The sequence below is a fragment of the Indicator indicator genome, chromosome 15, assembly GCF_027791375.1.
Source record: "Indicator indicator isolate 239-I01 chromosome 15, UM_Iind_1.1, whole genome shotgun sequence".
NCBI lineage: Eukaryota > Metazoa > Chordata > Aves > Piciformes > Indicatoridae > Indicator > Indicator indicator.
Window position 1 is genome coordinate 15,858,870 of NC_072024.1, and position 280,690 is coordinate 16,139,559.

General features: G+C 37.5%; 3 protein-coding genes across 3 annotated transcripts; 2 read left to right on the top strand and 1 right to left on the bottom strand.

Annotated features, from left to right (window-relative positions):
* The first annotated feature begins 4,008 nt into the window (after positions 1-4,008).
* CHDH (choline dehydrogenase) lies at positions 4,009-12,873 on the top strand. The gene is made up of 7 exons (XM_054387520.1): positions 4,009-4,762; positions 5,206-5,357; positions 9,264-9,393; positions 9,565-9,699; positions 10,837-10,979; positions 11,816-11,918; positions 12,455-12,873. Exons 1-7 carry the CDS (start codon positions 4,009-4,011, stop codon positions 12,871-12,873), a joined length of 1,836 nt encoding a protein of 611 aa, XP_054243495.1.
* Positions 12,874-19,849: 6,976 nt separating this feature from the next.
* CACNA1D (calcium voltage-gated channel subunit alpha1 D) lies at positions 19,850-204,860 on the bottom strand. Its single transcript, XM_054387621.1, has 50 exons — positions 204,824-204,860; positions 202,303-202,621; positions 199,782-199,887; positions 139,373-139,512; positions 135,723-135,865; positions 134,253-134,405; positions 133,084-133,280; positions 121,038-121,141; positions 109,475-109,644; positions 100,767-100,854; positions 100,091-100,117; positions 94,078-94,238; positions 93,248-93,473; positions 92,894-93,101; positions 91,208-91,328; positions 90,086-90,200; positions 89,329-89,398; positions 88,700-88,769; positions 87,791-87,935; positions 85,888-86,017; positions 83,100-83,159; positions 78,577-78,683; positions 77,526-77,613; positions 76,936-77,043; positions 76,709-76,761; positions 76,308-76,454; positions 75,494-75,695; positions 74,126-74,284; positions 72,669-72,779; positions 69,653-69,682; positions 67,125-67,208; positions 66,711-66,794; positions 56,410-56,448; positions 55,869-55,997; positions 55,094-55,159; positions 53,460-53,551; positions 52,367-52,526; positions 51,371-51,498; positions 51,160-51,256; positions 49,758-49,860; positions 48,609-48,710; positions 42,752-42,882; positions 30,105-30,221; positions 28,229-28,593; positions 27,893-27,919; positions 26,859-27,008; positions 25,872-26,035; positions 22,279-22,400; positions 21,112-21,432; positions 19,850-20,143 (listed from the first exon to the last, which is right to left on the bottom strand). The coding sequence occupies exons 1-50, from the start codon at positions 204,858-204,860 to the stop codon at positions 19,850-19,852; spliced, it is 6,570 nt and encodes a 2,189-aa protein (XP_054243596.1).
* Positions 204,861-244,921: 40,061 nt separating this feature from the next.
* DCP1A (decapping mRNA 1A) lies at positions 244,922-272,366 on the top strand. The gene is made up of 9 exons (XM_054387398.1): positions 244,922-245,056; positions 246,047-246,087; positions 247,836-247,963; positions 255,422-255,488; positions 260,276-260,414; positions 267,344-268,108; positions 270,266-270,331; positions 270,567-270,782; positions 272,286-272,366. The coding sequence occupies exons 1-9, from the start codon at positions 244,922-244,924 to the stop codon at positions 272,364-272,366; spliced, it is 1,638 nt and encodes a 545-aa protein (XP_054243373.1).
* Positions 272,367-280,690: the final 8,324 nt, after the last annotated feature.

The following is a 280,690-nucleotide window of genomic DNA, read 5'->3' on the forward strand; positions in this document are numbered from 1 at the left end:
GTAATGAAATCAAAGTGTTCAACCCATGTCCTCTTTCACAGTTACTTCAAACTTTGATCAAGATTTGAAAAAATAAGCAAAAAAGGCCTTTTAGAAATTTTCTAGCCATCACACAAGTGGTGTCCAGAGCTGATAGTTCATTTCTATGTGAGCATAACATTATAGTCAATACAAGTTAGTACCTTTGATGTCCTTGTAACTGAAGCAGAAGCAGTACTCTTTAAACAATTTATGGTCACCCATGCATATTTATGGCTCCACTTCCCCAAAACCATAATCCAAACATACTGTAATACAAACAGTATTGATACTAAAATTTCACTAACCTTTGTGCTGGTAATTCGTGTATTGGTTTACTGTCTTTCCAAGAGTTTTGTCATAGTATGAATCGACTGTAGTAACGCATACAGCATAATCCATCCTGTTCTCCCACTTCTCTCTGACAGAAAAATAAAACAGTTGCCATAAAATCCTAATCATCAGCTCTAGAGACCATTGCTTGGAAGTTTGTTCCACATGAAGGTCAGTGTTACACACAAGCAGTTCAACCTACACTTTCAAATCTCTCTTCAGCCACATTTCATGAGCAGAACTCATCAAAATTGAAGGAATCAACAAATTAACTTTTTTTTTTAAGGATACCAGAAATAATTTTTTGATTCCTATTAGTGTCATCAGAGTGGTTAAGAGCTCCAGCTGCTGCTATGCAATCAAGGCTCCAACCCCCACTATTCACTAAAAAGAAACAGAATAGTTCTTAAATTGGTATTTCATATATGTTTACATATATTTCTATATTTTTACACATATTTAATATCTTCTACAGTCATTTTAGTTGCTTGCTGAATAAAAGCATTGAAATTGTAAGAAAATATCCAAACATAATGCAAACACCTCTCAGGTTGGTTTCAAGCATTTTTAATCACCATGTAGATTAAAGATCACTTATATAAGGTACACATTTACTCAAAAGTTCCACAGGACAGTTACTCTTTTCCATTAGTGAATAATTATTCAGAAGTTCCCAGGTTGGTGCCTAAGTAAAAATAACCAACCACCAAGAGTCAGTCCATTATTTTCTGCTTGTCTGACAAAGAGTTAAAAAATATTAAGCCATTCTCCCAGAAAATTATTAATCATTCAATACATTCAAAGCAGAGGATACCATCTACAAGCAGCATCAAGGGTATTGTAAGAGAGGCTGTTGTCATTATAAGGTGTCTGAAGTAAGTTCTTAGAACAGTTGTCCTAATATCATTATTCTACCATGATCATTCTGAACAGGAAAACCAAGACTCTTGGGTCCAGCTTCCAGTAACCCAGAACAGTGGCACTGACTCTTCCCACAGTACTGATCCTTGGCCATTTTCCAAGGAATTTTATGGGATTTTCTCCCCGTCACCACCTTTTAATGTAGTTTAGCCTACACCAAACATGCAATAAAGTATCTTCAGTGTATCTTACATAAGAGGATAAAGCCAATAGAAAAAGAAGTTATATGGCAGTTAAAGGCCCCATAGTATTTTTAGTACTTTTGGCTACCCAGTGGCATAGAGTTGAGAATTTCTGTTGAACACACACTTATTCGTGATGACTACTAAAAAGGACTACTCATCACTGCTGAGGTAATGAATTGCTTAACACACTGATGTCACGGGACAACTGTTTTTACTGTTTGCTCACTTCCAAACCAAGGTTTTTCACCTGAAAATGTTCGTTACACAGGTAAGGATCGCAAGCAAAGCCTTGAATTGCAAATTCCAGCTCAATTTACAAACGCGGTTCTCGAGCACTGTGTCCACAGGTTTAGCAGGCGAAGTGTCACCACTGTCAATCTCGTTTGCTTTAAGGAAAACAATGCCTTTTGTCTGCCCCACTTAACGGCCAGATGAAAAAGTTAAAGCGCTCCAGGCAAGGGACCGGGAGGTCGCCCCAAAGCCGGTGCTGGGCCAGCTCCGCCCCGCTCGCCCCGGTTCCAGCCGCTCCTGGGGGCCCGTGGTCTAAGCTCAGGGCTCTGCTTGGGCCGGCGTCCGGGAGCGGAGGGGCCACTGAGCTGCCGGGAGCTAGCGGGACGGCTGGGACAGCGGACTTCGGCCCGCTGATGCTCAGGCCGGTTTCGAAACAGCACGAAGTCGTTCTGAGTCCTCTTTCATGGAGGCCAAAGGGTGCTTTTCTGTGCCCTGCGGCCGCAGCCCGCCCTCCGCTCCGCGCCCTCCTGTCGGGGGCCCCACGCCTCGCAGGGACCACCCCCATCCTCAGCTCTGGGCAGCGCCGCCGTGGATTTCCGCGCAGGGCGTGCGAGTGAGCGGGGCCGGACCTCTGGGCTGAGGAGGCTCTTAGGGGGGGTTCCTGGGAACTGTGAAGAGGAAGAACTAGGGGAGGGTGGGAGAGCGGAGTGAAGCTACAGGAGAAAAAGGAAGCGGCGCCCCGTGGATGCCGTCCAGCCGAGGGGACAGGGACAAGTCCACCATCAACCTCCTCGGGGCGGCTGCGTGGAGCCGGTCTCGGGAATTTGTGTGGAGCAAGAGCAGCTGCAGGGGACCCCAGGAGGGTGGCAGGCAGCCCGCAGACCTGGGGAGTTCACAGCAGCCTGACGCCCCAGGCCGGCAGATACGGTTGTTCATAAAAGGGGAAGTAACAAGGTAAGTAGGCTCGAACAGTTCCATCCGTGGAAATGAAACAGCACAAGGTTTCTGTAAGTGAATGAACTTTTTTTACTAGCAGGAGTGAAAGGAAAGTTCATCCGAGAAAACGAGTACAGTCCTGTGCCACCTTTTAGTAAGAAAGCGTGGATTATGTGTCAGTGATTCATTAATGCCGGTTTTCTTTTAGTGAAAATACCCAGACATTTTTTTAAAATACAGGATTTATATTACAAAATGAAACTCGAATGTATGAAAATCAACATTAGCAACCAAATTAATTTCTGAAAAAATAGATTTCACAAGCACAATACAGGATTCAATGTTTTTCCAGGAGAAAGCTTACTTGTATCTTTCAGATGAGCAGTGCATTACAGTGTAACATTCTCCGGATAGGTTGCTGTCTCTAGACTCCATGGCAAAGGAGTGGACAGAAGATAGGGGCAAGGGAGAAATAACTATCTACAAGCCAAGGATAATTTTCATACCAAAGGGAATGTTTTCAAGGCGAGAGAGCAAGAGAAACATACTTCAGACTGACCACCAGCATCCCTACCCCTGACACACGGGCTGTGAAAATCTTGCATTTAGACTCTATGCAATGCAGAGCTAAACCCGTGTTGCTTGCAAGGCTCACGGTCTATTCCGAAGGTAAAACATTGCCATTCCTACTCAGCATAACGATCTGGTGGTGTTAAATTTAACTGCACTCCTGCAGGATCTCGTTTTAGTGATAAAATAGAAAGTTGCAGATGAACAGATACTCTCTTAGCCAGTCCTAGGAGACATGCCTCAAAACCCAGTAGGATTCGCCTTAGGGATAGCTGAAAATGGGTGTGACTCGTGCATGTTTTGTAAAGTTGTTGTTTTAGATTTGGTCTGACAAAAGGTGCAATGGGCCACCATTCCCACTGTTGTGAACTGGCTATGCAGTGTCACTGACCTGTCGTAAACTTGCAGAGAAGTTTATGACATTGTTTATCTTAAATTTTTACCTACTGGAAGCAGATAAAGAGAGACAACGAAGTAAGCAAATGCTTCCACCCTTTATGATGTTTGCAAATACTTGAAAATGTGCTTTGCATATCTGTCTCAGGAACCAGAAGCAAATCTATGCATAGACTGTATTAAACTAATAATAAACCAGCAAGTTTCAAAGTTTGTTGGTTTACTGGCATTGTTGGTGGCTTTTGGATAGTGAGAATGGGTAATATATATAGTTTTATCTGAAAATTACCAACATTTTAGAGGTCACACACTGACTGTATTAATGCTTACATCTTAATTAGGACTTCTATTTGTTTTTCTAGGGTAAACCACTGGATTTTTGTTCAAAACTGTGCAAGAGTGATACTTACCAGTAAAGATGTCATACCTAGCGAAAGGGGTTCAGCACTGCAGTCCTGTGAAACAGATGCACAAACTAACAGGAACTCTGTTTAAAGCACGCATATTACAGAACGTATTTGGCCCCAGTGAACAACAATTCAATATTTCACGTGCATCATCTCACCTTAGTTCTGAAAAGGCAAACGCTTACAATTATATCGTTGTTGGGGCTGGATCAGCAGGATGTGTGTTAGCCAACAGGCTGAGTGAAGACCCTCTCAGTACTGTACTACTTTTGGAGGCAGGCCCTAAAGATACCCTTCTAGGCAGTAAAAGACTGATGTGGAAGATTCATATGCCTGCTGCATTAACATACAACCTCTGTGATGAGAAATATAACTGGTATTACCACACAACACCACAAAAGCATATGGATAACCGAATTATGTACTGGCCCCGAGGAAGAGTGTGGGGTGGCTCCTCCTCCCTCAATGCCATGGTATACATTCGTGGACATGCAGAAGATTATAATCGATGGAGCAGGGAAGGGGCTACAGGATGGGACTATGGACATTGCTTGCCCTATTTTAAGAAGGCACAGTCACATGAACTGGGGCCAGATCAGTACAGAGGTGGGAATGGACCCCTGAATGTGTCAAGAGGGAAAACAAACCACCCTCTTCATCGTGCATTCCTGGAAGCAACCCAGCAAGCTGGGTATCCCTTCACAGATGATATGAATGGTTATCAGCAAGAAGGATTTGGCTGGATGGACATGACTATACACCAAGGTAAATCATAAAGGGGTCCTTAAGTAACTTGTATTTCTGGACGACCAGTGGTACTTCTGAAAGAATTTTGGAATATGGACATATAATCTGCTCTGAATGCCATGCGGTTGCTTAGGTTACTGAACAGCTATGGCACTCTATTTATGCCCTGTTCATTTCACAGCAGCTTGCTAACAGTCTGGTGAGTATTTCATAGAAAAATGCATTGGCAAATCTTGAGCCATAATTAAATTTGGGAAGGAGAGTAGATTTTCAGAATGTCATTGTAAATTTTGTTATGTTGAAATAAAATCTTTAGCTATTGTATCAAGTCACCTTTGCTTTCAACTTTATAAAACTCTGTGAAGGTTTTTTCTCTGTAAACATCCCAATGGTTACTGGCCAAAATCTTGAAGAATACAGAGCATGACTGGTTTGATGTTTAATGGAAATATACATTTTAGGTCAAAGATGGAGCACAGCTAGTGCTTACCTTCACCCGGCCATATCACGCCCAAATTTGTCAGTTTCAGAGAAGACACTTGTAACAAAAATCTTGTTTCAAGGAACAAAATCCATTGGTGTCGAATATGTGAAAAATGGGCAAAGGAAAAAGGTAAGAGATTTTTACTTTCCAGCATGAAAGGTATGATTCAATACAAAACTATTTTTTAAACTCAAACTTCTATTAAAAGTAGCACTTCACTCTGCAAAAGGTCTGCTTTTCAGATACTATTGTTGTCTCTTCCAGTGTATAATTCCTTGGCAGTTATTTCACAGTAGCTCTGTATTTATTATGTATCAATTTAGAGATTAATGTCTTCATTATATTTTCTTCTCTGAGTACTGAGGGGACAAGCCATAACTTGATGTTATGCAAGAGTGTTGTGTAGGGTTTGTCTGGAATTTATGGTGCAATCAACATGAGCCAGTAGTGTGCTCATGTAGCCCAGAAGGCAAACTGTATCCTGGGCTACACCAAGAGGAGTGTGGCCAGCAGGACAAGAGAGGTGATTCTTCCCTTTTACTCTGCTCTTTTGAGACCTCACCTTGAATACTGCATCCAGTTCTGGTGTCCCCATCATAAGAGGGTGATAAAACTGTTGGAGCAAGTCCACAAGAGGGCCACAAGGATGAACGAAGGGCTGGAGCACCTCTGCTGTGAGGATAGGCTGAGGGAGCTGGGGTTGTTCAGCCTGGAGAAGGGAAACCTTATAGCTGCCTTCCAATACCTACAGGAAAGATGGAGAAAATGCTGTTCAGGCATAGGAAACTCATAGATACTGCAGTCCGATTGTCTTAAGGGATAATGAGGTATTCACTTCTACTGTGCTGTTATGTGTTGAGTTTTGGAATAGTAACAATAAAATTTGCTGATGAAGCATGCCTTCTGTTTGTGGAACAGGCATTTTCCAGTCACAGTCCAACTCCCACTGAACCTGCAGTCATGTGGAAGGAAGCTTGAACTGCCATTACAACTTAACTCTGTGGATAAACAGTTCATTTTATGCAGCTTTCAATCCCTTGACTTCTATAAGACCTAAAACATTCTCATTTCCCTGAACTAATTATTATTACAGCTAATTATGGAGTACATAACTAGGAAATTACCTAAAAGGGATTTGTATCTTAATAATTTAAGGTATTTAGTCACAAACAACTATGAAGCAATAAAAAAAGTGTAATAGTAATCTCCTAAGGAGTACAAATTTTGATGATTTGAGTTCAGTAAGGCTTGCAAGACTCAAGGAACACGTGTTCTGTGGCACCACTTGCTAAAAGTTAAAATGCAATGTAATTAAACTGTTGCTTCATTTTCCAATGCACAGAACAAATCTGCTGTTTTCTAAGTGGGCTGGTAACGGTAACACGAGTTGCACAAAAGTGAATTGATTTAAGGAGCTACTAAATGTCTGTGAAAAAAGTGTCTCTACTTACTGTTCTTGTGCCATTATCAGGATTAATTTTGTTGAAGAACATTTTGGAAAGCTAATTACATACGATCGAAGACTTTCTGAACACTGGACCACTTTAACTGCAAAATTCTTGAATTGCTATGAATTTTCATACATATTAATACATGTATGAATTATACATAGCAATATATATATATCTCTTTATAGCCTACATCATAAAAAGTACACCTCCAAGTATTTCCCTTCCCTTTTTTTGCCACCCAACGTCAAAACTGCAAGACATGTCAGCTTTTACTTTCTGGAAAATTTTATGCCTGTCAGGATGGAAGAGCTAATAATTTTATTGCATTATGAGTATCAAGATGAAACACTTTTGTTTCTGCAGGCTATTTTAGGCAGGATCTCTTATGTAAGTCATCAGTGAAGTTAAAATGTGATAAAAATCTTACTCAAGCATGATTCAAAACCTGTTATTTCAGTAAATACTGGGTTTCCAGAGGGTTCCCAGGACTTCACCAAGCCATCTGACAAAAGTAGGTAAGGCAGGCCAAGCAAACTTGGAGTTTCTGAGTTCAGAATCAAGCAGAAAAGTGTATTTTAAAAGGAAAAATATTTTAATGTATCATAGATTAAGTAACCCACGCAAAAGTGTTTCAAAGTCAGTTTATGTTAGCTTTAATCACAATTAAAGATATTGTATGGGCTGGGAATAACTATGGTGCTACCTAGAACAACTGGCACCAGTTCTGTGTGTACCATAGAAAATAGAAATAAGTTATATTTGTATCACATGCAAAATGCAAATCTACTTAGTGATTCAGAAGTCACAGATACACCATATATTAGTCTTAACATGCTAATGATTGCCCAGAGCAAGACAGTAACAAAAAATGTCAGCACTGGCTATCCGTCAGCAGGATCAGATAAAAAGTGTGCTAACAATTTATCAAAGTGTATCTTCTTACTAGTGAAAATGACATGCACCATCCTTCTGTGCAGCTGTGTGCTCGAAAAGGACAGGATTTCCACAAGTTAACATGAACTCCATCCTAATCTCTTAACACTTCACTGTACTGCAGGAAAAAACAGCACGTTTTCATGTTGCTTTAGAAACTGAATGTCTCATCTAAAATAAAAACAAGCTGCTTGATTACACCTTACCTTCTAGAAAAGTGGAGAATGTAGATGGGGCAAACACCAGGTATGTTTCCTTGAACCCTTGTGGGTTTTGCTTGCTAATGAGAGGAAGGTCAGGGACATAACTGTGCTTCATTTTTTCCTCTCTAGACACACTGATCTATTAGAAATCACAGATAAATGTTATGTTATGGTCTTACTTTTGCAAACATGTATTGCTTTCAAACATCAGACCAGCTTAGATAGCACTGCAGTTTGCAATAAATATAAATTGTTGCTTACTTTTCGTTTCTTCTGTGGTGCAGTTATTCTTTCTTAAGGAGAGGTGAACCTTGAGTCTTTTACTTCTAAGAGTTACTATTCAGTTTGTAATCAGCTACCTAACTCAGTGTGTATACAAAAGGATATCTTCTGTTTCAACAGCTTAGAGTGACTAGGAAAGGGAGGGGGGGTGTTCATGAGCCACCTCATTAGAATAAAAAGGGATAGTTTGAGCAAGGTTGGGCTAACTCATGTCATCCTCTTCTAAAGAGCAGAGGGAAAAAGAGGAGGGTATCAGTATGCTTTTTACTCCACACTGTTTCCCCTTTTAACAGTGAAAAACACTAAGAGGGGTGGTTCTGATCCTAAATTTAAGAAATGTGGCAACCCGGAAGAAGTAGCCCCAGATACAAATGACACAGAAGGATCTTGGTATTGCTAAATGAGAATATTCTGGGGCAGAAATCCTTGGAAGAAGATGTGTCCAAAATACTTGCAGAGGCGGTTCTAGAAAAAGCACAGAAAACCATGTGAAAGGTAGAGGAACAGGATATAGCAGCCTGTATCATAACCAGCAGAGCTCAGACCTGAACTGTTTGATGAAAACGCTGTCAGCAAACAGAATCACGTGGAAACTTACAGTCAGAATTTTCTCAGTAGTGTTTTAGTGGTTGAGGGGCTTCTGAGGACTATAACGAGCTAAGAAACCAATCATCAAACTTGGTTGAATTAAGAAAAGAAGCTCTTGATAATTTTTGAGCTAGTTCGTCTCTGAATTCAAAGTCTTCCTTTGGAAGATATTGTTCAGTTTTAGTTTACAAACTGTTACTGAAAATGGAAGAGACAATTAACTGACTGATTCAAGTATCATAAGTGCATTTTTTTTCCCCGGCAAGTAGCACAGGGGTTTATTGGCAGCCATGGCACTGGCTGATAAAGAGTGTTTGCATGACACAGAATTGGAACAGATCGTAAACATAGGAATAAATACACAAATTATCTAAGCAAAAGACTGATCATTTCTCTCTGCAGGAACTTCTGGCAAGACAGGAACAGGAATAAATTTAGAAGGAGAAAAATGTGAGGGAAGGGTCTAATCTGATCTAATCTGGATCAGAATAGCATGTCTGAACAGAAGCTCTTGACATGTTTCTTGCATTCGGCTCAGGTTTAATAATATTAGGACTTCTGTGCTCATTTCCTTTTAGGCTTTTGCCAGTAAAGAAGTTATTTTAAGTGGAGGTGCCATAAATTCTCCACAGCTGCTGATGTTGTCTGGGATTGGCAATGCAGATGATCTAAAAAAACTGGGGATTCCTGTTGTTTGCCATCTTCCTGGTAATTTTCTTATTTCTTTTAAACTTATATCTTCCTGTGGATGCATTTCAAAGCCCATTAAATGAAATGAATCCATGAAATTCAGTTGTCTGAGTAATTTTTGTGTGTGAAATAACTTTTTTTTTTAACCTCTTTCTTTTCTCTCCTCCCACTTTCTACTCCTCCCACCAGGAGTAGGGCAGAACCTTCAAGATCATTTAGAGGTGTATGTCCAGCAGAAGTGCACCAAACCTATTACTCTGTATAATGCACAAAAGCCAGTTAACATGGTGAAGATTGGTCTAGAATGGCTTTGGAAGTTTACAGGTATGAAACAAAGAATGCAATCATTCTACCATTAATTAATTTAGAGTTACTACAGCCCTTTACCCATGATTTTAAAAGTCTGGGAGCCTTCATATACAATTTTGTTCATGTTCTGGGAAATTACTTAAGCTTGCACACAGATTTGAATGACTTATTAATTCCCTGCCCCCCCCCCAAAATCAGAATATTTTAAAGCTATTATCTCAGGTAACAGGATCTGGTTTTTAACATATTTATATCTTATTTTAAGAAAAAAAACGACAAATTTAAGAAAAAATTGTAAAAAATCTTGGTGCTACTGAGAAAAGCCATTGTAAAAAAGGAAGAAAAAATTGTATTTGAAATAGATACCAATAACTGAATTAAGCTGAACAGAATTAAGTTTTCTGAAGTACTGCCCCAGAAGAATTAGTTTGTTGCTCTCAGCAGAACCCTTTAGGCTTGCACATAAATCACAAGTTTCTTTTGTTGTAGTGACACATTTGTCTTGCAGTAATTCAGCTGTACCTTTAAAAGAATCTGTAAAAGTACTCATCTGAAATGAGTAAAATAGTTTGGCCAAAGCTGAGCTTAAATTACTCACTGAATTATTTTCTTAGTATCTGTCAATTTACGCTTTTTGCCATGCAAGTAAATATTGAGGGCTGACTTACAGCTTTAAACAATGTGAAATTAACATAATACAAAGGAGATTGCAGGTTCTTCAGCTTTCCTCTTCAGGGCAGGTACTGTGCATGGCTCTGCCTATTTACATGTGGCCAATGGAATAACTACACTGCATGTCATGGCACATGCAGTACAGTAGTACCAGGATGGTGCAGCCAGTTCCCTCTATACCTGCTAGGATCCTGGCACCAAATCCACCCCTGGAGTTAAACTGTAAGCCTGACAGTGACAGTGACATCCCACTCTCAAATAAGTGGGATTTCCACAGTTATGCATATTGAAAGTGCTACATAGTGCTTAAAGTTTAAGCTGTTCATAAGGGATTTGCATTCCTTGCAATTACCACTGTGTGCGTATGTGTGTATGTATACACACACATTACTGATGGTAGTGAAACCAAGGGTTAAGAAGAAATAGCTTTCTTGCTTTTCTGAGGTCTTTTAATGGCATTTCCTCATTTCTGCTCTCTAGGTGAGGGAGCCACTGCCCACTTAGAATCTGGTGGTTTTATCCGAAGCGAACCAGGGGTTCCTCACCCTGACATTCAGTTCCACTTTCTCCCTTCTCAGGTTATTGATCATGGCCGGGTTGCTTCCACAATGGAAGCTTACCAGGTGAGTTGCTGAAGAACATAATCCAGTAATGTTCTATAGCAGTTAGCAAGGAGGCTTATGCTCTGCTGTAAATATTGATAATTTTGCTATATACAGAAAAAGCCCACCTTTGTTCACTATAATAAAAAAGAGCTGCCTTAACCACCTACATTAGGAAAATACATGAGTTTGTTATTTCATACTGCTACCAAAATTATGTTACTTTTGATCCCTGGGAAAGTAGGCAAGCACTGAACTGCTGTTTAAGTATTTGCACTACTGAAATGACACAATGCTATTGAATAGGACACCATTGTGCCTGATGCTGTACAAAACTAAACTAAGGCGTTTCTTGTTCCACTGCAGTTTAGACAGAGGTTTAAGCAAGAACGTATGAGGCTGCTAATTAATTCACTGGCACAAATCTGAGCCTCATTTTGGACTATGATCTTTATCCAAAAGTCTCTGGTACTGCTGAGGAACCCTCACTGCATGTACATGTCTCTTCTTGCTAATACCTTTTATTCAAGAGATGACAATGATTTAGTCTGCTTGCTGATTTTATTATGAGAATGCTCTGATACTGCTAAATTGAAATGGATCTGCTTTAGAGTAAAAGAGTATCTGTGAGCTGGTAAGACAGATACATTCCTTTCCTCTCATAGAATATGATATTTACAACAAATTTATATGAAATGGAAAAATCAAGGGCATTTTCCATTATCTCCCTTGCCTTTAACATTTAGATTTGCTTGATCTGTAAAGACTGTCCAAACTGGGGTGAAAAAAAAAAATCATACTGAATTTGGAAATATGTCTGGTGGGATTGTATCAGGAGTATAGCATGGGTGTTGCAGGTCCATGTGGGACCCATGAGGAGCATGAGCATGGGCTGGCTAAAGCTGAAGAGTACAGATCCAAATGACCATCCCATCATTGAGCCTAACTACATGTCAACAGGTAAATGCAGCCTCTCCTTGCTCTGCTGTCAGCTTATTTCTTCCCAGTTTCAGTAGCTGGTTTTCCTATCTACTCCACACCGGTTCAGAAGTGCTGGTTGACTCATTGTTAGTTATTTCTCATTTATAAAAGTCAATTAGTATCAAAAGAGGCCATTATGCAAAGCACTGTATAAACCAAAAATAATTCCCTGTTAGTTTGCTGCATCACACTGTTAATTTCATCCCCTCCTCTGCTTGTGAAGGAATGACTCTCATTTCCTTTGGGCCAAGACCAGTGTGCTTGGCTAGGCAGTGGATACAGTGAAGTAGCAATTCTTCATAGCTCACCTATTCCCTTTTAGGATTGGGCTATGTAAGTGACAGTTTTGTTCATACTGAATGTAAATACCTGTTTGATTATGGCTTTCAGCATTAAGTGAGAGAATCTCTCTCCGGTCCTTCTTTCTTCAGTGCTGGTTTTTTTCTCTTATGCATTCTCTATGTATTAGTAAATTGAGGGTGTACTTACAGTTTTCTTATGTTCTCTCCATACAGAAAGAGATATTTGGGAATTCCGCCAGTGCATCAAGCTGACCAGAGAGATCTTTGCTCAGAAAGCTTTCGAGAAATTTCGTGGGCCTGAAATTCAACCAGGAAACCATGTTCAGTCTGACAAAGAAATAGATGCTTTCGTAAGGCAGAAGGCTGATAGTGCTTATCATCCTTCCTGCACCTGTAAAATGGGTCAGCCTTCCGATAGCACTGCTGTAGTTGATCCTGAAACAAGAGTAATTGGCGTTGAAAACTTGAGGGTAGTAGATGCATCAATAATGCCCAGTGTTGTCACTGGAAATTTGAATGCCCCAACTATTATGATAGCAGAGAAAGCTGCAGATATAATTAAGGGCCTCCCATCTCTGGAGGAGAAAAATGTTCCTGTATATAAGCCCAAGACCTTAGAAACACAAAGATAAACAAATGTTCTCATTCTTTCACATCTTTCGTCAGTATCTTGTACAGGATATGCCAACAAAGTCAATACCATGCAAAACACGTATCCTGTGGAAATAACTATGAATTTGAATCATTAGCTTATATCAGACAACCTATTCATACTTTTTTTAATTACTTGGCTTAAGCTGCTTATTAGTTAAAAATTACCTTTTATGATACTATTCAATTTTTTTTTTGGACGAGCAGCTGTTTGTAAATGCCAAGACAGTTTGTGTGCATAAGGCAGAAATACTGTGCAATCACATGAGGAAGGGAAGAGATTCATGTGTGCTATTTTGAAAATCATTATGGTATGTCTTGTTATTTGCAGGAAGGATTTTAACTGCTGTGAGAGTGTTAGCCAGGATAATACCTAGCCAGTAATCCCCACATCCTGCAACGAATGGTTAAGTGAATGTAAGCATTTATGCAGCTTTGTATTCCCAGGCTGAGGTAGTTTGTATCAGAATTCATAGGAGAGGGAAGAACCAGCATGTTTGGAATTTGTCAAGTGTGGGTTTTTGAGAGGAATGTGCAATTTATGAGTCCTCACTTTACCATTCTCAGAAGTCTTAACTGTATAGTATTCAGAAAGAAGTACATTGTTTTTATCAGAAACTTACTTGTCTAAAAAATGCAGAACAGCAGCTGATATTTATAAAACAATACTGGAAAGGGGGAATTTCTCCTTGCTTTTTTTTTTCCCCAAGGAGCTTAGCAGAATTCAGTTCACAGTTTAGGCTGATTTAGTTGTACCAGTTATTTAGTGCAGTAAGAGGTCTGCACTTCCTGTTAAAGCCCTTGAAGTTACTAAGCTTAGCTCAAACTTGATGGTTTGAGAAAGATATTCCCCAACAAAGACTCTGGTTATTATCACTGAAATTTTATGTTAACAAAATACAGCCAAGCTAGATTTAAAATGAAAGGCTACTCAAAATAACTGCATAAAGTCAGATGTGGATGATGTGGGAAGTGAGCTTTTTTGATCAGAAAGCAAGTGATTTATTCAGTGCTACAGTTAGGGCGCTTAAATCTTTGCTTTCTTCAGATTTGTAAAGCAAGATATGATCTTTCATGGCTGTTTTCTATTTCAATTAAAAAAAACCAACAACATAAAGAAACTGAACTTACTGAATTGTTTGGATTTATTAAGTATTCAAAATTAACTTCTGACTAAGCAGCTGTCATTACAAAGTAAAAGCTTCTGTAGCGTAAGACTGCTCAGGTCTTGTGGTAAACAGAATAAACTTTTTTGCAGAAAAATATGGAATTTTCTACCATTTGAGAAGATGGTAAAAAAAATTTCTGACTCAGATGTTGGCTAGAGGGATAACTGCAAATGTTTAAGGCAGCTCCTGCAGCACCTTCTCTAGTCCGGGGCTTGGAGAGCACCATCTTCCACATAGTACTGGCAGCACTGAAGGGACACAGGGCTCTGTGAGCAGGAACACCGTGAAGGGTGGCCAGGCTGAAGTCCCTCAGAATGGTCTTGGGGCACCTCTGGCAGTGAGGCAAAGCTATTTTGTGGCTTAGCCTCTTCCATTTTCTGAATTCTCTAATTTGTACTAAAGCTGTCCATAACCCTCCTCTTCCTGCTTCTCTTTCTTGTCACCTCCATCATCCGACTGCTTAGCGCAGCCCTTGCTGGGCACCAAGTGCTACAATCTCCGTGCCCTCTGCAGCCGTAAGCTCAGCCATTCTAACTTGGACGTCGGTGTCACCCTTCTTTGTCCAAGGATATGGATGGTCTGAGTCACCAGGGAGGAGACCAGGGAGCTGTCATCTGTCCTGGCATCTTGCAGGACTGTGGGAGCAAAGCAGCAGACGAGAAGTGACAACCCTGTGTCCCCACCAGGAACTGCACATTGCCCCCCATGATTCCCAGATCCAAGAGGGAGCCAGGGGACAGGTGGCTGGGCTGGAGGCTTCTGGTCAAGAATAGTCCCCTCCAGAAACACACCCTCCCCCCACTGACGTGATGGGAGCTGAGCCTCCCTTAGACTGGCTAAGGTGGATCTTTGTGCCAAGGCCGTTCCTCATCCCCAGTGCCTTCACTCACCCTCCTTGACATGCTCCACATCCTCCTGTTCATCCATCAGTCTTCCGATGAGCCCTGAGAGGACACAGCATGTCAGGGACCCCACTGCCTGTCAGGGACCCTGTAGTGCATTGGGGACCCTACCAGCCAGCCCATCTGGCCACACGGTTCTCTGGGGAAGGCTGACCCCCAGTGCAGTGCTGGGGGGGATGGATGAGATTGCTGCCAGCCCTACCTGGACAGGCAGGCCTGAGAGGGGGTGAAGGGCTGCCCCACAGGGTCTGTGGCAGAACACAGGGACGCTGAGAGAGGGAGGAGGGATGCTGGGGATTGTGGCTCACCGATGAACCTCACAGCCTCCAGCCGCAGGGGCTCCTGTGGGTTCCGCAGGTAGCACTGGCTCTGGTGCAGGTAGTCCTTGGTCCTGCTCCTGTTCCTGGCCAGCTGCAGACAGGAGAAGGGTGCAGGGTTTGCACAGTGCTGCCCCCCGACTCAGGTCAGTTTCCCCAGCCCAGCTCCCTGCCATGTGGCGCGGGGATTCAGAAGGAGCAGAGGACTCCTCAGGAACGCTGGTGCCATCCTGGTGGCAGGGATTGCCCAGGAAAGATCCCAGGCTCATTGGGACTGTGCTTACCAAGCGCTCACGGATCCTCCATGCCTGCTCAGTCCCAGCCAGCTGTGCCAGCCTCCTCCAGTTCAGGAAGTGGCCAGCGCTGCGGAGAGCTTCCTGGGAGGCCTGGAGAGCAGCAGAGATGCCACTGCCATTAGCAGGGGCACAGGACCTGGTGCCCCCTCTCTTGGCAGGGCTCAGAGCCTGTCCCAGTGCATACAGGGAAGATGCACCAGCTGGGAAATGATGCTGCCACCAAGTTCAGCACCCCAGAGGAAGACAAGGGCAGCCACTCTCTCTGAATGGATGCTTCAGACACAGTTGAAGATCTCCGGCTGAGGACAATCAGATTAAGAAAGGAAAGTAACCAAAAATGTTTCTTTTCTACACACATATCAGTTCAAGTTGCTTTAATATGAGAAGTGCTTTTAAAAGCAGCAGAATAGAGCATTACTTCTAAAATTGCATTATATTTACGTAAGGCCACTAAAGATTGTATAATTTTTTGTGTTTCTGCAGCTTAAAATCCTGTCCAGGTGTGTCTGACTGGAATTAGCCTGCAACCAAGTGAGACAGCTATATAAACACTGAAAAACTGGGAAGTCAGCTTGGAACATGCATTTTCACAATCTCAGACTGTTAGGGGCTGGAAGGGACCTCGAAAGATCATCTAGTCCAATCCCCTTGCCAGAGCAGGACCAGATCACACAGGAATACGTCCAGGTGGGTCTTGAGTATCTCCAGAGAGGGAGACTCCACAACCCCCCTGGGCAGCCCATTCCAGTGTTCCATCACCCTCACAGTGAAAAAATTCTTCCTCATGTTCACATGGAACTTCCTATGCCTCAACCTCCACCCATTGCCCCTTGTCCTGTCATTGGGCATTGCCAAGAAGAGCCTGGCTCCATCCTCTTGGCACTCACCCTTCACGTATTTATAAACATGAATGAGGTCACCTCTCAGTCTCCTCTTCTCCAAACTAAAGAGCCCCAGCTCCCTCAGTCTCTCCTCGTAAGGAAGATGTTCCACTCTCTTAATCACCTTTGTGGCTCTGTGCCGGACTCTATAAAATAAATTATAAAATAATTATTTTTAAAAATTAATTTTCTATAAAATGAACATAGAATCATATTTTAAGGAATGATAAAAGTGTTTCTGTATTTTTCTTTCAAAAATTATAGTTAAAATGATGAGTTCCTGTAGAGAGAACACAAGCATAGCTTTTTACAGTATTAGAATAGTCTATTCATGTCAAAAAAAAAAAAAGACACTTCAAATATGAACGTATTTTATACATGCACTATAAAAGATTTAGCAATGTTTCATTCTTTACTAATGTTTTCTGTCATTATATACATATCTAAACAAATCTGGAACCTCATGAAATATGCCTTAATTGTTGAGATAACTGATTTGTCTGTATCAAGTAATAACTGCCATTGGCAGTATTTTAAGGGTGCCAATTACTATGTAATTGTGCATATATATTTCCCCCCCATATGCTTTTGTAATGAAATTGAACAAGTATTCTGTGTATCCATACACATCCTATTCCTGAAATCATTAACTATGTAAAATATGGTTTGTAACTAAATTTGCTTCACTAAATTTGTAAAGAGTGTTTTCTCATAAAACAGCATATCTGCCCCAAAGAGCTTCTCATCAGACTACTGAAAGCTAAGGACTAGCAAGAAAACACAGTGAAGTCAACATATTGTTTTCTGTCCCCTTGGAGAAATTATTAACTAAAAAAAAACCAAAACACCCCAAAAAAACCCCAAAACTGCCAAATCTGATGTGCTGTCAAAAGTTCATGCAGTTAAGTAAACCTGGTCTGGGATTTTTCCAACTTTTTTTTTTTTCCCAATTATTTCTCTTTAAAAAAAAAAAAAAAATCAACCTCACTTTGCCTTACAGGCAGTTTTCAGTAGGAACTTTAAAAACTACTCGTTATTTCACAGTGATACCAGATCCAGAAAGCTCCATTTTGGTCTCCAAGTCCCTTTCTGTAAGCTGGGGAAGTGTAACAAAGTGACTGCTTTTGGGTAACCTACCTTAAGTGCTTGCTGGCAGACAGCGTGAAAGATGTGTTTTGACGTTTTAGGAGATTTTACTCAGACTTTCCTAATTGTTTCCATGGATTGGTATCTAGGGAAGAAATAAACCCCTACATAGTAGGGGAGGAAGAGTACCCTTGTTCATATGAATTCTCTAATCACTTCATTTCTTTCTGGTTAACAGCAATTGTTCATAAAAGACTTGCACACGACAGTAGTGTAGACTGATGACTGTATTCCACACATTCCCTCCCACTCTTCAAACAGTGCAAACAGACTTTAACTTTTGGAGCTTCTTGGTGAAAAAACTATCAATAAAAGGAGTCCCAAGTATAATAAAATTATTACACAGTTTTATTTTGAAGAACATTTTGCATTTGCTTTAATACAAAATGATGTAGGTCAAGAAATAATTTACAAACCTTTAAGTTTTTATCCTGGCATTTGAAATAAGAATGATCTCAGAGGAAGTCTTTAAGCTATTCATAGGAAACTGTCATTATGTACAAAATGTTTATTGACATGATTTAAACATCACATTTGTAAAAATGTGAACTGGATTGCTTTCTAGCATATGAACTACAGGTAAAACCTGATAAGATAACTTGTTAGAACAAGTCAGTGTTACCCAGTGCTAACAAAATAGACAGTAGCTTTCAATGTTTTGTAATTTTCCTCCAAGGTCATTTCAGCCTCAAAGTCGTTTCAGGGTTTTACTGCATTGTGAACAAATATCTCAGCCCTCTCATTTGCATAAAAATAAATCTTTGAAATAGTAGTACACATAAAACAACAAAAAGGTAGAGGCAATAAATAGTGTAATTCTTACACTGAGGTTTTTGGTTCTATGAAGAATAATTTTAGAGTATTTCTGTTCTTTACAAGCAAAGTGTTCTGAAGTAAACCAATCTCATTTACCTGTGAAATATTTTCTGCCCGAGATGCTTTTTGTTCAAAGTAGGGTATTGCAGGTATTACACTTTGTCAACACTAATTGCCTTGTGACTAGTAATACCCTGGCATGAACTTGCCAAATTTTTAACACTTCTAATATTGAATTTTAGCACGGGAGTAATAAAAAGAAATAAAATTAGATCTTATCTTTCAATAAAAAAATTAAAACCAACATTAAATCTCTTATCTTTCCAAGTGTAAGACTGTGAATAGTCAACTGTGAATCCCACGTGAAGAGAGATTAATTTAAGTCAATTACTTAAAAAAAGAAAAAAAAAAAACAAACTGTTGTCAAGTTCAAACTCGACACTTTATCCCAAAAAGAGATTTACACTGAGAGGTGGCTCTATTTAAATATTTATGCTATAGATCTATATATTCCAAGTAAAAATACTTCTATCTAGAATTCTGTGGAGACTTACAATAATTAGGGTCCATAAATATTGCTGCAGTTCAATTACGGTACAATAATTACAAAATATAGAACATCTCTTTACAAATACAAATCATTGTATATTACAAGTCATTTACAGTAATTTCTACTATATAATTTTTAGCAAACTATCTTATCTAATTCTACTATAACCTGGTTGCAAGTGCATTTAGTAAGAATGCAATTATTCCAGTATATTTTGCCCTTAACATGATAGTCATAAAACAGACTATCTGAATGATATTTTCCTATGTAAACTGCTGTTACATATGACAGATTATTCTTTATATAACTTCTTTTTCCAATGATCTCTAACAGGTAGAGCATGACAAACTGTATTTCAGAAGAGCATAAAGAAAAGAAATCAGGAGGCAAGTTTGAAATCATTAGAATGGATATGTAACAGGTAACTGATATGCTCTTGAGTGCTGAGGTAATGACATTATTGGTTGTCATCACTCTTCTCATGTTGCTCTTTCCCACACCATTTTGTGCCAGACGTATACAGAGATTTTCACTGACAAAATCCTGCTCTACCATGAAAGACAGCAGCAGAAGATTGAAAGACAGGCAGGATAATACACCTCAGATTCTCACTCTGGCCCTCAAAGAATGATTGTCACAATCTGCCTAGTTTCAAAATAATATTCCTACAGAGGAACAGAAGATTCTGCGGGAGGAGAGTTGATGTACTGCAGCTCTGACCACATTTCGGCAACATGGAGATAATTTATTAGTTATGGCTTCCTTGAGGTGTGACATCACTTGTACAAAACTTGACTGGTTATTCACTCCAGCTAGTGCCTATCATCTTTAAACTATGAGGCACTTTTTCTGTTATTAGAATCGTTTTCCTTGCTAAATACTATAAACTTGTAATGCATATCATTTCATCAGCTAAGTCTTCTTCATAACGTCCCGTTTCTGGTTCTTCATCACTGTAGCCAGGACCAAAATCTTGAAGTTCATAATCTTGTCTGCTTAAAATGGGAAACATATCCCCATTGGTCCCATTGCTGATATTTCCATTGAGAAGATTACTTGCTGCACTTTCCATCTCATCAATAGTCATGTCACATGCATCAGCTATCTCATGTTTTGTAGCTGAAACAAATTTAGGGTCCTTTGCATACCTTCCTAGGCCTTCAGATATGAGTACCTGGCAGATGGAAAGGAGAGAATGAGATATATGGTGGAATTACAGAAGCACAGACTAATCATAAATTTTCTCATTTGTGGAAAACACTAGAAACCCAACGCTGAATCACTACAGCAACCCACAGTGTGTAAAGAGCAATCAAATGGCTCCAAAGCACACTGTATCAGTTACGTGATAATGTAACTGATGATGCAATACACTGACTTTTCTCTTTACAGATCTGGGTGTAGTCTTTGATAAACATCAATCATCAGGCTGATACACTGAAGACATATATAAATACAGAGAGAGTTAATATATCTGAGATGGTGGAATTGGAACAATTGCCTGAAATACAGAATTTTAGATACCTTCTTGGTACTTAAGAGTATATGGAAGAAAGAATTCTCATTTGTAACTAAAATTAAGGATATGCATTGGTTAGCTCATAGCAGTGGAGAAGTGACAGATGGCAACAAGGACAGTAACTGATTCAGAAATGCTGTGTACCCTTTATCTTGAAATATTTTTTAACATAAGAGAGAATTCTTAACACTCTAGTGGCACCTGCAAATCAATCCTTGCAGTTGTTATTCACTCCTCTGCACTCAGTGCACTGATTCAGAAAGTTTGTGATCTTTTATTCACATTACTGCAACAACAGTCATGTATTTCTCTACAAATAACAAAGGACCTGAACATTCATCACCTCTTCCCTATCAGCCATTGTGGAAGGAAACTGATCCTCATCTAGAAAACTTGTACTTCAAATCTCTCTGAAACCTCTCCAGTTCTGACACACTGATGTAAAGATCTGGATTTAGTAGAAATCATTTATGACATGAAAACTGTCTTTACCTAAAAGCAAGTTTGTGCTTTGAAACTGAAAACACCCCATTTTCAGAGATAATGCTTTATAAAGCAGTACATACTTTATAAAGTTAACACAAACGGCTCTTGGCTACTTCAGAGGTTTCTGTAACACTTACCGCTTCGACCAAGCTGTCTGCACTCCTCTGTTTGTCACTGTGTTTATGCCTAAAGTCATTAGGGACTGTTAAATTGGCTGGTGTAAATGTTCGGTAGGAGATATCAGGGTCATCTGTGTACCAAGAGCTCCTATGCAAGGAAGGCAGGCTGCCATTCATATGCTCTGTGGAGTCAGCCCTATCAACCTGGATTAGAGGTGTGTAATATGGAGTACGGTCTCTGTTGGGAGGGGTTGCAGGTGGGGTAGCCCAGGAACGCGTTGAACGACTTGGTGAATGTTTATGAGCTTTGCTGGAATCCAGACCTGCAACAGCCATGACCTGGTAAGGGGAAGAATTTTAGCAGTTAGTGACTTCAAGTACTCAGTCATACTCAGTTCAAACCATAGGCAGCAGCTATGGCAAGTTAACAGTGCTTTTCCCACTGTTAAATAGTGGGAAAAAAAGTTATGTAAAGGAGGAAAGTGACTCACATTGGTTAATTGACAAGATATTTTTTTTTTTGTCAGATCACAAAAGCCCGATATTATGTGATGGTTTTAAAGACTGTCTTTAGTTTTTCTTCACAAAGTTCGAGCAGAAAAGTGAAAGAATGTAAATAAATCATTATTGGGTGTAAGAAAGCAAAATAATGATTATTGAAAAAGAAAATGATTGCTTATACAATATATTAAAGCAAGAGAGCAAAGTGTAGAAAGAGTCATTCTGTCCTGTAAGGACAGGACAGGAAGCTATCAGTGTTTGTCATGCATTTTGGATGATTTCTAGGCAGTGGGAACTGCCATCTTCTCAGGGCCAGGTTAGAGCTGGGCACTAACCCTCAGAAGTTGTGTGTTGTCCTTGCAATTTCCCACAAACAGAACTGAGAAACTGCACAAAGAATAATAGTTGTCATATTACACAGTCCTGGTCAAAATTCTTTAGGGCATCCCCACTCTTTGTGAACACTTAAAGAGTCATAGGGGCAAACTGCTCATTGTCAGTGTTTTGTAGAAGGTTATGTTTGAGAATCCCCAAGTCTACAAGTCCACACTTGGCCTAGAAGCTGCACACAGACAAACTACATACTACATCCCTGCTGTTTGGAACAACACTGAAAGTCAGAAGTACAGCAGAGAAGCTGGAAAGCTGTAATTCATTATCAGTGAAACAAGATTCTGTGTTTACCTGCTGCTGCATTAAGTGAAGCGGTAAAGCGGTGCGGTGGTGGAAGTTGGGAGAGAGTGGTATGTCATCTTGACTGCTTTGTCGGCGGAGGCATTCGAAGTTAAAGGAAGATCGTCTGTGTGCTACAGGGAAACAATTCATCAGGGAAATTAAGTTTTTTCCTCAAAGTCTATTATTTTCAGAACTTCAGCGCGAGTCAACCATCACACAAATAAGGAGACACGCCCCAAGAAGAAATACTTTGTGTTAAGAGAAGCAAGCAGCTGGTTAAAAGACAAAGGGTTCATCACATGAGCAAATGCAGTCCTAGGCAGAAACCACACCAACAGCCTAACATGACAGCATTTGAAGTAGCTGCATCACAAAGCAAACTTGTGCTATGCAGCAGACTGCTTCAGACACTTCAGTTTTGCTGTAAACTGCTGCCAACAGTTACAGAGAGTTTCTTCTTTCTTCCCCATGGTTTTAAACTTCATTCTAATGAGCCAGACTTCCCAAAGGAAATACCAAATTCCCAGTTCCTGGAAAGCACTGTGTACTATGAAAAATTTGTGTCAATGGACTCGTGTCAGTTCCTGGTATTCGTTCTGTTACTTATGACAATGACATGCCATAGTCTCTGCTGTTATGTACACTGTTATTATTCATGTAAACGCTAGAGAGGAAAAAGTAGATATCTAAACTGGATCTAGAAATTTGGCTGACGTGGAAACGTTTCAGCTAGTCTGGGTCAAAGCTTGCAGAACAATGGGAAGCAGCACATGGTTGCCATTCCTCTGTGCTAGCTTCAGTGTGAAGAAAGTCTGGACACTGAACAGCAGCTGGAATCCAGATACATCTTCACAGCTGTGTGCATCATAGTGAGGAAACTGGAAAGAGCCTGACTGCGTGCAGCAATAATACAAAATTGTGCCCTCTTGAAATTTACTGAAATTATTATTGGTATCTTTACTTCCCACATCAATAATTTTGTAAACAGAATTGAAGAAATAATTACCATAGACTTATGATTCCTCATAGTTATCACCAGACACTTCATGCTGGATACTAATAGTCAAGGTACCTTAAAGAGACATTGGAATAAAATAGGAAGCTCTAGGAGGGGATTTCTCCTAACAGGTTCACCATTAGGAGGAGAAACTCTGTCTCTTTCCATTGTCTCTATAGTAAATCCAAATACAGGAATGTAAGGTTTAGATCCCAGTCCTAACAAGTGCTAAATGTCCCAATACCAAAATGAATAAAAAGCAAGCCAGAAAATTCCCTCATCCAAAACAAAACACTTCTTTGCACATGTTTTTCCCCAGGACAGATTGAAAGAACATCTTACACATTTCTCAGTACACTTCTGGAAGTTGCTCAAATATGGTGGTGATGAGTTTGGTATAAAAACTTCTAGAAAGCTTGACACAAAGCTCAGTGTGCTCACTATGGTACTCAGCCAAGGCTCTCTGTGTTACATCAACGTGGGCTGAATGCAGAAGCTGTTTAGGGCAATGTTGCAGGATCCCTTTTATTTATTTATTTTATTTTTCTTTCTTTATAAGAGAGCATCATGGCCTCCTCTCAGGCCAGACAGCCCATACACAAATAATGGGTTTGAGCAGCTTTTAAAATCTGCTAAGATACCAAGCCTCTAAAATTTCTCAACTCTGTTCTTGAACATTAAATAAACTGTTAGGATAGAAGGCCTGGCTGCACTCTTGTGATATTATACTGGTGTAAGTCGAAGGACTTCTTACATTACCTTTACATAACATAGATCTGAAGCAGGTCCTCTTATCTAGTGCATTTATCTAGTCTCTGGTAAGTGAGATAAAATGTGTAACCTTCCTCTTAATACTGTCATCAAAGCTTTATCAGGAAAGTTCAATGAATCCTAAATACTAGTGCTACTAGTCTTGTTCCAAAGAGCTGAGTGCCAAAAGTGAGGATCCAGTACTAATGGTATTGCAGAAGAATATTTCTTTTATTAATATATTAATCATTTATTAAAATATTTTGCTGCTTCCCTTTACTACAGCTTTAAACAGACTGAGGCTGTACTTCAGAAGTTGTATAGTGATCCCACTAGACTTGTTTATGAAACACTTATGTTTTAAATCTATACCTGTATTTTTTAGAGTGTCTTGAGGAAAGGACTTAAACCTATTTTCCTTTCCATGGGATGCTCACAGTCATACTTGCAAAGATAAAAGGACTGTGGTTCTGACTGCTAGCACTATCAGAATGAAAGACAGCTCTGAGACAGCTCTGGTTCTGCTAGAAAGCAAATCCACTGTAGAACAGACAAGATGTGGAGACTCTTCCAGAAACAATCCTCTATTGTCTTGTCTCGATGGCACTGGTTAGATGGAACCATCCAGAGATGTGTAACAGACCTGGCTCTGCTGACCACACTAGGCCCAAGAGTATTCTTTGAGACACTGTGGGGTTGCATGGAACTGAGTTTTGTTTCTTGTGCACCAAGAAAGAGCCACAGAAAGAGGTTTATTTTGCACTTCACAACCCCAAGTGCTTCCTCTCTGTAAAGTGTCAGAGGTCGAAGACCAAAATCCAAGAGTTTTGAGTTTGTGCCTAGTTTCACCAGAGGATTAGCACTGCTAATCTATGCAGTATGACTTGGAACATACACAAACAAAATTAGAAGATAAGAATCATGAGAGCTTTTAGAAATGCAAATAAAGCAATATTGTACTTGAGACGAGGAGAAACCAAGGGAATGATCTGATAAGTAAAAAAAAAAAAAAAAAAAAAACATGAAAAAGCAGCAGTTAAGAAACCTCATAACACTAATTGAAAATATAAATAAATTTTTTTCTCCCTCAGAAGAAATGCAGATCACTAAGCACTGTTCCCGGGATGGCAAAATGGATTAGCAATGTGAATCTGAAATACAATGCTTAGCTCAGGATAACACTTTTACTTTTCACATGGACCTGCGAAACTCATGTTAAAAAGTTAAAGGCGCTGCAAAAGTAAGGAAAAAAATCCCCATACCACAACAAAAGCACCATTAAGCTCAGTGGAGATTCTCTTTTATCTGAAAATTATCCTGCTTCAGCCTGTAGTGTTTACTACAACAGTATGAGATAAACATGTAAATAGAACTAATTTCACTGTCATTAAGCAGCACCACTGTTAAGAGACAGGCAAGTGCCAGCAGGTGAATCACTTGAAAGACAATGGAACTGATTCATGGCAAGGCTGCACATTTGTAGGAGTGAATAAAGGGCACATGGATTGAAACCCCCGATCAAAGTTTCAAAGCAAAATACTGCTGCATTCTACCTTGCCTTTTCCTAATTTATCAAATCAAGTTGCAACAGGCAGCTACATTTGCTATTTTATATTATTGGATGAGTGAGGCAAAAGATATTAGAAAGATCAACTCATAAGCTAAGATGCAAAGATTGACTATCTGAAATGGGTAGGTAGAGATTTCTAACATGCAGAATAATCCACGGGCTACAGTAATCAAGAAATATCATGTCTCAAGTCCAAATTAAAAATAAGCCTTTATAAACTGGAACATGGCTGAATGCAATTAAATAATTCTGGATTTGCAAACAAATTGTTGTTACTGTACTTACGTGTTGGTGTTGGAGGTAGAAGTCGTCTCCTGGGAGATCTTTTTGTATCGTAACAGAGTTGTGAATCATCTTCCTCAAAAAACCCATGTGGGTGGTGGTAACCTTTTGGTCTCTCAAAATCTGAGTCATGGCAGTGATATCTACAGTGATAATCATGCATGTGCCTGCATTTAAAATACAGAAAAGGATCTTTCAGTCGGTTTCTGTAAATGCAGCTATTAGATTTCTTCCAGATTTTCAAATTTGCTGTTTCTCCAGAAGGATAAACAACCATTACGTTCTATAATTACATGACTCCATTTTGAAATCCATTCCCTGTATGGAAACTGATCTTGAGATAGTAAGCAGACACTTCTGTACCAGTATTGTTACAGAGGAAGTTCTCAGGTTAATTTTTAATCAAATTATATTTTCTATGAAATTGCTCTTACCCATACAGGTTAATATGTAAGACCTCAGTTGGACCTTGCTTCAAAAAAACAAACAAACATCAAACCCCAACTCTGTTCTACTGCCACGCTCTCTTGTGAATCCTGCATAATGCACAGAGCACAGACACACAGAGAATGAAATTAAGCCTTTTACATGGATACTTGTCTTGGCAAAAATCAAATCCTGGGAGGATGTTTTTTGACTGTAATTACTGTATCAAAAAATTAGTGACCTGAGAGTTCTGTAAAACCCAGCTTTCATGCAAATCTCAGCTTCCAGGCAAACCAACAAGATGCAAATTAGGGTCTCAATCCTGCCAGAATTTAGATAGCTGATTAGTCTTTGAGTTTGGTACTGAACTTTTCACGGAGTCAGCACATGCCAAATACAAAAGGTTTTTGGTACACACACTATTCCTATTCACCTTTTTACTTGCCAGCAGTTGTAAAGTGTTAACTTCATTAGAGAGTTTTCAATATGTGTGCTTAATGAAGCCTTTACAGATACATACCTAAGGGATTGAAATATTTTTCCCCGTTTAGTAATTATCCTCACCTGCTTCCTGACAACATACTGTCTTCCTCATAATACTCTTCTCCACTAAAATATTCCTGCTCTGCCAAATAATGATCATCATTGCAATAATCTCGATCTTCACGTTCTTCACGGCAAATGGTAGGTTGACGCCCATCACCAGAGTCAGATCTGTGAGTAGCAAATACATACATTTAAAAGTATTTTACTTATAGAAATCATCTGTTGTATATTTTATATGCAGTTCTTTTAATGTGCTTCCAAGAGAGAAAGAAAAAAGAGCATTAAAAACTCTCCTGTTATCAGAATGCGGCATCACAGTAAATTGCATAGCACTACAGTTCAGAACACCACTATTTTTCTCAAAGATGACCTCCCTTTCTTTCCATCACCATTAAAATGAGTAATACGAGGATGCTAAGTTGCATACATTGAAGACATTTTTGCAAAATACAAATTCAGAGTACTTTGAAGACAACATCCTCTCTTAAATGTCCAAGGTTTGCCAAATGGCTAAAATGTTAAGGAGCACTTACTGAGGTATTCCAAGAAAATTCAGAAGCAGATGTGCAAAGGTAGACATTAAAAACTAGCAATGAAGGAGCATTTAGCAGTGCACTTTGAATAACACAGCATACCCTGCTTTTAAAAGATGGCTTAGAAAATATTCAGTGATAAGACCAGGAAAGATTTTGGGGCACTTATAAATAGAACTGCAAAACTGGCTAAAGCCAGTACTTTTTCTCAGACATTGCAAGTCAATTCAAAGGGCTACCATTAGGTATGATCTTTTGTCTGTTGAAAACTGCATAAACCTGCCTAGACTTTTCAAAGGGCTTGGATAGTTTTGAACTTTACCAGTTTAGCCTTTTAGAAGAGGCAGTGGAAAATTTGACCCCATCACTGAAGTTATTCAGCGTGTGCATTGTCATACAGTTAATTCTGAAAATTGTAAACCTTCAAAAAAAAAAAAAAAAAGACAAGGAAGAAGGGAAAAGAAAAGGAAGAGAAACTACTTTGCCCTCTTCTATTACGTCAGAACAATATCAACTCACCGAATATATGTTTCATAGTAGCGGGTTCTATCCAGGTAAGCCATGAAAATAAGGAGAAAGGTATTTTAAAATCAAGTAAGTTAGAGAAATTAATTGGTGATTATGGTGCCCATGCTGTAACTAATAATTTCACTTTAAAGAATACTACTTTCAAAACTTATTAAGGTTATATGTGTATCCCATACATCGGAGCTGTATTTTAAATATGTTTCATACATCAGAAGGCAAAGAAATGGAGTTAAATATACAAATTAGTTTCCTGGAGCATAAGTTTTCTTATAGTGTATTTATAAGACATAATTTTATTCAAAACCAAATATATATTTGTAAGTTTACCTCCTACTGCTTGGCCTTCTACGCTTCTCATGATCGGTTCTGGAGTAGGAATGGTAACCGTTTTCAGATCTATGCTCACGATTTCCAAAATTTGCGTGTTTCCCATGAACTTTGGACACGTTGGCATTATTGAGATTGGCATTTGTTGAGTTTGGAACTTGCTTTCCTACTGAGTTGTGATGATGATGATTGTGGTATACAGAATTTCCTGCCTGAGAATACATATTTTTCTCAGTATCGCTTGCAGACGGAATGGAAGGCCGCTGAACATGTAAGGGACGGTGTGTGGTGTTGATCTGTTGAAATGAATCTCGTCTGTCACTACTAATATGGTTTATGTGGTTGCCAAATAGGGCACCATTCCTCTGTTTTAGGGGAAGAGAAAGAAAAACATATATTAGATACCTTAACAACATATTTTTGACAGTGATAACTTATTTTTCTCTCCTACATGCAAACAAAAGTAGCAACTCAAAACAATCCTGTGATTTTTCTTTCTAACTTTATAATGCTTCAGACAGGATCTCCTGAAGTGACAGAGATGTGATTGTGATACTGACTTTGTATTTCATAGTCAAATCAACATTATGCTGTGATCATAATTCTTTTTCCATAACATGATATCTAGCTTTCTCCACATTTCATTACACAGGAGAAACCTAGATTCCCATAAATGAACATGCAACAACTTCCTCAGAAAGGGATGTGTCTGCTTAATTTTTTGAGAACACTTCGGTGGAATTCTCTCCTGTTCTCAGAGCATCAGTTTGCAACAGGCATCACTCAGACAGGATGGAGTGCCATGCAACAGCTTGCAAGCATATTTCAAGTAGGTAACATGAAGCTTCAGTGCTTCCATTCTTTCTTCCTTCAGAGGTACAAGAAAGAGTAGTAACTCTTCATCAGCCCTGAGAGTGTAATGGATGGTGAAAGAGAGAATGAAGTGCTAAATTATGACTATGACATGCAGCTCTCTTTTACATCTGACCCAGATTATGTAGCCTCCCTGTCTAGCCAGGTGTGGGTCTTGGATGACAGCAGTCTGTCTTGAAGCTCAGTCTAGGGAAGACACGAAGTAATGATGGTTGGAAGAGAAATGCATCTTTTGATGGTAGCTGCAGCACTGTCTCCAGTGCAACATCATTTTGTTTTGTTTTTCAAAGGGAAATAGAAAGTGATGGAGCTTCTGACATAATTACTGCAGAAGCATACTTTGACATCTGCCTCTCTGAAATGCACATGAACAATCAAGTTTTCTGGCTGGCTGACAAGTGGTTTGCAGATCCTGATTATGACACCAACTTTACATATTCATCAGTAGACTGAATATCTATAGATTAAAAGAGGAAAACTGATCTTTTTTTCTGATTGATTCTTATTGACTTCCCTTTGCAGGAAACTGGAAATTACATTTAGATTTAGCTGGCTTCTGTGTGATTCCAGGCATTTGTTTTAAAATACACAGCTCTGCCTGTGGTGGTTTGGCGGCATAGAATTTCATCCTCTTCTTCATACCTACCACTGCAGAAGTTAAGACACTTGCAGTTTAAACCCTGGCACTAATAAAATTTGAGATGGCAAAGTTCATACTTTTTCTTAGGATTTGCTTAAGAAAAAAATAAGAATTTAGAGACAGGATTAGGGGCAGGAGAATCATCCTGCAGGAACTGTTTGCTAAATTTATGGTGGTTTGCAAGTGTCCTGGTAATACTGTTTTTATAGATATAGATAAAATATACTTATTTATTAAATATTTATATTGTGCTGAATTGGGAGGGGTGTTAAATCATTATTATATTATTAGTCAGGTATAAGGTTATTCTTTAATCTCATATTATATGATAAAACATTTCACATAGCTGTGTTCTGACATTACTTTATAAACATCTTCCTCCTCCTCTGGATTGTTTTCCTCTGGTTCATCATCTTGCAAGTCACAGGATATAGCTCGGCGTATTTCAGGGCCAATATCATGAAGTGTCCTTAGTCCTGCCTAAATCAATGACAATATCATAATACATTAGGAAAGCAAATTCTTTTTCGTTCTTTAATTACAGGCGTGAAAATTTATTTTAAAGGACAGTTAACAAGTTTTTGTATCCTGACATCCACAGAGGATGCATCCTTTACTGTTATCAGGAAAAAGCTTATATTCCAGTACAACCCTGTTGAGGAGCTGGTGACTGAAAGAACACTGATGTTTATAGAACCCTATGGAAATAAAATTTGTCTTATAATAAAATTAAGTAATCAGCAAGAACTATAATAAAATGCATTTCGATGAGATGTACAGTTAATGTTACAAACATGTTTGCAGCCTGTGTCCACAAAGGAAACACAAGGAGATCTTTGCTATAGCAACAGCAGTTTTCGCAGAGCTCAGATGGAAAAGAAAGCAGTGAAATAATTCCAGTCCGTCTGCACTGCACTGTGATATGCAGCTATCTGTGTTAAAGCTTTAGTTTGGGACCAAAAAGTGTAGCTGCTGTAGCATGGACCTCAGTGTACATTGGTTCATACTCCTCTCAAGTCTGCTACCACAAGCAAGCTTTAGGAAAAGGGGTAATGCCGAAACTGCCAAGGACAGACCTGTATATTGGAGAGAAAACAGAGATCATACAAAATCACACAGTTCTTGGCTCTTGAGTATAGGACTTACTTCAAAAAGAAGAGATTTTTCTCTGGCTGCCATGGTCAAAAGCAAAAATGCAATCTTGTTCTTCCCAAATCTTTTTTTTTATCTCCTCAAGTTCAGAAGAAATAAAAAATTTGTTTGTTTAGACCTTTACTAACACTACTACACTGTTAAAAATCATGCATAGCACTTGGCTCAATTCTTGCTTATAGTCTAGTCTATAAGCCTGGTTTATTATTTTCCTGCACTTTTTTTGATGCAGATGTGAGGGGTGTCCCAACCTATCAGAGCTGTATTTCCATTTTACTTGCCCTGGAGTGACAGGGAAGATATGTAGAGAATTTTTTGTGTTCCAGAACTCCGGACAGAGCTGAAGGACCTTGGAGGGCACCAAATGTGGCTTGCTCCCATTCTCACTACCTATCACACACATGCCCTGGCATACAGGACAGCAGTGCTGTTGGGTTTCAGCTCAAAATGGAAATAGCTCATTTTCTGGAAAGCAAAATAGCATTTACACTGTGTGGACAATCAGAATTTGGAGAGGGATGAACCAAAAAAATTTGATTCTAACAGTGTAGATTTACTATATGCTCCTCTTCAGGTTTTACTCATACCAGTATTTCACTTCCTGACAACAGCCCTTGACTAATCATACCAGCTACAGATGTTTGGCAATTATATTTCCTTCTTCAGGGATGAACTTTGAGAGTTATGCTATAATTGAACAAGGTTCTACTATAATTTTCTAGTGAGTTAATATATAATCTATTTTTCATTAACATAATGTGCTTTCTCACACTTCTTATACTAATAACATAGTCAAGACCTTAACAAGGTTGCTAATGTCATCATTTTGTAGGTGCTAAAGGGAAGTTAAATTAACACTTTAAGGTACAGATTTCAAAATAAGAAAACCAGAGGCTTCTAGCTATTCAACAGAATCAAAGGCAATATTTATTTAGCAAAGGATTACTAATATACTTTGGTTATTCACTATTTAGTAGAATAACCACTTGCATTTCAGGCCCACTATCTGCTTATTTCAGAAGAAATAAATCATAAAGAACGCTGAAACTTTAAAAGAAATTAAATAAGAAAATAAGCTCAGTTAGAAGTATTATAAATTTTAACCCTGGTGAAAACTACTAGCTTATAGTCCTCTGTCAAATTGTGACAAAAACTCACAAATATATGCCTAAAAGCTGAGCAATGCCACGTATCTGACAGCAACATATGCAATAGTAATTTAATTCTGATTAAATTTACAACTGCCTTCTGTTTTACTTCTTTATTCCTTTGCTCAAGAGAAAGCAAGCATCTTTTATTGTATTTCCAGTAATACTCCTGTTCATGTAACAATCCTCTTGCACAGTCAGGCAGCAGAACAGAACATTAAAACCTAGATCACCGAGTGTAAAAGTATATGTTAGGGTAAACTAAACTGATCAGTTTTACTCACTCACAGCTAGTACTGAAGCTACAGGTTCTACAACCAACATAGTATGGTTAGGGTTGGAAAGGACCTTTAAAGGTCATCTAGTCCAACCCTCTTCCAATTTGCTATCCACAATAATTTTATGAACTCTGTCATTAAAACTACTACTCCCATCTACTGCCTCATTTTACCTGGTACAATCTAAAACCAGTTTAAGCAATGTAAGAACAATCTTTATATCAGGAGACTGTCATACTGTGCAACAAATTCTCGTGCTGAGTTCTCACGGATAAGACAATCCTCCATTAGATCACTCTGCTACCACCAAGTACTTAACAGTCAGTAGGAAATTCACTTCTCCGAACCACACTTAATGTCTTCTGAGACGATCATAGAGGCAGCAATGATAAAAAAATCTGACTTTACCTTCAAGCACTTCAGAAATAAATCAAAGATCTCTTCCATAAAAGCACACACACGGGAATAAAACTAATTTTCCCCACACCTCCCCGTTATTTACAGGAGAGAAGGGTCCCCTAGATGCACGTTTCCATATGTAAGGTTCTCCATTTCAGTCTATGTAGCAAGAATCCTAGAGGCATTGTAATGTACAAGAGGGCAATAGTAGCATAGGCTGTCCTCCATTTGTGAGATTAAAAACTTGCTATACTTAAATTTGAGATATTTTCTACTTTTAGAAAAAAACCCTGAGTACATGAGACTTTCCAAAAAGGCAGCCTGGATAGTCATTTGTCTACATTGCCAGATGAATGTTTGTTTCTTTTGCACTACGACTGCTTAAGCTCTTAGCAGGCAATGACTTCTCTAAGTAGAACCTGATTAAGACCTTGTCTTTTTATTACGTATAAGGAATCAGGAGTAGTCACATTCCTGAAGAATCATGCTACAATGACTTCAGAGGAAAGAGAGGAAGAGAGAGGAAGAGAGAGGAAGAGAGAGGAAGAGAGAGGAAGAGAGAGGAAGAGAGAGGAAGAGAGAGGAAGAGAGAGGAAGAGAGAGGAAGAGAGAGGAAGAGAGAGGAAGAGAGAGGAAGAGAGAGGAAGAGAGAGGAAGAGAGAGGAAGAGAGAGGAAGAGAGAGGAAGAGAGAGGAAGAGAGAGGAAGAGAGAGGAAGAGAGAGGAAGAGAGAGGAAGAGAGAGGAAGAGAGAGGAAGAGAGAGGAAGAGAGAGGAAGAGAGAGGAAGAGAGAGGAAGAGAGAGGAAGAGAGAGGAAGAGAGAGGAAGAGAGAGGAAGAGAGAGGAAGAGAGAGGAAGAGAGAGGAAGAGAGAGGAAGAGAGAGGAAGAGAGAGGAAGAGAGAGGAAGAGAGAGGAAGAGAGAGGAAGAGAGAGGAAGAGAGAGGAAGAGAGAGGAAGAGAGAGGAAGAGAGAGGAAGAGAGAGGAAGAGAGAGGAAGAGAGAGGAAGAGAGAGGAAGAGAGAGGAAGAGAGAGGAAGAGAGAGGAAGAGAGAGGAAGAGAGAGGAAGAGAGAGGAAGAGAGAGAAAGAGAGAGAAAGAGAGAAAGAGAGAGAAAGAGAGAGAAAGAGAGAGAAAGAGAGAGAAAGAGAGAGAGAGAGAGAAAGAGAGAGAAAGAGAGAAAGAGAGAGAAAGAGAGAAAGAGAGAGAGAGAGAAAGAGAGAGAGAGAGAAAGAGAGAGAGAGAGAAAGAGAGAAAGAGAGAAAGAGAGAAAGAGAGAGAGAGAGAAAGAGAGAAAGAGAGAAAGAGAGAAAGAGAGAAAGAGAGAAAGAGAGAAAGAGAGAAAGAGAGAAAGAGAGAAAGAGAGAAAGAGAGAAAGAGAGAAAGAGAGAGAGAAAGAGAGAAAGAGAGAAAGGTCACATTTCAGAACTTATCAGAAATTACTTCCTCACAGTCCTTGAGCATGGCTTATCAGAGCTGCAGAGGAAGGGAAATCACAGCTAAATCCTCTTTAGTTTCCCCCAAATGGAATGACCAGTAGACACTAAGGACTGATATAAAAGAATATTCATAACATTTCATTTGGTTGGTAAAGATTGCTAGAAGGGTCACCTTCTCTTTTATACAATAAATTCTTAATTCCTAAAGACCTTTCCATGTCTGGAGAGAATTCTTACTTTTCAATACAAGAAAGCCTCAAGATTATTTCCTACTTTTGGAGGACCAAATCACATAATTTCAAGAAGAAAGGAGCCAGTTCTGCCATCATATATACATCTAGTATCCATCTCACCTCACTAGACTGGAAGCCTCCCTGGTTCATAAGGCTGTTAAATCAGCCAGGTGATTAACATCTCTAACCAGATGTCTTAGAAACCCCAGAATACTGCAGAACACAGAATCATTCAGTTCTGTTCACCTCTAACTTATCCACAGTGTATTATTATTTGTGTCCACAAATGTTTATGCCTAATGTATCTCTAACTAAAACAAACAAACAAATAAAAAGAACACACCCAAACTTTTTTCCCCAATTCTTTTTCCTTCTCACATGGGTGTTAGCCTTTATGTACGTTTACCCTGTGTCCTTCAACAAACTTTACATTCATCAAAGACACTGGCAGATGAAATGGCCTGTAATGCAACAGATAAAGCATGCAAGTGACATGTTTAGGCACCAGTTCTGTTGGGGTAACATTGATCAATACTGCAGCATAGAACTGTTCATGCTGTTGTGCAAGAGGACATCTGTTGTTCCTACTCAGGTTTTTCTATTTTGTTAGTGCTTCTTTGAAGTAGAGCAACAAAAGAGGTTAATGCTACTGTGTGTGTTTGTCTCTAATACTGTGCTAAAGATTTCACTAGAAGTTTGCACAACAAAGTTATTTCTGAAGACACTTTCTCTCCAAAACGGAGGTTTTTATGTTCTCCTTGCTTAACTGTTTTTTGTCCAGGCATGAGAAAGATGAGCTGCATCAGTCCAGTGGTTACTTAGCAAACCAGTGACACACAGTGCACTGAACCACATAATTACATAATAAACCCAAGCAAGTCTTTAAATAGGCTTTCCCATCAACGCACATGATGGCTTCAAATTAACATGATAATTCTGTGCAGCTGGATTTTATGAGGCATAATAGCACCTGCAATGTGTTCAAGATGGCACAAGGCACTAATACCCCAGTGCTGTCCTAAATAGCACCTCAAGAGACAATTAATGATGTCTCAATCCCTGACAGCATCAAGAAGACACACATGTGTTTCCAAATACAGAAACAATAGAACCAAGCCCCTCAGCAAGGAAAAAAAAGGACATATGACTAATAACTGTATTTATGAATTGGTTGTTAAGAGAGAAGAGCTTAAAGATGCTTGAAAAGCACCTCATGACAAAACATCAAAACATTTAGCAGTTAAATGTTAAAGCATTAAACAGTTAAATATTTTAAAAGACTACTTTTAACAAATGCTATATAGATTTTATATCAATTTTCTACATCTACAGTATGCATAAAACAGTAACACCATTTAGATATGTATCCTATATTAAGAAATTTGTGTATAATGCAAGACTTCAGAATCACAGCTTATAGAAAAACACTGAAGTGCTTAGCAATATTGGAACTACAGAAAGATAATTTTCCCCATATCTAAACTCAGCCCACATCCACTTTGAGGTATGGTGCAATCTACACACAGATGCAGTTTAAGCTTAGTTTAGGAAGTGCAAGCACAATACCCTTATTTAAATCACTATCACCTACACTGCTGCTAGTCAAAACAGTAGTAAAACACACAATGCTCCCCCCCTTTTGAGGCATCTTATAGTGACACTAAGAAATGGAAAAGATTTGTAAACTTTGCTTGAAAGATTTTAGAAGAATTATGTAAGTGTATTGCTATATAAACCTTCTAGATCTGAGATAAAGCAGAAACATGAATTGTAAATACTTAGGTCTTTGTAGCTTCGGAATACCCAAAGCCTACAACTCTAAAAATGCCTACAACTCTAAAAATGTTCATACAATCCATTACAATTGTAGATAATAAATTTGGTTTTGCTACCTGCTTATTTTATAACAACGAGAACCAAAAAGAACAAAAGCCCTCAAAGCTGCACTGACACTAACACAAAAATAAACGGAGGTTAGTATGAACAGAATACAATGCAAGAACTAGTAAAACAATAAGCATGCAGAAAAACAGCTGAATAGACCTACGCTATAGCAGTGAACATAAGAGACATAGTAGGCAAGTCTTGATTCCCCCGTGTTATTCATCTTCATAGAGCTCATCTTCTAATGCTGAAGCTGAGTGCACTGCTCTACAACTACACAGCAGCTCTGTGTTTTCAGTCAAACCCAGGCTTCCTTCAAGCTAAGCCTTGCTGTGAACACAACATGAACATGGGAGCACAATTAAATTGAACTTGAGCAACATATTAACCCCTCAGCTGATGACTGCTAGCAGGCTTTTTGCCTTTTTTTCTTTTACTTTACTGCAGGGCTAATATTACTTATAAAATTTGCAGGGAAGGAAAAAGCATAATTAGTGTAATCTGAAACATGTTCCCAAAATCAAGTTTAGCTCAATGAATTTGTGGGGTTTTGTACTTCTGAGGTGAAGGGAAATATGCTTTCACTTTCAGTTAAAGTATTAACAAAGCAATAATAAAGTAATAACAAAGAGGGTTACATGTAAATAAATGTGAAATATAGATGCAAACATTATATAGTTTACAACAATTATTCTCCCTAGTACAAATAGTGTAGAATTAATTCATTCACTCTAAGTGCTTGATGAAAGTAATTAAACTTGTTCATGCTTCACTTAATATTTATTTTACTAGCAATGTGACTGCTGTTTGGCTCAATACAAATTTCCATCACTACAAAAGACATCTCCTAAACTACTGCTGCAAATATAATTTTGTTCTGATTTTACCCAGAAAATCTATTTGTTCTCACTGCAGACGTATCAGTCAATAGCAACAGAAAGGCACCATGAACCCTATGGAGTGTTTTTTCTTGCACCCTAGGAGCATGTATAACAGTACAAAAATGAACTGGCCACCTATCATTTCAGAACCACTTGCTTTTCTTCCCAACATAAGGAGTGAAAGCCCCTGGATCTGCAGAAGAATGTACTGTAGTTCCAAGGGATATTGTTACTTCACTCTGACAAGTTTTCAGTGAAAACAAGCAAGTTTAGACAAACTGTTCTTGCAATCTGAACTGCCCTCTTCTGAGCAAGAAGAATCTTGAAACTTCACTGCAAAAAGAGTTTACTGAATAGCCTGAGCAAGTAACTCCTGAGACCCACTTTGCTTCCTAGACTGCAAAGATAGTTCTCTTTTTCTTCTGTGACTCCATGTACCCAAACAGCAGGCTGTTAGGGTAATAGCACATGCTGCATCCTTCAGGAATAACTGAGCTCTACCAGAATAAAAATCACCCTGAATGCAATTATTGTGGAGTAACAAGAAGTCCTGCCTGCTGCATGCTCTGGCATTCACAAAGCAAACCTAGCTTTGCAGGGAGCTCCGTTCCAATCTGCTGACTTAGCCCAAACTTTTATTGTTACTTCTCCCTCCAAAACATCTCTCAAACCCAGTATTAGAAGAAGCTGTTTGTTATTTTTTTTTCCCAGTTAGTTAGAGGTTCTGAGCCCTGAATGGTGAGGGGGCTGCCAATGTCATTCTCTTGACACAGTACACAAGTTTCGGTCTCATGCAACCAAATAAAATTCAGGCAGAGGATGTGATTTTCAGTTTCATGTGTTAAAACTCCTAAAGTCTTAATGACAAAAAACATCTGTACTTGTTCTTGAGTTAATTAAGAAGCAGCTGTTTTAGCAGCTTCTGCACTGTTCCCTGAGAGGCAGACACAGCTCCTCATTACACTACAGTGCCTGGAAGAGTCTGATCGAATGTTGAATACAGCTGAATAAAATCTCTTGTAGAAGTAAACGTCTGTCCACCCACCATTATCAGTTTCCCCCTTCTTTCTCTAGTTAGGTTGTTACACTACCATTACACTGAGAAAGAGTGCTCTGCTTAGAAATTCCTCTTTCACTATGAAGTATTTCATCAAGTTAAGGACCAAGTATCACTGCCTTGCACAGGGAAAAATTCAAGAAAGCTAAAGAGAAATGGAAAGGGAAGAAACAAATCATTACAACAGGTGTTTTTAGATCTCTCAGCGTATCTATTAAAGAACTCATTATCAATTTCAAATGTATTCAGTCTTGTTAAATACTTGGCACCAATGGAGATCAACTATAACATCATCTTAATAGTTTAAGAGGACACAGGTGGTGGCTTTACCAGCAAAGCATGAAAAGTCCAGCTCCTTTCAAAGTGAACGCAGAATCAAGTGCAACTCCTTTAAGTAAGGGCTTCGATTTTGCTGGCAGAAAGGCAGGGCAACTGTCCATTACCCATATAACTCACAGAACCTTGGAGGGGAAAAAATGTACCTTATTTTCTTTTTATTTTTCCTTGATATTTTGTATCTCTTGACATCTTCAATGTTAGACAAGCAGCAGCCAAGAGGACTGCTTTAGTGTGATTCACTGGCTGTGCACATCCCCGTCAATGATGTCAGAAACGGCATCAGGTCTTGGTAGTTGATATGCACTGCAAGTTATGATTGTTTTGGGGTTTTTCTGTCATTAACATGACTACCGCAGTCCATCAGAAAACCTCACTGGACTTCCCTGAGCTCACAGAATTCCATCCTGTATTATACCATTCTCTTCAACTAACTCAAGATGATGTAGAGGACTCCTTATCTTTTATACTAGATTTAAGTGCTTTTCTTGCTGAAGAAATTGCTTTTTAAGACCTTGAATTCTAGTTGTAATATTATGAGGATTTTACTTTATGGTTGTATGAAACTTTTTAGCTTTAATGTCAAAGTTCTTTAATTACTGCACATAGTTTTTCTGCATAAGTCATTCATTGTAAGTCATTTTATGAGTAATGGCAGCATGAGAAGTAAAGGTTTCAAAAGTTGTAACTAAAAGCAAGGCATCCAAAGTTATTATCCTAGCATAAAACTAAAGGGCTAGTAAAAAAAAAAAAAAAAAAAAGGTAGACATAACTCTCTTGGAAGGAGCAGCACTTTAGGCTATTTGACAGTTACAACATTTTCTTCTCTGTATCTTCAAAACTACTAAACAAAACTATCGTAGAAAAAAAAACCCAAACCAAACCACAAGAAAGCCCAGCCTCAGATCCCAACAAAATACCACTGAGAACATGAGGAATAAAGGCAGGCAGGGAGGAGTAATCTTTAAAAACTGTTACATTCTTAAGAAAGAGGGAAGATGGTGACATTCCTTTATTTCATGCCTCAACAGTTGTCATGAGAATTGAAACACAAGAATGGGTTTTGTCACAAGGAACTTCTCCTTCAATGTGGATGTTTTCTCCTTGTAGCCAGGAAGAGTGACATGGCCAACTACAGGAACCAGCAGGGTTATAAAGCAGTAACTCACCTCTCGCTTCATTCAACTGTTAGGAACAGATTGTAAAGCTTAATACCATGCTGTTGATCCCTTTCTTTCTGGAGAAAGGAGATAAGGAAGGCCAGGCTAGGTAATGCCGTATTTGCAGGGTTTATGAGATCCTTAGGAAGCATGTTCTTAACTGATTAACTAATTCTGCAGGTAATCCCAACTGTCCCAAGAGAAAGTTACAGATGTCAGCAAAAATACAACAGCATTTATTGCTCATATAGCTTTTGACAAAAACTGGAAGAGGTGACACTGCTTTTTATCTGCTGATTTGCTTAAGAATTTTGCAATGTAACAACTGGTCTGCAATGGGGTGAGATAGTGACAGGAATATGAAAACACAGTTGGCCTTGTTCGTTACAAATAGAAGAATCAGATGGCTTTCTTCATTCAATGTCTTAAGCAAACAGCTCCTAATATAGGAAGTTTCTGAATGAAAGAGCTTGAAAAACTAAAGACAGACTTAGTCCAGCTTCTTTTGCTCTCTTCCTTTCTAGCAGTCTAGAAAGTGGAAGCTGCTTGCAGTGATATCATCACGACTAAATACTGTGAAATCTTTTCTAGTTTATAGGAGAAACTAAAGAAAAGCTGCTGCTGAAGTCACATCCCTGCCCTGGTTACAGGAAGTTCCTAATTTCAAAAACAAAGTTTTGTAATTATGAAAACATAACGTAATACAGATGACAGTAAAAATAAAAGCCTCACTTACTCTGGCAGATTTCAGTGACAGAAACTCAGGTCTAGCAAAGGACACTTTTTCTCCTCCAGAGAGGGGAGAAGGCTGACTAATTCAGTACTACATTTTTTGTTGTTGTTCACTATCTGTTCCATACACACCTTAGTCAGTCAGTTTGTATTATTAGGTTACATGGATACATCTATAAACAGTAAATTCATTTGGATGAACTGGGTAAAAAACACAGAAATCCACCATGACTGCTCAGTGAAATTCTTTCAGTGCTTACAATGAAAGTGTGGCATATGTTGGTGTAAGAGTCACCACAAGAAGCTGGGTGAGAGACTGAGTGATATTGCATGTTTCTGCTTTTCTCAGTACACTGTTTACTAGAGAGATCTGCAAACAATAGTGTATTTGAGAGAATGGATTGAAAAATAGCTACTATTAGCTCTCAAAAAAAATGAGGCAACATTTCATTGTTGAGCCTTTTACAGAACATTCAACAAAATTTCTGTAGCTGATAAGTTTGATGATATGCCCATAAATTATTTAAGAACATAGGTTTTGGAAAACATTAAAAGTTTTCTCAGCATTTAAGCTTTGGACAAAGCAAGTGTGGAATGAAGAGGCTGATAAAGCAGAAATAGCAGATTTTTATACATTTTAAGGCTAAAAGGATCCTCTCTTATAATTTATATTAAAGATAAGTGCCATGCCTGAAGTCCCATAAGCCTCTGTTGATTCCTACCAGAGATTCACAGACTTTTTTTCAGTTGTTTGGAACTGAAAAATCTTTGAAGACTGAGGAAGAGCCAATTCTTTCCAGTTTCATCTTGCCCTCCATCTCTGTTATTAAACAGGATGCACAATTTGATAACAAGCAGAGCATACTCACATTTGGAAACTCAGTGTTTGTTTCTATACTTTTATGTGGGCAACTACAAAAAAAAAAAGAAGTGGAAAACCATAATACTGTAACTTAAAACTAACTTTGAGTTCCTTATGGCTCAAATGTTTCTGACAGGAAGAAGTCTGCAAAGTCCTACCTAAAAATCTAATCTCTTTCACTTCCCTCTCAACTGTTTCAGACCTCTTTAGCTCTATTCCCCCAAATTTTCTCTTCTGTCGTGATCTACAAGTACAGTTCACACTGTCCTGGCAAACCATGTGCTCACACATTAATAGTAAGAATTCTGATGAATTTTTCTCTTATGTTTATCTCCTATGGTACAAGGTATGCCTATGGTACAAGGAACAGAATGTGTCAGAGCTGCCAGCAGAGATACTTCCTAGGAAATAGGAATGACACAAATTACCCACTTAAGCCAGCAAAGATCTGCTAGGTCAAAGTACAAACCAGCAGGAATGTTAACAAAAAAACAGTATTTGAGTCAGGTTAGCACATTACTCCCTTTTTAGAAAGGATTTTTCACAACATATTCCTAAGTTTTGGCATTGGAACATAAAGCTATCAGAAACACTAAACATCTTTATAGTTTGTAGGGATATATTCAGCATTGACTGAAATTCAGAAAGCCCCAATCCAATAAAAGCAGTGCAGTGTAAGATGTCTGGAATTATTTGAGGACAGTCTTCCATTTGCCTGTTTCAAAGTTCATAATAGAAAAGGTATCACTGGACAGAAGTTTTCAAAATATACTCTTTAGATCACATATACTCCATGGGCTGCTTGCTGCAGGCCCACTGAGAGACAGATGGCCAAATCCATTGTCCTGGTTTCCATTTGATAGCTTGTTTTAAGAGATAGAAGTGTATGATGTGAATGCAGTAAGCTAATATTACTCCCTAGAAAAGAAGTTGATGAATCTAAAGTTGAAATTTCCAAACATTAAAAAGCACTGATGGGAAGGTGTTGCACCAGTAATCCTAAGTAGAAAATAAAAAGAACAATGCAAGTTAAGATGCAAACCAAAACCACCTTACTATGAGGTAAAGCATATTAGGAAGTTACCTGAGAACTGGCTTAGAGCATTGTAGAAACACAAGAAATTAAACAGTTAAAAGAAAGAATGGAAATGACAGCTCAGAATTTGATTTATTGTACATCAGCAGCTTCAGACTGTGGTATTATCAACTGGACTTGTCAGGAAACTTATAACCACTGCTACTGTTTGAGTAATCCACAGAGAACAACTTTTTGCACTTACCTTGTTAAAGACAGAATAGCAGGATTGTGCTTTATTTTTCTGACGAGTAAGGGCCAAAAGTGTCCCAGATAAATAAAATCCTTGCAGCACTGCACAATCACCAATACTCATCTACCTGCTATTTCAAGTGAGCTCACAAAATGGTTAGTTAAAAATGTAAAAACAAAATCACCTGCAGAGCAATCGTGGTATTCTTCGCAGGATATTTCCCCACCAGTCCTTGTTCTTTGCGTTTCTTGAATTTCCTAAAGTAGTCCTGTATCAGGAAGGTGGCATAGAACTTCCCCACGGTTACCTCATCATCTAAATGAACAGACCAGACAGATCTCTCCCAAGTCAGCACATTTATCAATAGCCTGTACACTCATACCTGATTTGGGGGGAAAAATGTGATGGCTGCAACAAGTACTACGCTTCCAGCTTACAGCAATGAAACCTGTAACTATCTCAAAAGCAATGTTTTAGCAAGCAGTTTTGGCTCATTCTGTTCCGTGAAGTCATCCTTAATAAAGTAAATACAGTACTTGACCAAGTCTAAGGTACTTGTAAGTAAGTTTGTATAAGTTTCTAACCAAAAACGTAAACATGTTTGTATATGTATAGATGCTGAGAGACTGGGTTTAGGTACTTAGAATAAATGGATTAAATTATAAGCTACTATAATTTACATATATTTTTGTTCATAAGAGTGACTCTATAAAAACAAACAAAAAACCCAAAACAAGCAAAAAAAAAGAGCGACCCCCCCCCCCAACCAACCAAAACCACACACCTAAAACAAACAAAAGTCTTCCTTAAAACACCACTCTTCTTTTCTCACTGCTGAACCAAATTTGCTCAGTCAGCATATCAATGTAGCATTGTTCTGACCACAAGGATGTGAATATTTACAGCCTGCTTCACCATGTAAACATTTTGCTGGTGTCATGCCCTTACTGTAATACCTGAGCATCTTCCAGTTTGAACTTTGTGGCACAGATGCTCACATTGGGCTATATCTTCTGCTATGTTACTGTCAGCCAATAAGACAGATTCTAGACTCTGAGGAAATCCCAGAGAGGATACAATTTCATATATTGTCTATGAGGCTTTTTAAATGAAGATGTGGTCTTTAGCCACTTTCTAAATAGGTGATAATAATAACAGTGAATATGAAACCACATGGTGCTTTCCCACACTACTGTATTGTATCACTTCTGAGATGTTGATAGAAATGAAAGTATCTTCCATCAGTTAATTCAGCATAATTCATAAGATACACAAATCACAAGTGCTGTAAAATCTGGTATTTTTACAGAGTCACTATTGTGAACAGAATCCAAATTTCAAAGCTTTCAGAGTTCAAAGGCAGATGTCTTATGGGAGTATTGAAATCACCTGGTTCATAGCACGTTAAGAACCTATGTGCCTGTTTTATGAGTCTCATTGAACCATTCAGCTGTCCAAGTTTGATCTCTTGATGAGTAATGCTTGCCAGAAAACTACAAATAGTTTTCTATTCAAAAACATTGCTTTTGTTTTCACATACTTTTTGTTTGCTTGTTTGTTTCCCCTGGAGTTATCTGGCATGAAGTTAGTTATTTCTTTTTCTGCTGTGTTGCCTATCTCCATTTTTTTCAGGATCTTCAGATAACTATTTGTGACACAGTTGCAAGTTGGCTGTGTTATACATAAAGGAGAGCTAGCGTGTTTTAGGCATCAAAGCTCTCTCCATTGTTAAAGCCCACAACCTGATGGGCAGTAAATTCCCATCTTTCCAGCTGCCCTTGCTGGAACAGACAGGTGCTTAACACATCTCAAGATCTGGGTTACTCTGTATAGTAAGTTGTGACTTGAGCAAACATGGAAAATCTAACATGCCCAGACACATTTTAACACATCTTTGTTAGAAAGCATAGATTTACTTTTATGTAATTTTTCTCCATGTTTTAACTCTCTAATGGAGCTTTAGGATATACTTAAGTTTGTTTTTAAATTTTGTTTTGTGGATTATTTTTTGTTTACATATGAACACATTCTATTAAGCAAGCTTTTTGTCTAATTGATCGTCATACACCCATTAAGATTTAATTGAAAGGGTTTACTTGTGTCCTTGTTTTATCAATAATTATACATCCCAATGTATCTCATTAATGATAGTATTTCTAATAGTAATTTTTGCTTGTAATATGACAGGTTCTGCTAATGTTCATTTCACTGTTTCTTCTATCTGTGATTTGCTTTCATGAATAAAAAGGACGGGGAAATCCAATCCATGTACAATACTGTTTAGAGTAATTTTTACCTCTGTGACAAAATTTATCTAAAAGTGAATCTTTTACCATACAAAAGAAGTTCCTCTGAAGGAGGCTGTATGCATGTGATAAAGTACAAGCTTTAACTTCAGTAAAAATGCACCATGGATGTATTCTCTCAGCATTCTATTTGTCTTTTAAATTTATGAAAGCAAAAACAATTATAATAATTGCTTTAAAACATCTTGGTTGGGAGATCAGTCTGTTGCAGGAAATATCTCAGCACATTAAAGAGCCTGCTCTGCCAAATACTGACATCTTGTCAAAGGTCTGAGTCTGTCCAGTTCCCACTAGGAATTAGCAGGAACTCCATAGCTCAAAGAAAGTCCACCAGTCTATATATTCAGTCTCAGCAGTAAAAAGCTTTTTAATTGACTACATGAATCTAATTTCTAACCTTTTTGTAAACACTGGGCTTTGATATTCATCTGTAATCTCCTTTGGCTGCTCTTCAGGAGAGTAATGGTGTCTTGTATTAGGAAGAGATCGCTTATAAAACATCTAATCTAAACTTGCCTCCCTTAGTTTACCTGAATTCATTGGTCTGTGACATAGTCTTGGTCACAGAACTACAGAATGTTAGGGGTTGGAAGGGACCTCAAAAGATTTAGTCCAACCCTCCTGCCAGAGCAGGATCACCTAGACCAGATCACACAGGAATGCATCCAGGTGGGTTTTGAATATCTCCAGAGAGGGAGACTCCACAACTGGGCAGCCTGTTCCAAACCCATCAGATAAGCCTTTTCCCACCCTTTACAGTATTTCATTTCAAGTATTTGAACAGAACTTTTAAGGAAGTGATATAGCAAATAGCTCCCAGAAAGAGCAAGCACACAGAAGTGACAGATTTGCTATAACATATACTACTACGTGTTGCATTTAGAGCGTCTCTCAAGTCAGGCTATGACACTGCACGACTACTGACTGTACCTGTGGTGACTATATCTGCAAACTCTCAGTATGCAGAAAAGAAAGGCCCTCACTGATCACTCTGGACATGCAACAACTTTTTATAAGCACGTTAGATGGATACATTACTAGTTTGCCAAATTGTGCGTGCCAAAGTCTGGATGTACAAACAGGACGCATGTGTACTTCACAGGCACAGTCAGTTGTACTGCAAACGTGCACACAAGAGTTGAAGCCTGGCCAAGGGGGCCATCCTTGACTTTGTTTTGTGAATAACACACATATAGCCATGTACATATAGCCATGTACAAGGAGGCAGCTAAGCATAACTGACCACGGAATAGACAACTCTATAATTACAATTAGTGGCAGCAAAAGGAATCACTTCAGCAGGAAGCTTTCGGAATAGGGCAAAAAGTACTAGGCAAGATTAAATGAGCTAGCAGGTAGAGATTAGAGAATTTAGAGAATACTAGTGAATCCTTAGTGTCTTGTATATATTTCTCATAGTCTCCAGTCTTCAAAGAATGTTAACTCATTCAGGCATTTGATCAACATTCTGTGCTTTTGCAAAGCAGTTTCATTTTTCTGTACTGAAAACGTGTTGTTAACGACTAACAGTTTAATTAAGTTATTGTAATGAGTTATTTAACCAGTACCAAAAACAACCAGTACCAAACTGTTCATTTTGAGTGCACTGATTTGTAATCCCAGAAAAAAAAATGCCAAACAGATTATTTCCATCATTTGCTCCGCAATTTATTGTCCTGTTTGTGTTCTGGAGGCATGGTCAGGAGCACATGAAGGATCAAGCATTCAGTAATACCACCAGAAGTAATACTGGAGGAAAATATTATAAACTAGACCACTCAATACTCTTAAGTGTACGTGGTTTTCATGTATTGAATTTGGATGCTATGTTCATTTATAGAAACTAATTTCTATTGCATACATAGCTATTTTACACTCCTATGGCATATGAATGTGAAATAGCTGTATTCCTCTTTTTTCTAGGTGGGTTACAATATTTTCAGTTTTCAGGTAAGTCACAACCAGGTCCACAGAGAAACAAACCAAACTGAGATGAAAAATTAATAAAATTTAAGGACTTCCCAACATATTCTTATTTGTACTGGGTTGAAGAAGCCATACAGTTTCCTGCAGTGATCCAGGTTCTTAGCCTTCTAGCTATACTGAAGAGCTACATTTGCAGAATAAATATTAGCAATGAATTTTAGTACAGCTGAAAATAAATAGCTTATATTCAGCAATGAAATGAAGCTGAAGTTAACAGTGAATTACTATGTAAGATTAGTTCTAGGAATGTAATCTTCACAGATTGTCAGATTGATTTAGGCAGGCACGGCTCGCTATTCTGAAGCATACATCTCTATTTTCAGTTAAAAAAGGTAGGGGAATCAAGTTGGCAAGAGGCAACACTAATTCCATGCCACCACCCTAAAACAGAATTGCTTCAGAATATTCGGAAAGACTCATAGTTGAAAGGAACAGAGGCTGCAGAAAAAGCTCAAGCACATAGTTACAACAATAACAAAGCAGTTCATCTATGCCATGCAAGCACTTAGGTGTAAGGCTAAAAACAACAGAGTAGAGCACAAAAAGTTGTTTTAAATGTGCAGTATCAGTTCCCCTTTGGATAGTCAAGTTTGCTGGATTTTTGCCTTCCTCCTCACTATTATTTGGCAGTCACCACACTGACAGCAAGTGGCTCCCACCAGCGACAAAACTACCACTGCTTCCTGGGTCATGCTGAACAGCAGTGCAGCCAGCATGCTCCTCCTCCCCCAGGGACTAAGAGTGTCACCTTCAAAAAGGCATCAGACTCCACCAGCACTGGGCCTGGGATCTTGAGTCTGCTTCCAAACCCGAGTCTGAGCAGTCTTGAAAGCTGCTATAACACTACAGAAGTACAATCAGCTAGGGACTAGATGTCTAGATACATATCCTGGGTGTGGGCAACAGTACAACAGATCCTGCACCTTTAAAACTTGAAAAAGCACATATAATCCAGTCACCTAAACCTACACTACAGCATATTAATAAGAATGTATATATTGAAAAAGGATAAATATATATATTTGAATATATATATTTAAAAAGAAAGAGGTAAGAAATATCTGACATGACATTTTACAGCACGTAGGAACAACTACTATACGTGCCTTGTAGTTCTTGCAAACATAATGGTGCCATTCAAATTTAGATTCTTTATATGGTCCATATTCATACCTCAGTCATACTAGCATAAATCTGAACCATTTCCATTATCTATGGAACTGCTCTGATTTAAACTAGTGTAACTAAGGCAATTCGGTCTCTTATTTTATTAATTTAGCAATAAATAAATATTTTAAATTGGTCATTTGTTTTTTTCATATTCTCCCAAAAGTATCCAACATATACAAGGATATAAGCTATAATGTAGTGTATGTTGTCCACCTCAATTAGTATGAAACGTGGTGTTTTGTTCAATGCCTTGAAATCAAACTAAGTTCAGTTTATTTTGCTGAATGACTTTAAATCAAGCCTAAATTTAGGTATAGTAAAATATTTTTTTCAAGTGATAAAACAAGCATAGCATTTTCCTCTATCATTGATCCAAGGAAGTTTTACTTATCAGCCTTATATGTGTTATGTACTGTTACAGGATATAATTATCTCTGTATTTATTTTGTTATTATTGTTTGTGGTCCTTCAATGACATCATAATTGCAAAAGTTAACAATTTTACTTCTTTGGCTCCTAACAATCTAGATAGACCAAAATGCACAGAGAACAGCATATTGCAAAACTTATCTGACTGACCGCCAGCTGGAGGAACAACTTGGTCAAGTAATTTCATGCTCGTTTTCTTCCATATTTTCTTTATAACTGCTCTAAGTTCTTCATTTGCTTGTTCTAGATTACCTAGGGCAATGAAATAGAAAAACAGAACATGGCAATTACACTCCAACCAGCTGCAAAGAATGATGCTTTGCATATTAATTAGCTGTATACAAATAAAGACAGCAATACAGGTGATTTGCAGCAACCCTAAGCTACAAGTAGGAGATAATACTACTACAATAACTTGAAGAGAAGAAAGGGCATAAGCCAGTGAACTCCTGGGGCTTTCAAATCAGTCTCTGGAGTACAGCAGAGGTTAACATTAATTTATAAATCTTGGCTCTTCTCTGTCACTGCTTAGTAACTTCCACCTAAATTGCGCAGAAAGTGATGACTTGCTCTTTACAAGCCACTTCTTTCTTGATCCAAAGCTGTGCCTTCATTTGTTTAATCATAGTAATTAGTCAGTTGTACAGGCTTGAAAGTTCAGGCAGCTGACTTCTGGGCAATTTGTCATCTCTTGCAGCACTCACCTAAGATACAGCAGTGCCTGAGGGGGCTTACTCTAATAAGTCTGTTACTGGCAGTGGAACTCAAATTCTGCTGAGAATGGCAGAAGACATGGAACAGAAAGCGAAAAGATGATAAAAAAAATTAAAAATATTAAAGTAGAAAGCAAAATTCTTTGAATCATACTACTATTTTGAAACCCCTTTCCCTTTCTGATGTAAATTGCAGAAATCCATTCAACCCAGTCAGAACTGGCCTCGAGGCTTTCAAGCATATAAAGGTTGTAATAATACCAGTGTGGGATTCAAGCCACCACATAAAGTGAAGGAGGAGAGGGGAACTCATTCACTCCTGTTATGTCACCAGTGCACGGTTTTATCTGACCAGACAAAAGCATATAATAATTCCTGAGATTTCTTTGGTTCTGGCCTCACTATCCCCTTCCTTTTCTAGCAAATCATTCCTGGCAACTGTGAATATAACACATGAACCAACACCAAAATGAAACCAGTGAGACTAAAGCAGCCTTACTCAGGCCCAACAAAATGAATAAACTGTAATTTCCTGATGGTAGCTTCTTGACAAGTGCAGTAAAGGCTTAACAATTAAGAAACTTACCTTCTGTTTTTATCTTTAGAGCAGTCCTAACCAAAGCAAACAAAGTAGCATTGAACATGACAGTTCCATCACTGTTTAATGGCATATTCATGGCTACCAACCTCTGTAAATGAGAAAGGAAAACAAATTTTGATGTGGCTGTGTTTGCGAAAAAAAACTTCTTTAATGTTTATTTCTGTAAAGCTAATGTATTAAAAAAATAATATTCAATGAGAGGCATAAAAATTACGTAAGTCTTCAAAAAAAGGTTGATTCTTCCATCCCAGCTGCATGTAACAACCACCTAATATCACTTCTCTCTGATATTAATCACATGCATGCTTACACAAAAGTTGGAACTGTCCAGCAGTGTGAAATGGGCTTTCCTCTTTGGGTTACTCCATCTCTGCATTAGAGTGTTCATCTTTCAGAGCAGTATCACTGACCCTGTCTGTCAGAAGGACACTATTTAATCTGTCAAAATATTTTCCTAATGTCTGACTTAGATTTTCTTCTGTTCTAGTTGAAAAGCATGGGATAATTTATCTTAATGTATAGACACAGGTTTGCTTTAAGTATGCCTTGTGGCACTCCATTTGAAGCCAGTGTTTTATACATCCACTTACAGATATAAAAGAAATCCAAATGACGGTGCTGCTATAACAATCCTTTAATTAAAAGACTTGACCTTATTCCTAGTGAAATTGCTAAACCCATAATATCCATAGTTCTGAAGTCCTCAAAAAGTGTAATAATTATTCAGCTCCTTTGTGTTGCTTTTCAACTTTTATACTAACTGCAATTAATCTTCATCCAAATTACACATCATGCCTGATAAATTATACATCACTTCACATTCTCTAATTTTAAGTCTTCTCACTCACTGCTACATATCACATTGCACACTCATATTCACTTGAGCTTGGTATTCATCTTTCAGTCCCCACCCTTCAACTTAATTTCAGTTTTACATGCAGCAAACTTCTTGTAAATGCAACTGCAAAAGTACTGTATCAAAACTTGTCAATTCAAGTAAGCTGCCACCCTCTTCTGCCCAAGACTAAAGAGAAATAAATAATGTCACTGGATTGAAACTGTCTTATGCGTGGCACTGGGTGACCAAAAATGCTGGGATGAGGTCATACACATGATGATAACAGACCAGTAATGGATTTACAGACTGTCCACTTTAATTTTCATACTTTGTGAAGAATGTTACCTTAGTGGTAATTACTCAAATGACTACACTCAGAAATTACACTAATTTTGCCGGTTTAAGTCTGGAAAAAAAACCAGGAAAACTTTAAGAGTGAAGGAGACCTTGAGAACAGACGGAAGTATTGTGCATGCATGCCACATATGGAGCAGAATTGAACAAATTAATTGTAAGAAAAACCTAGAAAGAAAACAAGGTAAAACCTACCTTGCAGGCCACTCGGTGAGGGCATAATTTGCCAAAACCAAGTGGTGGCTGAATGCGTCTCAGTAACGTAACCACATCAAGATGCTTTATCCTTCCCCTAGAACAAACACACTTCAGTTACCAAACAAACATCCACTCCCAGAGAAGACACTTTGCTCTGCTTTTATTCTTTTTGCCACATTAATCTTACCATAGAAATGACCTAACTTACTTTGCTTCAGGGTCATATTCGGACCATATCCTTTTGAACTCATCCAAATGATGGGGACCCAGAATAGACCAGTCACGTGTCAAATAATCAAAGTTATCCATAATGACAGCCACAAACAAGTTTATAATCTAAAAAAAGTAATTAAGAAAAAAAATGTTCTTTAATTAGATTTTTTTAACATATTAAACAAACAGAAAACATTTATAAGCTACTAATAAGATTCAATGTCATAACAGTAAGACTTCTGCATGTTCAGAACAGCCAAACGTGTGTTTACATTAGTTCACAGAATTCTGTTCAACTGCTCTCCCTTGCAAGGGGAACAGTACTGTGAGTAGAATAAATTAACCACCTTAGACCAGGCACCTGCAATAAGGAAAAAACTTCTTTCACAGATTATTTCTGAGTTAATAATCCATTATGCCATGGATTAGGAAATGAGATTATTGTTCACATCTCTTGAGCTACACTTTGAGCACACTTGTAAAGACACAAATCCAAATTCTCCTAAATTTAAATAACACAAATATCATTACTAGCAAATCAAAGGAAATACAAGAAATAACTGATAAAAAGGCTGTTAACTTAGCTCTCAAAGGTGCAACCAATCATTCCTGTATACATGTAGTCAGAGGAGTATCTTGCACAAGACAATCTAAAATCATAGGATGGTTTGGATGGGACCTTTCAAGGTCATCCAGTCTAACCCCCTGCAATGGGACAAGGTATCTTCAACTAGATCAGATTAGTGTTCAACCTGACCTTGAATATTTTCAGGGATGGAGCTTCTACCATCCCTGTGACAGTGTTTCATCACCCTTATTTTAAAAATCAGTGGAAGATACAATATTTAGGATTGTGTGTAGAAAAATACAACCTTGCAAAAATATTTTGATGTGGGATTTTCAAGCTCTCCCTGAAACCATTACTCTTTTAGTTCAGAAGAAAGTCATAATGCCAAAGACGTTTTTGTTAACAAGCACAATCTAGACTCACCAAAAATGCACAAAGCATGTAAAAACTGATAAAATAAATGATGGCAAAATTGCTTCCACACGTGTACTCTTCCCCTGGATTATAATCAGATTCTGGATCACAGCGTTTTCCAGGCAAACATGCCAGCATGATTTCCTGCCAGGCTTCTCCAGTTGCGCACCTTTGTATGGTCACAAAGATAAATTAGACATTATTTGATCAAAATGGGTTGGAAATGTATTACTTTATTAAGGTCTGACAAAATGGTTGGAGCTGTACAAGTACAAATGTGAAGACAGATTGTGAACCTTTCAGAGCAGGAACAAATTGAAAAAAATACAGAATATGTTTCAGAAAAGCCTTAGCAAGCATAATTTGATGTGGTCTCATTGGGTGACCCCCTTAGACTCAGATAAGGAATGGCCTGCCAGTTTTGCCAGTAGGTTAATAACAATGGGCAGGAGCCAAGCAGAGTTACAGAATCACAGGCAATAGAGGTTGTCGTCTTCAGAGCCATCCTTGTTCCATGTCCTTCCCTCTCCTCACAAAGGTTTACCCTCTTCTTAAGCTGCCTAGTGATGGAGATTCCATAATCCCCCTACATCAAGACTCAGCTACCTTTGCCATCAGAAAGTTTTGCCTACTTCTTCTCCAGTATTTCCCTTCAGCAAGTTATACCCTCTACTTTTTGTCATCTCTTCAGCAAATGTAAAGAAGGATTTATTTCTTTATCTTTGCCACAACCATTTATGGTTTTCCAAACTACCATGCTAAGGTTTGCTTCTAAAGGTTACAGTGAGGGCACAGTCTTTTTCAGCTTTCCCAACACCTACACAGTGATATCAGGGGTATCTTTGGGCTCTACCTGAAGACAATTACTCCACAAATGAGGTGTTTTACAGGGACCATAATGAGTTCAGGTCTGTATCACCTGATTAGAGCCCTGCTGGCAAACAGACAGTCTGCATACAGCCACAGAGAGCATGTTCTTGTTATGCTAAACTGCTTCTCACTTGCAAACACATTTTGAATAAATCCATGGAACAAAAGCTACAGACATTTCTAACAGATCAATGAAATGGGGTGCATTAGGGAAGAGTCAAGTTTAACTCACCTGAACAGAAGAAGCACAGCTTGGGGGAAAGTCTGAAAATTGTTGTTTCTGTTTATTTGATTGTTGTCCCTCATGGCCACTTTTCCAAACACCTACAATAAAACAGGGCTTTGAGTTTAATCCTAGTGACCTCTACTGTCAGAAGCTGTAAGGCCTGGCAACTGAAATTTGCCTCTGCATGTATGAGAAACGTTTTCACAAATACACTTTCTTTGCACTCTTTAGATCTTTATTTATAATTATGTAAATTAAGTTAATTTATCACATGTAAATGATAATCCTTAATCATTCATTTTGGCATTAATAAACCATATTAGTACTAATAGGTATTTATGATTTCAGGTGAGAAAATACTTGGTTTTAACTAGCACAGAGAATCCTTTACTGATATTAAAGGTCTTACTGTACTAAACACTGCACATACTAAGAAATAATTGCTTCCTGAAAACCTCAAATCTAAATAGAGAAAAATAGATGAAAAATGGAAGCCAAAGCACAGCATCTCAGCCAGAGATAGAATGAGGTCACTTCTTCAAAATTAAATTGCAATGCTTTGGCCACAAGACCATTCTTTGTCCCCAGTACGATACAATTGTACATTTTTACATGAAGCTGTTACTTCATTTAGAGAGATTAACAGCACTGTGATCTGTATACATGCTGCTGGACTGTAAGAACATTAGGTTGCTTTTGGATAAACAATGAAGAGAAAGAATAAGGAAACCAAACCAGTCTCCACAGCGTATTTCTTCTCACTCCCTTAGTCTCGATTCAAAGAACATTACAACTTTTGAAGAAGTTTTATGTTAGCAGCCCAAATTCTGGATTTCTAAAAATGCTGATGGTCATCCAGTCCCACGCCACTCCCCAGGTACTAGATCTCATGTGTGGCACAGAGACTACCGTGCAACACAAACCACACTCCCAATCCCAGCTCCAGGCGCAGTGCCGTTTCCTGCAGCCTGCGAAGCCCCCTCTCAAACAACTATCCCATCCTCTCACAGGAAGTGGCCCAGTAGTATGGATTTTAGGAACAGTTTCCTGACAGGTTTCTCCTACCTACCTTCAGTTATTAAGACTGTAGAACCAGTTCTGCAGGTGGAATGAAGTGGTGCCTGCATGCCATCGGCACATTTACTTTTTAATTTACCAAAATCTCTTTCGTGCTTCCATGTCTTGTACACATAACTTACTCTTGATTCACTTCAGGTTCAGCTGTGCCTAAATCTTTGGTCAGCTTCTTTTCTTAGTTTTATTCATATGACAAAAATTTTAAATCAATAAGCTGGAGTTTTCATGTCCAATTCCCAAACCCAGTCCAAAGTAACAAAAAGCCATGCTTGCTTTCAAACATTCATGCATACAAACAAACTTCACGGTACATGGAAGAGGAGTAGCTCCTTTTCACCAAAGAAAGATACTACAAACTTACACCAAGATCTTCTACTACATCATTTTGGATTTCCTGACTGTCAAAATTATATCTGAAAAAAGGGTTTCCACATTACTCTGAAAGCTATGCTTTATATATAGCACCACTATCAAAGGAATGTTTCAATAAGCACCTTAGCAAGCAAGTCTCAGAGTAGCAAACACTGTAGTTCTGTATAATGATAAATGAATTCTATAATTACCTGCATTCCAATGACAGCATAGATGAAGAACAGCATGGCTATCAGAAGGGCGACATAAGGCAGAGCCTAGAAATGAGACAGGTGCATTGTCCTTTAATGATTTCACATCATTTCAATTTCTAGTCCCAAAAATACTTTATCTGTACAACAAAGGCTTTTCTGAGATTTTTCTTCCTATGCATGTACTTAAAATGTTATTACCTGTCACTTCTAATATTCTGCCTCATACAATGAACACAAACTTCATTATATTTTAAATTATTTCTGGTAACCCAGGGAGAAGAATCACCTTTAGCAGACTATAATTTTATTTTCATTACAGATTCTGACAACACAAAAATACTACCTTCTATACAGCTATAGAGTTCCATTAATGTCACATTCATCCCTCTTCAGCAGCAAGCATGCAAATTTCTGTGTTACACTTATAAAATCAGTTTTATTTAAAACAAAATTAAATTCCTGTTTTATATTCATCTAATAAAATGTGTGTGTCAAACCTAGCCAGTTTAAATATAACAGATATTTTTTAATTAAGTACTGTAAAATCTCATGTTAAAAGCTAATAATAAATGACAAAGAATGACCTTTGGACTCACTGAAGTAACTGGTGACATTTATTTTATCATTGATATGCTAATATATTTAAGTATGTCATTATTGATAAAGAGAATTTCAAAATAAACAGGTTTTGTGTACTACAAGGTATTGCTCCATGAAATTTGGTGTGTAAGTGGTTGTAATTACAAAGCAAATTTAAATAAAGTTTGCTAACCTGAAATGACTTAATGAACGTCCACAGTAAGGTCCTGATTCCTTCTCCTCTGCTAAGCAGCTTCACCAACCTCATCACCCGGAACAGACGGAAAAAAGTGATGGAGATTCTAGCGCTGTCTTCAGAGTTCTGAAGAGCATCATGAAGAAGTCAAACCAAATACAAACTCAAACATGCAACACTTCCAGAAAAACAACACCAAATGCAAAGGTGGAAGAGGTAAGATTTGAAAATGTATCTTGAGAGCCTTCTCACCTTGATAAGCATGATATGAAAGGAAAAATTACATGCTAAAAACACAGGACCTGTAGAAATGCGTCACACATCACATGCATTTCCAAGTTTTCTGGTTTGTTAACAAGGATCATATTGGGTTTGTTTGTAGTAGACTTCAATAGGACACTGACAATGAATGCAAACCACTGCGTAACACCTTTGTAGTAAGACAGTTATGAAAAATACAGAAAAAAATCGGTGGAGAATAGACATGGTAAAAAGAAACTCAGAGGTAAAACCATTGGGGCCAGTTTACTAGTCTTACCCCAGACTCATCAGTTGTGACTGTTTCAGTTGGCTTTGGCTTTAAAAAATTAAGAACATTAAATATTAAAATCAAGTAAGTTGATTAAAAAAAAAAATCAGCTTAACCATAAACAGAAAGAAGGACATTTTTCATTTCTACATGTAAAGAAACATCTTTCAACTGAATATACTTTCTGAACAAAACATTAATATCTTTATTAAAACCCTCCCTTTAGCTTTTCATGTTGGCTGACTGAAAACATTGTTGGCTAACTCATACTGAAGTCTGCTAGTGTAAAATGTGGTTTTTGAGTCAAAGAAAATGCTCCTGTAAACCAAACAAAATTAGCCATTGACTACCACAGCTTGTATGAAATTGTAGCAGTAAGTCTAAGTAAAACTCAAGAATAAGCTTTGGGGTCACCAGAATCTAACCATATTCAAATGACTGTGTTTTAGATCACATCCTGAGCTCCTTTAAAGTAATTCACTTGAGTTAATTCAGTGGTGAACACTGGATTTTGCAGTGCTGAACATGAACAGATTTTCCACTCTGCCAAAGTGACAGACAAATGTTCTGGGGAGAGTAACACAAAGGCTAACACTCGATAAAGGTGCAAATGAGAAGGCAATACTTGTACGCTCTGACTGCCTACAAAGTACTCATATACCTGAGCTGATGTAACAAGATCAGGTATGAAGAAAGGGCTTCAGGATCTGATTGATCCTTTGGAACATATCTGTACAACTCTTGGGAGCTACATGGAGGAGAGGCACATTCCAGCTTCTTGTTCACAGAACCAAACCCTGTGTCCTGTGAAGAAGAAACTTCTCTTTTTATGATGTTTTTGTCTGTCTGTCCTTGAAGAATCCTAAATGATCAGACACTTAGCAAACCAGCTAGTAAAGCTTACAGGACCAGCTTGTACACTGACAGATTGACAGCAGCTTCTTCCAAAATTGAATGGAAGCATCTTTAAAAACATTAATAAGATGAGAACAAATTGGATTATGGATGTCAGATCCAAGTGATGGGTTTTACTCTCTTGCCTAAAATTATCCTCCATTTAACGGGGCACCTTTCAACAATCATTGTCACATACAGAAGCAATAACCATGATGCCTCCCTCCTCAGTGCTGCTTGCAATACATTGTGGATGCATCAGATCCCCTCTCAATGCCATGGTTCACTGAGTAAAATCTCAGTATTGCTGTTACATAAGATAAAATTTAGGAAAAAGGAAAGGAAAAGAGAGGAGCTGATTCTGCTGAGGATACTGGCAGTGTATTATATAAACACTATGGCAAACCCCCAAGAATAGGTAGTGTTTTATTAAAGTCAGATTATTAGATATACTTATTAAAATATTCATTGCCGTGTCTATCACTTTTATGCAAAATATATAAACGTACCACAAGGGGAAAATGAGGTAAAAATAACTGTTCAACTGTGTGCAATCTATATATGTGTACACTACTGCCCTGACAGGATATCAGCATTTTCTGAAAACCAAAGAGTTTTACAACTGTTTGAGGAATTATTACTAAACTGATGCATCACTGTTAACCAGAACCCAGATCTCCTCATTAGACCTCAGTAAGCAGAGTATTTGTAAAATCAGCTGTAACATCTAAGCTTAGTAAGGTTACATTATATAATAAAACGCACAGAAAATATGCTGCCAATGAAAGACAGTTGCTGCATTAGAAATTCTCTACATATTTTAACAATTTGAAATAAATCCATCAAAATACAGAGTAAGGAAAAGATTTATAATCACAAGCATAATAAATGAAAAGTAACACAAACCATGGAAACAATCTTGCAGAGATGTCTACCTATATCAACCACAAAGCTATACTACTGCACACAGACCAACATTGGTATTAACTTTTTGGTACAGAAGGAAGTTTTTTTTTATCAGAAACTTCTAAAGAGTTTCATGCTACCTTCTGCAGGCGAAGCCTCAAATTTCATATTAAACTCTGGTGACTGACTCACGCTGAGCTTAATATTGTCTTAATCAGTGAGCAAATTACTCAACTAGCATTCAGTATTTTATATCATCAAAAATTTAAATGAAGTATTTGACAGATACAGAACAGATTAAACTGCAGGGTTATCACAAGTTAATGCAGAAAAAAAAAAGTAGTAAAATACTGGTGTTTGCATTGGAGAGTTTTTCCCCCTGCTAACTTTCAGAGGAAAAGGATTGGAGCCCAAACAAGCTAGGAATATAAAAAAGACTGTCGTATCTAATAGGATAGAGAAGAACAGAAAAAGGATACTTTAGTCCTACAGATCTTTATTTAATTGCTTTCCAAAAGGAAGAATAATGAGGAGTATGCATTATGATTTGGTTATGAAAAAACCCTCACAAAACGAAAAATCAGTAAGCAAACCTTTTTCTACATAAAATTATCTTAATAATTACTTAATTCTCACTTTTGAAAAGGCAGCCAGAGATCAGACCACCAAATCAGCTTTCAAACAATGAGTGCAAAATCCTTCAACTTTTTTATATGTCTGAAGTGCACTGAACGTGTTTGTGTTTGCCCTGCACTGTGTAAGAGCTCACCAATCGCTCCTCAGCTTCTTTGGACAATGGAGTTCTAAACTGCCTGTTTCTGATGGCTGACCTGCTGCTGCTGGGAAGTGTTAGGATATCATATGCAAGAGATTATAAATTATGAAAACTGGAAAGAGTAGGCCATGAATGAAAAAGGAAAATATCCTGTTCACAAAAAGTGAATTCTACAACATTACCAAAATGTAGATAAATGCTAGAAATGAACAATGAAATTAAACTTCTGAAGCTAAAAAAATTCAACTCCTGTCCAACACTGTCCAAGTGTTTTGGCTACTAACATTTTAAAGTGAGTATATCTAAATTTTTTTACCCTCTCTGGCATTTCCCTCTGATAATACATCAGCTTGGTTTATATTATTAATACCAATCATAATGAACCTAATAAAGCAATATACCACAAATATAACATTTTCCATACTTCTTTACAAAATAAATGCTCATCTAAGAGACAAAGCTATCATTTATGTATGTCCTTCCAGCAAGAAGTAATGCTAATATCTAGGAAACTAAGGTAAAGAGAACACAATTTTCATCAACAATAACAGACAGACTGACAGTAACAGAGGATGTCTGCTTCCTACAGCTAACACAACACAGGCTACCAAACATACCATCTTCTTTGCAGCTTCATTACTTGACACATACACATCACATATGGCACATTATGTATATGTAAGTAAGGTATTAGAATAGACTTGACACTGGGGGAGGTAGAGCAGAGAGTGTCTCTTTGGATGATGGTTGTTGACAAGAATGAAATTAGACTAATTCCTGTGATCAGGAAATCTACTTAAAATCTACTGCTGTTTCCCCTGACCTTCCACCAATACTACTTGTGTCCCAACTGCTTAGGCACTGGCTCGTCATTATGATTTTTTTTTGTCCCACGTGGGACTATGGGATTCTTGAGACAACAGATGTGTTTCTGGGATCACAGCTAGAATAATGAACAGCTTCTGCTTTCACTGCTTGGACAACAGATGCATTGCGATGAGGTAAATGAGGACAGAGACTGGCTTAATAATTCTATCTTTTCTATCAGCTTTGTGCCAGCTACACTGACTCTAGTACAGCAAAGCACTTCATCACTATGTCATTTTTAAGCCAATTCTTAAATACATTGACTAGGCAGGAACATAGGATTTTTCTTTTTTTCTTAATCAGAGTTCAACTCATCATCTTTCTTCCCCAAATAAACCCAACCCTCAAAAAACCACTAACCAATAATGAACCAAAATTTGTGACCCACTGATTAAAATGCTTGCAACCTGTGACCTACTTCAGTCAAGTATTTATTGCTGCTGATGAAAAATTAGCACATTTCCTAAATAGTAACTCTTCATTACACTTCACTCTTCGTGTTGAAACAAAACTTCAAAACAAACATCCTAACTGAAAACAGCATCAGTGTCAAAACTGCCAACAGCATGAAACAGATTGCCTCATGCATTGGAAGCAAACTCTTTCTGTGTTCAGGAAAAAATAACCACAGTGAAAACCAGAGGGTATTAGTACACAGTGCTGGGCAAATGCTTCTGCTTTTTACAGATTGTGCCAAAGAGTATGAGAGTATGTCCAAAGAACTGAACACGTAATGATGATATAACCATCATTACAAATACAGAAGGAAACATCTGAATGACAAATATGGGTATTGACAGTAACATGTACAGGAAAGCATTTAGATTGCCAAAATATCTGAAGAAATGTGTATGTGCCTGTATGCAGGTATGTGTATACAGACACAATTTCTCCACAATTAATGGAATTCAAATGTGCTAACAATTTCCTTCATAGTATTCCTTGTTCAACATGAACCAAATGCCTATATACATATATATAAATATATATATAATTTAGATCATCTTTTTCCTTCTAAAAGATGTATTTCAAACTAAGTTTGTAATTAACATCTCGGTGGCATAGGATATTATTATTTTAACTAATAAATATTCAGATGTGCACTAAAGTAACTAAAGTATTAACACTTTCATGAAAGCAGCTCAAAGATGTACTTCTATTTCCAAATTGAATGCTGCAACACAGTGTAGGTTTCCTATTGCAATATGACTTGATACTGATGAAAGCAAAGCCATATGACAATGCATTTTTCTGACCTTTCCTTAAGCCTAAAGAGATAAATTTGCAAAAGACTACAAAATACATTAAGAGTATTCAAAAATATCAATTACTAGCAAGAAAATCTAAGTTCTGACATAGGATACTGATGGATAAAGTGGGATTCAAACTGAACTGCAGCCCTTTTGTTCAACACTGGAATCCAGAATCACTTACATGAGGTGGATGTGAGGTTTTTAATCCACTCCTCTGCACAAGCAACATCAGCTGTCCCACCAGTTAACCAGGTGAGTCAGTAGCTATGTAAAAATAAGCACTAATCCTCCCAGTACACATTCCACTAACAGTCCAGCAAAAGAAAGCAGCATCCCACTGGTCACAAGTCAACATTATGCACTGCTGAGTGCTGAAATACTGATAATAATGTTTTTTACCAAATAGCAGAATATGCAGTTCTGGGTTTGTGAGAGGCTTTTTTTGACGTACAACATTGCTAACCATCCACTGTTAGTTGCTACAGTAGTGTAAGCATTGAATAAGCCTCAGGTGTAAACATTGGTGATTCAAGACCAAGAGGTTTTCCTGTGGGGCTCAGGAGGGAGATATCCAAGCTGTTTCTTTAAGTTCAGCAAAGAACTTAAATTTTACTTAACTTCAGGCATAAAATCAATCCCCATAGGGACTGTATTAAACATCTGCACAAGAGGAAAATGAATTGTTCATTATTTTCTCAACATTTTGGCAGCAAACAAATGATAAAAGAAACTTAAATAAAATATGTGAATTAAAACCTTTGTAATTACTACTGTGAACATGCCTCTAAGTCATCCAGTGATGGTCATCCAAATGGTTTCTGAGCTGGCAAATACACAGTCGGGCCAGATTGATACTTGTCTATTATTTCAATTTAAGAATTTACTAATTCTTTTCCAATGTATCTCTCATTGTCTTAAATTCTGTAAGTCTGTATCCCAGGAGGGACTGACTACATCTTGTGTCACTACTCTGCTGTTTTGAACAGAAAAGGAACCATTTTTATGACCACACAAGATGTGTGTCATGTGAAAGTTTTTGGAAACAAGGTTACAAACCCCAAAATTATATAGGTTTTAGTAGTGATTTTATTTTATTTTTTTTATTATTCTTGCTATACCATATATATGCATTTACTTATATATACTTGCCTCTAAAAATTTCTAAAAATAAAATGAACATGAAAACAAGTTAGGTTCATAAAAGAAGAACTGGTTGAAGGAAGGGATAGTATATGACAGAATACATTAAAAAAACCTAATTATAGAAAATAGGGCATTGTATTGTAATAATCTATGTTGCTCTGAGGTGGTTCATTTCTGGAGCTCGTTACTGATCCAGTCCTTGGGAATGACAAATCATTTAAATTGCTGAACACATTAAACACTTATTTCCACAGGCATCAAAAATATTAAATCCACAGTCATTTCCTGGATTGCATATCAGTAAGAGGTTACTGGATCAGAAGAATCAGCCTCAGGGCACCATATACATTATTATAAAACATTAAAAGAAATAACAAAGGGGACAACAAAATAAAGAGATGACATTTAATTTCCATAATTTAACACTGAAATCAAGGTGATATCTAACTAGAAAGCTCAACTTACTTTCTTGGAAGAAAAGGGTAAGACAAAAGCATGTCATATACTAGAACTTGCTGGCCTTTGGAATTGGTCTAACTATACACAGCTAGACTATCAGAATGATGCTGAGCTGTTTCCATAATATGAGGCAATTACATAAGCAAACCAATAAGAATGTTTAGTTCATCTTGACTACATTATTTTAGGTATTCACATTTTTTTCAAGTCTTCTCTTACATGAATCAATTAGGATGCCTGTACTTGTGCAATTACAACTGAAACACTATCTGATTTTACATCAGTGGGAGCAAATTACACTGTTTCAGATCAGCCCTCAAATAAGGCTGAGCTTCCTCATTGTACAAAGTTTCTATAGTGGGAATTTTCAAGGTGCCATTTTCAATTGTGCTTGAAATCCCACCGAAACCCCAAACCTTGCTAGTATCTCAGCAAAGCTGTAGATTTCTCAGGATCAGTGTCAGGTCAAATGGCACAAATCAGAATGCCAAAAAAATATTAAGAAAAAGATTTTAAAACACTGAATTTTTATTATAGAAATTTACACAAAACTAATGAGGCAGGAATAATTCAGTAGAATCAAAACAATAGATTTTTATTATTTCTATTCGATGTTTCATGTTGAAAATGGGAAATCAAGCCCAGAAATATATTGAAAATGTAATACATTAATGACTTGCACAAACAAAGCACAAATAAAAGTGGAAAAGACTAGAAACAGACAATACTTAGTACACAAATATCTGCAGTGCCATATTACAAGACATCAAAGATGAGCCTTTATTCTCTAGTAATTATAGCATGAAAAACTAAGAAATGACTGTGCTGGTTCTTGACTGTGGTGTGTAGTTTTCCTGCAGATCACTACTCGATCTCCAGAATATTTTCAAGACAACTGCGTGAATTACTAAGGTTAAAGTGTTTTTCACAGCTGAAAGCTCTGCAGTGATCAGTTACAAGTAATGCTATCAAATTAACCCTCTCCATACAGTGTTAAACAAGGGGCATCTTTTATGGTCATAGAAATCCCTTTCAGCTATTTTCCAACCTCTTCACAATCAAATATGTTTTGAGTTTATGAGGGAATGCTGTTCTAAATGAATGGTCTTTTTGCACTTTTCAGATGTCATGACCATCTAAGGCCAGTACTACTGTGAATGGAAATAGTGGGTAAATTGTAAATACTTAACCCAAAAATCTAAATTCAAACTTTTCCAGAAAAAAAAAAAACAACAAAAAAACAACAAACCCCACCACACACACACACAAAAAAAAAAAAACCACACAAAAAAAAACAACAAATCAAGCCCCAACACAAACTAGAGGCTGTTTTGGCAAATCTGTTCCATGAACTGTAATTGCACTTTGAGAAATGTCTCAATGGGAGAATGCAGTTCTGTACTGAGTGACTCCCATCAGATCAGGGTCCTTAAATTCACAGATAGAAACAGCCATCATCCCTTGATAACTGAGCAAAATCAATCTGAAATCTATAGATCAGGCTAAGGTCTTTATGCTCCCACATTACCACATCACTCATCCATCGTTCCTTCCAGTAAAGCAGCCATTTGTGAGAGTCTCAATGTTTAACATGAAATTGGGAAGGCATTTTAAGGTCAATCAGCCTTAAAATTATTTTCACAGCATCACCAAGTGGTAGGGGTTGGAAGGGACCTCTGGGGATCATCTAGTCTATTGTGTTTACTCTTTGAAAGGCAGTGTAGAATCTGCAGCATTGCAAAGGGAAGTCTTTAATAAAGGCTAATAAACTGTACGCTTGAAAAATTCTGCCATCTTAAAAAAAATGTATCTATATATATAAAAAAAAACAACATGTTTTCTATATTTGGTTGCAATTCACTTAGACTAGGTACTACTATGCTTACCAAACAGACCAGAACCAAAAAAGATTAAAAACTATGTACATCACTGTCTCAACAGCAGCTACAGGCACTAATTGCTGTTGTCTGTGCCAGTGCCAATATGCTCAGAGAGGACTCTCATATAGGAACAGTGTAAGAAGTATTTCCTTGGGCAGCAGCCTCACACACTCACTTCTGCCCTACCATGGCCCACACTTTTGCCTGTGTGTGGTGCTCAGCACCTTATTCAGCCAAACCATGAAATTCTCAAACTAGTGGAAGCACAGCTCACGTAGCTATGGGGGTGAGAAGGGCTGTGGATGAAGGTTACTTAAGCTCACAGAGATGTTGAAAGAAGTTCTCAAGCCGTGGCCTCAATCCAGACAAGCTTGACAAATCCAAGCTCCTACTAGGTGGTCTGCTGATCTAAACACCACAGTGAAAGCCCAGACCTGTCTCCTAGACTTCTCATACTTGAGAATTTTGCGTTTGTTTTTTGTTGTTTTTTTTTTTCCCCTCCTCATCCCAAAATGCCTGGAACGGATCCATTTTTTCAAATACAATTACTATTCCTGGGCAACTTTATCATCATGTATTCAGAGTTCCAAAATCAGGGTACTGTCTGAATGGAGAAAAGGGTATCATTTCTGCTACTAACGGGAGGACTGTGATCCAAAGAAGCCAGTTCCTAACATGAACCACTTCAGAAAATAAATTTTAATATGTATTTTATCTGGAAAACTGTTTCAATTAAATGCCAATGATTAGACACAGGATACTGCAACTTTACTATTCACCACTGGAAAGTATTTACACAAATTAGGAGTATTTTGAAATATCACTCATATTAAATATCCCTACTGAAAAGAAACCATTTGCTTAAGTAATACAGTCTGCTGAGGAAAGGAAAAAGAAAAATATGTCTAGCAAGTAGGTTAATAAAACAAATTTAATTGAAAAGGGATATTATGAGCCAGCTCCTGAACTGCAGTAGGAAAACATGCAAGTTAAATATCTTCAAAGAATACCCAGCAACTATTTGTATCTACAGCCTTCTTCAATTAATCAGTTCTTCAGTACAGGGAAAATGTGTGACTGTTGGGAATCTCTTTTGTCATGGGTAGTTCTGGATAACTTAATTCTCAGAATGGCAAACAGGTAAGATCTTCAACAGGTGGAATATGCTACCCTCACCTACTTATAGTCTGTGCACCCCCTGAGCATTTTCCATGGCTGTTGGATCTCAGTCTCACTTCCTTCAGTTTCTCCTTTTGGAAGTTTCAAAAAGCGTACTTTGCTCTGAAATTTTATTTTGACTAATTACACAAAGGAACGTGTAAGTATGGGAAGCACTTTCACATCTGCTACAGAACTGGTATGTATTTTGTTATCTATCATTTATCATATTAGTGATACAGCTTTCCTTGCTAAAATCAGCAAGTGAGATAGAAAACAGATGAAAATTAGTATTTTGCTATTTTTTTCTTGGAAAGAGACCTTTCTGTTGTCAAAAAATCTCTATGAGTAATAATCATCAGTCAAAATTCTAGTGAAAAAATGGAGTTTTCCCAAGTATTTTAAGAGCAGTTCAAATTTCAAAACATTTACTGCAGGATGGGAAAAGAAAAAAGGAATAGGGAAAATTAAACATTTTCTTTTTCAAGGTATGGACAGTCTTACTTCCTCTGTGTACCCTTCTTCACCTACATGATGAGACGTGAATACAAACATGACTCTGAAAAGCAATCCACCCGCAGTACGAAGATCACTGTTTGTGACAATAAGCCACTGAAACAACTTAGATAATCTTGAATTATGTTGGCAAAGCCACCTATGAAAATCACTGGGCTTCAAGTAAAGTAGTAACAGAGGCTTAATTCCTTTTCTCTATATAAAATCTGTTCAGTGTTTTCTGTACATACATAAAAACCCATAATTCTCCTTGCCTCACTATGTTGTGTGCATGTGGAACCATACAGGTATAAAGATTTATAATAGTAGCTTTTACAAACAACTGTATCAAGGTTTTGATCTTTGAATCCTGGACAAAACATTCTTTTCTAAGAAAGGATTTTGAGGGATAAAGTTTACATTTTTGGTATTTCTTGATGACAGCAAGTACTTTTTAGTGCATGAACAATTGCTACTTACATTAACTTCTGTTATAGCAATATCAACGACGCTACCAACAACAATTAAGGCATCAAAAGTGTTCCATGCATCAGTGAAATAGTGCTGTTAGGACAAGCATTCAGCAGAAAGAGAGCAAAAGAGAAACACAAACAGAAAAAGAGAAGAAAAGGACAGTGTTATAACACAGAAACACTCTAGGCTTCTCTGATGTACCACTATACAATCTAATCTTTCCCTCTCATAGCTAAAAAAAAATTGGTAGAAAAAAAAGGCTATTTATTTCCAATATCAACATAATTGGCCTATGACTGGTCTGTACTTAAACTTTAGAAACATCAGATCAAAATCTGTGACTTGTCCAGATGATGGAAATAGTGGGGAGACAGAGAAAGAGAAGTAGGGACTGGGGAAAGTAAGCTGGGGTATACTCACATCAGCTTCACTGAGAACGACGTCTACTATGCTGCCAATAACGATGAGGGAGTCAAACGTATTCCAGGCATCACTAAAATAGCCCTGAACAGAGCAGGCAGGGTGCAAACGTTTGTGATTACACATGAAATGTCAAATATTTGCATACTTCTGTTTAGTTTTGCATAAACAGAAATTAGTTAAACAAAACCTGTGGTCTAATGAGAAAACAAAACAAACCGAAACAAACAATATTGCCTACTGAAGGAAAAGCAACATAAATGTGCATGTGTGTGTATATATATATACTTTATATATATACTTTATATATATACATGTACAGACACACACACAGACAGACACAGCAGTACACATGCGTAATACACCATCGGATAAGCACAATGTCGGCAAGTGAACCATCATCCAAAACTGGGTTTGGATTTCTATCAAGGCTGAAAAATCCTAACATATATACCCTAACAAGAATGACAAAATCCCTTCAATAAAATTTCTTCAAGAGCAAGCCAATTGAAACCTTCCTAACATTAATGACTTTATGATAGTCCTATCTAAGTGATTGGTAAAAACATTCAACGGGTCAAAGCTCGTCACTGGTTAATTATGCACAATGATTAATGTGGAATTGTGCACAAATTTTAGAGAGTGACTTAAGCTTCTATTCAGAAACTAGGTTTAATATAGGAACTCACACTACATTTGCATTCAGGGCCTGATTCTGTAACCATTAAGGTCAGTGCTAGGACCTTTAATAACTCGAACAATTTCTTAATGCTTTTAAGGCGGTTAGACCGATAACTGAAAATTCATCCTCACTAGTTACTTTGTCACCCTTCTGACATTTTATGGCTTTAAAAGTATGTGTATGTGCAAATATATCTGTAAGTTACTGGCACACTGCTGCAAATAGTTATCAAGTGCTATCATGCAATTAGCTGTCCACTGGCATCAAAATTGCATGTTTGAGCAAAAATGTATTTCAAAGGAAACCCTGAGGTAGGTTCCAGAATCAGTCTGTCACTGGGAACAAATGAAGATGTATTATTCTGCTGAAGGCACTCCATGGAGACAAGATTCTATACAATTTTTGCACTACATGAATTTTCCATAGTTATTACAAAAATTCAGAAATGCAAAAATTACTGGACTTGCCTTTTTTCTCATTCAGATATATTAATTTATCAGCCAACCATAACTAAAGAATGTGCATTACATGATAAAGGCTGAAATGCATATTTTGTACAGGCACATTCTGCTTTTCTAGTAATTAATTTTAAAATAGTAACTTGTCTGACAATATTGAGGGTCTGAAAAATAGATTTAGCAAAATGTTTGAAATTACAGGTGTGTTAATCTAACCTTGTATCTATTTACAATTATTACTACACTGTTCACTAGAAGATAATGTTTTAGCTGAATAGTTTGAGTTGTTAATGTGTTATTAACGCAGAAAATGAAAAATCAGCTACAAAATCTCAAGATTTTAAACTGTTAGAATTTCACAGTTTAAAGGTTATACCTAGTATTTTGGGGGGGGGGGGGAATTGATTTCATGTGAAAATTTGCTCTTGAAGTCTACAAGTGAGCTGCTGCAGAAGACAGCAACTCTAGCGAGTATTCTAGGAATTCTAAGCAGTCAGGAAAGCTTCATTGTGCTTCTAATGCTACTCTGTTTTAGCTCTTTTGAAACACAAATTACTACATAATCGTTCCCTAATTTAAGGAAGGGTCTGCAAGAAGAAAACAGATGGTAGTATGATTATCACTACAGCCTTTTGTATCACATGCATTGGTTCTTTCTTCAATTCAGGTCCTGGGGCAAAAGCCAGTGTTCCTGGATTTGGCCTCCTGAACAAACAAATCTATTTCTGAGAGCCATAACCCCCATTGCTCCTTCCTTACACATCCTGCTTCACAAGAAAAAGCTATTCTCAAGGTTTCTACTAAACATGAAGCTGAGCCAGAATATCAATGATACTGAAATAATTCCAAAGAGATTAGTAGCTGCTAAGTAACAAAGGAGAACTACTCTCAGTGTTCTTCCTAATAATTCATATTCCTTATTCGTCTTATTTAAAAGAAATATGACTCATGATTTTAATATATATATATAAAATAATATTGTCAAACAGCAAACAGATAACCAGTCTTGAGATGTGCTGTCCCTCTTCCTCTACAACAACAGGAATCAAAAAGGGCCTCCAAATAAAGACAAATTTCAGCTATAGAAAAAGTTACTTTAACTAGGCACACTATAAGGCACTGAAGTAACAAATTCACATTTTGATTCAACACAGCTAAAATACTTTAACACATTCATTTATTTTATGCAACCTTTTCCATCAGTATAGACAAATATTGTTCAAAGTAATGTGTGAAGCAAAAGCATACAAATAAACAAAACAAACAAAAAAACTAAGAGAAAATAAAGATGGTTTTGGAAAAGGGAGGAATGGACAAGTCACAGCAAATAAACATCATGCAAATAAGTTGTTTTCACCACTGCAATGACCCAAGATCAATTCACTTACTAGCCATCTTTCCTTTTTTCTTACAAAAATCTGATGTAAAACGACATGGAAAATTATTACAAGTTTAAGTAACAGCTAAGCTATCATGAAGCTGAACATACATTATGTGTTGATGTATTTTAGATTTCATATCTGTGTTTTGTTTTGTACTCTACTAAACCATGCTAAGTAACAGATTTTAGCAAATGTGGAAAAAAATGCCTGCCCTTTTAACTGAATGCTGAAGGGTAAAAATCACAGATCCTGGGGAATATGTAGGCATAGAGAATTAAAACCAAAATATGTTTCTATAATTCTACCACATAAATATTTTAGTCCTTTTAGTACTTAGTTGAAAAGTTTAGGGCCTCATTCTGTAAAGTACTGTATATTCCAATTTCCCAGTCAAGAAGTGTGCCAGGCACTCAGAATCACCTTTAGTATCTATCATTTATCCAAGTTTTATATATTTCAGTGCTGGAAGGCAGTCTGCAGTACCTTGGTTTTAAACAACACAGTATCATAGTAAGAGTATCAATAATTTATAGTAGTCTAAAGGTTTGCATGACCAGTAAAACCAAAAGATCACAGTTTTCAAGGGATTTTTGTCAACCTATTAAGGGGACACTGTCAAGCAGATGAGATAAAGACTAATGGTTTTATCTATTGTTATTTTCACAGAGTAATGGAGTTTTTATGTGATGCTTTTATCATCTCTGAAACAATAACTTTAATGCACAGAATGAATAAATAAAACTACCCATTCTGCCAGACTAGACTAAGAAACCCATCAGTGACAGAGGAAATGAACCAGTCTTTCCTCACAGACCCTTATGCAAAACATGAAGATGGGTTTCAGATTGTTCCTATGTTATTAAATCTTAACTAGTTAAAGCAATTCATTGTTGTTTTAGGCATGCATCTAGTTTAAATTTTTGATTACTTAAAGACATTCACATTCTGCTTAAGACTGCTAGCTGATCTGCAATTATTGGTGAGCAAGGTAATATTGGTTGGCAGTGTGTTTGTTAAAGAATATCTGACATTTAAAAAATTAACAGTCTTCAAAGAATAACAGGAACAACCTTAAAGATATCTAACTCCTTTCCCTTCCTGCTGATTAATCTGTGCCAAACAGTCTCAACTTTGCCTTGCTAATTAACAAGTTTAAGGTGTTCTGCATCTATAGCAGAACAAAATTTAGGAAATGGGGACCTTGCCCTGACAGTCTCTGCCCTTCAAGCTCTCAGGGCTTAGATCCAGGGATCTCTCACAGAGATATCTTAATGTTAACACTTGTCACTCAGATAGAAAGCATGTTGCAGATTTAAAACTTAAATTGTACAAAGTCTTAGAGACCAGTATCAAGACATTGCATTTGATAATGAGTAGGAAGTCCATAAAACAAATGGAGCACTGTGTTTGATACACTTATGATCAGACCACTATATTTTGATTCAGCTGCTACTTCTGACTACAGTCACAAGGGCATGGAGAACCATACAAGGATTCACAATCTTCTCTCAAAGAGCAGATGATAAATGCAGCAAAATCTTCTGAAATTTCAGTGTGAAACAAGAATAGAGAACAGGAAATACAAATCAGGAAACACAATCAGCATACTCATGACACTGTGGTCCACACATCTGAGCTATCTCCTCTGCAGCCTCGCATTGTTTTATTTTTCAAGTTCAATTCCTAGCATTTAAATAAGATAGCTGACACAAAAATACATATAAATTCATTAGAAATGTACAATGGACTGGACAGTGCAGAGCGAGACTACGGGAGAGTGGGCAAGCAGTCACCCAGAACTCCACACTTCACATCTCAACACCGGACCTCGAGTGATGTATGATTTGTTTACTTCTGCAGGCAAATACAAGCTAGCTTTAAATCAAGCAGCTCAGGCTGCACAGCCTAGCTTACAGCTAAAGGCAAGCTGAGTCACTCGTTTTGAGAAGCTGGAAGTAGTTCCATATCTGCTCCACAATGAGCTCTGGGCAGCTGTGACTGTGTTGTTGTGAGCATGAGAGCTGCCTTGTCTAAAGCAAGAATGAGATTGCCCACACAGCCTACAGTCACCCAGTTCACTACTTAACACCAAGAAAGGGCACAGTTCACAACCAATTACAGATGCAGATATTCTGATTACTTTAAGGGAAGGGCAATGGAAAATGAAAAATACCAGTCTTAGATGGTGAGATCAGTAAACTTCAAATGGTATGTCTGGCTTTTTTCATATTCCATGTACAGTGAATGAGCACATCTTACTTATTTACATAGACATAAGCTCAGAATAAATATTGATTTCATTGGACTGAAAACAAAATGTAGTTTAGCCTTTCATTATTAACTTTTGCATTGTCATAAATGCAATATGAGACCAAAACAAAAAGGCTGCATTAACTGTCACAGCCTGGTTTTCATCTTTTTTTTTTTTTCAATAAGTAATTATAGTTGTCAGTTTCTCTTGCACATCTATCTTCGAAAATGTGCCTGTATTATTCATTTTGACAGTGTCCCTTTAAGGCAAGGAATCACCTACTCACTGTGAGGCTCTCCACCAAGTATTGTACAACAGAAAATATAAACATCTAAAAAAGCTATTGAATACACAAATTATGTGTATGTTTGTAATACTTGGCTATATTTCATAAAGTAAAGAATTATGCATTTTTCAATAGCAAATATATTATAACATGGAGGTACTGGAGAGTAACTTAGTGCAAAGTCATGAGTGAAGTACCATGAATTGGAGAAGTAATTCTTGCAGTAGGAAATCTGATTTATAAAAGGACATTTTCATCATCTCAAAATATTCCAGATCTCATAAATCACCTTATAATATTTTTTTCTGGTATCTGCATTTCATTCCTAGACATATTATCAAACTAACATTTCTGTTAGGATTTCACTGATGCATAAGTATGGGAAATGTAGGTTTTGTTCTCTGAATAATACATAGCTAGTGTGAAACTTACGTTATACTTAATTCCTGTGATGATGACCTAATTAAATTATATCTTAAACTTACCTTGGGTTTGAATGCAATCAGTTTCAAAACCATTTCAACAGTGAACACTCCTGTGAAAACCATATTCATAATGTCCATTGCATCATTGAAGAGCTTAGACTGTCCATAGTGCTGTGAATGAAAAATACAATACTTTTAAACTAAAGACTTTAGAACACTAAGGGAAAGTAAGGCAGCCTAAGACAAAGCTGACCGGAAAGTATTTTCTAGCAGTGTTTATGATGCAGACCTATATAAATACAAGACTAGTTGAATGCCTTTGGTCAAAAATTGAATTCTTTAAATCTACTGTTCGTTTAGGCACTGAATAGAACACAACTTCCATTTCTCTGCATCCTAAGGGAACATCAAGAGCAATGGTTTTAAAAGGAAAAATGTTCCACCTCAAAACAGGAGCATTAGACAACTGCCATTTCCTAAGTTTTATATGCTAGGTTTTAAAATTACATAACCTTGTGTAATGCCTGCTTAGAAAGCATGCAGTATGTCAGTCACAGAAAAGCACACAGTGTGCAGAAGTGATATTTTTAAGAGGATATAATGTTTGCAAGTTTACTGAAAGAAGTAGAATGGTTTTATAAACTGAATTTGAACCATTCCTTTTCTTACTGAAATCTGAAATACTAAAGAAAATGACTACTTGGAAAAGTAGACAGGAGAAGTTGGTGGACGAACTGCATGCATAATATAGAAAAAGTTAAAACATGCAACAATACACACAGGTGTATCTATAGAGATACAGCTAATATATGTGAACGTGTTTCTGTGAGGTGTGCATTAACATACAAAGCAAGAGTTACATATAGTTTTTTAACTTTTGAAGAAGAAACAGACAAATGATAGCAGTATCATAGAATGGTTTGGGTTGAAAGAGACCTTTAAAGATCATCTAGTTCCAACCTCCTGCCACGGACAGGGACAACTTCATAGAATGGTTTGGATTAGAAGAGACCTTTAAAAGGTCATCTAGTTCAGTCCAAACAAATATGGAATACTACACAGACAAAACGAACACAGAGCAAGTACAGCACTTCACAGAAAGGTGAAGTAACACTTACAGGTACTGCCTAAAAAATTACATGAGATAAAAGAATCTAAGGGATTGAGAGAAATGTTTGCTAACAAAATTAGACTTTCCAGATTTTCTTGCATGTGGACAATCTTGGGAATGCACACATATAAATTAAATTACACTTCAAGTACAAAATAAAGCTCAAAGAACTTGATTAGGTTAGGAAGACCTTTACCAACATCAAGCTGGTATAAATGCTTTTACTTCAGAGAACTGATGAACAGTCTACAAGATGTCACGGAAGAGCACTTTGATTAGAGGGGGCATTTCTGCAAACTTCCTTTTATAAAAACCCCACAAACTGACAACATTAAAGGCATCCTATCACCCATATTCCTCTCTGCAATTTATGCCAACAGCTTCAAAGAGCTTCTGGTTTTCCTACCTGCATAGCCAAGCAAAGCGTGTTCAGCATGATGAGGACAAACATGATGTATTCAAATCCTGTAGAATTCACCACATACCAGAACTTGTACTGGTAAGGATTTTTTGGAATGTATCTCCGAAGAGGACGTGCCTTCAAGGCGTATTCCACACACTGACGCTGTAAAAGCAAATATACCAAAATTGTCAGGCTATAGCTAAAAATTAATCAACTGGTAATATAATTAGTAAGTGTAAACTGTTAAATATTTTTAAAAAACAGGCAGTCTATCTACTTGATGTAGGCTGTTTTTTTTTTAAATGTAGGTTTTTATTAAGGTTTATTATTTATGAGGAAGAGTCATTTAAGTGGTAATAAAGTAATCGAATGGCTTACCAATCAACACTTGGTTATTTGCAACTGGATCTAATCATATACACAGCCACATACAAAAAAAAATCAAACAATGTTCATGGAAATTTCTGAAGAGATTCCCCTTTATACAGTGTAGCAGTAAACTGTAGTACACCATAGGCTATGTGTGTATGTATATAGTATGACTGTTAATTCATCTGTAAGTCATGCTTTGACTATAGTAAATTTTCAGACATCAATGTAACTGCATCACGTAAAATCCCAGAGTCAGCAAAATAAATCCTGAAGAAGTATTATTCCTAATAGTTCAGTTAAATTGCCCAGCAAAATCGTGTCATATAGGTAGGAACACCATGGATTTATCTCCTGCCCTATTAGTGCCTGAAATCTTCCTGTAAGCTGGGCCTTCCACTTGTCTTTTGAAGAATGCCTACAAAATCTGACTGACAGGGCACAAAATGCAGAACTAATGCTGGCTAAGGTTTCAGGCTTAACTTTTCTAAAACGAAGTGTGCTACAGTTGGACAAGAGTACCTCAAAAATCACAACTAGTGACTGATGAGTTTCACAGCCAAATGATCCAACAGTAAAACGGGACAGATTTTTTACATTCAAATCCAACTATTTCCTGTGAATTTCAAATAAATGAGGAGCAAAGGGAAGAGCAGAACATTTTGAACACTTTCAGTCCAAACACTTTCAGACTACTCAGAACACAACATTTATTTTCTTGATTTGCAAAACCTACCTCTGTCTATAGAAAAGCTGGCAAGGGCTTAATTCTCCTTAATGTGACACCCACAAGTGAGACACTAAGAGGTTAACAATCTTATCATATGTTGGGTTTACAGAAGAAAACATAAAGTGACCTGAACACCAGTTGGCGGTATGTACTAGCTCAGTTTTTTTCACTAACATGTATTTGGTGCCCTCTTCTGACCCAAAGCAGAAAGGAAGCTCATCATTCATAAATATAAAAGAGTATTTTCAAAAGATAAGAGTTCATTGTTTAACCTGATTTTTGTCCAGCTCACAGTTCTTATACTCTTGTTCTCCCTGTTCTTGGAACGTAACAATCACAAAACCAACAAATATGTTCATCATAAAGAAAGCAATAATGATGATATAGATGATGAAAAAAATGGAGATCTCCACTCTATAGTTGTATACAGGTCCTACATTCTCGCCATTTGAATCAATGGCTTTGTATAGCAGCCTGAAAAACAAACAAAAATTTTATCTTTATTAGCATTAAAATGAAAGAAAACCAAAACAAAACAAAAAAAAAAAACACAGACTCAGAGGTAATGATTACAATAGTTTGTTGATTGTTTTTGTGGTTTTTAAACCCCCATCACATAAAGCTACTCTGCAAGACTCTTCTCATTTAGGGAAATAAGTGTCAATTCGCTCTTCCTGGGTTGCTCTGTGCCATGCAATACTCCCTGACTTTTTTAGTAAAAGTTTTACACAAAAGCCTAAAATTTTCATATTAGTATTATTTCAAGTGCATTGGTGGATAAACATCTAAAAGGATTACTTCCGTTAGAGCTAAATAACTCATTACAGCAACAGTAGCTGAAAAATTAGGAACCAAGCAATTTGTAAGAAGTTTGCCGTTTACAGATAGAGGTCAGTGAGGAAATGAAGGAAAAGTGCACAAATTCAGAAGGACAGTAAGGGGTTTATTTTCCTTCCTCCATTAGCAAGTTTTTACACCATCCCTGAAGTCTGCTTTGTTGCCCAAAAATGCCTGGTAGATGATAGAGAACTATTCTGAAAAACATAACTATCTTAATAACACTGAAAACATGTAGAGTTCACTCACGCTGGCCAGCCTTCAAAAGTAGATACTGTAAAAAGGGCCATCATAGCAGACAGAACATTATCAAAGTTGAAATCGCTGTTTTGCCAGACCCTCTCTTTGACCATTGGATTATCAACATCTCCATCTTTATAAACGATGTATATCCCTCTGTGGGAAAGAAAAACTGTCATTAGTGAAATAATGAATTAGCCTCAGTGTTACCCAATGCTCTATTCAAGAGTTCATTTCACTCCCTCCCTAAACTTGGTTTATTCCCTTGCTAACCTGTGATTTTGGTAGATTTAAGATGAATATTCCAATGGACATCAGCCTAAATGTCCTGACACATGCCTGACCATACCTGATACAGTTTAAATTATTTGGAATATAATGTCACATTCTCAGATCAAAGATGTTCTCACCGGCATTCCTCTGGATTCTGTTTTGCCTCATCAGTGCACCTGTAGAATTTTCCCTACACATAAAACAAAAAAAAAAAAAAGCCAAAATGCAGAATATGAAATATAAAAACATTTATACTATGATTGGTTCAGAATGGGACCAATCCAGTTTCAGCAGCAAGTCACCAAAAGTTCAACTCAGCTTTGCTTTCCTTGATGTAGTGTAAGTTCTGAGAATGTCCGCTTACCTTGAACAGCTGCACTCCAATACAAGCAAACATGAACTGCAGCAGAGTTGTAACAATCATGATATTACCAATAGTTCTAATAGCCACAAAGACACATTGAACAACATGCTGGAAAGGAAAAAAAAAAAAACCATATATTTTTCTTAATACAATTGCTGTTTAGCATCACAGAATATACACTTTAAAAGTCTATTTTATCTCAGATAATTTTTTAAATCACTATTTCTATGCTGTCAGTATTATACCTACTACCACAACGAAGCTTCTTCTCTAAATTCATCTGTAAGTTGACACAGATCCATCAACACCAACAGACTAAAAATTACATAAGCACTGTGGAAAGCCAATTACTATATTGTTCTGACGTGTTGGTTTCACAGCAAGTATTACAGTCAAAATCTGCTCTTTGTGGCATTGATGTTCTTCCACATAAAACCTGCTGTAACTGGGCAGAACCCAGCCTAGTAAGTCAAGAATCAGAAATTGTTTTTTATCTCATCCTGTGAACGAACTACTCTAAGCAATTTTTCTTGCACAGGACTAAAGAATCAGGCCAACAGAAATGTAATTTAAAAAATAAATACAATTACCTTAAGTCCTTTTGCTCTGTTTATTGCCCTTAGAGGCCTCAAGACTCTTAAAACTCTGAGGATCTTCACAACTGAGATAGCACTTGATCTAGGGGGGAAAAGCAGTAACTCTGTTACTCTTAAGGAAACTGATTTTATTACTAAGAGTTCTTGCCACTTCCTTTTTCATGAAGGTTCCGAAAAGTCCCAAGATATATATACAAGATTTTTTAAAGTATTTATTTTACTGATCCTTTGATACACTTTTCTAATGCTGCTAATCTCATAAATACCATAAGAATTATTTTGATTTCTGGATTAATTTGGGAATTAGCAGATGGAGATTAAAAGACCTCAAATGATTCTCATCCTATTTAAGTAGGACTGCATTTTGAGGAACAATAGCAGACAGCCTTTTAAAGAACATATTGTGAAACTGAAAGCTTGTGTAGTAGGTATTCTAGCCCAAGCAGAATACAAAGGGGGAAGCATCTAGCTGACACCCAGCCACTGCTCTTTTCCAAGCTACCAAGGGTTTAATGGATGACTTTAAATGAGGCAAAAATGCTCAGTGAAATCAATAAGCACCTTCAGACTATTTTTCTAATGTTTAGCCTGATCCAAACAACAACAACAAAATCTCTTCACTACCACTCATAGTCCTGATTAAGGTACAACTCCTTTTCCCTTCAAATACTGCTAAATTGTACATCTCAACAGTACAATGCTGAAAAGAGCAAGCTCACAGAATAAGATGGTAGATATGGCAATAGCAGAAAAGAGAGTATGTAAACCCCCTGAGGCTCCAGGAATTACTTGGTGTAGAACACAATCTCACAGTGCTCCTCCTTGTTCTCTTGGCAATAGCTGGAAGTAGTAATTTGTTTCCAACCCATATTAGCAATGAGTTACAACACACTGCTTTTTAACAGTACCTTTTACCAGTCCCAACCCTGAATACCGATAATGCACACCCACACACAATGGGGGGAAACAAAAGGAGCTGAAACTGATTTCAGTCTAAAACTCCAAAGCAAAAATAAATCATTCACATTATAAGCATAGTACTTACTGAATACCAAATGATACCAGAGAAACACCCACAACCAGCAAATCCAGCAAATTAAAATAATTCCTGCAGAAGGACCCTTTATGGAGGAATGCTCCAAACGCTGTCATCTAAAACCAGAATTGTTACACATTTAGTCTGTATTTCAATTTATTCAAATTCACATTTAGGCTGTTTACAAGACACTTGCCTAGAGTGTGAATGCATACAGTATTATCTCACTTTCTAAAAGTAGCTGAGATATAGAGCAGTCATACTATGTACATAAATTTTTTTGTTTGAATTACAGTAATTCTACTCAGGCAACACCGGCAAATGTGTTAATTGTTTCTGATGTCAATGAACATTATATTTTGTGTAAGAACTGATTTAGGCTGAGGTAATTAAACTGAACTGATTTGGCCTTTGTTAGAAAAATAACTACAAGAACTATAAAATTTCCATCTTAACTGAACTGTAAGGTCCAGGCTCCAACTCCTAATCATTCATAATATCTTAGAAACTGAAGGAGCCGAAAAGGTATCCTGTGAGTTGAATCTGGTGCAAGACCATCATGAGGCCATCATAAGGCAGCATTAGATGGCTGCTTGCCTTCAGCTCACAGGAGACATGATGTGATCATGTGTGGGTATCTTGGCATAACCTGGAAAAGCCCATAGAGTGTTTTGGATTATGTGCAGACAAGGGTCTCCAAGTTTTGCCAGTCTATGTGGAATATCAAACGTTATTCTCTATCATACCACATCTTCATTTTTTGCTTTCTGTGCCTCGAGTAAGATGACAGGAACACACAAAGTACATCCTGTGAAGGAACCTGCATGCATCATTTGCAGGTTTCATTAGGAGCCAGTGATAGAGGCTCTATTAATTAGAGCTGCACACAGAATCTGGGCAAATGTTCTCAGGTAACACACAAAGCTGAATTTGCCTCCTAAATATATGAATTAGGCTATTACCATAGTGGCAAGTAAGTATCATTTAAAAACGCACAGAGTAATCCAGCCAAGCCATTAAAAGAGCTGAATGGCTTGACTTCATAGATTTTATTGGGTTTTTCCACATTTATAGATTAATAAGACTGAAGCACTGAAAACAAACCATGGAATTAAAGTAGATACCTGTGAAAAATACCTAGTAGTTCAGGCACATGGATTCCAATTTCTTCAGCCTTCAGGTCCACTTAAAAAGATCTAAGTACTCTCAGGTACTTGTTTTCCACAGGTAAGAAAACGCAGTGCCAGTCAGAGAAGATGTGGTACTGACTGGCGATTTTAAACTCATTACTTCCTACTCTGTTCCTCCTTCCCCTTTGCAGCAGACTATCCTTTTTTCCAAGACTGTTCCATAATGTAGAATAGAGCTACTGTCAATGGGTGTCTCAGCCTATTGTGTCACTACTTATAGGCATTTTGCATGAAAATGCATCAGTGAAAGCTACCTACCTGCAAAGAAACAGACTACAAAACACACATTCTTCTCTGGAAGCCCTTCTTTCCTTATTCTCATGTAAAACTTCCTGTTGCAATCAAAACACTAATTGTTCCTCAAAACTAGAAGAATAAATATCCTAAAGCTTTCAAATATGCCATATGAGAGATATAATATAGTTGTATAGTAAAATTTCCAGTAAATTCCTAGCTTTTTTCCACTTTCAGCTGTACAGAGTATGGCTAAACTCATTAAAATCAGTGGGAGCTGAAGACTAAAATAATCCTGAATATCAAATTTGCATCTCTCCACAAATATTCATTTACATTGTAGTATTTTATCAGCAGCACACAAAATGTGATGTAAAGACTCCCACAATGGTAAAGAATAATTCACCTAAAAATACAGGTGAAGTATGCATCTCCCCATCTTTATACGGTGACTCATATTTCAGTCACCACAAACATCCCAGTAAATGCATTCAGCTAAAACTCTCTACAGTGAATCATTCTGCTCTTTGCGTAAATCAAGACCAAAGCAAAGTCTTGAGCTGATCTGAGGTGGCAGGTCTGTCAAAAAGCCTTCAGCAGAGCAGATGCTGCAGGACACTGAGCTGAGTGCCTGGGGCACTCCACCAGAGCTGCTTCTTTTCTCCTGCCCGTACTTCCATACCAGTGAGGACCAGTCTAAAAGGTGAGGGATTAGCACAGCTGGGGCAAGGTAAAAAGCACAAGACCCTAACCTGACCTTTGCTCTGTTTTCACATCTCTGAAGAACCACAAAAAGGATGATAAACTGGATTTCAGCCCATGTAGGGAATACATAGGAGAATTCTTCAGTGCTTTAACTGCTCTTGGAGTTTTTGATATTCATATCCACATATCAACACCATGTAATGCAAAAATCTTCATGTCTGCAAAGCAGTCACTAAGATAGAGTCCAGGGAGACTCCTCACACACTGAGAGTTATTCTGGTTTATAGCTTGGAAGTTTTTTTTTATTTTTTTAGTTTCTTCACTGCAGCTGATCATTTCTTGTTATCCTAATTTCAGTTTCATGTACTTTTTGCCTGGAAATTTAGGAATTATATCATTTCTGCAGGTCTAGTCTTGAATTTACTCCCTGCAGAACACATACAGCTTCTGTACAACTGAAGATACTGTGGAAAGCACAATGCAAAACCCAGCACAGAAGACATGGAGAACTCCAGCCATAAGCAAGCAAAGCCAGTGTCTGAGACATGTTAGCAAAGCAGGCACTGTATACATATGACTGTCATGTTCTGGCTGTCCATTACATTTTCTATGGTAGAATTTATTTTCTTTTATAAATACATACAAGCGCACTGCACAGCAGAGTTTCCTGGAGAAAGTGGAGTCAGGAAAATCCACATTTCTGATTATGATGGGGCTTTCTTGTTTCTTTGCAATATTATACAATGACAGATTTCAGAAGCTCAAGTTGCAGACCTTCCTACAACCCTTGAATAACTGTTGAGTAGTTCAGTGTCAAGACCTCCTGCAGTTAGTAGGAACGCTGGTTTTCTTAACACGTTCAGTTATGCCTCCGTGCCACGGTTTGTAATTCCTCTGTCTCCTACAGAAACACATTTGGGGCTGCAGGAGCTCTACAGCCTGCTGCTTAGAACACATGGAAGTTTACCAACTCTCTTTAGCCACAGATACGGTGGTAACATTTTGTATGGCTTCTCAAATTCAGAGCTAGGCACCAGTTTGAGCTAATGCTGCAGTTCTCAACTGCTTCATTCTTTCCTTTAGTCTGGCCTGTCTCTAGCAGTGAAGAACAAATTTGATATTTATTTCAGAATGCTACAAATATTATATGAGGAATCAACTCTATAGCAAGCTCCCCATTGCTGAAAATGAGGGGGGAAAAAAAGGAAAAAAAAAAAGGATAAACAAAAGTCTGGGAGAATATTTGCAAGCATAAAAGTAGTCCTATTACTGACAGTACAGCTTATCTTGTAAACAGCCCAAATAGTGCAACAATTAGTATCAATCAAACCACATTGTGAAGAGTATGCACAGCAGTATGAGCAAAAGCTGGGAGAAGAGATTTTGTTAAGCATTATTCTCAACTGGGAATGCAAAGTTTATGTACAGATTCTCAGTGTACCAAAAAGAGTATAGGTCAGGGTTACTCAACCAAAATTTCTTGGTGAATATGCACAGCAAGAAGCTTTTAGGACTCATGTGTAAACATTGGAAAATATATTTCACAAATTCCCACCAAAATTTTTATTTCGTTGCTCAGTATTTTTCACATGTGAATCTAATTCTCAGTTGATGGCTTCTCTGCCAGTGTAAGCTTCATACATTTAAAATCTGAGTAACCCCAACAGATAAATCAGTACACAAACTATACATTAAAAAGCCAATTTTTGATTCATGCATGGGTAATACATTTAAGCAAGCATGTTTATGCCTTTCTTCTATTTAAATGTATGCCCAAGATAAATGCAAAGTGTCTTAGTATGTAGATAGATAAATGCAAGATATCTTGCAAGTCCTATTGCAAGAAAATAGTTATCTACTATTTTAACTCTGTGAATACAGTTCAGCAGAAGAAATGAGAAATTACATGCTGCCTCCTTAGAAGACTGATTATCTCTTTTGGAAATGCCACCAGAGCAAGGAGAAGGAAAAGCTCATGCGCAGTGAATTATTTTTCCCTTTTCTGACAACTCTAAGTTTAAAAAGGGTAAAAAATGAATTATTAAATTGATGTAATGATAAAAACTGAGCTTCTTCATGCACTCAATGATAAAAATAACCAATCAAAACTATGAGGAACTATCAAATAAAAAATCCTCTGGTTTAAAAAAAGTTTAGCTTTGATCGCGTAGAGAAAAGGCGAAGAACACTTCAAGTGCCTTTTCTTGGCAGATGACACACAAGGAAAATCCTTTTAAACAAACTTCCTTTAAAAACCTGTTACCTTCAAAATGATCTCAAATGTAAACATACTAGTGAAGACATAATCTGCATACCCTAGGATCTGGAAGGTAAACAAAAAGTTACAAACATTATTGCTAAAGCTGCTTTTGAGCTAACAAGGATCAATTAACAATGCATTACCTTTAACAGGATTTCAACAGTAAAGATGGCTGTGAAAGCATAGTCAAAGTAACCAAGTATCTGCAAGGTATAATATGTGCCACAGTAAGAAATTAATCTATTAATATATCTTTACAATTTAGACCACATGCACAACAACAACTGAATTAATCTAAAGCAGATAGATAGGGAATTTAGACCAAGTAATTTACAATTCCAACTACTGCCCAACCGTTTTTATTAACTTCATAATGTACCAGATGTCACTGTGCTTAGATATTAGATTTCACCCCTAAAGAGTTAACAGGACCCAATAAGGAGCACTTTCTTTCAATCCAGACTTTCATCTACCAGCTTTCACAGGTACTTTCTTCAGGCCTTTAGCAGAAATACAGACTCGTACACAAAGAATAAATACTTAATAATAATAAGTCCGTTTTTTAACCAAAATGTTGTATCAAAAAAATAAAACTTCAATGGATGCACATCATTCTATATTCTGCTACATTATATTGTTCTTGTGTAGACTCAGAGTTAGACAAAGCAATTAAATAATCTAAAATCAGCACTACAACTCTTTTTTTCCTCAGACTTGGAAAATTGAGCAGTGATTTATTTGTAGGAAATCGAGAAGAATCCACAACAGTTGCACAGTGATAGGCAAACTTTTAAAAGATTATGGATGTCACATTGACCTCACTGCTGTTGATGGGACAGTTGCCATACATGTCTGTACAACCACAATGTCACCCTCTCAGTTGGGCCATATCCTTAGCACCTCATTTAGCAATCAACACGCAATGCAGTAGGTCACTAGTCTAGTTTCAAGGATCCTGCAATCCATCTAGCAAACAGCTGTGCACAGAAACATGCTGCCTGCACTTCAGCCACTGAAAAAATGGGAAGGAGAAATAAAACAACACACGAAAGACAAAGTGTTCCTATTAGATCATATAAAAGGAAATAATTGTTTTCTCCATGCTCAGTTGGAAATCACATCCTTCTGGCCCCTGCTGTGGCTGAAAAAATAGGCAAACGTTAAAGCTATTCAACCAAGATTAATCAGTAAGGAATTAATTCTAGAGTTAAAAACTCAAAATCTGTAAACTTTCATTCCCTTGCTGAGCATGATCATTCAAGTAATAACGAGGAAACACGCGCAGGCCTGGTGCATTTGTTCATATTACAAGAGGGCAATGTCTTCTTAAAATGACTCACACATTTTACCTGTGGCCCAAACAGGAATAATCTTTTCAGTTACCACCACTCTCCAGTTACATTTTTCTCATACTCCTCTAGTTACAAAAACAATGATCAGCCCTTCAAGCCATTTCTACAATAACAATTTCAGTATTTCCCACCAGGTCTCTTTTTCTTATCCATTAATATGATTTATTCATAAGATTAGACTTGTCCAGTTTTATAGCTATGGGAAGCACACAGCTCTACTGAATAGTACATGAGGAGTGCCTTTGTTCTATGACCTCTTTTCACCTTTCAAGAAAGTTTCAGCTTTGAGTTTTGCAAATGTCACTGAAAAAATGTTCAGAGAATGTCCGCAGCCAAAAGAGTACTTTCAGAGGCTGCATCTACTCTAGGAAGAAACAGAGGGACACAACTACTGACCTTGTAGACCCATCTTTCCCGTAAGAGGTGGAAGAATTTCTCTAACTCTGTGGTTTATATCTAAGACAGAAGAGACCTGGAAGTTCTGTCAAATATCCCAAAGTCCCACAGACTATTATTAAGTCACATGATGCCAGTTATTTCGTATGTAATCTAGAGCACACACAGCTCCCATAAAAAAGGGGAGGCTTGCTTCACCACTAATACAAGTGCAGTAAGTGTGAGACAAACATTAGTGGCCAAAAGATTAATTGTGCATATGAGTCTTCTACTATACTACGAACTTCAAACGGAAGATTCAGGAATTTGGCTTAGGAGATATACAGGTGTTTACTCACCACATACACTACCCTTTTATTGAATAGAAGCATTTCCGAATTTAATATTCTAATAACTCTTTTGTTTCTAAAAGTATATCCAAAAAACCCATGCAGAAATTCTGCAGTTTTGACATTTGTATATAGGCTGAAATGGCATTTGACTTTACATCAAGAGAAGTGCTGGACATGCTCTGATCTTGGCTTTACACGTGAGTTTAGAAAAAAAGTGAAACTTGTTTGGTTTCTGATATGGCCAGTCGGGAATCCAAGGACCTTCAAGTCTAGAGTGGTGGTACTCAAACTCATTAGTAGCCACAGATATTTATTTGAAAGAAGAGGTAATATCCTTACAAATCCGTACACTCAATAGCACACTGATACTCTGAGTTTCCCAAGACCATATAATAGAGCCAATGAAGGAGATGAGGTCATAGTCTACTCCAAACACGTTATAAACAGTGAAAACTCTCAATGACATTTTAAATCAGTGCCAAACAGAGACACCACAAGTGATTCAGGAAGTGTTCATCAAGTACACCAGCTGAAAATCATGAAAAGAATATTAAAACTATAAAGATTATGTTCAGCTTGCACTTTTTTAATTCTGATATATTTATAGCCAAAGAAAAAACATAATATACGTAGTAAGTGGTTCTAATACCTATGAGTTCCTTGTCTTTAAAGATTTATGGGTTTTCTTTTTAAGCAAAAAAAAAAATAAACAATACAAATACATGAAAATACAAATGAAAAAGTGAAAGAAAAATTTCTGAACTTGAAAATTAAAAATCAGGCACTATTCCCAAATGGTTGTTATCCTGTGAGGCTATAATTATCTTCAGACATAAAAATGAAGGGCTTACATTATTTCGAAAAGAGTGGCTGCGAATTGGATCTTCTGCTGCTAGGGAAACACTGCTCAGCATGATGAAGACAAGAATGAGATTGGTAAAGATGTGGTGATTGATGAGTCTGTGGCATCCCACTCGAATTCTAAAGAAGAGACACAAAAATACATCATGTGTGGAAATAGAAACCAGCAGATGGCTAATACATAGTATTTTCTATTACTCTGCCAACAGTGACAGAACAGTGCAACTATCAGCAGCTAAAAGCCATGCAAATAACAGAATCACAGAATTGTTTGCTTGGAAGAGACCTCCAAGATCATCAAGTCCAACCTTCAACCCAACACCACCATAGCCACTAACCCCCAGGTGACACGGCCACACATTTCTTGAACACTTCCAGGGATGGTGACTCCACCACCTCCCTCAGCAGCCTGTTGCAATGCCTGATCACTCTTGCAGCAAAGAAATTGTTCCCAATCTCCAACCTAACCCTCCTCTGGCACAATTTCAGGTCACTTCTTCTCATTCTGTCACCTGATATTACAGAGAAGAGCCTAACTCCCACCTCACTCCAACCTTCTCTCAGAGAACTGTAGAGAGCAATGAGGTCTGCCCTCAGCCTTCTCTTCTCCAGACAAAAACAACCCCAGGTCCCTCAGCTGCTCCTCACCATGGACCCCCACACTCCATAAGTCATGATAAATTAATGACAACAAGAATAAAAAATAAAAATGCTCAAGCTATTGCTCTAATTTCTAAAAATGCAAATAAATTACAAATCCAAACCAAGTAGCAAAGAGTCACTTATCAAAAGAATCTCAGAGAGGCTTTCCAAGCTCCTGCTGATTTGCAGTGGGTTATGAATGCCACTACAGGTTCCAGTGCTTGTACCACCGAGCACATACAGAGGCCAATGTCCAAAGGACCAACACTAGATAGTAAGTCACTTCAGACCCCCAGTTTGATTTGCTTCTTATTAAAATTGTCAAAAATACTCATTTGGCAAGATGTGATCAGAGTTGCCTATGATCCTTACAGAATTACAGGACAAGTGGGTGCTGAAGGCTACACAGCTACTGAGTTTCAGCCATATAACATGAAGTGGAACTGTACACACATGCTTAGCCACTGAGCCCATGGTCATTACAAACTCTACTGAGCACCTTGGTGAGTAGGTCACAGGTTAAATCGGCAAAAAGGCAGGATCAAGTTTGTAACTGACTAATGCTGAAGACTGAGCAGTGAGGGATCCCAACTGCCCCCAAAATCCAACTATTATTGCTCTTGATTTTTTCAAATAACTTGTCTTTATCTTCAACATTTGCTTGTATCTGCAAAAATGTCATTACCTTAAGAGGAATATCTATCTATCTATCTATCTATCTATCTATCTATCTATCTATCTATCTATCTATCTATCTATCTATAAAATATCTTTTTTTAATATATATATATATAAAAATATATTATTATATACATATATATAATCTATATCCTTTCTCCTTTTCTCTTTTTCCTCTCATTTTCTTTTCTCCTTCCTCACCTGTATTGCTCCACAAAGGCTACTAGGTATCCTGTCTAATGTAGAAATGTTCAGATCTTATGTCACAGCTTTTATATCCAGTAACTAATGTATTAAACAGCTAATATATATTCATCAGTGCTGTTCAGAGACATGCAAGCCTGACAGACTATATGGACAAAACATGATTATCTTCAATAGTAAACAGTAAATTAATATATATTTCAAATTATTTTTATTAACCAAGTCCTCCAGAAAATGTTAGGAGAGAAGCCAGCCTCTCTCCTGTTGGAAATACTGAAGGTTCTATTCCTAGTCTCACTGAAAAGAGGACTGTTCCTTCACTGATAAATCTTGTTGGACTAAACCAGTATTTTTCAAAATTTTATTTACGGGTTGGTGCTGCTGAAAATGAAGAAGGCACTCCCTTCAGGGATCGGTGTTATCTTCTCCTTCATGTTTAGCTCTGATATTCTACGGGGACGTGGGCCTGCTGGTACCTCTGGTTCATCCTCCTCATCTTCTTCATCTTCACCTACTTTAAATTAAACAAGTTTTTTTTATTATGAAGTGAAAAGCATTGAGATTTTGCTCATAATAATATAAAAATGTGGCTTGTATTAACATATATATGGTTTACAGAAAATACTTATACATAGCATGGCTTTAAAAATCCATGAATCAACATGTGAAGATCCATATAGTTGTTACAAGCCTATATACACATTTACATGCACATATGGGTGTGTGCTGAAGTGTCGTGAGTGGCTCTGACTAGCCTCATGTGGGGATATCCTGGGGCATGGGCTCTGAAGCCCCACTCATAACTCAGCCCATGACCATCAGCCCATGCTTGCACGGTGTTGCAGCAGTGCTGAGCCTTGTGCACGGGCTGAGCACTGACAGCTCAAAAGGTAGGGTGGATTTCTGCAACAGGCATCCCGACAAATAAGACAGACTGATTTGCAGATGAGTGTGTTCACTGAACTGGAAGAAACTAAGACAAAATTGAGTGAATGTTATCAGCCCTAAAATGTCCCTTTTTTGCCAAACATTTCAGGAGAGTTAAGAATTTGCTCTCACATCCAGACAGCAATATCACAGCAGTCTTCAGGCTCACGGTATTAACTCTCTCATATGTTGTTTGGGAAGCTGCAGGAAAAGATAATACTTTGCAGCTTACAAGTCCATTTATCCACCGATAACAACTTCAAAGGAATTGACTCTGTATTCAGCAGGAACAAACTTATATTTTGGCAAACAAGCTTAAATGTGTTTGTCTTCTGGCTGGTATTCACATACCTGGTACATCACAGGGTGGGTAGGGATCCTTATCCTCATCTTCTCCTTCTCCATATTCAGCAATTGTTACCTTCAGCAATAAAAGGGATGGACAACAAGAAAAATAAATTTAAATATAGATCAGAGTATAAAGTTCAATGGAAAGTAAACCAAATAAGCTTCTGATGATAGGGAAAAGATCCTTATGCTTAGTTTGAGTTTTCTGAAACAGAGTAACTGAGAACAGAGGAGAGCTGACAGTGTAACACGTATTTTAAAACATTATTCTTCTGTAGTATCCACATCCTTCTGGCTGCATAAATCACAATGACAATATAACCAACAGATTTTGAAAAAAAATACTAAAAGTTTATCATTCACTAATCTCTGCCATTCATTTTTCTGACATTAATTACTTCATGCTCTAAGAGCTTCTCTTGTCAGGATATCCTGAAACCAAAAGGATTTTTTGGATTAAGAGATTCTTTGGGGATGCAAAGCATCAGAACTATGTTTCCATGGTCTGGAAAAGAATGTAAGAATGATGGGTTCATAAATGAAATTGTACAACGCACAGCAGCCTTGAAAAGCACTCCCTATCAAAATTAGTAAAACTGCTTCTTAGAAAAGAGAATTTTTAGAATAAACACCTTACTATCCTTGGGCTTTTTCTGGTCACCTTCTGACTTCTCAGTTTTTTTATTTTCCAGGCTCTCTTTCCTACAAAACAACACAAGAACAGTTACAAAGCACATCATGAAAAAAGAAGATTTTAAGTGAACTATCCCAGTCTATGAAAAGAGCATACCACAAAACATACAGTAAAATACTTTAAATTATTTGCATAACCGCAGGTGTCAAGAGCAATAAAATCCATTGCATTTGAATGCAATGATCCATTTAAAATATTATCATTTTGAATATAATTCCAGGAGCTAATCTCTAAAACTTTCAATGCATGACCATTACTCCTTTCTGAAGGGATAAACTGTGCCCTTGGACTCATACAAACAACTTGCATTGACTTCAATAGGTCTGCACTGGTTTCAAAGGAAGGTTTTCTTCTTGTCTATATAAGGCCTAGAGAACTGATTCCATGGGGAGCTGCGCACTGGCAACAACAGACACATTCTTGTTCTAATTGTGCAATAAATCCTACAGTATTTAAATATTAGTTGTCTTATCATTATGTCCTTAATTGACCCTATTCTCCTCATTACTGCCTAGCTTCTATCTAAAAATCATACTCATTGGACCTTACTATAATGTCTAGGTAAACTCTCATGTTTTTCATGAGACATTTTTTTTAAATGGTAAAGACATTTAGACAAAGAAAATCCTTCTGAAATAACGCAGTACCCTCTTCCTTCCCCCTCCTGCTTATTCACCATGCTCATGCTATTTTACCTCGCATTCTTTTTCCTCTCCTTTTCTTCAGCTTCTTCTTTCTGAGCTGTATTTAGACTTTCAGCATCTGCCAAGTTATCCACAGCAATGGCCAAGAAGACATTTAGCAAGATATCTATTTCAAATAATTTTAAGGACATTATGCCTTACTGTACTCGTCTGGTTTATCATCAACATAAACACTGACAATGTGACAGATACAAAACACATGTTCCCAACCTAGGGCATAGAGATTTGAGATGCTGCAGTGTAGTGCAAGTAAGACGCATTTAACGACCTAGATTAATACTGGGTGGAAAATGAGATCCATTAGGGTCACTGAATTCAAATGGCAAAATAAAGACATTCAAAAAATAAATTTAATTCAACTTTCAAACATGAAACATTGCCTATTAGAAGTGAAGACAGGTCAGGCATTTTAAAAAAATCATTTTTATAATGCACTCTCTCCTGTATCAACAGCAATTTATACCAAATTCTGTGCTTCTGTCCATATCAGTTAAACACAAATACTGATACAAGTACTGTAGAATGGCTTTGCTCTTTTATCACCTCTTGACCTTTTAAAATTTTCTGAGAATGACACTAGCTTCTGGTGCTGCATGGGGTCAAGGAAGTATTTCCACTGAAGGGAGGGAAGGGGAATACTTCAGACTTAATCCTAACTGACTCAACGTTTCTCCTTACAGATCTTCTCCCATCCGGTCCCTGCACCATCACTGGCTCCACAGTCTGCATGTGTCAGAGTTCACAGGGCTATACCAAGCTTTAAAAGGATGAAAGGAAAATTACTGCCTTGAAGATCAGATGACATCCATGCATTTTCAGAGGGAGAGATGTCAAAGAGTGACAAGCAGGTAGAATAGGGATGTTTTCCCACTGAAGAGGGAGTCGAAAATTCTCCGGTTTCTGCCATTGCAGTGGGTGGAGATGGAGCTGTAGATCACTGAGGTCTCATTCATTAGAGAACAGGTGTACAAAGAAGAATCTATTTAAAGGACTTGGCACATGCAGAAAGCACTTACATGTCCATTGTGATTTACTCCCTCCGAGAGAAATTCTGTGTATGTACCCTGACACACAACCCCATTTAGAAATCTTTCCAGTGAGTGCAAAGGATACAGTTACCACAGATGAAGAGGATAATAAAATATATACAGACTATCATGCCTGACGATGATGGGCCACCATATGCCATTATGCCATCATACATAACAGCATTCCAGTCTTCACCTGTTAGAATCTGAGAAGGGGATATATTATTAGTAACTCAACAACAAAAAGCCCACGATACACAATACAGCCAACCCTCTGCACACATATAGCAAACCCACCATCTTTCCATGCATTATTTTAAAATTTCCAATTAAATAAGCATCTCCTGAAAGATCAGGCTTAACTCTACTAGCTTTTGTTTTATGCTACACATTTACATCACTGAACTTCAAAGGCAAAAATAATAAAAATGAAGCCTATAATTTTATTGATTTCAGCATGCAAAAGTAAAAGCCCTGGTTTGCAGTAATGTCACACGTGTAGTAATGCCTGCAAATGCTCATCACTCTTGAAAATCAAGTTAGTATAAGTTTTAAGGCACTGTTTTTTTAAATAGCAGCCAAAAAAAAAAAAAAATCTTTTCTAGTGTGTGCTACTTGTTAGTGCTGCAAACTGGTCTACCCAGTTTCAATTTTAAACATGACTGGCCACCTGAATTTTGTAATGAACGTATTCCTCGCATACAGTTCTGCTGTAGCTTTTGAGTTGGTAGCTATTACAAACTGAATGGAGCTCAGTGCTCCAGGAGAATTACATTATTTTCTTATTGGCTATTGTTTCATTTTTTATTGTTTCCTTTGAAAATGAGGCAGCCTAAAATCTGAATAAAACCCAAGTCAGCTGAGTTTGAAAGTACAGCCTTAATTTTTTTCTAAGGGGTAATGTCATGCCATATGTAGGCATTTAAGAAAATTTCCTTATGTCAAAGTTCCATGGAAAGGTGTTTTTTGTTGTGGGTTGTTTTTTGGGGTTTGTTTTTTTGTTTTTGTTTTTTTTTGCTTCCTCTGGGCACCCTTCTGATGCAACTTCTAACAAAGAAATAGAAAGCTGACATAAACTTGAGTCTTGCAGAGTCAGCTTTAACCACTCTCATAAAACATCTGAAACCAAACATTGTGGTAATATGCCAAACTGAATTTGAAAATGGCTAGAAAATTTAAACCAATTAGCCTAATTACAGCATCCAAATTGAAACAAAAAAAAACCAAAAATCATAAAATAGCGAAAAGTAAACTGTAAGTATGGTCCTATCTTTTCACAAGTAACAGTCAAGTTCTTTTCCAATTTTAATATGCTTGACAATGTCTCTTAAAAGAAATTCATGCTTATTTTTACATTATAGTAGGTGATATAACCAATACACAAGCATGAACTCTTAGAATGCTTCTCATGTTTTCCTACTTGGGAATAGCTGAACTTTTATATAGCTAATAAAATAAAATTAAATAAAACTATTTATTAAAATAAAAATAACATTCCACTTTTTTCTAGTCATGGATTTGATGGACAAAGGAGATTTAATTTTGTGAAGTAATATGACAGCTGTGTTGCATAGATAGATCAAATAAGACACAAAACAAATGGTATAAATGGTGCAGAGTTTCCAGACTACTGAAATTAATGAGAAGAATGCTACTTAAAGTAAACTGAATAAATAGTATTTGTGACTTCATTTTCAGGCAACATGACAACTTAAACAGTTTTGCTGATCATCAAAGGTAAAATGTTTCATACGGGATGAAAGAAAGTTACCTGGAATACAGTTAAAAGAGCTTGTGGAAAATTATCGAAGGTGCTCCGTTTTGTTTGAGTTTCATCAAAATTAAATTTGCCTCCAAACAGCTGCATTCCAAGCAACGAGAAGATTATGATGAAGAGGAAAAGCAGAAGCAACAGTGAAGCAATGGACTTCATTGAGTTTAACAAGGATGCTACCAAGTTGCTCAGGGATGCCCAGTGCCTATAAATTAAAATGCGTGTGTTAACACACACCAAAAAACCCCAAACAAAACAGTAAAAGAGCAGTGCATGATGAAGTATTACAAAAAAATAACTGCTGATCACCCTTCTGCTATCCCTAAAGTTAGCAGTATCAGTTAATCTTACCTTGTTACTTTAAAAATACGCAGGAGACGAACACAGCGAAACACTGAAATTCCAAGGGGTGACATAATTTCCAACTCCACCAAAATGGTTTCAACAATGCCACCACAAACAACGAAGCAATCAAAGCGGTTAAAAAGAGAAACAAAATAAGCCTGTAGGCCCAAGCTGTACATCTTTACTAACATTTCACAGGTGAATAAAGCCAGAAGAACTTTATTTGCGATATCTGGAACAAAAGATTTAGAAGAAGAAAAAAAAAAAAGAAAGGAAAAAGACATGCCTGAGTTATCTCATAGTTTTCATTTCTATTTTAACATATTAGTGCTATAATTTCTATACTAGCTCACAGCCTTTTGCTCACAAAGGAAGTATTGGGTTTTCACATTGGACTATACTGGATGCCTAAGAAGCAAAAGTTACACAAGGATGTAAAGCTTCCTGCTACCTATAAACTACTTATCTTCCCAATCTGTTCTGCGGTTCATGGCTACTTGGCTCACAGCTTGAGTCCACACTACAGCTTAAGCAACACAGCCCACAGCATGTTCTGCTGTGCCAGTTTCTATTTCCTTCCTCAGCTTTCAAGCATGATTTAACAATAGAAGAACAGGCATTTACAATTTAGTATTGTCAGCTTTTTGCTAGTATAGAGTTAGGCTGTGCTACAGTCATGGAAATCAGACACATTCAGCCATTTCTTGCATCTCTCCCTTTACCTGGGCTGAACATCCTTCAGGAAAGCAAACAACCAAATAGCAAAGTATAAAAGTAGCCCCTGACGGAATGCAAGTATCCGTAGTCAAAACAGGATAAAGAATTTTTGATTGTACCTTGGATCTGGGTCAGCCAGTCAGGTTGATTATAGTGCTCCGATGAGATAGTTAACGTGTTCAGAAAGACCAAGACAATAACAAGCCAATAAAATGTGACAGATTTTACTGCAGCTCTACATTTTCTTCGATTAAATCGATTCCAGCGACGCCAGCGTCGACTGAAAGTTCAAAGAAAACAAATTTTTTATTATTATAAAGAAAATATATATGGACTTAAGGAGAGTTTATTCTCTGTAGAAAACATCGTGCAAGTATCCATATGTGAGCAGGTGTATTTTTATAAATACACACACAATACTTCAGAGAGTTGTGTAAATTCTTACCAGTTGCAGATTAGGGGTTTGTTATTCCTCTCTTTTAGGCTTCGTTAGAGATTTTTAAATGTAAACCACAACTTTTGGAGACTCTAATTGCCTGATAAATAATTACATTAAGTTACATTTAACATTTTATTGAGCAACAAGATAGAAAAATCTTCCCAGGTCCCATACACTTGTGGATTCACGAGTGAAGGTATTAGCTTAGCTGTGGACTTAAAAAACTGGATTCAATTTCATTGCATCATTTCTGGGAATTTTAGTAAACCAATTGGTCTCCCTTGGTTGAATTCCCATTTGTGAAACAGGAAGAAAATCTCTTCCTGTGACCCAGCAATATAAGGATTAGGAAGCACTTAATACCTAAAAGAAAGGCATATAAAATTCACACACCCAGAACTACAGCTGTGGATTTGAATAATAAACTTTAGGAACTGACAACTGCTTCATCCAAAATTCATGGGACAGAGCAGGCACAGATGGAGGACTCCAATGGAAGCCTGACATAGCCTTAAAATAGCAAAGAACTGAGAAGAGTCTGCATACATAAGCTTCTTTCTCTTATAGGTTCACTATCAAGCTAGTCTAGCATAAATCTGTTGGAATGGAAAGGGGTGGAAAGAAGTAGTCTGCTCTCCTTCTGCCTTCTCTTTTCCCTTTTGCCAGAACTGACCCTAATGAAGTGAGCCAGCCTTAAGAACTGACTGGTTGAAACCAATTTCTTTTTTCCTGGGCTGATTTAGCTGGTCAGTTGTCTGATTCAATTCACTGCATCACGGAAAGAGCACGAAAGAGCGGCTGAGACAGGGAAAGGGCACTGCAGCCCTCTTGGCAGTACCAAAACACGGAACCTATGGCTTTTGAAAGTTGTCACAAATAACTAGGTGAATTTTTAATGCTTTTAGCATCTGAATTAGCAGGTATTGTTTTTACTATGTATAAAATCAGAAAAGCTTTAAAACTGCCTCAGAAAACTGAACCATTATGCAATAACACCACTATAAAAATAACTGAGCTTGGCACTTCATTCAAGCATTAACCGAGTTTTCCTTATGCACCTTAAATTTGTACTTGTAATGGAAATTAATACTGGTTTCAGATACTGCTTCAAGCCTTTGCAGTATTCTAACCATATAAAGGTAAAATATCCTTTTCTGACCTAAATCAACATAGTATTCAAGAACACTCTTATCTTGCCAGCCGTCTATTAAACAGGTTTATACCCATGGCCATCATCAGGATGGCTTCACTTCCTGGATAGGTGAAACAGACTTTTTCACATTTACAGAACATTCTATTGAAGTCAACAAGACAAGAATAATATTGTTTGGGTAGGAAACAAAAGCTGTTTCAAAGTGTATAACTCATCACTCTCTGAAGCCAATGAAGCTTTTTCTTTTCCTCCAAAAGGTCTGCAGAATCAGTGACAAAACAGTATAGCTAAGTAGTGCATGCATGAAAATGCTGCCAACGGGTCGTGAGTACAATGGCACTCACACGTAAGTGTATAAACACAACAGTATCAGCATACAAGCATAAGTAAAAAGCTTACAGAAATTAAGCAAAAATTCTAAAATGAGATCAGAAGTAATTTTCTAACTTGTGGTATAGGGAAAAAAATAAACATTAAGGAGCAAACTGAAGTAGATGGCCTGTTGTGCCAGGAAAATCTGTGGCTACATAAAATAGGAAATCAAATCACACTATTTTCACTAGACAGTTTTCTGGGGTTTAGTAACAGTCCCTCCCACTTTTAGCTACATAGCATCATTTTACTCTTGAAGAATGAAAAGTATCCTTTTATTTTGAAGGGGAATTCTATTTTCATAAATTTGCAATGATATAGTATCACTTTCATGAAATTATCAAGCATTTGTCACAGAATATAGCAGTTGAGTAAATATTAAAATCACAGAGGACATTTATAGGTGACACAGTTTGTTCCAACAAACTGCATTATTCACTGCTTTTGTTCTCATTAAATAATTTATCATTTTTTTCACCATAACTATTTATAAGCAAATCATTATTCTTACAAATGTGTTTCATTCACTCAGCTATTCATGTTCAGGTGGTCCTTTGGGCCCCAGTCTGAAACTTGAATCCACAGAGGAAATCCAGCCTTGCATTAAGTCTGAATAAACACAGTGTCAGCCTTTTCTTGTAAGATTGTATTTTTCTAACCTGGACGTTCTGCCTAGAATCTCATGCAAAATCTCTGTTACATGTGAAACTGTTGTGTTTCATATTCCTCAGTAAGCTCACAGAGAAGTAAATATTAATGTCAGGATGAATTATTCCACTATTGTGGGTGCTAACATCTGTGCAGAGACACTGGACTTCACTACTTTTATTTATAAAATATGGGACAGAAGAGCTGCATCAGAGAGCTCACTCATGAGAAAATAGAAGCCTTAGAGATTATTTTGCCATTCCTCATTTTTTGTAGGTATTCAGTTCATAGTATCAGCTTTTCAGAACGACTTGAAGGTTAATGCGATCAGGTAATCATGACAAATGAGGGATCTTCACAGAGGACAATGTGCACAAATCTCTTCAACTGGCAGATCCCCATCTTCCTCTAATCATAGCTCTGTTGCTTGCACGTGAGGAGGAAAAACAGTTGTAGTATTAAAACATTTCAAATTCCACCTGGAAGATTACAAGTATGCAGTACACATCATACTTATCCACATAAATCCCAGCATTACGTGTGTGATTAGTATGTACCTTCACTTATTAAACTGGCAAAATAATTGTTCTATCTTGCTAAGATATAATTCCCTTGACCAAGTACCCATTTGACTCTATAAAAACATATTACCAAGGATTAACTTCTATTTTCACTTTTGGTATGGCAGGTAAGCTAGCTTGCAATACAAAGCATTTTCTATTTTGATCAAAAGACAAAGATGTTTATGCTTAAACCAATATCCATAATAAGCTATCTCCTGATTTACTTCGCCTAAGAACAGAGTGTACTGCCATTGCAAAAGAACATTACCAAAGCTGGAGGGAGGATTAGGCCAAAAGAGTGAGAACTATGATTTACCATTTGGCTTAGAATGTGCTAGGACATTCCTGACAGCCAAACATATAATCTAGGGCTTTGCTGCAGAACTGAGAGCAACTTCTATATAAACAGAGCTTTTTAGAAACTAATGATTCCAAAGCAAAATACCAAAATCACACTCTTGTGACATATCAGGAAAATGTATTTTGCAAATATGAGCTGTTAGGTATCCAGAACTACTGCAATGAGAACCATGAGTCTGCAGATCCTTACAGAGCTAGAAGAGCAGATAGCCTCTGTTCTTAGTTGCACTACAAAGCCAGCAGCTCTTCAAAGTTGTTCTTCTCTCTGCTAACAGATGCTATCAGCTGTTTTTAAGGAGCTGGGAAAAGGTGCAAGCCTTTGGAAGACAACGGCACAACTATAATGTCGAGCTGTGCTGCTTCAAACCTACTCCTCTCACAGATTCGTTAAGTTAAAGCATTTCACAGAATCACAGAATGCCAGGTTGGCAGGGGCCCCAAGGATCATCTGATCCAGCCGTTTCCCCAAAGCTACAACAGAAGACATGAAAGTTGAAGGGGGAATTCCCATTACCAGATCTAACTCTAAAAGTTTAAGTGTGATTGAAGACCTCAAGCACCTGCAGGCCCCTGCAGCACTTCCAAATGAGAGACACCAACATCTCATTGCCACAACTTCTGTAAACTCATGCAATTCATGCATGAATGAACTTATGTGGCACCTGTGCTTTTTCATGTCACAAGAACAGATTCTGATCAAAGAGCTCAGGCAAAAGATATTTAGGACAGTGGCAGAATCTAGAGAGCTGGAGATACTTCTGGCTTGCAAGTGTGTTTTCTTTCAAACTGATGTGTTGATTATAAACACTGATTGTAGAGATGAATAGCACCGACTGCTTCTTAGTCACTGCCTGGGCTATTAAAACCGTCAGGTTTGGGTAGAAATCTTCCTCTCAAAGATGACATAGCACCTTTCATTTAACAGAGCTTCTGGAGTTCTCCTTTTCCTTAAAATATGATTAATGGGCATGGTTCAGAAGGCAGGCTTTACTTTGCTTTCTCTGTAATGGTTCTATGAGTCACCACCACAAGAACAGACTAAACAGAGAATGTAGCATAATGGAAGTCTATGGCATTGCCTGGCATTTGAAGTCTCACAGAGCCACTTCATATGCAAATTTTCCCTTTAAAACTAGCAACAGTAGCAATAAATAACATGCTATAAGGTTGATGGAAGACAATCATTTAAAATAATCACACTTGTTTGGCATTCTCAGCTCATAAAAAACTAATTGTTCCATTTTCTCTTCTGTTATAGTAACTGGAAATAATGGCAAGAGAAATTACAGACTATTAGCACATTGAATTGCTTTTCTTTATTAGGCTAAAAGTAGTCTCATCTCACGTAATTGTCACAAAGAGTTAAACTCAAAGGTCCACACAGACATAGCTGGTTCGTTCAGCTGGTGTAGCTAAGGCCAGTTTCTGTAGCAGAAGTCATACAAGAAATTATACAGACACAAAGTTAGTTGTGTATTCATTACCATCCTAAATGGCCAGATCTCCACTGGCCTCAAGTCTTCAGCAGTGAGGGACCACTGTCACCAGTTTGCTGGTTGAATGGATGACAAATTAAAGCTAGATTATAGCATCACATGTAGAAAAGCACCAGTTAACTATTGCCTCGTGAGCTCTTCTTCAGAAATAGAAAGACTATTCAGAAGGAACATGAGTCCACTCCAGCTACTTGTAACTGGTCAATGCTGGTAGGACATTTGAGCTAGTAATGCTAGCAGAATATACCTGCGTATGCTATTCCTCTTTTTTGTTGCAAGGAGAATATATTGCTGTTACAAATTACTTGTTTATCGTACATCCAGTACTGAAATCAGTTTTACTAGGGTTAAAAAATTGGAATGATTCCAGATGTTGCCAGATCAGCTTGATTTGATCTTCTCTGGAGGTCCCTTATAACCAATAGCACTCTGATTCTGTGATTGTTCTTCTTCCACCAAAAATTTTCTGTGACAAATATTTATTCTGCGGCTTATCTGCAACTGTAGGATTGTCTTTGCCCTTTATAAAGTCTACCACTTGATTACTTGACTTAAATCATACAGCACTTTTTTTTCCTGTTTCTTCGTGAAGTAACCGAACTTTTTTAAACAGAAAGAGATACCTCTTCTGTGTTTGCAATTACTCTGATTACTAAATTTACATTGTAGAAAACTAGAAAATAAAATCAAAATGAAGAAAACAGTACTGGCACATCCAGTGTCCACAATATTAATAATATTAATTTTTAATTTTAATTATGCTGCTTTCTTTTTGCAATCATACTTGAAGAAAAGTAGCTGATTTTCCCAAATGCTCCTAGTAAGTGATGAGAATGCCACAAATATCCACAAATCAAATTAGGAAGATTGATGGCAGGGGTGTTGGAACTAGATAATCCTTAAGGTCCCTTTCAACCCTAACATTTCAGTGATTTCCAAAAGTGTTCATGGATAGTTTGCTTCTGTATTCACCGGTAACTGTCAAGAGGAATTTTCACATTAATTTAAAGTACAGTAAATAAGGAATAATTATATGAGATTATCATGATGTGTAAATCATCACAAGGGAAAGAAAAGTAATGAAGAGAAGAAAATACTGACCTGAACTTGGATTTCGAGATGGTTTGACTAGAAAAGGAGAACACATTTTATTAGGATATGGGGGGGGGAAAATTCATTCTCTTTAGAATTGTTTTGAATCAATAGATTAGAAATACATATTAAAAAAAACTTAAAATTTTAACAAAATCCATCATGAATGCTGAAATTCTGTTGTCTCATTTATTTTCTCAAATACCATTCCTAAAACTAGGTAAATTTTCCAAGTGAAAGGAAATTTCCTTTAAACCTAACTAAGAAGTCATGAAAAATCTGAGCAAATAAACAGTGAACACCACAGGATATAGAAATACTCCCAGTTACAGCCTAAAACAAAAAAAAAAAGTATTCTCTAGATCATGCACAAGTCAACAGAAAACATTTCTTTGTTACTTGTCACAGAGGATTTCCATCATTTTCTCATTATTGTGGACAGTATCTCTACTTCAGAAAAGCTTTCAGGAAAACAACTGCTTCTCAACTTGATAATTTTAGGAGTGCTTTAGCGCTGTAATAATGGGTCTAACATTAAACTACTGAAAGGCAAAAAAAAAACAACCATGTGTCATGCAAAGCTTGACTATTTGAAAGCAGTTTTGGCTAAATAAACAACAGGGAAAGAATGATTCTTTTAAAACTTGAGATGATGAGGGTACCTGAAAACAGTCCATGTACTCACCATAAACTCCCACAGCATGCTGGGCTCTCTCCTTCTCCACTCACATTCTCGGTGTTCACTGACTCAGTTTCACTAGTGGGCATGCTTGCTGTTAGGAGACAGAAATTGCTTTAGAGTGACAGCCAAGCAAGGCATTACACAAAATGTGAAGTCCTGTTCTACTGCAAGAATGCCACCACTTCTTTTCCAGATCCAACGAGAGCCTGAATAGCAGATGAAGTTAAACACTTCATCAGATTTCCTAACAAAAGAAAGCACATGCCATTCCAGAGTGTATTGTAGCTTTCTGTTTGTTTCTGTTCACTGATTCAACACAAATGCACCACAGAACACAATGCAAAGCAGCTTTGTAACCAAAAGCATGCTACCTCTAGTAAATTAAGTAGTAAATCTGAATTAGATTGTGTGACTTTGCCATAGTGTTCTGTTAACACTTCACAGGTGCTTATCAGTTTAAGTGTTGTTAACAGTCTTGCTAATCCCATCATCAAAATTCTTCTGAAGATAGGAACTGTCACACTGGTCATACTGACTACTCTGTGCTTTTACTTCCATTAGGAATCATCAAGGCAAGCTGCTAGAGAGTAAAAATTGTGCCTGCAAATACTGTATGAGCAGAAAGGAAGGAGCACTGGGAATGGCAGAATGGGTGCTACAAAGGATGAAGAGAATAGCTGCTAATAAAAATGGGATTACTACATTTTGTTACACAGGGAATTACTGTACTGAACAGTCAGCAATTGCAGCTAACACGATTTTAAGACAAAACTCATTTTCAGATTGGTCATCATCATTCATCTTCAAATCAGCTGAAATACAGAGGGAGGATAACACATGTCAAAAGGTGTTAGGAAATTATGACAAAGTTCTCAGTACTTCCTAGGGAAGAACATTACTTGCAAAGCACGCATGATAGGAAAACCCCTGGAACAAGAAAAGTGTAAATTTAATGTTGCTGGTTTATACAGTAGAAATATCACATGGCATAGCAGAAAATGAGAGATGGAAGACACACTGAAATTCGAGTAGAACAGCAAGAACTGAAGAAAACTAGAGTTATCTTAAATGTGTTCTGGGGCATACCTTCTGCTGTTTTGATGGCTTTCTTGTTTGCTTTGTTGAGGAGGACTTAAGCCTATGTCTGTGGACTGAGAGAACTGAAGGTAGAATGCCTCTTTCTGTTAGGAATGTTTCACTAGTTTAGTAGCCTAAACAAGGCTTGAAGTAGGCTTAATTACAAACATCTTAATGTACGTGAGACACAAGAATCATTCTCTGCATTTTATTTGTCTACAGATCAGGTACAAAACAGAAACTTAGTTTCTGTTAGCACAGCCTCTATGTTGTCTCAACACTGACACAGAGATACACAGGAATGGCAAATGGTACTTTGTTTTCCCTGCCCATCAATTCCATCCAAACTGAGAGACCAACAGGTCTATGCAGGATAGATGCTCAGCTAATATTTGCAACAGCTGAGAATCTGTCCCCATAAATGTAAGTCACTATTATGGGAAATGTTAGAGTTGGCATAACAAAGAGATCCAAAATGTCCATGCATGTTTGAATAAACAAGACACTTCAGGCAGTAAGCACAGCAAAATCTTCTTTCACAAGGTTCTTTTATTTTGATCAATCTTTTAAAATATCACTGTAATTGCTTTGTGTATTAAAAATTCCTGGTTAGCACCTGCAAGTGCCACAGTTCTAGTATCACACTTCTCTTTATAAATCAGTTTTAAAAAATTAATTTTGTTAGTCTTCTGTGAACTTCACAGTCACAGTTGCAGTCACAGTTCAAAAGGAATTTCATTCAAAAGTTAAGGAAACCATCTTTTCAAAAGGTTTAAAAAAACCAAACTATTTCAGAAATAGCCTTAGATTTTGAGAAATAGCAGTTTTCAATCTTAAGATTCCAGGGTCTTTCCATGTCTAGTAATGAACTGAAACTGTTGTCTTGTGCTGGATGACCTGCATGCTGTTAGGAAATACAGTATTATAGCCACCTAATGATGAGTGCAGAAGTCTTGTTTCATACTCTGTTATCAAGGGCTGCCATGAAAGCACAGCTGGGCCCATTTTTGCAAGTATTACGTATGTGCAATGTGTCTTACACTTGTGTTTCAAATTTATCAACCCTTCCCTTATTTAAAAGCAGTACCTAGAATCCAGTTCCTCACAAAGTGTTAGTGTCACATAAACGTTATTTAATACACACCTTTTTTTTTTTTTTTAAAGTGTAAAGCAATATAATTTTCTTTCAAGTTTACTCAGACTCAATGCATTGGCCCACAGTAAAATCTACCAACCCTTTTGGAACAAGACCGCACAAAAAGAAAGTAAGTACCAAAGAAAAAAATCTTTGTGTCTACTGAAGTCAGTGTCCATTCTGCTAATGATTAGTAACAGCCAGAATGTATTTTCCATTTCAGACATCTATTGCTTTAGCTCTGCTACTGACTTGCAGGTGCTATTTTGCAAAAATGGAAGAGAGAGAAAGAACCATAGGCTGTTCACTTTATATTAGAAATTCAGCTATCATTACACTGTAATTTCTATGCCAAAAGAAATACTTGACAGAAGTACTGAGAAAAACACCATGTGGAAGCCTAGCTCCAGCAATGCTAGCAAGTCATTAAATCTTTAGCCAGAAGAAAACAGCAACAGCACTGCATGACCACATTCACTCTTGCTAATGCAAGCAACCTGCCAAGTCTTGAAAAGACTCCATTTCACGACCACAGCTTTTTAAGGGCAGTGGTCATAGGGCAAACTAGAGCACACAGAATGAACTTTTGAAAGACTGATCTCAGTAAGGCCAGCTTTGAGATCTTAAAACCGATGCCCTGCCCTTATTGTACTGGTATTTTTCTGGAAAGATTATCCAGATCTCTAGATAGTGTTATCTCTCTTCAAGTACGATAACTGGTTTCAAATGAAGGAATGCTTGCATTAGGCAGCAAAAACAACCCATAGAGCATGCAGGTTAATACTTCCCTGAGTATATGGAAAATAGGTCAAATATATCAACTACATTTTATTTCTGCAGATAAGAAAATAGATTGGTTTTTCTCATGTTATAATGTTTATTATTTACTCTAAGCAGTTTTTAGATTTTGGATAAAGGATTTCAAATTCCACTCCAGGATATAACCAATGAATAGCTAAGAGCAAGTCAGCAACCACCAGCATTGGTATGTCCTAGCCAGATGGAGATGGAAGAAATATATTCCATAATCTTGAGATACGACAATTTACTGTTGCTGTAGAACTTGGGACGAGGCTAAATTATACCCTGAATTATTGAATTGTGGTGGCAAATATTACTGGAAATGTTTTCCTCTGAAGTTAATCTGGTTCAATGTCAACTATGCATTTTTGATCCACAGGCTGCACTCATTTCCACTTTGGGTAGCTTTCTGGTTACATGTGCCAAAGAAAAATAGCTGCAGAAGTGGAATGATCTGCACCGCAAGTCAGGTAATCAGTAATAGCTACTGAAGAGAATCTTACACTTATTAAAAAAAGGTACTCTAGTGGCAAAACTCTAGATCAGCCTTGCAAAATGGTTGTCATCTGTCTGACAGTAACATCCAACCAATTCCACAAGCTACAAAATTCTCCTAATTCTTTCTTAAATCAGCACATGGATTTTCTGAATTATTTACACCGAATCTTTGAGGCAGTCAAACAGGAGAGGGAAAAAAAAAGAAAATAAAAAAATCCCCACGTTCATCTTAAGTTTGCTTAAGTCTTCTGTATGTTCAGAATACACATCAGAAAGAAGTGGTATTATCAATTCTGATTGCGAAGCTTCTCATAGTAAATTCCGTTTAAGAAGGGGTTGCCTGAAAGATAATTCTACATGATACCATAGTGAGGTATCTGTTTACATAGTGCAGATTTAATGTTGATACTACCAGCAATCATTCCTATAGGCTCTCTCTTTTTATAGGCACTCCATGGAAACTCTGTGTAAGGTTGAATGGTTGCATAGCAATGGAAGGATAGTGAAATAATCAATCATTACAGAAGCATCACTGAACCAACCACTTCTAATTTGAAGGATAATGCTATAAATCCTACAAATGCTTTATACTCTCTACCAGTGTAGTGCTTTTAATAGAAATAGAGGAGGAGGTAATACAAATAACTGTATTTAGGGTGGTATTTCTAATTTGGTAATAGTCTTAAGTCTGAGCTACTCAGATCAACATAATAGACTCAACAAATTAAAAAAAAAAAAAAAGAAATAGACATAGGCCACCAATTCATAATTTGGAAAAATCCTACTCGTACAAGGTATACCTGCCTTGTGAGAGGGAGAGGAGACTGAGTCACTGCACACATGCTTAAGAACATTTTTGACTTGCAAGGTGCAGTTATTAGTAGTAAGACAGCATTTGCATCTGGTATACGACAGCAAGTTTTCAGCCTGTTCCATGCTGCTTCATGGCTGAAATCAGAATGTAAACTTGCTGCTTTAAATGCTATATTGAAACACATAACCAAAGTAACCTAAGCAAACACTGCCTTTTAGAAATTTTTATAGATAAATTATTCCAGGCTGAAAAGCTGTGTAAGCTATTAGAAAAGAGAGGTAATAGTTACATAAATAATTTCATGCATTCGTAGCAAACGAGTCCATCAGGTCCTAGCAATTTCTGACATAACATTCTGTGTCTTTTAAAGTAACAGGATCAAATCTGTCAGCCTCAGTGTGAGCCACAACAGTGATTCTTAGAGCAGCAAGGACAGCTGCTCCAATAACTTCGTTGTAGGTAGGATTAAAACTGTATCTCCTAATTACTATAATTTTAATTATGTTAAATCAACACATTTGCCAGTATTAAAAATGTGTGACTTTTAAAACAGTTATATTCTAAAACCTCTGTTTACCTCCATTGTGAGTGGGAAAGACATTGAAAAAACCCAAACCAAAACAAACCCAACACTACAAACTACAGGAGAAAGAAAAAAATTAGTAATAAGAGGAGAGATAGTAAAGGTTTGTTATGTTTGTTAGATGTTACATTAAAAGTTTTATTAAAAATAGCAAGTGTTATCATACTGGTCTAAGCTTACACTACGCTCAATTATAAAGGTTGCAAAATACTTGGATTTAATTTCTTCACATCTGAATTTAAAATACACTTTTCACCTGGATTACCTCACTTCTGAAAAACAAAACCTATGTTTCAAAACAAGAGCAGTCACAGGCAAAGACACTTCAGTGGAAAGCTACCAGGATTAAAGACACTGCTTTGGAAGGTAGAGCACTGCAGCAGTATTTCAAACATGCACTCAAACCAGCAGGACTGCATGCACCAGTGTCTGCATGCTCAAGATGTATCCACCTTCGTTACAGAAGGCGCATACAACGTGTGCTTTCAAAGGCTAACACATCAAATGCAGTATTGGCACAAAAGAAACTTCAACTGCAAGTCACAACATGTTTTACCATGTTTATTGGAAGAACGGCCAAAGCAACTAAGTCTGCTTTTCTTCTTTTCTTCCATTAAGTCAGCCAATGTAACCCCTTGGTGTTAAGTACAAGTAATCCCAGCATTTACACAGTAGATGGCAGCCGTTGCAACGCAGAAAATAAAGATGTGTCCATACATACAACACAGGCAATGTTAGGCAAAACAGATTGAAATTACCAGCATCACAACTAGCCAGAGCTAAATCCCTTGCCTCTCATCTCTGCATTTTGAGCTAAATTCACCTCACCTCCCTCCTCTCTGCATTTTGAGCTAAATTCACAATGCTTTTAAGTCAATGAAAGTTTTTATCATTGACTTCAGGGGAAGTAGTTACAGGTTCATAATAAAGACTTAAGACTTTCACTAAAGGCTTATTTACAATCCTAGTACTTAAAAGAGATTCCTTTAAACAGTCTTGAATATCCACCCACTACCAGCAGAGGTGTAAGAATTCAGGGGGTCTTATATAAATAGCTTGATATAATGACTTCTCTGGTTAGAAACTGTAACATAGTGAGGAACCTAGACTACATTTTTAAGGATTATGTAATAAATTCTTAATCCCTGATTTAACTGCCTTTGAAATCTGTACCTTTTCCTGCCATACAGAGAACAGATCTTCTGTACCCTAAACTCAGAGCTCTTCCACATCACCAAAGAGCATTATGTTGACCTTCCATCACCATAAATCAGTAGCAGTCTTGATCATCCAGAGGTTTAGGTATTCAAAGTAGAGGCATAACTGCCTAGAAGCCTGCAAATACCTATTCTGCCTATCCTGGGACCCAGACCTATCTTATGCTCCAAAAACAGTTCTAGAGACATATCCCCAGTACATTTGGACTCAATTTATTCCCTAAAATTTCTACTCAGCTGTCACCTGGCTCCCGAACAGGTAGTTCATCATCACAGCTATGCTCCTAACCCCAAACCTTCCCATGGAATACCTGGATACACAGCTTGTGCTATCTCTCATCATACCTCTCCATGTAATGTGATACAGAGCAGAGCATGTCTTGAATGCAAGGACGTGGAGAAATTCAGCAGCCCCTCCTCTGTTACACCCTGGTGCAGCTGCTCTTAAATTCCAACCCACATATTTAAGCACATGTGCACAAACCCAGAGGCATGCTAAGAGACTGCTTATTCATCAGAAATTTCCACTCAAAATACAAATATACAGATGCCTGGAATTAAATTATTGGGATTTGTTTAAAAGTTCTTTTAATTACTTTCCTTCTCCTATTTTTACTCTACAAGTCTCCTCCAACTTAGCTTACCCTAAAATTACATCTAAGTTAACAGTTCCGAGCCAAAAGCTCTCCCAAACTCACCAGCCATGCGAACACATTTTTGATTTATGAAAGACCTATATGACCTAGAAGCTGTTCAAAGAATGCTAAAGCAAATGGTCCTTTTGCATCACATTAATGAACATCCAGTTTGAACGGGATGCAAGAAGTTCCTGAACTTTCACTTGCAGACTTGCAAACCAAGTCCATCAGCACCATGGCATGACTGTCAATGACCATGCAAATTCAGCATCACCTACAATTCTGCCTGGCTTCAAAGTGCATTTATTCCATAAAACGTGCAACCTATTACTTCTTAGTCTCAGGAATTTACACAGATACTAGAACCCGCAGTTTATGCATTTCTTCCACACAACAACAGTAGCAATAATTTGGTGAGTGAATTCTTTGGCTTTTTGCTCTGCTCCAGATAAAAACTCTGTGCTACAGATTTTCATATAGACAGAAATTACTCCTTTCTGGTTGATGCTGACATCAACATCTACCCACAAGTTCCATTCCAGCTTCTAATAAAATCATCATTTCTTTCCAATCAGTAACACAGATTTGTACCCAGCTTTTATTGCTAATAAAGCTAATAAAGTTCTGAACCTTGTAATTTTTTTAAAAACCTTAACTATATGCAACGCAGAGGTAAGTTTACAAAGCAGATACCTCAATATCAAACCACACACTTGTCACTATTTTACTATTTCTGACAAGTACTATAGTTTAAAGGAACAGTTAACAACAAATTAGCAGCACTAGAAGAAAAACAACAGCAATGTATTTTTTCAACACAGAAAATAATATTCTGAGTTACCTTTGACAAACCACTCATGGATGCATTTTCTTATATATACTTCATGGTATCTAAATGAACAAATACCATGACTCTCCAGACTATCACATGAGGAACATGTTGCTATTTAGCATTAGTATATATTGAAGTTTGAACTTCAACCTTATGTTTAGTATCAAATCATAAACCACATGCTGAATCCATGTTCTCATTTATGTACAGCACTAAAAGTTCTCATTAAAATTTTAGCTACTATGTAAATATTGCTGAGAGACTAAAATAACCTCTACTAAATTAAAATATTAAAATACTGCCATAATTCAAAATTTCTGACAGAGAATTTGATGATAACTTTTGTAGTTGCTGCAGTACCATGAAACTAACTTATTCCTTTAAATTAGGACTCTGGTCAGAAGAACTAGAGAGCTATTAGAGCATGAATTATATTTCCTATAATACACTACACACTCCTGTCAAGTAAATATATTGTGATAATTATATTTCTTAGTGTTGAACAAAAATCCCAGATGATTTCACTTCTTTCAAACTCAGTTAATACATCTAGTAAAAAAAAAAAAAAGAAAAAAAACAAAACAAAACAAAACAAAAAAAACCCTATAGTTTTCCTGAATATCAGAAGGATCCAGAATGTCATTTCCTTGTTACTTTAAAACTCAAAAAAATCCTCACCATTAGCACAAAGTTATTTTTTGACTGTAGTTTTGGCCATGTTTTTTGAGCTTTTTATATTGTTCTTATTACTATTGCAAGCACACAAAGGCAAACACACACTCTTCTGGACTAAGGAATTATGATGACAGTGGCACAATGTCTGTACACTTTTAACAGAACAAAAATAGAGCAAAGCTTTTAAGTCTCAGTAGCGACTGAGTACAGACAATGATTTGTACACAGACAGCTCAGACCAGAATTTTGTTGTAAGATTCTGAATGATCTCTCATCACCAAGAACCAAAATATTAGAGATGTGGTTGTTCTGCTAGGAAACACCTTTGCAAACTGGAATTCAGAAAGCAACATCAGACAGGCTGCATTTACCCCAAGGTAACATTCTTAAGAGCATTCAAACTGTTCCATGTAGAAGTAACACAGAGTAAAGAACACATACTGTTCCGCTTGCCTTCTTCATCAACCTCTTCATCATTCTCAGGGTCAATGTCTTCCGCCTGTGTAATCCAGTCTAAATATCCCTTCAGATCTTCTTCAAGTTGCTGTTTCTCACGCAGCTTCTGAAAGTCTCCTCGGGCCTTGGCTTTTTCTCTTTCCTTGGAAAATTCTCTATCAAATTCAGATAAAGCAGAAAAAAACCCACTGATTGTCAAACTCCCAGGCATTTTCCCCTAGGTCTTGACATTGCAGAATAACATACTGACATAGAAAATGAACTGAATAAAGCACACCAAAGATTGGAGAGCTTCTTTGAAAACAAGACAGTGGTAAAAAGAAGTCATGGCAAATCCCTGTAACATTACATCAAAACTTTCAGAGCTTTTATAATTTCATTGAAAATTAAGTAGTATATTCTTGAGTCTTTTCATATGGGAAGAGCACCACCACCCCACCACCCCTATTTAGTTCTGTGCTTGCCTGCACAGATTTAAAAATCAGCTTTATCTAACAGCCATGAAAAGAAATTGACTTACAGTAATGAGGTCATTTCAGAGACCTAAGCATCAGTTTCAGTGAAAAGGAAATTCTGACAGCTAGTTCTAAAATTCTTCCTCTTCCAGCCACCATTTTCTGGACATGTCCAAAAATACTTATTTCAGGGTATGGGTCACAAAATTCCACTAATAAGCTCTCTCAACTACCTCATACACAGACACCTGCACCATTTGAGATCTGGATATACTCCCTATAACGAATCCAGAAACCCTGTTCTTACAGATGAGAAATGCTGTCTTTTATATAAATTGAATCCCCTCTCTTATTGCTCCAGTCTCAAGAAAATCATAGAATCACAGAATCAGTCAGGGTTGGAAGGGACCACAAGGATCATCCAATTCCAACCCTCCTGCCATGGGCAGGGACACCTCACACTACATCAGGCTGGCCAGAGCCTCATCCAGCCTGGCCTTAAACACCTCCAGGGATGGGGCCTCAACCACCTCCCTGGACAACCCATTCCAGGGTCTCACCACACTCATAGTGAAGAACAACTTCCTCACGTCCAGTCTGAATCTCCCCACTTCCAGCTTTATTCCATTCCCCCATGTCCTGTCACTACCTGAAATCTATGGATTTCATTGTCTAGTTTAGTTCATTATCTGCATCAATCTTATCATATAATAATAATTAAAGTTATGCTCTTTGAGCATGCCTACTGAGGAAGACCTTTTCCAACATGAATTACCCCATGGACCTACAATTCCCTCAGTGACTCAAGACAATCATCCAGCAATTCTTGCACCGCATCTCATACGCTGACGTTATTACAGCCTTTGGTGTGATTCACAGCTCTAAACACCTAAATCCCCTCACTAGAAGGATCAAGCATTTTCCAATTTTTTGAGTATCCACATGTATAATTAGGAGTAGGCAGGCATCCTTTGAATTATATTGTAACTCTGTACCAATTTAGCATATGAAACTAAGTTTGTTCTTATCATCCTGTTAATCTTGCAACAGGGATTAAATGAAACCTTTAAAAATGGCTGTATTAATTTCCTTTACTATGAATTTGCATCCACTTCATTTATTGTGAACTTTAAGTTGAAAATATATCCTAAGTAAAACGCTTTCAAAGGGAAATTTATTAAAGTGGAAAAATATTAGAAAATTAGCGTAAGATTTGCAAAATATTTTAAGAAGGTGAACACAATTACCAATACGATGCTGTCCTGCTAAGAAAATATAGCAGAATAACAGAAAGCCTCATAATTTTTCAATGTAATATTTCATTTTGGTGACAGATACTACTTATTTGGAACTGCAAAAACAATCTCTCCAGGTTCTGTTTGGTGTTATTTTTATTACTTTATTCACAGTGTTCAGACACATCTTCTCATCATTAAATTTCTGCTCTGACATTAGTAAATATAAAAGTTAAGCTCTTTAAGTGCAACCATACAGATTTTGGGTGGGTTTTTTTGTTGTTCTGTTTTTATGTTGATGTGTTGTGGTTTGTGTTTTGGGGGTTTGGGTTTTTGTGAGGGTTTTTTGCTTGTTTATGGGTCGGGGGTTTCTTTTGGTTTGGCTTTTTTGGGGTTTTTTTATGTTACATTATTAAAGGTAAAAAGCTAAAAAGCTTTCTCTTGGAAAAGCAGGGAGATAGACACTACACGTTTTACAGCTGAGGACTTAATTAAACAAAGATTCAATTTGGCATGTGGAGATCATCCTGTTCCATCTGACGGCACTGTAATGAAGCTGAAGAATGCCAGTGCTTGCTTTGCATTTGCTACCCTTCACCTAGCATTCAAGGAGAAGGTTCTTCGAAAGGTCATCCCTTAACAAAAATGCTCATGAAATGCCCTACAGATCTCTCCAAGGGATGATTTCTTCTTTAATAACAACAACAACAACAACATAAAACAAACAAACCCCACCAAACAAAAATCAGAAAGATTTCATTGTTTGGCAGATGTCACAAGCCTACAAGAAATTGTTTAGTTTATGGGGCTCTGGGTTTAAACTTATCTCAGACAAAGAGACCCCTCTTTCCATGTGATTAAGGCAACATACTCATGATACTCATTCCACGAGCAGTATCTTTGGAAAAAAAAAAAAAAAAAGGGTTATTGTGATATAATACTTGCATAACAGCTCCTTGTATAATTACCTGCTTGCCTTCAAAAATATCTTTTCTGAAGGACAGTCTATTGCTACCTAAATGGAGGCATTTAGCTTTTGATTTCACTGGAACTGCAAACAAATTGGATGACCAAGCCCCAGACAGCCTAATTTTGATCTAGTTAAACATGACTAAAAATTGCAGCATCCCAAAAACTCAGTAAAGCTCCAAATTGCAGCCTTCGTGTAAACAACTTGGTCAATTGCACCTGTATCTGAAAGGAGACATCACTTATGAAGTAAAGCATTGTGTGGAGACTCACCTACACAATCTAGTTTATTTTTACTGGTAACTAAAGTGCTACATAAAAAGCACTTTTTATTTCTATTGCCCAAAAATTCCTTGTCTCCTTGCAGAAAGATGATCTCAGTTCTCTGTTTAGGCACAAAACACTCATCAACATCAGTAGTTGTTGAGGCAGAAGCATATAAAATGCAGGTTTTGGTTCATGCTTCAATAGTCCAAGGCAATAATTTTCATGCCAAGTTTTTCTTTCTTCAACAGAGTGAAATAACTCTTGATGGCACTCATCAGCTAGGAATGCCTTGATGCAAGAGAGTGGAGGTGGCAGCAGGGAGTACCTACTGGGACTCAATCACTTCTCTCTGTTCTCACACCTTAATTTGAGGCACAGTCATATTAACAAAAATCCCAAGAAGACAGTTTGCTTAGATATGACTACGACTCCCCCTTCTCTTTGTAATTCATGGACAGGTAACTAAGGAGTCAGGGACCCTGGCCTCCTATCAGCTGCAAGCCCTTTCATGTCAACAGCTCCACACTTCTCATAAGGGGGCTTGTGCAACAGCCTGAGTGTTGCTGTATCTCCTGTGCATCACTAGGCACTGATCACAGGAAACAAGCAGTTGCCTTCCACATCTATGCATATGCCAAGACACTAATTCTTCACTGGCTATATGACTGCCCTTTTGAGTCACTGCAAACACTGAGAGAAAATTCATCTACTGCAGTAAGGAACTTACTGAACATGGGCTCTGGTATGTGGAAAGTGTTATGCTAATGCTATATGTAGAACTGTCACCCAGGCATACTTGACTCTCATTTATTTGCAGAGAACAGTCACGTAACAACAAAAACGTACTCACAGGAGTACAGTGTTTGTCACCAGGCTCACAGAAGAGGTTTCACACAGTGGTAACCATACCAACCAACAAATTAGCAGAATCAAATCAGAGAACTCAAATTGCTTTAACTGTACAAATAAGCATGGACAACAGCTCACGGCTTGGTGTAATGTGTGATAGATGTAGAGAGATGTAAAAAAAGGTTAAGCAGGATCACATTTTTCAGTACTGCAGATTTGTACACATCATTGTCACTCTTTTTAGAAATAATAACAATTCATAGGCTGAAAACTGTAGAACTATTTCTGTAGCACAAAATATTCTAGCAGGTATTTTCCTTGAGCAAAGAGCATCAGGTTCTTGATAAGGAAATGCAGACTGCTATTACTTATGTACAGTTATTTCTATACAGTTTGTTAGCAATTGATAAAATGTATACTCAACAGCTCCAGCACAACCTCTGTGCAGCAGAGGGTCTATGTGGCATTATTGTGCCAGAGCACACATGAAGGGAATGGGATCTTCTGCACTAAGAATAAGACAGGGAACAACTTGATAGAGCAACAAAACAGATCTAATGTTTCAGGCAGTCATTATATCTGCACAGTAAGATGTCTTAGAGGAAGAATTGGCAGTACTGAGTGTAGGACCACAGCTCAGTGTGCATTCACCCCACCACCATGATACACACTGTCAACACAGGTTTTTGAAAACTGCTGAGTTTGTTACTTGCCAAGAGCCTACTAGCAAGTTTTTGAAACTGATGAGTTTGTTACTTGCCAAGAGCCTACTAGCGAGCATTGAGCAGGACTAATGCCTAATAAGCCTGAAGGACTGAAATAAAATCAGTTCCCATCAAGCTTTTACACAAGAATACTGAACAACTATCATTGATTTTATTGGTCTCTGTCTAAAGCAGTTGGTTAGAGGTACTGCTACATACAGCTGTCAGTACTTGTTGATTATTTAATGATTGATCAATCCAGGATAGTATTTCTTTGTTTTGCATCTATTTATGCTTGAGTTTTATTTTTAACAGCCATACAGCAAACAAAAGAACTTGCTTTAGGTCATAACCTGCTGAGACCTAGAGCTGAAGTCTTGCTCCTTTTTTTGAGTGTATACTCTGTTTATTTATGTGAGGGAGTTAAATTTATATCCATAGTTTTTGTTTGGTTGGGTTTTTTACTAAGCCTTCCCTCTGCTGTGAAAAGGAACACTGTCAAAACCAGTTCATTTCTCTTTTGCTGAAGGACTACAGATGACAGCTGACTGCCGTTTCTATTTGGTGCATCATTATTCAAATGTCTTTTTCTATGATTTTTTTCTATATATACTGTAGACAACAGTTCTTAGGTGTATAAGCTTATCTGCACCAACATATTTTATATGACATTAATTGATAGATATTGCCATGAGATTATCACGGATGAATACATACCCTTAGCTTTTAGAATCATTATGTACATACATTGCAAATAATACTGTGGGAAAGAACTTGAAAAAATCACTCTCTTAGTCACCTGCAAGACTTGCATGTAGGAGGACGTAAGGACACGTCAAAGCTTATGTTTTGGTGTCCTTAAGCAAGGCAAAAATTCAACTTACAAAGATTTATTAAAGTGTGTTTGAAAGGTCTTATTTGTTCCCATGGCTACCCACAGAAATACTAATGCCTTGAGCAAAAAATGCCGTCAGTGGAAACCATCCCCTAATGGTAAGGACTATCTTCAGGAATAGATTATCATGCATCATTAAAAGCCAAGCCTCTTGATAAATAAGTTATGAAGTTGTATAATTTATTATTTTCTCTATTCATAGTAGTTTAATGCATGCTGAATTACTGGCTTATTTATTTTAAGTTCCAACACAGTTTTGAAGGTACTGTCAGAGTGGATAAGTATCTCTCTTCCCTTTTTTAAGGTTTAGCATCTCTGTTCCCTTCTTTCAAGTTCAGCATCATTTGTTAACTTTCTAATAATCTCAACTTTATAATTTCTAATTTAACTGTCTAAGCTCACTGCCTCTTCCATCAGCCAGTCATGATCTACTCTGTTCTTTTATCCTGGAATACCTGGAGGAGGCCAGTCCTGGGCTCCCAATTTCTGTGCCTAGCTTTTCATGAATTCAGAGAACATCAGTCTGGTTTCTGCCTGTCACACACACTGTGTGGAACCAGAGCTACATGTAAAAGCAAGCTCTTGAAGCAGTCTGTCACCTTTCACAGGAGCTAAAATTGCCAGGCAGCTCCTCAGTGGCAATCTCTGTGCCATTCCATCAAGCATGAAATTGCCCCAAAGACTCATTGCCTAATCCTTGCGTCACAGAGTGGAATTTTTACAAACGCACGTAAAATTGTTATGACCACCCTGTGATTACTAGGATGTAAAGCAATATTCAGAGACACACAGAGTTTTAGTTTTGTTATCATAGAATCTTAGAATGGTCTGGGTTAGAAGGGACCTTAAACACCCTAGTTACAGCCCCCCTGCCATGGGCAGGGACACATCCCACCAGAGCAGGATGCTCAAGGCCTCATCCAACCTGGCCTTGAGCACCTCCACAGAGGTGGCAACGATGACCTCCCTGAACAACCTGTCCCAGTGTTTCACCAGCTTCACTGTAAACAATTTCTCTCTAACATCCAATCTAAATCTTCCTTCCACAAGCTTCAATCCTTTCCCTTTCATACTATCACTACAAGCCCTTGTAAAAAGTACCTTTCTAGCTTTCACGTAGGCCCCCTTCAGGTACCGGAAGGCTGACATAAGGCTCCTCCAGAGCCGCCTTTTCTCCAGGCTGAACAGCCCCAGCTCTAGTAGCCTGGCTGCACAGGACAGGTACTCCAGATCACTCATCGTCTTCTTGGCACTCCTCTGGACCCACTCCAGCAGTTCAATGTCCTTATGCTGGGGGCACCAGATCTGGACACAGTACTCCAGGTGCAGAGCGGAGGAGGAGAATCATCTCCCTCGTACTGCTGGTTACACTTCTTTTAATGTAGCACAGGACACAGTTCGCCTTCTGGGCTGCAAGTGCACATTGCCAGCTCATGCTGAGTTTTTCATCAGCTGACACTCCCAAGTCCTTCTCCTCAAGACCACTCTCAACCAACTCCTCACCTGGCCTATATCTGTGCTTGGGATTGCCCTGACTCAGGTGTATGACCTTGCACTTGGCCTTGATGAACTTCACTGAGTTTGGCTTGGCCCACCTCCAAAGCCTGTCCAAGTCCCTCTGGATGGCATCCTTTCCCTCCAGCATATCAACCAGACAACACAGATTGGTGTCACCCATAAACGTCTTGAGGGTGCACTCAATTCCACTGTCCACATCACTAACAAAGATGTTAAACAACACTGGTCCTAGTACTGACCCCTTGGGGATGCCACTTATCACTAGTCTCCACTTGGACACAGAGCTGTTGACTACAATTCTCTGAATACAGCCATCAAGCCATAATGCGAATGAGCAAAATGCAGAGCAGCCCAAGATAATAAAAATGAAAAGGTATCTGAACATATGTGTGTTAGCTGCAAACGTTTTACCCTGTATTTCCAAATATTGAAAGAACTGAAAAACACAGTCTTATGTGAAAGACCAGCTCACATTTCCAGATACCCAGCTAGATTCCCAAGAAATTCACTGTGATGAAAAATTGCCAACAGGCACGTTTTGAACCACATTTCCAGGTACATTTCTGGAGCTGGAGCAAATTTTTTTCTAATAGGGAAGAGGCGTTTGTCAAATCTGTTCTCAAGCCAGAGCTACAGCCATCTTCAGGAGGAAGACTGGCCAAAAGCCATCACTAGATGCCTTTCCTAAAGCCACATCTAGAGTTGTCTCTAAACCATTTCTAGAACACTTTCCCAGAGTAGGACTAGGGGCATTAAGGTCTTTTCCAGATCTAAACATGGGTTTGGTTGTTCAACCATTTAACAGAGATGGATTTAGTGCATATTCTGGAGCCCTTTCCCATGACCTTTTCTAGATTTTTGGTAGAGTCCTTTACTATATCTGTCCTAGAGATGCTTATATTTCAGTTGCTTTCCAGAGCTGAATTTAGAGCCTATTTCTGGAGAGGGCCTCTACAGATGGGTCCAGGACAATTTGTACATATCATTGCTGGAGCTGGAACCGTTTCTGGCATCCTTTTTAAGTTGGCTCTATCATTTCTGAGGTGGAACCGGAGCCTGAGCTGAATCTGAAGCCACTTCTAAAACCTGACCTGGAGTCTTTTCCTAGAATGTCTTATCCTGTAGACTCCTGCAAACTGAAACAGTTTTTCAACTTAGAATTCACTTTGAAAATACTGTGAATACTACTAAAGTCTAATGCAGAGGGGGAAAAAAAAGAATATTTTGTAAAAGCTGAATTACCTCAAGCCTATGAATTCTCTCCAGCCTTGTTATTCAGGGGAATATTTAGGAAAACAAATCTCCACAAGTCAGCTTCCATGCAGAAATCAAGATATTTACCACATGCAGATTACACACACACATTGTTATTTTACACATCTGTTATTAAAAATATGAACTCTATTTTTAAAAATGTCACCTTCAGCAGGCAAAACTGACAAGGATCATCAGGAAATACTCACCTTCAAAAACAGCTAGATGTAAAACAAAAGATCTCCCAAATCATCATTCTCATCCATTTACACAATATCTAAATACATCAAACATGCAGTGCATAAGAGGCATTACAGAAATACAAGGAGGCAGATGGTCACAGAGTAACAACGGAGTGCAAGGACATGAATGAATATTTTAAAACTGCAAACAGATCAAAACAGCAGACAGATTTCAATGTACACAGCATAACTTGGTATTAAAGGAAGTAACACTTTCATACAGAAAAGGTGTGTTAGGCATTCAGATTCCACTTCCAAAATCTGTATGCAAAGCCATGCTTTTCAAGTAAGTTGGCATACTTTTGGCATTCTTGAAGTGTGATTGATTTAGTCAAATTTTTCTTTGTAGATTTATCATAAATCTAGTTTCATGCTACCATTTGAAGAGCATAAAACCTACAAGCTAATCACTCTTAAATGAAAAAGAATGCATGTGTTACATATCCAATGCCTTGCTCAGAACAAAGAATATTAGCTTTCTGCTAAGGAATCCATAGGATTTTACTAGTATATAATTTTACCCATAAAATTTAGACAGGTAGGTCTAAAAAGAAAATTTGACAAATATTTATTATTGATATACAAATGGCATTTAGTGACCAAAATAAATCAGTGCAACAGTATTCCACACTGACCATTGTCAGAGTTTCATAGAAGTATGGCAGGGCATTTTCTTCACTTATTTACCAAACAGTAGTTTGGTACAATAGGTATCTTCTGCTCCCAATCACTGGTGATATTTACATATCACGTCTCAGTTCATTAGTATAATTTTCTTCAGCATAGAAAACAAAACAAAAAAGAACAAAAGATGGAGTGTTAAGAAGGCTCTTTCATGTATTTAGGGCAAGCAATTCATCAAGCACTCTGAGCACTGAAGTCACACTGTAGTTAGGTGACACTATGGCAGAAAATAAATTTAGGAATGAATGACTTTATGAATTTAAGGGGAGGTCACATCAGACTTGACACTGCTGTTTCTGTTCAGTGCAAATCAAACGCAAGCCAGCAAGGGTTCTGAAGAGCATTAGAGCTCTGTGGATCAACTCAGTAGCAATTTTTTGTCTATAGAAGAGAACCCAAGGAAAAGGGGACACCTCTTCCCCTGTACAGCAGCTAAAGAACTCCATATTCCACCAAATATCATAGTGCTGTGAACTTTATAAAGTATTTTAAACATATTAAATGAAATGTAAAGCTTAGCTGTGAGAGTCTCTACAAAATTTCCTAGGCTTCAGTAGAAAACATGAACATACCAAATCTGGCATTACCTTCCATACAACTTATTTTTAAAAACATCTATTTTTAAAAACAATCTGAAACCAGCAACAATTTGAGTCATGCAAGGTAAAGAGGACTATTTAGTAAACTCTTACTACAGGACACTTTCTCACAACAGGAAGAAAACTATGGCTGCTTATGACCTTAAAGGCCAGGGAAAGGAGCTGTGAAAACCTAATCCTCTAATGACTTCAGTGGGACTCCCACAGCAACCTTAGGTAACAGTATCAAAAAGAAAAACTAAATTAGACCGCAACTACCCTCATTTATCTGTCCTTGTCTTTCTTATTTTGTTTATCTAGTGTGCCTGTGAAATGAAATCCAGGCCCTTGCTTTTTGCAAGAATTTATGCATTTGTCCCTGAACAAAACAAAGCAAATACAACTGTATATCTTTGCTTTTAAACTTCTGCTTTGTAAAGTGATTCTGACAGTAAGGTAAAATTATGCTTTCACTAGTTTCTAGTGTGTGACAGTAATCTATCACAGAAAAATGACTTAGAGTTTTTAAAAACACTTTGTAAAACCACTCACAGGATAAAGAAAAAAAAAAAGCTGGTGCAACATAGTTATCACATCAACAACTGGAAGTTTTTTCCAGTTGACTGAATTTCAGGTATATAATGAGGTATTGTAATTCCTTCAAAGTCCAAGGTACAACATGGGAATGCCACGATTAGAGCTGCACACACATTCAGCAATCTGTAAGCCAACAGAAAAATTTCTCTTGCATAGGAAGCAGCCTGACACTGTAGCTGATTGTGTCATTAAAGATGGCTCAGCTTGCCTAAGATATACAACAAACAATACTGTTCTGGCAAACAAAGTGAATGCAAACAATTACAATAGGTTTCTTTTTTGCACATGCTGGCAGCACCTTTTATTTATTGAACAGAAAATATTTCTCCCAACTGGAAAAAAAAAAAATGGAGTCTTCCAAGCTCAAGCGTGTTAGAAACCAGAAAATGCCAAAGGAATTGGAGTTGTAACCTCAGTAAGGAGGCTTTGTAAGAAGAAAACCTTGCGAACTATTGCCATAAACTACAGTTTAAAACCACATTATATAGCTACAACAGACACAGCTTCAGTTTTTCCCTAGTGCCTGGAGTACACAAACCACCAAAAAGCTGTACCAGCCTCCCACTGACAAGTATATGCAATAGATACTTGACTATTGATAAAATATACAGAATCACAGAATGGTTTTGGTTGGAAAGGACCACTAAGATCGAGTCCAACCACTGACCTAACACCACCATGGTCATTAAATCATGTCCCAAATATAGCAGCTTGCTGGTGCAGGTTGTCAGGGCAGAACACAGCTCTAAAATGCAGGAAGCATTAAACACTTTGTTTTAAGGTACGCTAGTCATATTCTTTCTGTAAGCATTAAACACTTTGTTTTAAGGTACACTAGTCATATCTTTCTGTAAGACAAATCTTGAAGCACAGATTAAGAATAATTTGCAAATTTTTTTTTGCAAACAAATAAAACTTCAATTACTTCATGGATATTTGAACAAAAGTAAAAAAGTTGGGCTTTCAGAAAAGGACACCTGTCTGTAACTATAAGGGAGAACATTTGTGCAGGTGTACTACCCATCTCTGTGTGCAGAACAACAATTCTCCCTAATGGAATAAATATTTAAAAAAGGAGATTAGTAACTCACTTAATGAGTACTTTTGGCAAGCATGGTGAAGGTGATGTCAGACAGATACAGGCACTAGAATCACACAGTTCAGTCAAAAGAGCAAACACTGGTAGGATGACATAAGAATCTCAAGTGCATGCAAAAAAGCCATCGCTGAGAAGCTTGAGTAAATGCAGAGGCCATCTTACAAGTAGCAGTAGCATACACAATGTTAACTCAACTGCTTACCCACTAAGAACACCAAGAACCAGGTTAAGTACGAAAAATGAGCCAAGGATGATAAGACTAACAAAATAGATCCATGGCCATTCACATCCTATTGCATCATTTACCTGTAAAATGTAAGGAAATAAGTTATGATTCAGTAATTCATTAAACAGCAGAGTCCTTTTTGCAGCTGCCAGATCACGTAGGTTTCAACACTCAAAAGTTTATGGCTTATTCAGTTCTTTGGAAAAACAAAACAAAACAAAAATAATCAATGAACACTTAATTACTTACCCAATTTATGTTGTAGATGCAGTGCTTTAGAAGACTAATTTAAATACTGTTTAAATTGTCCTTTTAATGACTTTGCCCCAAGCCTGGACATAAATAATATATACTGCCACATCTAAACTCTGATTTTGGTATTTGGATGTTTTTTCTATTTTAGCTACAGAAAACTGTTCCTGTTGTAATCAGAGCAGGAAGAAACAGAGGCTTATTAAAGGCTGTCATGTTAACTGAAGTCTCACCTCTTTAAGATAACCTGTGTGTTCCTGGCAACTGAATTCAGGACTCTGCCTTCGTGATGAAAAAGGTGTATGCTTACCCGCTCAATACACCAAGAACAAGATTTAGTACGAAAAATGACCCAAAGATGACGAGACTGACAAAATACACCCATGGCAATTCAAATCCCATAGCATCATTCATCTGCAAGAAATAAGATGATCTTATAGAGTAGATCACTATAGTAATAGCAATGAAGAGTCAGAGAAAAAGAGCTGAACCATTCAGATAAGACAGCATTCTATGCATTCCTTCAGTATTCAAAGAACAATACAAGAAAGAAGGCATTGGCCACATTCACTTTGCATTTCTAATATATACTCTAAAACAAAATAGTGAGTGAACCTACTACTCTTCAGATCAAAAATGCTATCAAACGTAAACGGAGCACTGCAACAGTTCTGTGTTCTTTAATACCTAGAACACGAACTAAATTTTAAAGCTCTCTAATTAAAATGCTTATAAAATATGTTGAAATATTAGGACTTTTAGTTCATGTGTATCACAGCTATGTGAATGATCCTTTGAGAAAAGAAACAGAAATATGTATCTCAACTGTACAAGTGGTATTTTTTTCTGTAACACTGACACTTCATTATTTTTTCCTGAAATACTACAGTTGGATGCAGTCAGACATTTTAATTAAAGAAGGAGAATGACTTCGTAAAAACATGAACACAATTTTAGGAAAATAAAAAACCAAAATAAAATTTAGAAACATAGTAGAAACAAGGAAAAATTCCAGAAAGACTTCTGAACAAAGATTACATCAAGATCAAAGTTAAGTGAAGTTTTAAAAGTTGATACTGGGTTGTTTGGGAGCTTTGTTTTGTTTTAAGTAATGTTGAAGTAATTTGGTTTTAAACGTATTCTTTATAGACTTACACAAGCTTTTCTATAAAGATCTTTTCTACTGTCTCTTCTTAGCAAGCTCATTATACCCATCAGAAGATGGATTCAAGAAATACACCTATGGAAATCTAAGAAGGCCTGTTCAGAAGAAAAAAAGATCTCTTCAAACAGAGGGAAATTGGGTTTGTGTGTAGCATTTTGGTACTAAAAGAGATTTTGATAAGTTACAAAAATAATTCTGACTTGGAATTTCTTGGAAATATATCTTGTGAGAGAGGATTTTGATTAAACTGACAAGTCTGTGTTCAATTCTTATGATGAAATTTCAGCAGACAGGAAAACTTGTTTAAGATTGGATATGGCATCACAGAAGAATCTTTGGGCAAACTTTCATTCTCTCCTCTGAATAGCATTGTGTTTCTGCTACCTGAAATTTGTGATTAGGCTTTAAGCTCTACCAACAGTCAAGTTAGACTCCTGTCCTTAACACCTCTGTTGGAACACATTAAACACGGGAACAAATATTTTCGAATTGTACATCGTATTTTTTTCCCCTCTATCTCTTCAAAATGTATCATAAACTCAGTTTCTGCAAGGTGGCTCTGTGGAGGGTTAGATATAAGCATACATATTAAGCCTTTGCAGGGGAAGGCCCATAGGTGTTTTTCTTCAGTGGTGACCTATAACAATACCACTTCATAGTATTCAAAGTGAGCAAACTCCCCAAGTAACCAAAGGTTATTTTACACAACTTCATACATCCTTTAAAATAATCTCCCCACGTATAATCTTTTTAACTGCTTTAATAATTTAGCAGACGTACTGAAAGTAACTTAAAAATGATGAAGACCTGCTAGGAAAAAAGAAAACTGCAAAAGGTGTGATTTGGATTTTTTCCCCTTTCGATTTCAATAAATGACAAAGTGTACCATAACACTGCCATTATACTGATCAAAATATACTTAGTTTCTTGTTCAATACTTTTAGCAATACTTAGCATGTCAGATGCCTATGCTAAGGACAACAGTCATGGTGGTTTGTGTTTTATCATCCATGCCCATTCAGATCAAGTCCCCTACATTTGCTACATGTTAACAATGAGGAGGCTTAGGCATTTAATAAAAGACCTTATTGCCCAGACTGAATTTCTGCTTCATCCCAGTGTATATTACCCTTCGTGTCTTTTAGTAGTAGACATCTTGTCTTAAGGTTTAGGCATAACCTTTATTAAAGTTTTTAAAATTCATATTCATAATTATTTTATTACTTTAAAATTAAGTTTACTTCATATAAATTATTCACATGATATAGGAGAAGTGGTTTTCTAACAATAGCTGATAACATTTTTACTACATTTCCAATTCATAAGAATGCATTTTGCCTCTTTCTGAACTACACCATTGGCAAACACTTCTTTGCAGGTCTTCAGAGTGAAGGCATCTGGTGAAGGCATCTGATGTTGATGCCAACATTTCCCCCACAAATCTTTTTGAAGAACCTGGAATATTAGTATTTCCCATTTTACTTTGGGGAAAAAAGAGCTCTGAGAACAACTGCAGCCCAACTTGATACACTTTTTGTTCACAAAGAACATATTCTAGGAGCCAGACATGCTAACTTAGTAAGCAAGGACTAAAGCTGAGATTTCCATGCTCTGCCATAAAGGTTCTATTAGCATAGACACCTGTGATTTGCATTTCCTTCTCATTTATGCAGTAAGCCCAATGTTTTAGGCTAATCACAAAAAACTTCTTTACTTTGAGGGTAGCAGAGCACCGAACAGGCTGCCCAAGAGAGATGGAGTCTCCTTCCCTAGAGACTTTCAAAGCTCATCTGTACACATTCCTGTGTGGTGTCCTAGGTGATTCTACTTTGGCACAGGGGTTGGACTAGATGATCTCCAGAGTTCCCTTCCAATTCCTACCATTCTATGATTCTATCCAAGACTAAAGCCCTGTAATTGGAAACTGCAGCTAACCAATGCTTCGGTTTGGGCTAACTCAAAAGCATTCCTAACTCAGGGACCTTTAATCTAGTAGAACACTTGGGTACTAGACTAAGATTGAATTCCTAAAGGGAACAGCCTGAAACTGCATCTACTCAAGAATGTTACCACTTAATTCTAGAGACAATTAAGCTGTATCCGAGCAATGCTTTGTAATTGCTATTAATGAAGGAATATTTCTGATTGCATTAGCACCAGAGATGAAAGTATAAAAATTAAATCCTTTCCTTTTGGAAAACTTTACTGCTCATTTCATACAAGTGGCATTTTCCTTAACTTTCAATTAAAGAAAGATTAAAGGAGTCAGTTTGCCTTCTGATTAAAAACTGAGGCAGATCTTCATTAATATATAAGCACAGGAAAATCTCCATCCTCAAAACCAAGGCATTTTCAGTTGAAAGGATTAATGCTGACTTCTCACCCAAAGTGCAGAATAAGAAGTTATGAAGACAAATTCCAGATGCATTGGAAGATGCAATAAAATCCCCTGAATTATGCTCAAGTAACACCAAGAAATCTAGGAGGTATCACATGTCAAATCCTCAATCAAAGAGTCTTGCAAGTCTCCCACCCACTGTGGCTCAGGGATGTACTACAGCAGAGGAGGTGTCATATTTAATGGATCTCAATGGAATTGCCCCATCTCTGAGTCCATTTAAGCTTTCAGCATCCATAACACCTACTGCAAAAAACACCCCCAAGTACAATCCCTCTCACCCTTCTTCATGCCTTTTTCCAGATTTAGTCTTGTTGTTTGGATTTCAATTCTAAGTCATTTGTCCATCATGTCAACCAGAGGGCAAATGAGACAATGAATGATACGAAGGACAAAGTACTTTTCGTATCACTTAATTCTGTTTCCCCATAATAGTAGATGTGTACTACTCAGGTGTTTAAAAACATCCTCCAGAGATGTCACTTTTGGTTACACTGTCATTTTCACTCCTTTCATACAGATGTTAAATTAGATTTGTATATTTAAAGAGCTTTGAAAAGAATTTTAAACTCAATCCTGAAGCTCTTCTTATTCCCTTTACAAGTCACACAGTAACTAACAGTTTAAAAGTCCTTGTATTTCACTGCATATTTGGCTCTATGAATTGACATGCATATGTTTGTGAGTATACATCTGCAAAGTATTGAAGAATTATCTTGAGCTGATAGCAAAAACTTGGCACAGTCTGAAACTGCCTCTTCTGGCATTTGGAGTGAATTAGCTGTGCTGTAGATGGAGTCAGCTATCACCACAATGCAGTGTAGATGATCAGAGACCAAGACTCAGAAGTGAAACAGGGAGAAAGCCAAATTTACAACTCCCATAACCATTAATATTGCACAGCAACAGATGGCAAACTCAAATCTAAAACATCAATCTCAAATCATTACAATTTCTCCCTGTCTGTGGTATCTGTGAGTAAAATCACCACATGCAATTGCATGCAGATTGAGGTTTTACTTTTCTGTATACCTGGCAGGGTTTTACAGAAAAAAAAATCCTGCTGCAAGCTCTTTTCATGTTTCAGTTAATCTAAGTCCTAACTGGGGATAAAGCAATGCAGTAACACTCCTAATTCTGCATTAGTACCATGCCGATGCATGATCCTATTTTCAGTTCTTTTCCACAATGTTTCAAACTTGCTTAATTTCTTGTGTTTCTCAGCTTCCTTAGGTTTCAGTTTTGCCTTCCTCCTTTTATAACATCCAAATGAATGAATGACTGTGGATTATTTTATTTTTTTGTTACCTATAATCAACCTAATCATCTTTAAAACAATCAAGACTGACAAACAGTCTCTCTCATTCAGAATTCAGTATTTTGTGTAAACGGGACAAACCATACATTCTTTAACATGTACAATGTAGGTTCAGAAAAACTCAGATCCCAGATTATTTATTCTAGCTTCAAAGGTTGTGTTCTGGGATATTTTCTTGTCTAAAGTGGGGTAAAAGCATGCAATTTTATATTCAATCTTATCTGGGTTTGGCACAGATTTCCCTGACATTCTTCTGGTTGGCCAAATACCCTTTTTTTTTTTTCCCCACTGCTGACACAAAACCAGCAGAGAGATGCACCAGTGGGATGTGAACTCAGAGACCACTCCTTTGTTAAGCAATTCAGCTCAGTAATAGCTGGAAAAAAAAAACAAAATTGGAATTCCATGGCTCTGGCATTAAGGCAGGCCTAAAGAGAAATTATCACTTGGAGAATTGAAAAATGAAGTATATAGAAAGCTTCATAACCACCTCAAAATTTGGCCCCCACATTCTGAACATAAATCATTCTACAGAGCTGCAAATAGAACACATACAATTGACACTTTCAACTTAAATCTCAATTTGTAAGACACTACTTTGATTTTATTAATCTGATTTATCTAAACAGATCTCAATTTCTGTCTTCTGCTATTTTTATCCACTGTTAGCTAATGAAGTACATCATTTAGATATAAAGCATTTATTCTTCAAAAAAAGCTGACTGCTTGCACTTTTCTTAATATTAGAAGTAAGTTTAGATGCAGGTCTTAACTTTTATTTTTTCATTCAAATATTTTATTTTGCATCTAATGCTATTTTAGCTAATTACTGTTGGTGTAATTTCATTAATTATTTCACTGTAATTATGTGACTGCTAAGTAATTACTTTCTGGGTTTTTTTTTGGGTGGGTTGATTGGTTGGTTTGTTTTTTTGGTTGCTATGCCAGATTGAATCTGCAGAGCAGATGGACGGTACCATAACAAAATGAAGAGTACTCCTTCTACAGAATAACAACCCAGAGAAGATTTTTCTATTGGATTCTGGGAGAACTCTACCAGGTTTAAGAGAATCTATATTCAATGTAAAACAAACCAGAATTGTTCAGTTCCTTTGATGGCTGAAAAGGTTAAGAGTAACAATTTCTTAGTGATTTTACCTATTGATCTGTACTACTCAAACTAACTTCACGTAAGAAATTTATAAAACTTATGCATTGATTTGGTTTGTTAAATCGAAGGGCTCAAAAATCTATTTAAATGAATTAACTCATGTGATGAACAGTGTTTAGTTTTAAAATGTTTATCTGCACTGTAATAAAATTAACACAACAATTGCATCCATTTTAGTGATATACACTAAATACTTTGTTCTTTTCATATTTGCTATGCTACCGATCTATGTACCATATGACTTGCAACAATAATTGGATGTATTTAATGGTTCCCATATGCTGGATACAAAGAAAAATTATGCCAGCATAATAGCACTCTGTACTATTTGGATTGAGGTTGTAAAATGTTACCTTCATTTATGCAGAAACAACAACAAAAAAAACCCCAATGCTCAAGGCAGATCTGAATTTATCTACTGAAGAGTTACCCTGGGACAGTCTGGAAACTAGGATGGTTTTAAAAGTTTTAGTTGCTTCTTGTGGCAAAGCGTTTGGAAGAAACTCTAGCTATTGAACTAGTGGAGTTCTTAGCACTGCCTAAAGTCTAGTCTACTTCTAATCCAATTTCTTTCCATCTTATCTAAACCTTTTGGAGAGAAATGGTGTGGTCTTTTGAGTATTTGCAGTGATCTATGACAAGAAATTAGTTCCGTGCTTTGACTGCAGTACAGGTCAGCAGTCAGCAAAGACTGAGATGTTAGATATCTTGTCAGAGTAAATTAAGTTCACTTCGTGGGAAAGATATTTTCCTGTGAGGTAATTTAAAATCCTCCTCAGGTGGGGTCTTTGTATTTAAAATGATAATTTGTAAAAAAAAAAAAAAAAAAAAACCACACCCTTCTGACGCTAATTCAAACTCCGCTTGGTAGCTCTGTTTGCATGTCTGAATTTCATCATTCCCTTTTCTCCCTTTCTGTGGTTCTAATTTACTGGCAATTTAAGTCTTGTCTCATTGCAATCTAAAATTGGTTGATTTGAAGCTTTTTATATCTAGAGAACATTTAAAAAGTAATTAGTCCAAATCATTACCTAAAAGGCAGGGAAGTTAAGCTAAATTTCAATACTGAATTGGATTCAAGTAATTAACACAAATTCAAACACTCCTGCCTGCAATCCCTGGCTCTTAAGCATGATTTATGCAGTATGTTAATATTATTCAAAATTCCTATCATTCTTTCTGCAGCTGGCTATCATGTGTTAAATTTCTGGCTATGTAGTCATCAAAGGCCAGGAGCAGTGTGCATCTAGGACATCAGTGCCTTTGGGGATGAGCTGACTTGTTTCACTCAAGAGTCTCCCTTAAATGACCTGTGAGTGGTGTTGAGTGATGCTCAAAGAACAGCATTAAGCTATCCTTAGTATATAAAGGCAGAAAAATCTTTTCTAAGATTTTCAAGGATATTTTATCACAATTTGTAATGTTGTTTACTGAGAAAAGAAAGGGAGAAAAGCTGTCAAGCATTCTGTGACTTCTCTCAGACTCTAAGCTGAAATTCATTGCTGACAAATACTGTTTTGATACACACACCTTCCACTTCTGCAGCCGTAATAGGATTAATATGACTTAAATAACCTGAAATAGTTGTTTCCTATTAGTTTTTTAAGTCATTGACTCTGAAATTCTAGAGTGTAGTTGCTTATTTGACCGTTATTCACATTTTTTGAACGGTATTTTTTAAAGATTCCTGCGCAGCACCCTGATGACAGCCTTAATAATACTTAAAACACACTTTGCAACTTTGTTTATGGAATAATAATAATAATATATTTGTGCCTGAGCCAAGGAGTTTGCTTTTGAGATATATTTACAAAATATTTGCTTCCATTTAGGAAAAAAACTTTGGCGGCACATCAGCAGGTTTCAAGTACTTAAATCCCCTTATAATACTTGTGTAGGCTGTCCTTTAAAATTTATTAACTAGGAGCTTTCTAAAAAGTGACAGGATTAGTAGACTGTCTGGGTTTTCAATATCTGATGACATTTTCAAAAGACAGCAGATTGCTTTGCTTTCTTACTGTAATTATTTTCTTTTCTACATACAGGTTGATGTGGGAGTTATAATTATTTTCACAGATTTTTATCCAGGTAGAAAACAAACATATAGTGATCTTCTACCTTTTAGTTTACACATAATGAAGACTTCTTGTACTGCTGGAAAGTTCCTAGAGGAGGCACAGCTCTTTTGCCTGGTTATGGAAATATATTTAAAGAAATATTAAGTCTTTTTCTATCTTGATATGTTAGAGAAATGCTGCCCTAAGCAGCCTGAGTTACAGAAATGGGGGGGGGGGAAGGTTTCAGATGTTTTAAGATGCTTCAAGGAGTATTTATTTCTAAAGCAAGAAACAGATTTCTAAGTGCACACCTCTTTTTGTTATAAAAGCAGAGGCATTATGCTGTACTTCCTTTATTCATAACATACTCTACCATCAAACAGTAGCACAGACCACAGGTTTAAGAAGCTGGTATCCTTTTTCTTAAGCCTTATGCAAGTTTCAGATATGTTTTAGATTGATTAGACATTTTAAGTGATAATTTTTGTGTTTTAAATATGAACCTTTGCGGGAGTACCTTGTTAACATATATGTATAAATAGGCAAAATCATATAATATATCAATGTACCATTATTCAGCAATTACAGCTTGAGTGCTTCAATTTTAGAAATGTCCATATCCATCTGAAGAGTGCTAGAGCACTAGGCAGGTGTCAGAGGACTGAAGAACTGTTTATATCTGAGGTCGTAATGCAGTATCTGTGCATAAAACTGATTTAATAAAATTCAGTAGCCACTAGTACAGTTGCTTCATTAAATCAGCTGTGCTGGCAACCTCTCACATAGTTTTTTGTTTCAGAGTCCCTGCTCATTTTTGTTTCACAGAGTCCCTGCTCATTTCTCATTCTGTTTACAGTACTGTCAGCGTAGCTCATTTGAGTGTAGGAACTCAAGAGAACTTCACTGTAAGGAAATTATCATTTATATTCTATGACTATTTTCATAGGAAAATTGGGGATTTTACTGGCAAGTAGTACTGTGCATTGTGTGTGTTCCTATGGAATAAGTGAAATAGCTAAAATAAAGCCATTTATAAAAATACATGTTTGCCATTAATAGACTATAAATTTAGATGTTTGAAAGAGATGGCAACAAATCTAGAGTCAGATATGCAAATGCAGACTCAGATTTTGTAGTTCTTGAGTGCTTGCTAGTATGAACTGAAAATGAGGCAATGAATACTATGCTCTCAGCTTTAGAATGTGAGCCAGAGCATTAAAGACTTGGGCATATAGAAGCTGATAATTTGCCAATAACATGAACTGTACCGGCATCCAAAACTAATAGGATAAGCTTTCAGTTAGGGCTAGAGAGCAAACAGAAAGGACAGTGACTGGGAATAATCACAGTCCTGACATAAAAGGAGAAGATGTACCAATGAGTAGGCACAATTTGGGTATGCACATGCTGCACTGGCTGTTAAAAACAAGGACACTACCCCTTAACCTCTGTAGTTAAGTCCAGCATTTGGCTCTAGAGAGTGGATCCACATTTTTATGGATGAAACATGATCTGTGCTATCCAGTGTGTTACATGTAAATCAAAAAAAAAGAAAAGTAGGCAGATGGAGACACTAGAAAATAATAGGATGTATGGGATTCAGATGCAAACTGGTGAGCAGCAGGATGTCCATGTGAGTCACCAGGATCTGAAGAGTGCCTAGAGGTAGCAGGATCAAGCCCTCCATCTATAGTAGATATGCACAAGAAATCATTACTGATGCTTGGAGAATTTTTAAGCCAAGTTTACTGTTGTTAACCAGGTGATAACAAGCAGTGCTGGTGAGTATTATTGGAAGCTGTCATTTTCAGCTGTCAGAACACCACGCAAAATACTGCACATATTTCACCCACTCAGATTACACCTGCTAAGCATCTATAGGTAATTTTATGTTCACACAGTGATCAAGTAGAAATTAGAATTTTGTGTAGTTTCTAATATTTGTGAGTTTAGTTTTATTTCTGTTTTGTGTAAAACTCATTCAGTCTGTATATCATCAACAGATTTCTAAGTAAAAAGAACACAAAATCCATGAATCTCTAGCTAAAAGGGTTTCCTCAGATTCTTTGCAGACTTTTATTGCAATTTGGTATACCCCTAATGTTTTCATAATTGGAATTTAACAAAAATCTTTTCCAATTTTTTAGCTAACAATAGCTAAATCTACCTTCCTTTTAATCCAGGGGTAAAATTAAAACAAATTGCCATTCCTGATGTCCTCAGAAAGTAATTTCAGCTTGAGGATGGGCAATTTGCTGGCCTACGGAGAGGAAGAAATCAGATCTATAATTGTATAAATGTCAGTTAAGACAGATTCCAAAACCACTCAAATATCTAAGTTTGATTATATTTCACAAGGTCAATAAATATTTGCTCCTCTGTCTAATAACCCCAGAATAATTTGTAATAAAATGAAAGCTGACATCTGTGTACCTATCTTCTATTCTGGGATCACGTTATTAAAAAATAATTAGAGTGTCATGTGTGCAGTTTTGCCTTTTCTTTTTTGGTTATCCTTTGCATTTTGTCTGACCATGACAATATTCACCACCATTATTTTAATGGTTTTAATTTTTGTGCTGTTAATGAAGACTCAGTAAAGATTTCTTAACATGTATCAGAATTATCAGGTACTGAAATGTGGGTATCTTGTTGCCTGAAAAGGTGTTAAATGTGTATGTTTCCCTAAATGCTGCAAAGACTTAGTGCAGGGAACCAGGCAGTACAGGTGATTGGCATGGATTTTCAGCACTTATGGTAGATAGGCTCTGTCACAGACTTCTGGAATGACTTTGGACAAATAAATCACATCACATCTTCGGCTGCTTAAAGATTCACAAAAGAACATAATGTCCTTAGATTGGACTAGTGTTGGGCAGGGCAATTTCTAAGTGACCCTATTCCTTTAAATCTGTATTTTCTTTTTCTTCCAATTCATAAGATGAAGACTAAATACATCTTCAATTTCTTAGCCTCTGTCCAGGTGTCTATGTTACAAGACTGAGGAGGTGCCATACCTATGTTAAAGTAGCATTTAAAGGCAGGGGCTTACACAGGGTGTTTTTTTTTTGCTGCTTCTGTATAGACAACGTTAGGCTCACAGCTCTTATGATTTGTTGTTTCTGAAGGGTTAACGAACGGTTTGCAGTCCCCAGGCTTTGTTTTCATTTATGTTAATATTGTGATTTTTTTATTTATTTATTTGTGACTTATTTACATTCTTTCACTTTCTCTGTTCTGAACTTTGCAAGGAAAAATTAAAAAGACAGTTTCAAACCATCACATTATTTTTAGAGATACTGCAGAAAGAGAGCTCTACAGTTTCAATCAGGAAAGGCATACTTAAAAAAAAAGTGCTACAAAAAAAAAAAGTGCACAAAAAAAGTGCTAGTCCAAAGGACATGAATATAATATTACATTTATCCAAACAGAATAGGCAAAATCTCCCTCAAATAAGCAATGAATAAATTTGTTTCTAAAATGTCTTTTTAGCCTGAGGAATCCAGTAAGATGCTCTGACAGGAAAAAGTATGCAGCTGAGCTCATCTGCTGCAAAAATCACCAAGATTTCCTGCTGACAGTACTATAAAACAGCTTATTTCTTACTTGAACATTGAAGCTTGTTTGAATGTAAACAAAGGTCAGTGATTTCTGAACTTACCCAGTATAACACATCAGTCCATCCTTCCATGGTTATGCACTGGAACACAGTCAACATTGCAAATGCAAAATTATCGAAGTTGGTTATGCCTCCATTTGGTCCAACCCATCCACCCTTACATTCAGTGCCATTCATGACACACTGACGCCCATTCCCTGAGAATGCACAAGGTGCTGGATCTTCTTCAACTAGTATATCTGAAAATTGACCCAAAAAAAAAAAAAAAAAAAGAGCTTTTAGTTCTTCAGGTTTTGTGAGTTAACTATTCACGCAAAAAAAGTATCAGTCCTGTTGGAAAGTGAATCCAGGTATCAACCTGAGAAATTCTGAGTAAAGCAACTCATGGGAGCTTTGGAGCTGATGGTGTCTCTTGCATCTGGGCCTTATAACCTTAAAATAGGCCCCTTAAAATCTCAAAACAGACTGTATAAAATATCTCAAGTAATTAAGCAGTGGGGAAAAAGCATATAATAAAGCAACATAACTTTAGGATCTCCTCAGGCTAATTTTTTTCTCTTTGCTGCTGTTTCTTAACTTCATACCACTTCATACTAACGTATGGACCACCAAAAAACCCCAGGTCTAGACTAATTCCTACATACAGCCTGCTCCATTATTTAGCTGACAGAAATGTACCTTTAGCCATCAGATATCTCATTTATCTTGCTTTGCTCTTTCAAAACTCTCACATAAGAAACATTTTCATCATTTCACCTGGATGGAGGAACACTCTTTCCTTTCTCTGTTCATTTCAGAACTGCCCTTCTTACCATACTGCCATAATCTTAAAGGAGAGACACTGCCAGATTGTGAACTCAGGTAAGTATGTCTTCCCTGGAACAGGACTAGTTAGCTTTTCAGTAACCAGAGATGAGAAAAAACTACTGAGTTGTGGAGAGCCGTTCTTACTATTTTTCACTGCTCACATTGCAGTTACACATTTCAGAAATCAAAACCTAATCAAAGCATGCTGTAGTTTCAACCTGGCTTTCATTTTCGTTGCTGTTTTTGTTTTAAATTTAATGTACTTTTCCTAAGATTAAGAGCCACTGGGAAAACTGGGACTAGAGCAGTATTAGTGCTTTAGCCCCGTTCTGTTTCAAACTGAAATCCCAGACTTGAAAGAAAAGAGATTTAATCTCTTACTTTAGTCAAGTTCCATGACTTACCTGAATCAATTAGAAAACAAGATTTGTGCATTTTTCCAATAAAAAGTTCCAATCCTATAATAGCATAGATTATGATTACAAACAATACTAAAAGGGCAATATGGAGTAGGGGGACCATGGCTTTTATAATGGAGTTCAAGACAACTTGTAAACCTAAAAGGAGAAAAAGAAGATAGAAAACATGAACCAGACCTCTGTCTCACCTTACCAGGTCTTCTATAATGACACATTATTAGAAATTAATGATATAGGCATGCAGAGTAAATCACTTCAAAAATTCTACTGCCTAGAACCACAAAATGTTCCTGAATCCTAAAATGCTTCAAAAGAATTAAAAATGTAGTGTCAAATGGTTTCTTCTGTTAATAAAGGTTATGTCACAGAAATCAATACTTCTGAAGTGTCACAAGGATTTATGGGATTTTAGGAAGAAAGGGCATGCAGTCAGTGTGTGGCTGGAGGTCATTTTATATGACCTTTAAAAAGTTTTGTGCCACAACCAAAACTCTGTGGCAAGTCCTGAGAAAAGGTACACTCAGTCAATTACAAAACTTTATTTTTTGGTCTGGAGAGATAAATAGAGAACTATTAATGGGGAAAACATCTTTTTCACTCATTTATCCCTCATTGATTTCAGAGCTATTTAATTTTTTTTAATTGAATATTTAGCAAACTTTTGGGTTTACCAAAAGACAAAGTTCATTTTAGTAGACCTCTGGTTCTGACATTTTATAAGACTGCTTCTTCCTTAGCTTAATTTCTTTTGCTATATACATACATCATCATGATCATTTCCACGTAAAAGACAACATTAGGATTATTCTTTCAAATGTTTTGGAAAGAGCTGAATTGTAATCCATGAACCTCTTATTCAACCCAAACAGCTTCAGTAATTAATAGCATATTAAAAGCAAACAGGAAAGATTATCAGAAAATTCAATTGCTTTCCTTAAATAATATTGTTCTACTTTTTACATTTCCTAATTTATCTGTTAGCTCTACTGGGATAAACAGAAGGCATTCATGTGCATTGGAGGGGGCAGGAAACACAAAATGTGTAATGTGCTTTGGCATACACTTACCAACATATCAACTATTTTAAAAGGGCCACCTACACTTTCAGATCTGCAGGGTTTGAGAATTTAAAAAAAAAAGTCTGAATTTTATTTTCTGGCATATTTGCATTTTAAGATGTAGTTTACTCTCATAAAAAGCTGCTGAAAAGGAAGTGCATTCCCCTGTCTGGCTATTGAACTGTGTAAGAAGATCATACACTGAATAAATTCATAACCCTTTGCTCAGCTCCAAAGAGGGTATCATTCATCTTGAAACTCACTTTATACACATAGCCAGATAACAAAAAAAGTCAACTTTATATTATCTCATTTCTGTTAATGTTCTGGAACAAGACATTTAAATCAGATCAGTTACAGTATTCATTCCAATGGAATTAAATAGAAAAGAGCTTACTGGGCACTCCTGATACAAGCCGGAGAGGTCGCAATACACGAAAGGCTCTTAGGGCTTTGACATCAAAGCCACCAGGTTTGCCACCCGAGTGGCTGCCACCTTCTGCTTCTTTGGTTAATTGTTCCAATATTACACTAAATAATCTAGAAAATGAAATTAAAGGAGTAAGGTCATCACCATCCGTTTATCTTGCATTGCATGGTATTAGGAAATTACTTGAAATGCAGATAATTTTGAAAAGCTGTTCAGCTGTCAGAACGAGAGGTATATTTACACATTAAATCATGGCAGGAAGAGTTATGAAGTGCAAGAGTTTCTAATCCCTCCAGAGAGCGATGATCACACAGTATCCAATAAATTAGCATTCTGCTTGTATACACAATCTGCTATTTTTAAATAAGTGAAGCTACTTTGCCACTTCTTCGTTCAAGCATTTTAGCTGTAAGGTTTGGAGAATTCGTCTTCTCTTTAGAACATGAAATAGATAATCACTAGAAACCATCTGTTTCAATTTTGCTAGAATATATGAAGTCCAAGTGACATTGTAGTTCAATATTCTAAATACAGTCAGCAAGAACTGAATATATTAAATATCCAACATTTAATGAAGATTAATTTCTTACACATCGCAGAGGGTAAAAATATTCCCAGATGACTCCTGGGAGTCCTTGTATTCCTTCTCTGCAGAAGTGAGCTAGTCACTCATTAGGACAGTTTGGAAGAAAAGTTTTATTTTTCTTTCCTACTTCTACCAGTAATTCAAAAAAGTTTTCACAACTCTGTTGGGCTGAATAGTTGCTAGAAAAATTACATAGTATTTAATAGGTTGCCCATACTAAAACATTGAAGACGCTTTTTTCCCCCCGATAAACAACTGACATGTATCAGTCAATACCCTTCTTTGTTATGCTTCATTCTCCTCCAGAGTAAAACCCTTCCACAAAGACTACAGATCTTAGAATGAACACTTGCAACCTACTACATACTGCCATAACCACAGAAATCCAGGCATTTAATATTCCAGGTCCTGATTCAGACCTGTAATTTAATGGAAACATAATTCTAAGAAAATGAGCCACCTCCATGGTTTCAGAGTGACTATTCATGCTCTAAAGGCAGGTATGATTAAACAGACTTCTGAATCAAGTCCATAATTAAAGAAGCTGCTTTCAGCCTGTCAGTTCACACATCATTCAGAAAATTAAAGGGCTACAAGTATAGGTAGGTGCTACAAAAGCTTCCTCTACCAGGACCTTAATTCTTTCACAAAAATCAATGGAAATTAAGTGGCATAGCATGAAGACAAATAGTAGACTGCTCTGAAAGTAATTCATACCCTGACTAGTTTCAGAGAGAGGCAACAAAGACAGGAGAAAACATCACATTCACAGCTATGTCTACATCTCTCTCATTTTGTATCTAGCCTATACAGCCATTAAGATATAAAACCATTGACCTCCTTTATTAAAATTGACATTTATTTTCCTGTAGAGTTTACCAAAGTTTAAATTTCAAATTTGATGTTGTGGGAAAAAAGTCTCAATACACATTTGCTTTTTGCTAGCAGTGATTTATGCATTTGGACTGCTACAAGTTTCTGCTGAGAAAGCACATGAGGCCAATTCAATCTAACACATTCAATACAGGACTTCATGGCAGCACTTTCAAAGCTGTTACAACACCTAATGAAATTTCACAATGAAACTAGTCAAATGGAATCAGATCCAGAAGTGATTCCATATCCACCTTGGATTATATAAGAAAAAAAAAAATCAAATTTTCACTGGGCTTTTAAGTATTAATTAAATAAATGGACTTATGCTTGCTTACTTGCTTATGTGGGTAGTGTTCTTCTCAAAAAAAAAAAAAAAAAAAAAGCAAAAACAAAAATATTGCTCCAAGTTTTGTCAGCACCTGACATGTTAAGAAAGGTCCACCTTGTTTTCCTGATAGACTGATGATAATTTCTGATGATTTCTATTACAGAACTCTTGTGTTTGAGCTAAGTTTTAAATCTTGGTGTAATATTTCATGTATTTGATAAGATGTACTCCTTTTTCCTTTTTATTTTCCATGGATTCAGTTTGAGCATCTGACCTAACTAGATTTAGCCTCCAATGATGAGTGTTTTATGAGTTAATGGAAAAATTTTTAGTTATCATGTATTTAGGACACAGCCAAAGATAGAGGTCATGTTAATTAGACTGCTCCAGGGTTACTGTAACTTCATGGTCACTTGACAAATGGAAGAGGTCTTATTCAAGTGACTGCCTGGCAAGAGAATAGAACTTGTATGTGTGATAGTCTCCCCACCTGCCCATCAAGATTCCCCTTCAGGCACAGAGGCCAATCTGTTGAGAATGACCTGACCTGATGAAGGATCTATTTATACACAAATTTTAGTCCTGCACCAAAACAGCCCAAATGCCAACTGACCGGCCCCAATGCAATCTTCCCAGTAACATTTGGTGACTCAGAATCAAGTAGTTATAAATCAGGCTTTCATACATTCAATTTAATCATCTTTTACTACAAATTCCCTTACTTCGCATCTTTTTTCTTTTCCCTTAATGTAATGATATGAGTTAAGAGCAGTATACTACACACTGACTTCTTGGTCTTTTCAATTACAGACAACTCTTGATATAGCTTGAACTTAAAAATTAAACTGGAATTGCACATTGTATACCAAGGTGCTCTTTGTAATCCAACCACAACATACAAAGTCATATATGGATTACGTTCCCCATGTTCTACATTATAAATACTTTCAGTAAGCACAATTTACAGCACTGGAAATCTCTTTTTCAACATAATCTCCACAGTATTTAGGGAATTTGGGAACATGGTCCTCAAGATTAACTTCCTACATAGCTGAAGGTAGGATCTTCCAACGAACTAGCATTGCCATGAAGTTGCTGCCACAAAACATCATTTATCATAAGCAGGTGCATAATGTACACGTGGGATGTTCCACTCTCCATTCTTCTATAACCTGCACAAGGCCCAAGCAGTCTCACCTCTGAGGAGCAGAACAAACTCTCCAGGGTTTCTTGGTACAGCAAGGCACACAGGGCAAAAAGGAGTTTTTAGCATGCATTCTTACCCGGGCAGGTCAAACATATCTGGGCCCTGATGTACAGCATCAAAAAAGAAAGCCCAATTTTGCTCAGATTTTGGGAATCTCCACGGAATTACTCTGTTAACTCTCTCCCCTGACTACTCTCCACCTTGAAACACAAAGGCTCTCCCAGAGGTCTTTGTAGAGCAGATGATACACACATAACTGCAGTATTAGGATAAATGAATAGATGACATAATGTATGGACCCAGGGAGAGCAACATTTATCATATGGAAGGCATCAGGAGCTCACCTTGGAAGAATCAGATGGGAAAGATTCTGCAACACAACAGTGAAGAAAATTTTTTGGCACTGCTCAAAACTCCCTGGGAACCTTTACTATAAAGCTGGCTGTGCAACACATCCTGCTGAAAACTTTTAGAACTTGCTTGGGGATTTTTCACGCATACCAGTTCTTTTATGGAACAGAAACCAAGCATATAGCGTTACTCATAGCCAAACAGACCTGGACCTACCTCACTGTACAGAAAATGTTAAATCTTTGTATAATGAAGGACAAGTTACTTACCCTACTACTACTATTACAAAATCCAATAAATTCCATCCATTTCTAACATATGCATTGGGATGTAATAATAATCCATACGCTATAATCTTCAAAAATGTTTCAACTGTAAAAATTATCAGGAAGGCATATTCTACTTTTTCCTGTAAAAGATAAAAAATAAAAGTACAATGAGACAACATAATATAACAGCTCTTTTACTAGTTAGAACTTGCAGTAAGTGGCAAGTTTTGTTGATGGGGACTAAGGAGATGCAACATTTCACAGCAGTTTATTTTACAGGCTTTAATTGCATAGCACTTAATGATAGCTCTACTGACAAGGTTATAATTACAGAATTGCATGAGATTTTCCTGTTTTCACATTCTGTCAAAGAAAAAGGTTTTGGTTTTGCAAACATGGAAGTGTACTCTACCTTTACTTAAGCAACTACTCCCCTTCAGGCCAATGGGATTCTTTGCATTCATTACAACAGAAAATGCTGTAGAACAGGGCCCTGAAAATATCCTTAAAAAGTATGCAGTGTTGTGCTTGCTTTCACTATGCATCATAACAACTTTTCTTTAATTGGATTCACCATTAACTAATATGGGAGTTTGAGATGGTATTATCCCATACGAAGGAGATTCAAAAAGTTATAAGGTATCTAACAGAGTCCTCATTTAATTTTACACTGCGTTGCAATATCATCTTGACATGGACGTTCACACTGACTTATTCTTTCTCCCACGCCATCAGAACTATTTTAAATCACTGTAATATGCTTGAAGACATTTAAAAATCAATATATTGCCACCTTATATCACAGAAGCTCCAAATTCAGATTTTTTTCAATGCTTTTGTTAAATGTCACTACTTTCTTCATTTTATCAAAATTCTCACTTTAAAAAAAGCTGTACATTGAATCTCTTTTCCTAGGTAGTTGGATAACAACTTTTGTGGCTGCTTCTTTCCACAGTAACAGCATATTTGATCTGGATAAATCGTAAAAGTCACTGACATTAAAACAAATCTGTTCACACGTTTGTTCTTTTTACCTTCAGAAATTACAATTTCATCACTCTGTGTAATACTTTGTTCAGTTACTGGTTATTATGCAAATATTAGAGGCAAGAATAAGACAAGGAACAATGGGTTCAAACTTGAACATAGAAGATTTCACCTCAACATAAGGAGAAACTTCTTTACAGTGAGGGTGACAGAGCACTGGAACAGGCTGCCTGAGGGGGTTGTGGAGTCTCCTTCTATCGAGACTTTCAAAACCCCTCTGGATGCATTCCTGTGCAGACTACCATAAGTGATCCTGCCCTGGCAGGGGGGTTGGACCTGATGGTCTCTTGAGGTCCCTTCCAACCTCTGATATACTGTGATACTGAGAATGATTCATTTTTTTAAACCTGAGCACATGATGTTACTCACTGATCACACACAATGCTAATTACATGGGCTATAACCGCTCGGTAAGGATTACAACCCTCTACTATCACATACTCAAACATAGCACAGACATTACACCTGAAACCACTTATTTGCTATTTGTTCCACAGCTTGTCACTATCACATACAACCAACCAAACCCCAAATTAACCACCTGCAATTTAAACGAAGATGTCTACATTCTCATGTGCAAAGACTTTAATTTGGGAAGCTACATTTCAGTAAAGGTCACTGAGAGTTGGTTATGTGTAAGATGTGATATATCCATTTATAATTCTGACACTGGTGACTGAATAAATGTAGAGACTTATCAAAAAACTACATACTCCCCGCCTCCAGATCTTCATCTCCAGCAAGCAGCACCCCAGGAACACTATGAGAGTTAAGGCTTTCTCCTTGTGCAAAGCAAGAAGTCCTGGATCTCATCAGCTGCTCAGCTCAGCCCTGTGCTCCCATCTTTGCCCTCTGCTTTGAATACACTTCATAAACACTGCAGAGCTTCACCCAAGACAGGTTTCTCCCCAGCTGCATTATATTTTGTATGAAATCTTCCAGCCCACTGAAACTGATAGACATTCTCCTTCCCCTCATATTTCCAAGAGTTCTTTCAAAATTGTTCCTGTCACTTAGCTGTTAATTTAGCATGAATAGACTGGAACAGTTACTGGATAAAAAGAGTGAAGTGGCCTCACAGAAGAAATGTGAATGGTTTGTGCACCACAAGCCATCAGATTTCTTTGGCTAGAGTGCACCACAGAGATTACAATAACATAAATCATCGACATTCCTGAGAAACACACTGCAGAAATGCTTAAATTCAAGCAAATCCTACCACAAACACATTTCACAATAACAGCTATTTCTGTCTCCCTACATATAACTAAGTCTGCAGCTTGATTATACAAAGACAAACAATGTAAGACAGCATAAGGAAGACAAAAATATTGTGGTTGGCAATTTGCTATGGACAGAATATATACTGAAATTATAGTAGTAAAAGAAAAGGCAAGACAAAAGACCTAGGAGATTTCATATATGCAAAACTTCAACAGCTTCTTTATATATAGGACACAAGATTGGATAGGACCTTCTGGGCCAAGATGCCATCTTGGGTTATCACATCCAGTGTCCTATTACTAGTTCTAGTCCCAGCACAACATGCTTAGAGGTCATTTTAATGTGACAGTTCAAACAACTCTACCTTATCACTTACCATACATCTTTAAAAATAATAATGGTCTTTTTCCTGTTAATTTTATTTCATTTTTATGTTAGCATGACTCTTTCTTATTCCCTAAAGAGTATTGCAGCCATTCTTTCTAGATAATATGGGACGTAGTGGCCTTAAGGTCAGTGTGTGTCACTTAGCAAATGGACCACAAGAAATCTTGACAGCTGGAACAATAGAAGCCACATGAATTTCAGCATGGAAAATACAAGGCTCTGCACCTCATGTTAAATAAACCCACACCAATAAGAGCTAGAAAGAACTTGGAAGTTATAGTGGACACCAAATTCAATATGTGCTCATTGTAAATCAGAAAAAATCCATATTGGCCTGTATTAAGAACAGCTTGGTGAGCAGATAGAGGGAAATTATTATTCACCTCTACTCAGTACTGTGAGGCTGCAACACTACTGGAGTTTTGCATCTCAATTCAGAAAGTGTTGAAAAGTGTAAACTCCACTAAAGGAAAGATTTCTCTATCAAAGAGGAGCCTTAGAGAAAGTCTAACAGTACACTACAGCTATTTGAAGGGGAGTTAAAAAGACTAAGAAGCCAAACATGAAGTAGCAGCACATGGTAAAATAGAGGGAAACAGCCACAAGCTGGAGGCTCAAAAGGATGTCAGAAGCAGCTTCGTTACCAAAAGGTAGTGTGAAATGGGAACACACAACTTCAAAAGAGGGAGTTTTGAAGATGCACCTAGGCAAATGCACAGCTGACCTTACCTAGTGATGGTGACAGTCCTGTTAGGAGCTCAAGAACTAGGAAACCTTCAGAGGTCTCTCCCAGTTAACAGTTCTGCAACTTCTGTTATTCTGATCCGATTCTGATAATTCTCTCACACGATTACAGGGAAAAGTACAGATACCTTCAGGCATGGAGAACTACATACATCCACTAGACACTCAACATGTAGAAGTCCCTGCATTCTACATAACAGAGGACACTGGGGAAGTTTTCCTTCCTTTCTGTAGAGGAATGGAAATGCTTTCTTCCACCCTTATTCCCTGTTTTAAAATATATTTATGCCTGGTTCCAGAATCTGCCCTTAGAAACACACATTCATAATACATACAAGATAGAATCAGGGACGATGCTATTAAGAGAGTCAATGACACAAGAGAAAGATGCTTTGTAACAATAGGCACTGAGCAACCCAAGAGCCACGATTTCTTGAAAACCCTGAGAGAAAAGGATCATAAATAGTTCTACACATCTACAACCAAAGAGGTCTATTATTTTCTAGTGTTCCATTCTCCCGCCCTACCTTCTTTCCTTCCCTTCTTTTTCTTTCATGCTCTTACACATTCTATTTTTTTTCTAAATCATAACTTGTGTCTTCCACAGAGGCCAGATGAATAATTTGGCCCAGCACTTCACAATATTAAAAGTACAGGCTGTACTTTCTTTGCAGACTGTTTGTTTCAGTTTTTTCAAATAAGTAGGCAGCCAGCAGATGTTCTAACACGAACTGAAAATCTAACAACCTGTTCACCCTCAGGAAGGTACTGGCAGTCCCTTCTCACACTTCCATAGCTTCTTTCCAGTCACTATGGACATCAATTTTTCCCTCTGCAGCTGAGACATGTTGGTAGGCCATACATCACCTAGCACATCCAGAGCTCAGGCAAACATTGCTCAACAGTGAAAAAGGCTTAACCTACCACAGCATTTTCAGTATTACTGAAAGAGTTGCAGAGGTAGGCTATGTAAAAATAAACCTAATGCAGTACAAGACAATTTAAAAATATGGATTGAAGTCTGCAGTTCTAACAATTTATGATGCACATATTTATCTGTTCTCTTGTCTCTGTAGCGGAGACAACTATTCCTGCACATCTTATTTTTTTTCAAATTAGTTGAGACCTTTAAGTGAATATTTCATTAAGAATGAAAGAAGGAACACTAAGAAAGAAGACAAACAAAAACTAAGGAAATGCATAAAACTGATTGCCTGAAATCCAAAATCTATTCTGAAAGAAACAGTATAATTTTGGCTCTAAGAAAGTGCACAAATTAAACTGGAAATTGTACATAATTTCCAACATCTATTATTGCAATCACAAAAGTAGCAAAGAAAAGCCTGACAGCCATAAATCTAAACAAGAAATGAAGCACAAATGTATGTCTGTGTTACTAAAGATCTAATTCCATGGCTGCATAGATTAATACTAGTTTGTTCACTGATTTGTGGAGCTAGGTCATCTCTCTTCACAGGCAGCTTATTCCTGCAAAGCTGTCTAACACTTCTGCTAATGTTGTTCAAAATCTTCAAGTCTCAGCAATCTTTTTCTGAGTATGTGATGCAATAACAGAACTGATAAGATACTCTGCTCTCCTGATAGAGCTCCACTTTTATATTGACCATGGGAACAAAACAAAGGCCACCCTTTATCTACAGAGTTTCAGTGATTAGAACTTCATTTATCTCAGAAAAAAAATGCATTTACTTTCTTATGTGTATCAGCTTCGTAGAAACCCTGTTGCTCAGGAAGAATCTTTTTTAATTTTCTACCCTAGCCAGATGGTGTACATTAGTCATCATTTATTATCTTCATATTTTCAAAATCTCTGAAAGAAATATGCAAAGCTACTGTTACATGTGTAATGTGATGCACCAAAAGCCCACATTTAACTTAAGATCTCTCACAAGTTAATTGTTTCAAACTGAAAAGTTATTAATTTGCTAAACTTTAATCTCTTATGCTATGTAATTAAGTCCTCTCATATTAATTTCTACTTCCTGGGCATCAGAGATCAGCAATATTTCCTAACTGAGGAAATATTTTTCTATCCTGAGTAAGGTATCAGAGTAAAAACTGCTTAGCAGATAAAGTGTTTCAATTTAAGTGAAGTACCCAAATTGACCCACTTTCTGCAGTTTAGACATACACAAACCCAGATACTTTTACATTCTTCATTATGGGACTAATAATCAATCAGGAGCTATCAAACATACTGTGTGACTGATGCCTTGACACTGCACAAAGCCATTTATTTTTTTGACAAACAACTATTCCTCAAATTCAGCCACTGGGAAAACAGATCATTTTTAAGACAGAAATCAAATTCTGAACTTCAAAACACTAATTTTTCAGTTCATCTACTTGTATTGCCCTAAAAATAATTTGTGAGTTGCACCATAGTAAAGAAAAGGAAATTAAGCCTATTTAGTCCCATGACTGGAAAATGTTACAGTAGTTTCCCAATACAGAAAATGAAACACATATGAAATCCATATACCTGGCAAAAAGAAAACAGCACTAAAGTTTTACTTTGTTCCTGCTTTTGAAGCTGATGAAATAATTTACTTGATTAGACATGAATATTATTACCCTTTTATTAGAATCATTTCTCACTCAAAAATTCAGTGATAGCTATTAGGTTAACTATGTCTTGGTTTAAGAATTTGTGATCAATGCAATAAAACTATGTCAACTCTTCCAGATCACTCTTGATTCACCTGAGGGGATACAACTACTGCTGTCAACTATGTCAGATGTCTGCATTACTGTTCTTGCAAATGCAGCTTTGCTTTTTGACAGGAGCTCTGCAGCAAGGTTAGCAAATTATAATTATATACCCATAACTGTATTAATTCAACGCAGACATGGACCAACAGACATTCTTTCTGTAGTTCAAGTGCACATGATGTTCTATATGCATGAGGCTGTTTTATGTTTGACTAGCAATGTCCCTTGACCTTGAATTGCTTCCAGGACACTCCCATCCCCATATCTTGGACTACAAAGACGGGGACAGATCTCAGAATTCCTGAGGGCTAGGATTCCAGTGTGAAAAAGGAGACAGCTTGTGTAGACGCTGTATTTTTAAGAACCATTTAACTGCTCATATGGATTCAGGTTTTGGTGACTAAGTTACTTCTATGTTTCTAGTTGAGTAGTAGCATTCCTCCTTAAATACTACCTGCTGAAGAACTGTATCAAAAAGGCACCCTATCACACACCTTTAGGAAGGTATGGACCAAGAGATGAGTAGCTCTTTCCAAAAATCAGAAGAGATTAGGGGAAAAAAGTACTGATGTGGCTTCGTGACTTTCGTATGTTAACTTATCATATGTCTTTATGCATTGAGAAGCCTACTCTGGGAAACTTTGAGAATACATTTCCATGGTGGGAGTCCAAGCACGTTCTTGAATTTACAAAATTAACTACTACAAAGAGTGTAAGAAATTTAGCTTTCCTTGTGAAAATCTGGAATAAATAAACCAGAAATGAATACGTTAGCTCACACGGAAAATCCAGGGCAACTCTGGGCAGGAATTTGGCATTAGGCCCAGAAACATCTCCAGTCTTCTGAGGCTCTTTATAGGACATCATCATACTACTGCAGATCTAGAAGCTTAATCAGTTAGCACTTGTACATCTGATCGCAAGGATGATACTTAAGTCATTACCAAATGCAAACTCCATACTTAGGAGCAGGACTAAGTAGGTGCTATATAAATATTCTTGAAACAGATTTATATAAAACTGAAGGGATTGCACATTCCTACTACCACTGCCAAGCAACAAATCTCTGTTTCCAAATTTTCACTGTTTCCAAAGTGAGCACAAAAACCTTTTCATCTCATCTGAACTATGAATTCACAATCACTTAGTGTAACCCCAATTAACAACAGTTCCACCCACTAGATCTCAAGTAGGCATTTATGCTTGTAAGAAAAGAATGTGCAATAGGATCTCAAACACTGAGCACAAGTGAACAAAATGCATACGCAAGCTATACACCAAAGAGTAATTAAGTGTAGTTCATATTAAGCACATTGAAGTTTCTTACAGTCCCTTCTTTATTTCTGAGTTTGAAGTAGCATTTGAGTAACTTTTATCACTGAAATACTGTTCCAACCTTAAATCCAACCTAAATCCCTTGATATTTGGGGTAACAATGCTAAGAAATTTGGTCAGAGAAACACATATTTAGTTTTTAGTTTCTTGTTTAGTATTTCCTTACATCAGACCATCACTAGAATTTCATAGAGAAGGTACTGGATTCAATACATGATGTGGATATGACACTTCTACACTGAGGAGAAGGTATGACAGGTAAATAACACGTTCCACCGTGAAAGATCCAATGAGATCCCCCATGTTCTATCATCTCTCCGGAATTTTTCTCTCTAGAGAGAATTTCTTGACTACTTAGATACACATTAATTTACTTTATTAGTAGGTAACATGCAGTACTGCAGTAGAAAAGATAACACTCAGGTCAGTCTACGAAGACTGCATCACTTAACGAATAGACAACCTGCTAGAGCATTAGAAATCACGTACTACAAAAATGGCCACAGCAATTACGTTAATGAAATAAATTTTCAACCATAGGAGAGGGCAGGATAGAATACTCCTTGTAGACACTGCTCAGAACAACAATGTGAAGAAGAAAAAAAATATGCATTTATTCAAACTGACAGGAGAATGGCCTGCAACATGCATGGAAACATTAAAGTACATCGGCAACCTTGATCATTTGCTGAGTAAGTTCTTCATGGTGCTTCTGCTGTGGTTGGTTTTGAAACAAAGAGTGAAAGCATCTATTTAATAAAAAAAATATTCCACAATCATAAAAAAATCAAAGCTTTTACACTGATAAAATACTTTGTTATGAAATGATATCTTGTAGTAAATTCCAGATATGCCAAATTTAATTTGGCTGGGGAAGGAAAAAAAAAAAAAGTATTTCCCTGGAGCAACAAAATGCATTTTGTGTGCCCAGTAAGTACTTGCATAACTATGAAGAAAAGACCTCTCTAATTCTTCCAACCCGAACAGAAGGCTCAATGAACATGAGAACATTTTTGTTACACATCTGAGCATTAGATTGTTCTGGCTGTTTCATAACCAAGGAGTGCAGATCTGTAGAGAAAATACAGCTGAAAAGAGTAACATACTCTTCTGCAATGACAGTGTTCAGAGGAAGACCTTTGCTCCCAAAGTAAAAGGACAGCAGCTTGGACATACATTGCAAACACAGAACAGAAGGAAAAAAAAATACTAAGGAAGTGGCTCCATAGTCAAGCATGTCCCTGCTGACTGCGGGGAGGTCGGACTAGATGACCTTTGGAGGTCCCTTCTGGCCTGGACCATTCTATGGTTTTATAAAGAAGCTCCAAGAAAAACTGAAAAATAGCATAGCTAAAACACCCATTTGTACCTAGTCCACAAACACGACCATTGATACACCTGTTTTGACTTCAGCTGTTAGGGTGCAGTACTGGTCCACTCTTCTGGAAATTTATTAAAAAATAAAAATATATTTAGCTTGATTCCAGTAGTAGCACCATCATGAGGCTTTATTCCAACTGTGATAGAAAAAGCATTCGACAAAAGGAACAATAAATGTACTAACTTTGAAAGAAATAAATACATTAAGTACTACTGATAGTCCTTGCTAATGGATCAGAAAAACTTCCTACACTAAAATCAAAACTGAAATGAACCACGTTGAAAATATATTTTCTATTCACCTCCTGTGATCTACTGATCAAACCTTACTGCTAAACATCTTCAACTTCTGATAAAGCAAAAATATGAGTCTGCCTGCCCTGAAGCCAAATTTCTCTCTTCTCTACAGATGAATCAGTTTTCCTTCTATCCTGCAGAATGTTACCAACATTAGTTAAGTGCCCCTCCAGTGCCTGCTACAATTACAGTTCCAGATTCTGCAAACAGCTACACATGGGGTTTTTAATCACACAGCCAACCTTAATATTAAAGGCAGTAAGCAGTACTCAAAAATCTCAAACACTTCAAAGTGCATCCTTGTAATTTCAAAGTTACAACATAAAATTATTTCCTTCTTTTCATTCCGTTACCATTTGGCAGCTCAGGAGTCGTATTTAGGGTTTTAATTTATTTCATTTTCCATTTCTCCATGCAGAACACTATTTATCAGGAAGATTATTTTGTCATTTTTATTATTCCCAGCTGAACTGTATCTAAGCCTTTTTCAATTTATTCCCTGATCTGGGATATCAGTTTTGATTTCCAGAGAACTAACTGTCCACAACAATACATTCATAAATGCTCTGTCACTGTTTCAAGCTGACTTCCACTATCACTGTAAGACAGTTGGAATATAACAACACCTGCTTTTTCTCCACCTATAAAACTGCTCCTCAGATGGTGTAAAATGCCACATTCTCTGTAACTTTCTCCCACCTATTCTGAGAGAGAGCCCCTAAAGAATACTTACAAATTGTGGCTTTGAAAGTAATTACATGAAATGAGAGTCATTAGTTCTGTTTGGGAAAAATTAGGCTTTTTTCCTCTAGAAAACTAGAGGCTCTACTACTTCCATGTACGCAAAACAGTGCTATTATTTTATCAGACACAAAGCACTGGAAGTTTTTTCACCTGCACAGAATTTAAAAAACATGATTTACTGAAGATGTTTATGTGTAGTCAGCCCTGTTTTTCCAGCTTTCATGTGTCATATAATGGTAGGGGCTGGAAGCCACCACTGGAGATCATGAAGTCAAACCTGCCTCCCAAAGCAGGATAACCCAGGGCAGATCACACAGGAACACATCCTGTACTTCAATACTTGTAAAAAAAGAAACATCAATTATTAGAAATTCCCTTAAAAGGTAGGTTAATTTAATCTCCTGGGCACTCTATGTAAATGTGCTCATAAATCCATCTCAGACATTTCTGTGTTTTAATTTTTATGTATACCACAGAACTTGACAATTCAATTAATGATCCTCAGCCCACCTCACTCACACCGACAGTCTCCCCAGATTGTCAGTTTGTTGAGGAGAGAGGAAGAGTTGTTAGGTGGCACATAAAGCCAAACAATCACATTCTATGTATTACAAGTAACACCAGTCAGGCATTGTTAGTACATTTAAACGAGGACTTAGAAACACAAACAGCAGAAAAGAAACCAAATGGCATTGGTTGTGAAGCTTCTCTTCAGTTTAATGACATAAAACACCTTCAGTTCTTCAAAATACATAAAGAAAATTACTTAGCAACACACATCACCTCCAGAAGCAGGAGAGCACCCAGCCATTAAAAGTCCAAAGGCTTGTATTTTTGTTGTTAAGATTCAATTTTAAGTTTTAGTAACTATAAAATTTTAGCTCTTTCTTCATTCCACTTTGTCCACACAGGTAGGATATAAGGACTGGTCCACAAAATCCATTTTTAATTGACCAATTCTAAGTCCTCTGTGTTATCTCTGTGGTACTAAACTTACTGCTTGCAACAACGGGGATACTGAGATTAGCCCCTAAATCACTTCTGCTGGGAAAAAAAAGAAGAATCTTCATCACTTTCAGGGATCTTACTACCTAAGGGAGCACACTTCACAAGCCAAACAGTTGAACTTAAAATGCTACTAGACTCCCACTGTTTCAGTGATTTGAAGAAAGAGCTAAAATTTTATACGTACTAAAACTTAAAATTTAATCTTAACAACAAAAATACAAGCCTTTGGACCTTAATGGCCTAGAGTTTGATGACACATGGACCTAAGTTTATAGTGTATATTGGTTTTTAATATAGCTATTCAAATATTTACAAATATTTTTCCCAATCCACTACTACAGCATCTAACAGCCAGAGAAAATATTGGGAAAACTGAGATTTTAAAATTAGTCCTTAACACGGCGTGGAGACTAAAAGGAATTTACCCTACACAGTCTCAATCCAGAATCATTTTGAAACAAGCAAGCACTGTTTATTTGGTTCTCCATTGCCAACTGGCAATTTTACATTCAAAGTTTTCTAGTGTGATTCCACAACACCAACCCCTTGAATTTGAAAAGGTCTTCATCTTTGCAGAAAAGGCCAATAATCTGCAAAGCAAGTCCTCAAAGAGAAATGCTTTAATTAGAACTTAGCTTAGTGTTGTTTCTAACTTATGATTTGCCAAAGGCATTGTTTTACTCTTATTTCAATGGAATACTTAGCACAGCGTGAAATAGATGGCATCTCCTCTGTAGCAAAAGTGAAAGGTTGACTTTTGCCCTGGGCATCTTTTATTTTCTATGAAAGCTTAGAGGTAGAAACTGAAGCATAATAATTGAACCTTGAAGGAAAAAGTAGTGACATTATAACAACCACTTCTGCCAAGTGATAAATATCCTGTGTTGCAATATATTTAATTTGTACAAATAAATTGACAGTGTTAATAAACAGAAAAGGGAGTAATGCCATACCCAAGGGGACATGCTGGTAGCCAATAAACGTGTTATCATTATCCCAAGTAAAGGTGCATGTTACTATAGGACCAAAAAATGGATAATTCGTATTTTTTAAATAAATAAATTAAAATCAGCACCTACATATATTATACACGGCATATTTTAAAAGGTGGTTTTCATATTATCCAGTGCTCCAGGCATAAACCTCAAAGTGCCAGTGGAAATAACAAATTATGTAATAGAAGTGTGTAAAAACTGAAGCACTAATAGGTCGTAGTCAGAATCCAGTGGTTTTGCTCAAGTGACACACACATTTGCACTCAAAAGTTTTGCCTTTTTTTCCTTTGGTTAAAGCCATCAAAGCAGCAGTCTCCTAGTGAGGTGTGTCAGAACCAATGTAGCTGAATGTAGTTCACTGTAATTGAAAGTAATTCAAGCTGTCACATTTACTGTAACGAGAGGTCACATCTCGAGGGCCATAAACGCTGTTCACATTAATCGTAACTGACACCCTCCTCCTCCTCCTTCAGGGAAATTCAGCCATATTACATGGCTTAGCTCACATCCTTTTTTTTTAAGCATCTGAACTTCTTCATGTTTGGAGGTTTATTTGTTGTTTTGGGGTCTTTTTTTTTAAACAGAAAATAAGTTAAAAAACCAGCAACAAAATCTGCCTTGTAGATTGCAACACAGTCATGTCACAGACAAATACATAAGAATTGCAGTCACATTGATCTCCTCAGATTCTACAGATTATTAAAAATTATGACCTAAAATCTGCTTATTCCAGAAGCAGAAACAGTCCTTAAATTTTATATATATATATATATTTGAAAGCAGTAGTGAAGAATGCAACTTGATACATAACAACCAACTGGACTGCATGCATTTATTTTTCACTACTACTTAAATATTTGATGATTTAGGAATCAAAATGTCACAAAAAAACAAAGTATTTATTTTGGAACGTTAAAGTCTGTACTAGCCATACCAGGGAGCGAACCTTTATTCTCAAGATGATCATGTATTTTAAGCCTGATACTTCAGCTATGGTAACATCTCCTTTTTAAATATTATCTAGTCATTTTGGTTTTTCACAGCATATCAGACTAAATTTCGGGGGTTTTTTGCCTTGACAGAGCTACACACTTGAAGAAGGCTCTTCAAAGCCCTGAATGCATATGTTCTCCATGTATAATTAACACAGTTTACAGAAAATGACAAGCTTTTAATTTGCATGCTTAGTTTATCCTGAAAATGTAGTTAAAATATGAAAGATGTCAAAGAAGTGGCATACAAAAAACACACTGGAGAGACTATGTGACTGTTGACCTTAATTTCTTTTTTTGTTATTGTTGATGTCTTGGGTTTTGTTGTTGTTTTGGGTTTTTTTCTAAAGGGTGAACACAAAATACAAAATTTCCTTTGCTCACAACAACAAATAATATTTATGACACAAAGGTTCACTTATGACTCTCAGAATTGAGTATTACACCATCAAAAAATAAAAATAGGAACAAAGATTCAATTCTACAATAGATCAGAATTATTTTTTTTTAAGGCAGGTTAGGCTTGAAGTTGAAATTACTTAAAATGGACCACAGCCCCACAGGAAAACCAGTTGCTTGACTCTCCTCTAGCATAAAATCAGTAATAACATCACCAATACCATGCTTATTCCTCTTATTTATGATTAATCTTCACTACTGTTACATTTCCAGCATCACTCAACACTTTTCAGAAATCAGTCTAGGTTTTGCTTCAAAATAGGCATGCACTTCCTATTTTAATATTCCCAAACTATGATACTCTTGACTGTTTTTGTTGTACCAAACATACAACCATAAGAATGAAAACATGACACATTTACTGCATCATAATCCCATCAGTTTCTTTCTCTGCATGAGACATTTTGGCACTTCTGACCAAGTGCCTCATCTATTCCTAATTTCACAGGTTATCATCAAGCTATACATTTGCAGTGTATTACCTCTAAGGAAAGGAGCTCAAAAATCATAGTGAAATTATATTTTTTTTAATTATAATTTCAATTAATCCCTCATCATTACAAAAACTGTAATTAAGTATCTGTTTGCCTTAAAACGTGACTTTTTGTTTTACAAATACCATCTACTTAAGAAAAGCAAGGCAGAAAGTAAAAATACATTTAGGTAACAAAACATGCACTTCTGTTCAATCCTAAGAGACTGTGGCTACTGGAAGCAGTTGAGTTACTCATCCAAGGATTCCCAACATATTTCAATAATCCATTGATAATTAATTTCCAAGTTTTTGGTGAAAAGCAGCAGCGGCATCAATAACTCACTGTTCTGAACAAACTGGCTGCTTCAGCAGATATTCTAAAGCTTGTACATAATAATTTTGAAAAAAAAATATTTTTATATATATGTGTATATACATATATATATGCAGCCTGGCACTTCATTAAGTTTGGGTGTAGAGCAAGTGACATTTTATTAACATGTCAATAAATTCAGATTTGCAACTTTTTTCCTATTTTATTTCTTGATTCTTTGTTGCACTCTTTTCCAGCAGAGTTGACAGCATTTACGTAAGCGAAGGGCCCAGTCCTGCAAAAATGAATGTCCTGTTCACTCCTCCTGGAAGTCTGTTCCCATAGCTCACCCCACTGGTGTCTAGAAAGCTCTTCTAATCTCTAATGTACCTTACTCACAGCTAGCTGATACCCAATTGTTCTTGTGCCAGCACTACCCTTTAGCTGAAGCAGCTTTTCTCTCCCCCTCATGTTCTCCCAGTGAGATTCTCTCTCATTCTTCAATTTTCCCAGCTGAAAAATGTCATGCTGTTACAGTTCCCTCTTATGAAATAAGTTTTCTTTATGCAGTCATCCTATTATCCTTCCTCTGCACCTATTTACTTGAATTGATCCAAAAGAAGATGATTAATTTACCCTGTGTCAGAAAGCAATTTCCACCGCGTGACAAAGCATGCATATAAATCTGTTATGCAATTCAGAAATATGCATTTTGGTATATGTCTCTGCTTCAGTGGATCTCTCGAAACCCCCTATCTTCAGATGTTTATGTTACAGTCAAAAATGTCACCACAAACTCCACCAAGGAGTCAACACTATTTTTTTCCATCACAGTTCATCAAGATTTCTTACACTGGTGTTCCAAGTGCCCCAGGTTCCCATTTCAGCAGGGCACCATAACTATTCATCCTTTCTACATAAACAGACAGAGTTTTGTAACATTTCACATTAAGAGGAGTCCTTTCTGTGGGGATCCTTTAAAATCTATCTCAGTTTTCTGAGACAGAAAAAGATTATTCTGGTTTGTTTGCATAAATTTGTCTTTTCCCATGTTGCATAAGCGGTGATGTCTGCACTGCTGGGTATTTATCATGGCTATACAGTTAAACAACATTCTCTTTTAAGTCAAAAGGAGCAGAACTGAACAGAGAATTTGGAAAGCATCCAGTAATACTTTGTTGTAGTAATGCTTTCTTTGGATGAAGGATGTTGGACCACCACAAAGCCTTTTCACTATTGTTGCAAAATATGGTTAGATCAGGTCTGCAGGCTATATGCTTGTCATTTAGATTCTGTGACAGCAATAAGAAGGGTACTGAAGTTAGCCAGGCAATCAGCCCTGGAGATTGAAAAAAATCCCACATTCCAGTTAAAAAAAAAATAGTTCATATTAAAAGGAAAAATTATTTTTATACATTTGCAGTCTTCCAGAAGTATGATTATTAGGGACTACGCTATGTAGCTGTTTATTTCCGTATGTTTTCTCTAGTATATCCTGGCACGTGTCACCCCTAGGTGATCCTGCTTTTGGCAGGTGGAGTTGGACTTGATCTCTGTAGGTCCCTTCTGACCTCTAACATTCTGTGATTTAGAGTGTTGTCACTAGTTCCTTGTCTGTTTCTGGAATGATTGTGACCTTAGCATTAATTTGCTTTCCCAAAAGATAACAAGAACGTTACGGGACAGCACCACTCTGATACTATTTAGCCAAGCTGAAAGAAAACAGCTTGAAAATTAGACTACAGATTATTGCAATGATTATCCGAACAGCCAAGAAGTCTGAAGAACTGATGTTTCATGCCTCAGGTTTTAGTTCACACCATAAGAAAAAGCAGTAGAGCTACATTATCAAGTAAGATTAAATTGCATGGCATATTTTAATTTCTGAAGAATTTTTCATGGAGATGTCATCCATTTTCTCCTCTGGAAAAGCACAAAAGGTCTAAAGAAAAGGCCAAGATTACTTTTTTAACTGCTGGGTCATCCAGGGTATTTTACAGACCAGAACCTCCTGCTGCTGGCTGTGTAAAACACTGCTTGCTACGAGGAGTGTGACACCCCAAATCAGGTGAACCCTGAAGTCAGTCAACAAAATATTGCTACAGTGATGGGTCAATGACATTCATTTGATATGCTGAAGAAAGAAACAGATCAAGCTTCTTTACCTCCTAAGTTTCCCTTCACCTCTAAGTTTCAAATTCCACAAACATTTGGTGCAAAACATGTTTGTAAAAAAGAAAAAATACACCACATTTGCTAATATTGCATTTTTCTGCCTCTCCCATCACTGTTTCCTCTAAGCTAGAGGAAAATAGTTTGCTTTCAGCTGTGTGCGTTATTACTATGGATTCTCTGTCTCAAAAGATATTTTACTTCTAAATTCCTGCACAATTTTGATCATATTTGTTCAATTACATTAACTACATCAAAAGCAGTTAATACACACATCCTGTAAACTCAATTGCATCGAGGACAGATTCATGGAGATGTATTTATCCTTTTAATATATCTATTTTACCTACAGTGCTAAGAGCAAAGTGACAAATAGACAGACTAGTGTCAACTGAATCTAGTTGAGTACTAATAGCCTTAAAGTTGTAGCTGCAAAACACCAGCCCAGGTGAGTAACCTGCAATCTGTAACATGAAATCACTGACACTACAGCCCAAGCTAGTGAGCTTTCAATTTATCCTATGCATTCTGTAATTAAAGCTTTGACTGTAGTATATACCAGCTAGACACAGTAGTTTGACAGCACTATAAAACCTAGTACTGTCTGGAAAATAAAGAAGTCTGATAAACTACAGTATTCTGGCTGCCCAGGGTCTCTTCCAGCACTATATGCAGAAGTATACACTCTCCCTCCACCACTAGCACACGTAGCAGTGATGAAACCAGGCACTGCAAACAGAAACCAGGAATCTGGCCCAACACCACTCTGCTGGAATTCAGCCAGCTAAAAGACAGCTAAGCACAATTTTACATGCATCTAATTTTCTTTAATATTTATTGATAGTTTAGATAAAGATACTGATTATAGTCTGTATATTGCAATGTACAGCCTATACATTACATACCATTTATATACACACAGCAGAGAATGGAAAGTGCAACACTCCAGGTGTTGTAACTGAAGTGACTCCTTGTAGTAGAAATGTTCCAAGAAGTCAGAAAGTGAGATTTCAGATGAATCCACTCAGTTTGGGCTTATTCCCAAGTACATCTGAAGCACAATACAAGGATAGAAGAGTATTCTCCTGCACTTCAAAAATAAAGCAGGTCAGCATGACCTGGTCATATTTCCTGACACGTTTGTGCTGGCCAAGTATTGCAAACTGTAAGGGAGAAAATTAAAATATACATTCATCAGCAGCTTTTCCATAAGTTTTCTATACTGTTACATATAGAGCCAGAGGAAGCAAGCAGAGGTGAGAAACAAAATGTGAATTCACAGCTTTTTATTTATATTTAAATTACCTTTGCCTCAATCCTAACCTAGAGATCTTCTTCATCCCACACCAATATAATGCACGAGCAATTTTATTTTTAAAAGGAACATTCATTGTCTTAATGTTTGCTTCTTACTATATTGAATATCTTTGCTCTTTAAAAGCAAAAATTTTAGTGTGTGTGTCCTGTGAGATGGCATCTTGCACATGCTGTTAATATGAAAACTATATCGTTGACACTCTTTTCATGAAGATTTGCATTAAGGTTTGTTTTCCAGCAGGAAAAAAGAGATAAAGGCAAGAAAGTCTGAAAATCTTCTGTGTTCCTAGGATGAACACAATACAGAAAGTTCCTATAAGAAAAGACTAACAGAGGACAAACTTTAAAACATAGCTGAAAAGTAGGTTAAAATAGGATATAAATTCTTGCACCTTTAAATTTCTTTAAAATCACTTTAGATGTATAGTAGTTAAAAACAGATTCTTTCAATGTTTTTATAGCCTACAGTATAACCAAACTAGAACACTCATGGCAAATCCTACCATATATCTCCACGTAACATACAGGTGGACAATCTGTTCTTGCAGAAACAGCAAAAACACTAACATCCTCTAACTTTACCCTTGACTGAACTGTGGATGAAGTTCTTTTCTAGTTAGTAAATCTTTCTAATATTATAATAAAATTTAGATATTGTATTTAGCTGTGCAAAGGCTCAGTTTGTCACAACTTTAAGTCAATATTCAGCACAAGGAAAAGACTCTCTAATGTAAAAGAAGGTTCATACATACACTTACAGAATAAAATAACTGTGTAAAACAGAACTGTTTTTCTGTTCCACCAAGTGCCAAAACAGAAGAATACCAGGAAAGAGGTTAATCTTTTCAGTGTGCTGCAGGAAATCCGTCCTGACTTACAAATTACATGGCAATGATCTTGAATCCTTAAATAGTATCTACTTGGGAAACGACAGTATATCAATTTCTTGAAGTTGAGGTCAAGTTGCTTAGAATCCATTCTAATATCTGTCTTCAATCACTTGCCCAACCAGACCAAGTTTTAAATAGATAACTGTAACTATAGTACTTGAGGCTCACAATGAAGCATCTGACAACATTCATGGAGACTGTCTGGATAGTATCTTTTTGTAGATAAAGAAGTTCAGTTGGTTTCAAGCAACTTTCCATAAATAATTCAGACAGATACCAATTAGGAAGAATGTTGTACCAGCCTTATGTGGAAGATGCAAGCAAGCCATCGTTCTATTCATCAGTTATGAAAGAAATTAGATTCTTTTAGCATTTAATTTGCAAGAGTGTATTTATTAAAATGACAAATATTTTACTGTGCTAGTATGTTTGTATGCCAAATTTACCAGAAAGTCCATCAAAAGCAATCATGAAATCAGGCCAGCATTTTAAAAAGTACATTAAGACTTTCCATTCCTGAACTATACAACTACCTTCTTAATGTTCTGTACAATGGATGTCAAAAAACCCCAAACAAACAAAACCAAAACAAAAAAAACCCACCACTGTTAAACAGGTATCCTCTTCCCTCAAAAATTTCCTAATTTCCTACCTACCTTAGAGTACAGCATTACAACATTCTGCAGTTAGTTGCTGTATAGTTGTTATAATACTTTGAGTCACTTGAGAACTAGACATAATACTTGTACTACTTCCAGTGCTGCAAGCAGCCATAATAAGATACTTTTAGTCAAACTGCCAAAACTAGTATCAATTCCAAATGAAAACCCATGAGCCTACAAGACTTAAAGAAAACAAAATACAGAAATATTCTTTAAAATACTACGTCTCAAAAAATTGTTTTTATTATAGTATTGCAGGATACTTCTGCACTCATTTCACATCATTTCATACAAACTTCAGACATCCACGCTTGGAACGTCTGATTCCACAAGTCCCAGTGCTTTGCTGAAATATGCTCTTCCCTTAAAATTCTGCTCAGAGAATTTAAAACAGACAAGTCTGGAGACTGACGTTGCAAATTTACAGTACAGCCACGTCAGTTCACCCAGTAGTAAGAAATCCAGATTCACATCAGACACGGCCCATGATCATGTATCTCATCAATTATTTATGGTGTGTAATATGGAGCCTACAGAAGCTTTTGACAGATAAAGTACGCCATATGATCCCTAACCCACAAAAGACCTAGCCAGCCAAAGAGACAATACCTGCACTGCATGACATGTCAATGAAAAGCTCATCTGATGAAAAAATATTTAGCAAACTTGAAAGAGCTACATGAATTGACATAAGTTCCAAATGCTACATCATGTGCGTATGGCATCTCTTGTTTAGGACTTTCAGCCTCTAAACCAAACTGTATTTTACTGGAATTTCACAGTTCATTATACATTAGTTCAACGTGCAATGAAGCACCTGTGGATTTAGGTCCAGGCTGCTGCAGGGAAAGAAAAGACAAAGCTTTTTTCCAGAAGCAGTATAGAATTAAGCTAAGCATTTTTCTCTTTATCTTGCCACTTCGAATTTCAAAGGCAATGCTATTTCAGCTAATAGGGCATATGTTGATCCAGTTCATTTAAAAAAAAAAAAAAAAAAAAAAAAACAAACTCTGTTAAAAATTATGGGTAGGAGCCATTTTAACACAAATTTGTGCACTCATCTGTCTCACAACATGGAGTTACACCAGCACAATGAGAGCAGCAGGAAAATGCACTGGAGGATGATGGCAATGCTCAAGCAAGCATTTAGAAAGATAAAGAGTCCACATAAAAAACAAAATCACACAGAAAACCGTAACTGTAGACATATCTAGTAGGGGAATTGTTGAAGTAGTATCACAGAATCACAAAACATTAGAGGTTGGAAGGAACCTCCAGAGATCGAGACCAACCCGCCTGCCAAAGCAGGATCACCTAGGGCAGTCCACACAAGAATGCATCCAGATGGGTTTTGAAAGTCTCCAGAAAAGGAGACTCCACAACCCCCCTGGGCAGCCTGTTCCAGTGCTCTGTCACCCCCACTGTAAAGAAGTTTCTCCTCGTGTTGAGGTGAAATCTTCTGTGTTCAAGTTTGTATCCATTGTTCCATGTCTTACTACTGAGCATCACCAAAATGAGCTTGGCCCCCTCCACTTGACACCCACCCCTCAGATATTTATAGACATTGATGAGATCCCCTCCCAGTTGTCTCTTCTCAAGACTAAGCAAGCCCAGGGCTCTCAGTCTGTCTTCGTAGGGGAGGTGCTCAAGTCCCCTGATCATCCTTGTGGCTCTCTGTTGGGTTCTCTCCAGCAGATCCCTGTCTCTCTTGAATTGGGGAGCCCATAACTGGACACAGTACTCCAGGTGTAGTCTCACCAGGGCATAGTAGAGGGGGAAAAGAACCTCCCTAGACCTGATGGATATGCTTTCCTTGATGCACCCCAAGATACCATTGGCCCTCTTGGCCAAAAGGGCACATTACTGTCAAGAACTGGATCCTTCAGCACAAGGAGAAAAGAAGAAAGTAAAGTGAGCTTGACACCAGATATCACCTCACAAGAATTTGAAGATGAGATGACAGAAGTTACCAATAACAGTAATAAAGCTACAAAACCAAGCAGAAATCATCATTTGATGATTCGTATGACAAAAGTTTAGACTGGTTGTGCCTCTGGCCAGCCTGAAACAATGACTACTACAACAACCCAGGAAAATGTGTTGTTGGTTTGTATTTTGGTTTTGTTTTGTTTGGGTTTGTGGGAGCTTTTTGTGGGTTTTTTTGTCTGTTTGTTTGGTTTTTAATCAAACTTGACTTTATAGCTACAAATAAACCACGAGAGTGATTCAGCTCAGTGAATAAAAGCTGCTCCCTTCCTTCAGGCCAAAAAGCAGTGCCCTTCAATCAACCTAGAGGAAATAAATAATCTATGAGTAAAGAAGTGTTCTTTAATAAGTTTAGTAAATTCATTTTGCCCTCAAAACATACCTCTGACCTTCTCTGCCCTTTCTTGGCTGAGACCCTTTGTAAACTAGTCAGAAGAAAACCACAACACATGAAGCTGTATTTAAGTGTTCAAAGTGAATAGCCTTGTGTCTTTCACTAGAGAGCTGGGAGAGCTAGGTCAAAAAAATCTAACAGATCTCTAAGCAAAAACTTTGCGTACAATTCCAAACCCAAAATTTCCCTCTGCCCTCTCTGAGCAGCAGGCCAATCTAAGGGCATCCCATCAGGGTTTCCAGAAAGGTCAGCTGCAGATCATCTGACATCTACTATAACCACTGTCAAACTGTTATTCATGCCACTCAATCAAAGTTTTTACCTTACATCTCAGAGTTTGTACATTTCCAGCTTGCAGCATTAAGACATTTAGGAGCATTATATGAGAGGTTTAGGATTTCAATGGGGAAAAAAAAAAAAAAGGGAGATAACAGTACAAACATTTCACATCCAGAACTCTTTCAGCCCTATCATATGTAGGCATTGATGTATCTTGATAAAATGTCTGTAGATAACTTAAATAACTCTGAAAATTAATACCAATACACAACAACCTACCTAAAAAAACAAAACAAAACAAAAAAAAACCCACAGAATTAATTACAAGATTAGCAAAGAATTGCACATTATAGTCAGGAGTGATGCAAATAAGGTTCAAAAGGATACAAATAGCTCTAGCTACAGCAGCAAGACAAAAAAAATCTGATTAGCAAAAAAAAAAAATTTAATGAACTACCACAGTTAACAGTAGTCACAACTAAGCCAGCCTACACAAAAGTAAGTTTGGAAAAACTGAGCCAGTCTACCATAATTTCACAGACAGTAATTTGCACTAAGCGAAGTCATGGGAACAGATTGGATTAGCACCAATTGCATAGCAATGAAATGCAGCAGTTCTCAAGGGAAGAAAAAGACATGCAAATTACTTTCACAGATAATTATTTCGTTTTGGACTGCAGAGATTATCCCAGTTTGTTTCAGTAACTGAAGGGGGAAAAATTATCAATACTTTTCAATAAAATAAATCAGGTTTTGATGGAGGAAAGCAAGAAGCATTTCTCAGGAAGCCTTTTATGTTTAAAAGAACATGATGGAAAAGATTTTCACAGCCCAGTTGGAAAGCAAAAATTAGATAAAATATTTTTGACCCAAAGATACTTTTTTTTCAGATCATCTTTCCCTCCCTTCACCCACCCCTTCAAGTACTCCGTACTCCTTCAGGTTCTCTTTGCTCCTACAAGTATATCCATAGTTTACAGAGGTAACTGTTCAATCTCCTAATCTCACAAGGCAGAGCAAAGTATCAATTGCATTTTAGACAGAGCTCTTTGCTTCATATTCACTATATTTACTAAAATTGCACTAACAACAATAAAACAACCCCACAGTGGCATGTGCTGCATGACCTAAAATTTTGCACTTGAGTATTTTGCTGTAATGTTTCTTCGAATACATGATGAAATAATCGTGTTTCTAGCACACTGAGAAATAACTTGCAGCTTGGTTATACACTACTGACTTGTGTTTGTATGTGTGTTGGTGTGGGAAGAACTGCACTAAAAATTTCACTATATTCATCCTAAGGAGACTGGAAAAAGGAAATATAGGAATGTAAGGCCAAATTAGTTTTGACTGCTTATACTTATATGTCAATATTTATGTTGAATGGCCTGAAGAAAGTATCACTTATTTAGTTCAATAGTTCAGTAGTTCACACTATTTAAGTTACCAGAGATGCTTTGGTTAGTGAATTAAATTTTATTAATCTTTACCACAGTTCAATGAAGTTCTTCTAGCTATGTATTTTTTTTATTATTATTCTTTTAATGTTTTCAGTAAAATGGATGACTACCTATCAAGGATCCAAAACCACAAACATGAAACTCTAATTTTATCTAAATGGATTTCATTCATATCTCCACATCATCCAAATGTCAAGTTTCTAACGTTGTTTCTTCTTAACAGAGGGACAGCCAAGTACAAGCAACCAGAAAGATCTGCTCACATCCCTAATCAGAATACCTTCCTGAGAGCTTGGTGTGATTTAAAAAAGAAGTGTTTCTGGAGACTTTGCCCAACAGCAAAGTCCACAAAATTATGGAAATCAACTGTCCCCATAAATTATTTGTGTCATTGTTTTAAAGCTGGTTGCTTTAAAAAGAGCAGGCTAAGAGAGCCCCTTCAGGAAAAGCACAGTACATGTAAATCACCTTCTACTCCCAGAACCCTCTATTCTCATGCACAATGATTCTTAATTCCTTCCTTGCAGCCATGGAATAACTTTCTAAGTAGAATTCTGGCAGGACTTTAGAAGGTCATCAGCCTCAAACTATTTCTTGTTGACTACAGACGTGTTGCTCAAAGAAAAGTAACACATTCTCCACTGTGATCACAGCCCCTTCTAAGGAAATGATTGAGAACATGATGGAATCCTAAAATATTTAACAAGGATGTATTTTAGAAGCTGCTGCTGACAACTTTACTATTCCTGTGAATGTGTTTTACAGCATGACTTTCTCCCAGTTTTGAAATATTACTACCTTATTTGGGAATAGTGAGATCAAAATCTTTCACAGGAGAAAAGCTCATAAATTGTACAGAACGGAACGTAGGTAAATTCTGAATATTCTTTCATTACCTGTTATGATCTTTAATTTACAGCATGATGACAGACTAAGATAAAGTGAAAGTTTCAATGTTCTGAAGAGTATCAGTACAAGGTAGTGCAATGCCAAACTGAGAATAAGCACACAAAAGTCTGCACAGAGAAAAACACTCTTACCAACCCAGTGGAAGCAACGTACCTTTTAAGGCAGTACTCATTGAATGATAGCAATATCTAAAAAAAAACCCACCCTAAGTTTGTAGAGTCAACAAATTAGATCCATCCCTGTATTATTAGATTTTTCATCTTCTAATTTGGTTTTATACAGGAAGTTGAACATGTTGCCTGTCATATTTCTGCATAGATGTATATGAAGTATCCCTCAAAACTAACAACACACTGAAGGACTGGCAGCAGTCATATTAAGTACAGAAACCAGACAGTGATTTAACACCTCTTGGAATTTTATTTCTTATGTCCAACTCTTACATCCTTGTTCACATGCAGTAATAATGTGGCCTAGAAAATCCTAACCTCACAGAAGCCAGTCATGGGGAAAAAAAAACCCTGCTATTTAATCTACACCTCAGAACACCTCCAGAGCAGGGGACTTACTCTTTCCCCTGTCAACATCCTGGGGTCCATTTCCTTTCAGTACTAGGAATATAAATATTTACTAAAAATAGTTCAGCATGAGGATGAGTCACAACATCATGTCCTTGGAGGCTAATTAAAAGTAAAGTCATTCTGATTAAGTGTTACAATAACCATCTAATAATCAAAACCAATAGAATTATGCCTTGAGTAAGTACTATTTAATGCAAAAGCAGATGAATCATACTCCAAGTTTTAAAAGGTCCCATTGAGTGCATAAGTAATTTCACTGCTTATGATGGGTTACACATATTAATAAAGTTTAAAACATTACTTCTCACTTTTGAAAACAAGTTTGAACATGTGTGGGACATGAACTTAATGAAATTTTGCTGAAGAACCCACTCATCACCAGTCATTTGCTATATATTATGAACTGAAAAAAAAAAAAAACCTGGCCAAAGTAGGCATTGCTCCACATGGTAAGCAGACCAAGGAAAGGCTCGTCTGGGGGAGAATTTTCTTTGACCTTGGCTTACACAAGCTCATAGGATAGTGAGCCTGGTATTTTTCATGCAAGACTAGTGAATACACATGCCAGCAGATTCATTCCATATCACAAACCACTCCAGTTAATACCACAAGCCCCCTAAAGAGTTAGAAGATGCCTGCTGAAGGCGAAGAGTAACTGAAACTGGACATTGCCTTTAAAGGATCAACTTTTCTTTTTGTTGTTGTTGTCAGATTAACCTGAATGATAAGATTAGACAATAATTTCTGGGAACCATGAGGGCAGATACAGAATAATATTAAACAGATGGCTCTGCCTTTTGCTCCTGCACAAGCCTGAAAGGCAAATGCAGGTTTTTTTTTTTTCTCCCTTTGTTTTTTTCTCTCCAAATAACGCAGTGCAACAAATTTGATCTTTAATAATAACATTTATATTTCTGAATTAATTTTCAGAAGGACATGGAATTTAAAGGGCCTTGATTCCAGACACTTAAAATCAGCCACCACCTTCAGCGGGGTGGGGGGAAACCAAACACACACAACAGTTGTTCTTTGCAGGATCATTGCTCAATGTTTAGTGAACAAAATGGTGACACCTCAAGAAACATGTTCCTACAAAAAAAACATAATTTGAGAATTCTGCATTAGGACTTCTTAATGAGTCTGCATAACCAAGCCATAACTGAGTGTCTGGCAAACCAGGAGGCTCCTCTATCACGTAATAAGGACAACGAAAGTCTCCCCCAAATTTGCAAGAGGGAATCAAATTGTGTATTCCTCTCAATATACATAATCACATTATTTTTTAAATAAAAAATAGATTTCTTCAAATTAGTGAACACTTCCTAATTTGGAAGGCAACAGGGACACACTGAGTATGTGCCTGGGGGCCCAATACACAAATGTTTTCTTGAACATTTTCTAATATTCACAACGCTTCAAACAAAACAAACAGTGATAAAAAGAAAAATGTCTGTAGAACAACTGAAAAAAGGAAAAAAAATTGTGAAAGATTCCAAAAGTAGTAAATCATTTGTTTCAAGAAGTGATAAAAACTTGCTCACCATAGTATCCTTCCTACAAAAGATTTTGTAAATTGCCAAGATAAAACAAAATCCGTCAAGATCCAATTATGCTGTTGTGAACTCTATTGATGTTTTGTTTTGTTCTTAATTACTTTTGTCAGAAAAGTTTTCAGCAACCCAATTTTAATGAAGATTCAGAAATAGGAGAAAAATAGAAGGTTGTACAATTGGCTAGTTATTGTAAAGTTGTGGGCTATGTGCTCATTAGCTTCAAAGAAGCTATGATTTACTATAGCAAACTGCACCACCATAACTGAGTATTTAGAAAAAAACTAGTTGAACTTCAATCTCATGCCAATGAGTAGCGAAAAACTGTACTTTTGTACTTACGTACATTTCCATAAGTACTCTGATACTTAACTAAATTTCTCTAGAAGCTATTTTATTAAAAAAAGCAGTTCTAGTAATTCTAAGTATTTGATATTCTATATGGTTGTAATTTACAGTATGGGTCATAAAATAAGTCATGATAAAATCTGGGACAATGTTCTTCTACCAGCTCAACCTGATACATAATGTAGATAAGATAGCTAATATTTAAGCTTCTCCTCTACAAAGAATAGTCATACTCTTAGCTTTAGCTGGGTTTATGGAGGGGAAAGTTTTTAAAAAAAAAAAAAGGCAAAGATACAGTACTAAAAGTTGCCAATCCAGCCACAGAATTTTGTTGGTCCAACAATGACGCTCCTACTGCTGCCTCTAAATGAAGACTTGAGCAGTTAAGTGACATTAAATGAACATGCTTGAGCACTGAAATTAAAAATAAGATTTTTTCCTTGCAAAAATCTCAATCTGATCAACAAAACGGTTGAGAGAATATAACATTTCTCCTCTGAACTTAAATATATACAGTAACAGTACATAAAACCCAGATATCAACTGTAACTTAAGAGTGAATAAAAATAAATTTTCAGTTGCATGTGCATCATGTCATTACTAAATTGGGAAAGATTCTATTAAAATCTCTATCTCACAGCTAAACATAAACCATATGTTTACCCTTTTCATAGAATTCCCCTTTACTTCAAAAAGTTTAGTAATTTGTTCAAATGCTCTACTTTGTCCACAATCCAAACATTTTATACAAACAGAAACAGAAAAGTAGCTTTGAATAACTTCGGGGGTTAGTAAGCAGATCAGTTCAAAGATTCTTCCTCTTCTAGGCTGGATGGAAAGTATGAACAGTAAGACTTTACATGATAAAAGTAATTCTGCTGCTACAAAGCAAAATTTGTTATCTGTTTTCGACAAAGATTATTTAGAGTTCTTGAGCATGATATTAAATGGAATATCACTTCAAGAGCAAAGAGTCATCTCTAACGAAGTAACATTTAGAAATTGCATCTAAAGCAACTCCTAGATTAGTACATTCACAAAGGGACTTTTCTTTATATGGAGCTCTGATTACAAGATTGCAGAAAAGCTAACGAGTTCCCAGGGCATATGACTTTGGCATTCATTGTCTTTTACACCTCCACAAGGAAAACTTCTACAGAATAACTACTGAAGGGGAAACGCAAAGTAATTGAGAGCAAAATACATTTAATCCATCTTTGATTTGCCATATCAGTAGATAAAACAACTTAAATCATAAATCAAAGAGACCTCTTCTTAAAAAAGACTTAGATGACTTTCCTGCAATTTTAAGATATCCATCTTAAGCCATGCAGAAACACTAAGCTACAAGTGTTTCAAATGTACATAAAACCAAAAATAAAATATTCCATCCCATAACAAGAAACATGCAAGTATTATGAATAATCTTTCTTCTAGGTTCTTCCTGTCAGATTAACTACTATTAATATTTGTCACTTTTATTGCACTTACCAGAAACTTAGGTAATGCCTTAAACCTTATGAGGTCCTATATCGAATTATTGCTTCTATTTAAGATATAAAGGTGTTTTCTTCCCTAACTATGTCCTTGGAACAGAATTCAGAAATGAATACAGTCAACACTCACACTATATTCTTCCAGCACATGTTAGAATCCAATTCAAAAATATTACATAATTAAAAGTTATTGCAGAAGGAATGACTATTTCAATCGTTTTTGTGACCTGCGCAATTACTATCTTTCCCAGAAAGGTCTTAAGTGTTCACCTGTGCTACTATACTTTTATTAACAATAATGATGAAGGTTTTTTCTGCAAAATCAGGTCTTTGCCAGCAAGCCAGATCAGTTTGGCTGTGTAAAATATTCTTTCAATTCACACTAGTCTGTGATTAAACCAGGATTATGTAATTAAGCTCCTGGTAACTGACTTGCAAAACCGTCCACAAAAAAAAAAATAGCAGTAAAAATAGTACATTCCATTGAGAGCAATCTAAAGTGCTGCAACAGCTGCTGACTTTGAACTGCTCAAATGTCCCACAGAAATACTTTTGTGCTGTGTAGAAATGAAACTTTTTAGTCACAGAGGAAGTTTTGAGGGTTTGGGGTTTGTCTGTCTTGTTTTAAATCGTAACTATTTGGGATCCCTATATCAGAATGTTAAAAATAGTAAGCGGATAGACCTATCCAGGATAAGAAAACAAAGAGATCAATTGCCTTTTGTAGTTGCAATGGTGAATTGTTTGGATATATTTAAGAAAAAAAAAAAAACAAAACAGTCAGGACATTTGGAAAAATATACAATTGTAACATATTCATCTAGAGTGTATTAAAGGAGGGAACTTCAGTTTTGTAGGGTTTTGTCATCTTGTAAGGTATGTTTCACCTCCTTCGTAGGTTAACTAAGGTTAAAGGTTCAAAAAAAGGTTCAAAAAGGTTAAAAAAAGGTGAAAAAAAAAGACGAAAATAGGGGGAAAGTGATTCTGCCAGTCAATCTCTATGCCAGCCTGGTACAACCTTCTTTCCATCTGGATCAATCTTCCTTTTAAAAATGTGATTTCTCTAATTTATAGCACTTTGCAGCTAGACTCTGTAACTGGCATTCAAAAATGCTACCTCCCATCTCCCAAGAAGATACAGCACATGAGAACACATAAACCATGAACGTTTTAACATGACTGCCTTAGTACACAGTCAGCAAAAAGGGCATGGATCACGGTACTTCAACACAGGTTATGAAGAATACTTCATTCTTCCTGATACAGAAAATCCAATGGCAGATTTCCAAATAAAGGTCTCCAGTACTTTTAAAGACACTTCAGAATACATTAAAAATGAAACTAGACCCATAGGTATAACCAGGCCTAGCATGTTTATTTGGTGATAAACACAGCACTGTTCATAACCTAGTTTATTGATCTGTACTTTCACTCCTGCTGAAGAGGATGACGTGGTTTCTTTCACTAAGAAATTAAACAGGCATTTAAAAGACACCTAAAGAGAATGCTGTTGATTAACTGTATTCTTTTTAAGTACAAAATATTCATCTATTTAGTTATAATGAAACATATATGCTGTCCCAATTCTTCAGCAGCAGGAAGCAGAGCCAGTGAGTGTACTCATAAGCTTTCCATAAGTCAAAGAAGTTTTCCACATTCCCCCCCCCCCCCCTTACTGCAGCATCAGGTAAACATCCTATTGAGGCAAATTACACCTCTAGTAAGGATCATAGAAGACAAAAATGTGTGAAGGTCAACTAACCTTCTGTATGAACATTCTATCTTACCTTATCCAAGCTGTGCAGTTTTACCAGTATCAGTTACTCCAACCCTCATTCATCAGTCTGCAGTCATGCACACATACACACATATATATACATCTATGTATACTCATTTCCTCTACTGTACTCTTGTATGCTTCCAGATTTTCCCCATTTTTGTGCTTTTTTAGTTTATTTGGTGTAGTAAGAAGAGCTTTTTATCAGTGATCATTTCTGCCATTACTCTTGCCAGAGAAAAGACACTATTTTTGAGAATGAACTTAGGAAGCATTCTCTTCCAAAGCTAATATATTCCTCTTCTACTTTCTGAAGCAAAACCAAGTCCAGAGAAGAACCACTCCCAGACAAGGAATTGTTGTTATCCAGCTACTAGGTACACAGCTTTATCGTTTGTGTGAGACCATTAATACACAGTATAGGGGCTGCAAGGTGTACAACACATTCAGTAAGGCCATGAACACACAGATTGGATCCTGCAAATAACCCTGAGGGTAGTCAGCAGATAAAGGGACAATATTGTTATTTGTATTTGGTTTAGTCCTTCTGCTCTACATGTATATCTAAGCTTTTGAGCACATTAAGAATAAATAGAAGTAAACAACAGAATGTGATAAATAAAATGTAAATCACCTATGAACTGTGGTTAATTTCTTGTACTCCAACTTTTATTTGAGAACATCTAAAAATTAATCCCACGTGAGCAGCAGACATTGAAATTTCCCTCATTTTACATGCATTTTAGTTACTTTTTTAAATGACCAATCTGTTTAGTTTATTATCAGATTGCCTAGCTATGACCATTCCAGATTTTAATTTAGGAAACTATCGCAGCAACACTGGGAAGTGACAGAGTTGCTCAAGAATTAACACCACTGCTGTAAAATCTTGAAGTAAGGAATCTGAAATAACCAAACACAAAATTGTTATATTGGTATCAGAGTTTCACTGAAGGAAGAAAATCAAGGTTATTGCCTAAAACTACTCTGACAGGTACCTGCACCACTTATTAGCCATCAACTATATAAATATTTCCTCCCTGCTCTAAAGCTACAATGCCAGGTTTGATGGGGCCTTGAGCAATTTGGTCTAGTAGAAGGTGTCCCAACCCATAGTGGGGGATGGGGAAGAATGTTGGAACTAGATGATTTTTAAGGTCCCTCCCAACAAAAATCTTTCTATGAGACTGAGAACAGATTAGACAGGTAAGGTGTCACTGTATTAGCAATTTGTTCCCAGTTACTATCTAAATTACCTAACTAGGAAGGAGTTTTAACATTGCATTTGCATTACACTGGTTGAAAAAACCTCCCTCGGATAGCTCAAATAGCATGTATCATACTATGATGATAAGACTGCAAATCTGAGGAAACAAGACACTGGAAGAAAACAAGTGATGGCATTAGCTTGTGCAAGGTACATTTGCTGAGAATCATTCTCAATTCAATTTTCATATGCAGACACTCCTATATCACCATAGGGTCAGTGTGCCACTATAAAGCACTGGTGCTTTTATCCCACATAGTTAACTGTCCCCAAAGGTAACAACCCAAGAAAAGGTTCAGTATTATAGTTTGCTACATCCCACAGCATACCTTGGGGCAATAGTTATCATCTGGATTGGTTCTAAACTTTCTTTGTAGTTCATATACATGCATTGCATTTCTAATGTGTAATTCTAAGATGAAAGAGAGTATACATAATGTAAATGTTATTGGATGTTAGACATTTGTAAACCTGGTAATTTCTACAAGCATCTGTAAGCACGTGCTCCTCAAAGCATACCTGCCCATCACCACCCCCAAAACTTGTTTCTGATAAGGGAGTTTTGGAAATTCACCTGTTGCCAAATAATTTACACAGCTTCCCCATAACCACCTCTTCAGAAGGACATCTCAGAAGCGGGACAGCTTTGCAACTAAAAACATTAAAATATTAATTACTCTTATGATTGCAATCCATTTTCAAACACCAACTGTAGCTCAGATCACAGGCTCTGCAAGCAGTGTGCCAGGTCTCAGGGAAAGCCCTCTCAGACTTCGTCAGAACTTATCTCAACCACTTGATGCTTTCTTTTCACTTGGCTTAGCTATAACAGCAATTCCAACTGCCACAGAGCCATGCCTGACTGGTTTTACTTCTGCTTATTTTCATATAGCATAACCTTAGTTGTATATAGACAGGCAGAACAAGTATTTAGTTTATGCAGAATAAAACATTTATGAATAGTGTGGAGGAATACAGACGTGGTATGATGGTAGAGGCCTTTAAAGGTGGAAGAACAGGCTGGAAGGTAGAGATGTACAGGCATGGGATGAAGGAGGGTGAGCACAGGCTGATAGTGGTGGATACAAACAATTCACCAGTGGTGTGTTGAAGACATGCAAACTTAAGAGTGGGGCTAACCAATTCAGGGGAAACAGAACAAACAAGTACATAACCTGTGTAGAATACACCATGTACACTCAATTCTGATGTAAGTCGCAAACATACAAAAATAATCCCTAAGTACATGAAAATGCACCCCTAGAATGAGAAAGAAAACACCAAACAGGCCCCAAATCACATATGCAACAATATAGAAGCCTTAGCTCTGTTTTCATAGGAGAGACCTGTCCCTGCATTTTGCCAGTAGCAGAACTTTCTGGAGTACAAACACAAAGGAAGGTGCCTAAAGCCAGGCTTCCACACTACGTCCCTATCTGTGTTTCAGATGTAATGAAGTATTTACCTAGCACAGAAAAGGAAAAGCAATCAATAAGATCCAATTACACAACGTATTTAAAAGATCCCTGGTAACATGTTCCAACTTTGAACACTTCGCTTACACATCTAAGCAAGCCCAAAACCACAGTGTGAACACACTCCTCCATTCTCTTGGCACTGCAGCAGCACACCAGCAAAGATAACTGCTCTCAGATCAGCTTGCCAGACCACACATATATGTCATTTTGGTTTCAGAGAGGCTGTACTTTACTTCCTAATGAAGGGCACTCACAACTCCATATTTAAGATGTATTACCGACCAGAGAGTCAGTACTGATCTGGAGTTCCTTTTTACCACCAAAATCATTCTTACAAAAATGTTACTGCTACTGTACTGTTTAGAACTAACATTTGACAAGAAACAGATTATTATGCAGTAATTTAAAGGTCATATGTGCCTCCTGTAATTATGAATTAGCATTTTAATTAAAAATAAAGATCTTGTCCCCCTTTTTTTTTTTTCTAAACCTAATTAATTAAATACCCCAGGACTATGAAGAAGATTTACTACTGAATTACTTGACCAGTGAAATTTCATGAGGGGGAAATTCAGTTTCCTCTGCTTTTCATAAAAGATACACATCACACTCAATTCTGGTCACCTATTGCTAGCAGTGCCTTTACTGGTACAGGATCTCCTTTTAGGTTCCTTTTGCTGCATGATTTGCTATAGCCAAAGCCTTGCTGCATCAGCAGAACAGCACTAAGATGACACGTTAACAGCAGCCGCTCAGCACGTGCTTTCTCTGCTGCATCCAGTGACAACAGCGAAATGTGGTCATATCACCTACACAATACCTGTTTCCTACATATCAGTAGCTCTCCTCTATGATACTAAGCCCTCAGAATCACTTCTCAGCAGTACCCAACACTGTCAGCTTCGGTCTGATACAACCTTTCTGAGCACAACTGTCTATTGCCAAGACTCGGGTTTCAAAAGAAGAGAATTTTATACTGCTGATCAAAGAAGTTAAATTCATCTGAAGCGTGCCTGACAACATCTGTTATATTTCATAATCAGATCAAAACATTAATAGCTTCTCACATCTGAGAACATTGTAAAGATCAATGTGCAAATACATGTAAGGAAACTACAAACAGTGCTGGGTTTTAACAATCAGACGTATCAATGATGGTGGTGGAGGCAAACACCTCACAAAACACGTCAGAAACAGAAAAGCTTTATCCTGCTCTGTGCTAAGTATACAGTAGATCATAATACCATTACTGACCTCAACCTCTGACAATGTCAACAGAGAGCAGATGCTCTATTACTGGCAAAGCACACTGTTCCTCAAGATAATGGCAGCTTGACACAACGTGCTTTAAATTATATCCACACTTTCACATGCAAGTATGTAGACTGTTTTGGGCATTAGTCAGTTTACCTTACAAAATATGAAAATAGAGAAGCTGCTCCTAACTGTACCTATTTAATAATGCACAAATCAGAAAAATAATTAAACTCCCAAGAGCAGAGGAGCTCATTTCATTGCATGCATGCATCACAAAATAATTTCTGATTACAGAAGAAGTTAAACGTAATCATCTATTTGCATTGGTACTTGAAAAAAAGCACTTTTTTTTTCTTCAGATACTATGTGGGGTTTTTTTTTCCCCCCTCTCAAAGTCAGGACAAAAATCAGATAATTCTAGAGCTGCAGAATTAGTCAACATCAGTATAACTAAAAGAAGAACTTGGCAACATGTCTCTTCATGCCTTGTATAGCATTAAAGGTACCATCTGTGCGCTTAACAAATTGATAATAATGTCTCGTTCCCAAATGTTACATGCTCATGTATTAAACCTTCTACACTGCATATGCATTGAAGCATAAAAAAAAAAGACATTAATTCTGAATTACCTGAGCTAGTACAATTAACATTTTAGCCATGTGCCAATATAAGTACCATTTATCCACAAAACAGAAATGGTCCACAGAGGGCAAAACCACAACATACAAAACCCCTTAGGCTTCCACTGCCAGAATTTCAGTTCTTTTCCTTCACTTATGCTCAAATTGCATCCCCCTGCAAATAAAGAAAGTCTCACAGCATTCAAATGCTGCTGTATATTTACTGAAAGAGAAGACACTAGATTGTGATCTACCATAGGCAAATTTCATGCAAGCATTTCTGCCTGTTTTGGTCCAAACCTTGCTGTTGTGTAATAATCTCTGTCACCCCCTCTAGTTCCAATAAAAGGAGAGTGATTCTGGCTGCAGGATCCCTCACAGAGGGGAATATTTGTCAAAGAAAAATTACATGTCAAACTTGAAAATGCAACTGTGGGCGAACATCTTCTAGGTCTAGCTGTAGAGCAAAAAGGAGAACCCCATTCATCCTATTCTTAGCTGCTCATCACTGCTTAGTTTGGAAAGAAAGTGAGGCTTACTGTTTAAACGGTTTTAGTTAACTCATTTTGGAACATTAGGGTAGGGAATAACCACAGCAACAGTTCAGCTGGTAGATACAAGGCAATGGTTTCCACCAGCAAAGGAAACATCAATTAATCATCAGCCTGAATTTTGATACACTACTATTTTTAAAACTATTCACAATATCTTTTATACATATAATTAAACTTGGCTTCAAATTTTAACATCAATCACCATAGTACATAGGAGTTCCTAAAACCTATGCACATGAGTTTATATAAAATGTATTCATACCATCTTTGCCAATATATTCTACCTTTCAAGCTAAAGGTCATACTAAATCTTAACAGTGCTTGGATTTAATTTAAAAAAGAAACGTGTAAGGATTTAAGGGTGGGGGAGAAGTTAAGGCTTTTCATAAGACAAGTCTTCTGAACATGCAATCATAAATGTTTTATATAATCTTTATATTTATAATATTCATGATGCAAATAAGTCCTATCCAACCTTTTCGACAATTCTGAATGTTTTGGAAGTGCTTAGAATTTTCCGTATTTTAGTAGTTTCCTTCTCTCTCTCTCTCTTCCCCTCCTTACTCCTCAGCCTCACAAAAAATACTGAACCCAGATATAGTCATTTAGCTCGCAAGAATCAGAACTGGAAGCCAGGAACTGAATGTCTAGGCTACAACTAAACAAAACCTTTTCTACTTCTGGTTTCTCATTACTTCATTTTATCAAACAATTTATCTAGAATGCTAAATTTCAGTGCAAAGAACTTATACTTTATTTCATCATTTACCCTTCAATCAATATATGACTCCACAAAAACAATAAGATTATACAAATTTGATTTTTTTTAATGCATCATAAGCAAACTTCTAGTCTCCATCCAGCTTGAAAAGTAGCTTGGCACAAATGTAAACAAATCTGAAAAAAATTTTTGAGCTTGTTTTCCTGAAGAGTACCTAAACCCTTCGTTCCATCAGAGAACACTACTAGATGTTCCAGCAGGTAAAAAAAGGAATAAAGTTAGCATCCAAGCTAGCTAGCTACAAAACATCATTTGTCTATACAATTCTTAATAAAAAGAGCAGGTTCTGTTAAACCCATCATTTCTGCTTAGGTAGCCTGGACTTCAAAGAATATTTTGTCGGTAACATTCGCTCATCAGGTACTAATAAAATAAAGGAAGCCAAGATATAAACTTCTAATATTCAGCAGCACTATATGCCATTATAGAAAGATACCCTGTGTCAGCTTTTAGATACCAACATTTATACAGGCAGAAAATCAATACAACTATGAATCTCTTCTGACTGCATTCCAGAGTCATCCATGTATGGAAGCTTTAATGGTATAGAATGTCCATTCATTCTCCTGAAGGGTAACCAGCCTCCTGGTCACTAGAGTAACTAACTTCACATCAACAAATCAAGTCAGAAGACTTATTGCACAGTCATCATAAACACTTAAATAGAACAAATGCAATATTTATACGTAACTCCCATGCTAGCACATATGGACCTCTTAAATTAAGTTACAATGGTTTAAAATGCCAATAGCACCAAAGTCTGAGTTTAGACAAGTGGAAAATGTTTCTATGCACACATATTAGAAACAAATCCTTAGTTGTGACCAAAAAATCGAATCAATCCAGCTCTTAATTTTTAAGCGACCCACCTATTATCATATGAAAGTAGCAAAGTTTACCTAACAACATAGTTGCTTCCCACTACCTACCATTTTTCCTGGTTAATACCTAAATGCAATCAATACTAAGGCCTCTCCTGTGGCTTTCAACAATACTCAATTCTAAACACGTTCTCATTTCAACAGCGTAATAACTGAGACACTGCCCAGGATCTGAATAAAATACTCAAATTTATTACACACTTCTAAACAAACACTAAACACAGACAATTCTCACCAAATACATTGACACAAATTTAGATATAGCATGAAAATTAAGTCTGAAGTAATACATTGTTTGTTCTGAATTCAGTTCCAAAGAACTGTGTCAGCCTCAACTTCAGCATAACTCCTAATTTATTATTCATTTGCAGGCTTCGATATTGGTTCTGCATGGAAATCTAATGTGGATCCTTTTTAACTACAATAAATATCTTGGAGCATCTGTATGTTAGATTCCCCAGCTGTACAGGTAGAAAAAGAAACCTAGAGTTCTGATGCTGGTCCTTCTTAATCCCAACCTTAAACTGTCAGAAGCATTAATCAGCCTCTAAAGTCACATAAATGGGCTCCCATTCTTACATCTTTGTTCTGTTAGCAAGAGACCTGATAAATTCAGTCAAGCAGTCATTACTAGCTTCACATTATGAGAGGAGTACTATAATTAGCATAAATAACACCAATCGGAAAGAAAAGCAAGTATCAGACAATCCACCAAGTGTCAGGTAGTTAGGAAATGATGGCGACCTTTATCATGATTTTTTCCTTCAGCATAAAGTAAGCCAAGGATATATTAAATGTCTTCTAATTGCATCATGGTAGAAGGCATGTTTTTCTTCACATGTGCCCTACGCAGCTCAAGTGGTCACACTACTTGGGATGAAAAATATATCTTAATGAATGAATACGAAGTAAACTTACAAGTTCACTCTTAGATTTCACTGTTTATGCAAGACATTGAGGAAGCTACATGTGAAGCTGACACTTGAAAGGAAAAAGAAAACTTAATTAGGTGGACATAAACTTCAATAAACAAAAGTTATTTTTTTAAAGTTCTTATTCGTTTTTTTCCTTTTAGCTGTTCATTAGCTCAACATTTAATTACTTTCCTCTTGAAGTTTCATACTGCATAACATGCTCAGAAAACAAAACAATAAAACCTGACAAATTCTCTTCAAAACAAAGAGTTTGCCTCAGAAAAACTTGCAGAGGAACTTATGAAAAATCTAAACAGATACTATGAATAAAGTCTGGGATTTTCATAGTTTGATTTCAGACATACTAAAGTCTTACATTTCAAGAAAAAAAAAAAAATAGGGCTGCAATAAAGAAAGTTCACCAGACAGAGCTGATCATAATATCCAAAACTTCTCTGTATGTTTTCTATCATTGGAATGTTTCAGGGTGTTTTCCCCCCTCCCCTCTGAAATGAAGCCTATAGCTTCCTTGTATATGCAATGCTTATTGGTAGCAAAAGAAAATTGCTAAATAGGGCAAAAATAAAGCAAAAAAAAAAAGTGTGAGACTATAATTTTTTTAAAAATCATAGAGAGTTCTGAGTAAAACAGGAACTGAGGACCACAGCTAACACGCTTATAAATTCACGTTACATGAGAATTTGACACCTGACATTTAAAAGAACTATATGACCTTGAAATCCCCCAACAATGCCAAAAGCATATTCAACAATATAATTAGAAAGCCACAACACCTCAATTCTTGCAGCATTCTGAATAAAAGACAGCTAAAATGATACAACATTGCTGTGCATTGTGTCTACTGCCAAAGTATCCACATTCCAATATACTGCTATGCCCCACTCCACCCTAATTGCAGGCTCAAGTATGGAAAACCACTGAAAAACTTGTAGGTCATTGACACTTCAACTGTAAAAAAGATGATAAATCATATTCTTATCACAGCTGGATATCTGAAATCAACTTTCAAATTGAAGACTATACTGCTAAGACATAAGTATCTCAGATATGCATTTGCTAGTGACCTTTATAATCCCCAATCATGCAAATTAATTTTAGATTAAAGACTAAAATGCCACAGCACTTGCTTTATGATCTTCCACTCATGAGCTCCCCTTTGCTAACTGCTAAACCTTGTGTTAAATGAAACGTGTTATTGCCTTAATCTTCTATGTTGTCATTGTTTAAAACATGAATAATTGCAATTTCAGCATATCGCAGTACATTTTTTCCTAAAAATATTCCATGAAGCAACTGATCAAGCAAGTTCTGCAATACCAGTGTTGATTAAATGTGATACTATCAATCTCATTTTAGAAAAAGACCCACCCCCAAAAAAAAAGAACAAGCACACATAAGGATCTTGATTCGTTTAACTTAGCATTTAATTGGTTTTGACCCTGCAGACCAGACATCTGTTTATAGAAACCTGACATTTTACCAACTATCCAGAAAATCTTCAAGACTATAATGGCAAATACCTAAATTTCACGTTCACTCCATTTCTTTCTGCGTATGACCCCCATACTAATTCCATGCAAAGTCTCCAGTACAGACTGGTATTTCTTTCCCTGTCCATCATCCAAACAGTGGATAAATGCACAGAGTTCGAGTTGCAAGTTCATGGGCTGAGATGCTGTATTCAAGGGATGCTGATGAGAAATAAAAAGATGTTATGATAGCTGAGAATAATGGTAAAAAACTGCACGTTATTCTTCTAGAGGTAGTCAGCAGATTCATAACAGAGTGTTAATGCTAATGAGACACACAAAAAAAACCTTACACATTTTCATGGAAGAATAGACAAAGCAGTCATTTTCCCCAGCCTTCTCTCTAATGACTTTTTGAGTATTTATCAGCAATGAAAGCAACCCAGAACATGCTTCTCCCAGCTGTTGTCTGCATCTGAAGATAAAAATTATTTAGGTTACAGCTGTCTATTGAGCTAAATGAAAAGGCTCTTCTCACTAGTACAAGAACTTTTACAGACATCAGCCTTCAGCACAGAGTAACTTTACACTTTTTTAAAAATGGCAAGTTGTACTGAGTAAAAATTATGGCAGCAACTTCAAAAGATGCCCTGCCTGCATTTTGAGGTATGACAGAAAACACAAACCCATAGAATACAAATGTAAAAGTATTATACAACACACTAACTCATAAAGGCTGGGAGATGACTTATGTGGTCCACGATGCATTTATTTCCCCATTTTCTCGTAACTTCATTGCTTCTGGTCAAGGTAAGACACCATCACTACAATAGTACTTCCTCCTGCATAAGTCATGTTGATGTCTTGCAAAATTTTTACTGTTTTCAGGACCTACATCCTCATGGTAGTCTGCCAGCACAAATGCAGCATGACAGTGACTAGAGCTTCCCTCAGGCCCCACTTAGCACCTGAGCCCAACTTATCCCTGCATCGTGAGGACATGGTGCTGATTGGGAACATGTTATCAGGTTCCTACTTCCTCATTCCACTCTGAGTGCATGCCTATGGCCAGCGTAGGAAGAGAACTACCACCGGCTCCCATGTGCCCTATGGGCAGGTCAGCCTAGGAGCTCTCCTAGATAAGACGCCCAACAGGGTATGCAGCAAGGGCAACTGAACTTTGCAAGCATCCTCCATGGAAATTATTTTAAAATGTGGCATAGTGACATTAAGTCCTGTATCCTCAAAGCGTGGGGTACACCCAACACATCCAGCTTGCTCATCGATTCCTGTCTTGCCTCCTAAAAGATGCAAATACACAAAGGCACAAAGTTCAGCTGAGAAATAATCAAGACACCTGAGTCTGCTGACCTCAGACAAGCAATGTAATTGCTTTAGATGGCTCCTTACATAGCAATCTGTACCACTTTGAGACAAAGACTTTTACAACTTATCAGTGATCCTGCTCTGGCAGGGGGGGGTGGGCTCGATGATCTCTGGAGTTCTCTTCTAACCCCTAACCTCCTGTGATCCTGTGTGATCCAAAAGTATCTTAATGGAAAAAGGAAGTTCTGTAACATAATTTTATCATTACTGTACTGCTGACTACATACTTCAGCTCAGCAGTAGCTGCTAAAGAGAGAGCTCTTCGCAAAGAAGTAGGACAACCTCCAAACCAGAATTTGTTTATTTTACCAGTAGGTGTACCACTCCCCAAAAAATTAATTAGGACAATGAGTGATCATTTTGACTAGTCTACTTACACTAAAAATATTTCCACATATCAGCTGCTCTGTCTCCTCACACAGAAAAATGATTCTTGACTGGCATGGTATCATATGTATATTTTTAGAAGCTTATAGTATATATGTATATTTATGTGCACACACACACATACAGACCCTCCACTGAAATATCAGCTTCAACAATAACAATCTCCTGGATTAAAATGGCAGACTTCAAAGCAGTAGTTCTTATCTTATCCACTGAGGACTTTCTACACAGTACATTAAATTACATACCAGGGAACATGAAACAGGAACCACTTATTTCATCTGCAAGCAACCAGAGATGCTCCTGGTGAATAAGGAATTTAGGACTAGTAGGAATTTTTCTTTAATGTTAAAGAGATTTTTCTGCACTTCTTTACATGGCTTCTTTCTTACTTTTATATAAAACTTATTTCCCCTAAATTACAACATAACATCCCTATAGGAAAGGAAAACATTTATTTTATTTCAGAGACTTTCCAATTTGCATTATGGCAGTTAAAAGTCAGAGAAACTTTCATAATGTAGGCCATTTTTAAATGTGTTTCAATGATGAAATGATAGACAGAGGGGAAAAAACAGCAGAGAAAGATGTAGGAATGATTTTGTTGGGTAAAAACATTAAGTATCCGGGCATGAAGGCTGTACACCAACTGTTAAACAGAATCCCATGGTTTTAGCTTTTGAAGTCTGGAAGACTTTGAAGTTAAATTTACAGATGAGGCATGTTCTCTGAAATGACACTGTCCCTTTCTTGTTATTCATCCTCTCTGCTTTATTGTAGCTACCTTTCTCAATAAGATTAGTAAGATTCCACATAACAGAGAAATCTGAGGAGAAATAAACATCGAGACCACACCTCCTTAACTCCTATCTTAATGAAGGCCAGGATAGCTGAAGGGTAACACCAACTTCTGGACAAGCTAGGGAAACAAAAGCCTGGGTGGAATGACAGGAATTCATTAAGAGGGCAATGCATCTTTTCATATCTTTGATGAGTAATCATATATTAGAACCACTGCAATATTGAAAACAGACAATACTTGGCCTGTAAGCCAAAAGAAGGACTTGATAATGAATGCTTCTCCACAGAAGCTTTCCCATTCCTCCTTCCTGAACGGTCTCTAGCAGCAAGTTTAGCACCCTAGTCACGAAAAGCCTGTCTGAACAGGATCCCAAACCTCTTCCAATTAATAATGATGAAGGTTCTATTGATTTGGGCCTCACACAGAAAACCTAGGTCAATCTCACTGGAAAGCAACAAAGTGATGCATCTGCCATCATCATTTCTAACAGGACTGGGAAAACAACAGGTTCATGAATCAGGGTTGGACTACTACCCCCTTTCAGGTCTTCAATACTTCTAAGATTCTTAATTTTAGGAAGCAAAAAGGGAGGATGGATTTCAAAGCAAAACAGAAATACACAGAGATTGGCAGAACTTAATTATAATTAACTTCTTTTTTCTACTGTTTAACTAGAATGTCTAATTTTCCCTAGATACTGCCACACGGACTGTTGGATTAACTAACTCACTATTCATCAGGTAATGAAGATAAGCAAGCAGTCTGAAAACAGAACAGTCTATTTTCCTTTAACAGCTGCTGCCTACTGTTGACCAATTTCAGTCCAACTCTCTTTTCCTCTTTCTACTTCAGCTGGGATTACCAGCTTCTTTCCTTATCTTTTAGGACTAAAAATACGCTTTGGGCTTACAGTACACATATGCTAATTTGCTAATCTGACAATAGAAAATGGCTTTAAGACAACTACACAATGACCAGTAGCCTAAAATACCAAATTAGACTTAAATCTCATTACAAGAAAATAGAGCAAGAAATAATTGTTAAATTGTATCCACAACGCATTTCAACTCACAAATGTTTCAAAGGTTCTGCAGCTTACTGTCGACTTCTTTAAAAAACAAACAAACAAAAAAACCCAGAGAATATGTTTCTATCTACTAACAAGTAAGATAGGAAGATATTTCATAATATTACAACATTTTTGTGAGAAATACTACAAGCACAATATACTCAGGAACAGAGTTCTAAGCCATCATTATGTGTAGGTAGACGTAAAGCGGTGTCATCAGCAACAATGTGCAGAAACTATATTTATACACTTGGAGATAATCTGATTTAATTAAAGTCATTACTAGAATTTGTTCAGGACCTACTGGCTCTACCCTCTACCAATAAAATTACTCAAAATTTCTACAGTGAAGTGATACAATTAAAACAACAAACTTGTGACAGCAGGAAATTTGCTGAAAGGCACAGCTGACACAGCCCTGAATGTTGTAGTAAGCTACACATGAATATTCTCTTTATTTGTGGTATAGTAGAAGCAGATACATTATGAATGTGGATGCTACTTTCTCAAAATACACCTTTTTTTTTTTACTCTCCCTTCCACACTACACAAGGAATACTGCTACAGTTCAGAAGCTCAGGAATACAGAAAATCAGATGTTAGGGTGGTTGTTGCAATATGTAAAAAGTAACTCAAATTGTGGGGGTGGCTGAGGGGGGAGGAAAAAAAAAAAAAATCAGACACATAGTTATCAACTTGGCTGTTGGATTCCATTTGACATCTGACAGAAAATACTTCAGCTACTTATGAATTTTAAAGTTTATGCTTGCCCAAATAAGCATTAGATTAATAACAACAGACAAGATAATATTAGATGCCATTTTTAAAAGACATCTTTTTTTTTAATTAAAAAATATTTTTCTTCCTCCATAAATAGTATCTCTTCCTGAATAAATAGTATCTATTGCATACTAAATGAGCCCAAAAAGCCTTCAAAGGCAGTAAAAACAAAACCAGAATACTCCAGTAACCCAAAACACTACTTGGTAAACACTAGGTCAGAATCAATCCGATACAATATTGAATTATGACACACTATACACGGCAGCATCTCAGATCATCTTTCCAAGGAATCCAAATGTCATTATGTCATGAATAGTTCTGGTTCAAAACATTATTTCTGAAGAATAGCTCTGCAGCAACAATCCCTGCATTCTCACAGGTGCAGAATGAAAAGGAAAAATACCTAGTCAGTGACATAAAAGGATTAAACAGCTTGTTAAATGAGCAACAGAAAGAGTAACAAAAAATTGCAGGTGAGTGGGAGACTGCTCCATAATGGAATGGTTTTAATGGGGGAGATGTTAGAAAATTTGTCTCAGATGAAAAAATCTTTAGAAAAATTGAGAATGATTAATAAGAAAACACAATGACCAGAGGACATCCTCCCTACACTTTCAAAGAAAGTAAGAAAGGGAAACTAGTGAATTACTAACTATGATGTGTTCTGTCTCATTTCAAACCATTAAACACAATCTCTGGCTTAGAAAGTTCTTGAGATGAGGACTGCTAGACCCAGTACTGTGCATTTATTTTGTTCCCTAGCCATTCCCTATTGCTCAGCACTGGAGCCAGGACTGGGGGTCGATGCTGTAACCCAGTACAGCTGTTCTAATCTGCTGTTCCTACATTAAGGAAATTCTTGCTAAAACAGAGTTACTTTTAGCAAGACCAAGTTAATTTTTGGAGAACACCCAAGCCAAAAGAAAAATCCTGATATTTTACTTCCAACAAATTACAGTGCTTAAATTGATAAAAATAGCCTTTCTGAAGACATGATTGCTTCTCAATCTGCATAAAAACAATGCATGCAGACTAGAAATCTACAGCTCAGGACAAATACACCATTTTATTTTAGGCTGATATATACACACACTACTGTAAAATAAAAACAAAACTGAGTGCTTTGATTCTGCCCTTTGGAAGATCTGTGTCCAAGCTGAAAAGGTCTCCAACCACTATGCACAATTAGGACAGCAGAATACAGTCAGATTTAGCCCTCCAAACAGAATTTCTAAGTATGTCTTTGATTTTTTTTTTTCCCCTCCCAGCAATGAAGGTCACTACAAAACACATAAGACACATTTTTCTGCTTGTTACTGCTTATACAAAATCACAGAGAAAAATATCACATATTTTAGCTTAAATCATGCACAGCACGCTTGAATAGATATCACAACATATTATCAAGTAGTCATTGCATGTATTAGTGGAAAATACGACAGCATTCAACTGTTACTGAAGTTGAAGGTAACTGCTCACCAATTTTAACATGCTGTGGAGTGTTACTATTTCAAATACTGAAATCTCACTATTTATTAAAAAAAAATCTATTAGTATGTGAACAAAAACTGCATTAGGAAAAGAGAGTATAAAAATCTGCAGAAGCCAGCTGTTTTGGTAGAGTGACTATACATCCAAGATACAACTAAACTTACAAATTATGGGATCCATTCTCATAAATTTTAATCAATCTAATAGTTACTAACAGTAAATTCCATCACAAAGCCATGATTTTATATAAACTTAATTCACCCTGCTTTTTTTCCCCAACAATTTTGCTGTAACATGTACTTTTTCTGTAGGTTTTGAAAGGAGTCAATTCTTCAGTCTTTTAGAGAGCACAGCCTTCAGTATTTAGGCTTTAGCCTTAGGAAATAGTTCACTAGATGCAACAAAGTATCCATAACAGATTTATTACTGCAAATGGCAAAAAATAAATATAAATTCAGGTAAGTGTCCTCTGTTGAAAACAGGTACAGTAGTTGAATTATGAAGCCAGTTATTTAGAAGGGCAAATTTTATGTACAATATCTGAACTCTAGGCTTGACTTAAAGTACAATCCCTCGAGATTTTATAATAATTCAAATGTTTAATTAATTCCAGCCTGAAAGCTGAGAACTTCTTCTCCTCCATGGGGGTCATGTATTTTCATGTGATCATAAGATCACAGCACTTTATCACTCATTAGCTAAGTCGTTATACTTGAAGCGTTCGTGCTTAACACATCTTAACTACAAGTAAAACGCATTGATTTAAAACATGCACAGCCATCAAAAAGGTGGCATAGACAATTCTTTCTGCAACTGAGGTCATCTAAGAGCATCATCCAACCATTTCTAATCAAGTCAATATAGTAAGAAATACAAAGAAATACCAATTAATATTTAAGGACAAACAAATTTAAAAGAAAAATTTCAAGCTCAGTTTTATCTTCAAGAGGGAATGATAATGTTCTTTAATGTTTTGATACGCTTTACAAAATTTCATTTTTCACCTGCAAGTCATAGCTGTAACTCATTTCCAGTGAAGCATCTACCACCATTACCATTGCTGAGCTGTCAGTTAAAATGCACGACTTGTATCTTCAAGTATTCATCCATAGTATGAACATAAGACTAAAACCTTGGTCTTCTTCAAAAGAGAGTTATAAATCAAAATGGAATAGGCCCTTCCTACTTCCTGTTCTAAGCCAAGATAAATGCCTATATTAAACCATTTTTCATTTTTTGATAAACAAATACTTCACCAGAATTGGAAAAGAATTAGTAGAGTAACTTTCAAACTCAAGGATTTAGCTTCAAGGACTTTCTTTCATACCAGTAGGACTTTAGCATTGATTACTCATGACTAGAGTAACAGCAAGTAAAGTGGGGAAGTGTTTGCAATTTTGCAAGCCTTTGCTAAAAAAAATGATCAAAGCTTTGTAGGGCATGTCCTGAAATGCCCCTGCATAGAGTAAACCCATGGCCTTTAAACTCATGGCTTTTTTTTACTCATGATTACTTCCCCAAAGCTTTAGAGGAGGAAGGATGGGGAAATTTGTGCTCTTACACCCAAAGATTTCTCTGTCTTGTCTTCACCTAGTGAGAAGGGGGTTACAAACTGACAGTGCAGGAACAGTTGATGTTTCACAGTCCCCTTACACGCTAAGAGCTGACCCTGTGTTGGAGTGTCTGGCACACCGAATGCCGCTTGTAAGATGAGGAAATGCCTCCTCCAGACAAATCTGAGCCCATGTAGCTGCCTCTTGCCCAGGAAACTCAAGTGTCTTTGTTCTCAGTGACCTCTCTAATAGTTTCAAAGAAAGCAGGCATCAGCACTACACAATTACAGACTGTGAGTGTGCAGACAACTATGAACAGATGCTCAAATCCTGAGAGTTCTTTGATAGTCAATGAGGCTTCCTATAAGTTCATAGCCTTCAGGATTTATTTTACAGAAGAACAGAGGAGCTTCCACTACTCACTAAAAGTACATTATTAGGGTGGAAATATTACCTTGGAGTCTCCACTCAACGTGAAGAATGAGGAAAAAGTGGAAAAAAGGAATGAATAAGCAACTAAGTGAAAAATAGCCTGAGTACTTGGACCACTAGCACCCTAATTGTCCATCCATTTGCCAGGAACTTATTTTAAGATTATTGGCTAGTAATAGGATATGCAGGAGATCTTAAACAAGCTCTCTGAAATGTCATACTGGAAACAAGAGTCTAATTTAAAGATTTAAATACTGGGTTAGTGCATTTACACTTTACCTTCCACATTCAGCAAAAGCATGGTTTACACATCTGAGGGAAAAGTTTTATGGTCTCTTCTAGGAACTAAATCCTTTTTACATGTCTTGTACTTCCTAGCATGCACTTGGGCACATACGTTTGATTCTTCTTTTCCCTGACTGACAAACAAAAAGAAAAATGCAAGCATTCATCTTGATAAATAAATTCTGCACTCCAAAGATTCCAAATCCAAATAATGAATGATCTATGTGCAAAATTGGTTCTTTATTAGAGATGAAACTTTTGAGTGAGGATGTTAACATTTTTGTACTTCTGTAAAAGCAAATTCAGAAGTATTTCATGGGTTTACAAGTATTTCACAAATTCACATGGCAAACAAAATAACACTGCTGTTTATGCCCCCTTCCTGGAAGTGTTCTAGGCCAGGCTGAACAGGTCTTTGAGCAACCTGGTCTAGTAGAAGGTGTCCCTGTCCATGGCAAGGGGGTTGGAACTAGACTGTCTTAGAGGTGCCTTCCAACCTAAACTATTCTGTGATTCTAAGCAATAGAATATGAAATTTAAACTTAACACAGAATCTTACTGTCCAAAAAGACTACGCTGGTCTTGCAAATCGAGGCTGACACATGGGACAATTAAGGCTTTTTCAGCATCACCACCTCCATTTAAAGATACCTTCTTCACAAGCAAAAATAGGCACTCTCAAAGTACATTTCTACAAAGCAATTTAGCTGCAAAATAACACCTATTGGCACATTTCCATGTAAAAAATGTCTCCACAATACTATTTCTCCCATAACTTTTGTCTACACTGTACTTAATGCCCTGTTCTTCCTATGCCATACTTCTTTATTTCAAACAATTACCATCACAAAAACAAAACAAAAAAAAAGAGGGAAAAAAAAAAAAGAAGAAACTTTCATTCACCAAACTATTTGCTTAGTCCTCAAACTAAAGTCCTTACAGCATTCCAGGAATTTGCACTGACCAGTACATGGAGAGGCAGACACTACCTCAGCCCTAGCACTCATCAAGGAGTACTAAGGTTCTGCATTTGAGCTTTCATACATACATTCAGTTATATTTAAAATAGTTTGAGGCCTGAGAACTATGTCATATTTGGATCAAAATTAATACTGCTGCAGGGGTTTCCAAAAATGCCCTTGTCATTCATGGGTCACACATTCATGCTAAAAACACCTTCGGTGGTACCATTCCCACCAGCCGGACAGTTCACATGAGCGTATTTGTGAACGCTCCAGATATCAGATTTCCTTTTGCTACGTGCAGTTTCTACTGAATGAGATGTTGCCTGCCTTGGCTTCGCTCAGGGATCACCTGTTCAAGGAAGTCACTGAACTTCTCAGCCAAACAAACATTGAGGGGTGCTTCTGCTACCAATGCAACAAATAGAAGCTTCACATTAACATTTTCAGATACACATGGAACACTGTATGGAAGCTCACTGTATCTTCTGAGACATCTAACATTAACTCCCCCAAATTTCCTTTCCTACTGCTGTTTACCTAAATGTCACTGCTTTTGCTGTATCACTATGGGAACAGTGGCGCTTCCTTCTGTTCCTGCATTGCCACTACCAATCGCTTTTTCTCCACCAAAATTTGCTGCCAAAACATTCTACGTTCTCAAGCTTCAAATATAGCCTCTGACAACAAAATTCACCAGAAACTGTTCTCCAGAAAGCCAAATCATTTCCAAATAAAGACAAAAAAGAAACTGTCAAGAGAATTCCTTAGATCTCATTCTAGTGTTCCTATGAACTGTATTCACTATAAATGAATGCTTCACAGCCTCAAACTTACTTTTTCTTTTGATATCCTTTTAGAGCAGAAACCTATTACACAGGTTGGAAATGAAAATACTAAAAAGGTAAATAACCTGTCCAAGAACACACAAGAAGTTAAGAGCAAATAAAAAAAAAAAAAAAATCCATGTTCGTTCCTATAGTTTTTGGCTAACATCTTACCTACCTTCCTTTACTGGTTTTACTATAGCCTAAATGCATTTTGTTTCTTTGACCCACATTATTCAGTACTCCTTTTACAGAAAACAAGCAGTTCTCTAAGCATGAAAATTAATAAAGCCTCATCCCTAAAGCCTGGTATTGGTTGATGAGTTTTGGTATGACATGTGGGCTCCTGCTGCAACATGCCTGTGGGGGAAAGGGAGAACAAAGTTTCTCCCTCCTTCTTCTCAAAAAAACATGTAAAAATAACTGAAATCTTTGTTCCTGCTGTATTTGGTTGAAATCAGATGCTCTCAGAAGTTACAGTGCTACATCACAACTTGTGGCCTATACATTTTTCATCGACAATGATGAAAGCTCTCAGCCATACAGAACGTAGGACAAACATAAATGTGAAAAGCAGCTGATAGTCTTTTGCCACAGGAGACAAAGTCCTTCAAAAAAGTCACAAATCTAACCTATGCTGACAGACTAGGTCTGTGCATGATCAGTCTACCTATGTTCAATCTGCATTAACTATGGGTGTTAAGCTTGCAAAGCCTCCAGCAAGTTTCAGAGTTCAGGGTAAGGTCTTCTTACAGCATTAAGAATACAGATGGCATGCATGTCTGGTCTTCAGATGGGCTTATGCCAAGACAGCCATGACAATGCAAACATAAAACTACCAGTAAGGTAGCCAGTAAAATGAAACTGAAATCATGTTTTAGGGAATTTCAGATAAGTATCCCATTTAAGACAAAATGTAAAGATACTTAAATACCATCTAGTTGATGCCATAACGTAGAGAAATTTTCTGCTCCACACTATACCATGAGAATTACAGCAGTTGAGGCATCTCAACAGGAGACAGAGATAGCTGCCTTGCACCACTAACACAAGCTAGTCAGACTCTGCACCTGGAAGTATTCATCACTCAGAGTACAAACTGCAGTAAGCATCATTTAATACCTTGAGAACTTGAGAACTTTAGGCACAGTTGGGTTAAGCATTGTCCCTTTTTAGCAGTGAACTTTTTTCTTTCTGTTTTCCTGAAGTCAGTGATGTTAAGAGATTGAGACCTTATTTTAATACCTGTACAAGATCTATATAATTTGCTGAGTTACTCTTTTTCAGCCTTTTCTTGTGCTATAACAAGAAATAAATTATTGAACAATAAAAGCAACCTGAAATCAGAGCTAGAAAGTCTTCTTGGGATGAAGATGAACATATAATTACTTAGATATCCTTTCATGATTTATGCCACACACCACTGGTATGGGTTTTAAAGGATTCTGGATGAATATTTGAAAAAGAAAAAAATGTAATGGCATCATAATAAATCCATCAGAGAGAAAACAGTACTAACAAAATGTCTGATAAACAAAATACAGCTTTGAGGTATTTTCTACTCAGTACCTTGGCAGGATTGCTTTTTTCTGATTAGCTGAGTGGGGTAAGATGCGATCTTGCTGGAGGCAGCTGCAGCCACTGTCAGTCAACCCAGAAAAGTGTAATTATCAAACTACTGAACCTTATTAATGAACATTTCTTATGTTTATGTTCCTCAGCTGTAAAGCCCTTTCCAGCCTTTATGCCATACATCTGTAACTGGCCCTATATGCTGCTTTGTGCTACTGGATCTTTTGCAAAATAGTACCTGGTTGTTCAGAACAAGATATTTAACCTGTCAAGTGTGAAAAAATTCAACATACCACCTGGGTTTTGTATCATATGAGAAGAGAACAATTAAAACAATTGACCAAGTGAATCTTTGGGCTGAAGTACTTTTCTCAATTAAGATACACGGAACAGTAGCCTCTTAGAAAATATGCAATAAACTCAAAGACTAAATTCCAATCTGCAGCAAATCCTTTGCCTAGCATCATCACTTCTGCTATGCTGACCAACACTGACCACAGTCAGCATGAAGTGATTTACCACGTAACAAAGAGCAAGATTCATGTCCTTAATAAGGACATTATTAAAAGGAATAATTCTACAACATTTCAAATTTGCAAGCAGCTCTCTCCCACATGAATAGTGAGCACTGTGAAAAACGTCATATAATGACAACTGAGTTAGACACTGTTCAAACCTTTAGCCATGAAGCTAAACTGAAAATGTACTGGCATCATACTTTTTAATATTAAATAATCTTTTGTACTAGTATCAATGTTTTGTATTAGTATCGATCACTACAGTGACTTTAGAGTATAACTGCCTACTAAACATTAATCAGGCAAATACCACATCCTGGTCAGCTGTGTCAATTTCACTGAAAACATTATTTTCATAGTTCAGTTTTGATCATAAACCTCAAATCTTTAGTTTGCTTCAAATGCTGAAGTCAAGCACTTATGTTTCCGAGAAGAATCACACTGTTTAATCAGGGCATTCTTCAAGAAGAATGGACCTCTAAGAGCACTTTTCTTCATAAAAATTACTGTCAAAATACATAAACAAGAGCAACTGGTAATAGGTGCTACCAAGTGAAATTTAGACAAGCAGGAACTAAGCACATGCTCTTAATCTCTGAAGGGGAATGATATTCTATTTGAAATCATTAAATGGAAACTTTATTGCAGAGGATTACACAATAACTACAAAACTCCTAACATTGAAAAGCAAATCCATCCTAATTAACATTCTCCCACTCTCACTATATATTCATTTAACCTTTCTTCATGAGCCTGTCTTGCCAGATGGTCCAGCAAGAGAAAGGTTTTGGTGCATGACAGGATAAACAGAATCTCTTGCAAAATGAATGGTCAGTCATACCACATATTCAATGAACCACCACTGAAAACCACTAAAAGCTCACCAGATTAGAAAAATTTTAGTTGATCTTAACAGCGACATCTTTTCAGGTGTCCAGGGAGCAGCCTTGGGAAAGCACCCAGAACTGCTCAGCAAGCTCTAACCAACACTTTCAGAAGCCATGGAACACAACTCTGTGGTATTTCAAGACACAGCACTCATGTATATAGGCCATATTAAACCAAAACAAAACCAAAACAAAACCCCACAGTTCTCGATATATAAAATTCTGATATTAAATATCTTTTCTAAGCAAGCAAGCACCCACATTCTGCATAATCTAGAGTCTTAAAAGAGGTTTCATAAAGCAATTCTAAGTAATATTTATGGCAATCTGCTTTTGGTCTGGCACTGATACGTGGCAACATTTGCAATTTTAAGCGTTCATTTTTTTGAGTAAAATCTTCAAAAGTAATCTTCAGGGTTTCCTTTGGCATAACAGCTGTTGTCATGGAATAAAACTGCAGATAAGTATTTTGTTACATTTATATGCTCAATATTGCAGTTAATTACTAATTCAAATGGTTTACATACAGTTTTATAAAGGTTTGTTTGTGGATCCTGCACTTTGGTCACAGCAACCCCAAGCAATGGGACAGGCTTGGGGAAGAGTGGCTGGAAAGCAGCCTAGTGGAAAAAGGACCTGGGAGTGCTGGTGGACAGCCAGCTGAACATGAGCCAGCAGTGTGCCCAGGTGGCCAGGAAAGCCAACAGCGTCCTGGCCTGTATCAAAAACTGTGTGCAGCAGGAGGGTGAAGCAACTGTGCCCCTGTCCTTGGCCCTGGTGAGCCACAGCTTGAGTACTGTGTTCAGTTCTGGGTGCCACAGTATAGGAAAGACGTTGGGGTCCTGGAGCATGTCCAAAAAAGAGCAACAAGGCTGGTGATGGGTTTGGAGAGCATGTGGTTACAAGGAGCAGCTGAGGGAGCTGGGGTTGTTCAGTCTGGAGAGGAGAAGGCTAAGAGCAGATCTTACTGCTCTCTACTACTACCTGAAAGGAGGTTGCAGTGAGGCTGGTGTTGGTCTCTTCTACCAAGTAACTAGCAACAGAATGAGAGGAAAAGATCAACTAAATTGTGCCAGAAGGTTTACACTAGACATTAGGAAAAACTTTACAGAGTGGTGAGGCATTGACATAGGCTGCCCAGGAAGGTGGTAGAGTTGCCAACCCTGAAGGTGATCAAGAAGCTGTAGATGTGGTACTTCAGGATTTGGTTCAGTGGTCATGGTACTTGAGTTACTGCTGGACTTGACCTTAAAGGTCTTTTCCAGCCTTAGTGATTCTATGATTCTACAGCTTTTTCCAGAGCATTTAAAAATTAACTTTTTACACAAACTATTGTAATAGAGCAGAAGTACAAACCTCCAACCCATCTTAGATCTGAATTACAACAGTTTTTATGCCAAATCTGACTATTTTCCCATCAACCATCCAATGGATCCAGCAACTGATAAGATTATTCTGTGCATTTAGAAGTACACAGATTTACTTCTATTGTGACCAGCCTATAAAGTTTTGCACATTTATCAAACAAGGGAGTAAGGGAAAAGAAAGGTGGGGAATCACTGCACCTCACAGCACAATTAAAGTAGGGGAAGAAAGCATTCTACCACTGCAGTAGTATTCTGTTTGCAAGACTGACTTCAGGCTATAATAGAAAAAAGAACTCTTTCTGGTGTGTACTGTATCTCCCTAGGCAGTTTGCCAGCAATGCACTACCAGCAAATCATTTTAAGGAGACACAAGCCCTTAGCAGGAATTCCCCACAGGAACAAGATTGCAACTTTGAACATGGAAAAAACATTTCCTTTCAAATGGGAATGATTAAGTACAACTTTTTGTAAGGCCTTGTGGATTGGATAACTGAGACATTCTCTTGCACTAAAAAAAAAAAAAAAAACAAAACACTTTTTTTTCCATTCCGATTTTTTTTCCATTTTTTCTTCAGTGTCATTAACTGAAACCTGTAAAACTGTGGGCATTCTTCTCATACCCTTGCACCCCTACCTATCTATACTGAAGTAACCAGATCCTAAGTCCTATTAAAGCACGCAAAAGAAAATAATAAATAAGGACTAGTTTATTATTCCCAAATCCCTACAAACCCAAGTGCCCTTTCTACCAGTTGGAAATGGCCAATGGTTTTGGTCATATCTTTCTCTCAGTAATGTCCCTTTTCCTAAGGGAGAGCATGAAATACAATTTCTGTTCCATCCACTGGTAGAGGTGGACTTGATCCATGCTATCAACTTTGCCAAGAACATTCAAGAGCTATTTCACACCACTGGTATAGTGCAGAGCAGACAGAATAGGCCTAGAAACTGGCTGCAGGACAAAGTGAGTGTAAAACACTACCAGCTTGGGATTTACATCTATTCTACAGAGCTGTGTATTACAACACAAAGGAAAAGTTTTCTAAATATATGAACTGCAATAATCAGGTAATTCATACTACTGCAAATTTTGGGCTGCCAGTAATATTAAAAAAAATAAATTTAAAGATAGGGCTGAGCACAACAGTACCAATTTTTTTAATAATCCCCTTGCAGAAATGTCATCTATTAAGGAATTCTTGCAGTTTCATAAAGGTTACTTACTGATGCACACTGTCTCATCTGGTAACCATCAGACAGCTTTACTATTCATTTTCAGAAGAATAAGTCAACTTGCTCCACTGGTTAAACAGTTATTTCATGGTTTTCTTTAATGAAGAAACAGATCTCAGTGTAATCAATATATATCAAGAATAGCAGAAAAGAAAATTATCAAACTATCTCTCAGAGCACTTACACATGCATACAAACACAAAAACGGATCAGAGAATTCAAGTCTCTTCATTGTTAGCTTCTGTGAACAGGAAAAGGACTGCACCTAATATTTGGGGTTATTTTCAGATTTAAACTACTGACTTTGTCACAAGCCTTCCTGATTCACAGTACTATCAATGGATTTCACTGAATTGAATCAATCATAGAATGGCCTAGTTTGGAAGGGACCTCAGTGACCATCTACTCCAACCGCTCTGCCATGGGCAGGGGCACCTCTCAACTAGACTTGGTTGCCCAAGACCTCATCCAATCTGGCCATAAACATCTCCAGGGAGGGGGCATCCACAGCCACTCCAGATAAACTATTCCAGAGTCTTACCACCCTCATATTGAAGAACAACTTCTTAAGATCTAGTCTAAACTTACTCTCCCTCAACTTAAAACCATTCCCCCTAGTCCTGTTGCTAGAAATCCTTACAGCAAGTCCCTCTCTAGTTTTCCTGCAGGCTCTCTCTAGGTACTGGAAGGCAGCTATAAGGTCCCTTCCAGACTCTTCTCCAGGCTGAATAACCTCAGCACCCTCAGCCTATCCTCACAGCAGAAGTGCTCTGCAACATATAATTCCTGTGACGTATCAGTTACGATTAAATCCAATATTTTTAAATCACTTTCAAATTAAACTTTATGACATTTTCCCTTAGAAAGAATTAATCTTCAGTACCAGTTCTTAAGTGCTTAGTTAAATACACACAAAACACTAATGTCTCCATCATGTTTTCCCATGTGCAAAATGAAATATTTTCAATAGAGTCCCAACTGTCTTGCATCTTTCCTAAAAAGTATGCTTGGGTGACTTTATGCCAGATAGCAGAAACATTAGAGAAAGCATTAGCTAAGAATCCAAAGGTAGAAAATGATTAGAAACATGCTATCAAAAAAATAATTTAGAATGGACATGTCCTAAGTGAAGTGAGAGACCCAGGCCCCAAAGACTGAAGTAATAAACACACCAAAGACAGTAGATATATGTAGAAATCTTTCTGAAATATATCACAGAACATTTCACAATTAAACAAATATCCTTACAATTATTTACTAACTGACATTAAAATTAGTAACATTTTACAACAATGCCTTCAGGTAAGCTACATGCAGAGGACAACTGAGTGCAAGGTAAAAACCAACAACCTTGTCAATGGATGGATTAATTAGTCATGTAGCTTTAGAACTGAATGAGTCATAGGGTTGCTAATGAGATAAGGAAGCCTGACACCTCTAAGTCAAGAGTTCAGCAGGTTCTTAGAGTACTCTCCTGCTGTGCCCTAGATTGAAGGCACAACTAACAGTTCAGGGACAACACTGGCTTTCCTGTTGCTGAAAGATCCACCTAAAGCTGCTTAGAGAGGAAATCTTTTCCTGAAAGATAGGACACAAACATTATCTTTCTGTAACAGTGTCCTCTACTATGGCTCTCCCAGTCCCAGCTGCCTGAGAGAAAGAAGAGAAGGTGTCCAGGATCATCACCCAGCCTGCTCTGTAATCACAGGCTGGAGAGACCTTTTAAGGCAGAACCTCCCTCTCGGAGAGGGCTCACCATTGAAAATTGTCATCAGAAACAAGGTGAAAGAATCCTGCTCTCAATGGCATAGAGTTCAGTTATCCTTTGGTTTCAGCCCTTTATGCATTAGGCTCAAGCCCTTTACTCACATGACTTTGCACTTGCCAGCTTGCTGTAATTTATGCACATAAGTACCCTAAAATACACAGGCTCTCAACTTCCTCAAGCAGAAGACTGCCACCAGTGGAAACCTTCAGTGTCTAGTCACAAGAGATGCAGTACACCCAAAGCTAACTCAAGTTTTTACAGACTCTCTATGGGCAGGTACCTTCCTATTGGTCACATTTACTTGGGGGGGGGGGGGGGGAAGGGGGGAAAAGGGCAAAACAAACAAACAAAAACTAATAACAAAAGCTCTTCATCATGTCCAGAATCCAGACTTGTATTCTGCCAGTCTGCCTGAGCATTGAGAAGAAGCCCAGTGCTAGTCAGACCAATGGGAAAGTCAGTAGCAGGCAAAGCACAGGAGAACAGAAGATGGTACAGCAGGATGATACAAGAAACACTGAAGTGGGAGAGTGAGACGGAGCAAAGTATGCTGCAGAAGAGGACAAACAGAAGAGTAAACACAGAAGGAAGCCAGATGATACAGACAATAGATAAGAAGAAAGAAAGAAACAAGTGGGAAGTTAATGGAGACATGAAGGGAAATGACATACTACAGACAAAGGATTGCAGGGGGGAGGGAGAAAAGACAGAAACAAGGGAAAGGTATATTCAGGAAGCCTGTCCTGCCGGAAACTGCTTCTTATCAAGCTCAGACAAGAAGCCCTTCCAAAAGAACAGTTGAAACAAGCATAGAGAGTTAAGAGCACCTGAAACTTAAGGCAGATAAAAGAAACTACATTGACATATGAATTAGTGAGTTTATGAAGATTTCAGCCTAGAGTACACTGCCCCTGTTCTGCTGTAAAAGAAAAACAACTGTTCTAGCTCAATAATAATGTCACACATTCAACCTGCAGAAGAACTGGGCCCACTTATTAAAGTGACTGATTAGAGGCTAATTATTAAGTAGAATTCAGGGTCAACCTCAGTAACTGTTTTTCCATTTCATCAGTCTGTATTACACTCCACGTGGTATAGAACAGCACAAGAGAACTACTTGATTCCAAGTATAGAAAAGATCCCCTCCTCCCGCCTCTCCTGGCACACGCTAAAGACGCATAAAGGTGTTTTAATGGATCCACTCTGCAAGAAGACAGCTGTAGTACACCCTCCACTCTCAGAATGGCAAAAAGGCAAAGCAGAAATCTAATCTTGTCTACTAAGATGAAAACAGAAACAAAAATTATAATGGAAGGGTCTCCTATCCTAAAACATTGATGATTACCTTCTGCTTAATTTAGTCATTAATACCATGAAGAAACTTTTTCTTGCTTCCCTAAGTTATTATAGGTATCTTGTGTGCCACAGCATATCGCTGTCTGTCACAAATACTGCAATAATCACAACTTGCATATCAGCAAAGACGAGGGACCAAGACAGAGACAAACAAGTGTCCCATCCTTACACTTAGCTTGCAGTGTCAGTTTTCTATAAACAAGGGTGTGGAACCTTCTCACCGACATCTAAAGATATTTAGGATTGAAAACTGATTCATGTTCAAGAATAACAGATACCAAAGATACTCTATTTTTAAAACTAAATATAAATATGCATAGATTTGATTTTCTATGTCTCTTAAGACACTATTTACCTGTTTCTTATAATCTATGTTATAATTAGGGTTAATTCATGCTAAAACTTCTTTTGCCGTTACTACTGCAACAAATAACGGACTTTGTGTTAATTAGACACCTCATGTTGAAACATTGATGAGAAAGTAAGAACAGGGCTCACTCAGAGCTCAACCAGCAGTTAGGTGGTTGGCATATGGTCAGTGTTTCACTGGCTCAAAAACTCAGACTCAGAAATTGTATCTCGGGTTACTTTTACAAGTCTTGAAATTCCATCATACAGAAACTGTCTTCTAACATCCCATCACAGAGAGGAATGAATAGCTGTTCTGCACACACACCCTTGGATTGAGGCTGCCACTGCAGACTTCCTGAAGTCATAAAGAATGAATGCCTCAACTGCTCAAATTCTCATATATGCAAGGAGTCTTTTCCCTAACAAGAGCAAAGCTGGAAAAGTTTCCATTTCTAGCTCCCACTTAGTGTTCCACTGTTTTTTTGCCCTCTGGTGCCATTACTTCCTCTACCTATGGCTGATTACAAATTATGTATATTATGTATTCACCAAAAAGCCCTCACATGCATAAATATTTAACTCTTCTGTTCACAAACAAAAATCTAAAAAAACCCCAAACAAACGAGCCTGTTCAGCCAAGTAAATTTCATATACGTATAAGTGGGGTGTTCAAGACCCTTTCTAATTAAAACGGGTAAGAATCTTTTACTAAAAACAAATGTGCCATTTATTTTTGCTTAGACAAACCTGGCAACATTTAAAAAAAAATAAATCAGGGATTAAAATGTCCGTTTCTTCCTAAATCCTAGCACATTGTAGAATTAGGTCAAAAATACCAGACGTTAGTCTAACAAAACCAATGCTAAAAACATTTATTTCAAAACGATTAGCCTGTGACACAAGTAACTGCTTTACCCTTTTCATCTAATGCTTTATGAAATTAGTTATTAGCGGATCTCCTGGTGGACTGACAGCTATGGAGATTTGTGCCCTGAATTTCTCAGGGGAATGAATTAAAAAAAAAAAAAAAAAAAAAAAAGGGAAAGATAAAGGCTAAAGGCTGTTGGCTGGTTAGATGCACAGCTGCATAAATCGTTCTTTACATTGACCTGGATTATTCTGCCTATCGCCAGCATATTTTTATTGCTCTCATTTGCATAATCTTGATAAACAAAAAGAAATATACATAAAATGGGTCACATGTACAGTATCACTTTCAGGAAAATAAACAAGCTTTTACACTACAAATTACACAAATATGTTTACAAATAGAAGACCTCATGTCAACCTAAATTTTCCAGGTGAATTAATCCAAAGTTATCTACTTATTGGTACTCAATTATTTTTCTGAACAAGCCTCACATCCCCCCCAAAAAGTCACCCGTAGATTCAGTGCACAGAACCTCTGAACTCCACTATTCCAAGGTGGTGCTTAATATAAACAACTAAATTATTGCAATGTAATTCATTATTACCCCTGAGAGCAATAGTTTTTGTAAGTTAATAGGGGATTAAAACAATTAGTTTTCACTGTTGTTTTCAGGCACAATGCCAGTATAATATTTTCAACAGAAGAAATACATCTCTACACATGACTTACTGCAGTGTCATTCCTTTTCTGAGATCAATTACAACAGCAGTGACTACTTTAAAATTCCCACTGATGTTCCTATCATTTAAAAATGTATTCATGTAAAAATTCCCACCATCCTCTCATTGAAAGCTAAAGTATCTAATAAAATACACAGATAAATAATATCACTCAAAATTGAAAAGAGACTAGACAAGTATGCTGAAAAAAGCAGTATAAAACTTCAGGACTGAAACAAGTGTCAGAAACTGCTAGTAAATATATTTAATCAACATTAAGTGATGGAAGTTAAAACTTAAGTTTTTGTACAACATGATTATAAATATACATGCAGCATAAGATTCATGCATGTTCCCCTCCAAAGAATTTTACAGCTGAAAAATCTCATTTTATACACATAAGGAAGCACATATTAAATACTGAAAAAACAGAAAACTATTTAATTTACATCTTAAAGTATCACTATATACCAATTATATTTTACTAAAATTATCCATAGTTAATACAGTCTCAAATACAAGCAGCTAATCACAACCACCAAGTTCCAAGCATAGCAAACTCATAAAATAAAAAGCTCAGGAGTACTTACCAAATTATGATTAGTTGAATTAGAATCATCTTCTGGGAATGGGATGTAAACAGCTAAGGCCACACAATTGGCAAAAATAGACAGTAGTATAAATATGTCAAATGGTCTGGAAAAATCTTGTTAAGGAATTCATTAGCATCTACAAACTTTTAAGCCTACTTCTCATTTCAGCATCAACAATTGTAAAGTCTTACTTCTAAGGCAATCTTTTGACCAAGAACTATGACAGACACTTTATCCCCTTTAGCCATACTGCTATAGTGTATTATTTGTCATCACAATGATCTTTCAACATCCTCTTTTTGGAAAAAAAAAAAAAAAAAAAAAAGAGAGAGAAAACTATTAGTCTGGCTGCCACAGAGTACTTGATATTAAATTCCAGAGATTAATAGAATTATACACTCTTAAATCAATTTGCAGGTCATCATGGTAGGTAAGGAATACTATCTGATCTGGTCTGTCCTCATATTCTCACGTAAGCCTCATTAATGTTAATACATATGTGCTTGCCCAATGGAGGAAAATCATTGGGGATCTAATTTGCAGTAGGATATGAGAAATATTCCCAGCAAATCACAACTGTTCCCCTGTATGAGAGCTAGAGAGCTGTACAACAGACACAAGAAAATTCTGAGCCCCTTTCCTGTCCCTGAGCTAGACTCCTGAGCAATGTTGTTCTGGCCAGGACAGATGAAAGTTTAGGTGAGCAGATTGGAGAACGAAGTTATTTTCCTGTCTTGGTAGCCACACACTCTACCTGACAACAGCAGGAATTCAAGCTGCACATTTTATGCTATATCTGGATGACAGCAGTTGAAACCTAGAGATATCCTTTGTCTTCCAGAAAGAAAAACACTTCTTAAAATTAATGCCTATGACACCTCTTCCCCCCCTCCCATCAGTTTATCATTAATTTCCCTTTCCTCCAAAATATTTCATTTTCTTGTAACTACAGAGGTACCCAGATGACCCTACTCCTGGAAGTTTGTAAAGGGAGTATTTTAAACTTTAGCTATAATTCTTGACATCCTTTTCTCAATTCAATGAGCAACTTCCTAGTGCATGTCTGTAACAGTACCATAAAAGAATGAGGGAAGAGTACTGAATGTACTCAAAGGCATATTTTTGTTAGTTTAAAATGCTTTTCCTGAAAACAAATTAACAAGTCTTACAAAGCCCACGTACCCCTTAGGATCTGTTTGTTTGTTTGTTGTCTTACAAAAAGTTTGTTACCTCAAGGGGTGAGTTTATGTTCACAAAGCCTATCAATATCAACAGCTGCTACGGTGTGTACAAAATAGAAGCGGCAACATTAACCTTGACATGCAGCATTTTCCAGACTGAAATGCACAAAAGATACCAGTGCAAGACTGACAACCTTGTTTTATGAGGTAGTGCTACTGGGACAAATTCAGCCCTGAGTATTCCACTTTAGATCCATAGTAATTTCATTTAACTGACCTTAGCCAAGGAGAGACCAATTTACTGAAATTAGTTGGACTTCTACCAGTTTAAATGAAAACAGAATCTTTAATTTGCAATTGAATTATGTTCAAAGAATTGAAAAAAACCAAGCCCTTATTGCCAGGTTGGCTGTTATATTTAACAAAATGAATTTTACTTCAGTAATCTGCTCTCTTGAGCAGCTGTTTCCTGTCACAGAGATGTTGCCATGGCTAATAGGCAAACATTTTCCTCCTCATACCTCAACAAAAATGTTTTCTATTTCAAATCATTTCTTGAGAATTAAATATACCAAATCATCACGCTATCAGTTCTGTCAGGAATCCACATACTTCCACATTACAAGCACTGCACTAAAGATAAAACAATCCTTCCCAGCATCCAAGTCATGACTAGAGAGCAGCACATCTGATCTCCTATCTACAGATGCACATGCTTCCAAATATGTTTGGTGGTAGACATACACTGTAAAAGTTCAGAAGATTAACATATTTCAGACACTTGTATGGACTTTGAGCAAGCTCTTGGCTTGGTTAAAAATCTTTCCTACTTCTAGTACTCAGAAAAATAATCTTTTTAAAGAGATTTCTACATCTGACTCATTTGCCCTAATGTTAATACATTGAATTACAGCATGAAAGGCACAGGTTTGACATTTTAGGTCATCTCCCAGTTGAGTGCAGGATGCATCCCTGTCCATTCAAACTTACTTAGAAGGGCAACAAATGCAATATAGGTATTTGCTGCAATATAAGGTAATTTTGTAACTTCATAAAGCTCCAAAAATTTTCCCCCACCTCCTCCAAGAAAAAAGGAATAGCTGTGAGCTTCCCTCTGACTTTGAGACAGCTACTCCTGTACAATTACATTCTTTGTCACTATGATACAGCAATTTAAGCAAAATTAACTACCAGCAACATTAATGGCAATTACCCACAGGTGCGTGAACTAATGTGTTAGCTCCAATGCTGTAAGAGATGCTGTAAAACAATCCTCTTGAAATAATCAGAAAAGGCTAGGAACAGGTTGTAAAAACTGAAACTGCATGAAAGGATACTTCCATTCTACTAGACTAATGCAGGCTCTTCGTATTGGGTTGTTGAGAGATAAACAGAAAAGGGCACGGGGTGGCCGACTGTTAGACGTATTACCCTGTTTTTTGCTCTTGGCATATTGCTGGCGTTTTCTTTGGGACAGAGATCCTACAGGCTGGGCTGTGGTAGTACTCATATTTTGGGCAGCCTTTGCTTGTCTAGCAGCATCGATTGCAGCTTGCCAAGATAGAACAGTTTGCTTGGATGGTGCTGAACTGTTTGACTGAATAGCTGGTCCGTCACCAGGGAGAGGAATTCTGGTGCTACTTGCATAGTTCGCCTCTGTGGGACAGAAGGAAAAAAAGTACTTGTTTACAATTTTTTACATGAAAACGCATCCCTATTTTTGACAAAAATATTACTCTAAGACCTCTTGGCAGTGTGATGCTTCCATTGTATATAATACATAACACAAGCGTATGCACATATGCAAATGACTGAACAACCACAAAAAATGCTCAGGAGTCATTATTGTAACTTCAAGTTTAGTGCAAGCATCAATACACTAACTCTTCACATTTGATTCTTCTGCTTACTGAATTTCTTCCTACCTGGATATCAACTTTCTTGTTGTCATCATGTGTATCCATTAAAACATAGCTACTCCTTAAGATCAACTTTGCAGTAGCACAGCATTTACTATTTTCTCTTCATTTGGGGAAAAAAATATGTAGCTGTTCAAAATTCTTATGCATTGTTCAATTAAGTATAACCCTGCCATGGGGCAGGGAGAGAAAGGAAGTCCTGTAAACACCTTAAATCTTGCCCTGGTCTGCATTCTGAACAAAAAAATGTGGATGCCTCCCACAAGGGAATAAAATCCATTATTGTCTGCTGGGAAACATGTTCATAAAGCACTGGTAGCTTTCATGCTAGGAATCACAAGCACTGTAAAGGGATGGGGACTGAATTTGCTTTTTTCACAAGGATCTACAAAACAAACTATATCTTCCAAATAACACTAAAGTCCTCTTTATCCAGATGACAGCTGAGGAGCCAACCAACACCTCCTCGCAAGGATCCTTCCTCGCGAGCTCTCTGACTAGAGCAACAGAGTCTACTCCTACATGCACCTGTAGGAAGGAGAGACTCCTGAGTGCAATTCAGAACTTGAAGATGCCTGGGTGGGGAGAAAAACACGGAGGAACGGCACCAAATACGTTCTGGGAATTAGGGCTGGCAAGGCAGGATGACTGTGAAATGGATCTAGCTAGGCAGGGGAGAAAAACAGCTCCCCAGCCATCGCTGCTCGTCAAGTAGCAGAGCCTCAAAAAGCACTCCCCTCCTCTTCCAGACGGGGGGAACAGACCCGGAGGAAGACGCGAGAGCCGCGAACATGCGTGGATGCGGACGAGCCCGGCCTCCGCGTCCCGCCGCCCCGCTCCGCTCCTGCCCGCACCGGGGGCGAGGGGCCGCGAGAGCACTAAGATGGCTCCCAGGATGGCGGCGGGGGCACGGGGGAGGGTCACGCCGCGGCCCGCGCGTGTCGCCCACGGGGGTGGCCGGGCCGGCGCGGGGACCCGGCAGCAACGCTGCGAGCGCTGGCCAGCGGCGAGCGGTCGGCGCATCAACAGCTGGGTGACACGGGGTACATAGCCGCCTCGGGGGCGGGCTGGTACAGGGGCAAAGGTGGGGATCGTTCCTGCAACGCCTCGCTAGAGCATCCTGGCTTACCACCCTCCCCCCCGCTTTTTTTTTCCTCTAGATGAAAAAAGCAATAGCACAGCCATCTCCCCCGCCTTCCGCCTGCCCTTTGGGATGCCACGAAACGCGAAATAAACCACCCACCCATTCATCTGTCTATCCATCGTCTTTTTAAATCGATAGTTGAAAGGAAAACAAAGCCTGGGTGCCTGCGTTCCCCAGGGCAGCCCATGCCCACCGACACAGGAAAAATCCCAAACTTGCTGCTAATTGATAAGAGAGGAATCGTTTAAAAACAACAGTGGGGGACGTAGCAGCGCCGGAGCCCGCCGGTGGAGGAGATTAATGCCAAGAGCCCGGGGTCTGTGCTCGCGAAAGGGCAGGGGCTGGGCACATCGCTCTCACCGCGCTGTCCTAACCCCCGCTGCCCTCCCGCCTCTGCGCGCGAAAGCCCCCGGGGCATCGCATCTCCGGACAGGTTTATCCACAATTACACAAATAAGAGAGGAACGCAGACCAAGCTGTGTCCTTCTCCCGCACGGCCAGCTGATATTAATGGCCTCGGGTCAAGAGGCGGACACACATAAACCCGCTCCCATGTTAGTCACACGCTGCGGGCAGCACCTCATCTTGCCTTCAACTCATTCCCTTTCCTTCCCTGTCCCTCCTCGAACCCAATCGCTCATACCTTCCCCATCCCAAACCTTTCCCCATCCTCAACCCTCTCCTTAATCCCCCCCCAATACCCGACTCCCAAATCCCTCATAAATCCTCCCCCACCCCCTCCCACCCCACAGCTCCGGGCACACCGCTGCCCTTGGTGGTCGCTCTGGCTCTTACCTTCGGGGTGCTGCTCCGGCTGCTGTTGCTGGTGCATTGTTCCCACTTTCTCCAGTGTGAGAGGAAAATAAAAAAAAAAAAACAAAACCAAAAAAGGGCAGAGAGGCCCCCCCACCCCACCCCGAGCCAGGTGTGCGCTGCCCGCTGCGCTCCCCGCTACCCGACCCCCATGGTAGTGACTAGCGACGTGCGAGGGGCTGCTCCTCCGCCTCCTCCGGCTGCTGCTGCTGCTTCGCCGCTGCCAAATCCCTCAGAGTTTGGGCCAACATGACACTCACATCCGGGTGACACGGGATCTCTCCATCCCTAGCAACCCGGCTGCCGCCGCCTGCTCCTCAGTCCCCCTCCTGCTGCCGCTGCCTGCTCCTCAATCCCCCTCCTCCTGCCGCTGCCTGCACCTCCTCAGTCCCCCTCCTGCTGCTGCCGCCTGCTTCTCGGTCTCCCTCCTCCCGTCGCTGCTCGCCGCCGCCACAGGGTTAACTCCCTCGCTGCTGCCGCCGCCACCTGCTGCTGCCGCGCTCCCGCGGCCGGGCCGGGCGGGGGCGCGGAGCCGCTCTCTAATCGCCTGGAGCTCCGGCAGCCGCGAATAGAGCTGCCGCTGCCGCCACCTTAACCCCTTCGCCGCCACGCAGCACCTCTTGCCGGCCGGACTCTTGCCCCCTGCGCCGGCTTCCCTGCCGCTCAGTCCTCCCTCGGGCATCACTGCTCCACAGCAGTGTCCTTCTCCTGCACAGCCAGATGGTATTAGTGGTCTTGGGCCCGGCCCCGCCGCCAGCCGTCCTGTTCTCGGGCCGCGCAGCGCCCCGCGGACCCCCGCCCGCCGTTAGCCCTTTCCCCTCCCATCCGACTCGCAGGTGTTGGTTGGAGTAACGCTCGGGACACCACCGAGACCTGGGAGGCTTTAACATACTCATTCACTCCGGCCACCGTGTCTTTCGCTATTGAAAACTCATGTCCCACCTTCCTCGTCCCACGCCACTCTCTGCCTTTGCCTCTCACCTCGCGGGGCCCACGTTCAGCCTCTGCCTTCACCTCCTGGGAAAGCCAAATCGGTTAATCCAGCCCTGAGCTCTCCGCTTTCCGCGCCAGCCTGTTGGAACGCTACCATCCCGACTCCAGGCTACCTCTGAGATTGTCAGAGTTAATCCAAACAATTAGAGTAAATTTGGCCTTGACACTCAAAACCAAAAACAACAACAACAAAATGTTGTTACCTTTAACACACTGAAGAACCCTAAAACTTTCATTTAGGTTTTGGTTTTGTTTCAACCGCTTCAGCAGTCTCGTGCAGGACACAGATGGCTGGAGGGGCCGTCAGGTGTGCTGCAAAGGGAAGGTACTCAGGACAGCTGTCTCCACTTACTGCAAGGTGGCATTTCAATCACTACAGAAAGTAATTAATGAAATAGAAGACAGAATATAGACATACACATTCAAGACAGAATTGATGCTTCAAGATTAGTTTTCTTTGCAGTGAATATCTTTCCAATATATTTAAGAGTATTTCAGGATACTTTTTTGGACAAGACATGATCAGACCTGATGGGTTTGAATCTAGCTCTGACAAAGATGGTACTTTGTTAAGAAAACATTTCAGAAAAACTATTTCTACTATCCCTTTACCACTTCCTTACTCAAGTCCTTGTCTGCTCTTCTAGCCATCCTTCATCCACAACTATCTCCACTGAATTACTAATAAAAAGCAGCTACATCCAGTAATTAGAAGAGGAGCAATAAAACCTTAACACTGCCAATAATCTCTGGGGACCTGGTGAAGAATGCTCATCCTCTAGTTTTATAAGCTCTCTGTTAGATGGAGCCTATCCCTTTTGGTGTTACCTTTGTAACTGAAAGGATAAAAACAAAAATTAGCACTAAGGCTCGTTTACAGGTAAGTCCTTTGAAGAGAGAAAACCCCAGTGCCACCTCTTAACTTCAGTTTCTACACTTCTTTTTTTATAATCTTCCAACCCAATGGTTGCAGTCCTGAGTCAATCTGGTTTGGTTTAATTGGGAAGGTACCACTACCAGTTGACAGGTTTCTCTCATTACAGCACATGTTTTTTCCAAATTAAGACTGTCTACTATGTACTTAGGCACTTGCCTTAAATGTCCATGAAAGTCACTAGAGCTTCTTTTCTCAACAGTCAGATATTTAGGTGTCAAAAATGTTTGGTACATATTCAAGTGTCTAAATCAAGACTAGTTGCCTAACAACCACTGCAGGCAGTGGAAGTAGGGACCTAACACTCAGGAGGAGTAACTGACTAGCCTGCTTAGGCACTTTGCAAATTTGAACTCAGGTATCTAAATCATGGTTTTTAAATGAGTCTTATGAGGTTAAGCACAGAGGCACTATTGAGTGGTTCATAACAAATAAGGCCTGGATCTAACATAAAAAGCATCCCATAGAAAAGGGCTGCTTCCCTTGCCAATGTTTGAATTAAATTCCTGCACTATGGCCTCGCTGACACCTATTTTCTACTCATCAGCCCTTACAACAGCAACATGTACTGGAAGCTACCAAATACTCCTCAAAAACAGATTTCATAAGCCTCCCAATAAATCCATGAAACACAGAGAAAAATTTCTCACAGTTGGTCCAAGCCTGTAAGCATATATTTCTGCAAATTTCAAGAGCTAACTGTCCCTTTATTGCTAGATCCAGTTATCTACTATATTTACTAAATCAAAATTACAGTTAAAAAAGAAATGTAAATCCATTTAGAAATTTTTGAGAAAGTATTCAAGAACACTGATGCTATTTAGACAAAAGTGCTAATTACCAAAACCATCAGTTTTCCTCTAAAGAGACATTTCCATTCTTCTTCTAGAGAGGAGTCGAATTATTTCACCAGGATTGCTTCATTTTTATATCCCTTTGATATTAGTTTGCTCATTCCTGAATGAAACGACCATCATTATATGGATGTTTTAGAATATGTACCATAATAAGTGATAGCATTTTGAATGGAAACAACCACTGTTCAGAGAAAAAAAAAAGAAGTATCATACACTCTCTGCTGCGCCATATTCAGTGTGCTTCATTTATACGCTAAAGGATGGTGGAGCAGGGAACAAATACATTTATTATTATTATACATTTATTGCAGATTTGCGACTAAGTTACTATCGTTTCCCCCTCAATAACATTTATTGCTTGTCAGGGATTTATTCTCTGTAAGAGAGAGGCAGCCATAGAAGCAGCTTCTTGTGGACCTCATAGGAGCGGAACCCCATTAAGAATTTAGGAGCGTTGTGCAGAAGGATAAACCTACTTAACCGAAACTTCAGCCACCATCAACTTGTGGAGCAGTGCACAGCAATACTGTGCAGCTGTTCACTGGAGGGGGAAAACACAAATCCAATTGCAATGCATGTGGGAGGAACTTATGTAACAAATACATAATTTTATAACAATTGGGAAGCAACACAACCAGCCTAGTCCTTAACAGGGCAGGGATTCACTCATGCAGGTTAATCCACTATTAATTCTAATAGTCCAGCTGAAGTTATTAGTATGCTAGTATATACTAAACAATTACTCTCCTTATACATGGGAGGAATATTTTAATGAAAGATGGCTATGTTGCAAAAAAGGATTCATTCTCTTCCATGTTACATGTTTCTTTTTTTATTTTGCATACATTTTCAGGTGCACCCTCTTCTTCCTTTTACCTAAAGATTTCTATTTTCGTCCTTTTTGTTTAAAGTATGGTAGAGCTTTCTTTTGAGTATGAAGATGTTCACATTTTTATCTAAAATGACCATGCTGAAATTTAAATATATCTCTATATTGTTTATGTCAGATCAGTGAATTTCATCTTTCTGATGTCAGTACAAGTAATGGTGAGTCTCCAAAGAACTTAAAATAGCACTTTGTTGTTATGAATCTAGTTTATATGGACAGCTATAAAAAGTAGATACTTCTGAAAGCCTGTTAACTGGGATCTCAAAAATAGATAAAAATGTGCATAACTGGATTTAAATATACCTTAATCCACTACAGAATAAAGATGATGAGAGGAAGGCTTAATTATCCATGTTACTGACCTTATCCATGCTCAAGGTTTATTAGGTAAAAAAACTTCCAAGAGGATATAACGCTAAATTTTTATTTGCCCTCAGCAAGAATAGTCTTTTCTGGCTTTGCATAATGTGTTTTTCAATAATTTGTGTGAGAAAAGTATCCTAATACTAAGCAGAATTTTTATTTGATTCTCTCCTATTTAGTGTTTGATAAAAACATTCAATATATAAGAAACCTACCCATGAAATCATTTGCATATAAGCTCACCAAAAATACAAACTTCTGAAAGCTAAATGTAAATGAAGTGAGTAACAACACTTCAGTCTAGCTGGAGAGCTAGCAGTACATTTTGTGAAAAAATCTCATTGTGAAAACTTGTACAGAAACAGGGAGGGAGAGAGGGAGTGGGGGAGGAAGAAGGAGGGAGAGAAGGAAGGCAGGCAGCAGGGTGCACAGGCAATGCTCTTTTCATGTGTTTGGCTGAGCTACAGACTCAAGTGTGCCTCATACTGCCTGTGGATTAAAGAAATGGGTGATGGTCTCCAGCAATGCTTACTGACTCAAAAAAGGCAGAACTTTATATAATGGCACCCAGATAGTAGGGGACAACTACAAACATGGGTTTGAATTAAACACTTTCTTGATATGTCTCTGAAATTACATTTTTCATCATCTCCATATGCAAGTGTAAATAGTGTAATCTGCTCTGAACATGCTGAAAATCTGTTAAATTTTAGATCTAGTTGGATTTTTTCAAAACAAATTGCTAAGAATGTAATGAAATGTGTTTTCCTGACTAATTATATTCTTTGGCTTTCTGTGGCTTCAATTAGGATGCTATTACTCAGCAACACAGTTTATATTCTTCCAGCAGTTCCCTCTCCTAGCTATAGTTCTTCACTACTTTCACTATCTTTTCACTAACATGCTTTGATAATTGGACTGAAAACACAGACACTTAGAGGTTACTGGTTCTTTTACCCCAGAGCTCCATTTCCTAGTTGTCCTCTTTTTCATCTTCTCCCTTTTCCCCTCCAGTTTAGTGTCATGGATTGTTTTCACATTTTCTCCAGTGATCCCTTGTTGTTAATAAATCTTTTCCACCCTGTGTGTTATCTACCTTCCAGAGTTCCTACGTGCTTAAGCCAGTTGTAGTCATTTGAGGCTCAAGGGAATTTGCTTTGGTGGGCACCAGATTGACTTCCTAGCCAGAAATTATTTCCAAGTATATCACTGTGCTAGCAAGGTGAACTGAAGTGGTGACAGGAGAACTGCATCACCTTAAATGTAGAGTATCCATATTTAGGATAGAAAATATTTTAACTGTTGACTGAAGGAACACATTTCAGGCTGTCATTTAAGTAGATTCAACATTTTCTCTGAAGAGTTTAATCTCTATTTTTAGTGCTCAGTAGAATGATGATTTCACAGATGGGCAACATAGCCAGCTACCAAAAAAATTCCGCTACACATAATTGTGCTTGAAAATGTCACAGTAAAATGGATGGATGACTCACAGTATCAGCACATGTGCCTCATGCAAACAAATAACTTTTATAAATACAAGCCACACACCCGCTTCTGCAGGATATTCTGACGGTGGCTTGTGATGGAGCTTCAAAACCCCGCACCGGAGGCTGGAAAACTACTAAAATTGCTCAGATTTTAGACAGAAGCAAACACGTTTGTGTGTGGGCTCTCCCACAGCAACTGCAGGAGACAACAGCCAGGCAGCAGCAGCCCTCAGCTGCTGCCGTGGGAGGCAGTTGGAGAGGGGGTGGCTGGGTCCAACAGCGTCAAGTGGGAATTCCAGCCCTGGGAGCTTCTCCCACCACACCTCGTGGGAGCCACTCGAAGCACTGCCCAAGCACCCCTCAGAGTGGAGCCCAGCCCAAATGAAAATATGCTTCAGGCAAGAGTCCTTGCACTTCCTATGAAACCCTTTGATTTCCCCTGTAAGAAGACAAATGTATCCTTTCAAATATAAACTTATCAAAGCTCTTTTAAAACAACTTTTTCTGCTGTGGTACCTGGAAGTGGTTTTGCCAGAACAAGTAAAATTCATTAGTTCCGTATTAAATATTAAGAAAAGTACACGTACAGAGATTAGGGAGTAAGTAAAAATTTATAGATTTTAACATATAACGGAGTATAGAATGAAGTCAAATTCTTAGGGTTACCTTTCTCCACTCATTACTAAACACCATGCATTACCTGGGGTTCAAAAAATGTTTCTTTCTTTCCAGGTACTGCAAAACACGAATTCAGCAAATTTCTCTGCAGAATCTTTCCCAAACAGATTTTTTTATGTTACTCTGAGATGTTCCTTGTCAAAAGCAGCTCTTGAAGATGACTACAGCTGCACCGTTGAGCACACCAAGGTCAAGAAACGTCCTACTTCATTCTGGGGCTGTATCATGACACAGTTTCACATGAGCCATTCTTCCTTTTACAGGAATACAATGTGCAGTGTGCAATACAACCTACACTTATAGCAAGAAACCAACGGTAAATATTTATATTTATCTTTTCATCTGATTAATTAATTTACATGTTCAGCAATGGATATGACATAAAATGTATTCTAAACTAATTTTCTTGGAAGGCAAATTTCTGCTGCAGCAAAGGCATGCAGAATTTGCCCATACCTGTTTCACAATAAGTAGGGATGGCAGTAAGCACAAACAAGCTTTAGAGTCATCAGAAGCTAACCACAACTGTAAAAAGAAAGTTTTCTATCTGTGCTAAGTGGTGTCTACTGCAGAAGATGCAATCGTGTCTCTTTGTTGGTGGTGGTGTCACCCCACACTGAAACAGGAACCACAGATAATGAGAAAATCACAGGCCTGTAGAATGAGGGAGGAATCACAGTAATTAAATTAGAGAATGGGGGTGAAAGTATAAAATGCTAGTGAAGTAAAACATGGGTCTAGATTTCCAGATCTGAAACAATCTTTTAAGGGCTTTTTTCTTCAAAATTTGACATTTTTACAAGTAGATCACATGAGTTGCATCACTCACAGAAGTAAACAGTTACAGTTTTCAGATGATATAACCAGTTTTAAAGTGCCTCACTAGGTAGAACAGAGACCATCACCTATTAACACAAACATCTCACATAACATTCAATCTTCATTTTCATGGGTACCTAACCACATCTGTAAGCTGCATGTAGTTCAAAAATTCCTTTCCCTGTTTCTCTGAATGTTGTAGGATATCAAGACTGCTACCCTAGCAAAATTTTTTCTTCCTGGCTTTATGGTGGGATTCAACAAAACACATAACCATGTTAGGTCAAACCTCTGACAACTGTGCTCTCACAGGAGTTCAAAGAGTTTGAAAGGACAAGAGCATAAATCAGGAGGCAAAGTAAATATCTTTTCATCTCATAAGATTTCACAGTGTAGCTCTTGACACCACAAAGACCAGCTTAATAGACTAGGGAAACAAATCCCTATAGAAAAACATAGAGGGATCATGCTAGTAGTAGACAAGGCAACAGAGGAGCTTTCAATCGGTAGTAGAGAAGCTGCAAATAATAAAATTCCTTTAGGACACAATGAACTCTCCCTTTTTATGTTTTTCAGCTACCAGGCACAGTTATCAAAAGGTGTTTGTGGGGTATGTTTTGCTACATAGAGAGTTTGGGAATTTATTTTTTTCTTCCCCGTAAACACAACTGCCCAAGCACGTCACATGAGGATGTGTTACTATGTGTTCAATTTATCTGGAAGTATTCCAGTTTTGCATATTTCTAAAGCAACTAACAAATTCTGTCACGCTACTGCTCTTTTCTGCATGCCCTTGAAACTAATTGAAAATGACCAAGCGCAGCCAAATCTCAATATTTTATAATCACCTGCCTTGCGCAGGATGCAGCTCACTTGCAGCTTTGAACTTGTATGTAAAGCTCCTTTCAATGACCATGGAACTGGCATCTCAAAGGAGGGTGCCACTTCCCAATGACGTATCCCATTACAGATATCTGCTTGAGCTAGCTGACAAACCTGTCAACATACTCTGCAATTTCAAACACAATAAGCTCTGTTATGCATGCAAAATAAAATTTAGTATCAGGTGGATTATGTCTTAGGGCTTTTCCAGTCTGCTATTGTAAAGCAATTCTCCAAGCATTTCTTTATGCAGAAGCCTAGCTATGAAAACATTGGACACTAATATCTTCAGTCATTTAATATGCATGATGCCTATTTTTTTTTCCCTCCCCAGGGTCTTTATTTCCTGTCAAATAAAAGGATTACTCCTGAAAATGACTCTCACTAGACTCGGCAAGATTTTTATCCGTTTCTGCATGTGAAAGGCTTGCATCATCAAATAAGAAACTAGAGATTATGGCTATGAAAATATGTGAATAAAAGCAAAGAGACAGATGCCAAAGCCATAAAAATTACTAAGGCATAATCTGTGTTTGCTGTTCCATATAAATACACAGTTTAAACAAAACCAAAACCAACAACAATAATCAGATAACAACACAGAGTACAATTTCAAAATGTATTTTCAGCTTCTAGCCAATTTTGTATATGAGGGGGTTTTCTGGTTTGTTCTGCACAAAGGCCAATGATTGAGCTTATTTGTGGGCATATTTCAATTTTCTAAATATACAGATTGCTTCTTTTTGTCTTGTAATGAATTTAGAAAATTGTAAACAAACCAAATGGTGAATTTCACTTAGAAGTTCAATTTAGATTAAGTTGATTTAGGTTTAAGGGCACTGCTTGGCTGTGGCACATTTTGACCTACTTTGTGTACTATACAGAGGGTAAAACAACACTTGATGTGAGAGAAACGATTTTTAGTATGCCCCTTGAGAGCTAATATAGCTAATACCTAGCAATATAATATCTATCTCTCTCTCTCTATATATATATATCTCAAAATAATATACTATAGCTAGTACCTAGCAATGTAAAACACTTTTGAGTGCCCTATGCATACAAAATCCTGTCCTAGAGGCACACAACATGGGTATGTTACATCTGTATCTTGCATACTACAGATTCTCACAATTTCCAGCACAATTTTGATAAAAATTTCAAGTTTTAAACAAATTTGAATGAAACAAACACACTTAGGTAAAAAATCCTAGCAAAGGCTTTGTCTCAATCATCACTATTTTTGAAGTTTTCACGTCTCAGAGGAATCCCATAACTGCTTTAGCCATCAGTACATGGTGTTCTTGATGGGAATACAAATGGTGCTGACCTTTGCCAAGGAGATTCCTGGCTAATGACACGATTTCTTAGCATCCTATAGTCAGGCATATATTTGAAGAGTCTCCAAGGTAAATTAGTGCATGTCAGATACTATACTGGCCCCTAGATGTAGTCCTGGATCGACATAATGTAAAGACATCTGTGAAGTCCCTCTTTCCATCAGTGCCATCTCTCCTCAGAGCAATTCTATTTGGAAAACAAATTGTAGTTAAATGTTTTCTTGCAGAGTGGAAAGGAGAAAAAAGAGCTCAAATATTTCAGGTAGTTTTGACAACAAGAGAAAGATCTTGCATTATTTTTAGTATCTGACACAAGAAAAGAAGGCTAGTGCTGATCTTCCTGCTGCCCATATTCTTGAAGACTAGATCTCAGCTGAAACACTCTGCAGGCATGTAGTGAGGTACACACAACCTGCATATGCCCACACATGAACACTCACTATAGTTAGTGAGTAGCTTATTATAATGAGATATTAAAATGTTTCTCACTGATGGCTGTAAGGCTTGGTGCTGAGATGCCTGGGATGTACAGCTTCAGAACTATGAGAGAGTACATGTAAAAGGAAATACAAAAACAGGTTGTTTTGAACCTTTTTTTTTTTTTTTTTAGATTAATAAAGTGTTGAACTACTTGGGGAATCAAGATGTGTAAAATTAGAAAGGAAAGATTCTTCAGTAGGCTGGATTTTTTTCAAAGAGTCTACACTGTAAACCCACATGAAATACTCTTTTTTTTCCATCCTTCAACTAATTCTGTTTTCAGATATGATATTACAATGTTGTAACTTCATCAGAAACACTGCTTAAATTATATTCAGATATGAGGGTTTGGAGTTGAGTTATGCATATAGACTACAGATTTGATCTTTCTGGTGATGTGCAGGTGCCCTCTGTAAAACCAGTGCCATGCACGCATAGTGCCTGAGCTGATATACTCTACAGAAAGGCTTCTTTTGGCTTCCTAGAAGTTCAGCACATTATCTGACAAATGCAGTAACTTAAGTTTACTTCTTACCTCTGCCTAAGTATACTACTTGCATACAGATTTACATTTGGCAAGCAAAATCTGTGTCTATGCAGTCTCTGCCTGTTGCATCACCAAGCACCAACTTTTCTGCTGCTCAAATGAGCCAGCAATGTGCCAGTGGCCTAGGGGCAAAGGCTGACTCAGAACCACTGAAGCTAAACATCAATGTTTCCCTTAAATAGGCAGACACTTCAATATCATTGACTTCCATGAGATCTGTTGTTTCTTTCAATCCATCCACATCCAGTGCTAAATAATGAACAAAATAGGAGTTGGGGCAAGGGATGGAGGTCAAGGGATTGTGAGAACATGAACAAGATTGGCTATTCTAGGCATAAAAGAAGGATAAGACTGATGTGGATGACTAAGAACATCAGAAGAGCTCTTGAGGGAAAATAGAGGGTATATGACATATATAAGAACATGAAATCTGGAGAGGATTAAGAGAATTATGAACTGAAATTGAAAGGCTGTAAAAAAAACCCAAAAACCACCCAACAAAACCAACAGCAGCACTGTTTAAGGCTGCCAGAATTGACAAAGTGAAAAGATTGCTCAGAAAGGGAAGAAAAAGAAAGTAAGAATCTCAAAATATTTAAGTGATGTGAAGATCAACAAGGAATTAGCTACTGAAATGTTAACAGAACCTGTGTCTGACAGGACTTAACAAAACAAGATAAACCTAGAAATGTACAGTTCTATTCAATATCCATGCAGTAAAATGAAATGACAGAAAAGAGAACACAACTTCTAGAGAAGAACACTGGAAGAATAAGATTTTAAGAGCAATAAAATAAGAACTAACCTTTGTACCATCTAGAATAAACAATAATGCAGAGAAGCTGTGAAGCTAGATTATTTGTGACAAATAGACAAGAAAGAAAATTTCAAACAGTGACTCTTTAGCAGTGATTTTGCAGAAAGAGCTGAAGATGAGCTCAAAAATAAGTGAATGTTTCTTCAGCCTTCAAAAACAAAATCTGAAAGAGCTGGGAAAGCAGAGATGACTCATTATAACCTGAGTGGCCAAAGTGATCCTACCCACATTAAAGCTTGAGACTGGTAACTGTGTCTAGCATTAGGAAGAGATAAAAAACATTCCATAACAATCCACAATGGGACATCCTTTGCAAATGTAGTATGTTTGCAACTTCCTTTTCCATTACTTGAAAGTGGATTCAATCTGAGGCTATGGTCCACAACCTCCTTTCAGTTTCTGTCCTTGTGTTTTCACAGAAATTAGTCTCACTACTTAGGCAGAACCATGGAGAATGGCAGCACCCACATTCATAACCTCAGGGAAACTGTAAGACTGATTCTATTAAAATGTGGTGGCAGATCCAAAATAATGGGCCTTTCAGGATCAGTAATGAGCCCTTTTTCAGCACTATTAAATAATCCCAGATCTGAAGACATTCACACCACCTTGTATTCTATCAGCTCTTTGTATAAGAGCAGGCTCATCCTGCATCAGATCTCTGGCCTTAGATTTAGCAGCATGAGAAAGGGAACTCACCAACCCTCTTAGATTTGTTAGATACTATTAGACAAAATTAAATAACATAATAGTTTGTTGTAACTTAAAGTTACTTTAATTAAACCATTATTTTATTAATTAATTTAGTCAGTCACAGAAAAAGAAAGAAGCTATTGCCTTCTTGGCTTCTCTACACCCAAGTATACAGCAACACTGTTTACTTTCTTTGGTTAATTAACACATTCTCTGCTTTGAAGAGGTTATTGAACTGAAGTCTGAAGCCTAAGAACTGCCAAAACAGGCTGCAAAATTCATTTTATCTAACTATTCTCTTCAACAAATTCAGAATACTTCTGCCCAGATTTTGCACACTAAATAAGCCCACCACTAGGCAATCTGTATTTCTTTTCTTCTGTAGATAACTTTCTAAGTCCACATTCAAACAACCTTGTCTTTTTTTCACCTTTAAGTCATGGAATGTTGCTTAATTTAAATGTCTGTGGATATGATTCTAAACTACTTATTGACCTTCCCCTAACAGCTATCTCGTGTTTCAGGCTGTACTGAAACCACTATGGATGCTCTATTTGATGACATTACATTAAAGAGATTCATGCCAAGGCTCTTTGGCCACCACCATCATTGCTGATGTCAGCATGGCTTTAAGAACAAGGCTAGTTAGCTAATTGCTTTCCAGAGGCAACACAGAACTTGGAGCCAAGTGTTTTGCTGGAGCAAGCAGGCAAAATGCCATTGAAGACATCTATTCCATCAGACCAAAACTCACCCTTGAAACGACAGCCAGCACAAAGGTATGTGTATGTGCTTATGAAATCAAACAATAAGGTTTCAGTACGCTTGCATCCCATGTAAGCACAACATTAATTATCTGTATCAGGCTGATATTTAATCACAATCAATCTGATGATTCATGGGCACCCCAAAACAGTATATTAATTTTATCAACATAAGGAAAGGTTATGCAGTTAGGATGAAATCATGGAACTGCTGAAACCAGAGGGAGCTCTCTTGCTAATTTTAATAGTTTAGGATTTAACTTTCTGCTGCATAAACTATTCCAGCAATGTAATAAAGATTAAGTGGAAGAAACCTCACTGATGTTAGATAGCAAGCCAGTGACAATGCAGTGTACAAGCAGGCAGAATTCAGATCCATGCTTTTAATAGCCTTATTTATATCAAAGGACCCGTTGCATAAGATTTGTCATAGTAGATTCTACACACTATAAATCACAACTAAAACTAGTTGTAAATAAAATGAGCTATGGCAAAAAATATTATCTGAAGAGATGAAAGTAGTACATTTTAATATTAAATAAATTTTCATGGAAAATGAGAAGGGAAAAGTGAAATACCTCTATAAAAGAGTAAAACTGTGGAAAATGTATAATACTGCTGAAATAACATAACAATTTGAAGACATTAAAATGAGCACTGAAGTGAAACAGATATATAGAGAGAATCAAATCTGTAAAGATAAACCAACAAATCTTATGGCAAGTATATTGTATTGAACAGTATAATGTTTCTTAATGCAAAAACAGCCTTAAAATCATGGTATTTTGGCAATGAAGTTGCAGCCAGGAGAAACATTTGGGCTTAGTTTTAATCATCTACTATTTAACACAGGATGTAAAGTATTAAAGTCGTAAATCTCTGGAAATCTATGGAGAAATCTGAGGGACTATCTTTATCCCATTTTAGAAGTTTCATAAACAATTTCTTCCCTTTTTCTTTTGCAGAGCTTTAGTAACGTAAAGACTTTACTCATTGTCCATGACAACAAGGCTGCTTTAAGCACTACTAAAACTAACATTTGATTGTATGTGTCTATAGCAAAGAGAGAATGAATGGGGCCATTCCAGAAAAGCTCTCAAATGTCTTTTAATTCTTTTATATACACAAATGTAGTGCAGTGCTCTGTTAAACCAGAATGTTCTCCTGAAGGACATGCACACTGAATTCATAAACAACCTATGATGATTTTGAGTTCTGAAGATTAATTTTCTCTTGTGAATTACTTAATAACTAGCAAGGTGGTCCTTCTCTGTTTTAATTTGTTAGCATTTGGCCTCTAGATAAACTATCATGAATCTTTAATTAGTAATATAATCTCTCATCCCAACTTGTACTTCTGTGTGCAGAAATTCCAGCACTGCAACGTCATTATATGATCACTGACCACTGAATGGAACACTTCAAGGGAATAAGCACTCAAATTCTTACTCTGTCAAAGCTACCTCTTAAAGAAAAGATAGCATATTTTTAGTTGTCCTTCTTTGCTATAGGGTGGAGGTTTTATAGATAAAGCATAACTATTTAGAGAAGATTTATTATCTCACCAACATAGATATACATGTGGTATCATAATGTGAACAGTACAGTGTCAGTTATTATTTTTAAAATTTCCAAGGACAATTTCCTAACTTGGAAGGACAATTCAAGAGTAAAATTCAGCTTGACATTAAAAAAAAAAAAAAAACTAAATCATGCCAAATTTAAACAGATTAAATGGAACGACCAAGGTAATTATAAGTCTGTCAGCCTAACAGCAATCCTGGGCAAAACAATAGAAAAGCTATCACTGGCATTTTTAAGTAAGAAAAAAATTAAAATAAGGTAATGTAATTCATGCAAGGTGGCATAGGACAATGGAAAATAAATCTTTCAGGCCACCTTGCCTTTTTTTTTTTTTTTTTTTTTAGATTAAGAAATGTTTTGATAAAATAACTTCATTAAGGTATAATATTTAGATTTCTCTATGGTATTTGACCTGTCATTTTGATTGCTAGAACAGGATGATAACATCAGGGTGGTACACAACATATTCAAAATTGTCTGATGTATCTTACAAAGAAGGTATATACTGGGAGCCTGTAAAGCACTTTGTATCACTGAAAATCTTCAAAGTTCACTATTTTGCTAAAAGCTCAGTTCTTTTTCAGTTGTATCATGTTGGACACAATACAATAATTAATTCATGAAATGACATAGATCAAAATAGACAGTCACAATGGTCTCTAATGGTTTTAAAATCTACATTTCTTTAAAACTGGGAATTAACTCAAAACTGCAGGGTTTAAATTTTCCATCAGTTATTAATTAGCTGATTATGTGCATTTGACACTACTGAGTGTAAAGAACAATGAGGGAAGATAAAAATCCAACCTGTTGGCTAGCCAAATCTCAACAGAAAAATGCCTCCCAGCTCACAGACAAATGAAATTTTGTTAGCAGTTAAATGTTTTCACACGTGTTAAATAACTATCTGTCCCTTTTTCCTGCCTCTCAACTTCTTTCTTGTCTTTGTGGCTCTTTGTTAAGTCATTCCTCAAGCTGCATCCACAACAGCAGGTACAATTTGCACCTCGGCGTATGTGTGTGTGATTTTGATGCTCAGTCATCACAGGAAAATGATCTCTTCCATTTGGTTCTCTGAACATTGCTTCGTGCCCATAAAAAGTAGGCTTTATTAAAGAAACTAAATGTTCTTGCTTAGTACAGTCCCTACTAGGTTTCACCTCTACTCAGAGGTGCGGAAATTTAGGATTAGCTCTGATAGCGGTGAAGCAAGCTGCAGAATTGGCCATTTTCTTTTATCCTCATTCTGAACTGGGTTAAGAACTGAGTTTATAATCCCAGTAGACATATAACTTCAGGCTCACCCTGCACATTAGTCTGAAATGGAAATACAATGTGCAAAGTTGTGCAGCAGTCAGAAGAATTCTTTTCTTAACTGCCTTAGAGGAATGTCTCAGAAGGCTCCCTGAGACGTTTTTGTGAGCCCAGCTGATGAAATTATTGCCTGATCTGAAGAAAGCTTTTGTTCATAATCAATAAAATGCTAGATTCTTAATGAATTTTATTGACAGGCTGAGAGAGTTGGGGTTTTTCAGCCTGGAGAAGAGAAGGCTCCAGGGAAACCTTATTCCAGCTTTCCAGTACTTAAAGGGGACTCAAGATAGAAAGATGGGGACAGTCTCTTTTTTGCAGGGACTGCTGTGACAGGATAAGAGGTGATGGTTTTGAGCTAAAGGAGGATAGGTTTAGATTAGAAATAAGGAAGATATTTTTTACAACGAGGGTGGTAAAACACTCAAACAAGTTGCCCAGAGAGGTAGTAGATGTCCCATCCCTGGAAATATTCAAGGCCAGGTTGGAAGGGGCTCTGAGTAACCTTATCTGATTAAAGATGTCCCTGCTTACTGCAGAAGGCTTGAACTACATGAGCTTTAAAGGTCCCCTCCAACTGAAACCTTTCCATGATTCTATGAATTGTATCTTCCCGGAGACTGACTCTCACTTCAGCAGCAGTGCCCACAACCCAGCATTACAAACAATGGCATTGCAAGGTCCACTGTGTGTAACAAATAAACGTACAAAACAATCTCTTTTTTGTCATTGGCCACTTATGGAATATATTTGCACGTTCACCCATTGACACACAATAGTAAAGCAAAGGTTCATAAAGAAATGAAACAGATATTTGCCCACAGATCTTTATAAACTGGCTAGGTGTACAGCTTGAATGGTGGTGTCAAAATACACTTTCCCTCTTACAGCCCAAGAGCATAAGAGTGACTTGATAGCTGAACCTCATGTTCTGTGAGGTTTTTGGCTGGCATGCTACAAAATGGGTGTAAAAGATATAACAAGAGTTTAAGCTTTTACATTTTCTCAAACACAAAGCATTAATGCTTTTATATTGGGGTATAGCACTATCAGGAAAATTACATGGGTTTATTCCTTTAAACCTGAGCCACAAATTGCACATCATTTGTGTGAACACAACACATTTCAAACTCTCTTGCACACTGTATACAGTGCATAGTACATCAGTGGGTCTGATAGTTGTAAAAACAGACAAGAGTAACAAATTATTAAATGGCCTATAAACACAGAAACTAGAGGGATCATAATTGAGAAGACAAATAGTTGTGTGTATTTGCCAAAATTAAATGTTCTGAACAATAGGAATCCTTTTTCTCTCCTTCTGCACTGAAAAATGTGGGGGAAAGGGCAGGATGGCTGTTCCTTGGAAGAAATACTTCTAAACAGAAGGATACCAGGTCTTCACTGGAGAAACAGAAGAGTCTCAAACTCTTTAGGAAGAGGAAAATAAGTGTCCCAGTGGTGGTTGACCCAGTTTCCACCTATGCCACCAGAATAAACTCCTCCACAAGCGTATCTTTCTTGCTTCTCTCCTCTGCTCCTAGGTTTTCTATTAGCAGAGTGGTTTTGTAGGCTGTAGGTATCACAGAACAATTTGTACCAGTGAGGAAATGGAGTGGGCTGACCAACAAGGTCTCTCCCTCACTAAAGTTTGTATTTCTGTGCTCTCTATAGTAATGATGAGTGAGCATTATAATATATGAATGCTAGGTCACAAGGGGATTAATGTACCACAGCAATGGAGTGTGATATGCAGATCAGAGAGGGAGCAAGAATGTGGAGCTCAGCATATCACTTATTTCTCATATAAATTGATGCTCAGCTTAGAGAGGAAAACCATACTAATGATGCAGCTGATGTCTTGTTAGAAAACATCTGAACTGTGACCAATTTTTCTTGACAAGAATTTTTATTCTGTATAAAAATGAGGTGCTTAGTCATTTGGAAAATAAAGACTAAATCAGTGATGTAATTTCATTCAATGATGGAATTTCAAAGAGAGGGTGTTTTTCCTTTATTATAAAAGAAAATCTTTTAACAAGTCTATTGAACCAGCCCGTTAATAAGCCTCTTTCCTATCAGCATCAAAAGAGAAGTGAGAGCACAGTGCCTAGAGGATAAACAAGGATATAAACCCTTTTCTTACCATTTTAAAATTCAGAGTTTCCATGGCTCTGCATAAGGCTGTATGAGTATGTTCATGCACAAATAAGTGACAAGCAACAAATGTCCTTGACAATTTTTAGCCTCTTGCTGTACTCAAACGAAGGGCAAGTATAGAAGAAAATGTAATGTGTCAGACATCAACACACTTTTTTCTCCCTGTAAGATACATGTTACTTCTCCACGGGGAAATTCACAGGAAAGTAATTCTCAGAATAGAATGTAGACATGCTGATGATGTAATGCATATGTTTAAGTGGGGAAGCAGGAAACAAGCTCAACTGGTTGGGACAAGTTTTAGCAGCATTTAATCAAAGTTGGTGAGTGAGCCCCAAGACAGGGAGACAGCTGAGGGGAGTGTTGTTTCCCACAAGCCTCTGCCATAGTCCCTCTGAAAATGAAATTCTATTTTCCTCTTAGCATCCAGTGAAAAAGAGGCTGCCAGAAAAAGGTCACTGGGCAGAGATGGCTGAGAGCACACCCACATACCTATCTGTCTTTGCAGGACATTCCTGTCTGTAGCTGTCTGACTGAATCACATATGCAGTGTCAATATCAACCATCAAGGATCTACACGTTGCTATATATATCAGAATGTCCTAGTGTCAAATACTGCCTCTATATTCAGGGCAGAAAAAATGTGTGGCTTCTTGGGCAGAGTATATATATTTGGTTTTCTAAAGCTTTCCTCTTGACTTGACATAGTAGACTTCCCATAAGCTATTTGGAAAAGCGGTACAAAGGACAAAAAGTACAGAATTTATTATGCTTATGTTGGTGGTTTTGGAAGTTTTCTCAAAGTTTACTAGACATTCCACAAATCAGTACTTTTTTATACTTCAGCTCACATCTGTGTCTCAAAGAACAATCATAATGAAATCAGAATAAGAACTTAACTCTCAGGTCTTGTTATAAATCACTGCAGAATCTTCATTGTGTGTTACAGTGTGGTGGGCTAGAATCCCCCTCCCACGTTAACAATAACCAGGAAGCAAAATGAAGCTGTATTTACAGGCAAAACTACAATCTATAATGAAATGCAATGAATATGTACAAATATACACTATTCACAACATTTACAAATATGTACAATCAACAGAAAACCACAACAAAGCTCCCTGGCCCCAGAGGGGCCGTGCTTCGTCCCCCTCCTTCCCAGAGCAAGCATGCAAAGGGGAAGAAAGCCAAGAAGCAGAGAGGTTTGTTAAACTTAGCTTGTCAAGGTCAGTATGCGGGTGTGTGTGTTATCTCCAGCCAGAAGAGAAATGCAGAGCAGAGAGACTGAGAGAGACTGTCCGTACTTTGTTTTCAGTACTGACTCCTAAACATTTCTCTCTCCCCAACGGAAGAGTTTGGAATAATCATTATTTTGATTTCTTATGCCCAATAGTGGTTTATTTACATTCTTTCACTTTTCTGCTTGAACTCTGTGAGAAAAAATTAAAGGTATAGCCTTAAAACCATCACATTGTGCATGCAAGAAAATATGTCTCCTGTACCTTTATTGGCAATCCAGGAGCTACCAAGATCATCATGTATCTGTTTTGGAAGTGCTGTAGAACTGCATTTTCTGCCAAGGTTTCTTTATGTCACACTGTGAAACAAGAGTCCAGAAAAGCATTCCCCAAAATCCCACATTTAGATCTTATTACCCCTGTCACCCAGCTCAGCAGGCTCCTAACCAGCAAACCTTTGGACTCCTCTAAATATTTCTAAACACTTTACAAAGATCAATGGATTAATCATCTAATTCTCCTTTTAAATACAAATCAAACCACTGCATTTTATGTTGAGGTAAGATGACACATCAAGAGATAAAACAAGTTTTGTTGCAGTTACTGGTCTAGGGTAGGAAGAAAACCCCAAAATTCTTACTTTCCTTAATCTGTTGTGATCTGCTCTGGAGCGTAACGATTGGAAAGCAAAACAAAAAAAGCAGGTTACTTGGATCTTTTCTCACAATTTTTCTTATGCTCATATGCTTTATGATCAGAATAAAGTTGCCAATAAAGATCCCAAAAATACAGAAAAGTGTTCTAGCTGAAGAGTCAGACATAATCCAGAGAAGGCTGTTATCACCTGTGTTGCAGTTCTGACTCTCAGAAACTGCTTCAGATTTTTTACCTTCTTTAATCAAACCTGACTCAGAAAACTATGGTATCACCCCCACTCTTCTCACTCTTATTAGCATTGTCCTTCAAAAGACAATGAATAACTGGTGATAGCGATCAGCTCAAGAAACCTACACCAGCTGTATAGATAGTGTGTCTGCATGTCTTCTTTAGGTAGTGGAGGGGAGATAAAGAGAGACAATGATCTGAAGAGTTTGTACAGTTTCTTATGGAAAACAGCTTGTTGCAGTTTTCCCTGGGAAGCCACATCTATGCAATACAGTTCCAGGAATTCTCCAAATCATAGCCTAGAGAACCTGAATAGTGGTTGCAAGGCCTGAGATGTAATGCTGTCACATGTGAAAAGCAGAAAAGACAATGAGAGCAAAGGCAAGTGTGATGCACAGTAATGGGATAATCTGCTGTTGATACAACACTTGAAGGGTCTTCCTTTAATAATGCTACCAGAGCTGTTAATCTCCCTCTAGGCAGGTCTAAGCACCTACTGATCCAGTAGTTTAGTCTGTTGAAGGACAATTATTTCACTACTAGTCTTTATTCTAATAGAATAGATTCATAGGACAGTATCAGCTGGAAGCATGGGTCACCTGGTCCAATCCCCTGCTCACACCAGGACCAACTTGGAGCAGGTTGCTCATGGCCATGCCCACTCTAGTCTTCCCCTTGTCCAAAGATAAAGATTTCATTTCCTCAATGAGGAAGTGAGGTTGAGCTTCATGAGGCTCATGTCAATGGATGTCTGTAGGCTGTTAACACCCATCTGCACATATATCTTGTTGTATCTTTTTAAATATATGCATACTGTATTTATTTTTTTCAAATTACCAATGTTTATCTCAGCCACCATGAGAAGAAATATGGTGGAGCTAAAGGGATTGTTAGCATTATCTTGTCACATGGTACAGCAAGACCCACACGACCACCCACACAGTTATTGCATCCAATTGGAATCAGGCAGATACCATCCAAAGGCAATTCTCAGAGCCAAATCCCTGTCTAGTATAAAATGGTAGGGCATATTCAAGATGAAAGTACTTCTGTCATTTTAGAAAACCTAGTGATCTAGTCCAAAAGGCTTCCTGAAAATCTGTTTCACTGCTTTCACTGAAATCAATGGGAAACTTCATGAAATTGTAAATTCCTTCACTGCAATGTCAGGTAGATGCAGATTGTGAGTGGGCATTTCAGTACAGATTCATATCTAGTCCATGCATTATTTGTGCTGTGGTAATACCAGAAATGTTTTGGACAGAATCCATACACACAAGAATGCAGATATACTGCTTCAAATGACTTATGGTCTAAAATATTAATGCCTACATCACCCACTAACACTTCTTTACTATGAGCTTTATTTTCTCTTAAGGCTCATTCTTTTCCCCTCTACAATACAAAATGTCCTGTTTCTTCTACCTAGGAGGACACTAACCTTACCTCAGCCAGAGGTATATAAAATAAGATGTCATTTAGAGTGATTGGAAAAGTTGATGGCAGTGCTGGAATGGCAATGCAGTATCAAACATCTTGCTAATTGTTTCTCCTCCTCAAACCGTAAGCTTTTCCACACCTCTAAAATGAAAAAGTTAGCCCCCAGAGAGGAGTCCTTCCACCCCACTGAACATCTCACTTAACTGCACAACTTCTAAGCCATAAACCGTTTGAGTAATCCCACTGCTCAACCCAGGATAAAAGAAGAAAATAGCATTAAAGATTTAAAGTAAAGAACATAGCAAACTCAAATGATAGCTGCACCATTCACGTCACTACAGCTAAGGGTTTGTCAGCACTTTCATTATAATGCTCATTTCTCTGCTGTCACTCCAGGCTGAAATTTGGCAGAGCATAAAACTTAAAGCACAGACAGACACAATAAGAGCACAGTGAAAAGGAAAGCAAAGGCTTCAAGGACAGCATCTTAAGATACCTTCACATCAGGAACAAACAGTATCTTACAAAGCATGATGCAGTAAGTTAAACTAAGAGAACTATCCCTCCTGTCATTAAGATGGTGTGACAGAGAGGGAATTGCAAGGAGAGCTCAGTGAGAAATATTGTTATGAAACTACTATGAATGGCTTAAAAGATGTAGGAGGCTACATATTAATACAGTAATTTAAGTTAAATTTATGCTACAGTACAATGGAAATAAATAGGCTAGAAAGAAGAGACAGACCACACACAGATCTTACATCTGAACAATTGATACCAGACTTCACTTAGGCAATGTGTAAAATATGTCTGCTTGGACTGGTTTAAGGAGTGGAAAGTGCCAATAATATAAGAGATTTCTCTCAAGCATTGTAGAGTACATTTCTCCCTCCTTTCAGAGTCGAGACTGCTGCTCCAACAGGTGCTCAAATACAAGAAGAAAGCAGGACTGAGCATAGCATCAAAATATCTCTTACACTCCAACACTGGAGTTACTTATTTAAAGTAACTTACACTGTAAGGTAGCATGAATCAGTACTACCACTGAAAGAAGTTATCTCCCTTGCCCTTCTGCCTCAGCCCCCTCAGCTCCTTTGTCAGTCTAAATACTGATACTCATATGAATGCAGAATGACCTAGAGAAAAGAACTGAGTTAGACTAAAACTAAGCTATGATGATGGGTCAGTTTTAACTTGGACAAAGCCTCGTCTAAGATCAGTACTGATCCCTGCTTTGAGAAGGAGGCTGAACTGTGTAACCTCTTGAGGTCTCTTCTGACCTGTGAGATCTCCATTCCTCTGGATCAGCTCAAGGTCAGAGAGGTTTAGGGCCTGCAGTAACAGAGACAGCTATTGGTAGATTAAAGCATGTGCAGAACAACAGTATAACTTAATATTTTTTGTAGTTTTTGAAAGGTTCTTAAATTTGCTTACTTGCATAAAAAATGGTAAGAACAACAATGCAGTTACTGTTACACAGACATTGGACTGGATGGTTTATTCACTCTCCAGGTTTGTCTGTGGGACATAGCACAAATCAGTTTTGTTTCAGCATCAGTGAAGATGCTTCTTATTTTTAAAAAGCACTCAGAGATGATCTGTAGTATCTTTGCAACATATGATTGCTATTATTATGTAAGTAAAGTTTTATGATTTAAAGAATTCCAGTAAGTCAAAAAAAGGTGCCTAGTTCCCACATTCAGTACTAGTTATAATAAATACTTTAAGATAATAATTATACAGGTCACCTAATCCCACTGAATTTTTAGGGTAGTGCTTTCCTTGACTTCATAAATGAGCACAGGCTTGGATTGTGATAGTGCTTCAGCAGCTCTTGAAGAAGGGCATCTGCACATCCTTCATAATATATGTTCCAGTGCTTAGGAAATTCTAGTGCATCATTCTTAAAGCAGTGCCACTGCTGAACATGGGAAAATTATATTGTGCTCCTCATATGAGATCTCTGATTGTTGTAAGACACAGGGAATTGAAGGCAATATTAAAACAAACACATGACCACACAACATGAGTTTAACTTGGTAGCAAAGGAATTATTTTCATTGTAGTAATTAATACTGTTGTTGCTCTTGCTTCTGACCATACAGATCCCTGAATCAAAACCATGTGTTTCCAGCCCTCTGCTTCCAGGCCTTCTCTGCAAAGTCTAGCACAGCCCTTCTGCACCACTCACCCCCCATGTAACACCTGAGACAAGGATTTCAACTGGGCTTAAGGTGCTTGGGGCAAGGACCTTAGACTCTGAACCCACTCTTTATACAAGGCAAAAGCTATACAAGGATTAAGCTTGTAAAGAGAAACAAAAAGACAAAATAGTTTGAAAGTCTTCAAGACAGCATTCAGATGGACAGCCACATTTATCCACTCAGTAGCCACGAGGAGCAAAGGCAGTGGATTAAAAAAAATATTCTTGCCCACAGTAACCTGGAAATAGCTGCAATATAAAGCACAAAGGATAACTTCTCTCTTATGAGTTAAAGACCACTGAGGCTCAGCAACATTCTTACATTTAGTTAGACTTCAAGAAGCTGTTTCACATATTTCACTAAGTACAGAAAGGAAAGAGTGATACTCTTAAATACCAGAGTATGTTAACACGGGTAGAGGATGTATGAGGTGGAAAATAAATTATAAGCTCTTCCATTGCAGGTATTAAAACATCAAGCTATGAAAAGCACTGCGGTGTTCTATAGTAACATTCCCAACATTACTGTCTAAAAATGTTACAGAAATGTTTACATAACCGGATCTAAGGACCTAATCCAATGCTCATGGACTTCAGTGAGACTAAAAATCTTGATGCAACTTCCTTTTTTTCTTTAAATAATCCCTTAGAACTGTAAAAAATGGTTCTGTGCTGTGCATTTGGAGACCAAGGGCTTTCCACTGATAAAAATCCTGGGAAAGACGTTATTCTCTGAAATTATTGCTGTCTCTGAAGTTTAATTAACATTGATTTGATTTAGTTTTTAGGTGAAAAGAAACACAATTTCTTTTAATATTAATTTCCTTTGATTTTACACAATTTGTTACACAGTTCTTATATGCTACATAATTGCCTCATCTGACAGTTCTCCCATTTTAATAGTCTTGACTGCAAGAGGAAGCACACTGCTCTGTGTAATAAGGACATGGATCCTGCTTTAAGGAGCTCTGTGGCAAAAATATTTCAGATAGGGTAATAAATTGTCTGTCCTGTGGGAAATGCGGGAATATTTTCCTTCTAAGTAGATAAAAAGTACTGAAACCCCAAAACGTTTAGTAAAATGTGGAATGTATTATCTTTTAATTTGGAAATATCAAGCAGGCCCTGTCGAAATATTTCTACAGTAGTACTGAAATACTATCATCTGTGTGTCTAAAAGTTTGAACATGAAAAAAGATCCAAATGAAAAATGGAAATGTTGAAATAAATTATGTAATTTTATATTTAAGATATTTTGGATATTTTCCATATCAAATTCCTCTTCCATATTCTTAGAAGCAATTTTGAATTAAGTATTTTCCAAGACTAAAAATTCTTTTTTCTACAGCTTATTGAGAATTTTAATTTTATCAGCATGCAAATAAACAGTACAATTGAAAAGAACTACCTGAAGCTGTCTTGACTTTCAGGACTGTGTCTGCACTTGCACACATTTTATAACCTGTCTCTGATCCATATTCATGAAGGAAGGAAAAAAAGACACCAGAAATAGCTGCTATGAATTTAATGCCTACACCAAATTCAGAGAGTATGAAGTTTAAAGGTGTTTAAAAGCTAATGCACTAGGTATTTTCCTAGGTCAACATTTTATTTTAACAGAAAAAGGAATTACACTATCATTCTTTAAAAGGTATGGAAAAACAGTTATTTTTTTTACAAGATTTTTCCTCATGAGTGGCTAAAGAGACAAAAAAGTTGTTTTTATTCCAAACATAGCTTCCACATCACCTTTGTTTGCATAGGTAAGTTTCAAAGCCTGAAATGACCTACCAGCCAGTCAGAAATTATTCAGTACCTATTACCATACTATTTCCCAAAATCCAAACTCCAGATGTTTTATTAGGATTCTGAGTGTATAGAAGACATTCACGTGTAAAGTTTGAACAAGATCCAGTATGCTCTGCAAGTGCCTCTGCCTGGGCAGGAGATTATGTGGCATCTACCACATGGTTGGTCTTGTGTAGATTCAGAACAGAGCAAGAGGGGGTTTGATAGAAGCAAAGCCATGGAGGACATTCTTCCGTGGCTCTGTAAGGTGGGAACTCTCACACTGAAAGGCATTACTAGCTTTCTCTGTGATGCACCGAAACTTGTATCATGGAAAGCCTGATAGATAAAGGGATATACAACAGCAGTGGAATGACCTCTTGATGGATGCTTCATTCCTTTCCAAGCCCACTTGTGGCAAGAGGAAAAGAAGCCATTTTCACTCAAAATGCAGGAATAGACAGACCCACTACACTTTCTCTTACACAGGGACTGACAGAGGAGAGGAAGTGCCTCTTGTCCACAAATGGATGAGTCAGAAGAGTTTTTTCATAACAGTTTTGCAATTGTTTTCCCAATAGAAAGTTGTATTAATTACTTCCTGACAGCCATTAGATTTTTAGATGCAAGATCAATGAACTAGATAGGAATTACAGTGAAAAACCAGCACCCAGAACAATCCATTGCTAGCATATACTTAGAGAAGGTTAAAGGCAGTTTAATCTCTGCCATCAGAGTGGAGACTGTGCAGTTGTAAACCCTCTCACGTCCAACACTCTAGCACATCCTAAACCAACACCATCTTAAGGCTGATCCCTGAGCTGTGGAAACAGGCTAGTTTAAAGGTACCTTTGATCCTTTGCCACACAGAAAGAGCTTCTTGGGGGGGGAGAGGAGAAGATATGGGGCAGGACTTTGAAGATAATCAATTCACTGGAGGAATAAAAGCCTCTGAGGCTTTGACAGGTCTTTCTCATACATATGGAGTGTCTGTGCAACATAAAATGTGAGTGAGATCAGTCAGCATGTCATTATTAATGCATAATGGGAAATACAAAGGGAAAGCCAAAGCCTGAGTGCAATGGACAATGACAGCTTCGATGAATTTTTTATCTCACAAGTTATAGGTGTGCTTTCTAGAATATCAGAAATCAAATTGAGTTACTGAGACTGCAATGCTAGATGCAAGTGTTATGTGACATCAAATGTAAGGAATCCATGGAGTTGCTTCTCTCAAAGAAATGATCTTCATATTTGTTGATGAAACACTTGAAAGTGTGCATCAAGGCAGTGTAAACAAGTCAGGATGAAATTAATCTTGAGCTAGTTTTGCAAAAACCAAAGACAGCAGTGCCGGTCAGTGAGATGTAAGTGCTACAATAGTAACCACTCTAATGGCAATCCTCTAGATCTTCATAAAGAGCAAACTGGCACCATCATCTGAATGTTTTCTGAATTCAGTGTAATTCTGTACCTAATTCCACTTAATTATTTAATTGAAAAAAAAACAAAACACCCCCCCAACCATTCTAAATAGCCCTTAATAACATTTCCATAAGGAGAGATTTTTTTTTCAAATGAAAAATGAATCACCATTGCTTTAAAGGATCTTCACTAACTCCTTCTAACTTGAAAACCAACTACTCCTCTAAATACGTTTTTTAATTAAGTACCATTCAGTCTTGCTTCTCCTCTACCTATAAGACTAGTTCAATTTTGTTGTTCATATGAAAAATGTTCTGAGCAGACTGAAGGTCAAGCCCGTGAAATCCCAAAGATGACCTGGTCTGTGTGGTTCAGACCTATTATTTCTGATCAGGATCTAAGCCAAAGCCCCAGTTTCATTACATTTGCCTCTCTCCATACTACTTTGCAAAAAAAGGGCTCTCTTCAAATTCATTGTCTGTAGCACATTAAATTATTCAGTATATTACAGACTTAATCTTTGTTTTCCCCACAGAAAGGCTGTAACAGATGAACTACAGTGCTGAGCAGAATAATGTTTTAACATACATGTGCTCAGTTTTGCAGGAGCCATGTATTGGAAAGAAGTCCCTGAAAAACTGAAGTGTGCTTCCTTCCCAATTAGCATAAGCCAGCACTAAAACTGGCTGTTGGTATTACCCATTAAGTAACACCTTGGAAATATCTGTATATACCTTGTATATACTAAGACATCTTAGATATTCTGCAAGAATTGGTTCTAAAAGTGTTAGACCTACCACTGAACCTACTTACCTTCCATTTTCACAATTTCTACAGTAGTATATTTTGTATATATAAACAGCAAATCAGATGGCAAGGCATCAGAGTAACAGAGTGTGTGCTTTTTTCAAATTGCTGAGAATGACTATGGTACATAGCCTCTCTTTTCAAAATAACAGCTCTCTCTACCCTGCAGGAAACAGTAGAAAAGAACTTGGGCTTTTGGACTCCAGAGGGGTTCAGCAAAAGAGATAAAGAACTGGCAAATTTCAAAGCAGTCTCTTAATACCTACCTGCTTGCACTCACCAACAGATTTTTTGTTTATAAAACAACAACAAAAATTATTACTGGGGAGAGGTGGTGGAAGGTGAGTGTGGTGGTATGACTTGAACTGACAAAATGAGATTCTGATTCCAGACCATATGTACTGAATTCTCCCCCAGAAACTGAAAGAACAGCTCCTCACACCACAGAATAAAGCCTCCTTTGCTCACAGCACTTGCTGCAGCACATGTATGTGATTTAACTTCACCTTTCTGTAATTATCTTAGTACATTCCCCAGGAAGCTTGTCTTATCCACTTGACAGCTACCAAGTGATCTAGGCAGATCCCAGCACTCTTGCTGAGCCAGTGGCATGTTAATGGACAGCCACACCACGGAAGATGTGACAGGGGAGCTGAGAAAAAGATTTATCTTGCATTTCTTCCCTACATTTCCCAAGCCACCACAAAAGTATCAGCACTTAGTGGAGCTGAATCTCCCTATCTAAGCAGCCTTGCTTAGGCTATGACAGTGATTCCCGTTTGAAATGTAATGCTGCATTCCCAAGCAGGCCAAGAATACATTAACCATGGAGGAAAAGGATAGTCACTAACTCCTCTTAAATTATGCCACATCCTCACTTGAGGAACAATGGGATCTAATTCACTGAGCAATGTGAGAAGAGGAAGGTGTGACAGAAAGGTTCATAAGCAAATGAAAATACATGCCCTGTATCTCCTTACATCCCTTTTTGCTATTAAATATATCAAGTAATTAGTGCTTTATTATAAAATACTATTGAGGCTGCCTGAACAGTCTTGTCGTTATTTAAGAAATTACTCGGCAAAGGAGTGAGTTTTAGCCAGGCGTCCACCGGTGAGGAGACTGCTAATTAACTGATATCCAGGCAGGCCACAATTATCCTTCTCCTCCCAGACAAAAAGAATATCTCAATTACAAATATGTGTCCAGAATGAATTAAGAGCTCTGAAATGTACATCTCTTCCAGTACAGAGTGATTTGGAACGGCATAGCAATCAGCCCAATGATCTCAAATCATTTGAACTAAGTAGAAAACAAGATAAAATAAAGAATCTGTGCTTTATGAGGAGAGTGAACTGGCTTCAGAAATAAGTTTCCAGCTGGGACCAGATTGCAAATGCCTCTATTCACTCTGCAGGTGTAGTCATTCACATGAACAGTCCCTGTAAAGCCAGGGAAATAAACTCATGTGAGCATGTAGTCATGATTGCAAACATGAGGCTTGCCATCTGACCTTCAAAACCAACAGAATTTTATGGTGCTTTTACTGAAAATACTACAGGGATGATGGGGGTTGCTTTTATTTTCCTTAAATATGATATTGTTGTCTTTCATACATAACGTCTTAGGAGGAAATTAACTGATTTAATTTTTAATTTATGGAGAGTTTTTCATTCTGATACATTTGCTTCAATAAGCCAATTTACAAGTTGATGTCCCTGCAACAGATTTCTAGCAACCAGGGTGCTGGGATTTATCAGGCTTCCACTTGTTTTGTTTTCTGGAATGTCCGATCATAAAGCAGACTTCCTGTGGCCACTTGGAACTGAGGCTTTGCTGACAGGTACTCACCCAACTATATGGAGGCCAGGAGCCATCCTAACAGATAAGTGTGAGCAAATAGGTGACCAAGTTAACTACCCATGTTGAGTAGGAATCAAGGATTCCTGAAGGACGGTCCAAACATCTCTGCAACTGCAGTTTAATGACTCATAAGAGAAAAGATGCATTTAAAATTGAGCACCATTGAGTTGTTCTGATTACAAGACTAAGACTGGAAAATAAATGTCACAAGTACATCTAGTGACCTAAGGGGGAAATTTTAAAAGCTTAAATAAGACTTAAGTGCCCAGCTGCAATAAGCAGTTAAAGCTAATATCTGAAACTAGAATCCAAGCCTAGGACAAGAAGTGACCTGGCACTCAAAGACCAGCAATCAGGCTAAATACCAAAGGTCAAGAGCCTGAGTCGGAAACCAAGACATATGCCAAAGGTCAGGACTGAAATAGGTCCTGGATGCAAGCTGATGGTCACAAAATGAGCATTTTCAAATGACCACACACTCCAGCTACTGACTGGTCAGAGAATAAATTTAGATGCTCCCTTAAATAGCACTGATGTTACCACCAGAGAGCATTTACAGGGGTGACTATAGCCACCATGACTGTTGACATATTGAAAGGATCAGCCACGACAGCAGTCCTTAACAGTCCACCACCGAGGTCAGATCCAGAGTAAGTCTGGTAGCAGCTTCCCCTGATCACGGAGATGAGTAAAGCCTCTAATTGCCACACATGTGCTTGCAGTTTCCCATTGGAAAATTAAGTTATGGAGATTTGCAAAGTTCCTCTTCTATAAGCTCAGTGGAAGTGAAAAAAAAGGCAATTTCAGCTGAAAGATGAGAAAAACCTGGGTCCCAAAGAGACTGCAGAAATCTTTTTTCCTTTATTACCATGTTTCTGGTTACAATAGAGGTATAGACAAGCCCTGCTGGTGATCTAGGCCTTCGACTGCATACAAATAAGCAAGATACTCTCTTTTGATAATTTTATAGAGTAAACGTTTTCTAGTATTAGATTATTTTTAAATGAGGCATAGGTAACAAAAGTATCAAAAATAATCTTTTTATGTATACATTAAAATAATAAATTCTTCTTGATGTCCCATTATATGCCTCATTAGCATGTCCTCTGGAGAACACTTTATGGCTTTGGGAGCCTTTCAAGAACCACTACAATATTGCTTAGTTAATTGAGAACTACAATTACGAGACATCTTAAATAATCATCTCAGTGAATAGTTTGCAAATAGCCTATATACCAGAATACATTTTTGCAAACATTAATAATTCAATTCTGACTAGAGACACAAATGAAAAATCAACTCAAATAGATAGACCATAAACAGTTTGTTTATATTGCACTGATTTTTTGCCAAGGTTATAAAGAACTAATGAGGATTGGAGTGAGTTTAATAAGTCTCTCTGTCTACCCTGGTGACATGGTGGTAATAAACAAAATACATTTGTATAGTTACCTTTATTATATATTTACTTTTTTATTTTCTTGAAGTGTTTGACAAAGTGCCCTTATACTCGCAGCCATGATCCTGGTAAAGTCAGTGTTTCAGTTACTGGCTTTCACTTGCAGTGGATTTTACTTATTAGGCCTCTTGTTTAAAAACAAATAGCTGCTCCCCTTCAAGACTTTCAGCAGTTGCCCTAGTGTCACTAAGCCGTGAAGAGACCCTGGCAGAAGTGTGACCATTGAACAAGCACCATGAAGTAGGGTAGGGCCTGAAAAAGGACTATCTGAAGCTGAATAAATATAAACTCCCTAACATTACACAGTAATATTTGGGGGATTTTCTAAAGGAGGAAAAAAAAATAGATTATTACTCCTTTGAATTAAGTATTCTTCACAACTGGTGGTAAGCCAACAACACTGGCTAGCTCTCATGTCATGGAAATTCATGAATCACATGGTGGCCCTGAAGGGCTCAGTCTCAGAAGTTTACACAGCCTACTTGACCAGCTCCCCATTACAGCTGGAATTTATGACAGGGCCCAAAATAACTGTGCAAAATAATAAAAGTGAACTATAATGGGAAGATCTAACAAAAGATAGGTACCCATGCTATTCCCAAAGTCAGTCACCTTTTGTAGCCACCTTTGCTTGCTAAGACTTTCCATCAGCCTTGGCTCCCCTGTATGAACACTCTTGCTATTGATAGCTAAAGCAAAGAGCAGGAGGATCAGCCTCCTGGTGTGGTCCCACACTCTCTCTCCATGCAGTGCAGGTACACCAACAGCTCTCCCTTCATATTCAGATTGCCTCCTAGACATAATCACTCATGAATCACTCAGGTATCGAATCATGAAAACGGAGCTGAGCAGACTTTTTCTTAATCCAAAAAAAAAAGGTAAAAATACTGCATGCCAGTTTTATCCTAGATTGAAAATGTTTAAGAAAGGTAAGTGTTTGTTCTGGGTTTTGGTAACTGGTTTTGAATTATTTTCCATTACAGTAAATAGTGATCTCTGGTCATTTCTGCAGCTCTCGTTTATCATGAAAGTGTCAGGCCTTCTGAAAGCACCCCATCACTATTCTGACTGATGTCAGGTGCACACATGCACACAGGGATAGAGGAAAGGCTAATATGGCAAGTCTGACCTACCCATCACTGATTTCTATACCAGCTTTCATCCGCCACAGATTGCACTGACAGGTAGAGGAGGAGCTGGGCAGCTACACAGGAACTGGATTTAGACCTCCAGGACTGGAGAACTCAGCTGAACTGGCCAGCTCAGAAGGAAAAAATGAGAGAAGATGTGGTCCTTCTGCTGTTTTTGCATATGTGCTTTGTTTATAATGCAGCTTTCAAAGTCTGTTAAGATTAATTGTTTTGAAAATCATGTGATTTACACAGACTTCAGAAGAAGTAATAACTTTTAAAATGAGAAACAGTCATTGTATTGGCCATGAGAGTTTTGAAAGAACCTGTTAGAACCTGTCATGTAGACAGGTACTCCAGAAGTGTTTAAATATTACAAACTCTTGGAGAGATGCTCATAAACCCTTCAATCCTTACTTGGCAAAATGTATCACCCCTATACAAGCTCCTGGGATTCATCATCTAAGCACACTTATTTCACATGTAAAAGTTATTTTGTCATGAAATACCATTGGGGAAAATGGGGGAAATGGAGGAAAAGTACTATATGAATGCAGCAGACAGTAAAAACACACAGCATATTAGTGATTTTCCCTTTGAAAACATGCCAAAATAAGTAATCTAATTTGTAGATAAATCACTGAAGTTATATTCAGTTTCAAAATGAAAATTCAGTAAAACTGTACACATAATTCTGTAGAAAATGGTTTATGAGTTGACAGACATTTTGCTTCTGCACATAACTGCACACAATCCATTTGAAATTAATTGTTACTTCCTTTGTTCTTAAATAATTCACCATGATCAGATCACTTACTTTCTAACACCACAGACAAGGGACATGAGGTCCAAAAATTAAAGGCTGCAATTGCACTTCCATTACAGTTCTCAAGCCCACCTGAACTACAGCAGTTTCTTATGACGAGCTCTGCGCTAGTTTGGTTGCAAATTTCCACAGCATTGCTTGTTGATGCCTTCCCCTTGGAAGGCCCTTCCTGTGCCATTCCGTGCACATCTTAACCACAGGGCTTCCCAGGGGATCTTCAGCAGACAGCTTTATGGCTCTGTTCTGAGTGACTACAGTAAAGGAATTCTCCATCTGCCAGAACTTAATTGGTGAAAAGAAGCGAAGTGAGAGGTTAGGCTCCCATCCAGTTTATTTGCTTAATCATGATGTAATTGTGCTTCCCTTTTCACCAGCAGAGCTACTCTTTCACACTTTTCTTAGCCTGCCTTCCTTACCTCTTGGAGGAAGGCCATCAAATCCCAGACTGGGTAGGTCTGTATCATACTTTCAGTTCAAAGCAGAAACACATTCTGGATTCTTGACTGCAACAGTTAGGGGCAGAATTTAGCACACAAAACACATTAGAGCCATATGATTATACCACTGAATATTCTTGGACGTGACACATCCTGGAGAAGGCTGACAAAGCGAAGAGCAAGAGATACACATGCTTACACTGTGAATTAATTGGTGCTGTGCCTTAAGTCTCTGTCAATATGTGAATCTTCCAGTTTGGAGCCCAGCTCCAGTGGGCAGATAAGCACCCAGAGAAGCTTCTGGGTGGCAGCGAGGGGCCTGAGGAAACCCACCCTGATAGAGCACAGCAGAATTCCTGAGCCTGCTCCTTTGTCAGCATTAGGATGACATCAGTCAAGGCAGCTGCTACCCTCAGCTTCAAACAAGGTCTTGTGATATTTCAGCAGTCCACCAGCCCTTCCTTGGATAAGTGAAATAGAGTCATAATACCTACTGTTTATATTACTTTTCAAAACAGTATTTCAATGAAATTTTTAGTGATGAGTAAATACATTGTACTTATTTTGTATCTGGGAAAAGGAAGGTACAGAGAGCTGAGGTGGTTTAATATCCTACAAAATGAATGCAGCTTTAACAATTCCCATTCCTCTGACACTGAAAAACCTGAGCATCAAAAGCAGCCTAAAGCACTGGGCTATTTTATATTATATTCCTTCCCAGTCATGTCTGAAAAGGTCTAGAAGCTATTTGCTCTCAGAATTGTGTTGCATCTTTATTAGTATTGCACCACATCAAGAAAAGCCTATTGAAAAATACACATTTGGTCATTAAAAATTTATCTAACCTATTTCAAAGATGATTGCTCTGATATGTGCATATTTTGCAGAAGGATCAGCTAAAAATATTAAAAAGGAACTCTGATTTGCTATTTTACAGCAAGGCTTCGGGGATAAGGAAGCATATAAGCCTGCATTTTAAAATTTATGTGATAGTCTCAATATTTAAAGGGCTAGATACCTAAAGACATCAGAAGTGGCTTGGTAACCTTAAAGGATGAAAAGGGATGTTTACAAGAAAACAAAAACACAAGCACAGAACGATACCATAAAACTGACACAGTATATTGAAGTAGACGAAAAATTTAAATTGTTCAAGTTAAAATCCAACATAGTTCTATTAAAGTTGCTTCTCAAGGCTCAAGGTATTTACTGTGATGCACAATTATTCCTGATATATTTCTTAATTCCATACAGAGCAGAACCTGGCTAATCTAATTGTCATTGTTTTACCTGTGCAGCCTATAATCCGTACAAGAAGTTTTAGGAGAATAGGCTACTCTGTCTAGTGATAAAAACTGCATTTTTCTTTTTCTAATGTTACCATACCAACACAAGAGAAGCTACATTTAAAATGAAATAAGGAATAGAGAACCCCCAATGATGCACCTTTGCTACTGCAATATTTTGTCCAATTGCTAATTTGCCACAGTGGAGATTTGCAAGAGAGCTCATTTTCAGTGATGACAGTTCTAATATATTAAGCAGCAGGCCTTGTATCTATTGTTGGATAAAATCTGACAAAACTGGCTGAAGATGTATGTTCAAAGCCCTGTATGGCTACATTAAGTATGGAAATCAACAAAAGTCAGGCTGTACCTATGTCTGCCTACAGAGGCTGTCATCATTGGAAGGTTTGTATTCAAAAATAAGTGGTATTTAAAATTTTAGTCAAATTTAGTCAAAAAGAACACATTATTGAATAATTATGCAACACACAGAGTCCCAAGAATAATATTTTCTCTCTAGTTCTGATTTACAGCAATTATAAACTTTTCTCTTTTACTCTGTTCAATGATGGATTATAGCTAAGGGTGAACATAATTTCTGAACCAAACCTCTGTGCCCTAGTTTTAAAAAGTTCATTTTACCTGTCTAATTTCACTACCTACCTTCATCAGAGAAGAGCTGGAATATTTTGATGTAAATTCCAGAAATTTACATGTTTCAAGTCGTCAGGCAATGTCTTCCTAGTAAAAATTACCACCCCTCCACAATCCCCCGTGAAATGGCAAACCAGGTTAGAAAGATAGAAGAGATTGGATTACCTGTCTGTGCCAGATCATTGTTTCTAGGAGATAAGCCATAAATGATTAATCCTTCTAATGTTATTGAGCAATGTAAGGAGGGCTGCCTGTGACCTATTTCAACCTTTTGCAGTGTTGTTGTGGGAACAGCTTTACTGTATAAATTGAATATTTTCATTCTTTTGAGTTTATTGAATTGTAACTGTAATTTAATTGCTTTTCTTTATGTGATTTTGTTAGCATCTTTTAGAAGGACCATAACTGTTAGCAATACTCCTGTCCAAAATAACAGTGAACACATAGCTAAATTGATAATTAATTTTTTTTTTTTTTGGTACTTAATTTATTTCAGTAATTCACTGTTGTTTTAATGCTTCCTGCTTCACATTTTCTGGAGTGCTTTGCTGGTTGTACAAGGAGAAAAAAAAAAGAGAGAGAGAAAAGTAATCCAATCCTGTTACAGAATCATGACTGCAATGATTACATGACAAAATAAGACCAAAACCATTTATAGTTAAATTCAGGTTTCAGTGTTGCAATACCTGAGAAACTCATATACTCAACAAAGTAGTTATGTACTCTCTCTGTTTGTTGTACAGCACAGAAATAGGGGGAAAACCCTATACCTACAGCTGGGTCAGTCAGCAGTGCCAGAACTATTTTCCTATACCTTGTCACTTCAACATGATGACCCTCCAAAACCAGGAGTCACTTTTCATGCTATTCTATTCCATGGATTTTAAATTTTTAGATTCCCACTGCAGAAAGAGCATACTGCCAGTTTGAAGATCTACAAAGGAGCAGAATAATTGCCACATACTGTACACAAATATGGTATAAAGTGCTGTTGAGTAGCATGCGAGGCCATTTCTGTGCTAATCCTCAGAAGGTGAGATTTTTATAAACCCCATTTACAAAGAGATGGGTCATAAGCTCGAACTGTAGCAGTTTTCAGTCATCCTTTACCAGCTTGGAGAATCACCACAGGAAGAACTGTTTGTACAGTGAGGTATATTAAGGAGATTGAATATCAGGAACTGCGAGTCTCCCCAATAGCAAAGATCAACTGTGCATTCACAGTAGAGCAAAGGCACAACTGAATGAAACACTTTAATAAATAATAAGTAAATAAAAATGCTCAAGGAAAAATGCTTCTGTGAAATAACATGATTTCTCCAAAAAATGGCAACTCCTGCAAAATTCTAGCATCCCCTTCACCCTTGCTTTAACCACTTGAAAATAGCAGAGAAATTTGTGTCTCATAAAAAAAAGGAGAGGGTCTAAAGATTTGCAGACTTGCTCAGAGAATTAAGTTCATTAAATTCTTTATTAAGGAACTTATCATCAGGACAATTTGCCCTAGTTGGGCCTAAGCCCAAGTAAACAGTCTGAAGAGCTACAGCCATTATCACTGGAATTTTAGGTATAGATAACAATGCAACTACTAAACAACAGCCCGAGAAGTATCTACTAGAAGAATTCAAGAAAGAATACCTGTAAACAAACCAATACAAATTGTGTCATTTGCAAAATATCTTGTGAAACCAGAAATTTCTGACAATTGTAGAAAACAGCAAAGATAGAATATGAGCTCTATGAGTCACCTGGAATATGCTGGACTCCACTGGACTCCAATTCACTTTTTAGTAATAACAGAAAATGCACTGAATGGGAATGCTTACTGAACTTCTCTGTCATCTTAACAGCAGCAAAGGGACTGCAGACTGAAGGAGACTTTTTCTGTATGAATTCAGAAAGGAATGACTGCAGCCCAAATAAACTTTGGAAATAGGTAAGTAAAATCTGCTGTATGAAAAACAAGGGCCAAAAGAGGCTGTACAACATAACTGCAAACAGCAATGGAGTAACCCAGCCATGCTGTCACAAGCAACACAAGCTGTAAAAGAGGGTCTTTATTATTTCACCTACCTTAATATTAACATATATCAAATAGATAATAGTACTTAGGGTAATAAATCATCATATCCTGTCATATAAAACCTCAACTGAATAACCAAAATATAGAACATAATGTTCTTGTCACTTGTTGAAACACAAATGGAATCTGTCCTGCTCAGAGAAAACATCAAAAGGGCATTATGTACATCATTCCACCTCTGCCTGGTTCAGTGCAAGAATCAGGAACAGAAACTGAGTGATAGATGAGCGTTTCCCAAGCAGCAACTGCTGCACAGTTTCAGGGGAGGACAAAGAGAATAAGCCTGAATGGATACAACCAACATTTCAGTTTACACTGAGGTCACAGCTTGAATCTAAGTACACTTTGGTGTACTTCAAGGTGGAGGAAGCAGATGGCAGGCCGTTGTGATTCCTTTCTGATATAAAATATTTTATTCCAAGGTAACAACAGTGAAGAATGACAAGGAGAATAAATTCACTAAATGCAGAACTGGGATCAGCAGATGGAGGAAAAGAATTCATAACCAGAAACCACCGCTTCTCTTTCTTTATCAGTGCTCCTCGTGTTTCACTTTTAATTCAAGATGAAGCCAAGGAGTTTTCACAGTTGAGAAGATCTCACAGAGCAGAAGGCTGTCCCTTGCCAAGAAGATTTTTACTTTGAAAGACACCTTCCTTTTACAGTTATCTTGGAGAAAGGAGCCATTTGATGCCATTTAAAAACAGCTCTTAAAAAAGTTTTTGTCATTTCCTGTTTCATTTGAGCTCCTAGAATGTTGTCTTTATAAAAGATTTTTTCCAGATTTTAACTTCCTCATACTGTCTTTTCCTAATATAGAGTGTTACAGAATAATAATTGGACATTCCACATCCAGGTATTTTTGACATCATAATAACTGTCATTGTTTGCCCTTGATGGAAACAGTTTTATGTATTTTACTAACAGAACCAGTGAAAACCCAGGTTTAATGGATTAGATTGGGTCTTCCTATGGTAAAACCACTAGAAGGGAATGGAAGATTTATGGAGTCCTAAGACATTCTATATGATTTTTTTTAAATTATATTTTTATTAGCATTTGGTTTTTTATTTTTACTGATGCTTAGGTCTTGGGATTCAGGGGTGAGTTACTGGGGTGAAATACACAGGGGTCTTGTGTTCAGATTATAATTCTTTTTTCTAAGAAATTACTTTTACTTTATATTAGAACTGTTTGATACCAAACCAAGTAAATAAATGTTCTCTACAAAAACTTTACTTTTAAAATTTAAAAAACATTATACTGGAACTTGATATTCCCACTGATTGTCAGAAAGGCTTTTTATGGAATCACACAACTACTGGATCTATGCTTACAGCTTGTATATTAAATCTCTGTGACTATGGGTGAGGATTATACCGTAAAGCTGTATAAAACCAGAAGTATGTCCACCTGCAATGCAGAATATGTCCTGTGGTAATACAAATCTTAGTGGAAATCCTTTACATTCTCAGTACAGTCAGAAACTTGCCACAAACATGGTTTTGTTTACAACTGTACAATCTATTTCCTGCTGAATCTTAGTGGTCTTATCTTGGAATTTGCTCATGCCATGGTCCTAATAAATATTCTATACTTTTTGGTTCCTAAAATCCACTCTTGAATTAGAAAAAAAAAAAAAAAAAAAAAAAGCAGGGATGAAGATCAGTGCACTGCACAGTACCTCATTCTTGTACCACATACGACAGTTGATATGTCTACTGCATCTGAGAAAAATAAAGTATTTAATTCTAAACTTCTTTAAAACTATTGAAAATCTGACATCCCACTGCGGACTGTGAAATACTCAGGTACCAAATAATGATGAATATGTGAACGAACAACATCACCTCCAAAGTACTGGAATTCCTCCAGCCTGTTACCCAGTTCATCTCACTTAGTATGCCAGTCTGCAGTAAGCTCAGAAGCCTTTGGATTACTAATGTCAGTAAATAAATAATTTTAAAAAGACCTCTTACAGTGTAAGCAACAGACAGATCTTTAGCTTGATCTGTTCCATTTAATTTAAACAGAGGCTATTTCCCTTCCTTACATATATAGATGTGGAGAGACGAGTCAAGTCAATTGAACATCTCATACGACATGTTCAAGCGGATGAAGCACTGGGGAGTGGGGCTGGTTAGCATGGCGATAGAATCCCTTCTTCAACAAAGGACTAAAAGTCCTTTCCTCGTAGCATCGTGCGAGCCGAGCCCGAGTGTCATGCCTGACAAACCTCGTGGATGGAGCTACAGCTGGCTGAAACTCAGGGGGGCAGCAAGGGAAGGACAGCTCTGCTCGACAGGGTATGGTGATGGGCAGCGTATGGTGATGTCAGTGTCTGCGGACACTTGGCAGCACGGCAGCGTGGAGGTCATGGCACAGCTATGCCAGCTCCGACGGGGACTTGGCCAAACCTTGCAGCTGGTGGTGGCACAGCCATCGCAGCCACCCACCGCCCGCTCCGCCGATGCTCGGCAGCACCGGGGAACACGCCACAGCCTGGCAACTACGTGTCAGGTCGAATCCCACGAAGCCGGTTTTCCGCCCCGCCGCTGCCCTGTGGCTCACGACTTACGCCACAAGGCCACCAATCCCTCCACGGCAGCGGTGTGTGAACGGCAAACCCTACCCTTGGGCCACGCGTGGCACCAGGGGCTGAGGACTGAGTCAGGCACGGCCGGCCCCCAAACCCCACGGCCCAGCAAGGAGTCGGGCACAGGAGCTGCGAGACCGGGGCAGGGAGCTCTGGCTTCCGAGGTGACGAGAAGAACCTCCCTGCTCCAAGCTGACAGGGCCAGCTGCTACCTTGGCGCAGCCCTTGCGGGGCTCTAACTGCGACGCGGAACGGCAGGCGCGGCGCTCGGCGTTCCGGCCGGCGGCAGGGACGGGTGCGCCGGTGACACCGCACGGCTGCTTCTTGCCCTCCCCCGCGAGTGGCTGCCGGGATCCAAGATGGAGTCGGTGAGCAGAGCGGGGCAGGAGATCAGCCTGGCGGCTCTGAAGCAGCACGACCCGTATATCACAAGCATCGCCGACGTGACCGGCCAGGTAGCGCTCTACAGCTTCAGCCCGAAGGCCAACGAGTGGGTAAGTCCAGGGGAGGCGGCCTAGCGCTGCCCACGCCGCGCTCCGGTGGCCGGTGCCTTCGCCCTAGCAGCCGCCTGGCTCGGCGCCGCCGCACGGGGCCCTGGCGGGGACTGCTCCCCGCCGAGGGGTGGTCTGGGGGTTCGGTGCCATCTCCCCTTGGAGTTGACGACCTCAGCAGGACGTTGGTGCTGGAGGGAAGGGAAACCTTCGCTGGGCCATGGGCAGGCACAGCGTCGTTCGCCTGCTCGGGGTGGCTGTCCCCGAAGCAACTATGGGGGCCCAGATTTCTTTTGCTGGGCTGACTGGGTTGACTAATTTTTTTTTTTCTTTCTAAATCGTAATTGGTTGTTACTCGTGTGTCTTGAACAGAGCCGTAATTCAGGAGGAATGGATTTGTTAGTGTTCGTCATTGCATTAAAGTGTAGTTTTTTCTTGGCTACCAGTTTTAACGTTACACTGTAAAAATTCAAATAACGCCGAAACTTCACATTGCCGAAAGCGGCGCTGGAGCTGCACACAGCTCTCTGTGCTTGCATGGTAAAGTTTACTCTGAAAACCGAAGTCAGAAACAGAGCTATGGTTCGTAGTTACATTGTTTTGTTGTTGGCCATGCTGGCCATCGCTGCCCTGTAAGTGACATACTGTAAGACATCCGGTCTGATACGTGCAGACCGAGGGACTGTAGTACATGTTTAAAATAAGGAATTGTGAGAAAGCCTCTCAGGCTTAGAAAGGTTGTGAAATATTGTATGTCACATCGTCAGAGTGGTATACAGAGGTTTTTGGTTGGTTTTGTTTTTTTTTTTTTTTCATTTTTCTAAGAAAAAAAAAGAGGTAGTTTCTGAAAGTAAGAGAGAGTTTTGGTCCTATGATGTCAAGCCTCATGAAAAGATAAGGATATTGCAAATCTCTGGAATTAAAATGCAATGCAAAAACTATGTAGCTATGTGAACAGGCATATCTCTTAAATGCAATTGCTGTCTTTTGTAGGAGAAAACTGACATAGAAGGGACCTTATTTGTATACAAAAGGTAAGGATTCTTTGTGTTTCTTGTTTTGGTTTTGGTTTTCTGAGGAAGGGCCTGTATCTTTCTTCCTTTAGAAGCAAACCTCCAGTGGCGTCAATAGGCATCACGTAGACTCATAATTACCTATTTGTCCAGTTGTTAATGTCTGTGTATTCACTTGAAAATAATAAATTCTGCACATAAGTAAATAATTCTGTTAAAACCACCTAAAAGTACTGCTGAAAAATCATAAAAGGTGATAAACACTGCGTATGTACCCACATAGAAACCTAGTTTATCAAACTTGTTTTGTTAATCGAATAGCATTTGTTAAATGTTGAGTCTTCCATTGTCTCCTAAAATACATAAAGGTTGATTATGAAAACAATACTGATGATTTATTAAATAATCTGCCCTAATTTACTGTTAGGAAATAGCACAGATTTTTATAAATGGACAAAGCTGCCCAAAACCTGAAGATCTGCTAGTGTATAGTTTTCGGGGCTACTTGATTTCCTCATCAAAACTACGAAAAGAAATTTCCAGCTATATGGGATGGGGGAAAGGAGTTGTGGGGAGAAGCAGCACATAACACCAATCATGGACTTAATTTTTAAATTACAGGCAAATAAAAAATCTAACAATGAAATAACATTCTGTTGAATGCAGTAAATATAAATAATGCATCTTGAAACAGACTGTCAAAGACTAGGTCATTAAAATATTCTATCCTAGCACTGTGAAGGGATACTGGTAACCAGTTCTTGTCTACTTTGCTTTAGTTCCAATCTTGGAAATATTTAGTGTGAGAAAGTTTTTGGGGTTTTAGTTTATTTGTCTAAGCAAAAAGTTTCCATGCAGCTTGGGTTGTTTGTGCCCTCCTTAGGAGCTGGTGAGAGATTCTCTAGTTGATAAATGGTAAAGGTGGCCACATTGTTGCAGGAATCTTAAAATCCAGTGCCTAGTTATATCTCAGTTTTACTCTGCCTTCATCACATTGCTGTGTTGGTTATGCGACTGCTTACAGGGACAGTTGAGTATGCTGACGTGACATTCATGCAGCAAGAGTAAACAGATCTAAATCTATCTTGAATTTCCAATGCTTGCATGCTTGCTTGCTTGCTGTTTCCTTTTTCCACCTGATATCTAGCAAAAATCTAGATAATAGAAGTTGCTTCACTGAGGGACACAATTCTGAACAATTTAATACATTCTTTGAGCTTGCAGGGTTAAGTCCTTATTTTAAGAGAGTCCCTTTAGGAAGAAATTACTGCATATGATTTCCCTCTAAATGTATTTCATGTTATTTAAACTTACAGCCTTTTTTACTGCCATACCTACCTACAGTAATGTAAATGTTGCTCTCTAAGTGGTTTGATTTTATTTATTTTTTTTCCTCCTCTAATGAAGGATTTCAAAATGCCTCAAAAACTGTTGTAGGTGAAATATTGAATACATTTGTATTTTAATCCTGGATCTGCCCTTTTTTTTTTAATAGATTATTTTTTGAGGCATATCTTTGATTCAACAGTTCAGTAATACAGAACTGTAATTTTAATCCTAATACTAATTTGAGACAAGTTGAATATTAAATTGAAATTAGTTGGCATGCCAAGAAATGGCATAGAAGAACAGCTGTGGGAGCTTCAGGAGTGCTAAAGCTTCACCTAATAAAGCAATGGAGATTTGAAGATTGATTCATAACCATTTCAGAAAATTATGTACCTTGATCAAGATATTAATCCCTGTCTTTATTTTAATTGCAACAATAGGTCAGCTTCTCCTTATCATGGTTTTACAATAGTGAATCGACTGAACATGCACAACCTGGTTGAACCAGTAAATAAAGATTTGGAGTTCCAGCTCCATGAACCTTTTCTTCTCTACAGAAATGCTAGCTGTGAGTATTCTTTCCTTAATCCATTATAAACTTTTGATTACTGTGATGTGTCTACAATGTAATGGGGCAGGTTCCAATGAAGTATCCAGTGATCTATGATACAGTGACACAGCTTTCAATAAAAAGAGGATATACTAAGAAAGTTGAATATTGCTATATTCTTTTTAATTAATGGTCTGATAGGTTTAATCTAAACCTATACATGGTGCTATAGCATTAATAAAAAACTGTGGAAGAATAATGAAGAATAATGATAGATTTTGAAAGTATTTAACACCAAGAACAGATGAGCTTCCGAGTCCCAGTGTACTGTGTTCCAACAAGGTACACACTAAAAGTCCTGTTACTCCAAGAGCTCAAAGTATAAATTATGGATCCCTTAGAGGAAGAGGGAGTGTATGTGTATATGAAATTTGCATTAGGTTAAGGAGATAAATAAAAGGCACCACAGAGAGCAGAGGGTCCTCTTGATAAAAAGGTATTGTTTCACACCCTCTTCTCTAAGTGAGGATCTTTAAATTAGTTTGGGGCTGTCTTTACTGAATTATTTGGAGAACTCATGTGCTATCTGGCTGTAGTAATTCTTCAACACCATGTCTTCTGATCAGAATGTCCCCTTAAATTACATGTAGGGACACTGCTTCGGCTATGCCTTGGTGTACCTAAAGGAGCAGTGAAATGTTAATCCTTCCCTGTTTCCCTCTTGGAAAGCCTCTAGGATCTTTAGGCGGTAGGATAGACTTGTCTTAGCAATCCTTCTGTAAGTGTCATCAAGAGGAAAAAGTCAAAGCTTGTCAGCAAGTTGAGAAGTCTAGGAAATTAGGAAAGTAAATGACTAGCAAATGACTCATTTAGAAGGAAGAGAAGCTGTAGATGGTGATGAGGGTAGGATGGCTGATGATACGGCTCTAGAGGACAGACTTGCGATACTGAAGTTTGTGTTGTGAGGAAAGCAGGAGGTTGATTCATTTGTTAGTTGGAACAGCTGATGGTATCAGGAAGCAGGAACTGGTGTGGCACTACTGTGGCATAGGCTAGTGGGAGTGGCTAGAGGATCACTTAAAGTAAGAAATCAAATAACGTAGGCTGTGTGCGAGTTCTTTAGAAATTCCTAAAGCTAATTATATGCCTTTCTCTCATTGATAAAAGCTCTCCTTTTCCTGTGGGACATTATTGTGTAAGATGTGTGGGAGTTTCATGGGAGTTAGGATAGAGATGACATAGAAAAGAACATGAAAGAAAGAAATTCATGCAGAGGTGAACAAGGAAAATGTTATTGACTGGATGTAGGAACTACTTGCATTCTGAAGTAAAAGTGGTTTTGTTTTGTGAGGTTGTTTTTCCTCTTATCTTTCTCATTGTAATTTTGGCCAGATCAGAGGATTCTTGTGTAAGTTCTTTTAATGTGGAAGGTTGTCCACTTCTCAGCTACCATCTGGCATGAAAAAACTTTATTTTTGTGGGGCTAATTCGAACAGGACTTTTAAGCCAGTGGTTAGTGTAACGTGTACCTCTAAGAGCTTAATATGGTGTATCCCTAAAGGATTAATGTGAAGTTTTTCTGAGATCCTTAAATTACTTGAAGAGGATAGGTTGTGCAAGGGAAAACTACTTCATTATACAGAGTGCTGGCGATAGCTTTCTTGTAGAGTGTGGGGGTTTTGTGGTGGTTTTTTTTTTTTTGGGGGGGTGGTGGGGTGGTTGGGGTTTTTTGTTTTCTCGTTTGTGTGTGTGTATACCCTGATTGAGGACATCCACTGTGATCACTAGAAACTCTTAAGTTGTCCTGCTAAGACTGATGAACTGTTGAACTGATGATTCCATTTCCTTACTTTAAAGATGGGGAATAGTTCAAACTAACTGATAAAAACCTAAATTCATGTCTATTAATACTGCTATTTGGCAGAGACAAACATGTTCTGTGCCTGTATATTGGCATTGTAATAGGATTCATGTCAAATTATGGTTTACCCTTCCCGCACAAGGCATTGTAGAAGTAGTAAAACATGATCAAAGCAAAGTTATGCCACTACATATTCAGGGAAGGTTTCATGTCAGTCTTTATAACTGAATATGGCCTTACTGTTTTAGAAACTTCATGTTTTCGCTTTGTTCCGGGATTTGGTCTTGACTTAAGAAGATAACAAGAGCAAAGTCTGTGATGTATACCAGATCAGACCTCCAGCATTCTAGTCTCAAATGGCATGAGGGCTGTTCTCAGTGTATCAAGTGACATCCTCCAGTCTATGCAGAGCTGCTAAGAAGTTTGATGAGAAACTTTGCAAGCAATATGTAAACATTGTTTGTGCTTGGCTGGAGGCTGTAAGGATGCTTTGCCTCTTATGCTAGATCGTAGTATTTTTGGTGAGTTTTACCATTCTGTTATGATTTGATTTGTTTAAATACTTGTTTTTAATGTTTTGTTTGCTGCATATCAGAGCTTAAGTTTTAAGCTATAGACATGAGATACTTTATAGATTTTGCTCAAAGGCTTTTTTGTACTCTTAGAATAAGACTAGGTAATTGCTATTTTATTCTCATGGGGAAAGGAGACTTGACTTATCTTTCATAGTTGATGGGGAGTTTCTCCCTGTTTTTTTCAGGGTGGGATCTGCAGGAGTATTTAATGGCTTTTCTGAAAGGAGGACAGACCAAGTGATACAGTGCCTTTCTTGTATCTACCTTTTGGTGTGTTCGCTGTATGAAATAGAAGGCGTTTGTGTCAGTTGGTTATTTGTTATTCTGGTCAGATGCATTTTGCTCCAGAAAATAATACTATCAACTGTTTTAGCTGTTCATGGGGGAATCATTCCCAACTCCAGAAGTTGTTTGTTTTTTTTTTTTCTCCAAATCATTCTGTCTACATGATATAGTTCAAGCTCCAAAAGAGTACTTCAAGATTTTTGAGAAAGGGTATGTCTGCTTTAAAAGCTGTATATAATGCTGCCTGGAAACTTACACCATTATTCATGAGGTGTCAGATCCTAAAGCAAAAATGACAGGGGATGTGATTGATGATAAGCTGTGCAACATGATACCAGTTACAGTGGTATATAGAATAAAAAAGTTATTCTACTTTTCATTGTTGAGAGAATTAAAGAAAGCAAGTGTCTCCAAATATAAACAAATCAAGAATTTACCAAAATGAAATTATTTAGCTTAGTGTAACATTTTTTTAAGTTGGAACCCCTCTTAAAAGGTAGAAATTTTTACACTATGCTTCATACTTAATGTGCTATTTAGTGTTTAATTTGGAATATGTATGCAAGGTTCATTTGCTCTATATCTTGCTTTCCCTCTGTATGTAGCATATTCTTAAGAGTATTCAGAATATTTGTTTATGAAGCACTGAATCTCACTGACTTTTTAAAATGAATTTCAGCTTTGTTCCTCTTGTCTGTATTTTATGAAAAGTATGGTAGACTGTGTTTAAAAAATGAATGCAGTTCTGCCAATAACAGCAGTAACGGTCCAGTCTGAAAACTGAGTACTTTCAATCTGTAATGGGAGAATCTGGAGCTGATGGTTGATCAAGTTTTCTTAAAAGAGGAAAAATCAGTCAAAGTTTTAAACAATGGCTATCTTACCTCTTAAAGTCTTCCAGAAGGAGTCTTCTTTCTCATTTATAACTTTCCCTCTATATTGGTGATGTCGATCTTGATTAAAAGGCTTTTTAATCCAAGCTAGTTCACTTGGAAGGTCAGGCAGATTGATTTCCATTGTGCTGAAAAGAGAGATGCTAAGCATAAAACTTGCGTATTGAAATAAATGCTCCTTGTTAGTTGTTTGGTTTTGTTTGTTTGTTTTCCTTGCTTGCTTCTTAACCGTGTCCAAGGGTAAGAGTTAGTAATTTCATTTTTGAGTGGAGAACTCAGTTACCAAGTGCTGTCTTCTGGGCTTGTTGTATTACCATTACATAAACTTGAATTCAGAACAGCAAAAGCAAAATGAGTGACATTATTTCAAATAGCTTTTAAAATTCTTTGAAAGAGCTCCTGGATGGTTTCAAAACAGGGCATCTATTAGTAGTAAGGAAAGTCCTTGTTACCAGCTTTGCTCCCGGCTGGCAGTGAATTAAGTATATAACATATCTCTGTGATTGCTGAAGCTGAATGACTCCGGCAAGCATATTAACCTAGTGGTTTAGTCTGAGATAAGAAAGGAGCCTGTTCTTGATACCTTTATAGCAGAAGCAGCAACGTGAGCTGGGGGGAGGGGAGGAACCATCAAAAGCTGTTAAGATGTTCTAAAAATATTTTCCTTGACCTGAAAGATGCCACTTCAACTGGAAGGGGTTTTCCATGCTGGTTCTGTGTTGGAAAGCAGTAGTCTTTCTTGCTGCACACCATACTTTAACAATGTGACAAAGTATGGCCTTAGATACTCAAAGCAATAAGAAAGGGAGAGACTTTTTTATTAATTCTAATGATATATAAATCTATGTGGCAGGCTAGTATTTAAATTGAGGAAGATATGAATGGTGAATGAGGAATGTCAGTGAAAAAGGTTATTAGAACAGTTTGAGGGGAGTTGGCATTTCAGCTAACCTTGCTACTGAAAAATAAGAGCTTTGAGAGATTGCTTTATGTGCTTTTGCCTTAAGGTGTATTCGAAGTGATTCACATGCCAGATGCACATGATGCATATATGTGCTTTTCTTTATGGGAGTAATACTGGGTTAAGTTGGTTTTTGTGATTACCTTGTAGCATGGGTTTCAAAACTCGAGTTTGTTCTTTTCAGAGAGAGTTTGAAAGGTTATTGTCCTCCACCTGCAGTTGTTCTGCTTCGTTGTATTGCAACATCTAAATTTGCACTGTAAAACGAAACTTTTCTCTCTTCTGTCAGCTCTTCCCACTAGTTAAGGTAACTTTTGAACAGATTGACTTTTTGAATGAGATGAAGCAGAAATGACTGAAGTGCTTAAGGCTTAAGACTGATTGTGTCTGGAATCTCTGAAACTGGCAGTGCTGCTGACACCCATGTACACGTCTGGCATGGCATTTTCTGGCTACAGTTTCACGAACATTTTGACAGTTTTGCCTTAGTGTGCTGCCCAGCATTCAGTGTAGAAAAAGCTGAATGAAAAGCGATGAAATAGATGGAAAAATGACTCACTTCATTTAGTGGCTTTTACTGGATGAAACTCTTTAAAGAGCTGCAGTAGAAAGATGTGCCATTAGAACTATAAACATTCAGCTAATGTTTATACTGGGTGTAATAGAAAGATCACAGACTTGAACTGGGAAGTACCAACTCCCTTTTTAATAAAGGATGTTCATAGCTAAAGTTGCATGCGTGTAAGAAATACATCAAATAGAGTAATGCAGTTGGGACACACACCTATACTTTTGGGGCAGGGGAGCCGAACTGGTAGTGTGAGTCCTCTGTTGAAGAGAAAGGTAAACATTCCAGCCTATGGGACCATGTCTTAAGTTAATGCCCAAGTTTGCTTGTTCATAGTCTGCTTTACATCTTTGTAATACTGGTATTATTTTGAAGTGACTTCCTATGATTGCTTGCCAGCAGTACAAAGTGGAAAAAAGCTTGTTGTACTGTGCAGCAAACTGGGATTTGAATCTACTTCTGGTCATCTTGTGTAGGCCTTTTTCTGGCAGAACTGAGTGTGACTTTAATCATTTGTCACATTAAGATATATTATAGGTTCCTTATCTTCGTTTCTTCAGCAAGTATGCTTTTGAAGCAGGTTTCTTCTCTTGGCAGTTTGTCTGATAATGAATTCAGGGAAGGAGCTTTTCTTCAGTGCTATAATATTCTACATGACTGAAGTAGCTCAAACTGGAAACTTACAGGATTCTATGCAGTGGAATATCCAAATATTTATGAAATATATATTAAATACATTTGGCACATGTATGAAATGCCTTTTTTAGTTGGTTTAAGTCTTTTATAAGTAGAAGGTTCTTTAAATTGTTCTTTATTGATTTCATTGTCTGTTACTTCAACTGTAACTTCTAAAAAAACTAAACACCCAAATGAATATAGTTTGTTTTTTTTAATTAAAGAAACCCCAAAACGGCAGAGGAGAGCTTCACTTTGTCTTAAAATATTGTTGTAGAAATGAGGTATAGGCATGGCATCTTGACGGTTCGGGTCCAATGCAGTAAGACTAGGATAACTGGGAGGTCTAGGAAAAGGGTTTGGAAAATAATTGCCCTCTTTGCCGTGGCTTGACATACTTTTGAGTAGGCTTTGGTTGAGATTTCTGTTTTGAGGTGGAAAAAAAAATGGTGCTGGGTGAGGGAAGGATTTCACTTTGAAATAAAAATCTGCATCTGGCTGCAAAAGGCTTTATATTTTGATTTGGGTTTGGGGGGGTTTTGTTGGTTTTTTAAACATTCCTTCACTTCCATGTTTTTGTAATCACTTGGTTATTTCATTAAAACATTGGCATGAACTGAAGTATAAAGATGAGTTTTAAAAGGCTGAAAATTTCTTTTCTGAAATTAAAATATTTTTAATGGTAACATATATAAAAGTGTCCGTTTCCCTTTGGTGTACTTGCATTCTATGCAAATATAATAGGTGAACCAAGAATTAAAATAGCTTGCTTTTAAAGTTGGGTTAAATACACTTTTGAGAAGAGTTTTTCAGATTTGTGCTGTTAGTACAACTGTGGGGGACAGTGAGGAGTATATGTGTGGGTAAAAATGGCCACTTTGAAGTGGGGCTGATCAAGAAATAGTACATGGCACTACTGAAAAAGATTCTCCCTCTGATGGAGTATCTTTTAGTTCAGTGATCAGGCTTTCTGCCAGCTTTCAGTGGAATTTTAGTTATTCTGAAAGCTGGAATGGAGCTTAGTGTCTTGCTGAGCCAGAACCCTTTTGCTCTCATTGCTGTGTCTTTGATAGCTTCAGATTAAGGCTGAGTGTGAATCTGTCTAGGTGTAGGCTGCTCCATAAATGTGACAGTATGATTGGAGCTTTGGTACTGCTTCCTTCTATACAATTACTTCTCTTATGAAAGAAATTGGAGAGGCAACCTTTCAGAGCCTCTGAATGAACTGTAATACTGGAATTGAAACTTTAATTTTTTTTTGCTGAGCTTCAGAAATTGACAAATTTCAAAATTAGTGTATTTAAAAAAAGCCTAATTGAAATAGTAAAGAGTAATTCAGAACATAGGGTTGCAACTGTAGGGAGAAGGCATCTGGTAGTTAAAACTTTTATTTGCAAACAGTATCAACATTTGGTAGTTCTTGCATTGAATAAGACTGAAGTTGTAGCTGTGTTTGCACGCATGCTATTTCTGAATACTTTATAAATAGTAGTCTGTTGTACCAAGACTATTTGAGTAGAAAGTGATGATAATTCATAAATTGCAGATCTAATGGTCTGTGGGGGTTTTGTCATTGGTTTTGTTTTTTTTTCCTTTCCTGCTGATGTGATTTTTTTTTTAACTATTGCCTCACACTTGCTTTTTTTCTTGTTTTCAAGTGTCAATTTACAGTATATGGTTTTATGACAAGAACGACTGTCATCGAATAGCAAAACTCATGGCTAAGTAAGTATTGTGGTCTTATTACTCTAACGTATGCAATGCAGAAAAAATGTAGTAAGCTTGCTTTGTCTTTTTTTCCTCTCTCCTTAAAAAGAAAAATATAACATTCTTCTGGTACCAGTTTTTGAAGTAATTAGAACTCTTTTTTTTTTCTTTAAACCCCCCCAAACCTACAGCATTAAAATTTTTCCCCAGCTGTGTTGGACTTTCTGCTGTTACTTGGCTTGCATAAACATAAGGATTAGTGGAAAACAACCGTGTGACAACTGATTCTCAAAAACTGTTACCAAAACAAATAAGAAAGTATCTCTTGCCTCATCTCTTTACAAACAGAGCTTCAGAAGGGCATGGCTTTCCTTTTAATGCACCTTTTAATTTAAAGCTATGAATAATGTTTGAAGTGGGAGACAGAGCTGAATCTTTCAGACTCCACCATGTTGCTATTCTGTCATGAATAGCTACACTGCAGATTTAAGTGTCATACAGCAAAACTTGAGTTCATTTGGTATTAAACAAGTCTAGTCACTCCAGCACTAATCACAAGCTATAGATACTTCAGGGATCTGTAAAAGTGTAGTTATGTAACGGACCAGTCTTGCCATGGCAAAGCAGTCCATGAAGCATGTGTACCCTTTTTGCTGCGTTCTCTAATATTCTGGAAATGACTGTAGCCCAGCAAGCTCCTTTAAAGAGTCTGGGAACAATATAAGCTTTGTTGTCATCTCCTTTGTAAGATGCCATAGTCTGCCTTTTCTTGGGTCCCGCAGGCAGAAGTGCCAAAGTTGGTGTTACTGCTTCACCCCATTTATGGTGCAGAGACTCAGTCTCTTGTGATTGTAGCATCTCAGCATCCTAGAATGCTTCTGAGATTACAAAGTATTTTGTAAGGTCAAGAAATTAAAATATATTTTTGAAATGTTGGAATTTTTTCATTATGTGGATTGATTGTGGATTAAAAGTATCTTTGAATCCAAAATGAGAGTTAATGCATCAAGCAGACATTGGGGGACATATATCGAGCTTCATCGCTTCAAACTCATGCAAGCGAATCCAGAGAAATCAAACGTGTACATAAAAAGATTTATTGATTGGATTTTGACAGAATACAGACAGTTACATTTTGCTGACCTGGCTAGGACCTCACTTCAGTATGATCTTTAATCTTCGCTGCCACTAACTTGGTCAAAAAAGGTGTTAGTTGTCTTGGCTAGTATTGCCAGTATTAAGTCTTTTGTTATTTGAGTGATTTTTTTTCTATAAAGTCTTTCTTTGTTTTTAGATATTGCAATGTCCAAATACTTCTGGAAGTTATTTAGTGCAAACATATTTACTTGTATTTGTTGAAAAAGCATTGTAGAATGAAATCACACTTCCCATGGTACCACATGCCTTAGAGCTTTCGAGTATCTAAGAAGTCATATTAGTGACTAATTGCATACTGCTGTAGGGTGGAAAAGCTGTGCTTCTGAGGCTGTTGTTAACAACCTTAATGAAAAGCAGAGTGATACAGTTTTGTTGATATAATTTTGTTTCCACAAACATCAAGCTTTTTTTCCTCCAAATGCGTAGAAGGAGAATAGAAAAGTAACATTTCTGATACTTCTCTGTGCTTCTCTGTACCGAAGAGGCTGCAGCTGCAGGCCTTATTTCATCCTGGGATGAAAGTTAAATATATATTTTAAGTATTTGTATTCTCTAATTCAAAAAGAAAAGATTCTTAGAGAAGGAAAGTTTCATTTCAGTGTGTGATAGCAGCATTTTGAAATAAGTATTTACATTGTATTTCAAGAGTATTAATTTTGTTCCACAATTTTTTGTCTTTGGAAATTTGGATTTACAATCTTTAGGTGCTGGATTTTGCTTTATCACTGATAGGAAAAAGTACTAGCTTTATAGTACCTCAGAGCTTCAAAATCATAACCATAAAAGGTTCCAAGGAGATTTGCATTCTCATTCCTGCTCTTTGACTTGACCTTATTGTGCCAGACTGAATTAACAAGACTCCAGGTCATCCACTTATGTATTGGTGGCTTATCTTTCAAAAAAAAAGTAAATTAGTGTTTGTAGGCTTTGTAATCACAGGCTTCATTTCTCACCTTCTTTCTCTCTTGCTTTCCCCCTGCCTTCCCACTCTCCCCCTTTTGCAAGGTTGTGCCAGGTATATTTTCAATGCTATAACTGCAGATACTCTTGAACTGTCACAGCAGCTAGTGTGTCCCTGAAGGAATGTGTGCCTCTTGCACTATCTGATATAATGGAAAGGAACAGCAGGCCTTGCTTAAAAAAGATTTAATCCTGGATTGCATACAGAGCATGCTCATGTACAGATTTGCATGTTTACCTTTTTTTCCCAGCAAGGTATTTAATTTGCAGATTTTTTTTTTTTAAGAATTCTAGAATTTTCTGAAGCAAAAATTTTATTGGAGTTGTTAAACTTCACACCAGGAGGAATTAATTTGGGTGAAGCTAAGATGATTGTTCACGAGGAGTGAACTTTCCAGAAGACAGAAAGTAAGGATTTTCAAATGCTTTTGAAACTATGGCATTCTGACATGTAAATTTGCAGGGGTTTTATTTTTAATTTTTAGGTTAGTTTATATATTTATTTTACTCTGTTGCTTGTTGGCCAGTTCAACAGTAAGACCTAAACTGGCTTCTGAGATACAGGCAGCAAGCTAGCAATGGGAGAGTCTCACAGAGATTTACTGTTTCACATTTACCCCATTGCCACCATCTGAATGTAACCTGTACAAGGCGTAAGATGAAGGAAGAGCTGTTAGCCAGTTATTTACATGATAAAATAATTTGTGATTATTTTTTTTTTAAAGGAAAAAAGTAATCTTTAAAACTCTAATGAACACTTCATCATGGACAACAGAAAACTACTATTAACTGGTTTTGAGAAATCTTTGTGAAACATTTCTCTGAAATCGATGTGCTTCTTGAAGATACCTTACTGTGAGACCACTCAGTACTATTGTAGTGGGAAGATGTTATATTGAAACCTACTGGACCAACTAGTTCAAGAGCAGAAGAAAGATCTTTACAGTAAAGCCTTTGCTTCACCTATCAGGCAGCAGAAGTATGACTTCAACAGTCCAGAATTTTTCTTTTAACTGATACAATTATGCTGACACTTAGTTTCAGCAAACCATTCGGGTTCTTTTTACCTTGCCCTTTCTCATTCCTAGCTCTGGAGTTGAGTTTAGGTAGGTCCTAAGTCAGGACTGTATGACCGTGTGCTAGAACAAATTGTTCTCTCAGGATGTCACCATAGAAACAGTTGTACAGTATTGAGCTGCCTCATCCAAATGAGCACATGCTGCAGTTCTTAGAAATTGTCAGAGTGTAGATTGACCTCCCTCTTCTGAGTTAGGTTTGCAGGTGAATGCTTGCTTACAGAGAAAGCTGTACTAAGGAGAAGCTGGTTCAGTAAGCAGCTGGTATGATTTAAAATTTTCAAAGTAATTTTGAAAGGAGCCTTGAATTATTAAAAAGCCAAATCTAACCCTTCTTCACATAAACACCACTAATCTCTAACAAAGGGGCTTGGCTGCTAGAAAACTGGGAAGAAACTACCAACTCTTTTTTTTTTTTTTTTTTCCTCAGAAATGGCATATAAATATCTATTTACTCTACAGTCTATAAAATCTAGAGTTTGTTCTGAATCCTAACTGACCCAAAGAAAGTGGAGGCTAGAATGATTGACACTTCCTGTGATTGTTATGACGGCACCTCTTGACTCCCCCATCACCCAGTGGTTCCACAGCATGAGAGTTCTCAAGTGACATGCCAGCTCCAGAGCTCTGCCCTGTTTACAGTGCTCGGGTTTTTTCTTAACGTATTTGATTAATGCAGGCTTAAAAAAAGAAGGGATTACAGGCTGGTGTGTGTTTATTTCAAGAGGATAAGCTTTAGCGCGTTGCCCAGCCATGTATATCTTGTGAAGTGCATATGGATTAGGTGTACATGCTGCCCTTACTTTTACTAATGAAACATACCAGGTACACATCATCTTCTTGTGTGTCTTAACTGCCTTTTAAACTGAAGTTTTTTGATACTTGAGGCAAGTAGGGGTGGAGTAGAAGACATGAATGAACCTTAGGTATCAAAGGCCAGAGGAAAAGATGTGTTGTACATCTGCAGGTATTCAGAATGACCACAGAGCAGCTATAGATGGAAGTGGTTTGCCCTTTTGTCCAGTGTCTTAAGTGGGGGAATAAGGGGTGACTTGCTCTAAGTCTTCTTGCAGACTGACTCCAGAGACATCTTTTGTGAGCCAGCTCTCTTTTTTTTCCCCACTGTGTTTTGTTGTAGAGTGGTGAGCCTTATCATAAATTAGAACTCGTTTGTAATTGGCTTTTTTTAATAACATGGCTTGATTTGGCTACCTACAGAAAAAAATGTTAGGAAGTAAAGAATAAAAAATGTATATTACAGTCTGTGGTATAATACATGTGTTCACTGTATGACACATACTCGAATGCCCACATATTTTATTGTAAAAATGTCTAAATATGACAAGTCTTACAAGAGGTGTGTTTACTGTAGGCAGACTTTGTGAAAGACAGACCGGTGCTGTGTGTATCAGAGCTAAACTGTACAGACCACTTGACAGCTGGAGTTGTATAAACCTCGGAGCAGATGAGAACTTGTGTGACTTTGGTCAGCTCTGTGTTAGGTTTTATTCATGCAGAACAAAACATGTTAGTATGCCAGCAGTAAACTTTACTCTTATTGCAAGATTTTAACTCTAGTTAAAATGTTAAAGTACTGTTTTTCCTTTCCAGAGTGGTAGAACAAGAAGCTCAGAGATCACAGCAAGTTTCCCAGGACAGAAAAAGTCCCAGCAGAACCAATGGCTGCAATGAAAAGAGGCCCATTGACATCCTGGAAATGCTTAGTAAAGCCAAGGATGAATATGAAAGGGTAAGAAAACATCTCTTTTTTTCTTACGAGCAAATAAAAAACACTATTTTTACTTCTGAACAAGGGGCTTAGGACACCATGTGAAGTCTACTGAAACAGCATACCCTATAATTTGTGGGAGAAAAATGAGACCAAATGATTCTTAGATATTAAATTGTCCAGTTCAATGTTACTCTAAACCCAAGATTGCAAAGCAGTGCACTTAATCCATAATTTAATGGGTCTGTATGTTCTTAGTTTTGAATTGCCACTTTCAGGATAGGGGGGTAAAATTTGGAAGCAGATACCTGGAGATAGAGACACAACAAAGTATTTTTCTAAAATAGGTGTACGGGCTGCTTAATCTCAGTGCTTATCTACTGTCCTGTTTTGTCAGATCACTGTCAAAGGAAATGTGAACAAATAGGTATATGTAACCCTGCAGAAGAACATGCCTGTAAAGATGTCTGGCTTTGTGATCTTAAAGTTCCATTATTGTAAACATATTCCACTTTGGTTTTTCAGTTCTTTTCCTTTGTGCTGAAAGTCTCTGCTGGAGGTCTGCTACAATTTATGATGTAATCAAGAGCACTCATTGAGCTTTACGATAATTGAGCTGTTGAATAATATAATGGAAGCCCTGAAAATTTGTCAACTGTCCCTTGTGATACAAGCAGAGATGTACAGTGACAGAGAAAAGGGGCAATAGGGGGGGATTTGCATGAATTCCTAAGTTTTATTTCTATAATTATTACCTTAGATGGCAAGTATTTGCCTACTTTTTCATTATTTTTCTGTTTCAAGAAGACTGATCTGGAAACTAGTTTTTAACACATCAGCTGTGCTTTGTTTAAAGAACAGACATTTTCTGCTGTTCCAGTAGCATTGTTTTCAGAGTGATGTCTTGTACCCTCTTTCAGGCACACTATACTAGGAAACAGTCTCAGATTTCAGGCAAGATAGGTTGAATACTGGCTGTGTGGTCCAACTTCAAATGTAGCTTGATAGACCCATTTTACAATTTCTACTGCTGTTAGAAAGTTGTCATTGAGAATAGCAAATAAAAATTGTACCCAACAGTGTCTGCCTCTTCTTAGTCTTGTGGAATTAGAGAACAGAGATTCAGTTCACTTGTACACTCTGAGACATATTTTTAGTAGCTGTTCTGAAGCATCATGGATGAAGCTCTGTAGACAAATAAAATACTGATAAACAGGCAATTTATTTCTTGTGTATGTGAACTGTAAACTGAATCTGTTGAACGTAATCCCATAGCCTGCTGTGATCATAGTGCTGTAGAAGTTGCCAGGTAAATAGAATTGAGCAATGTTGGTTGTGTTTCAAGCAAACTTCTTTGGAGAATGCTATGTTGACCATCTCAACTTTGGCAATAGGACTCTGGCCTATTAATTCTGGAACTCTGGTACTCAAGGTGTGTCGATGTTAGCATGATTAGGTAAACAACTTGTTTTGAAGATGGCTTCTTGAGAGACAGAGATTTCCTGTCTTAATTTTTCATTTTATATTACTTTATGGCACTCAGTAATTATGCTTGAATTTGTATTTAGGAGCAGAAAGTACTTATCTGCTTGGTACATTCCAGATGGATCATACAGTAATCCTTGTGTGCAGCCCACATGAGATTGGCAGAGTGTCAGCATGAGAAGGGGGTAGAGAGAGTGAAAAAGAGATTTATGAAGGTCTGAGTGATTTAATCTAGGATTCCAACTCAGCTTAATCCTTCAAGTACTTGGTACATCAAGTGCATATGTAAAAATGAATGAATTCTGAGATTATTTTTTTTTTAATGAAGTGAACGGATGCTTTTTATAGTGTGGTGCTTTGTGCTGTGTTTCAGTGTGAGCATGGAAACATACTGCACCCCATCCTCCAGTGACATCCAGTGACAAAAAAAACTCTCTTGTCTGACTTTTGTAATCAACAGGCATCCAGCATTTCATCCACAGAGTTTTGACCCTCAAGTTAGTGGCTAAAAGTTGGAAAGATGAGAGAAGTTGTTTCTTTCCTGTGTCCCTAAATGCAATATATAGTTTTGGTTTTGTATTTATGCTTTCAGTTGGAATTTGAAAACAAAAGAGTAATAGAGCTCAGATTGTGGGGGGTTTTAACTTTTTGCCAAGAAAAAAATTAACTCTCATTTTGCTGTGGTGGGTGAGAGACCAGAGCAATCATGTGTTGTGCTAATGTGCAGCTATATCATGTGTATAAGGTGTAGTTTACCAGTTGAAAGCTAGATTGTTCTACAGTTGGGGTTTTTCACTGGTCATTTTAACTGTAATACAATTCCTGTTTTCACTTACGTACGAATTTATTGAAGATCAAAGTCATCTTGATCTTTAAACATTATCTCTGTTATGAAGAAGAGAGCTGCATTATTATTGGCCTTGTCCACAGAGAAACAAATTAACACCTCTGAAAATACACATATATGGTTAATTAAATCTGGTGGAAATAAGTCAGTAAAAAGCTGTCTTACCAGCCACTTAAAATTTTTTCTGACAGGATATTTATTCTAAGTCATTTCTAGGTGTGGTTCTTGAGATAATGACATAAATGTATAGCAAACTTCCTTCATTAGCTAACAAAGATAAAGGATATGAAGAGCCTATCCTTTTTATTATTATTTTCTTTCTCAATGAAAGAAGTATGAACTCAGGATTTGGGGGTTTGTTTTGCTGAGGGTTTCTGTTGTTGCAGCTGCTCTTTTTTTTGTTTGGGATTTTTGTTGTTGTTGTTGTTTCTTGTTTAAATAGAGTAAAAGCTCTATGAATACATGCCAGATGGTGGATGCCTTGGTATGATTTTTATTTCCTAAAACTTGTGAATTCCACAGTGTCTTACAAAAATCAATACTCTGTATTTCAGTCTAAAGTGCCATGTGAACAGGATTGTGTAGTAGTGCTTAAGCATAAACTTAAAACTCATGTGTTTGTGTTAAGGGTTTTTGGTTTTTTCTTGTGTTGTGTTTTTTAGAGTCAGATCAGTGATTTAAGTGTTACATCAAGTTCTGGAATGCAACAAAATGCAAACCCTCCAAAGCCAGAAAGCACAGAGCCTTCAGAACAAAAAACTTCATTACAAGTGCAAGAGCAGGTATGTTTCACCCAAACCTAAATAAGATATGGGGTTTGGCTTTTGTTTGTTTGTTTTAATAGCTTTGTTTTGGTACCAGTTTGTTTTGTTTTTTTTTCTAAGAATACCTCCAATGTTGTCTGCTGAGTGTATTACCACTATGAATAAACTAAAGAGTATGAAGACTTCTAGGATCCTAAGTTCTGTGTTTTGCCTTAGTATTTAGAAATATGAGGCTGTGTTCACACGTCTGTGAATATCCAAGTAGAATTAAATGGGCTAACTTGGATTCTGGAAGAAGTCAGCCTGTGGTAAAGTGCAGGTTGACTTGCAGAGCCAGGAAGCAAGAAAAAAATCACTTTTGCCCCATTATTGGACTGAATATTGTATCAGTCAGCTGTATACTGTGTTGCAGCCTCTCACACATGAACTTCTTTTCTCCTGTTGAATACATTTACATACATATCTGTGCAGCCTTCAGTAGTCACAGTCCTGTTAACTTAAATCAAGAGTGCATTGCTAGACAAGAAATGGAGAGCTCTTCAGTCATGGCAGCACAACTGAAAATGCCTTTACCTATGTCTCCCACATGCTCATAGCTTGCACTGAAACTCAGCTTGTATGTTTGGTAATAGTATCTGTCAGCTTGGCTGATTCCTTCATACACAGATTGTGGAAAAAGTATATGTGGTATTCTGCTGGTTTGCTTCAGGGCGTTTTGTTTTGTTGGGGGCAAGGGAGTAGTGGTTTGGGATTTTTTGCCTGTGTTAAGAACTTTTTGGCAGTGTATCAATTCCTCTGCAGGAAGGGAAACACTGTAAAAAAAAAAAAAAAATCAGTGGTGTTAGGGAAGGATGTTGCTCAAATTGTGGTATACTAGCACTGAGATTTTACCTGAAAGGTAGGTAAGTATTAGACTGGAGCAGCATGTACCCAAATATCTACAAATTCTACAGCTCAGTGTTACTTCTATAATTTAAGTTTAAAACACAATAAGCACTCCAGAGAAAATAACCTCTGCTGCATGTAAATGTTGTCTCTGAACCATGGCATGCTTACTTTGAAAGACTTCATCTGTCACTGCAGAGACTGGAATAGGTAGCAATAGTTCAGTATTTGGCCCCGTTTCTAGTAAGCATTTCTGCAGAAGGCAGCTGTAGCTTCATACAAGACTTTTTAGAGATAAATTTAGGAAAAAAAAATCTTCAGTAACTAAATTCCCTGCAACACCCAAGGAACTTGGGCCTGCTTACAGTGCCACCCAGTGGGCATAGAAAGGTCAGTAGTGGTTCTCCTCCACAAATATCCCACTGAGGTAACCTGCAAGGCCTGCCTCCTGGCCTTGCCATAGTTTACTGTTGTTTCTGGTGCAATAAACCATTGTGTCTGAAAAATGAAATGCCCAATGAAAATGTCTGCAACCTTGCACTTGGTACTTGTAAATAAAATACTTCCTTTGTAGTAGTAGAAGTCATAATTTCGGGTTATGGTTTGGGCAGCAGGAATCTCTTTTAAGGAATGGGGTAGTACCAGTTAATGAATAAAAAAGAGGGGTGGGGAGTCTTTAGGAATTATTAGCTATCAGAGCCCTTCCTACCCCCTCTGCAGCACTTCTGCTTTTAGATCAGCACAAGTGACAGTCTAACCTTTGGCAGCTAGATCTACTTGGAGCAGGCCTAGTCTCAACACCTGGCAGCAGTGTTGCCTGAGGCTTTGTTTTAAAAGAAGATACTTTCTTTTTGGTCACTCCATGTGGATTGTACAGTTGAAGTGCCCCACCTGACAGCACTTGGAATTGCAGAGAAGTCAACTAACTAGTAAAGGAGAAATTAGATAAGATTCTAACAAATTGTTCTTAAGTAGTAATTAAAGGGAAACAGTCAATTTATAGAACAGGTGACATGGCATACTTCTAATTCTCTTGAGCTATTTAAAAGCTGCAGAGATACTGAGAGGAAAAAACTGGGTAACGTAAGTGTTAATAAGTGTGTAAAGCTAGTTAAGCTAGTTAACTGGGTTCAAATATATCACAAATGTGCTTATTCTTAATGGTGCTTTTAATAATGTGGGCTGGAAGACTGCTTGAAAATCATTGTATTTCAACTGTAAAAGTACATTTCTCACCTAATCAGCAAACTGGTGATCAGCAAAACTGAATCAGAATGCTGAAATTCAACTTCCTAGTGCCATCTCTGACAGCTAATTCATGTTTCAATATATCTGAAACGATTTCTGGAGAAACTCTGTGAGCAGTGTTTCTATTCTATCAAGTAAAGCAGTCATGTTGCCTTTTTGGAGCCCCTGCTGGTAAGGGTCTTCATAACAGACTGAGTTGATGATATGCTGAAAATATACTTCAGCGAGAGATGGGATAGGACAAAGATGTGTTTTATACTTAGGGCTGGAAATTAACTTCATGTGTGAGACTGTTTCCACATAAGAAGCTAGTCTGACTTGGATTAGGGTGTTGCAGAGATACCTGTGTGTTACTTGAAGATGGTAATGTATTAATAAAGGAAAGCTTGTCAGTTTATCATACTGAAGTGAAAAGCTGAGTTTAAAATGAGATGAAAGAGTAATTTTTCTCTTAACAGAATCTTTAGAGTTGAAGGACAGGTCTCCAGAACAGTAAGATCAGTGGAGAAAAGAACAGCTTTCTGGGAAGAATTCCTCACATAATTAACAAGGTTTATAAACTACAGAACATCTCAGTTGCGAAAGAAAAGTGTGCCTGACTTGAAGCTAGCTAAAAATGGATAACACCAATGAAAGTAGGAATTAGTAACCTGGACAGAACTCAATGTGTTTTCAAGCTCGAGGATTTGGGGGCTTTTTTATTAAGCTACTTGCGTACTACCTGGATTGCCATAACTTCACTACTGTTATCTGTGCTGGTAAAGTTAGAGCTAGCACAGCAATGTCATGGTACAGTAGTTGTCATTGTAAAATAGCATCTTTGTTTAGACACTCCATCCAAATACCCCGGAATTGTGCTGCAGGCCATTCAGTCTTCTGAACAGAATGTTGTATTTTAGTGCAGCTGTTTTACATAACTTCTGGTCCTGTGCAACCTTCTTTCATGTTTTTTCTTTTCTTTTTTTTTATGGAAGAGAGAAAAGACAACAAATAAACAGGAAATTTTTGAGATTAAGGCTGTTTCTCTTCTCTTTAGCAAAACACATTTTTAAATATCTTCTGCAAAATATTAAGAAAACAATATCCTTAAAATAATTTTCCCAACAACGTCAGTGCTGTAGGCTACATGTATGCTTTTGGGAGAGGCTAAAGGACACGGTTTTCAAGGAGATATATATACGTATGCTCAAGTCTATACAGATGCTTCTGTCTATTGCAACATCTTTTGCATTGTTAGTGAAAAGGGAGAGAAGAGCTGTCTAGGCATGTATTGCTGGATCACTTGTGTGCTCTCAGGTTTCTCTGTTCCTTTCCCATTTTTTAGGCCATTTAATTGTTTCCAATCTGTAGATTTTATGGGGATTTTGTTCAACACATGTTCTTCCCCACCACTACCCTCCCAAAGTGCATTATGTAGTTAGAGCTGATTGGTAAGGCAGATGCCATCTTAATGACAGAATTTATATCCCTCACCCTCCTTAACTACTAGCGCACAGTTTGTCCATAAAAGGTTATAGAGGAGAAGCCTACATAGGCAGAACGTTCCTTGTAAATTAAACTGATTTCGAAATTCCTGTAAATATGGCACACTTCATGTCCAAACTATATTTTGAATGCATTTGGCCTAGTTGTCTTTCATTGTTTTCTTGAAATTGTAATAGGTGGTGTGAGATGCACAGTGGCATAATTTCTAAACTGAAAATGAAAACTTCCTTTTCTAGCCATTTCAGTCAAGGCAGAAGCATCTGACTTTGGAGGAACTCTTTGGAACCTCTGTACCTAAGGAACAGCCCACAGCTCCGTATCCCAATCCAGAGAGACTGGAGAAGTTGCAGATGGACACCTCTGCCAGAGAGCAGCACAGTTTGCTTTTGCCTTTTTCTTTTGACCAGTCAACAGTAATGAAACAGTCCCTAGGGAAATCTGAAAGTCCCAGCGTTAAAAGCAGTGCCAATCCTTTGACTCGGCAGGAATGTCTAACACCTATGCTAATACCTCCAGCGTCAGTCTCCCAGCCTGATATAAAAAATGTTTCAAGCTATTCGGTTCGTTTAAGCCCTGTTCTTAATTCAGCCTCAGCAGTGGAAGCTGGCTCTGTTCAGATGCTTCCTGGCCTAAAACAAAACAACAGTATAATGCAAGTTATGCAGCAAGCTGCCAAGCAGATATCCCCACTAGTGAATCAGCCGCCATCTGAAGTGAACCACGCTCCACAAAACCTAATGGCTGGTCAAAGCCAGCTTATAGCACCCTTGACACCAACAAACACAGGAACTGTCTCAAATACGTCCCATACAAGTGTTGATCTTCTTCAGAAACTCAGGTTGACCCCACAGCATGACCAAATGCCACAGCAGTCTCTCACTAAGACTTCCTTAACACCAAACATCTCTGCCTCGATCGGCCAACTTGCAACACCAGAAAGCTTCAAAGAATCTCACAATAAGCCATCAACCTTGAACAGCAAGATAATCTCTCCCCTTCAGGTATTCTGTGGGTTTTTATATCCGTGAAGCTTTAGACTGTTTTAAGACTACATGTATTTCGTTTTGGAAAATGTGCTAGTTTGTATTAGCCTTTTTAAAATAATTAAGGACTTCATTATGTGGTATTGATTGAATTGTAACTTAGACATTTAGTTCCATTAGTTTTATATCATTAGCATCTGCTATCAGTGGCAGACCTGTCTGTAGGGGAGGAGGTTTTTCAAGCTGTTGCTGTTAGGGGATGATTAAGTCATAAAGAATTCATCTGTACTTGTGTCAGAAAAATACTGTTAAGAACTGATGATCTGAGATGGGACAGAAGGTTACAGACTGATCAGTGTTATGAGAGTTGATGCAGTCAAGTCTAGTCTGAACCTTCTTTGAAGGTACAAAATTAACATGTTTCTCATTTCTGGTTATTTTGCTTCAGATGTTTTGTATTCCTTCAGTTTTGACCCCCTTTTGCTGGGGATACCTCTGAGCTACGTTAGGATATTGTTTGTTATTTAGTAAAATGGATCTTAAATTGATTTGTCTCGTTGACCACCTTGGTTTGTTTTAACCTAGTATCTCTTAACCTTAAACTTTTTATTTTTTTGGAAGAGAATCTAATGTCTTTTCCTTAATACAAGCCAAACAGTACATTTGTTTGGAGAGACTGGGTGAAAACGTCACTGCTAGTGTAAAGTTGATGCATGTGGCTTTGTGTTATAAATTATTTTCTATTAGTTAGTGTTGCTCTGCTGTATAATTGGCTACCTCATTAGTAAAGACACTGAGTTTGGGTTATTGGATTCCTTTTTTCCACGAAGGGAGTAACTTTCTATAGTTCTCACCTCTGAGGTTATCCAAGCACTTCTCTTAATTTCGTTATGTTCTTATATTATTAATTTAGTTACATTCATGCAGACTAAGCCAAGGCTGTATCTTGGATACTATGATAATGCAAGAATAAGGAACACCAAACAAACCTCTTTACAGCTACGTCTGCATTAATTTTCTAATGTCAGTTATCATCCAGTGCTTGCCACTGGGTTTTAGCAAGATCTTTGGTAGCCCTGTATGGGTCAGCTACTACTCTTTGCTGTGAATATGTCAATGATTTACTCACAACAGAGAGTTAATCAAAATCAACTCTTCATCCTGTAACTTGTCCTAACCATTATTTTTAAATACCCTGTATTTTTCAAGTGTTGCTGTTCTGTCCTCAAAAGAGTTATCCTTGTCTCAATGTGCAAGAAATGGGTGTGTACTTATTGTGCTGTCTTTCCAATTACCTTATTTCTCATTTGCTGTTGAACATTTTTAAGAAGGCTGTCTGCTACATGCTAGGATTATTTTAATAACAGTCAGGTTTTGGAGGTATTTAGACTGATGCATTTGTGGAGGTAGGAGGAGGTCCAAGTACAGCACTGAGCAGCTTTAGCAATCTGGTATTGAAAAAGTGTACATTGTGAGCAGTACTTTTGATTGTGTGCTACTAAAACTTGGTACAGATTTGACTGAGGATTTTAACATCTTTGAGTATTTAGAAAAGCTGACTGGGTTTTTCATTGACTGCCTTTTTTCAATGTCTGCTCAATAGCCTTGGGAATTAGTTCTTCATATGCCAGTTTTGCACTCAGTATGTCCACTGTGTTTACGTATTTCCTTTAGACAGAATTCTCTGTAGTCAAATATACTCTCGAACTAGCAAAGGACTTCCTGACTCTTGTGTAATTGGACTTTAAGAATTTGATCTTGTGCTTGTTACCACTTCATAAAGCTATTTTTGTTTTCATCATTAAGGACTATCAATTCCCTGAGTGTTTTCTGTTGCAGTTAAGTACTGTCTGTTGTGAAGGGCTGCTTTTTGCTCTGTGTTGTGAAGAGGTACTCCAAATGGCTGCCACAAGCCTTTCAACGAATGCAACAGAATTTACTAAAGTACCTGCTCTACATGCCTTTTATTCTGTTTTCTAATATTTTATAATAATTGAATTTTATTATTTTATAGTCTTGAAAGCTCACTAAAGAAATATCTGGGTGCTGTTTGTAAAGGTATAAAATACTTGTGAAGTTCTAGCAAGATATGTTGTATTTAGCTATTTTTTGTTTGTGGATTTTTTTTTTTAGTTGGTTAGTTGGTTTGTGAATTATGCTTTCTTTTTAACTTAGGCTGTGCAACAAAACAAGGACTCAGAAGTGTTTCCACAGACGAAGACTCTGTCTAAAGCAAGTCAAGTAAGTGAACCTCTGCTAGTTGATGGTTGTTGTTTTAAAAAAAGGGGAGGGTATAAAACTGTGGTAAGCCATTTGTATCTCAAATAGACATGGCCCACTGACCATATTTTAAGTGCTGTTATGAAGCAGAACGGCTACAGTTTTCTTTTTTATGCTCATCTCTCCAGGCTTTATGACAGCATTCATCTTTATTGGACATGATGCTTACTGAGTTTTCTGATTTTTTCATTTGCAGGTTGCACCTCCACAGTTTGTTACAGCAACGACTACAGTAACATCTTCAGTCCTCTTGTCTCCTAGTGTTTTTCAGCAATCAGCTACAAAAGCCACTGAAGTGGATAATAAAGCCAGTTCTTCACCTTTAACACTTGGAACAACAGAAGTTCAGACTATACCTCCTACTGTTCTCAGTAGGTCTCAGCTTCAAGAAGCACTGATACATCTAATAAAGGTCCTGTCTTTACAAAGCTTACTTCCTGAGGGATGGGGTTCCAAGAAGTTGGAAGGGGTAGATGACTCCGCACATAGCATGGCACAGCTTGCTCCTTTTGGTTGTGAGATGGAGGTCTTTGAAAAAAAGAGCTGTGCATTGGATGTGTTCTTTCACATCCATATGAATTTGTGGACAAGTGAGGAAAAGGCTACGGTAGTGGAAACCCTGTTTTGGGGATGGGGTTTTGGTTTTTGTCTTACTAAGTGTTCCTGCTTTTCTAAGAAAAGCTTTCCCAATCACAGTTCCTTAGAACTGTTCCTAATCTTTAACTGCAGTAAGTATCTTTGAAATGGAAATTGCAAAGTTCTATTTCAAGGAACTAAAAACTGCAGTTGAATTCACTGTGATGTAGGAAGCAGCCATGCGTTGACATCAGTTTGACTTCTAATGTCATGGTGAAGTTGCCATGAATGACAAGCTCTTCTTTTTTTAACTCAGGTTCCTCTTGCCCCCTCCACACTAATGATAGTAGAACTTGCACTTGAAATGCAAGTCTAAAAAACAAGAAACAGTATCTTCCCATCAGTAAAGTTGTTAGGATCAAAAAGGGCCATTACCACATCCCGTTATTAACTAGGTTGCCTGATTTATGTTGTTCCCTTTTGAATTACTTTTTTTGTGTATTGTTGTATATGTTTTCTCCCTATAAAGACTGAAACTAGATTACTTTTCTTGCAACTAGCATAAGTCTTAGTCTCACTAGAGACATAGAACACTGATTTTCACCCAGCAGTCTTGAAGAACATCATTGCAGTGACTTGAGAGAACTGATTGAAATATTTGTCTGCTGTTTTCTCTTAGATAGATTGATAGCTGAGTAAGACCAAAACAGGCATAGCTGCAGCATGGAGGTATTTGCACAGCATACCAAGCAGGATACCAAATTTGCTGTGCAGATCTTGTAAAAAGAATATTACATCTTCAAACTAGCTGATCAGATACCAGTTTTGTAAGCTTGTCATTTGAAGGAATTGGACTCAAATATGTCTAACTATTGTTTATAGCTTAAAAGAATTCACTTCTCAGTTATGCTTCGACATGAGAATTCATGTGTAACACACTGCTGTCTCTATCAAGCTGCTTTGATAGAAAAAAACATTACTTCTTACACCCATGCAGACTTTATTTGGGAGCCTGTACACAGGGTGGAATTCTCTGTCTAAGACTAAATTTTGGCCCCTGAGAGAAGTGAAAGTATGTGGCCATGGCTGACTAAAAATGACCTCTGTTCTGTTTGCTTGAGCATCCAGCATTCTTAGTGATCTCTTTAGCTGCCTTAGTAGCTACATGATTCAGTCTGTATGTTGCCCAAGAAGCATTGCCTTCAGTGTGAGTATGCTGCTAGTTTCCTTAACTCCTAGATAATAGCATTGTAAGGAATCCTTGTGCACAACTTAAATGACAGTAAACTTTTTTTGCATCTTTTTACTAATGTTTCTAATGTTTTTTTTTTTCCTGCAGAATGATTCCCGTTTTCTCAGCACTATTCATGAAGTCTACTTGCAAGTCCTAACCAAGAATACAGATAACATTAAGCTATAATCAAAGCTAAATCTACTTAAAATATATCTGTTTTAGAAACAATTATGCCTCGTCTATAAAACTAATATTTTTGTAAAAGAATATTTAGTTTTCAACGTCTTGAATTTCAACCTGTTAGGAAAGACTATTCCTTAAATACTTACAAATGTAATGTTCTCAGACATGATCTAGGTTTTCACTGTGATCATCACCAGCAAACCTTTATTTTTACTGGGAGGGAACTTAAGTTGCATTTGAGCTCTCTCATTAGCATTAAGTGAATGTGCAAATGTTCGCTCTGGCTTTCATTTCTAGCTGTATTTACTGTTCAAGGATTTACAGACTCAATATTATTTAAACCAGCAAATACATAGTACAGTACACTACATCATGCCAGAACAAAATTCAATTGTGGGAACCTAGTTGCAGTTTGAAAGACTGAGGAAAAGGAGATCACAGTATCTTATGCTCAAGATGATAGGTGTGGGGAAGGAACAAATCTGGAAGCCAGACCCTTTGGAGCTAAATCTATAATGAAAGGTTTAAAAGTGTGATTTACTCAATACATTGACAGTCTGTAGCTAACGTATGTAAATTAATCTTTTACATATTCCATTAATCTTACTCGCATCTGTGTCACCAACATTAAAAAGGTATCCAAGTAAGTAATGCCATTTTCTCTAAAGAGGCAACATTTAAAATATGCAAAATCCTCAGTGATTGTATCTTTTTTCTTTTCCTGTGTTTTTCTTTTTAAAGCAACAGAGTTGCATGTTGAAGTTCTCTTGTTTCAAATTTATAATTAGGAGACCACCACTGCAAGAAGACCCTCTTCCTGTTCAGCAGTTCAATACAGTTAAACACTTTGTTACCCTTTCAGCTTACTGATGGACCATGTCATAGTTGGCTTTCATTCCTCAGTTGCCTTGGAACTGCAATGTTGGAAACTATGCAGATGGGGAACAAATGTGTGCTTTTCTTCTGGTGCCCTCTTCCCAGATTGCTAGTGCGCTTCATAGTTTGAAGTTTAGTTAAAATGTTATCACTTCTTAAATGTGATTTATTAATTCACTATTAACTAATGTGAATTTAACTGGATACTTTCCCATTTGAAATCAGAAAATTTCTAATTATAGTTTCTTATGCTGCTGTGTTGGTTTACCCATGGCTTGTATTTATTTCTTAAAGGCATGCAAAGGTAATTAATAAGACTTCAGGTCCCAACTTTCTCCAGCAATAGTAGTTTTAAAGGATGCTTTTCCAGTAGAAAAGTTTTTCTTCGTTGAGTAAAAAGATAATCTGTAGTGAGTTATGATGCACTGCTTCTTTCTTTTCCCTCAAGCACTATTGAAATATGAAGAAAAAAATTGTTTGGCTCCTTACAACATATATGTATGTGTGTATATATATTCTAAGGATTAGTTGATGTCAAGGTAGTCAAGTTGCATAGTCATTTAATTGGAAACTAGTAACTGAGCTTTAACTGTGACTTGTTCACAAATTGGTATGTTTTAGATACAATAGATATTTACATTTTTATGTATTTGATCTATTTTAGTTTTTTTCATAGCTTTTTTTAGTGGAAAATATATTTTGTTTAGCACTACCTGCCTTCTGAAATGCTCTTCTCAGCCCTTGAGTCCAGATTTCCCAGTTAAAATATATAGTATTTTGTTGGAAAAATGTGCATGATTCAGGGAAAGATGCTAACGTTGTGCACATTCATCAAGAAATATGTTGGCTTTAATGGTAGCATTTGAATTCAGCAATATAAACAGCCTTGTTAAGGAAGACAGGAGTTTCCTACATAAATTCTAGAGCTATAATTCTGTGTATGCATGTAAACAATGAGACTCAGATTAGATCCATGGACTAAACTAATCTCTTTTGTTGGGTTTTAGTAAAAGGTGTGCAAAAAGGGACAAACCAATGAGCAGTTCCTCTGAACAAAAATGGGTAACCAGAACCAAATAGAGTTGCTTTTTATCTGGATTTAGTGAAAATGAAGTCTCTAATTTCTTACTTGTTATGGACAGCTTCCAGTTTCGTCAAAGAGATTTGATTAAAAGTTTCCAAGACAGAAATATAGGAAGCTGATACTGCAGATTGGTACTGTTTGCTAAATACAGTCATATCCAAAGATCTATAGAAACCATAGGAAGGAGTTGCGTTTTGAATTCTTTAGTCATATACAGCTGACAAAATACTGTTTAGAGTAGCAATGCTTTTCTTAGAGCTTGACTCTACTTTGAATATCCTTAACATGTTTCCACCTACCCAGTAACTGCCACAAGTAGTTGGCAGATCCTTTGTTTTTGTAGTGTACTAGTAGCAATACATAATTGGTTTACTTTCTCCTCCCCAAATTTCAAAATGAATGGAAAGAGAAACAAAGTTGAAGTCAGAGTTACTAGGCAGGCATTTCTACCACAGGCAAACCTATTCATCTTAGAACAAACGTGCAGGTGTTCAGCCTGCTCTGCGTGTAGCCAACAGACACTGGAACCAACCTAGATGTCATCCAGCACACTACAGAGATCTATGACAAGTGCCAGGATAGTTTAACAGATAAACCTCTTCAATGAAAAGTTGCATTGTAAAACACAAGCTCAACAACAGTGTAGAATTTGAATTATTTTTGTTAAATGTGGCCTGTGTTATTTAGCAACTTTTTTCCTAATTATTTCAACTTTTTGTATAAATTTTAAATTACCAGCTTGTTGAAGAGCTTGATTCGCGTTATCCGCATGTAGGGATAACTTGTGTGTAACAAGTTATTGTGGGTTCTCACAGCAAATTACTGTGACTTTTTTCAAGTGATTTAAATAAAAAATACTGGATTAATGAGATTTTAACCTGTTAGTAATGAGAATTGAAAGAGTATCAGTTCAGACCATATTCTCCAAATTAATTGTATTACTGAAGTATATGTTTTGTGGCTAGCATAAATTTGCATTAGGGAAAAAAAAGAAACAGAATAAACCAAACTCAAAGCTAATCAAAGACGGTTTAAACCTACAGCTGCTTGTTCAGGAAAAATCAAAATTCTCAGTTTTGTAGTTACACTTTATCTGCTATTATTAAATAATACAAGGTTTATATGAAAGGTGCCTAACAGCTATTAACTTAGAAGCAGTATATCTTTCCAAATTAAACCAGACTTGCAGAACGATTGAATAAAGTTAAACTTGAGTGATTCATCTTAATTTCGTATAAAATGTTTAATTCTGTGTATAAATATTCAATATATTTAAACACTTGCCAGATATATCTCATTTTTGCTTGCATTTCTAATTGCTTCATTTTGGTATATTTCTGAAACTCGTAACGCCACATGTAGATGCTGATACAATTTCTGAAATATTACTGAAAACAAACTTTAATTTGGGACTTCTTGTTTTGAAACAAATTTGCCACATTTTGCCAGGTATTTGGGTTGCTTTGTACAGCATATCTTAACAGGAGGAATGTGTGCAATATGTATCACCTCAGTTTTGTCTGGCAACGTTACAAAAATGTTAAGATGCAATATCTTCCTTTCACTTCAAGTGGGAAAATTGCAGTATCTCTAATTTGGCAGTGTACTTATTCCTATCTATTCAGTGTATGAGCATATGGTTAGTTAAGGGTTTTTTTTAATGTACATTATATGCTTTTAGTAATTTTTGAGTTTTATCACTTCTGTAGATGCACCAATTGTATCCCCTTTTTGCATGTTCTGTCAAAATGAAGGCCATGGAGAAGGGGGGCTTCAGGAAAGATTTCTGGATTTCTCTGAATTTCTCTGAATGAGAATAATTGTAAGTCAGCAAATGTAGATACTGCATCATTAACGTTTTTGTTATGGTATGGATTTTATAGCACCTATGTGTGTTTGCAGTTATTAAGTTATTGCATAAATGTTTAAGAATGAGCATTTTTCATCCAAAATTTTGTATGTTTGCAAATATATTTTTGTAATAAAACTTCAAAACATGTTTCAGCACCTCCTAAAATCTTCCATTGTTCCTTTTGTTTCTGAAGCTCTAATAGTCTGCAAGAGTGTAAGTTCAGATTTTTAGTGTTATTTTCAAGAGGAAAAAATCTGTAACTTTTTTTTTTCTTCCGTACTGGGGGGCAAATCTCCTTACTTTCTGCTGGGGGCTAAAACAGTTTGTATTTGGTCACTAAAAAACATGCAGCATGCCTGCTTGAAGGACAATTGGAACAGCTTCTGGCTGTGCTTTATATTGCTGTGAGTAGGCTGGCATTTTTAATTTGATAAACAGACCAATTTCCTTTCACATTAAGAAATGCAGCTGCAAGTTTCAAGTTCAATGTCTTTTTTTTCTTTTGGCCTTTTTTTTTTTTTTTTTTGAAGAGCACTTGCAATAAAATGAGAGGGAAAGGACCAGTGAATAGAAGACTCCTGACAAGTGACCAAGGGAAAGAATAGCAAAAGAGTATGTGAAACAGAATAGTGCAGAGAGACAGGTATGACCTATGAAGGTATTTCCTGAAGCACAGATGAATTTAAGTTACAGTTTTGTTTCTATACTGCTTTAATTCATCTTCAGGTATTCCCAGAGTTCAAATGAGGCTTGCCTGTAAAAATCCAGAGTACTTCAGGATGTGTTCAAAACCAGACTTGATAGGTGTGATTTCCCTGCTCTAATTCTAGAGGTAGCAATACATAATTTGCCAGACCTGCTATGGGTTTTTTTAACCTCCCGTTTTGAAGCAGCAGAATGGAATTGACTGATTCGTGGCAACACCTAATTTTTTTTGTCTTTACTTGATGGCTTTACATTACAGCTTAATCTGGTACATAGAACTAGGCTGCTCATAGCTAGTTGTCCTTTATCTTTCATTTTAAATAGGTGTTTAAAAATTTCTACCATAATCTATTCCTTAAAATTCAAGAAGTTCTGTTTTACAAAATCAATCTTGGGGAAATAAAACCACATAAGAATAGGCTTTCTTTATATGCTTGCTGAAATGAAAGCACATGCCTTTAGGCCTTACTTGAAAACATAGAGGTATGTGATGTGAATGTACAAGTTGTGTTTCTTTTCTCCTCATGAATAAGTCAAGAACCTTCAAGAGATCTACAGACCAACAAGCTCCCAGCCTGTCTCAGGTATGCAAAACTCTCGTCTTAATTTGAAGAGCATATGGCTTGCACGTCCCGCTTTACTTCTTGTGGCTCATTGGATGGGAAAGGCTTAGCAGGTTATCCATCAGATTTTCTCCTGTAGACTTGAGGTTTATGGATAATATTAAGTGTCTTCTCTAGTTTACTTTTTAAGCATCAAATAAATTAGCTTCTGTTCTCTGAGGATGCAGTTCCCTCATGTAACAAAACTTACCACAAGAACTGAGATCTAAGGGTGGAAATGAAGCCTACAGGATACGGTTATGTACAGAATCTGTTGAGGTTTACAGCATACCCTGCTCCTGGTGTTATCTTCGAGATGGAAGACGCAGAGCATTTGTTATAAGGAGAGATCTTCTTTGGGAAATAGGGCCACAACAGAAGCCTGTACAGAAAGCCCAAGTTAGAAAACCCCTTGGTTGGAAGCACATGCAGTACTTGTAATAAAGGGTTGAAAATAAACATAAATCAATATTCTGAAGATATGAGGATAGCTGTCTGAAGGAAACTTAGACAAGAACTATGTATGAAAGTAATGTAGATTGCACTCTACATAATTACTGAGCCTGGACCTGTGATGTAGCTCTATCTGTAGCTCCATTTTTAGATTAAGAATAAAGACAGCCAGATCTTACTATTACAATTATACCTGTTTCCCATGCGATACCTGTCATTGTTTTTTGCAAATCCTGATATGTTGCACAGAAATTGGAGATTTTTTTTTTCAAACTTAACATTATTTAGCTTCTAATTAATTTAATTACTGAAGACCAGCCAAACAATCTGTTCCAGTATAACTGAAGTCACTGTATTTTTGCACATGTGGAGGGATGTGCTGGTGATGCATAATGGTCTGCATGATTAGAGAATGCTTTGGCATAAATCCGACTCATCCATTCTTGAACAATTTCCTTTTTGAAGGACTTCTACTGCAGCTGCCCTTTCAAAGGGCAAGAAATAGTCAAAGCATGTTGCATTGCAGAAGAGGAGCTGAAGAAAATGTCTTTCAGTTTCTTTATTTCCATATACATTGCAACACAAGTAAGTCCTGCTTTTATTGAGGCATTACAGCTGTCTCTACTATCTTTCTAAATTTACAGAACCTGTGAAGGCATTGCTTTTGGAGAGATTGCTCTCTTTATTCTTTCATTTTATCAAATTATTTCAATAGAGATACTCACTTAAGCAGTGTAAACTGACTAATAACTTCCCACCTGGTTTGAAAAATAAGTGTTATGAAAGCTGAATTATTAAGAATCAAAGCAAACGTGATGAAGTGACTGTGGAACATTTATGTATTCATCAGGTTTTTCAAGCACAGATGGAGGCAAATGCCTCAGACTGCTATTAAATCAGTATGTTGTATTTATGCTAAGAGGTAATACAAGGAAAATTGCAAAAAATTAAAATTCAGTTTGTGAATTTACCAAAATTTTGTACATAGTTTTAATATTGACAATTGTGGAACCCAAATACCTTCAAGTCTTAGTGTTTTAGCATTACAGATTTCAGTTTAAATATTGTAAATTTATTGCATCTGTAGCAAAAATAACTTCCCTAGACCTCATCAAACAGCAGAGCAATTACCAAAACCAGTCACAGTGAATTCCTTTTAGCTGTGTAGAACAGGCAATGATATATCTCTGATAGTATACATGTTACATAGAGGTTAAAAAGCCTTAGCATAAAACTTACCTTAAGACATTTGGCCTGTTAGGTTTAATCTGAACGTTTTTCAGGTACCATAAAATTGCCATATTTTGGAAATATATCATTTGTTTTCCAGTTCATTTTTCCTAAATGACATTTTATTTAGAGGCAATATAAAATTTACTATGAATTTTAAATATTTTTATCCAATATTTGGCTGCCTGTAGCTCAGAAATGGTCCATTCTGTTACAAAACTTTCCATAAACATTTTTCCTTTGGCAGCTTACATTGACAGTTGCATCAGAAGAGAAGGTTAGAGCTGAGCTGAAGTAAGAATATATTTTGTGTGTATGTATCTTGTAACCCATTCTATGGACTTCAAAGGTGATTTTGGTTTCCCTGTCTGGGCATTTCTACATCAGGCATGACATGGAAACCTTGCATTTTCCAGATGCTGGTTATAGCTGTTTGTAGCCTGTGCAGCAGAGACAACTGCTGTTCTGTGGAAACTAAAGGATGGTTTAAGTGTTTTTCATGCTCCAGTGAGAACTGCAGAGATGATCATTATTTCACAGCCTGTTGAATATTCTTTTCACAGGGTGTTTACTTGAGTTTGCACTTCTGCTTAACTAAAGCCACTTGCCAGTAACGCCAAAAGAACAGAATTTGAGTAAGATGTGACAATGTGGACTCATCTCTGGAAGAGTTGCAGCACCAGGTTTGTTCTGAGAATATCCTGCATTCCTATACGCCAGACTACAATGATTGGGATTCCACTGCATAACTTGTCTTTTTTAAGGTACTCTGCAAAGGAAATGAAACCTGGACACTATACTAGTTCAGGACTAGCAAGGTTGCAATCCATGTCAGCAGTGACTGGCAGATTATCTGGAATCCATACAGTGTTCAACTGCAATTGCACAGCCCACTGGTTTCCTCCCATGCCTCCCCTCATTTTCTTTAGACACTGTTGTTTGGATTTTGTAGGTCGTGAGGTACCTAACCACCCAGTGTTCCTACTAGACACTGATTCTGGAATTTCTTTTGAAATTAGTTTTTAAGAGAAAACTGGACAGGTAGCCCCGTGGTAGATATATGGCCTGGATTTCAGCAGCACTGAGTGCTCTGGTAAACAGCACTGCGTGTACTTATGTCAGCAGTGAATTTTTGCAGTATCTCAGCAAATGACAGCCATAGCTCAGCTTCTGCGCCTTTGCTGCACATAATGCCCTGACTGTGAAATGTGTGGAGGGGGATGGAAAAATCCAGTTGTCTTGTGTATGTATTTAAGAAGCTGTCTGGTCTGGTAGTGAAGCTAAAATATCTGGTTATGTACATACTGAAGCAAGACTTTGTCCATACATTTACATCCTTGTTTTAATCATGTCGTATGTGGTTTCAGGGGCAAATGCCAAGAATGGTGGAGAGGTTGACTTGTACGCAGTGTATACCGTGACTTTAGCTATTGCTTTACAGTCCATCACACTTGGTCAAAGTTGCAGAAATAACATGCCACTTCAGTAGATCAAAGTGGAGGCACTGACACAAGGTGGAATTTCA

Excerpts from the sequence above, each read along its gene's own strand:
- CACNA1D (XM_054387621.1), bottom strand. The coding sequence starts at position 204,860 with ATGCACCAGCAACAGCAGCCGGAGCAGCACCCCGAAG. Across the intron at positions 202,622-204,823 it reads GCCGGAGCAGCACCCCGAAG|AGGCGAACTATGCAAGTAGC; the intron begins GTAAGAGCCAGA and ends TCTGTCCCACAG. Across the intron at positions 76,762-76,935 it reads TTGGAGTGCAGCTGTTCAAG|GGAAAATTCTACAGGTGCAC; the intron begins GTAAGCGGACAT and ends TTTTATGTGTAG.
- DCP1A (XM_054387398.1), top strand. The coding sequence starts at position 244,922 with ATGGAGTCGGTGAGCAGAGCGGGGCAGGAGATCAGCCTGGCGGCTCTG. Across the intron at positions 255,489-260,275 it reads ATAGCAAAACTCATGGCTAA|AGTGGTAGAACAAGAAGCTC; the intron begins GTAAGTATTGTG and ends TTTCCTTTCCAG. Across the intron at positions 268,109-270,265 it reads AGATAATCTCTCCCCTTCAG|GCTGTGCAACAAAACAAGGA; the intron begins GTATTCTGTGGG and ends TTTTTAACTTAG.
- CHDH (XM_054387520.1), top strand. The coding sequence starts at position 4,009 with ATGTCATACCTAGCGAAAGGGGTTCAGCACTGCAGTCCTGTGAAACAG. Across the intron at positions 9,700-10,836 it reads ATGGCTTTGGAAGTTTACAG|GTGAGGGAGCCACTGCCCAC; the intron begins GTATGAAACAAA and ends TCTGCTCTCTAG. Across the intron at positions 11,919-12,454 it reads GCCTAACTACATGTCAACAG|AAAGAGATATTTGGGAATTC; the intron begins GTAAATGCAGCC and ends CTCTCCATACAG.